Raw genomic sequence first — 286330 nt, 5'->3', positions numbered from 1 at the left:
GAAACTTTTGGGCCTATATATAAGGACCCAAATCATGTTATTAGGCATCCCAAGTTGTAATTCCATTATACTTCTTTTGTTAGGGTTCTTCTTAAGCACCCTTTAGTTTGGCAAGTTTTGTTGTATCCCCCTTGTTTTTGGGTATTTGTTGTATTGCCCAAATTTTGTAAATTGTTTGAGATAGTGGAGTTTTTCTTTTGCAGCGCTCTGAGGACGTAGGTTTTAATACCGAACCTCATTATTCCTGGTATTCTTTATTTTTGCATTTATTTGGCAATTATTTATGCTTGACTACTTGTTATTATTATATTCAATAGAGCTAGCATCAGAGTTTTGTTTCCGTTGCATAACAATTGGTATCAGAGCCTAGGTTAGAACAGTGAGTAGCTATTTGTATGGTTTTGCATGTCTAGGAAAATTCTGTCAAAAAACGATAAAAGTCTAAGGAGACTAGATTTTAAGTGGGACCATTTGTGACCCCTCCATTGTTTCTTGGAATTTTTCTTGGTGCGTATTTAATCATTTCAGCAGTTACTAATACCTAGGGCTATTGTTGATTGTTGGTTACTATTGATATAATAATTTGTGGACTTGGTTACTGGGAATTTTTTTACCAAGCCAATTGAGTAAGGCATAAATGGCATCAGCGTCCGCGCATCACCGTCCGCGGCAACCACCATCCGCCCAGTAAGATGAATAACGGTTTCAAATGCAAAAATTGATTTTGAAAAATTTGATAGTCAAAATAATTTTGGCTTGTGTCAGAGTGAGTATTGGATAGCTTGTATCACAGATTAGATATCGTTCTGGAGAGGAAAAACCAGAGATGTCTTGACAAAACTGTTGAGTTGAATGTAAAACGTGTGGGATGATTCGCTCATGTCTTTATAGAGCAGAAATATCCATTCATGAAAGAGACGTTTGCCAATAAGTATGAAGGCGCTGGAAAACAAATACATGAAGAGAGTAATGAAATCGGCTCTATTTGATGAAAAGACTATTTCATCTCACTTGAGACCAGGTACAAATCTCAGCGTAGCCATATGATATATTTAACAAATTAATTGCTGATTTTAATTTGGATGAAACGTTCAAAGATGAACTAAGGCTATGTTGTTAATTGGATCTCTTCGGTGAGTTGGACTATCTAGTATTACACTTCTTCATGGGAAAGAAAAATTGTCCTTTGAAGAAGTTTGTTCTACTCTGTCCAATCATGAAATCGAAAGAAGGATCAGAAGGAGAAGAGTGAGTCAGCAAAGCTCTTGTAGCAAGATGGCGGAGTCAAATCAAGTCGTAAGAAGGAGAGAAGCAGAAGATCCGTCAAAGGGAAAACTCAATAGGGATCAATGTGCCTTTGTGTGCAGAAAGGCATTGAAGAAAGATTGTCCGATTGTCAAAATAAAGGGGCCAAAGCTACTTCTGATGCATACGTTGTTGAGCTGTAAGGATGAGAATCGATTTTTTGTCTAGTTAGCCTACCATCCACCTCTGGACTCAAATGAGTGATATGGATTCAGGTATTTAGAGCTATCAATACGGTAGTGATTGGCTACATCGAGGAGTGTATCAAGACAATGGTGGATCGACATAGGATTTATCACTCCTGGATAAGGGAGAAGTTATCTCACTACGCGATTCAGTATATGACAATGACACTAAAGTTGTGGCCACAGTGGGATTGAGTTGTTGCCCCACCCAATTTATTATTCCGATCGTTGTCTAGTAACTGAATACAAACACATCGAGAATAACTGAGGTTGACACTATTTTTGTACCTCAACCTCGATGAGATAACAAATGATGAAAGGATTTGATTGCACGGCAACCATATCATTGATACGTAACTATTTCACTGAATCTAAATCTATCAAGTGGCCATGATGCCTTGCTAGGGGCCAATCTTGGTCCATGTGTAGTGAGACGAGTAATTGGTGTTAATCGTGATACTACTCACTGTCGATATGATGAGGAGATTACAGGTCACACAGTTAGAAGATAATTTAATAATCAGTTTGTGCAAGGGGTATTTTTGTTTTTTAGTACAAAATGGTATTTTGGTAATGTCATAGTGCAATTAAATTTGCTGAGGTTGTTGCCTATATTCAATTTAATGTTAAAATTAAATTAGTGAGAATATATTTAAATAATGTACGCATATAATTAAATAAATTATTATTATTAATTAAATGTTAATATTATATATATATATATTAATTTATTTTAATTATAATAATAATTAATTAAATATAAAATACCATAACAAGGGTGTTTGGATACAAGGATGGATTAGGGTTGGAGCCCATGTCTATTCTTTATAGGAATGGGGTTTTAACACATGCACTGTATAAGTGCAAGTTGTGTTAAAAGAAAATTGATTCAATCATTATAGAAAAGAAAAAGAGGTAGCCCCCTTTACACCCTCTCTCTCACGTTCTCCCCTTGGTGTGAATCAAAGAATCTTTTCCTTTGATTCAACTTGATTCTTGAAGCCAATTAGTGGATCTAGAAAATCCTTTTTTGGTTCTTCAAATTATCTTGGTGTGGATCACCATTCGTGAGATTCTACGTTGAAACTGACCATTTTCTGCTTCATATCATATGGATGGAGCTCATTTCTAAAATATGAAATCCTTTTATTGTGGAGTACAAAAATTATTGGGTAGATACATTATGCTATTCTTGTATTATTTAATTAAATTCTCAGCAGCCATATGAGGCTTTGTTTTTTATTTTTCATTTTGTTTTAATCTAAGGTTGCTCCACATTGTGAATTATACCCCATGTTTTACTCGATGGATTTGTTGAATTATCTCATACACTCGTTTTGTTGAAGCCATGATTTTATAGTCTGTAAATGATATACCTTATGGTTTTCAGCCTTGGATATTTAGTGAGATAAAGGAACAGAGGGATTGGGACATCAGTTCTAGGTGTCACGGGCTAGGAGTTTCACACCCAAAAGGCTAACCTATTAGGTGGAGGGACTCCTCCCATTTATAAGCCCAAGACCTCCCCAATACGCTTTCAATGTGGGATTTGTTACATTCTCCCCCACCCAATCCTGTGACGTCCTCGTCACAGGTGGGGCCCCCTGCCTACCCATCCACCTCACTCTCGTGTGGACCCACAATCACACGTGGACGCCCCTACGTGGACGCTTGACGGGACATCGAAAGACGGATTGGGTCTGCTCTGATACCACTTGTCACGGGCTAGGCGTTTCACACCCAAAAGGCTAACCTATTAGGTGGAGGGACTCCTCCCATTTATAAGCCCAAGACCTCCCAATACGCTTTCAATGTGGGATTTGTTACATAGGGAACGGTTAAAATATCTTGATTGATATGTAAGTTTTGGCCTTGAACTTGGAGATTAACTAGTTGTTTAGTTATGTTTATATCCTTGGATTTTGAAAAAATAATGCTCGATCATACTGCCTGGTTGTTGTCAACATTGTGTAAAGGAATTTGGAATCTCAATCTTTTATATATCTATGAACACTTGAAATTTCATCGTTTCATGGGGAATATGTCTTTGTTTCTTTGTAGGAGTGGAAAACTACAAGGCATTTCTTGTTGGAATGGTCTAGCTATACAATTTAAGTGATGGCATCTGACTTGCGTGGTGGGCGGGTGGTTGCTTAATAGACCCTTCAGAGATTATCAAATTTTATGAATTGTTATTTATAGGTTGTTTATGAAACATCCCTTTCAGGCGGTTTGTGAATTTCAAGTAAATTATATCTTTGAAGGGCCTGTAGCATAACAATTGAGAACCTTGCAAAAGGATTAAAATTTATGTATATCATCAGTTGAAGGGCCATAGCATTGTTCCGCATTAAACTCAACATCTGTAGCATTGATTGGCTAATTGATACTCTCCCTTTTACAATTTATGAAGGCATTGTCACTTGTAACGCTACCTTCATCAAGCAATATAAATATTATTCAACCATTTACATCAACTTTCATCAATTAAGTAAAAGATTAAAGACATCACAGGGGCCCTATAAATTTAGGAAACATAAACTCCATTTCTACATTTTTGAAAGCAGGATATAGTATTTATTAATTTATTTTTACAAGTTGGAATCTGAAAATAACCAAGATTAAACGATCAGTTCCAATCACTGATGAAAGATTCTTGAATTGAATACAACAACTCTATCAATGAAGATTAGATTCATTTGTGCTAATAGCAATAAAAGGAGAATAAGCTACTTGCCTGCTAAATAGGGTGCATATTTGAGTCTATAAGAATTCCAAGAATAAAATGAAAGAGAGACTAGATGGAAAAGGCCAAATGACAAACATGAACAATATTGAATGAAGCATATAGCTACTTTAACAATCCAGGGCCAATCTCAAAGTAGCATGAAATATGGGAAGAACTGCACAATGACATTAAAATTGGAAAATAAAAATTTAAAAACCTAAATAATTATTCTACCTTGTATCAAGCAATTCTAAGTATTTATTCAACCATTTTTGTTCATCAATCTATATACAAGGAAAGATAAACTCTATAATCATATCAAATTTTCTGGCAAAATTTAAAAAAGCCAACAAAACTGTGTAAGGTTTAGAGCTTGGAACTCAATTCATCCAAGAAAGAGATTAAAAAATTGATATTGTATTTGGATCATTTTAAGATGTGTATGCACTTCAAACACACCGGATACCCCCTTATCTTTTTGTGTTAACCACAAGGCAATTAATGTTGTAAATGGACGTATTCTAAGCAATGGACTAATCGTGTCGAGATCATACACCTTGGTTCTCATTTCGATTTCGAGGTCCTTGCACCCAACCACCTGTTGAAAAAAGGCTTTTAGCAAAATCACATGGGGTAGAAGTGTTAATGGAGAAAGGTTTAGGGACTTTATAGTAATAGGCCAAAAAAAGTTAGTTTGTCCCAATTGATTAGGATTGAAAGTGGGAAATTTGGGGCCTATATATAAGGACCCAAATCATTGTTATTAGGCATCCCAAGTTGTAATTCCATTATACTTCTTTTGTTTAGGGTTCTTTCTTTAAGCACCCTTTAGTTTGCAAGTTTGTTGTATCTCCCCTTTGTTTTGGGTATTTGTTGTATTGCCCAAAAGTTTGTATATGTTTGGAGATAGTGGAGTTTTCTTTTGCAGCGTCTGAGGACGTAGGTTTTAATACCGAACCTCATTAATTCCTGGTATTCTTTATTTTGCATATTTTGGCAATTTATTTATGCTTTACTACTTGTTATTATTATATTCAATAAGCTAGCATCAGAGTTTGTTTCCGTTGCATAACAATTGGTATCAGAGCCTAGGTTTAGAACAGTGGAGTAGCTATTTGTATGGTTATATGCATGTCTAGGAAAATTCTGTCAAAAAGACGATAAAAGTCTAAGGAGACTAGATTTTAAGTGGGACCATTTGTGACCCCTCCATTGTTTCTTGGGAATTTTCTTGGTGCGTATTTAATCATTTCAGCAGTTACTACTACCTAGGGCTATTGTTGATTTGTTGGTTAGCTATTGAATATAATAATTTGTGGAGCTTGGTTACTGGGAATTTTGTTTACCAAGCCAATTGAGTAAGGCATAAATGGCATCATCGTCCGAGGCCATCACCGTCCGCGGCACCACATCCGCACCAGTAAAGATGATAACGGTTTCAAATGCAAAAATTGATGTTGAAAAATTGATAGTCAAAATAATTTTGGCTTGTGGCAGAGTGAGGTAATGGATAGCTGTATCAGCAGGATTTAGATATCGTTCTGGAGGAGGAAAACCAGAAGATGTCTATGACAAAAACTGTGTGAGGTGTGAATGTAAAAGCGTGTGGGGATGATTCGCTCATGTCTTATAGAGAGCAGAAATATTCATTCATGAAAGAGACGTTTGCCAATAAGTTATGAAAGGCGCTGGAAAACAAATACATGAAGAGAATAAGAGAATCGGCTCTATTTGATGAAAAGACTATTTCATCTTCAGTTGAGGACCAGGTACAAATATCAGTAGCCATATGATATATTAACAAATTAATTGCTGATTGTTAAATTTGGATGAAACGTTCAAAGATGAACATAAGGCTATGTTGTTAATTGGACTCTTTCGGATGAGTTGGACTATCTTAGTATTACACTTCTTCATGGGAAAGAAAAATTGTCTTTGAAGAGTTGTTTACTCTGTCCAATCATGAAATCCGAAAGAAGGATCAGAAGGAGAATAGAGATGAGTCAGCAGAAGCTCTTGTAGCAAGAGGGCGGAGTCAAATCAGAGTCGTAAGAAGGAGAGAAGAGGAAGATCTCGTTCAAAGGGAAAACTCAAAGGGATCAATGTGCCTTTTGTCGTGAGAAAAGGCATTGGAAGAAAGATTGTCCGAAGTTGCAAAATAAAGAGGGCAAAGCTACTTCTGATGCATACGTTGTTGAGCGTGAAGAGGATGAGTCAGATTTTTGTCTAGTTAGCCTACCATCACCCTGGATCAAATGAGTGGATTATGGATTCAGGTTGTACCTATCATATGTGTCCCCACAAGGAGTGGTTCTTAATTTTGAAGAACTTGATGGTGGAGTGTTGTTTATATGGGCAATGATGATGCTTGTAAAAAACTGGGATAGGTTCAATCGGTTGAAGAATCATGATAGCTCAACTAGAACTCTGACAGATGTTCGGTATGTACCGAAGTTGAAAAAGAATCTCATCTCTTTGGGAGCCTTGGAATCTAAAGGCTTCACAGTGAATATGCGAGATGGAATTCTAAAAGTTTCTTCAAGCGCTCTTGTGGTAATGAAAGGATGAGAAGAAACAACCTGTATTACTATAAGGTAGTACAGTTATTGAAACGACAACTCAGTCGTGCAGAAGGATGCAGATTCAGAAATTCTCAAGTGTGGCATAGCGTTTAGGGCATGCAGGTGAAAAAGTCTTACTTAGTTTGGTGAATCAAGGCTTTAAAGGTGCAAAGACCTGTAGTTGGATTTTTGTGAGCATTGTGTTTGGAAAACAGACAAGATTGAAACGGCACTGCAATCCAAACACTAAGAGTATTTGGATTATGTTCATTCTGAGTGTGTGGGACCTACCAAAACAACATCTTTGGGAGGTATGCACTATTTTGGTCACTTTTGTAGATGATTTTTCCAGAAGAGTTTGGGTGTATGTGATAAAACTAAAGATAAGTACTTGGTGTTTTCCTTAAATGGAAAAAGATGATTAAGACTCAAACTGGCAGAAAGAGCAAGTACGTACGATAATGGTAAGGAGTATCGTAGTGATCCGTTTTTGAAAGTTTGCCAAGATGAAGGAATAGTACGTCACTTCAGTAAGAAATACACCATAGCAGAATGGGGTAGCAAAACGCATGAATCGAACTATACTGGAGAAAGTTCGGTGTATGTTGTCCAATTTTGGGTTGGGCAAAGAGTTTGAGCTGAGGCAGTATATGCGTGTCATCTCATTAATGTCTATCATCAACTGCAATTAAAGGCAAGATGCTGATTGAGGTAGGTCTGGAAAACCTATTTCTAATTTGACTCTTTACATGTTTGGTTCCACTGCTTATTATCATGTAAAAGAGTCTAAGGTAGATCCTAGAGCAAAGAAAGCAGAGTATTTATGGGAATACCTCAGGTGTGAAAGGATACCGTCTTTGGTGTCCAAGTTCGAAGAAAATGCTGTTAGTAGGGATATGACATTGAGAGTCTTCTATGTTAGAAAAGAAAAACAAGAAGCAGATGAGGTTTTCATTACTCCGCAACAGGTGAGCATACTTAGCAAAAGGTGGAGTTTGAAACAACATCAGTTAGCCCAGCTGGAATGAGGACTCCTTGATAGAGGATTCATTGGAGTGAAGAAGAGGATTCTTCCAAGAACCTCACCAAGAATCCATTGCTGTTAATAGGCCAAGACGAGAAATTCGCAAGCCTGCTCGTTTTGCTGATACGGTGGCCTATGCACTCCCAATTGAAGATGGTGAAGTTCCTTCCACTTATAATGAAGTAGCTAGCAGTTCCGAAAATGGTAAGTGGAGGAAAGCCATGAAAGAAGAGATGCAGTCTCTCCATAAGAATGAAACTTGGGAGGTTGTTCAATTACCAAAGAATAAGAAGGCAATTGGATGCAAATGGGTATATGCAAAGAAAGAAGGATTTCCGAATTTGAAAGACATCCGATACAAGGCAAGGTTGGTGGCGAAAGGCTACGCTCAGAAGGAAGGAATAGATTTCAATGAGGTATTTTCTCCAGTTGTAAAGCATTCTTCCATTAGAATTTTGTTAAACTTGGTTGCTCAGATGAATCTTGAACTAGTTCAACTTGATGTGAAAACCACGTTTCTACACGGTGATTTGGAAGAGGAAATCTATATGACTAAGCCAAAAGGATTTAGGATTATTGGGAGAGAAGATTGGGTTTGTAAACTGAAAAGATCACTTTATGGTTTGAAACAATCTCTAAGGTAGTGGTACAAGCAATTTGATAAGTTTATGATGGGTCAGAAGTACACAAGAAGCAAATTTGACAACTGTGTGTATTTTCAAAAGCTACAAGGTGATACTCTCATTTATCTACTCTTATATGTTGATGATATGTTGATTGCTTCAAAGAATGTAGAAGAAATTGAGAAGTTAAAGGCTCAACTAAATCAAGAATTTGAGATGAAGGATTTAGGGGAAGCCAAGAAGATTCTCGGCATGGAGATAATTAGAGACAGAGGAAATGGCAAGGTTTGTTTGACACAAAAGCAGTATCTAAAGAAGGTCTTACAAAGTTTTGGCATAATTGAAAGTACAAAACCTGTAAGTACTCCACTTGCTCCTCATATAAAGCTTAGTGCATCATTATCTCCAAGTACGCATGAAGAATGAGAGTATATGTCAAAAGTTTCGTATTCAAATGCGGTTGGTAGCTTGATGTATTCAGTGGTGTGTACTAGGCCCGACATTTCACATGCAGTTGGAATTGTGAGCAGGTATATGCATGATCCTGGTAAAGGACATAGGCAAGCTGTGAAGTGGATTTTACGGTATATTATAGGTACTGTAAACATTGGTTTGGTTTTTGAGCGGGATAAAAATTTTAGTCAATTTGCTGTTGGCTATGTTGATTCTGATTATGCTGGTGATTTGGACAAGCGTCGGTCAACTATTGGATATGTATTTACTCTTGCTAGAGCTCCAGTAAGTTGGAAATCTTCTTTGTAGTCTACAGTTGCTTTGTCTACTACAGAGGCAGAATACATGGCAGTTACAGAGGCTGTGAAGGAAGCTATTTGGTTACAAAGGCTACTGGATGAATTGAAAATTAGTTAGAAGAAGATCACTATCTATTCTGACAGTCAGAGTGCTATTCACTTAGCAAAGAATCCAGTATTCCACTTTCGCACCAAGCATATAGATGTTCGTTACCACTTTGTGCGGGAAATTATTTCTGAAGGAAGAATCTCATTAGAGAAGATTGGGACTGCTGAGAATCCTACAGATGTCTTAACGAAAGTAGTGACAATGATCAAATTCAATCACTGTTTGAACTTAATCAACATCCTGCGAGCTTGATTGTGCTTTTTGGCACATTTGAAGGTGTTGCAAAATTTGACAGAAGAATACAAAACTTTGAAGGTTTGCTAATTCGCCAAGGTGGAGATTTGTTGAAAAATGGCTTTTAGCAAAATCACATGGGGAAGAAGTGTTAATGGAGAAAGGTTTAGGGACTTATATGTAATAGGCAAAAAAAAGTTAGTGTGTCCCACATTGATTAGGAATGAAAAGTAGGAAACTTTTGGGGCCTATATATAAGGACCCAAATCATTGTTATTAGGCATCCCAAGTTGTAATTCCATTATACTTCTTTTGTTTTAGGTTCTTTCTTTAAGGACCCTTTAGTTTGCAAGTTTTATTGTATCTCCCATTTGTTTTGGGTATTTGTTGTATTGCCCAAAAGTTTGTAATATTGTTTGGAGATAGTGGAGTTTTCTTTTGCAGCGCCCGAGGACGTAAGTTTTAATACCGAACCTCGTTAATTCCTGGTATTCTTTATTTTTGCATTTAATTTTGGCAATTTATTTATGCTTTACTACTTCTTATTATTATATTCAATAAACTAGCATTAGAATTTATGTTTCCCTTGCACCCAACCACCATCAATGGCTTCAATGGTTCCATTAAACCGATCATCCATATAATCACCAACCCTTTTCACCTTAACCTCTCCTACCTTAACTGGGTAATTTTAAGAGAAGCAAGCATAACAAAAATCCGGAGAATCTTCGCCAACAACTTCTTCAAGCTGTCAAATGGCTTAACTGGGTAATTCCCAGAGAAGAAAACATAACAAAAACCCAGAAAAGCACACCAATAAAGTCCCTAATCTCCTCAACACTCACCATAGTAACACGATGAAATGATAGGTGGACTGGCAATTCTCATATGAACCTTCTTAGCCCTCGCCTCCTTAAGCAACCTAACAATTTTAGATGCTGTTGCAATTCAATCAAAGGACCGCAATCACAACATCACAATCAAAAATAGCACATCACAATTTCCATTATGTGCTACCCCAACAGACCGAAACCTATACCCAACAACAAAAGGTTGCACATTTTTAGGCATAGAACTACCAGTGGTTCAATATCTAACAAGACTAATAGCCATACCACTAGGCAATTGATCAAGTTTAGACTCATTAGTCATTAATCACCCCAGAGACTAAACCAACAATAGTAATAGTTTGAAGAACAATATTTTTCACAGAAACCATAACACAACCTTCTTGTCCACGATGCTGTAGCGCGTGTAACGCTAAAATAGCATAAACGAGATGCTTCAGGGTCACTATAGATGCTCACAACACCGCACTCTTCACGGGGCTTATCATCGTCGTCATCATCAAAGCTAACAAAACGGTCATCTGGGTGCTTCTCGAGCTGGTAAAGAATCGGGATATGGGGTTTTTGGAGAAAACAACAAAGTCAGTTTTGTGGGGTTGTTGTTTAAGAGAGAAAAGAGAGGGTGGTTTTTTAAGGGTTTTAGAGAATAGAGAAAGAGAGGCTTTCTGGGTTTGTTTAGGGTTAGAAGACAGAGATGAAGAGAGGTTGTAGATAGCGATAACAGTGCCGGTGGTAGTAGAGGTGGTGGTTGTTGCAGCCATGGAGGTGAAGAATATTTTTAGAGGAAAAAAAAATGGTCAGGGTAGTTATTGTTATTTAAATAATTTACAATAAAATTGATGGACAATTTTAACCTCATACTTACAATTTTTAAGACAAAATTACCCTTGAACTTCAACAAAATTACCTAAGACTACAGCCACCCCAGCTAGCCAAGTGATTGCCTATGCCAACCACCACCATCAGAATGGCACACGGTTACCAGATTTGGTCAATTGTGCATTGGTAAGGTTGTTTTGGCACGACCACAAATCTGGCCTTTTCACTACCACATCTTTGCCCATGAAACGGCTAGATCTAGTTGTTTTTTTTATATGGATCACAGATCCATGGTCGAAAATAGTCTTACCGGCGCACGACTGGCCAAATCCAACAGTCATGCGTTGTTACGACGACTGTCGATGGTGGTGGCCGACAGCCAGCAGTCCCTTGGGTGGCTAGGGGTGATTTTAGTATAAATTAAAGTTTTATATAGCTGGGGTGTTTTAGCAAATTTCAAATGTAGAGGGTGAAAAAAAATTCAAAAATTAATAATAAAAATAATATTATATTAATATTTAAAAGGAGGGCAATTTAGTAATCTAAATAACTTACCCACCCATTTATTCTCGCACTTAAACATATCAACAAAACCTACCCACCAATTTATCCTCCCAATTAAACATATCAATATAACATATCCACCAATTTATTCTAACCTAACCAAACACATTTCCCTAAATGTTCTCAATAATCTTTAAGGTAATTTTTCTTTCTATTAATATAACATTCCGAGTGTGTTTGGTTAGGGCTTTGGAAAGATAACTTTGGTAGTCTATCTTTAATTCCAGACATTCCCTTGTTTGGTTGTCAAGTAATAATTGTTAGAGTAGGTACCCTAGAGCCAATCAATTATTGTAGAATTGACTCTTTGTAATAATGTTCATTGATCAATAAAAGGCATTTTATTCTATATCGCGTAAATCATTATTGTATGTATTGATATATATCCATAGAATGGTAGAACTGTGACGAGGGTATCACTTGATAGTGAGAACCCTATGAGCACATATGGTGGTCATTCTAGAAACGTCCGTAGCCCTAGTATTATTCTGAAGTAAAGGCATAGATAATACGGTAAGGCTATCATAATGTTGAACGACCCTGTCGAAAGGCAGTGACTAATCTCACTTGTCAAAGTTGTTTGGTGACAACCTGGTGCAACACATGGGTGCTTACTGTAGGCAAGTTCACTGGACTAACCCATCAGAGGATTCCATATGGATGGTAACCCTAGTGTCTATGGAACAAATCCTCTAACGAATGGTGGTGCATGTGATCCTTAGACTTGAGATCACCAAAGCGTCTTATGCACCGATTGGTGTAGTTTGACACTAGCCCAACGCAGTTCTATTCAGAGCTGTCAATACGGTAGTGATTGGCTACATCAAGGAGTGTATCAAGACTATGGTGGATCGACAGAGGATTCATCACTCCCGAGTACGAGGGAAGTTATCTCACAGCGTAATTCAGTAAATGGCAATGACACTAAAACTGTGGCATAGTGGGATTGAGTTGTTACTCTATCTAGATTATTATTCAGGTTATTGGTCCAATAACTGAATACATATATATCAAGAGTAACTAAGAATGACACTATTTCTATTCCTCGGTCTCGTTGAGATAACGGATGATGAAATGATTGAATTGTACGGTAATCATATCGTTGACACCTAGCTGGCCTGATGGTACTCACCATGCTTCCCAAATGACTTTAGCCCCTTGGTCTTGGGTTCGAGTGGTGAGGGAGGCGAAAGAAAATCCCTTAAGGGGGGGGACAGTACTTTGTGAGTAGCGGGCCGGCTGTGTGTCTGGTCTGGGTCAGCTGTGTGATCTGGCCTAAGCCCAAGCTGTGTGGCAGGGGTTGCTACAATTACCAAATTAAGCCTAATTTCCCACAATTAATCCCCATAAACCACTAACTAAATGTGTATTTTCAAGCTCTTATCATGAAGCTTATGTTAAGAAATTGACTTCGAATAAGTGATGCGTGTTTACTACAACATGCAATATGTAGCAAGTATACTAATCGCACAAGTAATAGAGTGATAAGTGAGTATCGTTCCCATGAGGATTGATGGCTAAGCACTAAGTTTTTCTACTATTTTCAAGTTGGAGCAATCGAGTTGTTTGGATTGAAGGGAGACAAATTAAACTTAAAAACTAAAACTAAATTTCTAATTGTTCAAAACTAAATGATGAAAGCAAAATTTAAGACACGGATAAAATCAATTCAAAACAAACGAGTAGGGTTTTGACTTCATTCGGACTCTCTGGGTTAACCCTAAAGATTATACTAATTCCATATTCACATGCATTGATTGTAAATCGAACTCTCTAAGGTATAAAATATACCTTCTCAGGCTATATTTCCTTACTCTTTCCTATTAAACTTCCACATCCTACAAAATGAAGATTAATAGTTCAAAGTTCATTAAGCACAAGAATCCTAGATTGATTTCATTGTTTCGTAAATCTATCTCTAGCATTTAATACTACAATGATGATTACCCAAGAAGCTTAACATGAATTATTTCTCAATCTCATCATGTTCATCACATAAAAACAATAATTTCAGAATAATCACACAATCTAAGCAAAATCATATGAAAATAATAATCATCAATTACTTAACCCATTAGAATCCGAACTACATCAAAACCCTAACCCAAAACATGTTAGTTCATGGCTAAATCAACAATACCAATAAAAGAAATGAAAAATTCGAAGTTCAACATAATGAAAACAAGAGAAAAGACAAGAAAATCTCCCCAAATGAAGAATCCACTGGTTTAATCTCGAATCTTCACCCTTTGCAATCAAAGTTTGCCCAAAACTAATCTGAGACAATGTAAAAAGCTGCTCTCTCTCAGAAAAACGAACTCCCTTGTAAAATGACTAAGTTTCTCTTTTATACTCAGCCAAAAACCTAGAAACAAATGCCTAAATGAAACTGTGCGTTTTTTGAAATTCCCAGACTTCGCCACGGCGACGAAGTGAAATAAACCCACATGTGCAACTCTCTTCGCCGTGACGAAGAACAAGCTTTGCCGCGGCGAACCTTCATGTGGAATTCTGAAACTACAGAATTGCCCTCCACTTGCTCCTTTGCTTGAATCTTCGATCTTTGACACTTTTCTCATGGAACAAGCTTCATTGTGCATCCATTCTGCTTCAGAACTTTCCCAACTTCTGAGATCCGCTCACTTCTGAATCCAAAAACTCCAATTCGCTCCTTAATTGCATTAAATGTCCATTTAAGCCTGAAACACAAAATATAAAGAATTAAGTAGCAATTCAGGTCAAAATGAACTAAAAAGTATCTAAAATCTAACTAAAAAGTCTAATCAAAACAGTATAATCCATGGATTATCAACAAGCTAGGCCCAAAATCCTGTAAATGTATATTTGTAGGGTATCCAAAAGAGACCAAAGGATACTATTTCTACCACCCAAAAGAGCGCAAAACTTTTGTTGCTCGTTCTGGTGTCTTCCTAGAAAATGAATTTTTTCTAAGAAGTACTAGTAGGAGAAAAGTAGAACACGATGAAGTTCTAGAACCATAAATAATACTACACGAAGGATGGGATGATGTGCCACAGAAGGTGGTTGAAGATTGTAAGAAGGTTGCTCTACAACTTGTGGATCAAAGTAAACCACCTCAGGTAGCACAAGAGCTACGTAGATCTGGGAGAGTATGCCATGAGCCCAAGAGATACAGTTATCTCGTGACTCAACATGGTGACGTACTAGTCTACCAAGACGACGAACCTAGAACCTACCAAGACACTATATCGGATCAGATTCTATTAAATGGCTTAAAGCCACGAAATCTGAGATTAACTTCATGTACCATAACCAAGTATGGTCTCTGGTGGAACAACCTGAAGGGGTAAAACCCATAGGGTGTAAATGGGTCTTCAAGAAGAAGACTGACATGAATGGCAATGTGCATACTTATAAGGCATGACTAGTTGCCCAAGGTTTCAAACAAATTCATGGTATTGACTATGAAGAAACCTTTTCACCAGTTGCCATGATTAAATCCATCCGGATTATGCTTGCGATTGTTGCATATCATGACTGTGAGATTTGGCAAATAGATGTCAAAATAGCTTTCCTGAACGGAAACCTTGAAGAGAATGTGTATATGACATAACCTAATGGTTTCGTTCTTGATAGGCAAGCTGATAGGGTATGCACATTGTAGAGATCCATATATTGACTCAAGCAAGCTTCAAGGAGCTGGAACATTTGTTTTGATGAAGCCGTAAAATAATTCAGTTTTATCAAGAACAAAGATGAGCCCTGTGTTTACAAGAAAGTGAGTGGGAGCGCAGTGGCATTCCTAGTGTTATATATCAATGACATACTTCTGATCAAAAATGATATACCGAACTTGCAGTCGGTAAAGACTTGGTTATCTAAGTGCTTCTCCATAAAGGACTTATGGGAGTAGCCTACATCCTTGGAATAAAGATCTATTGTGATAGATCGCGTAGGTTGCTTGGCCTAAGTCAGAGCGCATATATTGACAAAGTACTGAAAAGATTCAGTATGGAAGAATCCAAGAAGTGATTTCTTCCGATGTCACATGGTGTTTATCCCTCTAAGGAAATGTGTCCTAGAACACAAGATGAGAGAGATATGATGAAAAGGATCTCAAGCATCAGCAATTGGATCCATCATGTATACCATGCTGTGTACTCGGATTAATGTCTCATGTGCTTTGAGCACTTGTAGTAGATATCAGTCGGATCCAAGTGAGCGATATTGGATAGCTGTCAAGAACATTCTTAAGTACCTAAGAAGGACTAAGGATATGTTCTTGGTTTTTGGAGGGGAAGATGAGCTCACTGTAAGAGGATACAGTGATGCTAGTTTCCAAATCGACAAAGATGGTTATCGATCTTAATCAGGGTTTGTATTTTGGCTCAACGGGGGTGTAATGAGTTGGAAGAGCTCTAAGCAAAGCACCGTAGTGGACTCTACAATAGAGGCTAAGTATATTGCATTATCATATGCGACCAAGGAGACAGTCTGGATTAAGAAGTTCGTCACTGAACTTGGTGTGGTTTCGACGATTATTGATCCAATAGACATCATTGTGACAACAATGGAGCAACTGCTCAAGGCAGGGAACCACAGTCTCAATAGAAGTCTAGACATATACTCAGACGATTCCACCTCATCAGAGAGATAGTTGAGAGGAAAGATGTGCAGATCAGTAAAGTGCATACTGACAACAATCTCGTTGATCCACTAACAAAACCTCTGTCGTAGCAGAAGCATGAAAGACACTTGAGATCATTTGGTATTAAATACATGAATGATTGGCTATAGTGCAAGTGAGAGATTTTTAGAGTAGGTGCCTTAGAGCCAATCAATTATTTTAGAATTGACTCTTTGTAATAATGTTCATTGATCAATAAAAGACATTTTATTCTATATCGCATAAATCATTATTATTGCAATATATATTGATATATGTCCTTAGAATGGTAGAAACGTGACGAGGGTATCAAGTGTTTCAAATATTGATAGTGAGAACCCTATGAGCACATATGGTGGCCAATCTAGAAAAGTCCATAGCCTCAGTATTATTTTGAAGTAAGGGCACAAATAATATGGTAAGGCTATCATAGTGTTGAACGACCCTGTCGAAAGGCAATGACTGATCTCACTTGTCAAGGTTGTTTGGTGACAACCTGGTGCAACACATAGGTATTGAGTTAAGAAAGAAGATTTTAGAGGAAGCACATAGTACTCTTTACACCGCTCATCCAGGGAGTGTAAAGATGTATCAAGATTTGAGGAAGTGCTATTGGTGGCCAGGGTTAAAGAAAGATGTAACTGAGTATGTTATCAGATGCTTGGTGTGCCAGCAGGTTAAAGCAGAACATCAGCGCCCTTCAGGATTGTTGCAGCCCCTTAGTATTCCTTCGTGGAAATGGGAAGATATTTCTATGGATTTCATTTTAGGTCTTCCTAGAGTGCAAAGGGGTTATAATGCCATTTGGGTGATTGTAGATAGATTGACTAAATCTGCTCATTTCATTCCAGTTACAGACAAGATCTCCTCTGATCAGCTAGGCGAATTATATGTCAAAGAAATAGTGAGATTACATGGAGTACCTAGTAGTATTGTCTCAGACAAGGATGTGAAATTTATGTCAGTATTCTGGAGTGGCATGCAGAAGGCATTGGGTACTAGGCTTAATTTCAGCACAGCTTATCATCCTCAGACGGATGGACAGACAAAAAGAATAAATCAAATATTGGAGGATATGTTACGAGTATGCTTTTTTTATCACAAGTTGAATTGGTGTGACATTCTCCCTCTAGTTGAATTCGCTTATAACAATAGTTATCAAGCAACCATTAAAATGGCACCATATGAAGCCTTGTATGGAAGGAAATGTAGATCTCCATTACATTGGGACGAAATAGGAGAAAAGAATACATTGGCTCAAGCTCTTAGTCCAGAAATGACACAAAAAATGATAAAAGATGTAAAGTTAATCCAAGAGAGAATGAAGCAAGCCCAAGACAGACAGAAAAGCTATGCAGACCTGAAAAGAAAGGATATAGAGTTCCAAGTAGAAGACAAAGTGTTTGTGAAAATCTCTCCTTATAAAAAGGTGATGAGGTTTGGAAGAAAAGGGAAGTTTACCCCTAGATATATCGGTCCATATGAGGTATTAGAGAAAGTGGACAAAGTAGCTTATAGACTTGCCTTACCAGCTAGTACAGACCGGATCCATAATGTTTTCCATGTTTCCCTGTTGCGAAAGTATGTTAGTGATCCTTAGCATATATTACAAGCAAATGAAGTGGAGTTAAAAGATGAACTAATTTATGAAGAACGTCCAGTTCAAATTCTGGATAGAAAAATAAAAGAGCTTCGAAATAAGAAAGTGTCGCTTGTTAAAATACTATCGAGGAATCATAATATAGAAGAAGCAACATGGGAGGTTACACAAGATATGAAGGAAAGATATCCAAACCTCTTCAACTGAATTTTGAGGACGAAATTCTTATAAGGGGGGATGATTGTAAACCCCGCGTTATTATTCCGATACCCTAAGGTATGAAATTTACCTTTTCAAGTAATTTTCTTTTTTTGAATGGAAGGGTAAAATGGTCAATTTACATGTATTTCGAGATGTGGCCATTATAAAGTGTAAGGGGTGATGTCATTGAAGAGAAATGAGGGTAGAATGGTCATAAAGTTGATTGATATGGTTAAATGGCGTAAACGGTAACCAAGGGTATAATGGTCATAAAGTTGATTGATATGGTTAAATGGCATAAACGGTAACCAAGGGTATAATGGTCTTTTCATACAAATCCGTATGAATTAAGTATCCATAAAAGTGCACCAAGGGTAAATTAGTCATTTGCCTAATGGGATTGCTTAATTGTTAAGTGTTTTAAAGAAGGCAAATGGCATTAAATGAGTGCTAATCATTATGCCAAATGACCCTTACATCTAACTTTTATTGACCAATCATAATAGAGTACCAATGAAATAAATATTTACAAGGTTTTAAGAGAGACTAGTCGGCCTTGTACACCCCAAATATATCTTCTTCTTCATCATCTCTCAAATCCACCATAAAAGCCACTAACCCAAGCATTTTATTCTCAAATTTTCATAGCATTTCAAGTTGATTTTCAAAGGAGATCACCATCCACACTTAAAGAACTCCAATTTCACAGTTTAAGGTGAGTTTCAAAACCCTAGTTGTTCTGATCTTTTAGTTAAAAAAGAAATTCATAAGTGGTTATGCGTATAAGGTAGAAAGGGTGAACCTTTGGAGCTAAGGAGGAGTGTCTTTGTGCTTTGAATACTAAGGTAAGGAAAAAAATCTCCCTTATGACTACAATTAATAATACCTAGGGTTTATGAAACTTACATTTATTTATGTTAATATAAGTGTGATGCTATGTTTTGGTTATGGATTGTTTAAATGGGTGTGTTGATTGGTGTATGTGTGCATATGGAAGATGATTATGCCAATTAAGAGATTTGTAGTTGGACGATGTTTTGGCACTTTTTGGTTCTGTAAAAAGGGAGGTTTTTATGGCCTTTTATACTTAGAATGACATGGCAAATGATATGAATGTGCAAATGAAGGTGACATGGTTAAAATGAATAGAATTCGGATTTGGCTGTTTTAAGACTTATACTGTACATGCTTCACTGAATCAGTCATAACTGAAGTTATAGAAGTCTGATTGAGTTGATTCTTGAAGTGTTAAAAATTTGAGAAACAGACCTAAAACGTTTATGTTTTGGCCAAAAATAAATTCGAATTAGAAGATAATGGAAAAATTGCTTGAAAGTAACGAACTGTATGGCATCCACCTTCTTAATGGAAATTCCCATTTGTTTCTAATTCTAATAAACCCCTGAATAATCTTACTACTGAAATTCTTTGTATTGTATGAGAAATTGAATGAATTAAGTTAAGAAGTTTAGTAGGAGAATATAGTATGATTGAGCATGGAATATGTTAGTCCATATGTTTGCATTCATAATGGTAATGCATATAGCTTATTTAGTTGTCTTATGAAAAATTTATGAAATGTTAAAGAATGAATTCCATGAGTCTCTTGAGGTATAAACCAAGATCAGAGGAATGGAATTCTTATGGAAACCATGAGTCCTTTGAGGTGACGACCAAGAACAAGGTAATGGTTCAAATGAATCCGATCGGATAACAAAGACTAATGAAACCATCAAGTATAAAGACAAAAGAAATAAGCATGCCATGTACATGAATATTTCATAAGTCATATATGTTCTATGTTATATTATGTATGGTTATGTTATGACTTATATTTATGAGAAAAGTCCAAAGTGTATGATATGTTTTATGAACTTGCTATGTCAAAGAATGAAGGTCATGTTTTGTAGGTAGGTAAGGTCCTAAGTAATATACTTGTATAATGAACCTTAATAGTTTATAAATGGCCATATTCCTTACTGAGCGATTAGCGCTCACCCCACAAAATGTTTTAAAATGTTTTGCAGATAAGGATTAAGGCATGAAGCTGGAAGAGGATTCTGAGGGACGCTATAAGCATGAAAGGATATTTTAATGATGACTGTTGAATGGTTTTGCTAATATTTAGTGTAGTAATTATGTTCATATTTCATAATGCAATAAATATGTCTATGTTCTATAATGGAGTAAATATGTTGTATTAATAAAGGAAATCAAATTGCTAGTAAATTTTGTAAAAGTGTATATGTTCTAGTAAGTATTACTATGGATTTTATAATTTACTCCAAGAAAGGAAACTATATTTTTGACTTGTACAATGAACTTATTATAGTTTAGAAATTAAATTAAAAAAATATATTTTTAAACTACAGGTTTATTGTTTAAATAGGATTTTAAAATAAACTTCTTTCTTAGACGTGCATTTTCTAGGTTCTCAATGGCCAAGGGATACTTAGGAAATACCCGGCTAGGGAGGGGTTTTACAGATGGTAACCCCAGTGTCTATGGAACAAATCCTCTAACGAATGGTGATGCATGTAATCCTTAGACTTGAGATCACCAGAGCGTCTTGTGCACCGATTGGTGTAGTTTGACACTAGCCCAACAAAGTTCTATTCAGAGTTGTCAATAAGGTAGTGATTGGCTGCATCAAAGAGTGTATCAAGACTATGGTGGATCGAAAAATGATTCATCACTCCTGGGTACGGGGGAAGTTATCTCACGACGCAATTCAGTAAATGGCAATGACACTAAAACTGTGGCCACAGTGGGATTGAGTTGTTACTCTATCCAGGTTATTATTCAGGTCATTGGTCCAGTAATTGAATACATACATATCGAGAGTAACTGAGGTTGACACTATTTCTATGCCTCAGTCTCGTTGAGATAATGGATGATGAAAGGATTGAATTGTACGGTAACCATATCGTTGACAAGTAGCTGCTTCGCTGAATCCAAATCTATCGGGTGGCCATGATGCCTTGCTAGGGGCCAATCTTGATCTGTGTAGAGTGAGACGATTAATTGGTGTTAATCGTGATACTACAGACTGTCGGTATGATAAGTAGCCTACGGGTCACTATAGAAGATAATTTAAGAACCAGTTTATAAGAAGGGTGTTTTCATCTTTTTAGGCAAAAGAGTATTTTGGTAATCTCACAGTGCAATTAAATTTGCTGAGTTCGTAGCCTTTATTTAATTTGATATTAAAATTATCTAAGTGAGATTACGTTTAAATATGTGCACTATATAAGTGCAACACTTTGTGAATTAAAAAAAAATCAATTCATTCAATCATTAAAAGAAAAACCTCCTGTCCCTTTTTCTCTCCCACGCCAGATTGCCCTTTTTGCTTAAATCAAATATCTTTTGATTTCTTCTTGGTTCTTAAGGTTAAAGAGGATCTAGCAAATCCCTCTTTAGTTCTTTGAGGTTATCTTTGCGTGGACTACATTGGTTCAATCCTACTCTTGGGTCGGTAGCAAAATCTGTTCAGAGACAAGTTGGAGGAGCCTCCAAACGTGCGTACGATTTCTTAACTCTAGATTGAATTTTCTGCAGATTCTTATTTAATGTATAAACTATATATTTGTGCCCTGATCTTGGTTCTAAGGAGCGATCCATGTCGTAAATAATTTTTGTTTCCGCTGCCATGACTTGATCGTTTCCTAACAATAATAAATTTCGATAATCTTTCAATACCAATAGTGATTACTGAGGATTAATAGGGGGTAATCAGTTTACCTCCTTAAGGGGTGGTATTTAAAGATTACTAGGGTAATCTTAATTTTATACCCATTTTACCCTTAATTAAATACTATTTCGGACACAATTGCCTTCAAATGTCTAACAAATAACAATCAACCCAAACCCCCTACATTTTAGAATTTAGCTATAACACCTCAGCCACAAAAAATTTAAAAGTTAACAAAATACCCCCAGCCACCAAAGACCACCGCCCACCACCAGCCACCATCGTAGACCACTGGCAATAGTCGCTAGATTAACGCATGACTAGCTGGGATCTAGCTGGCTGTGTGTGTAACGACTCGATTCTTATAAAAACATGCACAGTGAAAATACACGTAACCAAAATATAAAAAGTTGGGCCCAAAATTTTTCTTTCATTAAACATATGCATTCTTTATACAAATATATACAAGGTTTGTGACATATGCAAAACTATCAAAAGAGGGTGGACAGTGTAGCCATTTCTCTTCGTGTGCCGATGTCCATCCGACTGTGTCCTCATTTATAACCTGCAAAAACATAGGGAACAACTGGATGAGCACAAACAAGGCTCAGTAAGTAAACCCCTGAACACAAATATCTCCGTAACTCTTTCTTTACTCACTATCTAATTACTCTTTCTCATAGCTCCTCTATACTAACTTTCTTTCTAGTAAGTCACGGCCCCATCTGACCGGAGGCACGGCTGGGACTCGCTCCCACTCCCGGTGACTTCTACTCATTCTAGCCGATCGGACTTGGTTATGCATGGATTCGGAACCTTTGGCCATGTGAGTGCATAGAATCTCTCGGGTAAACTCGGGTATAGCCCTCATCTGCATGTACACTACGGGCTACACCACTTCTCTTTCTGATACTCTGGCCGCTTTATTGATGCGGCGTACATGCGGGAATACTCTACCCGTACTCACAGGTTCCCCATCGCACAACCTACTCTATTCTCTTATTAAGCACTACTCTAGCTTTACTCTATAGTGCTCATTCTCTCTTTCTTTCTACTCTTAGAGTAGTCTAAACTCAAAAGTCTCTACTCTTTCTCTACTCTCTTTTCTAATGCATAAGTAAAGCATAATTAATGCACATCAATGACTCATACTCATTAATGAATTTATGAAAAGTAACTATGACATGTAGCAACAATTAAGGCTTTCTACCCTTACTTATGGTTCTCTTGAGCATTTCATCATACAACTCATGTGCATAAATAACTCTACTCTAACTCTAACTTTTCTGTTTTCTTTAATCAATCAAATGGGAGAAAACTCCCTCATAAACCCTAAATTCCCTATCAAAAGAGAAACACTTCCATAATCTTGCTCAAAACCTCCTCCAACTCCAATCAAACTCAACCCAACATCAAGCAAATACCACACTTCTCATAACTCATAACTCAAACATAATTACTACTCTCATTCAACAATTAAAAGAAAGCACATATGTATTTCAATCTACTCAAAAGAGTTCTTAGATCTCAACTTAGGTTGAGTTTACTTACCTTATGAGAAATTGGCTTCTTTAACACTTCTCCTTTCCTTTGGAAGCTTGCTTTTCCTCTACAACTTAACCAACAATCACAACATGAGATTCTAATCAAAACATAAGAAAACTCTCATCTAAAGTACAAATCCTTACCTTAGGAAGCTTTAGGTTAAAACCCTACTAAAAGTTTCTCAAAAAGGCTCTTGGAAATCCTTGAAAGATTGAAGGAAATTTGAGAGAGTTTAGAAGAATGAAGGAGGCGGTGGAAATGGGAAATGAAGAACTTTCAAAGGCTAAACCCTTTTTAATATCTCTTAATACTCATTCTTCCCATTTTGCCCTTGCTCTTTTATGGAATTCCATCCATATCCTTTGATTCCTTACTAGCACACCCCCATACCAACATATTCTCCTTGAAATTTCCTTACAATTTACTCCCCACTTTTCCTGCTAATTAGGGGTAGAATGGTCAAATTACCCTTAGTGAAAAGAATATCTAAAACTTAGTAAACATTTTGGTCGGACTGTCGCCGCAGTGAGGAAACTTCTATCGCCGCGGCGAAACTATCCAGAAAGTTTCCCTTGGTTTCAACATATCTTCGCCGCGGCGAAGAAGAAGCTTGACACACTACACTTCTTCTATTTTTAACCAATTTCAAGGCAATTAGTCAACACAACACTCGTACTAATGTCAATCAAACAATATTACCACGATACCATCTCAAATAAGAGCAACCGAAAGAACAGTAACTACGTACCTCAAGTGGGGCGTTACAGTGTGCTGATCTGGCTGTTTTTGGCCAGATCAAAGGCAAAAAATGGTCAGATCGCTGTGGATCTAGCCGAAAATGGTGAGAATAGATTGGCTATTTGTGGTCATTTCTTACCAGATCCACGATGATCTAACTAATTGTGGCCTTCTATCTGGCCGAAAACAACTAGATTAGTGTGGGTCTGGCTGTTTCCAACTAGATCCTCAGTGATCTAGCTATTTTTTGCCTTTTATCTCACCGGTTGTGTGCCGTTTTGGTGATTGACGCCGGTGGTTGGTGGTCATCTTGGGTAATTGAGCGTATTTTGTTAAAATTTAAACTTTGTTGTTTGGGGTGTTTTAGCTAAATTCTCAAATATTGAGGGTTAAAAGAATTTATTAAATAATAATGATATTAAAAAGGAGGGGCAATTCAGTAAAAGCCTCTGTCGATAATATTTTATTCTTCCCAACCAAACATCTTAATTATTTATACCCACTAATCTAACCAAACATATTGATATAACATTCTCTTGTAATCTTTAAGGTAATCTATCTCAGTGGTAATGCTACCTTTTCAACAATAAAACATTCCCCGAAACAAACACACCCTCTCAGTAATACAACATTCTCTGAACTAAACGCACCTAGGGTATTGCAAAATTTTGAATTTTAGAGTTTTGAATTTTTTATTTTTATTTTGGGGGGAAAGTGATGTGGCATATAGATGATGTGGCTACTGAGGTGGAATGTGCCATGTCACATGCTATGTCACTTTGTAATGGATTCTTTGTAAGAGTCTTTGTAAGCCTAACATTATCCTAACATACCACTCGTGGGGATGGGCATAATACCCACCCTCGCAAAGACCCGACCCGAATGGGGCGGAGATTCCTTGAAATCTTCAGTGTTCAGGTCAAGCCTCGGTAAAAAATCTATTCCCGATTTCAGGGACGGGATTAGTCTCGACCTTGCCATTTCACGCCCACATCTTTGGCCAAGAAACAGCCATAGAAATGTCATATCTGGTCGTTTTCGGCCATGGATTTGTGGTCCATAGCTGAAAAGGCCTTATTGGTGCATGACTGGCCAAATCATGTCGGTCGTGCACCATTACGGCGACTAACGCCGGTGGCTAGTAGTGGTGAGTCACGGTCGACGGTGGTCTTGGGTGGCTGGGGGTATTTTGAGAACTTTTAAATTTTTCGTGGCTGGGGTATTTTAGCTGATTTCTCAAATGTAGGGGCATTGGGTAATTGTTATTTGGTAGACATTTGAAGGCAATTGTGTCCGAAATGGTTTTTAATTAAGGGCAAAATGGGTAGAAAAATCATATTACCCTAGTAATGTTTTAATAACACTCCCTAGCAAGGTAATAAGATTACCCCGCACATTACCAACAATAACCACTATGGTTGCATTTAGTTCAGGGTAATATAAGATTAATCCTATAATCTTTGTTTAATATTCAAGATTCCCTCGTTTGGTTGTCAAGTAATAAAATATTACATAATCTTTTATGGCAAATAGTGTTTACTGTTAGTAATATTGGAGGTAATCAGATCACCTTCCTAAGGGGTGTTAATATAAGATTATCAAGGTAATCTTAATTTTGACCCTGTTTTGCCTTTAATCTTTTATCATTTCAGACACATTTGCCTTCATATGTCTACCAAATAACAATTAACCCAAACCCCCTATATTTGAGAATTTAGCTAAAACACCCCAGCCACAAAAAAGTTTAAAAGTTAACAAAATACTCCCAACCACCTAAGACCACCACTGGCCGCTAGCCACCCACTATCGAAAGTCATCATATCGCCACAAGACCGGTGAGATCTTGCCGGTCGTGTGCCAATAATGATGTTTCTGTCCATGGATTTGTGATCTATGGCCGGAAACGACCAGATCTGGCCGTTTCACTACCAAAGATGTGGTTGTGAAACGCCATAAATCTAGCTATGAAAAGGCCGGATCTTTGGCCGTGAAATGGCCGCCATTTCAAGGTCAAAGATCTGACCTTTTCACGACCAAATTTGTGGCCGTTTCACAGCCATAACCTTGGTCGTGAAACGACCATATTCAAGGCTAGATCTAGCCCTTTTTTGTCATGGATCAAAGATCCATGACCAGATTAAGCCTTACTGACGCACGACCAACCAGATCTGGTCGGTCGTGTGCCATACGATAGCTGTCGACGATGGTGGCTAGCTGCCGGCAGTGGCTTGGGGGTGGGTGGGGGTGATTTTGCTACAAATTAAAGTTTTATATGGTTGGGGTGTTTTAGCAAAATTTCAAATATAGGGGGTTAAAAGAAATAATTTATAAAATAATAATAAAAATAATACTATTTAATTATTTAAAATGAGGGCAATTTAGTAATCTACATAACATACCCACTCATTTATCCTCCCAACCAAACATATTATTATAACATACCCACCAATTTATTCCAACCAATTAAACACATTTATCTAAAGATTCCCTGGTAATCTATCTTTCCAGTAATACAACATTCCCCAATAATATAACATTCTCTGAACCAAACTCATCTTATTTGCAATAAAAAATTCCTGTAATATTTTATGACTTGTAAACCAAATACAAGAATCTTGCAAAATAAAAGAAGATTACCCCCGTTATCTTATTTACCCCTGATCCAAATGGCCTTTCCAGTAATCTTTAAGGTAATCTATCTCTCTATTAATATAATATTCCCATAAGGGGGCGTTTGGTTAGGAGTAATGTGGGATTAATAGAGTTATGTCATCTTATATTATTGTTAGAGTAGATGCCCTAGAGTCAATCAATTATTGTAGAATTGACTCTTTGTAATAATGTTCATTGATCAATAAAAGACATTTTATACTATATCACGTAAATCATCATTGTATATATTGATATATACCCTTAGAATGGTAGAACCGTGACGAGGGTATCAAGTATTTCAAATCTTGATAGTGAAGACCCTATGAGCACATATGGTGGTCATTCTAGAAATGTCCGTAGCTCTAGTATTATTCTGAAGTAAGGGCATAGATAATACGGTAAGGCTATCATAGTGTTAAACGACCCTGTCGAAAGACAATGACTGATCTCACTTGTCAAGGTTGTTTGGTGACAACCTGGTGCAACACATGAGTGCTTGTTGTAGGCAAGTTCACTGGACTGACCCACTAAAGGATTCCATATGGATGGTAACCCCAGTGTCTATGAAACAAATCCTCTAACGAATGGCGGTGCATGTGATCCTTAGACTTGAGATCATCGAAGCGTCTTGTGCACCGATTGGTGTAGTTTGACACTAAACCAACGAAGTTCTATTCAGAGCTGTCAATACGATAGTGATTGGCTGCATCAAAGAGTGTATCAAGACTATGGTGGATCAATAGAGGATTCATCACTCCTGGGTACGGGGGAAGTTATCTCACGGCGTAATTCCGTAAATGGCAATGACACTAAAACTATGGCCACAGTGGGATTGAGTTGTTGCTCTATCCAAATTATTATTCAGGTCATTGGTCTAGTAACTGAATACATACATATCGAGAGTAACTGAGATTGACACTATTTCTATGCCTCAGTCTCGTTGAGATAACAGATGATGAAATGATTGAATTGTACGGTAACCATATCATTGATAGGTAGCTGCTTCGCTGAATCCAAATCTATCGGGTGGCTATGATGCCTTATTAGGGGCCAATCTTGGTCTATGTATAGTGAGACGATTAATTGGTATTAATCGCGATACTACACACTGCCGGTATGATAAAGAGCCTACGGGTCACACACATAGAAGATAATTTAAGAACTAGTTTATAAGAATGACGTTTTCTTCTTTTTAGGCAAAATGGTATTTTGGTAATCTCACAATGTAATTAAATTTGTTGAGGTCGTAGTCTTTATTTAATTTGATATTAAAATTATCTAAGTGAGATTACGTTTAAATATGTGTTTTTATATATTTAAATAAGTTATCATTATTGTTAAATGTTAATATATTAAATATATATATTAATTAATTTTAATTGAGATAATGATGAACTAATATTAAAATATCTAAACCGGAGTGTTTGGAAACAAGGGGTGTTTGGGTTGGCACTATAAAAGAAAAAGTTGAATTGAGAGAGAGTGTGATTTTTTCATTAATTCATTCATTCATTGAAAACAAAACCTCCAGCCCCAAAACACTCACCCACGCCAAAATGCTTTTTGCTTAGAATCAAATTATTCTTTGATTTTTCCTTCTTGTTTCTTAAGGCTAAAGAGGATCTAGCAAATCCTTTTTTAGTTCCTTGCGATTATCTTCGTGTGGACTACATCAGTTCGATCCTACACTTGGGTAGCAAAATACGTTCAAAGACAAAGTTGAAGGAGCCTCCAAACGTGCGTATGATTTCTTAAACTCTAAACTGATTTTCTGCAGATTCTTATTTTGATATAAACTGTAAATTTGTACCCTGATCTTGGTTCTTTGGAGCGATCCGTGTTGTTATTAATTTTTGTTTTCCGCTGCGTAACTGGATCGTTTCCTAACAATTTGGTTACCACATTTGGTTGTCAAGTAATATAAAATTTCGGTAATCTTCAAATACCAATAGTAGGTACCAATAGTAGGTACTGTTGGTAATATTGGAGGTAATCTGATTACCTCAATTTTCTTAGGTATTCTAAGATTACCAAGGTAATCTTTTTTTTGTTACAATTCAATCCCTTATTAATAAAATGTTAGGACAATAATTCCCTTATTTTTAAATTTATTTACATGAATATAACTTTTACTATTTCACCCCAATTAATTAACTTTTTGGACAAAATTATCCTTAAATTCAAAACAAATTACAGCCCACCCAAGCCACTACCCCCACCCACCTACCGTCGATTGTCGTTAGCAACCACCGCCGCAGCCAGCTGCTATCGCCACCGAAACAGCGCACAGAAGGCCGAAATTGGCCACCGTGCCCTGATATGGCTATTTCTGGCCATATATCTAGCCAGAAATGGCCAGATCGTGCCAAATTTGGCCGTCAATGGCCAAATCTTTGGTCGAAAATGGCCATACAGCACACAGAGGTCATTTCCTACCTTCTGTGCACCGTTAGGTTGCCGGCGGCCTGCTGTGGTTTCCAACGGCCGGCAGTGGCAGGGTTGGTAGGGATGCTTTGTGATTTTCCAAACTTTTATTATGGGGTTGTTTTTGCTAAGTTTTTAAATGCAGGGGATTATTCTATCTAAATAATAATCAATATTAAAAAATAATATAATAATAATATTTAATTAGAAGACAATTCAATAATTTAAATAATATATCAACCAATTTATTCCTCTTAATCAAATATATTAATATAACATACTCACTAATTAACTAAACACATTTTTTTAAAGATTCCCAATAATCTTTAGGGGGCGTTTGGTTCAAGAATGTTAGATTACTGAGAATGTTAGATTATTAGAAAGATAGATCACCTTAAAAGATTACTGGGAATCTTTAAGAAAATGTGTTTGGTTAGTTGGTGGGTATGTTATATTAATATGGTTAGTTATGGGGAATAAATTAGTGGGTATGTTATTTAAATTACTAAATTGTCCCCTTTACAAATATTAATATAATATTATTTTTATTATTAATTTTTGAATAATTTCTTTTAACCCCTAATATTTCAGATTTAGTAAAAACACCCCTGCTTATATAAAACTTTAATTTATTACGAAATCACCCTTACCTCCTGCCGCCACCTGCCGCCACCGCAGATCACCGCCGGAAGTCTCCGAAAGTCCCCATCAGCAACTCACCGTGACCAAGAGGCTTCGATATGGCTGTTTCCAGCCATATTGATGGCCGAAAACAGCCATATCAGGCCAGATCTGGTTGTTAATGGCCAGATCTCTAGCCATTATTAGCCAGATCTGGGCGAGATCTGGCCATTAACGGCCACGGACCTGGCCGAAATAGATCTAGCCGCTAACGGCCAGGTCCGTGGTCGTTAACGGCCAGATCTCGCCCAGATCTGGCTGATAATAGCCAGGGATCTGACCATTAACGGCCAAATCCATCGATCTGGCCTGATATGGATTGATGGCCGAAAACGGCCATAGCGATGACTCCCGGAGCCTCCCACCGAAACTCGTTCTTTTTTAGGGACTCTAGCGAGTTCTCTGAGGCGGTTCGTGGTGGTTGGCCGCTGTAGGCGGTGGTGGCTGGGTGGTAGTGGTGGTGGCGACTGAGTGGTAGTAGTTTGTAAATTGTTTTAAATTTAAGGACATTATTGTTTAAAATTTTAGTTAAATAAGGGTAAAATTGAAATAGGATATTAATGTAAATTTATTTTAAAATGAGGGCATTATTGTCTAAAATTTTTATTAATAAGGGATAAAATTGTAACAAAAAAGGATAACCTTGATAATCTCAGAATACCTAAGAAAATGGAGATAATCAGATTACCTCCAATATTATCAATAATAGTTACTATTAATATATGAATATTATCAGAATCTTATATTATTTGATAATCAAACGTGATAATCAAATAATATTATATGATATTACCCTAATAATATAATATTAACGTCAATCAAACGCCCCTTTCAGTAATCTATCTTTTCCAGTAATCTATCTTTTCAGTAATCTATATTCGCTGTACCAACGACTCTAAATATAATATTTTGAACGGGGTCTGAAAAATCTTGTACCCGGACCCGACTCCCGAGCCGCTGATAACCTGACCCTTTAGCTGATACATAACCCTCTCAAGTCGCGCGTCAATAAAAATAGTTTCTCTCTCTTCCCTCCATCTCTCAAACTCTGCGACTTCTCCTCTTCACAAAATCTGAATAAAACCGCAGCAAATTGAAGCAAAATCCACACATCTTCATATTTATATTAGTGTGATTGTGCCTGTGATCTTTTTCTTTTTCAGGAGAGCGTTCATTCGCGTTCCGGTACAGTTCATTTTTTATTCTCTCAATTAAAAAATCATGATCATGATTCTGATTTTTTTTTCCTCTTTAGTTACAATACATGATTTCATTTTGTTTAAGCTGTTCTCCTCTAACTGTTTGGGTCGTATCGGGCTTATTTTAAGAACTAAAATAGATGTAAAATCATTCCACATGACAAAATTGATGCCAGTCAATGTATATGTGGGTCTATATTATAATTTCTAGCTTAAATTGATGTATCTGATGGTTTTTATCTGATTATTTTACTTCCGGTTAGTAAGGATGTCTTATTATTCTTTACACTTGCAATTACGTTGTTTATATTCAGGAGTAATTTCTGATTCCAAGTAAAAGAAAGAGACCCTTCTGTTTTTTTCTCAGTTGGTAATATTTTAATATTAGTCGTCCCATCGAGCTCTCTATCTAGAGCTGATATTTGTTTTCTAGAGATTATTTATTGGGATAATATGTTTTTAATGATGGTTTTACTCTCTTTAATCTTCCTCGAAGACTGTTTGAATTGTGATATTAGCGTCATACGAGCATTAATAATTTCAATAAGAATATCTGATACTATAAGAGGGGATGGTACTTTGTGTAACAAAATATTATTATGTATGATCACGGCAGGCTTGGTTACTGAAAAGATGAGCCGACCAACCACTCGGAGTAAAAATAAAAGGCACAGACAAGGGACTGATTCTGATAGCGCTTCTGAAATATTGAGGTACTTGCATTTTTCTGTTTCCTAAATATATTTAGTATTGAGGTACTAGTATTTTTCTGTTTACTAGATAGATAAATCTGTATCCCTTTCTATCTGTGCTCTGATATATATTGTTTTTGCATTTCTATTGGCTTTGTAGGAAAATTCATTCAACAGGTGAAGTAACCGATGATGATGTGAAACAGTTGTACATGATTTTGAAACCAGTTTGTCAAAGCTGCCGTGTGAATACTAAAGATAACCCTAATTGTTTCTGTGGGCTGATTCCACCTCACAATGGAAGTCGTAAATCTGGCTTATGGCAGAAAATTTCGGACATTCTTCAAGCTCTTGGTCCAGACCCATGCAAGGATCTTCGTGCTTCTGCTTTCTCACCTGCTGGATTGACTAATTTGGGCGCAACATGCTATGCAAATAGTATACTGCAGTGCTTATACATGAATAAATCATTCCGTGAAGGTGTTTTCTCTGTTGAGCCTGATGTTTTGAAACAACATCCTGTGTTGGAACAACTTGCAAGACTTTTTGCACAGTTGCGTGCCAGTAAAATGGCTTTTATTGACTCAGCTCCATTCATTAAAACATTGGAGTTAGACAATGGAGTTCAACAGGATAGCCACGAGTTCTTGACCTTGCTTCTTTCTTTGCTTGAGCGTTGTTTTAGCCATTCTAAAGTTTCCAAGGCTAGAACAATTGTTCAAGATCTTTTCCGTGGGAGTGTGTCCCATGTGACAACGTAAGAATGGATTATGTCAAATGCTAGTTTTTGTAGTTTCATACCGATATAGATTTTGATTTTGGGCATTTTGTCCATTAATATTATACTTCTGTTCTCTAAGTTGTTTGATACTTTTTGGCTCCTTATTGTGAGTCATAATGGTGCATTGTTCTTTACATCTTTCTTTTTGAGTGGAGGGAGCTAAAATAAAGATTTTATTTCAAACTTGAAAAGGAGTGATACAAATTTGAGAAGCCATCAAGAGACAGAATAAAGATAAAAGGAGAATTCAGTAGATAATGATTGAATGATAACCACAATTAATTAGAAAGGATCAAATTTTTTGTTTTTACTTTTGTTAATTTCTCTTATTAAATTTCTTGAAGCTCATCTCAGAAGCCAACTTTAGAAGTTGACCACTTATTGTTTCAGAAAATATTGATGTATCAGTTATAATATTTACAAAAGTTAATCCATTTGGTTTGAATTTTGTTGTTAAGGATTTTTATTAAGAGAATGCCCACTGTTGATATCTGAAATATTCTCGCATGCTTCTTGCTGAATATCCATGCATAGGAGTCGTTAGCTATTTTGGAAGAAGTAGTTTGCTTAATCTAGATATTGATGCTCTTTGGTGTTATCAAGCTTTGTTTTCAAATGTTTTCCTCTTCTTTTTTCCTCTCTATCAATTTCTATATTTATTGTGGACGCGGCATGTGTTTATATATTTAGTTTCCACTCTCTTGTTGTTTACCTTCTTTTTGGTATTTAGGTGCTCAAAATGTGGAAAAGATTCTGAAGCTTCTGCGAAGACGGAAGACTTTTATGAGCTTGAGTTAAACGTCAAGGGCTTAAAAACTATAGATGAGAGTTTAGATGATTACCTTAGTGTGGAAGAGCTTCACGGAGATAATCAGTATTTTTGCGAATCATGTAGAGCAAGAGTTGATGCTACTCGGAGCATCAAGCTACGCTCACTTCCTGAAGTTCTTAATTTTCAGCTCAAGCGTTGTGTTTTCCTTCCAAAGGTACCTTGTCATGCACATTTGAGAACATTATGTCCCAGTATCTTGCAGTTATTTTGACAATAGTAATACTGTTAGACATGCTAATTTTGTCTCCTTTATGTCTCATTTGCCTGTCATTTTTTCAAGTTTGTGATGCTTGACTATTAACAAATGAGAGATTTTATCATTTCATTTATGTGGACAATATGCTGCTGCAGTTTTAGTTTGACTTATGACGTGCTATAAGTTAGTAATCATGCATTGGATAACATATGTGTAAGTAGAATAAAGGGTTATGTTTGAAAGGATAAATCCTTTTTTGAGGTGACAGTTTTACTTTTTAACCTGTATAGAGTGGTTATGTGGAGTTCTAACAATGTTTTGAGTTTTTTTTTTTTTTTACTCCAAATTGCTACCTTCTGTATGCCATGATAGATGCTACTTGTCTTTGGCTTGCTACAGTCATCTGGCTCTCAGCTTTAGTGTTGATGAGAAATTCATTACGTCTGACAAGCTGAATGATGAACTTTATATCATTTTGTGGCTGTAGAAAGGTTGTGTAGGCTCTGATTTGAAACTGTTATTGGTTAACAAAATTTCTTGCCTCCTCATTATTTTGAAGTCTCTCCTGATTACAATAGCTTCAGTCTGTCTAAAATGCAAAACTAGCTTCATGGTATCTGTTGTCCCTATATTAATGTTTCCTTTGTGTGTTAATTTGTGTCAGTAGACGACTATGAAGAAGAAAATCACTTCTGCTTTTTCTTTCCCTGGAGAATTGAATATGCAGCAGAGACTCTCCGAGCCATCTCAGTTTGATTTGATATATGATTTGTCAGCTGTTCTGATTCACAAGGGAACTGCTGTAAACAGTGGTCATTACATCGCGCTTATTAAGGATGAGAATACAGGGCACTGGTGGGAATTTGATGATGAGCATGTCTCAAACTTAGGTCATTGTCCTTTTGGAGAAGGTTCTTCAAGTTCCTGTAGTAAAGGTGGTTGTTCTGAGCCTGTTGTTTGTCCATCGAATACAGAAGGAATGGATGGCATGAATGTAAACCATGCTGTTCTTCAGCCACAGTCTTCAGAATCTTGTAATGGTTGTAATGTAGAGAGATTCACCTCAAATGATGCATATATGTTGATGTATAACCTGAGGTGTAGCAAGAAAGATGCCGAGAAGAAACATGTGGCCTGTGATGTCCACAATATGCAAATAGAAAATGATACTGTCTTTTTCCATGATGGTGTTTCTCTTCCATCTCATCTTTGTGAAGAGATAAAAGAATTGAATTCATCATATGTTGATGCTTGTGAACTATACAAATTAAAGCGGGACAGAGAATTGGATATTATTACAAAACGCAGACAGGAAGTGCGGTCAGTTCTTTCTGAAGCACCTGTTCGGTCAATCGAAGAACCATTTTATTGGATTTCCGCAGATTGGCTTCGCCAATGGGCTGATAACATTTCCCCACCGTATGTACAATTTCCTTTAATGCTGTTGTTATTATGCTATTTGAAGTTTTTCTTCATTTTTTTTGGTGCTTGTAAATCTTCTGCTTGATCCTGTAGACTAGGATATTTGCTTTTTTTGTGTATTTAGTTTTCCATTGTCCTAGGCATCTCCTGGGTTTCATCTATTTTGTTGGCATTGAAGCTTGCACCTATAAATCCTTGCGTATTATAGTTATTGATGTTTTGCAATGTAACGTGATGCAGTGTTCTAGACAATGCTCCTCTGCAATGCTTGCATGGGAAAGTTCCAGTATCAAAGGTTGGCACCATGAAGCGATTATCCACTGAAGCTTGGATTAAATTGTTCTCTAAGGTATTCACACACTCATTTAGCCTCATGTTTTTGCATGAAATTTAATGTAATTAGTCTTTCTTAATTGAGTTTCTTAATTTCTGTGGCTCTTTTTGCACATTTTCTCTTCACTTGTTTGTAGCAAGGGTTTCTTATTTGGGGATGCTTATTTTTTTTCTTTGATTGATGAACATGATGAGATGTCTTAGTGATTGGTGAAATGATCATGATAGGGAGAACTCTAAAGAGCCTAGGGAGGAAAGCCATTTGAACCTCAAAACGAGATGCTGCCAAAGGTTATTATGGTTGCCTCTTGGGCATTGGAACCCCAACCCTCTCATGTAAAATGACTGGCCCAATTAAAAAGCTGTCCTCCCAGGACCGCTTAGGGATATTTGGGCAATATTTATTCTCCGAGGGGAAACGGCGTCATAGAATACATGTGATACTCCTGGACTGTTGTAGCATAGAGTCTATGAAATCACCTGGAGCTTCTCAATTTCAATCGCATTTATCATTTTTTAGCTGTCAGACAAAGTTCCACCGGTTATCCCGTTTTGGATGTGAGTAAAGCTTTCATAATAAATGTGATTCCTTAGAACTTTTTAGTGAATGACCGTATGCCCTGTTCCCAGCTTGGCATGCCAAATCTTCAGGTGTTTATGATCCTTGCAGACCTAAGGAGAGGACTTCTTTTTGGGAAGGATTGGCTGGCCTTTTTGGATTGTGCAGTCCTAATTGGTGTCTTGGGGGGGATTTTAATCTAGTTCAATTCATATCTGAAAAATCCAATGGGGGCAGGGAAAGCTCTAGTATGAGACTCTTTAACACTTTTGTCAAGGAGACAGAATTCATTGATCCAGAGCTTAATAACGCAGAATTCACATGGTCTAATATGAGGGATGAAGCAGTATGCTGAATATTGGATAGATTGTTGTTCCCCTGTGAATCTGTGAATTGTTTTTGGGTTATGTAATTGATTCTTTTTCTTGTTCTTCTACTTTTTTATTTACCCTTTTTGCAGTAATATTATTACTCATGACTTTCTGTTAAACTCTTGTAAAATTCAGTATGATGGGGGGCCAACCCTGACCAATGATGACTACTGTTTGAAATGCCTTATTGATGGTGCGCGGACTATGGTATGTGCTGATAGCTATAGAGATAGAAGAAAATCAATGAAAGAGCTTGCAGATGACGTGTTATCAGGAAAGTTTGGAGAAGGAACATACTATGTGTCTAGGCCATGGTATGATCAAATTTTTTTTTTTTTTTTGTGTCCTGATTTTGTTTATCCTTCTTATTGTCTCAGAAATTAACTGATCATGGACTACATACAGTTTCTGAGAACGTGTTTTCATGCTGAACATAAGATCTTGTTGCTCTCCTTCCCTTTCTTGTACATATCAACTGTTTGAATTTACAATGGTGTTCCTATTTAATGATAAAATTTCTTGAGGTCATAATTAATTGTAATTTCAGCAGTCTCCTTTTCAGTTTTCAATTTTTGGGATTTGATATCATATTTAATCATTTTTATTGTACGTGATTTTTTATGTTTGCTTGGTCTGATATTTTGGCGGTTATATAGTGATAAACTTTATTCTTTGTAGGTTGCAACAATGGACAAAAAGAAAAAATCTTGATGCTCCTTGTGAAGCTGATGCAGGACCAACGACTTCAATTAGGTGTCCCCATTGGCAACTGATGCCGGAGCAAGCTCCTGGTGCTAAGCGATTATTGGTTCCTGAGAGTCTCTGGCTCTTCATTTATGAAGACGCTAAAAAAGTAAAACCTAATGATCTTTTGGGTTGTTCAGCTTTTCCATTAGACTCTAAACAGTGTAACGAATGCAGCGAAGAACTATCTGAAGTGGCATGCATGGAGGATTCTATAAGGTTATTTTAGTTGAACACTTAATTTTCTTTTTTGGTTAATATGTCTACTAAGTTTCTTGATTTCTAATAATTTTGCTGCAGGGCTCTGAAGCTTAAACAGCGCCAAAATCATGAAAAATTAGCTCTGGGTAGAAGTATTCCACTATCTTTGCATGGCAAATATTACTTGGTGCCCTCATCATGGCTTACAAAGTGGAGAAACTACATAAGTACAAGTGGAAAAAATGCTTCATCATCTGTGGGACCTGAAATTCTGGATGGTGTCATTGATTCAGTTAAATGTGAAAAGGTAAATTGCTGTCTCCATTACGCACAGGTTTTATACGTTGTTATATATTTACACTATTGGTAAAAGCTCTTTTTATTTTCTCTCCTCTGGGGAAAGGTAACTTGATGCGTTTGGCTCCCTCCAAACAGTGACATTTTTTATAATCTGAATTGATGGGATCTTTTGACGTTGGTATAAAACTTATTTGAAATTTTTTATCTGAATTGATGGGATCTTTTTCCATTGGAATAAAACTTATAATCTTATTTTTAGAAGTTCAACACCATTAGTGTTAAAATTGACTTATATTCAGTGTGTGTGGAATACATTATGATATTATTTTATGGAGGGGAAGATGAGCTCATGTAAGAGGATACAGCGATGCTAGTTTCCAAATCGACAAAGATGATTTCGATCTCAATCAGGGTTTGTATTTTGCTCAACAGGGGTGCAACGAGCTAGAAGAGCTCCAAGCAAAACACCGTAGCGGACTCTACAATAGAGAATGAGTATATTGCATTATCAGATACAGCCAAGGAGGTAGTGGATTAAGAAGTTTGTCACTGAACTTGGTGTGTTTCCACGATGTTATCCAATAGACATCTATTGTGACAACAAGGAGCAATCGCTCAAGCTAGGGAACCACAGTCTCATCAGAAGTCCAGACACTACTCAGACGATTCACCTCATCAGAGGATAGGTGAGAGGAAAGATGTGCAGATCAATAAAGTGCATACTGACGACAATCTCGCAGATCTACTAACAAAGCCCTATCGCAGCAGAGCATGAAAGGCACTTGAGATCATTTGGTATTAAATACATGAATGAATGGCTATAGTGCAAGTGGGAGATTGTTAGAGTAGGTGCCCTAGAGCCAATCAATTATTGTAGAATTGACACTTTGTAATAATGTCATTGATCAATAATAGACATTTTATTCTATATCGCGTAAATCATCATTGTATGTATTGATATATGTCCTTAGAATTGTATAATGTGAGAGGGCATCAAGTGTTTCAAATCTTGATAGTGAGAACCCTATGAGCACATATGGTGGCATTCTGAAAACGTCCGAGCCTAGTATTATTCTGAAGTAAGGGCACAGATAATACGGTAGGCATCCTAGCGTTGAACGGCCCTGTCGAAAGGCAGTGACTGATCTCACTTGTAAGGTTGTTTAGTGACAACCTGGTGCAACATGGGTGTTTGCTGTATGCAAGTTCACTAGACTGACCCACCAGAGGATCCATATGGATGGTAACCCTAGTGTAATGTAGACAAGCTTTTGCCAAGCCAATTCTAAACTTTTCTTTCACTTTCTTTTGATGTAAACTTCCCAAAAGCTCTCCAAAAAGAAAGCTTCATTGTAAGTTAAATTTCTTTCATAAATCATTCAATGTTTGTTTATCTTCAAGTTCTTTGATTATTCTCTTTTAATCTTTCAAGTTCTAGTTCTTTTAATAATCATTCATCATGTTTGATTTTAATGTTTATTAATGTTTATTTAAGTTTTTATTGTGTTCCTTGTTTCTTTAAATTTTGTTCATCACTTAATTTGGTTCCAGTGCGGCACTGCCGCCGTTACCTAGTAAGTGTAATCTCATTCTAATATGATTTCTGTGTGGCTCTGCCGCCGTTGTCTTATAAGTGTAAGATTATTTAAATTAATGTTATTTAAGTTTATTTTAGTTTATTTAAGTTTATGTTTTTTTTTTTTTTAAGTTATTTAAGTTTTGTTTAATCTCTGCATATCTCCCTTGTGTGCAACGATCCTGTGTCCTTTTCGGCCATCGAAGTCTCTTGGTCACAGTGAGTTGCTGATGGGGACTTTTGGAGACTTCCGGCAGTGGTCTACGATGGTGGCAGGCGGCGACAGGAGGTGGGGGTGATTTCGTAATAATTAAAGTTTTTATAAGCAGGGGTGTTTTAACTAAATCTGAAATATGGGTTTAAAAGAAATTATTAAAAATTAATAATAAAAAATAATTATATTAATATTTGTAAAGGGGACAATTTAATAATTTAAATAACATACCCACCAATTTATTCCTCATAACCAACCATATTAATATAATATACCCATCAACTAACCAAACATATTTTCTTAAAGATTCTCAGTAATCTTCTAAGATAATCTATCTTTTCAGTAATCTAACATTCCCAATAATCTAACATTCTTGAACTAAAGCCTCTAAATATAATATTTTGAACGATGGTCTGAAAAATCTTGTACCCGGACCCGACTCCGGAGCCGCTGATAACCTGACCTTTAGCTTATACATAACCCTCTCAAGTCGCGGTCAATAAAAATAGTTTCTCTCTCTTCCCTCCATCTCTCAAACTCTGCGACTTCTCCTCTTCACAAAATCTGAATAAAACCGCAGCAAATTGAAGCAAAATCCACACATCTTCTATTATATTAGTGTGATTGTGCCTGTGATCTTTTTCTTCCTTCAGGAGAGCGTTCATTCGCGTTCCGGTACAGTTCATTTTTTATTCTCTCAATTAAAAAATCATGATCATGATTCTGATTTTTTTTTCCTCTTTAGTTACAATAAATGATTTCATTTTGTTTAAGCTCTTCTCTAACTGTTTGGGTCGTATCGGGGTTATTTTAAGAACTAAAATAGATGTAAAATCATTCCACATGACAAAATTGATGCCAGTCAATGTATATGTGGGCTATATTATAATTTCTAGCTTAAATTGATGTTATGATGGTTTTTATCTGATTATTTACTTCGGTTAGTAAGGATGTCTATATTCTTTACACTTGCAATTACGTTTTATATTCAGGAGTAATTTCTGATTCCAAGAAAAGAAATAGACCTCTGTTTTTTTCTCAGTTGGTAATATTTTAATATTAGTCGTCCCATCGAGCTCTCTATTTAGAGCTGTATTTGTTTTCTAGAGATTATTTTTGGGATAATATGTTTTTAATGATGGTTTTATCTCTTTTAATCTTCCTCGAAGACTGTTTGAATTGTGATATTATCGTCATACGAGCATTAATAATTTCAATAATATCTGATACTATAAGAGGGGATGGTACTTTGTGTAACAAAATATTATGTATGATCACGGCAGGCTTGGTTACTGAAAAGATGAGCCGACCAACCACTCGGAGTAAAAATAAAAGGCACAGACAAGGGACTGATTCTGATAGCGTTCTGAAATATTGAGGTACTTGCATTTTCTGTTTCCTAAATATATTTAGTATTGAGGTACTAGTATTTTTCTGTTTACTAGATAGATAAATCTGTATCCCTTTCTATCGTGCTCTGATATAATGTTTTTGCATTTCTATTGGCTTTGTAGGAAAATTCATTCAACAGGTGAAGTAACCGATGATGATGTGAAACAGTTGTACATGATTCGAAACCAGTTTGTCAAAGCTGCCGTGTGAATACTAAAGATAACCTAATTGTTTCTGTGGGCTGATTCCACCTCACAATGGAAGTCGTAAATCTGGCTTATGGCAGAAAATTTCGGACATTCTTCAAGCTCTTGGCCGATCATGCAAGGATCTTGTGCTTCTGCTTTCTCACCTGGGATGACTAATTTGGGCGCAACATGCTATGCAAATAGTATACTGCAGTGCTTATACATGAATAATCATTCCGTGAAGGTGTTTTTCTCTGTTGAGCCTGATGTTTTGAAACAACATCCTGTGTTGGAACAACTTGCAAGACTTTTTGCACAGTGCGTGCCAGTAAAATGGCTTTTATTGACTCAGCTCATTATAAACATTGGAGTTAGAAATGGAGTTCAACAGGATAGACGAGTTCTTGACCTTGCTTCTTTCTTTGCTTGAGCGTTGTTTTAGCCATTCTAAAGTTTCCAAGGCTAGAAAAATTGTTCAAGATCTTTTCCGTGGGAGTGTGCCATGTGACAACGTAAGAATGGATTATGTCAAATGCTAGTTTTTGTAGTTTCATACCGATATAGATTTGATTTTGGGCATTCTGTCCATTATATTTAATTCTGTTCTCTAAGTTGTTTGATATTTTTGGCTCCTTATTGTGAGTCATAATGGTGCATGTTTCTTACATCTTTCTTTTTGAGTGGAGGGAGTAAAATAAAGATTTTATTTCAAACTTGAAAAGGAGTGAACAAATTGAAAGCCATCTAGAGACAGAATAAAGATGAAAGGGAATTCAGTAGATAAGATTGAATGATAACCCCAATTAATTAGAAGGATCAAATTTTTTGTTTTACTTTTGTTAATTTCTCTTAAATTTCTTGAAGCTCATCTCAGAAGCCAACTTTAGAAGTTGACCATTATTGTTTCAGAAAATATTGATGTATCATTATAATATTTACAAAAGTTAATCCATTTGGTTTGATTTTGTTGTTAAGGTTTTTATTAAGAGAATGCCCACTGTTGATTCTGATATTCTCGCATGCTTCTGCTGAATATCATGCATAGGAGTCGTTAGCTATTGGAAGAAGTAGTTTGCTTATCTAGATATTGATGCTCTTGTGTTATCAACTTTGTTTTCAAATGTTTTCTCTTCTTTTTTCCTCTCTATCAATTCATATTTATTGTGGAAGCGGCAGTGTTTTATTATTTAGTTTCCACTCTTGTTGTTTACCTTCTTTTTGGTATTTAGGTGCTCAAAATGTGGCAAAGATTCTGAAGCTTCTGCGAAGACGGAAGACTTTTATGAGCTTGAGTAAACGTCAGGGCTTAAAAACTATAGATGAGAGTTTAGATGATTACCTTAGTGTGGAAGAGCTTCACGGAGATAATCAGTATTTTTGCGAATCATGTAGAGCAAGAGTTGATGCTACTCGGAGCATCAAGCTACGCTCACTCCTGAAGTTCTTAATTTTCAGCTCAAGCGTTGTGTTTTCCTTCCAAAGGTACCTTGTCATGCACATTTGAGAACATTATGCCCAGTATCTTGCAGTTATTTTGACAATAGTAATACTGTTAGACATGCTAATTTTGTCTCCTTATGTCTCATTTGCCTGTCATTTTTTCAAGTTTGTGATGCTTGAATTAACAGATGAGAGATTTTATCAATTCATTATGTGGACAATATGCTGCTGCAGTTTTAGTTTGACTTATGACGTGCTATAAGTTAGTAATCATGCATTGGATAACATATGATAAGTAGAAAAGGGTTATGTTTGAAAGGATAAATCCTTTTTGAGGTGGCAGTTTTACTTTTTAACCTGTATAGATGGTTATGTGGAGTTCTAACAATATTCGAGTTTTTTTTTCCTCCAAATTGCTATTCTGTATGCCATGATAGATGCTACTTGTCTTTGCTTGCTACAGTCCTATGGCTCTCAGCATTAGTGTTGATGAGAAATTCATTATGTCTTACAAGCTGATGATGACTTTATATCATTTTGTGGCTATAGAAAGGTTGTGTAGGCTTGATTTGAAACTGTTATTGGTTAACAAAATTTCTTGCCCTTCTCATTATTTTGAGTCTCTCTGATTACAATAGTTCAGTCTCTTAAAATGCAAAACTAGTTCTTGGTATCGTTGTCCCTAATTAATGTTTCCTTTGTGTTTTATTTGTGTCAGTAGACGACTAGAAGAAGAAAATCACTTCTGCTTTTTCTTTCCCTGGGAAATGAATATGCAGCAGAGACTCTCGAGCCATCTCAGTTTGATTTGATATATGATTTGTCAGCTGTTCTGATTCACAAGGGAACTGTGTAAACAGTGGTCATTACATCGCGCTTATTAAGGATGAGAATACAGGGCACTGGTGGGAATTGATGATGAGCATGTCTCAAACTTAGGTCATGTCCTTTTGGAGAAGGTTCTTCAAGTTCCTGTAGTAAAGGTGGTTGTTCTGAGCCTGTTGTTTGCATGAATACAGAAGGAGGATGGCATGAATGTAAACCATGCTGTTCTTCCGCCACAGTCTTCAGAATCTTGTAATGGTTGTAATGTAGAGAGATTCACCTCAAATGATGCATATATGTTGATGTAATAACTGAGGTGTAGCAAGAAAGATGCCGAGAAGAAACATGTGGCCTGTGATGTCCACAATATGCAAATAGAAAATGATACTGGCTTTTTCCATGATGGTGTTCTCTTCCATCTCATCTTTGTGAAGAGATAAAAGAATTGAATTATCATATGTTGAGCTTGTGAACTATACAAATTAAAGCGGGACAGAATTGGAATTATTACAAAACGCAGACAGGAAGTGCGGTCAGTTCTTTCTGAAGCACTGTTCGGTCAATCGAAGAACCATTTATTGGATTTCCGCAGATTGGCTTCGCCACAGGGCTGATAAAATTTCCCCACCGTAGTACAATTTCCTAATGTGTGTTATTATGCTATTGAAGTTTTTCTTCATTTTTGGTGCTGTAAATCTCTGCTTGATCCTGTAGACTAGGATATTTGCTTTTTTTGCGTATTTAGTTTTCCCATGTCTAGGCACTCCTGGGTTATCTATTTGTTGGCATTGAAGCTTGCACCTATAAATACTTGTGTATTATAGTTATTTTTTTGCAATGTAACGTGATGCAGTGTTCTAGACAATGCTCCTCTGCAATGCTTGCATGGGAAAGTTCCAGTATCAAAGGTTGGCACCATGAAGCGATTTCCACTGAAGCTTGGATTAAAAATTAGGCCAACTAAGTATCATCTCTCGATCTCAACCTAGTCCATTAGTTCATTCAATTCTTGGGCCCTTAAGAATCAAAAGTGTTAGGAATAATAGTAAAACTTACGAAGAATTCTTAATGAAAATTAACAATAAAAGATCAATACATAATCAAGAGATTGGGCTACATCTTAGCCCTAGAGAATAAATTTAGTTCATAATAAACATAAAAGAAACAATCATCTTTATTAAAACAATCATCACGAGTTTATAAGAAAAGAACAAGGAAAACTTCTCTATATTGTGAATAAAAGCTCTAGAACTTCTGTTACTTCTCTTCTCTGCAGATTTTTCTCCTCTTCTTCTCACCAAAGCATCCCCCAAATAATGCTAAAAGACTTCTATTTATATCCCACAAGGGTTAGGGTTTTATTTCCCTTAATTCTATTTGGTTTAGGACTCTTAACCCTATTCTCCTACCTAAAAATAGATAACCAGTTTTTAACTTCTGTGACTATGCCCCGGCACTGTGCTGCAGCACATTAGCTACTGGGCTTCTTCCCGCATCATTTCACTATTCTTTAGAGATTGTGATTTTTGAACTCGATAACGATGAAATATGGAAAAGTGTAAACATATGAAATGTAGCCCTTTGAATCCGCTTTCCAACAGTTTAATAATCGTCTTAATCAGAGTTCTACATCTCAAGATACTCTCAAAATACCGAGGCATGCTCAAGCTGGAACGTAATCTGGAATCTTCCCTTTACTTCAACTTCCATAACTTCTTCAATTCAACTCCAATTCTTGATCTGTTTGTTTCCCCTCATCACTCATTCCATTGCCAACATGATTCTTCATTCGAGCATAACATTTAAGCACTAGTAGCCTAAAAACACCCAAAAACACCCGTGATCCCGTAAAAGGCAATTATGAAAATATTAAGCAACATTACCAAATTAAGCCTAATTTCCCACAATTAATCCCCATAAACCACTAACTAAATGTGTATTTTCAAGCTCTTATCACGAAGCTTATGTTAAGAAATTTACTTCTAACAAGCTAGGTGCAAATTCCTGTAAATGTATATTTGTGGGGTATCCAAAAGAGACCAAAGGATACTATTTCTACCACCCAGAAGAGCACAAAATTTTTCTTGCTCCTTCTGGAGTCTTCCTAGAAAAGGAATTTTTTCTAAGAAGTACTAGTGGGAGAAAAGCAGAACACAATGAAGTTCTAGAACCACAAATAATACTAAACGAAGGATGGGATGATGTGCCACAAAAGGTGGTTAAACATTATAAGGAGGTTACTCTACAACTTGTGGATCAAAGTAAACCACCTCAGGTAGCACAGGAGCTACATAGATCTGGGAGAGTACGCTATGAACCCAAGAGATACGGTTATCTCGTGACTCAACATGGTAACGTACTAGTCTACCAAGACGACAAACCCAGAACCTACGAAGACGCTATATCAGATCCAGATTCTGTTAAATGGCTTGAAGCCATGAAATCTAAGATGGACTCCATGTACCAAAACCAAGTATGGTCTCTGGTGGAACCACCTGAAGGGGTAAAACCCATAGGGTGTAAATGAGTCTTCAAAAAGAAGACTGACATGGATGGCAATGTGCATACTTATAAGGCACGACTGGTTGCCAAAGGTTTTAAAAAAATTCATGGTATTAACTATGAAGAAACCTTTTCACCGGTTGCCATGATGAAATCCATCCGGATTATGCTTGCGATTGTTGCATATCATGACTATGAGATTTGGCAAATGGATGTCAAAACAGCTTTCCTGAACAGAAACCTTGAAGAGGATGTGTATATGACATAACCTGATGGTTTCATTCTTGATGAGCAAGCTGATAGGGTATGCAAGTTGTAGAGATCCATATATGGACTCAAGCAAGCTTCAAGGAGCTGGAACATTTGTTTTGATGAAGCCGTAAAAGAATTCAGTTTTATCAAGAATGAAGATGAGCCTTGTGTTTACAAGAAAGTGAGTGGGAGCACAGTGGCATTCCTAGTGTTGTATGTCAATGACATACTTCTGATCGGGAATGATATACTGAACTTGCAGTAGGTAAAGACTTGGTTATCTAAGTACTTCTCCATAAAGGACTTAGGTGAAGCAGCCTACATCCTTGGAATAAAGATCTATCGTGATAGATCGCGAAGGTTACTTGGCCTAAGTCAGAGCGCATATATTGACAAAGTACTAAAAAGATTCAGTATGAAAGAATCCAAGAAGGGATTTCTTCCAATGTCACATGGTGTTTATCTCTCGAAGGAAATGTGTCCTAGAACACAAGATGAGAGAGATAGGATGAAAAGGATCTCATATGCATCAGCAATTGGATCCATCATGTATGCCATGCTATGTACTCGGATTAATGTCTCATGTGCTTTGAGCACTTGTAGTAGATATCAGTCAGATCCAGGTGAGCGATACTGGATAGCTGTCAAGAACATTCTTAAGTACCTGAACAGGACCAAGGATATGTTCTTGGTTTATGGAGGGGAAGATGAGCTCACTGTAAGAGGATACAGCGATGCTAGTTTCCAAATCGACAAAGATGATTATCGATCTCAATCAGGGTTTGTATTTTGTCTCAACAGGGGTGCAACGAGCTAGAAGAGCTCCAAGCAAAACACCGTAGCGGACTCTACAATAGAGACTGAGTATATTGCATTATCAGATACAGCCAAGGAGGTAGTCTGGATTAAGAAGTTTGTCACTGAACTTGGTGTGGTTTCCACGATTGTTGATCCAATAGACATCTATTGTGACAACAATGGAGCAATCGCTCAAGCTAGGGAACCACAGTCTCATCAGAAGTCCAGACACATACTCAGACGATTCCACCTCATCAGAGAGATAGGTGAGAGGAAAGATGTGCAGATCAATAAAGTGCATACTGACGACAATCTCGCAGATCTACTAACAAAGCCTCTATCGCAGCAGAAGCATGAAAGGCACTTGAGATCATTTGGTATTAAATACATGAATGAATGGCTATAGTGCAAGTGGGAGATTGTTAGAGTAGGTGCCCTAGAGCCAATCAATTATTGTAGAATTGACACTTTGTAATAATGTTCATTGATCAATAATAGACATTTATTCTATTCGCGTAAATCATCATTGTATGTATTGATATATGTCCTTAGAATTGTATAATCGTGACGAGGGCATCAAGTGTTCAAATCTTGATAGTGAGAACCCTATGAGCACATATGGTGGCCATTCTAGAAACGTCCGTAGCCCTAGTATTATTCTGAAGTAAGGGCACAGATAATACGGTAAGGCTATCATAGCGTTGAACGGCCCTGTCGAAAGGCAGTGACTGATCTCACTTGTCAAGGTTGTTTAGTGACAACCTGGTGCAACACATGGGTGTTTGCTGTATGCAAGTTCACTAGACTGACCCACCAGAGGATTCCTATGGATGGTAACCCTAGTGTAATGTAGACCAAGCTTTTGCCAAGCCAATTCAAACTTTCTCTTTCACTTTCTTTTGATGTAAACTTCCCAAAAGCTCTCCAAAAAGAAAGCTTTCATTGTAAGTTAAATTTCTTTCAATAATCATTCAATGTTTGTTTAATCTTTCAAGTTCTTTGATTATTCTCTTTTAATCTTTCAAGTTCTAGTTCTTTTAATAATCATTCATCATGTTTGATTTTAATGTTTATTTAAGTTTTATTTAATGTTTATTTAAGTTTTTATTTGTGTTCTTTATTTCTTTAAATTTTTGTTCATCACTTAATTTGGTTCCAGTGCGGCACTGCCGCCGTTACCTAGTTAAGTGTTAATCTCACTTCTTAATATGATTTCTGTGTGGCTCTGCCGCCGTTGTCTTATTAAGTTGTAAGATTATTTAAATTAATGTTTATTTAAGTTTATTTTAAGTTTATTTAAGTTTTATGTTTTTTTTTTTTTAAGTTTATTTAAGTTTTGTTTAATCTCTGCATATCTCCTCTTTGTGTGCAACGATCCTGTGTCCCTTTTCGGCCATATCGAAGTCTCTTGGTCACAGTGAGTTGCTGATGGGGACTTTTGGAGACTTCCGGCAGTGGTCTACGATGGTGGCAGGCGGCGACAGGAGGTGGGGGTGATTTCGTAATAAATTAAAGTTTTATATAAGCAGGGGTGTTTTAACTAAATCTGAAATATTGGGGTTTAAAAGAAATTATTTAAAAATTAATAATAAAAATAATATTATATTAATATTTGTAAAGGGGACAATTTAATAATTTAAATAACATACCCACCAATTTATTCCTCATAACCAACCATATTAATATAATATACCCATCAACTAACCAAACATATTTTCTTAAAGATTCTCAGTAATCTTCTAAGATAATCTATCTTTTCAGTAATCTAACATTCCCAATAATCTAACATTCTTGAACTAAACGCCTCTAAATATAATATTTTGAACGATGGTCTGAAAAATCTTGTACCCGGACCCGACTCCGGAGCCGCTGATAACCTGACCCTTTAGCTTATACATAACCCTCTCAAGTCGCGCGTCAATAAAAATAGTTTCTCTCTCTTCCCTCCATCTCTCAAACTCTGCGACTTCTCCTCTTCACAAAATCTGAATAAAACCGCAGCAAATTGAAGCAAAATCCACACATCTTCATATTTATATTAGTGTGATTGTGCCTGTGATCTTTTTCTTTTTCAGGAGAGCGTTCATTCGCGTTCCGGTACAGTTCATTTTTTATTCTCTCAATTAAAAAATCATGATCATGATTCTGATTTTTTTTTCCTCTTTAGTTACAATACATGATTTCATTTTGTTTAAGCTGTTCTCCTCTAACTGTTTGGGTCGTATCGGGCTTATTTTAAGAACTAAAATAGATGTAAAATCATTCCACATGACAAAATTGATGCCAGTCAATGTATATGTGGGTCTATATTATAATTTCTAGCTTAAATTGATGTATCTGATGGTTTTTATCTGATTATTTTACTTCCGGTTAGTAAGGATGTCTTATTATTCTTTACACTTGCAATTACGTTGTTTATATTCAGGAGTAATTTCTGATTCCAAGTAAAAGAAAGAGACCCTTCTGTTTTTTTCTCAGTTGGTAATATTTTAATATTAGTCGTCCCATCGAGCTCTCTATCTAGAGCTGATATTTGTTTTCTAGAGATTATTTATTGGGATAATATGTTTTTAATGATGGTTTTACTCTCTTTAATCTTCCTCGAAGACTGTTTGAATTGTGATATTAGCGTCATACGAGCATTAATAATTTCAATAAGAATATCTGATACTATAAGAGGGGATGGTACTTTGTGTAACAAAATATTATTATGTATGATCACGGCAGGCTTGGTTACTGAAAAGATGAGCCGACCAACCACTCGGAGTAAAAATAAAAGGCACAGACAAGGGACTGATTCTGATAGCGCTTCTGAAATATTGAGGTACTTGCATTTTTCTGTTTCCTAAATATATTTAGTATTGAGGTACTAGTATTTTTCTGTTTACTAGATAGATAAATCTGTATCCCTTTCTATCTGTGCTCTGATATATATTGTTTTTGCATTTCTATTGGCTTTGTAGGAAAATTCATTCAACAGGTGAAGTAACCGATGATGATGTGAAACAGTTGTACATGATTTTGAAACCAGTTTGTCAAAGCTGCCGTGTGAATACTAAAGATAACCCTAATTGTTTCTGTGGGCTGATTCCACCTCACAATGGAAGTCGTAAATCTGGCTTATGGCAGAAAATTTCGGACATTCTTCAAGCTCTTGGTCCAGACCCATGCAAGGATCTTCGTGCTTCTGCTTTCTCACCTGCTGGATTGACTAATTTGGGCGCAACATGCTATGCAAATAGTATACTGCAGTGCTTATACATGAATAAATCATTCCGTGAAGGTGTTTTCTCTGTTGAGCCTGATGTTTTGAAACAACATCCTGTGTTGGAACAACTTGCAAGACTTTTTGCACAGTTGCGTGCCAGTAAAATGGCTTTTATTGACTCAGCTCCATTCATTAAAACATTGGAGTTAGACAATGGAGTTCAACAGGATAGCCACGAGTTCTTGACCTTGCTTCTTTCTTTGCTTGAGCGTTGTTTTAGCCATTCTAAAGTTTCCAAGGCTAGAACAATTGTTCAAGATCTTTTCCGTGGGAGTGTGTCCCATGTGACAACGTAAGAATGGATTATGTCAAATGCTAGTTTTTGTAGTTTCATACCGATATAGATTTTGATTTTGGGCATTTTGTCCATTAATATTATACTTCTGTTCTCTAAGTTGTTTGATACTTTTTGGCTCCTTATTGTGAGTCATAATGGTGCATTGTTCTTTACATCTTTCTTTTTGAGTGGAGGGAGCTAAAATAAAGATTTTATTTCAAACTTGAAAAGGAGTGATACAAATTTGAGAAGCCATCAAGAGACAGAATAAAGATAAAAGGAGAATTCAGTAGATAATGATTGAATGATAACCACAATTAATTAGAAAGGATCAAATTTTTTGTTTTTACTTTTGTTAATTTCTCTTATTAAATTTCTTGAAGCTCATCTCAGAAGCCAACTTTAGAAGTTGACCACTTATTGTTTCAGAAAATATTGATGTATCAGTTATAATATTTACAAAAGTTAATCCATTTGGTTTGAATTTTGTTGTTAAGGATTTTTATTAAGAGAATGCCCACTGTTGATATCTGAAATATTCTCGCATGCTTCTTGCTGAATATCCATGCATAGGAGTCGTTAGCTATTTTGGAAGAAGTAGTTTGCTTAATCTAGATATTGATGCTCTTTGGTGTTATCAAGCTTTGTTTTCAAATGTTTTCCTCTTCTTTTTTCCTCTCTATCAATTTCTATATTTATTGTGGACGCGGCATGTGTTTATATATTTAGTTTCCACTCTCTTGTTGTTTACCTTCTTTTTGGTATTTAGGTGCTCAAAATGTGGAAAAGATTCTGAAGCTTCTGCGAAGACGGAAGACTTTTATGAGCTTGAGTTAAACGTCAAGGGCTTAAAAACTATAGATGAGAGTTTAGATGATTACCTTAGTGTGGAAGAGCTTCACGGAGATAATCAGTATTTTTGCGAATCATGTAGAGCAAGAGTTGATGCTACTCGGAGCATCAAGCTACGCTCACTTCCTGAAGTTCTTAATTTTCAGCTCAAGCGTTGTGTTTTCCTTCCAAAGGTACCTTGTCATGCACATTTGAGAACATTATGTCCCAGTATCTTGCAGTTATTTTGACAATAGTAATACTGTTAGACATGCTAATTTTGTCTCCTTTATGTCTCATTTGCCTGTCATTTTTTCAAGTTTGTGATGCTTGACTATTAACAAATGAGAGATTTTATCATTTCATTTATGTGGACAATATGCTGCTGCAGTTTTAGTTTGACTTATGACGTGCTATAAGTTAGTAATCATGCATTGGATAACATATGTGTAAGTAGAATAAAGGGTTATGTTTGAAAGGATAAATCCTTTTTTGAGGTGACAGTTTTACTTTTTAACCTGTATAGAGTGGTTATGTGGAGTTCTAACAATGTTTTGAGTTTTTTTTTTTTTTTACTCCAAATTGCTACCTTCTGTATGCCATGATAGATGCTACTTGTCTTTGGCTTGCTACAGTCATCTGGCTCTCAGCTTTAGTGTTGATGAGAAATTCATTACGTCTGACAAGCTGAATGATGAACTTTATATCATTTTGTGGCTGTAGAAAGGTTGTGTAGGCTCTGATTTGAAACTGTTATTGGTTAACAAAATTTCTTGCCTCCTCATTATTTTGAAGTCTCTCCTGATTACAATAGCTTCAGTCTGTCTAAAATGCAAAACTAGCTTCATGGTATCTGTTGTCCCTATATTAATGTTTCCTTTGTGTGTTAATTTGTGTCAGTAGACGACTATGAAGAAGAAAATCACTTCTGCTTTTTCTTTCCCTGGAGAATTGAATATGCAGCAGAGACTCTCCGAGCCATCTCAGTTTGATTTGATATATGATTTGTCAGCTGTTCTGATTCACAAGGGAACTGCTGTAAACAGTGGTCATTACATCGCGCTTATTAAGGATGAGAATACAGGGCACTGGTGGGAATTTGATGATGAGCATGTCTCAAACTTAGGTCATTGTCCTTTTGGAGAAGGTTCTTCAAGTTCCTGTAGTAAAGGTGGTTGTTCTGAGCCTGTTGTTTGTCCATCGAATACAGAAGGAATGGATGGCATGAATGTAAACCATGCTGTTCTTCAGCCACAGTCTTCAGAATCTTGTAATGGTTGTAATGTAGAGAGATTCACCTCAAATGATGCATATATGTTGATGTATAACCTGAGGTGTAGCAAGAAAGATGCCGAGAAGAAACATGTGGCCTGTGATGTCCACAATATGCAAATAGAAAATGATACTGTCTTTTTCCATGATGGTGTTTCTCTTCCATCTCATCTTTGTGAAGAGATAAAAGAATTGAATTCATCATATGTTGATGCTTGTGAACTATACAAATTAAAGCGGGACAGAGAATTGGATATTATTACAAAACGCAGACAGGAAGTGCGGTCAGTTCTTTCTGAAGCACCTGTTCGGTCAATCGAAGAACCATTTTATTGGATTTCCGCAGATTGGCTTCGCCAATGGGCTGATAACATTTCCCCACCGTATGTACAATTTCCTTTAATGCTGTTGTTATTATGCTATTTGAAGTTTTTCTTCATTTTTTTTGGTGCTTGTAAATCTTCTGCTTGATCCTGTAGACTAGGATATTTGCTTTTTTTGTGTATTTAGTTTTCCATTGTCCTAGGCATCTCCTGGGTTTCATCTATTTTGTTGGCATTGAAGCTTGCACCTATAAATCCTTGCGTATTATAGTTATTGATGTTTTGCAATGTAACGTGATGCAGTGTTCTAGACAATGCTCCTCTGCAATGCTTGCATGGGAAAGTTCCAGTATCAAAGGTTGGCACCATGAAGCGATTATCCACTGAAGCTTGGATTAAATTGTTCTCTAAGGTATTCACACACTCATTTAGCCTCATGTTTTTGCATGAAATTTAATGTAATTAGTCTTTCTTAATTGAGTTTCTTAATTTCTGTGGCTCTTTTTGCACATTTTCTCTTCACTTGTTTGTAGCAAGGGTTTCTTATTTGGGGATGCTTATTTTTTTTCTTTGATTGATGAACATGATGAGATGTCTTAGTGATTGGTGAAATGATCATGATAGGGAGAACTCTAAAGAGCCTAGGGAGGAAAGCCATTTGAACCTCAAAACGAGATGCTGCCAAAGGTTATTATGGTTGCCTCTTGGGCATTGGAACCCCAACCCTCTCATGTAAAATGACTGGCCCAATTAAAAAGCTGTCCTCCCAGGACCGCTTAGGGATATTTGGGCAATATTTATTCTCCGAGGGGAAACGGCGTCATAGAATACATGTGATACTCCTGGACTGTTGTAGCATAGAGTCTATGAAATCACCTGGAGCTTCTCAATTTCAATCGCATTTATCATTTTTTAGCTGTCAGACAAAGTTCCACCGGTTATCCCGTTTTGGATGTGAGTAAAGCTTTCATAATAAATGTGATTCCTTAGAACTTTTTAGTGAATGACCGTATGCCCTGTTCCCAGCTTGGCATGCCAAATCTTCAGGTGTTTATGATCCTTGCAGACCTAAGGAGAGGACTTCTTTTTGGGAAGGATTGGCTGGCCTTTTTGGATTGTGCAGTCCTAATTGGTGTCTTGGGGGGGATTTTAATCTAGTTCAATTCATATCTGAAAAATCCAATGGGGGCAGGGAAAGCTCTAGTATGAGACTCTTTAACACTTTTGTCAAGGAGACAGAATTCATTGATCCAGAGCTTAATAACGCAGAATTCACATGGTCTAATATGAGGGATGAAGCAGTATGCTGAATATTGGATAGATTGTTGTTCCCCTGTGAATCTGTGAATTGTTTTTGGGTTATGTAATTGATTCTTTTTCTTGTTCTTCTACTTTTTTATTTACCCTTTTTGCAGTAATATTATTACTCATGACTTTCTGTTAAACTCTTGTAAAATTCAGTATGATGGGGGGCCAACCCTGACCAATGATGACTACTGTTTGAAATGCCTTATTGATGGTGCGCGGACTATGGTATGTGCTGATAGCTATAGAGATAGAAGAAAATCAATGAAAGAGCTTGCAGATGACGTGTTATCAGGAAAGTTTGGAGAAGGAACATACTATGTGTCTAGGCCATGGTATGATCAAATTTTTTTTTTTTTTTTGTGTCCTGATTTTGTTTATCCTTCTTATTGTCTCAGAAATTAACTGATCATGGACTACATACAGTTTCTGAGAACGTGTTTTCATGCTGAACATAAGATCTTGTTGCTCTCCTTCCCTTTCTTGTACATATCAACTGTTTGAATTTACAATGGTGTTCCTATTTAATGATAAAATTTCTTGAGGTCATAATTAATTGTAATTTCAGCAGTCTCCTTTTCAGTTTTCAATTTTTGGGATTTGATATCATATTTAATCATTTTTATTGTACGTGATTTTTTATGTTTGCTTGGTCTGATATTTTGGCGGTTATATAGTGATAAACTTTATTCTTTGTAGGTTGCAACAATGGACAAAAAGAAAAAATCTTGATGCTCCTTGTGAAGCTGATGCAGGACCAACGACTTCAATTAGGTGTCCCCATTGGCAACTGATGCCGGAGCAAGCTCCTGGTGCTAAGCGATTATTGGTTCCTGAGAGTCTCTGGCTCTTCATTTATGAAGACGCTAAAAAAGTAAAACCTAATGATCTTTTGGGTTGTTCAGCTTTTCCATTAGACTCTAAACAGTGTAACGAATGCAGCGAAGAACTATCTGAAGTGGCATGCATGGAGGATTCTATAAGGTTATTTTAGTTGAACACTTAATTTTCTTTTTTGGTTAATATGTCTACTAAGTTTCTTGATTTCTAATAATTTTGCTGCAGGGCTCTGAAGCTTAAACAGCGCCAAAATCATGAAAAATTAGCTCTGGGTAGAAGTATTCCACTATCTTTGCATGGCAAATATTACTTGGTGCCCTCATCATGGCTTACAAAGTGGAGAAACTACATAAGTACAAGTGGAAAAAATGCTTCATCATCTGTGGGACCTGAAATTCTGGATGGTGTCATTGATTCAGTTAAATGTGAAAAGGTAAATTGCTGTCTTCATTATGCACTTGTTTTATACGTTGTTATATATTTACACTATTGGTAAAAGCTCTTTTTATTTTCTCTCCTCTGGGGAAAGGTAACTTGATGCGTTTGGCTCCCTCCAAACAACGACATTTTTTATAATCTGAATTGATGGGATCTTTTGACGTTGGTATAAAACTTATTTGAAATTTTTTATCTGAATTGATGGGATCTTTTTCCATTGGAATAAAACTTATAATCTTATTTTTAGAAGTTCAACACCATTAGTGTTAAAATTGACTTATATTCAGTGTGTGTGGAATACATTATGATATTATAACGCTGTGGGCATTTGAGATGTGTATTGATACATGTGCTTTCATTTTCTACCTTTTCTCTTCTTCTTTGTTCCTTCCTGATAATTGTGCAGTTTCATAATTTTTTTTTTTCTTTTGACAGCATTTGCGACTCTTAGAAAGGCCTCCTGACCTGGTTTCCAAACGTGGCTTAATTGTTCAGAAGGGTCCTATGGTAAGTATATGATGTATGTATACATGCATCATTATCAAAGTGTAAAGGTGTAGTTTAAGGTATTAGTGGGCACCCAACCCACCTATCTGATGCAAACTGCCAACTGACCCAATTTATTTGATTCATTTCATATACATTTATATGATTCAATTCAAAACTTAGAACCCATATCCACTTGCTCATTCAGTTTGGTTAAATTTCACAAGAACCACTGAACCACGGAAAGAGAAAAATTGCTTGCCCCAGCCCTCTACCTGATAATACTCTAAATTGGTGGTTCTCTCCAATTTTCCTTAGGCTGGTGGGTTTATTCAGGCTAAAACAAGGTACTGGACAGGTGATTAAGTTGATTTGGTTTTGGCCTAACCAAATCGACCCAACGTTGCTTACAGCTAGTTTATGGTATTGAATTGAAAGTTACTGGTGGCAATATTGAATCTTCATTCATGTTATATCATATCATTTGATTCTTTTTTTTTTTTTTTTTTTTTTTTTTTTTTTGGGACATAGCTTATTAAAGCACTGTGGATGCTGATGATTGGACTAACTTTTTGTATAAATGCTCTAATAGTAGAATCTCTTCTCAAGAGTTTGTTTATGTTATCAAATAAATTATAAAAATATCTTTTAACCCACTTTCCCACGTCTTTGGATTTTAGACAGATGGGCTGACAATTGTTACTGAGAATGACTGGAAATGTTTCTGTGAAGATTGGGGTGGAATTCAGGAGAAAGGCATATCTGCTAAAGTTGAGTTCAGTAATAATGCAGGAAATACTTTGGTTGGGTCCTGTAAAGAAGTACCAATATGTCAGGATACTTTCAGCCCTCATGATGAAGAAAATAATGAGATTGAATCCAGACATCCAGTGGTCAGGACTAACCCTGAGGTAATTCAGAACTTTGCCTTTCCTTTTTGTTTGTTTTTTATGTTTGGTGTTGTATGGTGTTGCAACTTTTGGATTCTCTTTGTAATCAAATTTGATTACAATTAAGTACTTATGTTTGAAAGTAATATGGTTCTTGTCTTTTAGTTGAAACTTTTGTTGCTTTAGTTATTTTGATATTTCCTTTAAAACCATTAGATTCTAGTAAAAAATTTAATGAAACAACTAGCATTTTCTTGCTGATCTTATGAGAAATTTGGACCCCCATTTGTGTAATAGAATTGTTTACAGTAATTCTAGGTATTGCAAAACTCCGTGATGTATATAACTTAATTGATGTTCTTGTCGAGAATTCAAAGTAACTTATGACTATTTCTTACCCCAAATAATCTTGGAAAGTATGAGTCAGAGAAAAAGCATGATTGTAATGAATGTAGGCCATCAGAAGAATTGATTGTTAAGCATCTCTATTTGTATTAACTGTGGAGTTTTATATTGAATTTTAGTTTACTTATTTGAATAATGCTAGACTTACAAAGTTGGACACTAATGATGTGGCAACTTATTTGTCAGTACCACATTAATGATGACATGATGTAATAAAAGATGTAACAATGCCAAATAAGCTATCACGTTAGTCGGGATACAAACTTTATTTCCCAATTGTGTAAGTGTAGCATTATTCTACTTAATTATAGTTGTTATTATAATACCCCTTGTAAAGATGAAGAATAAGATATCCTGAATCCTATGTGAAACTTTATATGCATATACGTGCATGCATGCATGTTTATTTGTTTTTGTGTCTGTAGTTGGCTAATGTTTGGGTCACAATTTCATTTTGGTGGGCTGGATTAATGTCTTGTCGAGGTTAATAAAAAAATTTCGGCAACCTGAATGTAATCAGTTTAATTTATCTTGTCAAAGTTCAAAAATATAAATGTGACCCCTTTTGTTAGTAAATAATATAAAAGAACCTGTTTAACTCTTTTGATAAATGGATCATGTCAATTAAATGAGATGATACTTTTTAATTAATGAACTGCATCAAACATGACCCAATGTAACCTACTTGACTCAGTTATACAAATTTGATTTACTTATCCCATTTACACTAATTTGACTTAACCTTTTTATATATATTCAACATTCAACCCACTTGACTAAGTTTAGTCTTCATAAAATGATAAATTAACAGTATGTGCTCAATTTCTACAACAATAGAGATTGATTATGACAAATACTTTTTACAAAAATGCTTTTGGTTTAATTGACAGTTATATCTTCCTGGTTTATATGATGCAATTAACTATCTTGCTAATTTTGGATTACATGGTTAAGGGGCTTAGTATCAGCAAGATTTGTTTATTTGGCTGGTTGAATGAGTTTACACAAAGATGGCACTAACATAATTAACTTTAATCCAAATCTGCTAACTTTGTGCTCATTTATGTGCTGCTGACAAATCATGTCATAAATTACTACCCTCAGATATATATTTGGTGGGTGCAGTCTATCAGTTTTCAGTATGTTTTGTTCCATTTGGAAATATTGTCGATTGATGCTTGTTCACAATTTCTGCATTAGGAGTTCAGATATACTCAGGGGATTCTGAATGTTCTTGCTTCCTGTATTGTGGTTTTTTGTTAACTATCATTTTAAAGTTCTGAGGTTGTTTATTTGAAGGCAACAGCTTGTTGCCAGAGGATTTTTATCATGCATTTTGCATATCTTTTGTCTTTAAAGATATCACTGAATATTCATATATACTTTATATTGAATTCTTTTCAAGCTAAATCTCTTGTCTCATGCCCTAGATATGTGAGGATTGCATTGGAGAAAGAGAAAGCTGTGAGTTGATGCAAAAGCTCAATTATTGTGATGAGGACATATATGTATGTCTTGTTCGTGGAAAAGAAGCTCCAAGATCAATTTTAGAAGCATCTGAGTCTATCTCTGAGCCAGATCGACGAACATCAAAGCGCTCTAGGAAGACCAATTATGGAAGTTTAATCAATTTAAAAGTTTCTGCTTCCACATCTATATACCAATTAAAAATGATGATATGGGAATCTCTTGGGGTAAGCTACATGGATAAGTGTAAATGAAGAAATATATGGAATTTTGATTGATAGTGCATCTTTGATAATATTGGAACCTTCTAAATGTTACAGAAGATTGGACATTTGAGAACTGTGATATGCTTAATATCTTCTGAAACAATTGTGGAGAACTTAACTATCAGAGGCTTGTACCACATCTAAGAAATCTATGAGATTTAGGAACTTGTTCATCATAATTTGCAGATTTGAATTCTTGGTAGATATGGTTTTGTTCAAAGAAAATTTTCTGTTCTACAATCTGGATTGATTTAGAGTAGTTTGATAAATTTAAGTGGAAATGCATGCATTCTCACATATGAATACAAGGATGTTATATTTCCTGTTACCGTGGTGTAGACTCCTGTTCACTTGCACTGTCATCATGTGGCACCTCAATACTTGTTATCATATGGTCAATGATTTTTTAGCAGTTTAAGGTTTAGGAGATAATATAATTTCATTAATGTGAAAAGATATCTGTTAATCTGCATAAAGTTTTCTAATTACTCTGCCTTTTTGGTCTAGCAAGACAATATCTGTGAAATTTGGATTTTGTATTGTTGATTCTTACATATGTGCATTTCATGAAATTTCTTGGTGAATATGGAATGTGTAAGGTGTTTGAAATAATTCATTGATAGTCTGGAATCTTTTCTGGTTGGTATGTGTATCTTCTTCAACATTGACACATTGCTGCTCGTATTATATCTCTATGAAGCGAAACTTTGTTTCCCTTGATCTAAGATCATGCACATTTATGCTGTTGAAGCTTTTTAAGTGAGTTGATATGGTCATGATGAATTTGTTTTGTTTGTACAAGCATTTTTTTTTTACTAAGTCAATGTATGCAGATTGTTAAGGAAAACCAGATACTTCACAAAGGTCAAAGGATAATCGAGCCGGAATATGCTACTCTTGCAGATATGAATATATTCCCAGGTGACAAGCTTTGGGTGCAAGATTCAGAAATCCATGAGCATCGTGATATTGCTGGTAATAAACATTTTTATGCTTATATTAATCATCAAGAATTGTGTTTAGGATTAATTGGTTTTTAACTGGTTTTTTCTAGAGAAAATCATTTCCTTTGATTCCCTTTACATAATTCATCTTGGTGTGTTGATGCCATAGTAAGGACATATTCTTTGCAATGAGAGGGGGTTGAATGCATCAGAATTATGGAAAGCCTTTGTAGAATGATGCTGATGAGATGTCAACTTAAAATGGACTGAGTACATGCTTACAGTTGAATATTTAAAAATCAATCAAAGTTTTAGGACATTGATGAATATACTGTACTGCACTATATTTCAAACTATGTTAGTGATAGTAGTAGATGATGTTTTCTTTTGGATATGTGATATATGCTTCTAAAATATCGATTAGATGTCAGGTGATGTATATGTTAATTGGGATTTTCACATTTCATTGTTGTATGTGTTGCCTGCATATGCACGTTTATGACATTTGATGTATATTTAAAACATGGCCTAAGACTGAGTCACGGATATGTGGTTAAAGCTTAAATACCATTTCTTCATGATGCATATATGTGATAAATGACTATAACTGTATTTTTCTTTTACAGGAAATTAGTATGCGACTCTGAAGTGATGTTTGTTCATTGTACTAACATGCTTGATGTTTTTCTGCAGATGAGCTTTCTGACCAGAGGATGAATGTGCAGCATGCAGAAGAAGGTTTTCGGGGAACACTTTTAACATCAAATCTCTCATCCCAAGTTGTTTGAGAAGTTTGATTTGATTACATGGTGTCTGCTTATAACATCAAAATTCATGTAGATATTGATGCTGGGAGAGGAAAGTGTTATATCTTCAACCTGCATGTTGGAGGTATGTGCTCTCCTCCTTTTTTCTTTTCTTATTTTATTTTATATTACAGTTAATTGTTTGGCCTTTATGTTTCATGTATTGATGATTTGTTTTCTTGCCAGTCAGTATATCAGATTGGCAAAAGATAATGAAGTTCAAGGACACATTAGTAATTGAATTGAATCAAAATGTTATTCNGTTTGAGAAGTTTGATTTGATTACATGGTGTCTGCTTATAACATCAAAATTCATGTAGATATTGATGCTGGGAGAGGAAAGTGTTATATCTTCAACCTGCATGTTGGAGGTATGTGCTCTCCTCCTTTTTTCTTTTCTTATTTTATTTTATATTACAGTTAATTGTTTGGCCTTTATGTTTCATGTATTGATGATTTGTTTTCTTGCCAGTCAGTATATCAGATTGGCAAAAGATAATGAAGTTCAAGGACACATTAGTAATTGAATTGAATCAAAATGTTATTCCCTTTGTAAAAGAAATTTATATAACAGCTATGTTTCTTTTCTATAATTGTGAGAAAATGAACACTTTCATCAAAAGTTTCTTGTATAGGAGCTTAAAAGGTGCTAGGAAAAGCTTAAAATTTGAAATTGTAAGAAAGAAAGAGGGCGAATTAGTGGTGACCACATTCCTAGAATGAGAAAAAATTGTGATTGCAAATTAGAAATCCAATCAAAGATAGATTTGGATGTTAGGTGACTAGCCGTAGCCATTGTATTTCGAACTTTTGAAATCAAGATGAGTATCTTTTGGAATATATTTTCCATTTGAGTCTATTAATTTTCTCTCTCTTAAATTAAATCATAGTTCTTGAACATATGTGATACTAAAAACCTAGTACACTATGTATTGGTTATTATTTAAAGCAGAAAAATAGTATTCCGAGTAATACTGATTGTTGATCTTCTGCACTAATAGACATGGAAACAGATATGTTGGGTGATTGTGCGTCGTGGATTTTTTTATGCTTGTATGGCAGTTTCCCCGCTAATTTCATTTACACATACGATGCTTGTATGGTTGTTTGTTCTTTGGCCCTTGCATCTTTGGTCATAAACTTGTGACATATACCATTTCAATTGGGACAGGGAAAGAAAAAAGATCATTATAATATAGATTTATCTCCTTCAGTAATTCTTGTAATGTCAATCTTTCTGTTGAGGCATATTGGGGGGTTGGAAATTCCCAGGGCATCAGCTGTAAGTGGTCACTGGCCCAGAACGGGCCAGGGCTAATTTGTCATAACAATTGGTGTAAGAATTTAAATGTGAAGTGTTAAGGAGGGCAGAGTAAGTATGGAAAATGAGAAATATCAAGAGATTAGATTTATTTTTTATGGATCAAAGCTAAGTTCTGGACTTCTCTTTGAGCTTGGTGCCACTTGAGGAGATCTGCCTTTTATCTTTATTCTTCATATTTTTAGAGGTGGTAGTGTCTTGATTAAAAGCATGTGAATCAGAGAATGGAACAGATAAAAAAATACTATATGGAGAAAATAGATAACCTGAGGAGAATAAAGAGCGATAGAATTTCGGAAGAACAAGCTAGAAAATGGAGAAGAAATAGAAAGGGAAAAGTAATTAGAGAAAAAATAAAGAACCCTTGGGGAGAAAGCCAAATTCATATTTAAAGATCAATGAAATCAATGTACGACAAAGCCTCTGTTTATAGGCTTAAGAAGCAGATTTCCAATGCTAATAAATGCAAAATATAAGTCCAAAACAACTCAAAAACAAAAAAAAAAAACTCAAATGATATTTGACAAATCAATCCCAAAGACGTTAAAATGAAAAGACTAAAATGATGTTTTTTTCCTACATCATATAATCTCACTGTTGATTTCAGGAAATTTTGTCCTGATTTCCTTAGTTGAGTTTTTGTTTTCCGAAGTTGTCCTTACCCATACGTCTATAGATATGCCCTGTACAATCATGCTCTACTATGTTATCCCTCTATCGATTATTGGTTTTTGTTTGCTTGAGTTGCTTATCAAAAATAAAAAGAAATTAAAAAAATAACTCTTGCGGTTAGACTTGGGGAGAGTCATTCCCTTGAACATATCTATTTGGATCTATACAAAGGGCATTGAAGTTATCTAACCTGGCAAACTTCTTTCATTTGAAGGCTAGAAGTCAGCTTATAATTGCATTAGTAATTCTTATAATTGTGTGTTTTGCATTGAATACGATACCTGCTTCACATTCTTTCGGAAATGTTGTTTGCTAGGTTTTGCCTTTTTTTCTTTCTTGGTTGAGGTGAGAGAGTAAAGGGTGTCATGGTGTTCTTGATTGTCTTCTAGCTTGACAAGATGATTATGGACTTCCTTAACATAGTAGCTGATACACTCAGATGTCTGATGCTTTATCTATGTTTATGGTAACATTTATTTTGCTGGTGTTATCGTATGTCTGCTATATATATATATATATATATATATATATGAGTAATGTCACACTTACAAAGAAATCTTACAAAGATCTCTATACAAAATGATGTATGGAAATCTTTGTAAGTATAGTATTATTATATATATATACACACACGTAATGATATTCTCTTTTTGAAATAAGAGCCCTCTATGAACCTTATGCTTGTTACTCTTCCCTTTTTTTCTTTAGCAGATCGACTGGCTGAACCAAGGTTTTGTGAGCTATCTCGTTTTTAAAAGGTTGGTTTACTATGTAAATATAAGGGCTCTGGAACAGTTGTAACATTTGTACATTGCAATGGAGATTAACTGCTTCACTTTGCTTTGCTAGCTGACATTTCAGCGTGTGTATGAAACTTGTCATTGCAGGTCTCCTGCTGTCCAGCTTTTGTAAGTTTTTAAGCTTTAGTTTATGGATAATATAGTCTTGTCTTTATGCCCCTTTCAATCTTCACTATAAATTCATTTATAGTGACATTCTAATTTCTAGGTCCAATGTCACTGGACCAAAAGAGGTGCTTTCCCCGGTGTCTCTTCATCGATGATGGTTCTGGATATTCTCAACTAAAATGTGCATTTTGAATGTCACACAAAGGGTGCGGATTAACATACAATTCCATTTATGACACGTAATATGCTTTTGTGTGTGTGTGTGTATATATATATATATATAGCGTTGTTACTTTGCCAACCCACTAAGAGCTTTCTCTCTCTTTTTCTGCTACGGAGGATCGCACAATTGTGATATGAGCTAGCTCACCAAAATATGCGGCCAATAAAGGAGTCTTGTTGGACGTTAACTTACTAGTGTTTGCATAAATCATGCCGATTTATTTGCAGGCCTAGAAAATACGAAATTGCATCGGCACAGCCAGTGCTAACAAAGTTGTACCTTACCAAGAACTCGAAATGTTGATAGTCATAGTATCTAAGCAAAACATAATATCGTGTTCGCATTCATGGATTAAGAAAAAAAATGCATAAAACAAGGATTGTTTTCTTTGGTCCTAAGTTGATGTAAGCGTAAATGGTATTGAAAATTGAAACATGACATCTAGATCCACCGCTTGTGGTTTCGAGAGTTACGGGCTCCTCTGAACCACCGATCCCAGGAAACTTCTGCTGGACCTATAGTACTACAATTAAATCGTAAAAAGAAACAATTAGGCGTCTGTAACGAATGGAAACTATGTAATGCTTTTCTTGCTTTTCTTACACTGGAAGAAGTGGATCAGCAACTGATTCAACACTTGATATGAGTCTGAAGAATAAATAAAACATTTTCAAGTAAGGAATATGATAACGATAACCAGATGATTGTGAATACAAGAGTTGTTTCTTTGCTTACTCATTGCATACAATGGATGATCCACCTATTGTCTCAAGCTCGTCCAGCTCTTCCTGAATCAAAGTTTAATCTTCTGTGTAAATATAATATGGTATAAACAAACAGGAATTAAAGACGGATTACCTTAATAAGGTTCATTCTGTTATGAAGATGGGATATAACAACTTCCATCCGGTGCTTCCCAAGGAAACTGGAAGGTCTTTGCCATGAGGATTGGTCATCTGTTGATTCCATTGCACAAAAGTAAAACTAGAGAGAGAGGAATGAAAGACGAAGAAAGGATATGGAATACGGTTGCATCTCCACCCATAATTTAGAGTAATTGAAAATGAGGGATAGGTGGGTTAGGTAGGTCGTGCTAATGCTATGCATAAATTAATAATTGAAGTAGTTAGTCAAAAGAAGAAAAGGTTGTGACAGTACAGACAAGCAGCATAAAAGGCTTGGCTTCGGTTAAGGGCCCCAGCCCGTGACGGATTCTTTTGTTGTGAGGAAAGCAAGGTTTTGTTAAGATGAAATTATCACCGGCATATATTTTATATCATTTTTTAATTCAAAAATCACAACAAGATTGCCAACAATAAAATTTAAAGCCAATTTTAAAAACAGTCGTATTACATTTATAAATTCTTTTTTATTAATTTTTACCTATAAACATGACATTTCAGTTTTTTATTAATCAATTTATGATGAATTCAGTCAGATTAAATATGAATAATCAATTACGAGTTATTACGTCAATGTTTGTAAGAAAAAGTTACGAAAAATATTTATTAACATATCTTTATTATTTTAAAAATATTTTTACACCTTATAATATTCTTTATTCAATTAATAATTTATATATCATTAATAATATGTTATATAATATATTTCTTGTAAAATAGTTTTCTTATTAATTTTTATTCTCAAAAATATTTTAACTTTATTAAAGTAGGTTTTAACAAGAATATAATGAATTGGGGAAATATAAGCAGTTGTCATAAATATTTATGGACATAAAAAGAAAATAAAAATAATTTAATAATTTAAAATAAACATTATTTTTGTGAAGTTAGTGAGGCTTAATGAAAAATTTCCATATTTCCATTCTCATAATTTGGGGCGCTCAAGCGGATGACGATCCTGGGTCGTGTCTCCTAGGTGTCAGGTTTCATTAATCGGAAAAGAAGATGGCTGAGTCTTACTCAAAGGTAGTTAGGTTTTCTCTTCGTTTATATATGAATTCTGATTATCCTTTAATGGTGTTCTTTGATTTGGCAGGATAGTACAACGGGGGCGATTGATAAATACAATGTCGAAGCAGCTGAGATTCTTGCTAATAGTGTGCTGGTCTGATTTCAGTAACTATGGCTTTTCTTTTCCTTTTTCAATTACTTTTGCTTATTATTATTATTTTTCTGTAGCATTTGCCTGTTACACAGTCGGCGCCTGTATACGAGCAACTTTTATCGGTCTTTCCCACAGCTGTGAGTTCCATTAATTTTCTTTAGTTTGTTCATGTGAGTTTTATTGATTTCTTTTTTAACACAAGTTATGAACACAGTTCTTTCTTTCTACTAGAAAGATAGAATAAGAAGGAAAGTGTAAAATGAAGATGATTAAGATAGAATAAGAAGGAAAGTGTAAAATAAAGATGATTTTCAAAGGTGTACATGCCACTCAATGTAAAGATTACTATAGTCAGGTGCAACTTTAGTTCCTATTAGTATTGGGTGGTGTTGTTCTAATAAATCAACACCAGTTATAGTCATAAAAATGTGCAAGTAACTCTCCAACTACATGGTATATTTGATCTGTCTTATTCAATCCTTAGAACAGCGGTTTTTTCTATGTTAGTTAGAAATTTGGTTCTTTATTTTGCTGTGACACCAGTTGTTGACACTATACCCCCTTCTCTCCAGGCAAAATATTGGAAGCAGTATGTGGAGGCACACATGGCTGTAAATAATGATGATGCTACAAGGCAGATATTTAGCCGCTGTTTATTAAACTGTCTCCAAGTTCCTCTTTGGTATAGTTTTCCCTTTCCCCTTCTCCTTTGACTTTATTTTGGTGCTACTTAATCCTTATTTGTGCTTGATTTTGAGCCGAAATTGGTCAAATAGTTCCCCATTCTATCATAGCGGCTTTATTTAATTTTGTTTTTGTTTAACTGTTATTTACTTTAGTCTTTGAACGTATGCCCTACACTTGGAAGTTACACCCCCTTGCTATAGCTCAATTGCATGAAGCGGATTATAAGCAAATGCCATGAGCTTAATTTTGATATGGTTATTTGTGTGGAACTTTGAGGAAATAGAAGCTAAACTTTGTTTGGTAGAGAAGATAGCTAAATTTGTGTGGAGCCTTTTATTTTTCATTTTTTTTGTTTGGTAGTTTGGCAGAAAAGAAAAAAAAAGAAAAGAAAAAAAAAAAATTGCAAGGAACTCTGAAGAAATATTGATGAAAAATCACCTTTTTTGGGATAGAGCTTGATTGTTAGCTTCTATTTTGGGCTTTTGTTTGAAAAAGTATAAGGACAGGTAATTTCTGTTAATATATATAAACTAGGTGGTTTTTGAGGTAATTTTGTTTTTTGGGATGGTTGCTATAGATTTTGTGTTGATATTGATTTTTTGGGTGGAAATATTGAGAGTTGTCCCTTAAACAAATGTATAAATCATATTTGTAGGCCTTTAAGTTGTTGTGGACTTTGTCATCCCCTTGTTCATCCAGGTTGCTTTCGGTTTTTTTTTTTTTTTTTTTTATTTTTATATCCAAGAAACAAAACAGTCATTAGTAGTAAAAAGATTGCCAAAAAATGGAAAAACAATCATCTAAAGAAGAGACCCATTAGCACAGGAAGAAAACCCAATCTGATATCAGCTATTACAGCTTCCAACCAAAAAAGGGTTGAAGTTACACCTGCCAAAGAATCATGACATCAGCCATCAATCATGTCACTAGCCATTTAGTCTAGTTTGCTGCATTGTTTGATCAAGGCTTCTAAATTTGTTCTTTGTTGACTATTGTTATTTATATTTTTTTCGTGTGCCTTATGCAAACAAACTCTTCTTCACTTTGCTTCTATTTTTGTCTCCTTCTCTGGGCAACTTACCTTGAAAACATTCACATGTTGTTTATGTTGGCCTATAGGAGATGCTACATTCGGTTCATTAGGAAAGTCAATGAGAAGAAGGGTGTAGAGGGTCAGGAAGAGACTAGAAAAGCTTTTGATTTTATGCTCAGCCATGTTGGTGTGTTTTCTCCCTTCAACTTTTAGATATTTGGTATTATTGTAATTCATTTTAATCTGTTTTTGCTTATTGTTTTAAGCTGTTGTTACAGATCTAATCCAAATGTTAGTTTGGTTTATAGGTAGAAGGTGCTATTTAATATTTATGAGATTAAGAAATATATTGGAGGATTTGGGAGAGGGGTACCATCAATGTAAGGGAGAAGTTGAACAAGTAGAAATAAAGATAGGTTGAACCTGAGTTCGGATTTAGGAAAGAGAGAAAAGAGGTTCCTTTTGTATTGGCTTGTACTGGTATCTATGGTGGATCTATGATTCCTTTCATTGTGTAAAGTTCCTTTTCTAATACAAAGTTTTAATTTCTTATAAGAAAAGCGGCTCTTTAAATTTAATTCCAACCAAAATTCATGGCCAATTTACTATTATAATTTGATGGAACTCCCCTGTAAAACAAATCCAAACAACAACCGCAAAACACAAGCACAATAGCAAACAACTGCACAATCTGATAAGAACTGAAATAGTGTTAATAAGGATTGAAATATCACTTGAATGAGCAATTCACTTAACAGATGGGTTCTCAGCAGTTCGAGGAGCTAGGGGCCTCCCAAATTGTTCTATGAAGAATTAACACGATAATGACCTCCCTCTCTCCTTCTTTTGTATATACTAATTATTCTATTCTATATTAACTAATATCAGCCACCTGTATTTTCTTATAACAAATTCACCACACTCTCCACATGGAGGCCCCCAGCTCCTCGAATTGTTGGGAACCCATCTGTTGAGTGAATTGCTCATTTAAGTGATATTTCAATCCTTATTAACACTATTTCAGTTCTTATCAAATTCAACCCATTGGTACCAATTCAATGCCCTTCCCTCCACACACACGGCGGCTGCTTCAACCATCTCCGATGCTTCATATCTGTTAATATAAAAGTAGCGATCTGCTCGGAATGTCCACCCAAATGGATCCTTTTCATTGAAGATTGGAAGCTCAAGTTTCCTGAATTTCTTATCCTCTTTCCCAATATCTCCATTAATTTCTCGATCAACACCAGAATTATGATTCTCGGAGGACGACGATGTCTTCTCCTTCTCGCGATATCGTTTTTCATCCGTTTCTTCTCTCATCCTCATTAACTCTCGTATCTCTGTCAGGTATTCTTTAAGGCTACCCAAATCAGTCTTCATGGAGCTCATGTCCTCCTTCACTGATTTCATTTCTTTTTCCACATTTGCCATTCTGTTCTCCTTCTTAGATTTGACCATTCCCCAGCCAAGCTCTGATACCAAACTGATGGAACTCCCCTGTAAAACAAATCCAAACAATCGCAAAACACAAGCACAATAGCAAACAACTGCACAATCTAATAAGAACTGAAATAGTGTTAATAAGGATTGAAATATCACTTGAATGAACAATTCACTCAACAGATGGGTTCCCAGTAGTTCGAGGAGTTGGGGGCGTCCCAATTTGTTATATGAAGAATTAACTCGATAATGACCTCCCTCTCTCCTTCTTTTCTATATACTAATTATTCTATTTTATATTAATTGATATCAGCCACGTGAACTGCACAATCTAATAAGAACTGAAATAGTGTTAATAAGGATTGAAATATCACTTGAATGAGCAATTCACTCAACAGATGGATTCCCAATAGTTCGAGGAGCTGGGGGCCTCCCAATTTTTTCTATGAAGAAATAACTTGATAATGACCTCCCTCTCTCCTTCTTTTATATATACTAATTATTCTATTATATATTAACTGATATCAGCCACGCGTATTTTCTTATAACAAACTCACCACAGTCATAACAAACTCACCACACTCTCCACATTCATTGCCTCGTCACACTCACTGCTCTTTAACGCCTATTCCTACTCTTGCCTTTCAATTTATAAACCTTGCTTATGGGTGGTCTAACATAATTTGAGTCTTTATGTTGGCTTATTCTTTTGCACAAAACAAGTTGTAAGTACTTTAAGTAGTACCATGTTAGGTAAATTGAAATATATTATATAATGAGATTTAAAACCGTGAATAAAGTTTTAACCTTCTACTTTAAATATCTGATAAGATACATAGATACAACTCCCAGTTTAATCCAGTAAGGAAAATAAGATCTCAGCAATTGTTTGCTTCCTTTTTCCTTTCTCATTTAAATCCCATCTCTTTTGGCTAAAGGAATAACTAAACGCTATGTCAATAAGCTGTCTTGCATTAAGAAGTTTCTTAAAGAAATAAAAGCAAAAACTAGAGATCTTAAACAAAGGAGTTGACTTATCAGTTGGCAATCAAACTTCTTGTTTCCCCAAGTTGGCTCTCTACGGTATGTGGATAAAAATTTAGCAAGAGCTTTTTTGTCTATAGTGGGCTCTGTTTTGGTTTAAAACACATTTAGAATTTTTTGAGTGTTCTGGTGAAGATCAAATATAGAAAAATAATCTGGATAAAACAAAAGACATATCTATCTGAACAGAAACTTACTGAAATTCTTTTTGAAGTCCTTTCTAGAAGTAACATTCATTTGATTTGCTTATTTTCTGAATTGTGCTACCAGGATCTGACATAGCATCTGGACCTATATGGCTGGAATACATCACCTTTTTAAAGTCATTGCCGGTTTGTTGAATTTCTATTTTTTCTGCTTATATGAATTACTGTCTGCAGTGGAAAAAGGCCATACTGCAAAATAATTTTCAGGGAAGAAGATTTCTAAAATGCCTGCCAAAAGAAGTGAGTTTCATTAAGTCTTTATTATTCTTTGTGTATGATAATCTTGCAGGCTCTAAACACACAGGAAGAATCACAACGGATGACTGCTGTGCGTAAAGCATATCAAAAAGCTATTGTTACTCCTACCCATCATGTTGAGCAACTATGGAAGGACTATGAAAATTTTGAAAATTCGGTTAGCCGTCAACTGGTAAATTTTTTCATCTGGACTATATTTGCTGTCTCTCCCTTTTCTGGTTGGGGGTTTTGGGGGTGTTTGTATGTGAATGAGAGCCTGCATTGACAAGACAGATAGTGTGTGTCAAAGGACTAAAAGCATTTTGAAAACTTTGAGGGCTTCAGTTACAGTTCAATTTGAGAGGATTTTTTTCTTTATTCAAAAGCATTGGCTTCTGTTGTAGCGCTTTACTGAACTCCTATCATGTTTGCTTTGTCTTTTAATTAGTGGATTACTAGCCCCCCTCTCTTTCAATTCTTCTGTAATAATATTCTTGTCTTATAAACAGAAAAAAATGAATATTTTATTACCTGCCAACAGATAGTCTTCATTCTGGATTTTTCATGTGTTTTTATGGGTCCATTTTCTGTGCTGCTTATGACCATAATAATAAAAGGTCTGTAATTCTGATGATAATTGTTGGGCAGGCCAAGGGACTTTTATCTGATTATCAACCAAAGTATAACAGTGCTAGGGCTGTGTATAGGGAACGGAAGAAATATGTTGATGAAATTGATTGGAATATGCTTGCTGTACCCCCAACTGGCTCTTACAAGGCAAGTTCTTCTTTTCTTCTGAGGCTTTTTGTGGTTATCCACTTAGAAATGTATATAACATGATTGAGCTTCTATTCTCCAAGATTGCAGTTTGATTGAACATGTGGAGTGACTTGAGTGTATCTGTCTTCCTTTATAGGGCATTAGTAAGAATAATTAGTGACTTGACTATACCAGTGGTTATTTCAAAACAAATGCCATAAGAGGAGTGGCGGTTTCTTTTGTATGGGTTTAATCCCCTAGTGGTTTTTCTATCTTTGTGGACACCTGGTCAGCTTCATACATGTAACTCTAGATTTAGTATTTAGTGTATAGAATACACACACACACACACACACACACACACACACATATGTGTGTGTGTGTGTGTGTGTGTATACACTCTGTTTTTTTTAGTATATATATGTATGTGTGTGTGTGTGTGTGTGTGTATACACTCTGTTTTTTTTAGTATATATATGCATGTTATAACATGTGAAAATTGCTGTTTTTTGGCTAACAGGAAGAATTGCAGTGGATGGCTTGGAAGAGGCTATTGGCCTTCGAAAAGTAAGAAGTGTCAGTTACTATAGTATCATGATAATAAATATGTATTGCCATAGACGTTATGGTCTGTAATATATTTTGGCTCATGCAAATTAACTTTCTGTGTTGTGTTAAGGATCTAGAGTATGGTCATGTACTTATGAGCTAGGTTGCCTTTTTGGAAGATTTTAGAATTAGGAAGTTTATTTTACTTTTTAGAAGGAAATGAGAAATCAACTTGATTGCTTAATGCTTATTGACATTTTTATTACCATCAATTTTGATGTCCAAAATGATGAAACAATCTTAAGAGCAAAAATAAATTCCTGTGTGTAGCTAAATCATTTTGTTATTTTTGTTTGTATCATCATTATATATATATATATATATATAATATATATAATATATATATATATATATATATATATATATATATATCAATCATAGCTAAGTGATCCTTTTTTTTTTTTTTTCCTGATGTAAAATTGGGATATGAAGGGGTTAGTGACACCTGTAGCCCTCCAGCTCCGGTGGTAATTGACCCATGGAGTTAAGGATGCATCGCCACTATATGAATGTTTTGGAAATCTATATCTGTGAACTTCTAAGGTGATTTCTTTTGAATGACTTTTAACTTAGATGTAATTGTTTTGCAGGGGAAATCCTCAAAGGATAGACAATGCATTGTCCAACAAGCGAATTATATTCACCTATGAGCAGGTCGAGTAAATGATAAGAGTTATTTGGTGATTCTTTTGTCCTAAATGTTTAAGAAGCAATGACCCTAAAATCTTCCTGTTAGTCCATAGAGCATTTTGCATTTATTTATTTTGTGAAATGAAGATTTAAATCTTAATGCTTGTTAGAACCTGATCTGATATTATCCTTGAAACATATTATGATATTACTAGTCTATATTGTACCCCCAAAATGTTTGGAATTTTTCAATACCTTTATGTTTCTGGTGTAGTGGTACCTAGAAGAATGAGACAATGAGTGATATACGACAATGAGAAAAGGATTAGAGTAGAGAAGATAGGAGATAGAAAGCAGTAATTAGAGAGAGAGATAGAAATCATATAAAATAAGGAGATAGAAAGCTGATAGAATAATAGAGATTAGAACAGAAATTAGCTAGAGTAAGGCTTGAAGAGGGAAAGAATTAAAAGAGTGAGAAGAACTTAGGGAGAAGGGAGTTAATTCATCGTCCTATTTCTTCCACCAACGACATTTCAGAGACAAAATAATAGGCTAATTTATGAAAGCCAATGTTAAAATTGATGAATCAAGTATAGATAGAAGATTTTGGAAGAGAGAAGCTTTGGGTAGTTATTCTTGTTAGTATTATCTTGAATATCTGAGAGTTGACTCTCAATGGGAAGTTTACATATCGTACAACATGTTATGGAAGGCTAAAGTTCCCCCCAAATTCAAAAAGATGTGCCGTTTGTCCTCATGGTGCGTGATGTGGTGAAAAAATGAAGAGTCTTCAAATCATCTCTTAGTTTACTGCATTGTGGTGTCTAATTGTGTACTAGAATATGCAAGGAAGCTAAAACAGATTGGGTCTTTTTTAGGTTCGTGTGAAGCAGTGCTTATGGAGTGTATTTCCACTTTTGGGAAGAAAAGAAAACCAGCTTTATGGAAGTGTGCAGCGGTAGCTCTCTCTTGGGTAATTGGCAATAAAGAATTAGCTATATTTTATAGGGGGAAAAAGGAGAATAGTGGCAGTTTGTGGGATTAAATGCATCTTTTTTGTGTGGTTTTGGGCTTTGGTTTCAAAAGATTTTCAAAATTCTTTTTTGTTTATCAATCTCAACTGGGATGGAATCTTGGGGTAATTTTGTATAGATATTTTTCAGTTTTGACAAGGGGATAATATATTGTGGGTTATATACTGGTGGTTTTGTGCTGAAGTTTGTATAGGGTAGATGCCCCTCAGATTTTTGGGATAATTGCTGACAACCCTCTGGGGCATCAGGAATTGCCCTAAACCCGCGTCGTTGCCCAAACTTTATGAAGTTTATGTTAAATTAAATTGATGAAGGGCAAGATGTTAAATACCATATAAAAACTTCGATAAAAATATTGGTTGAAGAGTGAAACTGACACTTTTATCAACCCACCTTTTTATGCTTGTTATTTTTCTTTTTAAAGAAATTAATTGATTTTTTTATTGAAAAAAAGGAGAACAGCTCCACCCAACGTTTGATTCTTAGATAGCAAGTTGAATACCTCCCAAATCAAGCTCCCCACGATCTCCTCAAGCTGTTTTTTCACGTTCATACCAATTTGTCTCGACCCAACGTTTCTGCATGTTATTGTGAATCCACCACCAAATGGGCTCTATCACCATCTTTATCCACATTCTTCAAGAAATTTTCAGTGTGAGGCTGCAGCGTGGAGGACTTGCAGATTTCGTTGATAAGTTGTCATTTCTTTTTGGAGTTGATGGTGGGTTGGCAAAGAAATCATAGGCTGCCTCGTTGGCGAAAATTTTCTCGATCTTTTTGATGTTGGTGCTGGTGGAATCAAGGATGTTGCTGAGATTTAGCCATGTCAACGAGGGTTGCGGCATAGCTGGAGGCAACAATGGTTGAAAATTTGATGCTGGAGAAGCTGCAGTGCGGGGCGGAGAGTTTTGTGAAGGAAGGGCTTTTTTGGAGGCGAATGGAGGGAGAGATTGGATTGGAGAGAGAGTTGTTGGGGTTTGCTAGAGAGACACCATTGATGGGGAGTTGAAGCTCTCTGTGTTGTGTTTTTGTGCATGAGAGAGAGAGTGAGAGCTCGGAGAGAGAATTGGATTAGGTTTAGAGGGAATGGACGGTGGAGATTAAAATGAATGAGAACAATGGACGGTGGAGATGAAAGGGATTATCTAATTAATAAGGGCAATAACTTAATTTACTACCTCTGCCTCTGTTAGATGGCCTGTTGCATAACGTTTGGGTAATGATAGGGGGTTTAGGGCTATTTTTGATACCCCAAGGGATTTAGAGTATATAGGGTAAACATCAGGGGGTTATCAACTATTATCCCCAGGTTTTTTGTCTTTCTGACATTTTCTGACTTTAGATATCATTGTGTCCATGGGAATTAATAGTGTCTCCTTTTTAACTCAACTCTTGAGTTCATTCCAAGCCCATCTCAACACTCTCCTTAAATGTACCCACCCTCATAAAATACTCTTGTGACTTCGCTTATCTCTTCTAGTGTTAGTATTATTGTTGTGTAAAACTGTCAAGTATGGTTTTTTTTTCTTTGATCCTGCTCAAATGCGTCAATTGCAGTTTTACAATTTCTCTGCTGTTACTTTCCCATTACATTTTTGTTATGCATTCCTGATTCATCTTGCTGGTGTTCAGTGTCTGATGTATTTGTACCATTATCCTGATATATGGTATGACTATGCTATATGGCATGCAAAAAGTGGCTCTGTAGATGCTGCAATCAAAGTATTTCAGCGTTCTTTGAAGGCTCTTCCAGGTAGATAGCGCTTCCTTTTTGCCTCTCAATGTAGATTTCTTAAACCTTAAACTAGTTTCTTATAAAAAAACTAAAAATCTCTAGTATCTTGTTTTCCTCTCTTTTTATCTGCTATATTGGCCTAGACTCATCCCAAAGATTTAAATCTACTAATGGTTTTGAGGAATTTTTACACTTTACTGGGCTTGTCCAAGAGTATCTCATTTGCCAATTTCTTTTTTTCTCTTTCGTATTTTTAAATATACAGTTAACTGTTTTTTTTTTTTTCCCGTCAAACTCATGATCAGATTCAGAAATGCTGAGGTATGCTTTTGCAGAACTGGAGGAATCTCGTGGAGCAATTCAGGTGTGAAAACTTGGATAACTTTTTTATTTTACAATAAGAATTTAAATGTGTCAAATCTCTTGTTAATTAGCTTTTTCAACCTTGCATTTGCTTCCATGCAGGCAGCAAAAAATTTATATGAAAGCCTTTTGGCAGACGGTGTTAATGCAACAGCTCTGGCACATATACAAGTAAGATATTGTTTGTTGTTTAGTGGACATGCTTCTTTTTTTTTATTTTTTTAAAGGAGAAACAAAAAACCAATTTTGTTAAACAAAGTGTACAGTTTTTAATACTATATTCACTAACTTTATAGATTCCTTGGAAAATTGCTGAAAAGTTTAGGGTGTGTTCTTTTATGAATTTTGTGTTTTCGATTTCCCTTTTTTTGAGAATATTGAAAATGATAGAAAAATGTGAAAAATGAAAATGCGCTTGGCATGTTTGTTTGAAAATAGTATTTGAAAACGTGAAAAATGGAATCCTGTTCAGCATATTTGTCTAAAAACACAAAAAATAAAGGAAAAATACAGAATTTATCATTTATACAACCAAAAAACTATTTCAAATTACCGCTTATTTTGTTCGTATTGAAAAGCTTATCTTAAATATGTCAATTGTTGATTCCTGTTTGTAATTTTGTGTTAAAATTTTTTATTTGAAATGAAACTTGATATTTTAGGAAAGACAATATATTTTATAAAAAGATAAATGTAATATGTAATTTTTTATATAAAGAACAGGCCCGCACACTTGCTCTCCAACGTCTCTTCTCATTGTTCTCTCAATTTCAAGTATAAGAAAATTATAAACGAACACGTTTTTGGCCGTTCTTTATGCGGAGAAAATGAAATTAAAATAGAAGAAATGTAAGCAAACGCGACCTTAGTTTCTACTTGTTTGTGTGTAATGCCTACTTGAATGTGTAAAGATGTTATCATGGAAAATTGAGGTTAGACATGAAGAAATAAAAGAGTAATGGCTGCTCTTTTTTTATTTTTTTATTTATTTTTCTAGCAAATATTATTTGGTCCTACCCATTTCATAGTTATTTTTAATAATCATTTTGGCTATTCATTGAGAAGTATTTCATGTTTAAAAAAGAATTCATGTTCCCAAGAATACTAACAATTTAATTGTTACATTCATTGTTTTCCATGCTGCAGTTTATTCGTTTCCTAAGAAGAAACGAAGGAGTTGAAGCAGCTCGCAAGTACTTCCTTGATGCTCGCAAATCCCCAAACTTCACATACCATGTATACGTTGCTTATGCCTTGATGGCATTCTGCCTTGACAAGGATCCAAAGGTTTTTTCTCTTGTTTTTCATGAGTTTGAGTTAAGCTTTGTGTGCAACGGAGAACCATTCTTTTTCTCACTCTCTTACTCTCTTGTTGATACGTTTGTGAGAGACAAACAAAGAGTATATCATCAACTTACTACTTCCTCTATCTTGTCCACATGTCAAGACGGGAGTGAGAGAATGATGAAGAGACTTAAAAAAAGTGTTCATAGTATTTCTCTTAATATTGGTAATAATTTTGTATGAACACAAACCGTCTATGACATTGAATAAATAATATGACTTTTTCCTCATGTTTCAGCTTAGTCTTGCTCTGGCATGAATGATAGGGATAAATTCATTAATAGAGAGCACTAAGATTATTAACAATTCATAAACCAAATAAAATTCTAAAATACCCAACAGGTAAATCCCAAGATTATTAAAACAAAGACTAAAATAACTTCTGGCTTATTCTATTCTTCCTAAATTAAGAGGAGAAGATATAAAAGTGAACAGGGTTTCATGGGGACATCAAAAACAGTCCCACTGGGAATAATATGAATTATTCCGGTTGCTGTCTCCTCTACCTTAACCACCTAGACAACCCAACCCCTGAACCCCCCCTCTGCCCACCCCCCATCCACATGCACATAGACACTCTTTGCAGACATTTTCTTATGTCTATAGCATACTCAGTTGATATTTAGATAAATAACTAAGTAAATATCTTGCCTCCTATAGACAAATTGTTCAATTATGTAGTTGGCAAACTGTCTTTACTGTTCTATATTAATGCAGGTTGCGCACAATGTTTTTGAAGCTGGATTGAAACGTTTTATGCATGAGCCAATGTATATCCTTGAGTAAGTTCAACACTTGTTCTAATATCAAATCTTCAAAATTATACATGTTGAATTGCTTTTTATTATGTTTCTTCAAGGAATTTTGTTAATTTTTGGGCTTCTATATGTGTAACAGTAGAGCAATTATCAGTGACCCTTTTACATGGGCACTCGGTTTTTGGTATTTACACTTTAAAACGAGGCAAGGCATGCTGTCTACTGGTACATAAGTAGCTCACATGTTGGCTTCATTGAAAATATTGAGAATTTATTATGCCTTATATCAAAGTATGGTCAGATGCAACTCATTTTTTGACCAAAATTACCTTTATCACTATTACTGGTACATGTGTAGCCCATTAGTGGGGCCTGGCATGGGTATGGATGTGGCAATGGACATTCATTAGACATGCATCTAGTTTTGATAAAAACGAAGGTGCATCTCTCTTATATACGTATTGGTATCTGATTGTCTTAATGATGGTATTGTTTCTTTAGGTTTTAATTATTTTGTTCATAATGTGGCAGATATGCAGATTTTTTGTCTCGCTTGAATGATGACAGGAACATTCGGGCTTTATTTGAGCGGGCTTTGAGCTCACTCCCGCCTGAAGAATCCATTGAGGTATAATTTTTATATTATTCTTGTACATTTTAGGAGCACTGTATTGTAGGGATTTCAATATGAAAAATTTAGGCAGACAGCAAAAAAAAAAAAAAAAGAACTTAAATAAAAAAGAAAATATATGGAATTATGATATGAATTGATTTCAGGCCTACTCTTCTATGTTCATTTATATTCTATTTGGAGTCTTCTATTATGCACTGTTATGTGCTGGATTTGTTTCTTTGAGTTTTTTAGGTTTTAGGAGTCATGGTTGTTATTTGTACATGACCTGTAATAGTGATCCAGAATCGGAATTGGGGTTTACTTATGTTATTAGGCTTCTTGCATACAATTTTTGTGGTCTTGTATTATACATACACATACATCCATGCATGTGTATGTATGTATATGGGATCTTCTACCAAGCACTGAAATGCATTTTAGACGTGACTTCAAGTTCTAGCCATCATTTACTGTTCTATCTTCCCAAAAAGCTATATTTTAAGTGTATTGTCTTTTTTGGTAATGGTATTTATTTGAGCAAATGTTATTCTTCTGCCAAGTACCTACATGCATTTGAGATGTGACTTCAAATTCTTGCCGCAAGTAACACAACTACCTTTGCTAACAGCACTATTTGAAAGTGTGTTATGCCTTATTTTGGTTATAACTATCCATTAAGTGCGAAAAATGCCTGATCTTCTACTGTGACCGGATGTATTTGAGATTTTGCTTCAAATTCTAATTACACCTCTACCTGTCCACACATAGTTTTGAGTGTTTTATGCCTTTGATTGATTATTGCTTATCAGTATGAACTAATGCTTGTGATGCCCCATCACAGGTGTGGAAACGATTCACCCAATTTGAGCAAATGTATGGAGATCTAGATAGCATGTTGAAGGTAATAATCATATTTTTAGTTAATGTTGTACGGCTGCCCTATTTTTGTGCATCCCACGTTGTCTACCTTTTTATTGAACTTTGGTTTTTTTTTTTTTTTTTGTTTTTTTTTTTTTTAACCTTATTCTTTTTTTATTTTTTGTAATAATTATAAATTTTTTGCAATTACTAAGCAATCATACTTGCAGAGAAATTAATAAAAAGCCTCTAGGCCACATTATTTTTTCCCTTGATTTAAAAGAAATAGATTGCTGCACATTAGCAGAAGAATTTTTTGTAATAATACTTTATGATGAAGATAAATGACACAACAATAAAACAGTAATTTTATTTGAGTTTATATACATAATTTGTATGATATGGATATGAAGTTTAACTTTATCATGGCCATGAGTGTTTTGAATGTTGAAAAAAGGATTTAGAATATTCATAATATTAATTCTGCAAAATAGGTTTTTCTGCCACAAGAACCTCAACTATTCTCAGTTGATGTGTAGGTTGAGCAAAGACGAAAAGAAGCTCTTTCGAGGACTGGTGAAGAGGGAGCAACTGCATTAGAGGGTTCATTGCAAGATGTCGTATCACGCTATAGTTTCATGGATCTTTGGCCCTGCTCTTCTAAGGATCTGGATCATTTGGTCCGGCAAGAGGTACCTTCCTTCAGTTTGTCCTACTATTTATATGAATATTGCTGCAGAAAGTGCCAGTTACCATCAATGCTTTATTATTTTCTTCTATTGATCTTTCACATTCTGGTAATTTTCAATCTGCACTAATTTTCCCATCTCTAAAGTTTTTGGCATTTTCTGAAAAAGGATTTGATAATCATTTTTTGCCCAACCCCTTATTTTCTTATTGAAGAAAATATTACAGAAAAATACTACAAAGAGTGAAATTAAATATGGCACAGTAGAATAGAAAATTATACAATAGGAAAGTTGAAATTTTTTTCAACACTCTTATATCCTATTTGCTTATTCATTTATTCGTATATATACCTTTCCTTGGTTTAGAGTTCAGCCACAAACATGCAACATTTTTTATTTTCTTTACTTATTATGACCCCTGTCAAATTACTTTTTTATTGATTAAATCTTACTCTTTATATAAACAATAGAGAGCACTTAGAGATTCCAGATTTTGTTGAAACACTCTGGAGGTTGGTTTGAACCTTTTATATTTACTTTGATATTTTTGTTATTATAATTATGGTACTGTTAACGTGTGCTGTAATAATGCACATATTAAGCCAACTAAGAGACCTTTTTTTTTGGGGGGTGAAACAATGAATTTTATTTGCAACATGTTAAGACTCCCCTGCACTATCAACCAGCAAACACACAAGCAATCCACAAAACAGAAAGTAATATACTCAATGAAGTCTCAACAAGATTATATTACTGAAAAATAGAAGAGTTGCCAACAATGTATAAAACACCAAACTGATAGATTCCAGCAATTCGAGGAGCTGGGGACCTCCGTCAATGATAATAGCCTAAAACTTTGATAATACTCCAGAACAAACCCCCTCTATTTAAACTATCTTCTTAACCACCTATTCTCTACTAACAACTTTGATTCTCCACTCACGTGACTGTAACAGACTCTCCAAACAACCAGGCACCTCACACCCTGCATTTACTGCCTCAAATGTCTCTTATGCCCTTTATATTGATAAACATGATTAATGGGAGGTCTATCAATATAACACACCCCTCCCCCAAAATGAAGTGCCACTTTGTCCTCAAGGTGGAATTGGGGAAATTGCAGATTGATAACATCAAAAGCCTTCCACGATGCTTCAAAGGAAGCCAAATCCTTCCATTTTATAAGGACTTCCTGAGAGCCATCTAATAAAGCGGACTGCCACTACTGATTCTGGGTGAACAAGGAGTTCCATTTCCTCGGTGAGGAAAGAGGGCAGGGGCTGGATGGGCACCGAGGGGTGTAGACTGCGTTTAAGCTGAGAAATGTGAAATACTGGACGAATTTTTGCCGTAGTGGGCAGCTCTAACTTGTAAGCAACCTGCCCAATCTTTTCTAAGATGGTAAAAGGGCCATAAAATCTCGAGCTCAGTTTCTCATTCAGTTTCTTGGCTAAGGATTTGAAACGATACGGTTGGAGCTTCAAATAGACCTGGTTCCCTGGTTGAAAACTATCATCCCGACGGAGCAGGTCAGCTGTGCCCTTCATCTGTTCTTGAGCAACAGCTAAGTTATGTTTCAATTCCTCCAAAATTGCATTGCGTGCAGCCATCTATTGGTTCACTTCTTCCACAACAGAAGGATAATCAGTAAACCTGAGGAGAGTGGGTGGATCCCTTCCATATAGGGCTTTGAAGGGGGTCATTTTAATGGAACTGTGATGGGTGGTATTGTACCAATATTCTGCCCAAGACAGCCACTTATGCCACTGTTTGGGCTGCGAACTACAGAAGCAGCGTAGGTAAGTTTCCAAAGAGCGGTTGACAACCTCCGTCTGGCCATCAGTTTGTGGATGGTATGCTGAGCTGAACTTCAACGAAGTGCCAGCAGCCTTGAATAGCTCCTGCCAAAATTGACTCAGAAAGACCCTATCTCTGTCCGAGACTATGGATTTGGGAAATCCATGGAGCTTCACAATAACAGAGATAAAAAGTATAGCAACATCTTTAGCGCTGTAGGTATGGCACAGGGGAATGAAATGTCTGTATTTAGTAAGCCTATCCACCACAACCATTATAGTATCCTGTCCTTTTGACTTTGGTAACCCGCCAATGAAATCCATGCTGATATCTTCAAAAACCTGGGTTGGAATCAATAAGGGCTGAAGTAAACCTACTGGTTTGAAGGCAGAATACTTATTTAATTAGGAGACTGAGCACTGTTGGACATACCTCTGCACATCTTTCTTAATTCCAGCCCAAAACACTATATTCATTAGTTTCTTGTATGTTTTGAAAAAACCTGAATGGCCCCCTCCCGGGCTGCAGTGAAATTTGGCTAATAGTTTAGGAATGAATTTTGAATTCGTGGGTAATACCAATCTATTTTTGTAGACGAGACAGCCACGGCGAAAACCATAATGGGGATGGCTGGAAGGGTCAAAAAGAAGGTCTTGTATGATTGCTTGGAGCTTGGGGTCTTGTTGTGCCTCGGTAGCTAACTCATCAAATTTAGAAAATTGGACCACCGAAATTGCCTCCAATTCAACACCCTCTCCTCGTCTTGATAATGCATTAGCTACCTGGTTTGAGCTACCAGGTTGGTAATAGATTTCGAAGGAGAAGCCGAGGAGTTTAGAAATCCACTTTTGTTGTTCGGGTGTCTTGGCACGTTGATTTTTCAAGAACTGCAGGCTGCACTGGTCAGATTTAATGATAAATTTGCTGCCACTAAGGTAGTGGCTCCACTTGTGGATAGCAAGCACAATGGCCATCAGCTCTCTTTCGTATGCAGATTTCTGTCAGGACTGGTTGGAGAAGGCTTGGCTAATGAATGCGATGGGATGCTGATTCTGGACCAGGACAGCACCAATCCCCTGTCTCGATGCGTCTGTATTGACTTCAAAAGGCAGAGTGAAATCAGGGATTGCCAGAACAGGCACCTTAGTCATTGCCGCTTTAAGAGTTTCAAAAGCCTGTTGTGCTTGGTCAGTCCATGCAAAAGAATCCTTTCTCAGTAACTGTGTTAAGGGCTGCGCGATTAAACCATAATCTGCACAAAGCAGCGGTACTAACCGGTTAAGCCCAAAAAACCCCGTAATCCTTTGATTGTGCGTGGGACGGGCCAAGATAGCATTGAATCAATCTTTTGTGGGTCAGCCTCTACCCCTTTTGCTGAGATTAAATGACCCAAATACTCCAATCGTTGACGGGCAAATAGGCACTTCTTGTAATTGATAACCAATTCGTGCTTGGTGAGAATCTGAAAGGTGTGTCGCATGTGCAGCAGATGGGTCTTCAAATCAGGACTGTAAATCAGAATATCGTCAAAGAATACAAGTATAAACTTTCGCAAGACTGATTTAAAAATAGTGTTCATTAAAGCTTGAAAAGTGGAAGGGGCATTGGTCAACTTGAAGGGCATGACCAGGAACTCATAGTGCCCTTCGTGGGTTCTAAACGCTGTTTTGGGAACGTCCTTTTCTTTAACCCGAATCTGGTGGTAACCTGATTTGAGGTCCAGTTTTGTAAAAATGCCTGCCCCTGATAGTTCGTCCAGCAGCTCATCAATTAAGGGAATTGGAAATTTGTCTGGAATAGTGATGTTATTAAGTGCTCGATAATCGACACAAAACCGCCAACTGCCATCCTTCTTTTTTACCAATAGAATCGGACTAGCAAAAGGACTTGTGCTGGGTTGTATAATACCTGCCATCAGCATCTCACCTACCAACCTTTCAATTTCATTTTTCTGGGTAAATGAGTATTTGTACGGGCGGATGTTGGGAGGTTTGGTATTGGTTTCTAAAACTATGGCGTGGTCAGTGGGTCTCTTGGGTGGGAGTGTAGTCGGCTGTTCAAACAGGTGGCTAAATCCATCAACAACTGCTGCGGCTGCTGGGTCCATGGGTTCCTCTGTTTCCTCTTCCTTAACACCAATGGAGCATAACTCGACCACATATCCCACATCCTCTCTCTGCAAGGATTTCAACATTGCCCTTAGTGATACCACTGTCTTGACTAACGATGGATCCCCTTGTAGGACCACCTTCTTCCCTTCACTGAAAAATTCCATTGTCAGATTTCTCCAATTTGCTCAAACATCTTCCAATGTACTAAGCCAAGAAATTCCTAGCACGACATCTGCCCCTCCTAACTCAAATGGAAAATAGTCCTGGCACAATTCAATATCTTGCATTCGCAATGGCACTCCTCTGCAAATTCCCTCTCCTCTAACTGTAAATCCGTTTCCCACCATCACCCTAAAGGATTTACCTCTCTCCACTGGTAGCTCTAATTTTCACACCAATTCATGCGAAATGAAATTGTGGGAAGCCCCACTATCAACCAAAACAATCACCTCTGTCGCTCCAATCACCGCTTTTAATTTTAGGGTTTTATCAGTGGTTACCCCTACGATTGAATGCATGGATAAGGCCAATGGATTACCTTCGTCGGATATTTTCGAGATGGGTTCAGGACTGCCGTCGTCGTTTTTTGCCCCGTTGTTGTTGATCACTAACAGTATCTGGATCGATTTGCTCCGACAGCGGTGATTTGGCCCATATTTCTCATCACAACGGAAACAGAGACCCTTTTCTTGTTTTTGTTGTAGCTCGGCGTCGGACATTCGCCGAAAATTATCCCCGCGGAAGTTCTGCGTCGTCGCGTCATTGCTTAATCGGTTTCTGTCGTGAAATCGATTTGGGGAAAATTGGGGATTTAGATCTGCATTTCGCGATGGGTTAGTCCACCAATTTGGGCGACCGGGTTCTGGGTTTGGGCTTGAGGTGACCCAAGTGTAATAATCCAGTTTGTTTCCTTGGGCTTTAGTAAATCTGGCCCGATTTTTGTCTAAAACCCAATTTCGTTCCTCCACGCGATGGGCCTGATCCATCAAGGAAAAAAGAGAAGTGGGATTAGATAGGCGAATCTCAGCTCTTATTTCCTCCTTTAACCCATTTGCAAAAACCCCCATCAGAATGTCTTCTCCTACCTCACGCAAGGGTGTTGCGTGAGCTTCAAAATTTTCCCTGTACTCCGTCACTGTACCCATCTGCTTCAGAGCTACCAAAGCTTCATAGGTTGAGCCCTTAAATGATGGTCTGAACCTCTCCACCACTGCAGTTTTAAAATCTGTCCAAGAACCGATGGGTGCCCTAGACTCCACCCACTGATACTAGTTCAAGGCACGACCTTCCATACACATGGCGGCTGCCGCCACCTTTTCTTCCTCCCCATATTGATTCACCGAAAAATATCGGTCAGCTCTGAATGTCCATCAATAAGGATCTTCCCCGTTGAATATGGGTAGTTCCAACTTCTTCACCTTTGAGTTCTCTCCCTCCTTGTTCCTATCCACTCCCCTACTGTCACTATTGTTGGAAGCTTCACCGTTAGATTCTTTCCCCTTATCCCGGCTCAGATTTGCATCCTTCTCCTCCTTAAACTTCATCCACTCATGAAGCTCTAGTAAGTAGCCCTTAATACTCCCTAGTTCTTCCTTTACAGTTCCCATTTCCTTCTCAACGTTCCCCATTTCCTTTTCCAAACCTTCCATTCTGTTCTCCATCGTTGATTTAACCATTACCCCACGAAGCTCTGATACCAATTTGTAAGACTCCTTGCACTATCAACCAGCAAACACACAAGCAATCCACAAAACAGAAAGTAATATACTCAATGAAGTCTCAACAAGATTATACTACTGAAAAATAGAAGAGTTGCCAACAATGTATAAAACACCAAACTGATAGATCCCAGCAATTCGAGGAGCTGGGGACCTCCGTCAATGACAATAGCCTAAAACTTTGATAATACTCCAGAACAGACCCCCTCTATTTAAACTATCTTCTTAACCACCTATTCTCTACTAACAACTTTGATTCTCCACTCACATGACTGTAACAGACTCTCCAAACAACCAGGCACCTCACACCCTGCATTTACTGTCTCAAATGTCTCTTATGCCCTTTATATTGATAAACATGATTAATGGGAGGTCTATCACAACACAACTAGAATACACGTTAAGGGCACATGAGAACAAAGCTCTTCTCATGATGATAAAAAGACCATAAAAAACAAAAATAATAAAGAATGACAGAAGTAGAGCTATACAGTGAAAATAACCCCAAAAACTAGATTTAAAACTAAGACTAAATAGCCTGACTCCACTCCACATGAGATGAATAAAAAGAATGAATTGCTTTGGAATTCTTTGAAACTGAGGCCCAACGTGAAGCAAAAGGTGCAGTTTGCTCCAGAATACACTAGAATCTCTCCTTTTGCATATTCAAAAATCCTTTATTGTCTTTCATGCCAAATGACCCAAAAGAGGACTGACATCACATTTTACCAAAGTATTTGGCCTTCTTTCCTTTACCAAATGCACAGAAATGCTCTCTGTTTTGTTATTTATCCATGTATTCCACTATGTTCATTTTCAGTGGCTTGCCAAAAACGTTAACAAGAAAGTGGACAAGACAGCTTTCCCTAATGGACCTGGAGTTGTTAGTACAGGTTATATGTTTGTTTTTAAACCATCTGTGGTTATAGTTAGTGGTTGTTCTGATGGCTATATCCTACCATTTATTTTTCTGTAGATAGGGGTCCATCTGGCCTGCCGAGCAATTCAACTACATCTGCTAAAGTTATTTATCCAGATACTTCTCAGATGGCAATTTATGATCCAAGGCAAAAGCCTGGTATGTGTTATTTCTTTTTTATTTTTCTTTAAGCACTATGTTATTCACAGTGTGGCATGTGTGAGACTAGGTTATAATCTTTTGATATCAAAGAAGAAAAACTATTAATATAGAAAGAATGATGATTTACAAGTAGGGGAGTAAATACCAGACAAGCAATCAACCAAAAATAGCAAAAACAGGAATTTTCTTACATGTCCCCAAAAAAAAGCAATTAGGAAACAATTACAAAAAACAAACTTGTGATGTATTTATTTCGAAAATTGCCTCTTGTAAATGCTTTAATTCAGACACTGTGCACTAAATTTCAAACCATTGAATTACATTCCTATTTATATGTATGTATTTCAATATTTGTAATCAATGTAGCTTATGTGAGGACCTTATGTGTGATTATAGGAATTGGAATTTCTCCTAGTACAACATCATCTGGAGCCGCTTCCAACATGTCTAATCCCATGGTTGCAATGGTGGGTAGTGGAACAATGAATACATTTGATGAAATACTGAAGGCAACACCGCCTGCATTGGTAGCGTTTTTAGCAAACTTACCTGCTGTTGAAGGTCATCTCTCAAAATTCTATTCCACTTGTATAATATGATTTCAATTTTTAGTATATAGACTTATAACCTATGTTTCAAGTATTCTATGTTTGATTTCTCAATCTGCAAATTAACTTATATTTGTCAATATGATGGAGTCAGTTTTCTGCAGTGCTACTTTTCAATTTATCATATAGCCATTAATGTTGATGTTGACCTGAAAAGAAGTTCAATAGTTGTAAAATATATGATCTCATCTTGGCTTTTAGGGGCCAGCATCACCTTGTTACATGAAACATCCCCTTAAAAGTCAAGTAAACATCAGCATGCCTAATGGCCTCAACCCTGTTATGTCAGCAGCACTACAAACTAGTCTCCATGCTGCTTAATGTGGGGCCTATGCTACTCTCAAAGGATTAAGTTACATCCTTGTTCATTAACTTAAGTTTCTAGTCGGTTAGTATCTTTAGGAGTCAGGAAATCCATGGATATTAATTTCCCTTCTAAGTGGTCTCAGGGGCATTTAAATGTTTATTCTTTTGATTAGAAAGGGATGGTCACAATCCCACTATGATATTGTGAAGTAAGAAAATAATTGTGGAACAGTATAGCTGATAACTTGAGGTGTCCACAATCCTTAAACCATTTTGATATTGTTGGTCGTAGCACTCACGGTTGGGGCAGTATGCTATTTCTTCCTTCAAATTTTTGTAAAAATAGGATTCCCACTAAAATATGACATGAAATTTGAACTATTGGTTTATGCAACAGTAAATGGATTTGCAAGAATCAATGCTATCTTTTGGCTTTAATTAACTTCATTTCTAAATTGATGGATTAATGTATGTTAATAGATAGGAATTCAAATCTTGTTTTAAGTCAGATTTTCAACCCTTTGTTTAATCACTATTTTCACGCTTATGATTGAATTTTGTAGTGTGGGGATACCTAATTTTCTTTAGTGAACAATAATGTGGCACATTTTCTGTTTTTTCTGAATGTTTGATCTAAGTTACTAATAGTTTGATACTTTTTTATTCCTTTTATTTCTTTTTGAATGATTGCAGGTCCAACACCGAATGTGGATGTTGTTTTATCAATTTGTTTGCAGAGTGACATACCAAGAGGGCAGACTGGGAAATCGGGGACTTTCCCTGCTCAAACACCAGCAGGCCCTGCTATTAGTGCAAGTGATGTCTCTGGCTCCACCAGATCCCATCCTGTCCCAAGTGGTTCCTCGTTTAAACAAACAAGAGACAAGCAATCCCTCAAAAGAAAGGATTTGGACAGTAAGTTTACGCTTCCATTCATAACCTGTCCCATACAAATATATGAAACTCTCTCTACCTAGGCAGTGTGCCTGGTTAGAAATATTTCTTTAATCATAGACATCAATTTTCATACATAAGACTACTTGACAATTTTCAGACAATTGCATGATCTAGTTAGGACTCGAACTGGGTGAAAGGTGATGTCAGTAGGATCACTGTTGTTGGATCCCTCGACACTAATATCCTGATTAGATGAACATTTGCAGTACATTAGCACACTAGAATGCAGAAAATAGCGACCCCTAAGTTGTATTCAGTAGTTCCAAAATAATAGATCATCATATTAAGGATATTGAAAATTAAAAAAGAAAAAAATGTTTTTTATAGTCATGGGAAGAAGAGAGCGTCAGTTAATTATCCCAAAACTTATGTTAATCAAATTGTAGTTCTTGAATTTACTGGTAATTTTACCTTGTATCACCTGTTTCTAAATATTGTATATGCTGCCTGTTATCTTTCAACTGTATTTACAAGATGCTTGTCATCTTTAATTTAATTTTCTTATATCCGTTCATAAAATCAATGTACATTACTTACTTACCTATACCCACTGTATCATTAAGGTAGGTAAGATACCATAATTTTGTTTCCATCTTAGAATCCGATAGGTAAATCTATGCAATTTTCATATGAATGAAATTGACAATCCTGACTTGGAGCTCATCTTGTTTTTTGAGTTGTATCCAGCTTTTAGTATCAGTATGGTGTCAATGACATTCCTCCAGTTTTTGTAAAAGTACGTTGTTCGGTAATTATCAATCAAAAACCTTATGTGGATAAGATATGGCCAAACAGTAGTGTTGAACTCTAATATGCTCATTCACATGCATGATTGAATTTAATTAATGGAATTATCTCGCGCATACAAATACATAACCAGAGCCCAATATATGCCCAACTTGCTACGTTATAAGAATTTAGAGAATTGGGGAACTTTGATTTGAACAGAAGACCTCTTGGTTTGTTTCAGAGGTGGTAGATGTTTTCTTCTTGAATTCTAGTAGCACCTCGGCAATTAATAGTTTTTTTAATAAAGGTATTCTTCATCATTGACAGGGCAAGACGAGGATGAAACCACAACTGTGCAAAGCCAGCCATTACCCAGGGATGTTTTTAGGATACGACAGATGCGGAAAGCTCGAGGAAGTGCTAGTTCACAGACAGGATCAGCATCATATGGAAGCGCTCTTTCTGGAGATCTCTCTGGTAGCACTGGCTGATGTACCACACAGCTACTACAACCACTGTATGCTAGAATTATCTGTCTACCACAAGTTTTGAAACTTACCATGTTAATTTATCAGTTAAAGCTCAAAATGCTGGTTTCTTAGCCAAGGGAATTGAACAACTAATTTCAATTTTAATTATATTACATTGATATTTATGGGTAACCAATTAGAATAGTTAATAAATGCTAATTGCAGAAACATTTTTATTGCATTATTGTCATTTAATGGATGTACTTACCTAGATCTTTCCTACATTACATCATCATAAGCTATTCGCGCTTTTCTTTTGACTAGGGAAAATGATAAGAGTTACTGAAAGTTACATACCGAATTTGTGTATCGAATGACGTGATAAAATCCTGACCGTTGATTAATATTAACTTATAATAAATCAACGGTTAAAATTTCGTCATATCATTCGGTGCACAACCTTCGGTAACTGTAGCATTACTTTTTGGCTAGAGAATTTTTCTATTGCAGGAAATCTCCAAAGCTGAAGACTAAACTTCCACACTAGGGTATGCTATTATGAGGTCATGTATAAATATGGACTTACATTTCCTTTGGTAAATGGCCTCTAATAAAGAAAAGATTTTTGGGCTATATTTTTTTTATAGTAGTGTAAGGTTCTGGGAGATTCCAAGAACAAATGGCGAGTTAAGCTTAATATTAGCAAATACTATGCAGTCTTTGAAAGGGGTAGATTAAGATTTATAACATCCAAGATTTGTACAACACCACTGAAGATTTCCACTCCTTGCAGATATTTTAGGCCATAGGTGGATTAAAATCATCCATAGTTAAGTTAGGTAATCTCAGTTAGAAAAATGGTTTTACAGAGTTGTAATAGAATGAAAAAGTAAAAACAATTAGAAAATCGATAGAATTAATAAAGAATTCAGGGGAAACCAATTTTGAGGTAGGATAGGAGGCGAGTGGGTGTATATATATAAGAGAGACATAGGATTCCCTTGGTCATTAAGTCACGTATTAATGTTAAAATGCAGTGTTCGTAAAGGCAACGGCATATGATTATGAATTTGCAATATAAATTGAAGTTATATTTAAGGGTAAGTCTGTAAAAAGTATTGTGCCATAATTTGGTGTTTTCATCACCGTGTTTGACCAGCCACTAGAGAAATAGAGGTTGCGTGAGAATCCATTCGGATGCGAAATAATGCAATCACAGTGCCATGCATATATATTTTATATATTAATATTATTAGATTAAGCCAACCGAGACCTTGGATTTTGTAGTATGTGTTGGATCAGCACGTGTAGATGCCACGGACTTTCAGGATTTTTGCTTTCTCTTCCATTCCATCATCTTCACCTACTAATTGCAATTTCACTATATTATTTCTTTTTTCTTTTCATATTCACCATATATAACTCCTCAAAATCAAACCAATAATCAACAGTTAAATTTATTTATGTTAAACACGGGAGGATTTAAATATAAGTAATGTTAGATTTACAATCCAATCTTATAATCTCTAACGTAATAATTCGTAATTGGTCAGTTCATAAATAAATTTCACTTACGAGTTATCACATTGAGGATTATAATATTTGAATGAGGACCTAATATCACTGTTTATATATATAGGTGTGCCTGTGGCTAAGCACTTTACGAATGTGGACACCGAAACAAAGGAGAGTAGATGGTGGTCATAGTCTTGATGATTTTACATCTCGAGCTTGGATCATGCATCATTCAATGACACCCAACACACCACCCAACAATATATATCCTTAAAGGCCAGAAATTTGAAGTAAACAAATCACACGTTTTGAAAAACTAACTAGCCCCTTTTCAGACTGACACACTTGCACTGAATTTCATGCATTTCACTCTCACTTTGATTAATATAGGATTCAAGGGCACTTGATCCTTCTCCTCTTTTGAGTTGACCAAAGTTGGCTTTAAGGAAAGGGAATCCATGTACTGTTGCTTTCGCTAATTGAACAAAACGGGAAGGGTTCCATGGGAAAACTCTCATTATTAATATTGATTGAAGATGGTTATATATTTCTTTTTAAAGAACTCAAGAGAGAGAGAGAGTGTGTGTTTATAATAAAGTTCATTTCTTAATTTATAAATAAACAGATGAAAGAAGATAATATAATAGGGAGGGTTGATGGAATAAAGGAACAAAAGGGGAATTCCTTCATTCCTCTCGCTGACTCTGACCGTGTGTGTATAATAGTAGACAGATAGATACAAGAATTAGAAGAGACGAATTTATGAAATTAAAAGGATAAACTGTCAAAATAGTAATTGACAGTTAAGCAGATTTTCTTCACTCTAATGAGGCGATTTTCGGGATTAGGGTCTCCCATTCAACGGACATTTACCAAAGACTCGTATTCTTCATACTCTCATCTCAAATTGTGAAAGCTAGCGACAACCATAGCCAACCTTTATATTCGTAATCGTAGAATTTACCTACCATAAATATTATTTTTATATAATAAGGACCAGCATTGCAGCAAGCTGGCTTTGATTTTCTTTGTTAACAAATTAATAATATTATTATTTTTTCTTTATTTCTGCTCCCATCCTGGGTTGTCAGTCCTTGATAGCCTTTACACTGATCCACATCTCTCCTCATCCTCTCTTAAAAAACCACCCCGTGCCCTTCAAGTTTAAGAAATTGGCCGCCTCGCTGCCTTCTTTTCCTCTTCCGGTTATCTTTATTCCTTTGTCGCGGAGAGACATTTCTCCATCATTAAAGGTCTGATAACTTTTACCTTTCTCCTTCCCTTTTGAATATTAATGCTTTTTTTATTTTAATAAATAAAAATAAAACAAAATAAACAAAAAGAAAAAAAAAAATTAAAAAAAAAAAAAAAAAAATATATATTTGGCTTTGGATCATCAAATTCTTGAGGTTGTTTTTCTTTTTTCTTTTGTTTTGGTTCAAAAGGAGTAAAATGGTGTTGAACAGTATTTTTTCTATACTTCTTGTATCGAGAGTGTCATAATGAAAGAATATCGAATCTCTTATTCTTCAAAGAACCTTCAGGCAATGACCAGAAGAACACCATGCTTGCATGCAGAAAACCTTGCATTCTCTTCGTAAACTTCTTTTAGAAAGAACCTTCCAGTTTCTAGAGCTTTTACTTTGATGTCACTGATATGAAAACATGCTATACTAAATGAAGGCTCTCGATCTGTTTATTTTCGATGTCACTGGCTAAATTCTACTTAATCTCTTATTTTTCTAGTACGTTAATTCTCTTTTTTCCAGCTTTTAGTTAAGCGACACATATTCCGTTTCTCATCCATGTATTTTGGTCGATCTATTACTGCATGCATCTAGGGTTAAGGGTCAGCGACTAAATCTGATTCTAAGAAACTCCCAGAACTCTATCACACAGCATAAAGTGCATGGATTTGCACGTAAAGGATAATCCTCATCATAAAATATGTTATATATTAAATTATAATCTATCATGCTTTAGAGTGATCTATCTTTTAATTTTCAGGCAAACGTACAAAGATGATGGCTGGAAATGGACAGTTATCAGTTCCACCAGGTTTCCGTTTCCATCCAACAGATGAGGAACTGCTGTACTATTATCTGAGGAAGAAAGTCTCCTATGAAGCCATCGACCTGGATGTTATTAGGGAGGTGGATCTCAACAAACTCGAGCCTTGGGACCTCAAAGGTCAATTCACTTTCTTTTTGTTTCTCTTATACAGTGCTAACTACCTACGTATATACTTGACTTAGTAATTTTGTCTCCTAGACCCTACTTTTGATTCAATTCAAACAGCACATTCAGGTTTGATGGATGTTTTCTTAATAAGTTGCAGGAAGTTGTACAAATGAAACCTATTTAGGAGTCATGTTATGAAGTATGAACCTTAGAAGGAAAAAAAAAAAAAAAAACCTTTGATTTAGCATCTTCGGTCCACATAAACCTTGAAGATCAGCTCCGTTCAGTAGATCCCATGAACGGGATATATATTTATGTTTTTCTATGCAACGACATCTTTGCGGGACCGGAGTTAATAATTCTCGTTCTTTGCATAACTGATAACTATAATTCTCGTTCTTTACATAATTGATAACTATCTACAAGATTGTCCCCATTTTTGATTGAAAAGGAAAATTTCACAGATTAATTAACTGGACAAATTTCATCGAATAACATTGGTTTCTGAATCCGATTACATAGTTTTCTTTTCCTACAGAGAAATGTAGAATTGGATCCGGTCCTCAAAACGAATGGTATTTCTTCAGCCACAAGGACAAGAAATACCCAACTGGAACTCGAACAAATAGGGCAACTACAGCTGGCTTTTGGAAAGCAACGGGAAGGGACAAGGCCATCCACCTCAGCAACTCTAAGAGGATTGGTATGAGAAAAACCCTAGTTTTCTACACGGGACGTGCACCTCATGGCCAAAAGACTGATTGGATCATGCACGAGTACCGGTTGGATGATGACAATTCTGAGGTTCAGGTAGGAATATATACGATCAGATTTACATAGTTCAATTATTAGACATGCATTTCCGTCTCTGAGTCGTGCCTACAAACATATATAAATATCTACTTTTTGCACTTTAAAAATTCAATTATGAATATTTTCTTAATTACTCTACTTTATGTAGCAGGAAGATGGGTGGGTGGTGTGCAGGGTGTTTAAGAAGAAGAATCACAATAGATGTTTCCAAGCAGAAGGTGGACAAGAAGAACATTTCACTTATAATATGAAAGCTAGTGGTTCTTCAGCTCCTCCGGAACCGAAACAAAATCATCTGCAAGCAGTATATGACTATACATTTGATGGTTCCATGCAACTTCCACAGTTGTTTAGCGCGGAATCAGCCGTTGCCCCAACCTTTGTTTCACCCATCTCTTTGAACACCATGGACCTTGAGTGCTCCCAAAACTTGTTAAGGCTAACATCAACCACTTCTGGAATCACGCAACAAGAGAGGTTCAATGGTGACTGGTCATTTTTAGACAAACTTCTTGTTTCTCATCAGACCATGGATCAAAATAAGTGCAACCCTTCATCTCATCAAGTTGTTGACGTGGGTACTTCAACTCATCAGAAATTCCCATTTCATTACCTTGGCTGTGAGAACGACATTTTAAAATTTTCCAAGTAGAGTCACAAGTATTTCATGATCAATATGGAATTTTATCATATATATTAAGCTGTGGAATACAAAATTTTACTCAAACTAGTGGCGCAGTTGTATTAACTAATTCCTTCTTTGAAATTCTATCCTCTGACTAATTTCTGAGTTTTGCTTTTTTAGAGTATCGAAGTGTATATACATAAATAATAATTCCAATGCCTCATGGAGAATGCTAGTTTAAACAGCCCTCTTTTTCCTTGGAAAAGAAAAAAAAAAAAAAATGGTTAACTGTTCGGTCCTTCTTTAGAGCCATCCTTACATGAATAAACACAAGCGAATACGCATATATAATCTGATGGAGAGCGGCTAGGTCCACCGTCAGTTTTTCTTGGGTGACCTTCTCATTATATATATCATTACTCCGCTAGTCAACATCGTACAATATAATTATATTGGAAGCATTGGATCTTTATGTATAAAATATTATTTCACTCTAATAAATGGATCTCATAGTATTTAAATATGATCCCGATATAATTACATTAAGATGGTTTTGATTAGAGAATTTATAATATATATCAGTAAAATCTCTCTATATCTCTATATTCATAATAATAAGTTCAAACTAATTTATTATTATAAGAAGGTTATAAATTAATATAAGTATAGTTACGAAAATTACTGTTTGATTTCTTGTTTTATAATTCAATATATTAGAATTTCTTATTTCCTTTAAAATTACTTGATTTCTTATTTTATAATTCATGTTTTAAATATATATTTTGTTTCATCTTAAACCTATAATGTAACATAGTATATATTTTTTTATAATATACAAATAATTATTATTATGTGAAGACAATTTTTTTAAGACGGGAATTAAAAAAATTACAATTTACTACAATATAGAGTTTTATTTCATCTTAAACCTTTAATGTAACATAACATATACTTTTTTATAATATACAAATAATTATTACTATGTAGAGACAACTTTCTTAAGACGCAAATTAGAAAAATTATAACTTATTATAATATGAAGTTTTATTTCATCTCAAACTTTTAATATAACATAGGATGTACTTTTTGTAATATACAAATAATTATTATTATGTAGAAGCAACTTTCTTAAAATCAAAATTAGAAAAAATTATAACTTATTACGATGTGAAGTTATTCCTACGTAGAGTATCAATATAGAGATGCTTTATTTATAATCATCTCAAGTTGGGACTAAATTTTTTTTATAACTACGTAGAGATTATTTCTTAGAATATCAATATAGAGATATTTTACTATATATCATTTCCTTCTATAAAGATATTGAAATGTAATAATAGACAATACAAATTCCTGTGTTGTGTTGCTACCAAATTATGAGCTTAATTTAGTAAGTTCAGTTTGGTCTTCTGTCTCAAATAAAATTCACACAAGGCATTCAATGATTTATATAGATCTTTGTCAAAAGCTCTCCTAGAATTTCTAACATTATTTGGCGTCCTCGGCTCAACCTTGTATACAAAAAACTCAGATAGAATATCGGCATAGCACCTAGATGTTGAGGCTATTGTCAAAAGAATAATGCTAAATTCACAACTCAATCTTATAATTCTCTCATAACCTTCGATATAACAATTCGTAATTAATTAGTTTATAAATAGTTCTCACCTGTTTGATATGAGTCTTGCTTGTCTATTTACAAACTAACCAATTATATACCACGTGTAAAAAATTATGAAAGAAAATTATAAAATTAGATTATTAACCTAGTATTAATGATTGTGGAAATTCTATTGGCTTTTTCCTTTTTCTTTTTTATAATGGTGAACTATCTCCAGTTACAATGGCTGTGCTCGTATGTTTTTCTGACCATATTTTCATGCCTCCCCGGGATCTTCAGTCTCCACATCAGATGGCAACTACTGGTGCTGTAAATCTTTAGTGCACTCTAAACCAAAACATAACTTGTTTATTTAAATACTTAAATAAATATGTTTGTCAAAACATTTTAAAATGTCTATCCAATCAGCTTACATATATTGGATAAAAAAAACCTTGAATCTTTGAAGATGCATAAATCATGCCACAGTAATTTTACTGCAAACACGACTTTGTATACTGAAGCTAGGTAGGTATTGCTTAGTGACAGAAGTTAATCTTAACAGCCAAATCCAGATGGAAATGGAGGATCCTTGGCACTGAAGAACATTTGGCTTTGGATCATCAAATTCTTGAGGTTGTTTTTCTTTTTTCTTTTGTTTTGGTTCAAAAGGAGTAAAATGGTGTTGAACAGTATTTTTTCTATACTTCTTGTATCGAGAGTGTCATAATGAAAGAATATCGAATCTCTTATTCTTCCAAGAACCTTCAGGCAATGACCAGAAGAACACCATGCTTGCATGCAGAAAACCTTGCATTCTCTTCGTAAACTTCTTTTAGAAAGAACCTTCCAGTTTCTAGAGCTTTTACTTTGATGTCACTGATATGAAAACATGCTATACTAAATGAAGGCTCTCGATCTGTTTATTTTCGATGTCACTGGCTAAATTCTACTTAATCTCTTATTTTTCTAGTACGTTAATTCTCTTTTTTCCAGCTTTTAGTTAAGCGACACATATTCCGTTTCTTATCCATGTATTTTGGTCGATCCATTACTGCATGCATCTAGGGTTAAGGGTCAGCGACTAAATCTGATTCTAAGAAACTCCCAGAACTCTTTCACACAGCATAAAGTGCATGGATTTGCACGTAAAGGATAATCCTCATCATAAAATATGTTATATATTAAATTATAATCTATCATGCTTTAGAGTGATCTATCTTTTAATTTTCAGGCAAACGTACAAAGATGATGGCTGGAAATGGACAGTTATCAGTTCCACCAGGTTTCCGTTTCCATCCAACAGATGAGGAACTGCTGTACTATTATCTGAGGAAGAAAGTCTCCTATGAAGCCATCGACCTGGATGTTATTAGGGAGGTGGATCTCAACAAACTCGAGCCTTGGGACCTCAAAGGTCAATTCACTTTCTTTTTATTTCTCTTATACAGTGCTAACTACCTACGTATATACTTGACTTAGTAATTTTGTCTCCTAGACCCTACTTTTGATTCAATTCAAACAGCACGTTCAGGGTTGATGGATGTTTTCTTAATAAGTTGCACGAAGTCGTACAAATGAAACCTATTTAGGAGTCATGTTATGAAGTATGAACCTTAGAAGGAAAAAAAAAAAAAAAAACCTTTGATTTAGCATCTTCGGTCCACATAAACCTTGAAGATCAGCTCCGTTCAGTAGATCCCATGAACGGGATATATATTTATGTTTTTCTATGCAACGACATCTTTGCGGGACCGGAGTTAATAATTCTCGTTCTTTGCATAACTGATAACTATAATTCTCGTTCTTTACATAATTGATAACTATCTACAAGATTGTCCCCATTTTTGATTGAAAAGGAAAATTTCACAGATTAATTAACTGGACAAATTTCATCGAATAACATTGGTTTCTGAATCCGATTACATAGTTTTCTTTTCCTACAGAGAAATGTAGAATTGGATCCGGTCCTCAAAACGAATGGTATTTCTTCAGCCACAAGGACAAGAAATACCCAACTGGAACTCGAACAAATAGGGCAACTACAGCTGGCTTTTGGAAAGCAACGGGAAGGGACAAGGCCATCCACCTCAGCAACTCTAAGAGGATTGGTATGAGAAAAACCCTAGTTTTCTACACGGGACGTGCCCCTCATGGCCAAAAGACTGATTGGATCATGCACGAGTACCGGTTGGATGATGACAATTCTGAGGTTCAGGTAGGAATATATACGATCAGATTTACATAGTTCAATTATTAGACATGCATTTCCCTCTCTGATTCGTGCCTACAAACATATATAAATATCTACTTTTTTGCACTTTAAAAATTCAATTATGAATATTTTCTTAATTACTCTACTTTATGTAGCAGGAAGATGGGTGGGTGGTGTGCAGGGTGTTTAAGAAGAAGAATCACAATAGATGTTTCCAAGCAGAAGGTGGACAAGAAGAACATTTCACTTATAATATGAAAGCTAGTGGTTCTTCAGCTCCTCCGGAACCGAAACAAAATCATCTGCAAGCAGTATATGACTATACATTTGATGGTTCCATGCATCTTCCACAGTTGTTTAGCCCGGAATCAGCTGTTGCCCCATCCTTTGTTTCACCCATCTCTTTGAACACCATGGACCTTGAGTGCTCCCAAAACTTGTTAAGGCTAACATCAACCACTTCTGGAATCATGCAACAAGAGAGGTTCAATGGTGACTGGTCATTTTTAGACAAACTTCTTGTTTCTCATCAGACCATGGATCAAAATAAGTGCAACCCTTCATCTCATCAAGTTGTTGACGTGGGTACTTCAACTCATCAGAAATTCCCATTTCATTACCTTGGCTGTGAGAACGACATTTTAAAATTTTCCAAGTAGAGTCACAAGTATTTCATGATCAATATGGAATTTTATCATATATATTAAGCTGTGGAATACACAATTTTACTCAAACTAGTGGCGCAGTTGTATTAACTAATTCCTTCTTTGAAATTCTATCCTCTGACTAATTTCTGAGTTTTGCTTTTTTAGAGTATCGAAATGTATATACATAAATAATAATTCCAATGCCTCATGGAGAATGCTAGTTTAAACAGTCCTCTTTTTCCTTGGAAAAGAAAAAAAAAAAAAAATGGTTAACTGTTCGGTCCTTCTTTAGAGCCATCCTTACATGAACAAACACAAGCAAATACACATATATAATCTGATGGAGAGCGGCTAGGTCCACCGTCAGTTTTTCTTGGTGACCTTCTCATTATATATATCATTACTTCTCTGGTCAATATCGTACAATATATTTATATTAGAGCCATACATATTTATCGTTGGATCTTTATATATAAAATATTATTTCACTCCAATAAATGGATTCAATGATATTTAAATATGATTCTGATATAATTATATTAAGATGGTCTTTATTAGAGAATTTATGATATATATGAGTAAAATTTCTCTATAGTTATAATAGTAAGATCGAACTAATTTATTATTATAAGAAGGTTATAAATTAATATAAATATAGTTATAAAAATTGCGATTTGATTTCTTATTTTATAATTTAATATATTAAAATTTCTTATTTCTTTTTAAAATTACTTGATTTCTTATTTTATAATTCATGTTTTCGATAAATATTTTGTTTCATCTTAAACCTTTAATGTAATATAACATATATTTTTTTGTAATATACAAATAATTATTACTATATATAGATAACTTTCTTAAGACGGAAATTAAAAAAAATTATAACTTATTACAATGTGGAGTTTTATTTTATCTCAAACTTTTAATGTAATATAGTATATACTTTTTGTAATATACAAATAATTATTACTATGTGGAAGTAACTTTCTTAAAACCGAAATTAGAAAAAATTATAACTTATTACGATATGAAGTTATTCCTACATAGAATATCAATATAGAGATGTTTTATTCATAATCATCTTAAGTTGGGACTAAAATTTTTTATAACTACTGTTATGCCTAGGAAATCAAGGGCTGATGTAGGAAATCACGTGGTGGAGGGGTGACCTACTCCCGTCAGTACGGTAATCACACTTCAGGCCTGCCAAGAGCTACGGAGCTCCCACGTGTCCATCTCTCTGCTCCAAATCGCGTGAAATTAGTTTGGAAGGTGGGAAACGTGACATAAAGCCGGATTTAATCCTGACATTCACACCAACCCATGAATTTAATGATGATTACTTGCACTCACCTTACTATAAAAAGAGGAAGACCCCTTCATTAAGGGGATTCGGCTATTTTACACTCTGAATTATCCCTCTCTCTCTCTGATAACTTCGTATTTACTTTTCACCAATCATTTATAAGTTAGTCCGCTTTTGCGACCTGACCCACTATATTAATACAAATCAGTGGATGTAGGACTTACTACCTTAGCATCCGAACCACTTTAAAAGGCTCTCATTGTATTTACTTTACATTCTACCCATAATCACATGTGTTTCTTGACCAATCAACGTTATGTATGTTTTAATTAGTTAGTGTCAAAAATCACGCATCAACAACTACATAGAGATTATTTATTAGAATATCAATATAGAGATGTTTTACTATATATCATTTCCTTCGGTAAAGTTATTGAAATATAATAATAGACAATACAAAATCCTGTGTTGTGTTGCTACCAAATTATGAGCTTAATTTAGTAAGTTCAGTTTGGTCTTCTGTCTCAAATAAAATTCACACAAGGCATTCGATGATTTATATAGATTTTTGCGAAAAGCTCTCCTAGAATTTCTAACATTATTTGGCGTCCTCAGCTCAACCTTGTATACAAAAGAACTCAGACAGAATATCGGCATAGCACTTGGATGTTGGGGTTATTGTCGAAAGAGTAATGTTAAATTCACAACTCAATCTCATAATTTTCTCTCAGAACCTTCGACATAACATTTCATAATTGATTAGTTTACAAATAATTCTCACTTGTTTGGTATGAGTTTTACTTGTCTATTTACGAACTGACCAATTATAAAGTACCAATTCAAAAATTATTAGAGAAAATTATAAAATTAGATTATAAACCTAGTATTAATGATTGTGGAAATTCTATTGGCTTTTTCCTTTTTCATTTTTATAATGGTGAACTATCTCCAGTTACAATGGCTGTGCTCGTATGTTTTTCTGACCATATTTTCATGCCTCCCCGGGATCTTCAGTCTCCACATCAGATGGCAGCTTCTGGTGCTGTAAATCTTTAGTGCACTCTAAACCAAAACAGAACTTGTTTATTTAAATACTTAAATAAATATGTTTGACAAAACATTTTAAAATGTCAATCCAATCAGCTTACATATATTGGATAAAAAAAACCTTGAATCTTTGAAGATGCATAAATCATGCCACAGTAATTTTACTGCAAACACGACTTTGTATACTGAAGCTAGGTAGGTATTGCTTAGTGACAGTAGTTAATATGTTCCCTTCAAGTCTTAACAGCCAAATCCAGATGGAAATGGAGGATCCTTGGCACTGAAGAACATAGCCGTCGTTTAAAGACTCAAAATCCAGCTTCAACCTGAAAACATCTACCCATACTCAACTACTGTACAGACATAACCGAAGCCCACAAAAAGCCCCTCGAAAACTGATACCATAACCAGAAGAGCACGGCCACAATCACTGAACTGAGTTATGCACACCATTACCATTGCTATACACACCATTTAATGATCCGTTCGACAACTTAATACCATTTCCATTTTGATGGACTTTCCCCTTTGGTTTTCCGTTACTCAATCCATTAGTCAATACCTGGCTTGCATGGCCATACTTTAGGACTGTATCCAACTGCCCACATGCTGCTGCTATAAGTCCTGCAACATAACAGATTAGATGCTGAAATTTCAGCCAAACGGTCTAGGATTGATCTTCAATGAAAGACTAACAAAAGACTAAATAAGTTGATTATGTAGATATTAAAAAATTAACTACCTAAGAATACTGCCGATGGTTTTCCTGGCCTGGACTTGAATTCAGGATGGAACTGAACACCAACAAAGTATGGATGATTAGGCAGCTCAATGATCTGTACACAATATACCAAAAAGTTGTTGGTTACTAGGATAAAACAATAGAAGTTTTTGCACTTGCTTCAAGCTCCTAAATATAGATTCCTTGAAATACAAATGACTTAGCTGCCTACTTTCAGAAAGACTTACTTCCATGCGCTGTCCACTTTCATCTCTGCCAACAAATGATAGACCAGCACTTTCAAGTTGTGACACCATGTCAGGATTGACCTATAAAACAGAATTTTTTATTTCAGAAACCTCAATGTTTTAAGAGCAAAATGCAATGCACTTCTCCTGTATTTCTCTGTGCATGCATTGTCTTCCAATGGGCCAAGCATTACCTCATATCTATGTCGATGCCGCTCATCAACAAATCTTGCATTGCCATACCTGCACAAAATTCCAAATCATCGAAAATCAATCAACCAGAATGTGAAATATCCAATGTTTGGAAGTACATAAGTGCAAGTCATAGTCCTTACAACTTTGCAGAATTGCAGTCAGTAACCTTAAAATATGTCCTCCTTGATCCCCGACGCATAGTTCCTCCCATATGAGTTTTTGAACCCTATACAGGACACAGTTAAAACAATGAAAACAGACTAAGGTGAATAGAAACCTGGTTAAAAACATGTAGGATTATATACCTCCGGCATAAATATAACACAAGGATTTGAAGTTTTAGTATCAAACTCTGTGCTGTTTGCATTGCGCAAACCAAGGACAGAACGAGCAAACTCAATAACAGCAATTTGCATCCCCAGGCAAATGCCCAAGAATGGCACCTTGTTCTCACGAGCATACTTTGCAGCAAGAATTTTCCCTTGGACTCCTCTATCACCAAACCCTCCAGGAACCAGCACACCATCAGCACTCTGCATTAAAAGAAGTTCAGAAGAACAATGAAGAAAACAATTGAATAAACCATATATAATGAATAAAGTATCAACTCAAAAGACTAATTTGAACCAATCAACCCATAAAGCATATTCACCTTCAACAGATTCCAAGCAGCTTTATAAACATCAGGTGCCTGCAAGAGGATACAAATCAACGCATATATTTAGGTAGCAGTATGGCTATCTAAAATCACATAAAGCATAGAAAATAACAATGGATACTTACCTCTTCGGCAGTAGCATCTTCTAGGTCAGCAGCTGCAATCCATTCTACAATAAGCTTCCGACGGCAAGCAACAGAAGCATGCAATAGAGCCTATAACAACTTAAAACATCAGAATCTGATTATAACATAAACTTGAAAGTCCATACATAATACACATGATTCAATGTTCAGGAACATATACAAAGAACATATGATACTAAACTTAAGAATTGCATTAAGGAGGACGGTAATTCCAATAGAATAAATTATCATGCATAGACACGGAGGGTGCAATAAGGGACAAAAGAGACTAGATCAAAAATTTTGGTGTGAGAAGTCTAAGGCTTGCAAAAATAGTACAGAAATGGATATCAAAGAGTAATTGTAAAATTGAGTGATCGGATTCAACTTCACTACACTAATCAAATGGATATTAATGTCTTCCTCAATCATCCAAATGAACAACAAATCGAGTATGCTTTAACTGAGAAAGAAATATTTACTAAAATTAAATAGGAAGAGGAAATAGATAATCTTGAGGATGATAGTACGAAAATACCAAAAATTTCATGTCAAGAAGCTCTAAACATGCTTGAGAAGCTAGAAATATTTTGGCTTTAATAAGAAGGTGTTCATATTGGCAACTTATTACGTACCCACAAAATAAAAGATACCTTTAATGTCACATAACATATATTTTTTGCAATATATATAATTATTACTATGTAGAGGCAAGTTCCTTAAGACGAGACCTAAAAAAATTATAACTTATTACAATGTGAAATTTATTCTTATTTATAACTAACCCAAGTTGGAACTAGAATTTTTTATGACTAAATGAAGGTTATTCCTATACAGAGTATCACTATAAAGAAGTTCTACTATATATATGTTCACCAAGTTCTTAACAGGACTGTTTCTAGACAGAGCATTCACCTTCAAAACAGACAGGTAAGCATCTGAAAGGCCAGTGTACTTCCCAACCATCGCAATTTTAACCTGTAACATATGTAACAGTTAAGAACATGCTACCTAGGATTATGCAGACATAAAACATATATATCAATTTTACTGGAGGCTTGACACCCACAGGATCATGCAACATATCACAAACTCTAGTCCTGGAAGTCCATTCATCCAAATCAGGCTTTCTGGCCACGCTGCAGACAACAAAAGCTTTAATATGCTAGTAAAAGAAGTAAGGCTAGATGCTGCAGCATCAACAATGTTAAACTGCCAATACCTAAGAGAGGCTAAAGAGGAAGAAATCATACAGAAGATGTAGTTTGAAGGAAATTATACAACAAAGAAGAAGTTAGTTTGTATTACAAACCCTAGAAGGTTCAATCCCTTCAAGATAGCTTCATGTGCCTTTTGATCCTATTATTCATCAGGGAAGAAAGAAACCCACAAAACAATCAAAAGTTAGATACTATTGCTTCTTAGAGGTACATAGCCAAAAATAGCTTAAGATGTAATATTAACAAACTTACTCTAAGTAATAATGGTACATGCCAGATGTTTGGAACATCATATAAAGTAACAATGTTTTCCGCCTGCGAATAATAAATCTTGGTTTGAAGAAGTAACTGATAAATATAAAAAGAAAAAAACATAAATAAAACAGCATAGATGTTAAATACCGCCACATGGCAAAATTGAGAAAGTTTTGCCTTAACATTCTCTTCAAGTGCCTGTCCAAGACAAATTAGAAATTCAGAAAACATGAGACTACCTCTGAAATATGCAGTTAAAAAAAATGTTTAGGTATCAGAAAGGAAGAGGGACAGACCTTTGTACTGCGACAAGCTAGAAGATCTGGTGTCAACCCAAGTCCTCTAAGTAACTTGACACTATGCTGGGTAGGCTTTGTCTTCTATAATTGGAAAATACAAGCGAAGAATAAGCGGNAAATTCAGAAAACATGAGACTACCTCTGAAATATGCAGTTAAAAAAAATGTCTAGGTATCAGAAAGGAAAAGGGACAGACCTTTGTACTGCGACAAGCTAGAAGATTTGGTGTCAACCCAAGTCCTCTAAGTAACTTGACACTATGCTGGGTAGGCTTTGTCTTCTATAATTGGAAAATACAAAAGAAGAATAAGCGAGCAAAATGAATGATTGAGAAATAAGTTGGTAAGATGCATACGGAATGCTTCAATCAGTTTCACATCTATGAAATATAAATCTAGCATGTAAATTTTATGCTGAATACACAGTACAGAAATTGTCTAGACATACTTGTTCACCAACAACATTGAGAACAGGGACAAGGCTGACATGAATCAAGCAGAAATTGCCAGGACCTACAACAAACAACAGTTGGATCAGATAATCTTGTACTTAAAAGAGATATCTGAAAACAAATTGATTTGCATGAACCTGCGAAGTAGCAATGTGGAAGATTTCAAGCTTACCTACACGGTATGAGAACTGGCCAAGTGCCTCTATAAATGGCATGGACTCAATGTCCCCTGCATCAACACAAACTGTTTTTAAAGCAATACAAAAACAGGCATACAATTTATCGTGGCAAATATTATCATTGATACAAATGTACCTATGGTTCCACCCAATTCAATGACACAAACATCAGCAGGGCCTTCTTTTCCATCTACTGGAATCATTGCTACACGCTCTATCCATTCTTGAATCGCATCTGTAATGTGAGGAACTACCTAGAAAACATAAGATAGGCAGAAACAAAATTCATACTCAGTTAAAAATTCTAATCAGTCATGCTCACAACACAAATATCAAACCCAAACTGCTGAAACAGACCTGGACAGTTTTTCCCAAATAATCTCCCTTTCTCTCCTTGTCAATAACAGACTGTCAAATTCATTACAAAAGATTAAAATTAAAGATTAAAACAAAAGAAACATCAGCTGTATAACCAATAAAAATAACAATCTACCTGATATATTTTTCCCGTAGTTATATTATTGTCACGGGTTAACTTGATATCTAGAAACCGCTCATAATTACCAAGGTCCAGGTCCACCTTCATAAGAATATAAACATTAATTAAAAAAAAAAAAAAAAGTTAGATGGAAATGAAATAGCATAGAAGATAACTACGTAATAGAAAATCACCTCGCCACCATCATCTAATACGAAAACCTCCCCGTGCTCAAAAGGGGACATTGTCCCTGCATCCATGTTCAGATAAGGATCTGCACCATTACCGACACAATTAAAACCACATAGTCCAAACAGGAAATTCCATTGAACTAAAATAAGTTTGTAGAATAAAAGATAAAGAAAAGTAAAGTAAGATACCAATTTTGATAGACGTAACGCGAAGACCACATTCTTTAAGAAGAAGACCGATGCTACTGGCAGTAACGCCTTTGCCAAGTCCGCTAACAACACCACCAGTTACTAAAACGTACTTCATTATCAATATTATTAGTATTGTGAGTTGAGTTGGGGAAGTGAGTGTAAGTGCCTGCAGTTGTGAGTTGAGAAAATTATAAATAGAGAAGTGGGATGATGAAAACAAAGAAATAATAAAAACAGAAACAAAAGAAGAGTATTTGTAGACATAGATATTATAGAAAAATCGTTTTAAACGGAGAAAAAAACCTTGTTCACAATGACGGTCCTTACAAAGTTTAATTCCCCTCTGCTTCTTCTCCCTTCTTTACGTATATTTGAGTTGGTGGTTTTTCTTAGTCTAAGAACAAAGAAGATACAAAGATAGATTTTTTTCTTTCTTTCTTTCAATCAAATACCTCTAAAAAGAAAAGAATAGAATGTGAACCAAAAACAAAAAAGCAAAGTGAATGAGAGAAAATAAAGATGGTACTAAAATTCCACACACCTAAAGCTAAAGCCTCCTTCTTTCTTTTTCTTCCAGGGGCGGCGGTTGTATCTGTTTTGGAGAGGACGCTATGTCACTTTTTATTTATGCTCCTATATATTTTCAATAATACCCCAAAAGTACATATTAATTATATTAAACATAAAAAAGAAAATTAGGGTTTTTATGGGATTCTCTTAATCTCACAAGAGAGAGAGAGAATCTTTTTGGGTTTCATTGGTAGTTCCCATAAAAGGTTAAAAGCTTTGAAGAATAACAAAATGGTCATTCATTCACACCAGACAAAATTTGATTTTTCAATAAGAAATAAAATGAAAGCAACACATGGCATTGAAATGTAGGATACCATGACCATGTCTATCCATAAAATAAGGCACCAAGTCATATTATATGATATTGCCTAATACTCAGTCTTTATTTTTTTAAATTATCCCTTACTTAGGTTACATCTCAACACTTTTTACTTATTTTCAACTTTATCTTTGCCTCGTGTTTTCATACTTAAAACACTTTACATGATGTCATCGTCTCTTCTTATCTAACCCTATGCCAGTCAAACCATTTCATTTTCTGGCCTTCTAGTTCTATGTCCTATTATTGTTGGGCTTCAAATCATGCCCATTCCATCTGGGTTTCTTTATATAATATACATTCCTTCCGTTTTGTTTGATAGGATTTGTGACTCTTCTTGCAATTCATTGTATGTTAGTGGTGTCTGTCACTTTATTTTGCAAGTGTCATAATATCTAAAGGAAATTACGAAACGTATAAAGAAAATGTGAAGATGGTTTGCAAAGACTCACAAAATTTTATAAGAATCTATAAACAGATGGGTAATATGGAGAATCTAATCGAGTTGTGACAATTGCCATTTTGAATGTATAATCTTCCTATCAAGGTTACAAAGCATCTTCCTCCATTCGAGCAGCATGAAAAGGGCAGACTACAAACAGCATGATTGATTGATTTATAAAGGCGGTTGGTTACCACTTTATCTTTGACTGATTATACATGGAGTCCGGACTGATGGATTCAATATGCCAATTACCTTGGCTACTGTTGGGATCCATGGTGGATATGTGTAGTACCTTCTTGTGAAAATCATATAAGCTTCGTCTATGCCCAACGCTTATATATGTTATGCCTGCGGCTTCAATCTGCTGGTACAAATGAGTCTGCAGGAACACAATGAAAAACTATGACACTTTTTGGTTTCATGCAGGCGAGATTAACAAGTCAATAATGATCATTGTTTCTAATTAAATTGCACAAATAATTCTTGAAAATACCTCGTTGGCTTCATCTAGAGCACTGGTAGATTCATCCAATAGAACCAGCTTCGGTTTTGAGAGCAATAGACGTGCAAAAGCAAGGCGCTGCTGCTCACCAAGGGAGAGTACACTGGACCACTCATATGTTGAATCCAGACTCTTGAAACGAGGCATGATGTAGCCAAGGCGGACATTCTCTAGAGCCTGTATGAGATCATCTGTTGTGGGCTTGCTTGACTTTCCACTTATATTTTTTGAGGTTTGCGCCCACGTCAAGAATGGCACTGCACAGAAAATTAATACCCAGTAAAGCCTTCACATTATGATTGATGAATTACACACACTAAATGCAGAAATTGCTAGAATGAAATTAAGAATTTCCTACACAGGCAAAGATATGTTGCCAATGACATCTAAGTAATACAATGCCTAGATTACCAAAGAGTATGTTACAAGAAAACATTCCACATAGTAATGCTGCCATGTTCTCTTTGGATAGTAATGCTGCCATGTTCTCTTTGGATAGTTAACATTAGAGTCAACAACTTCAAGAAAAATGTTTAGAAGGCTTATATCCACAGTTCTGGATCAAAAACTAGCCTTTTTCTTGCCGAGGCTAACTTAGGCCATTTCCTTTAAAAATTTCATCTTCCAATGAGTCCTGGACTGGCACAAACATTTCTATTTAGCCCTTCTTATCCAGTGGAAGATCTCAAATGCCAAAAAAAAAAAAAGACAGAAAGTTGGATTCACATTCAGGAATTCCAATGATGGCATACATAAAGCTTAGTCTGGGAAGGAAATCCATTTGTGATGCGATATTTTGGAAAATAATGTGTAGATAATATCTACTAGATATCAATGTGTAAATAATGGAAAAAGAAGGAATGCTATTTGGTTGATATCTACTAGATATCAACCAAATAGCATTCCTTCTTTTATTTATAAAATATTAGATAAATACATATCTAACGAAGGATGATCTGCAATGTTGGGCTTTGCACTTGTACTAATATTTTTCCATGCCAGATCCTACACAATAAAGACTCCAAGCCCCCTTCAGTTCAAGACTCTGCCCCAACATTGTCCAAAGCAGGCTCCACGGTACTTTATGAAAAATAGTTCCTTAAATTCTTAAACCATATAATTTAACAATCTAAATACTTAGAATTCATATCATGTCTCCTAATTCCAGGAGAAGATCAAGAAAATTGACCACAGATGAAGAGAACCGCATAGCCGTAAAATCTTTATGTTCTAAGAAGTTCTGCCCGGTCATTCGGTGACAGTTAAACTGGTATGCATTAATAAGGGCTTTTAATTTAAATGCGCATACCAGCTGGTTTATTAGCATCTGATGTAGATATCATTTCTTCAGCCCATATCGGATAGAGCAATTGTTGACGAAGAGTTCCTAAAACCATATATGGTCTCTGAGGAAGAAAAAAAATCCCTCTTGAATTTCTGTTTATGGATCTTTTAAGTTCCCCAATCATATTTTGAGATTTCATTTCAGGAGAAGCAGCATCTGAAGAAGTGGATGCCTCAGGAGCTTCTCCATCTTTTACATAGAATGTAATTTTTCCTTTTCCATTACTCCAAAGACCAGCCATGGCCCTCAACAAAGAAGTTTTACCGCTACCACTTGGTCCTGTTACCTGTGAAGACATTTATACATAGAACATTTTCAGCACCAAAAGGCTTACTATCCTATCATGTAAATTCAAAGAAACCAAGACTAAATGAAATGATTCACTAACCAGCAAATGCTCTTTTTCATTGATCAGCAATGATAGGTCCCTAACCAGTGTGGCTTTACTTGTCGGTGTCTGCAAAGTCAGATTCTCTACATCCAGTAATTTCTGAGACATTTCTCTGGGAACAGATCCATTAGACTCAGAAAGGGGAGAACTTTTGACATTGCAGTATGTAAGACAGATTTCTTCTAAGGGCTCAGAGAGACTTTTAGAGCTGTCACTATCAAGAACATCATCAAATTCACCTGCATTTGTGGCAAGTGCCAGAATTGTAATCATTTGGTGAACAGCAGTTCAAAGTCGCAGAAATCAACCCACCAAAAAATCCCTTCCCAGTTTTCTTTATGTCAAGCATGAGGATTATATGGCAGAAAGACAAAAAAGAAATGAGACAAAAATTTATGAAGGAAAAGAAGAAAGAGAGCTTTTTTAAATTTTGGGTTAAATAAAATGGCAGTCAACTCTTGCTAGAACTGTAAAAACCAATCAGATAATAACAAACTATGAAAAACCAGATCTTTTCATCACTCTAAAATGGAATTGCATGGTTAGACAGACATAAATATGTATATGGCAATAGAGATAACCTTACCACATTTGACAAATGACTCATTATCTTCATAAAATTTTGTTTTATCAGAGAATGCAAATGCCTCATTGAATAAGCATACAAGAGATAAAAGTTTAGTACCTAGACGGTCAATGACTGCTGAGAAAGCACTGATAGACTGAAACTGGAACACAATAAGGGAGAAATCTCCAAGTATATGATTAAAGGCAGATACCGACTGGTTAATGACACCAAACTCAATTTTTCCAGAGAAGTACATAGGAGCGACAACTGCAGCAGGAAGAATCTGAATGAGGTACCGGTATCCATTGGTGAAGAACTCTAGATTTCTAGAAGATATTAACAATTGCTGGTAAAAAAAAAAAATTAAAAGATAATACCAGACAGAAGATCAATTGTAATTACAAATGCAAGATAAGAACAAACCATAATCATGAAAAAACCCCAAAAATGTCCACCAACAATATTTTGTACATGCAAAAGCAATAAAGTTGTTGATCGCAGAATCTAGCTATATTTGATCATGAATGAGCAGCATTTTGCAAGGAATATATTTAAAAGAAGTATTTCAATAACATAGCTTAGTTTCCATCATTCAGGGTTGAACCACTAATCCAAGTACTTGTTAATTCAAGTCTGGGGCAGTTCATCAGGAGAGATATACACTTTTTGCACAGGAAGGTAGAAGGTTTTCTAAAGCGAGGGGATATCTCAAATGGGGGGTCTAGTTATCTGAGCCTGATTTATAAGGAAACTGCCATCCTTATATTTCAGCAGTTGTCTGTGGCACAGGACCGAGATGAATGAAGTTAAGATATTGTACTTTGCTACAATTCCAAGCAAATTGCAGCAACGCATTCTGTGTCTAACATAGGTTTCTAACTCTCATTAAAACATAATTTTATGTAAATTTTTACATCAATATGAAAATAATGAGTTGACGGAATCAACGAATGGGAGAAGAATAAATTTTTGATACAAAAGCAAAATTGACACAAACAAGCGAAGGGAACTGAAGAATCAAAAGAACAGGAAATGAAAAGTATCCGTACAGTTAAATTTTCAAATGCACTTTTGAAGCGCTGCAGTAAAAGCTGCATTTCATTCTCTTCTCCACCATAGAATGCAATCGATTCAGCATTTTCTCGAACCCGTACAAGTCCATAACGAAAATCTGCCTCCTTTTTCTCTTGCAAGAAGTTCAGGTTCACTAATCCCTAAAATTGCAAAAGAACAGTTCACATTTCAACTAATTAGAACCAAGTTTTATTAAATTAAGAATCTTACTTCTCAGGGTAACAGAAAAGCAATTTACCTTCCCAAGGAAAACACTTATAGCTGTTCCGCCAATTGAGTAAACCAGAAGAACAACAAATAGTGGAGGATAGATACCATACAAGATGTTACTGAATGATATTAAATCGACTGCAGCATTAAAAAGTGTCAAAGAGAATGAAAGGGATGTCCCTGTGAATGAACTTAAATCATCAACAATCCGCTGATCTGGATTGTCAATTATAGATTGGGATTGAATTCTGTAAAATGTCTGATCCGTGAGATACCGGTCAATGTAATATTTTGTCATCCAAGACCTCCATCTCAAAGCAAGAGTTTCTCTTGCATAATCCCTCAATACGAAAAACTGTAAAACAACAAGGACTTTTATAAGAAGTGCCAGCAACAATCCATGAAGGTACTAATGCTTAGGAGACAAGCCCAAATAAGTAAAATTTTAGTGGATTTTTTTAACCAAAACATATCAAAACTGTCATATCTATATGTAATTCCTATTCACAAAATTGAAAAGTTAATTAATTTATCTTGTTCTGGTGATATAAAGAAAGAGAAAACTAGGAGGGAGAATACCTAAGAAAAGTGGAGCTAATGTGCTCACCGGAATTCCACCAGCAAAACCACCCAGGTAGTACAGCAGTTGCTTGGTGAACTGTTCTTGGTCCTTGTCTTTACATCATACAAAACCAAACGAAAACAAATATTAGATATCATGTACTATACTAAACATTCATTTTTCTTCATATAAAATACAAAAAGGGCTTACTGGCGAGCGCATTGTAGAAATCACGGCCAAGGAAATTGAATCCGACGCTGATGCCAGTGGTCGCAAGAGTGAGAGCAAAGACAGAAGCAAGTTGCAATCTGGCTTGTACTTTGTCATCTGAGTACCAATATGGAGCTGCCACTTTCCATAGTCTTCTGAACAGCGTTTTAATTTCAGGGGTCTTTCTATTTTTATCATCATCTTGATCAGGTTCTAGTAAGGAAGACTGAGTGGCAGCTGAACAACGTTTGAATTTGTTACTCAGACTTGGATCCCGACCATTCTTGAAAAAGTTTCTTCTTCTTTTAAGAGAAGAAGTGGAAGACATGGGAGCTAATTGTTGAGACGGAGATCTATGTTTGGTTAAGAGACACATTTGACCATGAACACCAACATGGTATTGGTAGTTGGGCTTGTATTTGTAAGTGCAAATACACAGGCTATTAATGGCATGTGGCTGTGTATGTGTATGTGTATGTATCATCATCTTTCTATAACCATAGAAACAACTGTTTCTCAAATCTTATATATTTCTGTGTAATTCAGCCGCTCTACCGCAACCGCCACCGCTACCGCTATTTTTTCGATTGTTGCAACTTGAGACAACTTCAGATTGCAAATGTATTATCGGTAAGGCAGTTTCGGCCATCCAATTTATGCCACGGCAACGTTGCAGTTTTTCTTTCAATACCAGCCTCATAATTTCATTTAAATAAGAAAAAGCAAAATCTCTTACTAGTGTCAGGGCCCACTTCCAGTATTATGATATACAAACAATTTAGTGCAGTCGGATAAGACTTTTCAATAAAAAGTATACAGTATATACGCCTACTCAGTACTCATGTTTTAGATTGTGATGAGGGATACATAAATATAATATTTTGATCGTTTTATGAATTTTAAATTAAACAAATTTTATAATGTACTAAAAATGATCCATATTATATTTGAATATCAATCATTACTTTTTTATGTAAAAAATAATTTTGTTTTTAACTTTTCTACATATCTTATTCATTTCTAACAACTTATGAATAAGATAATAAGGGTATTTATGGTGAACTAAATTGTTCATATACCACAATAAATGCAACATATTTGGGGCCTTATATTTTTATTTGTACAAGAAAGTTGAGGGGTCAACAAAAAATACCGATATAAGTTTCTTCAAGTCCCAACAATACTTGTTCTTTGGATTTATACATGTAATTGTGGCGGAAAATTGTACAAGTTTTAGATAGGCTTCGTTATTCTTATTGATAAATTAACTACCATTCAAAAACGTACGCAAGCAAAAAATTACACTAAAACTTTTACACTAGATTATCCAAAACCCGCGTTACATTCACATGTGAGCACTGAGTCAGCTTTTGTGGAGAAAGTAAGTCTACAAATACAGTTAGAGAAAACATGGCCGTTAGAGCACCTCACTCACTCCCACTCCTTGTTCAGGACCTCACCGCTCAGCTTGACTAGTTTCAGCCTCATTTTCATCCCCCCTCACTTCCCCACTTGATGTTCCTTGCGATGCTGCCATGGCCATCACCTCTCCAGGTGGTGGGTGGTCAAACTTACATGTTGCACCATACTTGCAAGTTCCAGTCTTCATATAATATGGACAATGAACAGCACAAGGGTTAAATAAAATGGCAGTCAACTCTTGCTAGAACTGTAAAAACCAATCAGATAATAACAAACTATGAAAAACCAGATCTTTTCATCACTCTAAAATGGAATTGCATGGTTAGACAGACATAACTATGTATATGGCAATAGAGATAACCTTACCACATTTGACAAATGACTCATTATCTTTATAAAATTTTGTTTTATCAGAGAATGCAAAAGCCTCATTGAATAAGCATACAAGAGATAAAAGTTTAGTACCTAGACGGTCAATGACTGCTGAGAAAGCACTGATAGACTGAAACTGGAACACAATAAGGGAGAAATCTCCAAGTATATGATTAAAGGCAGATACCGACTGGTTAATGACACCAAACTCAATTTTTCCAGAGAAGTACATAGGAGCGACAACTGCAGCAGGAAGAATCTGAATGAGGTACCGGTATCCATTGGTGAAGAACTCTAGATTTCTAGAAGATATTAACAATTGCTGGTAAAAAAAAAAAATTAAAAGATAATACCAGACAGAAGATCAATTGTAATTACAAATGCAAGATAAGAACAAACCATAATCATGAAAAAACCCCAAAAATGTCCACCAACAATATTTTGTACATGCAAAAGCAATAAAGTTGTTGATCGCAGAATCTAGCTATATTTGATCATGAATGAGCAGCATTTTGCAAGGAATATATTTAAAAGAAGTATTTCAATAACATAGCTTAGTTTCCATCATTCAGGGTTGAACCACTAATCCAAGTACTTGTTAATTCAAGTCTGGGGCAGTTCATCAGGAGAGATATACACTTTTTGCACAGGAAGGTAGAAGGTTTTCTAAAGCGAGGGGATATCTCAAATGGGGGGTCTAGTTATCTGAGCCTGATTTATAAGGAAACTGCCATCCTTATATTTCAGCAGTTGTCTGTGGCACAGGACCGAGATGAATGAAGTTAAGATATTGTACTTTGCTACAATTCCAAGCAAATTGCAGCAACGCATTCTGTGTCTAACATAGGTTTCTAACTCTCATTAAAACATAATTTTATGTAAATTTTTACATCAATATGAAAATAATGAGTTGACGGAATCAACGAATGGGAGAAGAATAAATTTTTGATACAAAAGCAAAATTGACACAAACAAGCGAAGGGAACTGAAGAATCAAAAGAACAGGAAATGAAAAGTATCCGTACAGTTAAATTTTCAAATGCACTTTTGAAGCGCTGCAGTAAAAGCTGCATTTCATTCTCTTCTCCACCATAGAATGCAATCGATTCAGCATTTTCTCGAACCCGTACAAGTCCATAACGAAAATCTGCCTCCTTTTTCTCTTGCAAGAAGTTCAGGTTCACTAATCCCTAAAATTGCAAAAGAACAGTTCACATTTCAACTAATTAGAACCAAGTTTTATTAAATTAAGAATCTTACTTCTCAGGGTAACAGAAAAGCAATTTACCTTCCCAAGGAAAACACTTATAGCTGTTCCGCCAATTGAGTAAACCAGAAGAACAACAAATAGTGGAGGATAGATACCATACAAGATGTTACTGAATGATATTAAATCGACTGCAGCATTAAAAAGTGTCAAAGAGAATGAAAGGGATGTCCCTGTGAATGAACTTAAATCATCAACAATCCGCTGATCTGGATTGTCAATTATAGATTGGGATTGAATTCTGTAAAATGTCTGATCCGTGAGATACCGGTCAATGTAATATTTTGTCATCCAAGACCTCCATCTCAAAGCAAGAGTTTCTCTTGCATAATCCCTCAATACGAAAAACTGTAAAACAACAAGGACTTTTATAAGAAGTGCCAGCAACAATCCATGAAGGTACTAATGCTTAGGAGACAAGCCCAAATAAGTAAAATTTTAGTGGATTTTTTTAACCAAAACATATCAAAACTGTCATATCTATATGTAATTCCTATTCACAAAATTGAAAAGTTAATTAATTTATCTTGTTCTGGTGATATAAAGAAAGAGAAAACTAGGAGGGAGAATACCTAAGAAAAGTGGAGCTAATGTGCTCACCGGAATTCCACCAGCAAAACCACCCAGGTAGTACAGCAGTTGCTTGGTGAACTGTTCTTGGTCCTTGTCTTTACATCATACAAAACCAAACGAAAACAAATATTAGATATCATGTACTATACTAAACATTCATTTTTCTTCATATAAAATACAAAAAGGGCTTACTGGCGAGCGCATTGTAGAAATCACGGCCAAGGAAATTGAATCCGACGCTGATGCCAGTGGTCGCAAGAGTGAGAGCAAAGACAGAAGCAAGTTGCAATCTGGCTTGTACTTTGTCATCTGAGTACCAATATGGAGCTGCCACTTTCCATAGTCTTCTGAACAGCGTTTTAATTTCAGGGGTCTTTCTATTTTTATCATCATCTTGATCAGGTTCTAGTAAGGAAGACTGAGTGGCAGCTGAACAACGTTTGAATTTGTTACTCAAACTTGGATCCCGAGCATTCTTGAAAAAGTTTCTTCTTCTTTTAAGAGAAGAAATGGAAGACATGAGAGCTAATTGTTGAGACGGAGATCTATGTTTGGTTAAGAGACACATTTGACCATGAACACCAACATGGTATTGGTCGTTGGGCTTGTGTTTGTAAGTGCAAATACACAGGCTATTAATGGCATGTGGCTGTGTATGTGTATGTGTATGTATCATCATCTTTCTATAACCATAGAAACAACTGTTTCTCAAATCTTATATATTTCTGTGTAATTCAGCCGCTCTACCGCAACCGCCACCGCTACCGCTATTTTTTCGATTGTTGCAACTTGAGACAACTTCAGATTGCAAATGTATTATCGGTAAGGCAGTTTCGGCCATCCAATTTATGCCACGGCAACGTTGCAGTTTTTCTTTCAATACCAGCCTCATAATTTTATAGATTTCATTTAAATAGGAAGAGCAAAATCTCTTACTAGTGTCAGGGCCCACTTCCAGTATTATGATATACAAACAATTTAGTTCAGTCGGATAAGACTTTTCAATAAAAAGTATACAGTATATACGCCTACTCAGTACTCATGTTTTAGATTGTGATGAGGGATACATAAATATAATATTTTGATCGTTTTATGAATTTTAAATTAAACAAATTTTATAATGTACTAAAAATGATCCATATTATATTTGAATATCAATCATTACTTTTTTATGTAAAAAATAATTTTGTTTTTAACTTTTCTACATATCTTATTCATTTCTAACAACTTATGAATAAGATAATAAGGGTATTTATGGTGAACTAAATTGTTCATATACCATAATAAATGCAACATATTTAGAGCCTTATATTTTTATTTGTACAAGAAAGTTGAGGGGTCAACAAAAAATACCGATATAAGTTTCTTCAAGTCCCAACAATACTTGTTCTTTGGATTTATACATGTAATTGTGGCGGAAAATTGTACAAGTTTTAGATAGGCTTCGTTATTCTTATTGATAAATTAACTACCATTCAAAAACGTACGCAAGCAAAAAATTACACTAAAACTTTTACACTAGATTATCCAAAACCCGCGTTACATTCACATGTGAGCACTGAGTCAGCTTTTGTGGAGAAAGTAAGTCTACAAATACAGTTAGAGAAAACATGGCCGTTAGAGCACCTCACTCACTCCCACTCCTTGTTCAGGACCTCACCGCTCAGCTTGACTAGTTTCAGCCTCATTTTCATCCCCCCTCACTTCCCCACTTGATGTTCCTTGCGATGCTGCCATGGCCATCACCTCTCCAGGTGGTGGGTGGTCAAACTTACATGTTGCACCATACTTGCAAGTTCCAGTCTTCATATAATATGGACAATGAACAGCACCCTGTCAAAATGTTCTACTCATATCAATGACCTCCTATGGTCATTTAGATTAGCAAGATTAAAATTCTGCAAATAATAATCAGTATATTCCATAGACTCATAACAATGAAGATGGAAAACAGTTTTTTAGACAATGAAACAAATAGGTAATTCAACAAGTCTTTATCACACACCCATCTTCCCATGTTCATACTCTTTAGTATCCCAACATCATTAAGGAATAGAACAACAAGGCACCTCGGCTTCCTTGACCAATAGTACTGAGCACTAAAATGATAATTGTTGATGCAAATAACATAAATAAACAAGAAACTTAAGAATCTAAGTGTTCAAAATGATTTAGCGTGAAGTACTATTACCTTCTCAATTTGCCTCAGCTCCAAAATAACAATAGCATACACACTAAATATTATACTTTCAAGAATAGCAGACACAAAACCTGGCATTTTCTTTGCTTGAATTATAGAATAGAAAAATAAGCCATACCTCTCGCCTAGGCAATCCAGCGAGGGTGAGCTTGATATTCTCTTGAGAAGCTTGCTTTGCTGCTGAGAGTGTTGGTGCTGACCGATCAATAGGGTGATGAAACTTGCATCTTTCCCCATACTTACATTCCCCAGTCTTCATATAGTACTACATGCAACACAATACAGTAAAAAGTAAAAATCATTGAAGTTATGTTAATTTTGTGACAAACTGGTGACATGAAAAAGTAAAGAGTAATCTTACTAACAAGAACTAGAGAATCTATCCCCAAAAAGCAAAAATAATATTATTAAACAAGCATATATTTTTTTTTTTTTAAATGACAGAAATAAAAATGAAATAAATTGCAGCTAGGGAAATATTAAATTAGATAAATGCATACATCACATTCCATCTGTCCTGGGCGTTGAGGGTAGATACTTGTGCCAACTTCAAGCTACAAAATGGAAACAAACAGGAAAGCATCAGTGTTTAAATACAATTGCATGAAACCACAATAGCAATGCAAACTTTGCAAAAAAAGTGCAACTAGCTTTAAGAAACATAATCACAAAAAAAACATCATTATTGTGATGGTAAGGGACAAGATATGAAGAACAAATATAAACTTCTAGAGGACTCATGCAGAGAGTTGACTTAGGTAAGCTGTCAAAATGAGTTCTTTAACCAACAAAATAAAAAAAAAAAAAATATATATATATATAGATATAGATATATCACTTACCGTTGGCTGAGCCAATCTGGGGTCAATAGTTTGATATATTGAAGCAGCTGGATTAACAACACCAATGTTCAGACTAGCTCCTGGGGAGGTTATAAGAGGATGCCCTATTGCAGCAGCAGCAGCAGGATTGATTGCTGCAAATATTATCATGAAACTTGAGAGGCTTAAGGGTGGAAAGTAGCATAAAAAAACTTTAATACTATTTATCTGAATTATCCACGTACCGTTTCTGTCAGGATGATTGTAGCGGCAAGTGGCACCATATTTGCAACTGATACAAAAACAACAACAAAATTTAAGCATTTTCTTTCATTCCCATTATTTTATTTTCTTCAAACAAAATTAATCGACATGCATAGGAATATATTCACCTCCCAGTTTTTAAGTAGAATGGACAATCCACTTCCCCCTGATAGAAGTAATAGATAAGATATCAATAAATACTCCAATTCTCAATTACAATTAAGCTCATAAATAAATGATCAAAAAGAAAAAGAGTCAATACTAATTTGAAAATCTAAGTTCTTCTTAATCTATTTTTTTTATATGTGACCAGGACAGAAATTAATGACATCAAAAGGATCTCATAAAACCACATCACCTAACTTGGTACCGAAGCCAATCCCAACCATCTTTGCCAGTAAAGGCACTAACTTCTTTAAGCTAACTATCCTGAATTACAATCATGACAATGAAAATCACAACAGAACAATGTGATGGAGACAGAACAAGCACCATATTTTACAACCCAGACGACCATAATACACAAATAGAAAGAATACAATCTGGTCATTCATTAATTAATACATTACCGGTCTAATAGGAAGTCCTTTGGTGTTATGTAACCTTGCTGGGGCATAAGAAACAAGAGGCCCAGGGACATATAGATCTCCAGCTGTTCCATTAGTTACTGATTCATTCTGCTTGCTATCACCATTTTCTTGTGCAGCTGATGGCATTTGCATATCTTTTGGATGATGAAATTTGCAAGTCACACCAAACTTACAAGTTCCAGTCTTCAAATAGAACTGTTTATGAATTGGAAGACCAAATTAATAATGGAAGTACCATCAGGATGACCCTGCGGGCATAGAAGTAAAAATCTTACAGCACATGGGGGCTCCGAAGGCCTATCCGGTAAGGTAAAAACGTCAGCATTTCCCGAAGAACCCTGAGAGCAAAGCATCATAATATTATAAACGACGAAAAGAAATCAACAACTAAACTAATGACAATATTTTACTGAATATATTACCACTGAAGTAATCAAATTTTCTTTTGGATGATTAAACTTGCACTTCAAACCAAACTTGCATCTTTGAGTTTTCAGAAAGTACTGCAACATGTTCAATGAACCAAAAACAAAAAGGTCAAAATTTCAAGAGCCCCAATCAGCATTACATATTTTTCATGAACAATAATTTCTAATCCTGCTTACAGGACAATCTGGCTCTCCTGGTCTCTCAGGAAGGGAGTCACTCGTAGCAATAAGTGGAACCTAAACAATCAAGTAACCAATTATCCTGTGTTATAATAATGTAAGTTGCTCATGATGAAGTAGATAAAGTAAATGTGTAACACAGAGAACCAACGGGTACCTTGCTCATTTATATGTCCATGCTACAATGACATAATTAAGCATAAAAAGGAAAGAAAAAGCTCAGGATTATATTCGTCTCTCTTTCTCATAGAACAATTAATGGGCACTTTGTCCAATAGCAGGTATGTTCCATACTCAGCTACATTAAGATGGAACAAGAAAACACCTTCCAATCTTAAAATATCCATGCAATATAGTCCACAAACAAGGTAAGCTACAGATATCAGCCAGAGATTATCAAATAGCTACAAAAACTAAAGCATAAAAACTATTATGATGTAAGTCTATCTAAAACATTGGTAAAAAGCAAATTTCAGAAACTAATTAGCATTATAAAAATACGTATTGACATGATGAGTAGCATTTAAGTAACATTGCAGTAACATAAGCACATAAAAAAGTTTACTCATCAATATAAACATTTAACCATCATAATAGGCTATAGTATTACATAATGACGTTTATCTGAATGGTGTAGTAAGAATATAACTGTCACCTCTTTCCAATCTGGGATTCCACCTTCAGGAACCCAAATAGGATGGTCAAACTTGCAGGTAGGTCCATATTTACAGGTTCTTGTTTGCATATAGTGGGCACAATCCTTCTCCCCTGGCCTCTGTGGATACACAGGTAAATGGCTTGTATTCTCGAATCTAGGGCGCTTGGCTAAAGAGTTGGTAGAATACCAAGCTTCACTTTGCCCAAGAGTGGTATGGGCACCCAAAAGAGTCTGATGGTAGAGCGCTATAGTACATAGTAGAAAAGTTTATATACAAGAAAACAGGAAAAACTATATGTTACTATATAAGTATGACCTATAAAATAATGGTTAAATAGAAAGGTACGTTAAATAAAAACAGATACATGGAAATAAAAATTATAGCAATCATATACGAAAGTAAGTGCGGATAAGAAAATACAACTATTATCAGCATTGAAAAGTTTGCTGGACATTTATGAAATATATATGTAGCTAGAGTGTAAACTCTACTCAATAGTAGTATGTTTGGTCAGAAAATCATACTTAAATTCATATTCTAAAGGTAAGCGAGACAGAACTTGAAATATATTTGCAACTAGTAATAACAGAGTGAAAATGTATCCATATGTCCAGGATATGCTATGATGAAGCGGCAATAAATAAGTAACCACTCCACACTTGCGAGTGAAAGGCTTAGAGAAAGTTTTCAGTTCACATATACATAACCAAGCAAGCGCATGGCATGGATTCTTAAACTAGAATTTTTGAAGCTGGATACTTGGGTAAGCAGGCAATTATTTTCAACGTCCTTGAGCGCATTATTGAACCCACATTTCCATAAAGAAGCAGCCCAGTTAAAACTAGGTTTTAGAAGCACATCACAACCACAAGTGAAGCAAGAAGCTCATGATTCCACAAAAAGCAAATTAACATAAAAAATTACAACTACAAAATCCTCTAATCTAGTTGACCAGCGTAATTAATCGAACATTTATAACTGAAAATTTGATAAAGAGCTTGCTCTCACTAAATGCAGGTAAATAAAAAATTAAAAAAAGAAAAGTGAAGTTAACCTTCAGAGGCTCGTTTGATGGGAGTAGAGAGGTGGTCAGTGGGTTCAACACCAGAAGGCCATGAGTGCTGAGAAGAGTACCTCAATACATCGCTGTAAATTGAGGAAGGTGTGTACTTAGAGTGATCGGAGTCGGAAGACCCAACCAGATAACGAAGAGAGGAGGATGGTGTTGGGGTCCCACCACCACCTCCTCCAGCTGAAGCATAGCTAGAGTTGTAGCCGTACAATTGGTTGGCCATAAATTGCACTCACTTCACTCTAGTTAGTATAGAGGAAATGTAACCCAAACCCTAGAATGAATTTAAGGAATAGAAGTAAAGAAGAAAAGCTGCTTCTTTATCTGTGTAGTTAAGATTAAGACACCAATACCATTATCACTTATTCACTTGAATCTTCCCACTCAAAATCACAAAACTACCGCACACTAATAATTTATTTCAGATTCACCCCTACTTTTTTTATTTTGATTAGATATACATACAGTTACAGTACCGTACTTAGCTTATATTATAGTACAGTCTCTTGACTTGGGTCCAAGGCTTTTAACTCGTGACTCTGTCACTCTGACATGTTAATAATCAAATCAGGATTGGGCCTAAACCTATCATTATTATTAGAATCTAGATATAGTCAATCAAATTGAAACTCAGTAATATTATACACTTTTCGATAAAAGTGACTACTTTATGAAATTAGAACATAAACATAATATTTCTTAATAATTGTTGGGGCCAAAATCGTTCTGGACCCAAATAGGAAAACAGGATCATCAATGAGAGATCACCCAAATAGGAAAACAGGATCATCAATGAGAGATCAGACCCAATTCCAAAGAGGCCTAAGCCCAATTACTCTCATTTGATNAATAATCAAATCAGGATTGGGCCTAAACCTATCATTATTATTAGAATTTAGGTATAGTCAATCAAATTGAAACTCAGTAATATTATACACTTTTCGATAAAAGTGACTACTTTATGAAATTAGAACATAAACATAATATTTCTTAATAATTGTTGGGGCCAAAATCGTTCTGGACCCAAATAGGAAAACAGGATCATCAATGAGAGATCACCCAAATAGGAAAACAGGATCATCAATGAGAGATCAGACCCAATTCCAAAGAGGCCTAAGCCCAATTACTCTCATTTGATACGAGATACAGCCTGCCCAAACCATCTGGGCACAGGCTTCCCAGTTACAGTTCACTTCCTGGGCCTATAGGCGAGTTCAGAGCCAACGACCTCCATTGATCACTTTCCTGTTCCTGATCAATCTCATATTCGAAGTCACTTTTCTGTTCCTGATCACTTTCCTACTCAAAGTGACTTTCCTGTTTAGATCACTTTCTTATTCAGACACTGGTAAGACAGCTCACCACCGCACTAACTCCTCTAGGGTTTTATCAAAATCACACTAGGACTCCTAATTCTACCAGGATTGGGAGACCAGATAGTCACTATATAAACAGATGTCAGCTCTCTCACAAGAGAGATTACGTTACAACTTCACACCTGAAGCTCCTACTTGAGAGCTTCACATCACTGCTGTAGTCACAGTCCCCGACTAGACTTCCGATAACCTCTCTACTCCCTAGCCCTCACTATACTAGTCTCTTTCAGTCTTACTGACTTGAGCGTCGGAGTACCTACAGCAAACACCACCCCGGTATTTCTCATTCGCTTCACGTCTTTGTTTCTCTACGTGTATAGGTATAGTGGATCGCTAGTGGCCTCAATCTCACGGGATCAAACCCCATTCCGTACAAGTAGATTTTTACATCAACAATAATCTACCTAAAGTCTCCGAAATGACTAAATTTATATACTGTAATTCATTCTTGTGGAAGCACATGTCGATAATTGGCACTTAAAATAGTACCAGTACTAGTCCCATATAACATTACAAAAGCCTCAAAATGAGCTACTACAATTCTATGAATTCCAAACCAATTCTATTCACACATGACACAAAATTCTCAAAAGTCATTTAATTGCTTCCAAGTTTGTTTCCAAATTCCTATGAAGAATAAATGTTAGGAAATGGAGAGCTAGAATTAATCCATACAAGAACCAACCAACGTCAATAATGGATCAATCATCAACTTATACAATATTTCTAATAGTTCATCTTCCATTCTCTTAGTNGTACCAGTACTAGTCCCATATAACATTACAAAAGCCTCAAAATGAGCTACTACAATTCTATGAATTCCAAACCAATTCTATTCACACATGACACAAAATTCTCAAAAGTCATTTAATTGCTTCCAAGTTTGTTTCCAAATTCCTATGAAGAATAAATGTTAGGAAATGGAGAGCTAGAATTAATCCATACAAGAACCAACCAACGTCAATAATTGATCAATCATCAACTTATACAATATTTTTAATAGTTCATCTTCCATTCTTTTAGTGTAAGAATATAAAAGAGTTCAATGGAAATCACGAGTTCTTTTCTTTATAGAATGAAAATGAAAGTTCAGCTTATTTTATTAAGGATATAGATACTTGCTTAGAAGAAAAGACTACGTGTACGTAATACATTTATATAAATTAAATAGCTAGCCAGTGCCAGTGACACCCAAGTCTTGCTTGTTTTCATCTTTTCCAGCACCAAACACAGGTCCTCCTTTGCCAGCAGGATCCTCAACCTTGTCCTGAAGTTTATCAACCTTAATCCCACGCTCATCTTCCTTTGAAAGGAGGTCCGTCTTTGGCCTATTCTGTTGCTCTTGCACTGACCCGTATGTTGTTGCCGTCTGTGATCCCGGTGGTTGTGCTCCTTGTGCCCCTGACATTCTCTTCCTATCTTATTAATCAACTCCTTACACCCTATATATACACACACAAAATCAACAAAGAAAGACATGAAAGCCAAGCCACGTCTCTGTCAGGGACAGGGAGTTCTCCATGTGGCAGTTAAGATGCCACCTGTGATTCATGCAACATCCTTACTTGGCAACCTTTGGCTGAATCGGTCATGATCTTTCCACACACTAAATTTGACAACAATTACAAATACCACTGCTCAAGCAATTTAAGTGTATCAATGGTTGCAAAAGAACAAGGATCTCATATTGTTAATTAAACTTACCAAATAAATGCCTGAGAACAACAAATAATTTTTTATAAAGGTAAGACAAATTATCTCAAGTAATAAAAAATAATAACAAATTAATATATCATCTCACACTATCGCATACACCGCCAAGCTGACAAAGAATCCTAGAAAAGCACCTGCTATAACTTCAACCTCAGTATGGCCTATTGATTCCTTTAAGACAGCTGAGTTTATATCCCCACTTCTTTCTGATCCTTCTTCAACAGAAGACATTAACATCTGTTTTGTTTGGTTTAGTAATAGCGGGGGAACATTTGTTGATGAAAAAGGAGTTGGACCTAGGCTGTCCATTTTCAGTTTGGATGAGTCTCCTTGTTGACAATCAATCACATTATCTATATCCTGGGAAACGGTTGAGTTAACCTGCTGCGTCTTTGATAGCAAATTGTTTAGTGTTTTTGCATGAATTCCCACCTCTCTTCTCACCCCCTGCAAATGGAAGAACCTGCTCTTAGATTGAAATTCGCATTTAAAATAAGAAATTCTAACATTTTTTAGGATCAATCTTATCGTGTTTACTCTTTCTTGCAAGGATATATAAACTTGAAAATGTTTACACAGATATCATTTGATTCTTTAAAGCCGAAGACAAAGTTATCATATGCCTAGTTAAGCAATTGTTCACAAGTAATCTTATATAGGTAGGTTGGTGGGGTTGTGATTATGACAGGAAGCAAGTAAATGTTTATTTATGAACAAAACATTCAAAATCCGGTGCATTTCAGCAAGAATGGGTGAAGAAAGAGGCGCCAATGACTCATCTCAAGAAGCTTGAAAAGATATTCAATCAAACAAGCCAGAAACTGTAAAAGATACTGTTCATCTATCAACATCCGGCGCTCTAAAGGTAATTGTATAATGGTTTACCATGCTGCCCCATTAATTAACATCATAATCTAGAAAACTATATGTAGCTTACAACTGACAAATGCTTTCAAGGAAGTTCTGATAGTAAACTCATAAGCAAACACTAGGATAGACAATCTAACAGGAGTTAAGACTCGTGCCTAACAGAACTCCAAACAATGTACGATCACCTACTAGAACAGGCTTAAAAAGATCCAAAATGAACAGCAGGCATTCTCTGCCTGTAATCTTAATAGAGATGACTTCATCTGTTTTCAAGTGCCCATAAGTGGAAGATAATACTCGTTCCTAATCCCATTTCAACCAATAAATCCCAAGTCTCCAAACTACCAACACTGAAAGGAAGATTTCAATCTCAATACTCCTTAGGAAGTCCTTAATTTTTCATCAATTTACATGAAGCATATCAGAAATAAGATCACATGACTCTACAAACACTAGAATCACTTTTGAAAAATAAGCAACGACATTCTGTTTTTATGACACTCATCTCCATTGAAATTTTTTCTTTGTGATAAAATGTGAGCACAGGGAGATTACTGAAGTTAATTGGCAGAGCATCTCACCAATGAAGTCATCAGCAAGTACTAGTAGGATTGTGGTGATGTATTGGGATCGTATACTTGGATTTGGACTGGTGGACAGTATTTCCAATGATTTTAATCTCAGTGGCATCAAATGAATTTGATGAATAAAACATGCATGTTTCAAGTCTAGCTAGGTCGTTATTGTGTAACTATCTATTCTGATATCACATCCAATAAATCAGCGTTCAGTATCTGACAAAAACAACTCAGTCAAATCCCATCATTTTTCTCAATGTAGTTGTGCACCGGACATCACAAAATATTTACATGAAATCCTTGCAAAATCTCTTATACTTCTTACATTTCTGTAATTTCAGTTCAATACCTCATTCTGCAAGAAGCAATTTCTGAGCTTCACATAACACCAGTCATTGTTTCTCTACCCACAAAGAATACAAATATTCTATAAGATTTCTCCCCCACCTATGAAACAGGAGTGAAACTGGTGACAAACAAGTTTCTGATGACTAGCTTGTGCTTGCATTAATAGTCAGTAGTATTCAAGACTACTCATCAATAAGAGTTTCTTAGCTCAGGCTTTAGTTATTCTTTTAGCTGATTTTCAAGACACTAATATGACCATTACATGTCCCAATATGCTACAATTCCTAAGTTGATGATATGAATTGTTGAGGTAGTTCTTATGCGAATAGAGAGACATATGGTGGCAAAAATTACAAGGAACTGGTATGATTATAGAATAAGAAACCACAGATCCCCCTAGAGAATGCATGTGAACATTATGAAACTTGAAAACATGCTTGGTCTCGAAAAAACTTACAATTGCCAAACTGATCATTTAAATAAACTAAGACGAAGCAGAAAAAATAAACAACAGGTAGAGACAAGCATCATAAGCTCCTCTATAAGACATGAAAACATCAACTTCTGAAAATTGACTACTTCATTCTGCCCATGATTCAAGGACCCCCGTACTGTAAATAAATTATCTTTAACAATCAACACAGATTGACAAATAGTAGCAGTCCACGCACTGGCAATTGAATGGTGTATTTCTTTGTATGATTAAAAATTTCATAATAAAACAACAAACATACCTGAGCATCATACATGACAAGGCCGGCATAGACCAAAGTTAGGCCAAAAAATGAATCCGCGAAACCCCTGCAATCAAATTATACATAAAAATAAAGATAAAGAAGCTAAACACACGCATCAAACTCATTAACTCCAACCGAAGAAACTAGAAATAATGCAACTACCTTTCAAGAGCAAGACATGTTGCAGCAGCCACAACAGACTATTCATGAACAAATAATAAAAGGTAAAAGCTAAATGAGACACAAAGGTTAAGAAAAAAATTGGAAAAAAAAAAAAAAAAAGCATAGAATGAATGAAGAGACATACTGAGGAATGGGTGGAAGGGAAGCCACCAGCTTGAATGGAAGCTTTTAAATCTAAACTCCTGCCATAAAGAAGCGAGCCAGTGAATGGCTTAGAGAGCTGCCCAACGGCCGCGGAGACCCCAGCTGATATCAAAACCTTCATTGTGATTCATAAATGTTATTGCTACATACCCAGAACAAGAAATGCATTACAGAAGCAGCAGAGAGAAAGAAGTAACCTTGTTATGGACAATTTCAGCAATATCCTCAAATCCAAGTTTAATAGCACAAGTGAATTTAGAAGAAGGTCTCTTTGGGTTTCTGAAACGACCAAGTCCAAAGTTGGAAGAGAGATGGGTTTTGGGACGTGAAAAGACTAAGAAGAAGGTGTTTTGAGATGACGGAGCACAATTACAACACTGTAATAGCATGTTATCTCTACTTATTGATTTCTAGAAGACTGAAGATTGTGTTATCTTTGTCTCTTGACTCTTATTTATTTTATTTTTTTTGGTTGTCTTTGGTCTCTTATGATAGACGACGGTTGGTCTCACTCTAACTGCCAATGAAGATTCTGCTTGAAGGTTAGTACAAAAAGTAGTAGCCCACACCTTAACCATAAGTCCCAGTTCTAGTCAATCAATACTATTACAATGTTGGCTAAGCCAATGATAATTGGGTGGATTTTGCTATAATCATTATCATTAATTTACAACATTATTTTCATTTAACGTTCAATATATTCAGCACCATGGATTATTTTCACATTGTTACTGATAAAAAATTACAGTTAATTTTGTTGCTTGGATAACAGATTAGAACTCAGGATTTTGGTTGGACCAAATGGAAAGCAAAGTTCAACAGAGGATTCAAATTCAACAAAATCCGGTGAGGCAAGGGTCTGTCCGATTGTTATCCCAATATTCCGGGTGAATCATTCGGGTTAAGTGACCAAATTTCTGCATCTTATGGCAAAGTGAGCAGCGAGGTTTAAACGCCCATCCAATTAGCCAGTAATATCATGATTTTTGCGCAATTAACACACTTTTTGTAGGCAATCTTATTTGGTTAATATACAGGCTCTAAAAAGAAGATAGGATTAGCAACAAATCCTCGTTGAATCTACAACCAAAAACAGTGCAATTGTGATCATTACAATGACAGTGCTTTATAAATTTTGATGATGTTTTGCATTAATCGAACCGGCTGCCGTCCACCTTCTGAAAAGCAAGCCAGCAGTAATGACAGATAAAGATAATCAAGACTGTAAAAAGTATTTACAAATAATTCATGTGAGTTGAGCCAAACTACAGTATAAAATGATTGACCAGCACAAAGCCACATTTGTGGGTGGCAGTTTACAGTTTTGCTTTGGTAGAAAGTCTTGCTCTTAGCTCCTTGGCTACAGCATCAATGAACTCTTCAGTATTCAGATATTGAGTCCTAGCAACCCTACAGAAAGAGTTAAATGTTTTACTATCATAAACTTAAAATTGAGTAGTAACTAGAAAACAAAAAAAAGTAATTTTTCCTCTTTAAGTACTTACTTAGATCCGTGAATAAGAAGTGCAAGGTCCTTAGTCATCTTCCCTGATTCAACAGTTCCGATACAGGCTGCTTCTAGCTTCTCAGTGAAATCCAATAGTCTTGTATTACCATCCAACTTTGCCCTGACAACATATTATTATGCTTAGTTTTTTCACTCAACATCAAGAACTTAATATTGAAAACCCTCCAAAGCCTCTATGATTTTTAACGCTGTAGGCACTCGTTTAATAGGGTAAAGCATATCAAATTATACCTGTGTGCAAGACCTTGTGACCAAGCAAAAATTGATGCTATGCTGTTTGTGCTAGTTTCACCTCCTTTCTGATGAACTCGGTAATGACGGGTAACTGTACCATGTGCTGCTTCAGCTTCGATAGTCTTTCCATCTGGGCACACCTGGAACCCAATCCAACTTCTGTTATATCCAATGTGAATTGAGAAGGGAAAAAAGATAAGAAATTCCATCAGGCAACAAAAACCACACAGCAGATTTTACCAATACTGATGTCATAAGCCCCAGAGATCCAAATCCTGTACCAACAGAAAATGAAGTTGAGAAAAGATCAAATTACAGTTTCTAAACCCTGGGAGCAGCCATCCCAAAAAAAAGGAATAAAAAGGTTTAGGTACATTAATGATCTCAAAAGCATTAATTAGGATCTTTTCCATTCGTTTCTCATAAAAAAACAAGAATTAATTACATAGAAAATATAAACCACGATTCATCATCTCAAACTGACACAAACCTTGGGCTAAGAAATCACTCTGCACATCCCCATCATAATTTTTGCATGCCCATACATAACCTCCTTCACTTTTCAGAGCATAAGCAACCATATCATCAATAAGACGGTGTTCATACCTACAATTAAGCCATGTAAGTCAGTAAGTCATTGACAAATCACTTAACTTGGATAACCAACCACCATGCAGGCAATGTATCTCACCACATACTGGCAGCCTCAAACTTGGATTTCCATTGATTTTCATAGACTTCCTGAAATATGTCCTTGAATCTCCAGAATGAAAAGTAAGAGAGTGTTAATGCATTATACTAATAAGAGTAATATGATGTACAATAACTGATAATGGTGCAGCTCTTCAGAGCATCCATAAACAGCATATACCCACTGTTCAACCAAGAGAACAGGACCTCAATGATCTTAAAAGCATAAGAAAAGAAAATCTAAACCAATAAATGCACACCTTCCATCATATTTTTTAAGAATGGTATTTTTTGTGCTAAGATATAGCGGCCACTTTTTCTGGTAAGCAGTGTTCATTGAAGCCTCAGCAAAAGCACGGATAGACTGTTTTCCATTTCAAGTAGAGGGGCAATACTATCAGCTTCTAGTAGCTCAGTCAGCCACCATGGAAGAAGTGAGAAAGGAAGAAGAAAAATACAGTTTCTTGATCTCTACCTCATCAGTATTATACATGGACAAAGCCACACCTCCAGCACCACTGAAGTTAAACACCTCTAACTCTGTCTTTTCATCATGTCCCTCTGGTACTGAAAACAGATAACTAGCCTAGATAAGATGATAAGAAATGCAAGTACCGAAAATTCAGAGAAATAAAAGGAGGATAAAGGAAAAGAGCACAGGCCAGAAATTTAGCAAGTTTGTGTCCAGTAGTATACTAGTAATACTACTATGTCTTGGAGAGAAGCTATTTACAAGGAATAGGAGTTTTACCAAAGACTAATTTAAGTTTCCCAGGTCCTTGTATAACCGCATCAGTTGCTCGGTACTGATCACCAAAAGCATGCCTCCCAATGCAGATTGGTTTGGTCCAACCTAAAATAAGGATTCTTCAAAAACTTTTTTCCATAACAACAATGAACAGGAATAAAAAGAACCCATTACAAACCTGGGACAAGCTTAGGGATGTTTTTGCAGATAATTGGTTCTCTAAAAACAGTACCTGAAACATTTAGTTGAATTAACAATTTGTTTAAAAAGAAAAAGCAGGCTAAAAAAACACAAACAGGGAAGATTTATTGACCATTTAAGATATTGCGAATTGTCCCATTTGGACTCTTCCACATTCTCTTCAAGTTAAACTCCTTAACCCGGGCTTCATCTATTGGACACCTCACCAAATACATGAAACTTTGAAAATGAATGACAGTAGTAACATAATAAGGCAAATAATTCATAAGTTGGGAAGAAAATATTGCACAATTGGCAATTAGGTAAATATTTACCTGGAGTTATAGTTGCACACTTAATAGCTACATTGTATCTACAATATAAGAATAAACAGACAAATTGAGAATGAAGAGACGAATAAGAGTTTAATTACTGAATTACAGAGAGCAATAGAATTAATAAACAGAGAGAGAAGAATAAAAGCATAAGGTTCACTAGAGAGGGAGAGGAAAGCTTGGTGCAATTGGGTAAGAGAGAGAAGGGGGGTAGTGGATAGTTAAGTAGATACTTAAGAGTAGCTTGAGCGCTTTCGATAGTAACTTGATCGTCAGTAGCATCACGATTGGGAAGGCCGAGGTCGAAATACTTTATATCCAGCTCCACAAAGGGAAAGATTAGCTGAGAGAGAATCAATATCAGATTGAGATGAACTCAAATTAAACCAAAAAAAAAGCATAATAATTGCCTTGTGTTTGATGGATTTCCAAATGACTCGAGTCATTTCATCTCCTGCATAAAAATCACAAGGATCAAGATCAATTCAATGAATATGAGTAAGTATAAATAAATTAAATAAATAGGGACTGTACTCACCATCCATCTCAACGATGGGGTTGGCAACCTTGATCTTCTGGCATTCCATTTCTCTGCTTCGATGATTACGATTACAATATGATTTCAAGATTGATTTTAGATTAATACACACGGTAAGAGAATCATAATAAAGAAGAGAATGCGTTTATTTCTTATTTTAACCAAATCCTATTCCAATCTTCAAAATTCACGTTTGTTTTATATTTAATTTTGTAAACCCTATAAGTTTGTTAATTTAATTAAACACCCTCTAAGAAAAGTTTAAAAATTAATAAAAACACTCCTACCCACTCACATTTGTCATATTCAAGCCGACAGTATGCCGATCTAGCTTTTTTTTACCAGATCTACTGTAGATCTAACCAAAAAAAGTCAAATCTTTAGCCGTAGCTAGTTGTCAACGACGGCCAAGATATAGCGGTTATTGATCACCAATAACGGTCATATCTTTGGCTATCATTAACCACCAAACACGGCTAGATTTGGCCGTCAATAGCCAAATTTAGCCATAGATCTGACCTTTGGTGGTCAACTGCCAATATTTAACGAATAGATGAAAGTATTTTTATTAATTTTTAACATTTTATTATAAGAGTATTTAATAAATTAACCAACCTAAAAATATGTTTTTTTTTTTTTTTTAATTTTCAAACTCTACCTTCTAATAACATCCAAACTTTTATTTTTTCAAACTATCTACTAAAACAAATAATGTTCTGAAAACCGGATCGGACCGTCCGATCATACTGGTTCGACCGGCAACCGACGACAAATCCGATCCGGTATATATAAAAACCCGTTATTTTGATTTAAACCGGATTGGACCACGGTTGGACCGTCGAAATAGTGCCGAATCGTGGTCCAATCGCAGCTAAATCCCGTCAGATTCTGGCATCTTTCGACGGAGAAAACACCCTCATTCGACGTGACGGCATCTCCACAACCAAACCCATCCATTTTGTCGCCGTCGTCCAGCCTTTGTCGATCGCCGTCCACCTACAGTTTACGCAACATCGGATTTCTTTTGTTGATTCCGGCGAGTTCCGATGCCGATGGAACTCCCTAGCACCACCATTAGAGTCGCCAACACCTACACATCAAAAGCCCCAAGATTCCAGCTTCGATTGGTCGTCGATCGTCGTTGCCGCCACCACTCACCAGAATCTTCACGCGACAGGGGTGTTTTAGATAGATTTCAAACCTAAAGGGAGTTTATAAGGGTGTTTTTGATGAATTTCAAACCTTTAAGGACTAATAGTAATTTTATAAATTACGGTCCAACCGACCGAACCAACCGATCAAACCGAAAACCGAACCCTTGAATGGGTCATTATCCAATCCGGCTTTCAGAATATTGAAAACAAACGCATCTGTGAGTCTGAGCGTGATAACAGAATGGGCCCCAACATTAACTTAAAAGTGGGTCGCGCCAAATATTACTCGCACTTGGCAGACATTTACAATGTAATGAACTGCGGTAAAAAGGAGCAAAGAAAAATGTGGGTGAGGAGTCTGCTAAATTCAAAGAGAATATACACAAAATTCTATTTAAATCCACTTACGATCTAGCTGGAGAGTGAGGACAGACCAAACATTGTGGTCACCGAACCTTCTTCAAAATCAATACAAAAGAAGACTGATTTGCAGAGTTTATAGCCGGCAATAGCTTAAAATGATTGCTTGCCCACAAGATAAAAATACAATGTGCTTGATCTCCAAAACTTTCTAAGCTTAACTGCTGTCTTTTTCTTTCACCGGCTGATTATTACTCAAAGTCAATTGCAACACAAATTAATAAATTTGGATCCAAGAAGAAAAGATGATCTAGTGGGTTACTATGTAGCAAAAATGTATAAGAAGCCTTTCAATTATGCTGTTTTAAATTACAACCCACTCTCAAAAAATTCTCCAAAGGATTCAATAACATTTGATGTAAATATTCTATATCTGGAATGAGACAGAAATATTCATCACTGTTTATTTGAGCATTAAGCTGCAGCAGACATCAGCATGAACAAGTACTTGAGGATGTGTTTTATATTCTTTCCCAATCTGTAGAAGTGCATCATACAATCAGTGTTTCCTGAGCACAGCTTTCAGATGCTGTTGAAGACTCGTAAGATTGGTACTCATTTGTACCACATAAGACAGATCTCCATTTACCAACTCGAAAACTCGGCTTATCTCCTTCACCTGCTCAAAAGATTTTGTTTTAGAAATGCAAAAAGAGGAGGACATCATTAACTCTTATTGGTAACAAAGATTAATTGAATGGATCAAAACAAACACCAGCATTGCATAAAATTTAAAATAGATACACAACAAGAAAAATTTACACCCTTTGGAGAATCATCAAGGCTGGATATATAAGATTCCAGCTCCTTATATGACGTGAAATATAATTTCTGTATGCAGTTGCTAATATAAAGACATTTAATTGCAATAAAGACTAAAAGCTTTCACCAGAAAGACCCTAAAATTGAAAAAATAATTTTGTCATCATATATCCTATTTATTATTTAATAGAACCCCATTTTGGTATCTTTTCTACATGCACTATAAGAAACCCCTTAATATATCTGTATCTGAATTTCACCTTCACATTTCTGGCCTACAAATCCAAGCATATCAAATTTATCTGGTTTTCCATCATCCTTCCAATATGATTATATGCAAACTGCTTAAGCCAGAATTGGGTTTGGAGGAACAACTAGATTATCCCTATGTATACATCTTCAGTTGCATGTCAGTCTTTCTATTAGACATCTTAAAGTCATCTGTGCCACAGTTAGCATCATCCACATTAAATAGTTGGAACAATAATCAACAGTACAACCCTATACACATCAAATATAAGCATAGATACAATTTGGTGGAGAAACTACGGTAGATTAGAGATTTAATGACTGAGATTAAGGTAAGAATCATGGACTATATAAGAGATATCAGCATAGATGCTAATCAATTCCCAACTCTAAGACTCAACATTTGTGAATAAGCAAGAGAGAGTAACTTATATGAAGCTCTAGCAAACAACAAACTTGACTTATTTTTAAGGACTGCAAATAACAACAAAAGGGAATCAAGGAAATTGAAGGAAACTTATCCTGGCATTAACAATGCCAGCAAATCCAACTATCTCTGCTAAATTTTAGCCTTTCCAATCAAAATCATCTTAAAGTTAGAAATTAACTTTGCAGAAAAGGTTAGCAGGAAATACAAGGATTCGTTTCAAGAAATCACTAATAGAAGTACAGGGATTCATCCAAAGCACAAAACCTTTTAGATAGGAGTTACATCTCCTCGCTGCTGGAGGGAAGCACTACTAAAAGCTATGTTGAAAGATGAGAACCCAGTAGACAATGTTTAACTACATTTAACCCAATGGTCACAAAGACGACTCAAACTGTTTCGAACAGCAACATCTTCACAAGGTGCACAACATTGGATAAATGTGGAGAATACATACTAAGGTAAAAACAGAGATATAGTCAGTGTTTCATTTTGGACTAATGACCAACCAATTACTGAAAATGTGCAACCAATTACTACATGCCTAAACATTAAACATATGATTTCCCACAGTATTAAGCAGAAGCTTATATTAAAATTGGGTAGGCAAGAAAAAAAAAATACCTTAGAAGCATTCCCCACAAGTTCACTCTTAAGCTTAATTGTTTTGTCTTCTGCAGTATATGTCCCTTTCTGGAGGCCAAGAAGAAAAGAGACAATTGATACAAAATAAAAGGTGATTAAGAATAAATATGAACAGAAAAGGAATTAACATAACACCTGAACTTCAACAAGACCCGTGCTTTGAGCAATAACGACTTCAATAGAACCGTCAGGCTTGGGCCTCCAGTAGCCAGTCTCAGCATGCATGGGCTCTCCAGAACTCAGTTTCCACGTCTTCTGACTATATGCTAAAAAGGGCTAAACAAGCATAAAATAGTAATTGAAAACACAGACAGAGACAGTGAAGGTGTATGAATATGAGTCAAGTGAAAATGATTAATTACCTTGCCAGAATGAGAGAAATGGAGCTCCTCTCCATAATGAAAGGAATTGATAGTGGGAAAGCCGCCCTCGCCTTGGCCTCTCCACGTCCCAAGCAAGTACGAGAGTGGTGCGATTGCTGGGTGTATCTGCATCGCCATTTCTCAAACTAAGGATGCTTTGATTTTCTCGTTCTATGGTGCTGTTAATTTGATCCCGATTAGCCACCACTAGGTCCACTACGGATAATATTGTAAATTGCAATCTTCACATTATTTAATTAAAAATGTCTATTTTACTTTTTTTTATTATTATAAAGTATTATATATTTTTAAAATTATTATTAAAAATCTCAATGATAGTTGTAAATATTGCTAATTCTCTATTAATGGTGAATAAATCTTGTATGAGTATACATATATAGCATCATTGGCTTTGTTTAATAAGTTATGTGTATTAAACAAAAGGATTGAGGTAGAAAGAAATAATTGGTGGTGAATAATAAAAAAGGAAGAAAGCAGTTAAAACAAACTAGAGGGATAAAAAAACGGTGATCCATGGAGTTCACCCCGCTTTCATAGCAATACCTATGACCATTTCCCTCTCTGTATTTCCTCTTTTGAATAATTTTCAATCCAAAATTTCATTCTTCCAATCCACTTTTGTTGTACCCTTTGTTCTTGTTGTTTCTATGCATGGTCCAAATTCAGCACCAACTCATTCTCATTACCCACTTTCTATTTCCCTCTAACCACTCCACCTTTCTCTTCTTTTTCCTTTTTTTTTAATTACCCTTTCTTCTTTCATGAATATTTATTCATTCTTCTTCTCTAACAAACCACCCTCTTCCTTTTTCTTTCTCACTTTCAGGTTTGTTCTTCTTTCTTTTGTTTATTTATGCTTTTCATTTCGGTCTCATCACGTTTTGCATATTCAATGTTAATTAACATGTTAAACAAACATTCCAACCTGGATGCTTCATTTGTATTATCAAAACATTAATAATAATATGCATGACGTGCCCCCCACACCTGCTATTACATGCAATGCAATTCATAAACCTTGGGGTTGGGGTTGGGGTTGGGGATACATATTGTTAATATAATATTAATAATGGAGAAACCTAAGGTATGAGAAGGGCCCAATGCATTTTTAGAATTGTTTGTTATTTTGAATATATCATACTATTATGTTGATGAATGTAACATTACTAACTATTTGACACATTGATCAGGAAAATCTAGTGACGGGTGTTATTGTATTGCCCCATTGATGTCATCAAGGCCTATCAACTGGCTTAACTCATCTGAGGTAAGTGTTTAATTATATGATGTTTTGTTGTTAGAAATTTTGAAGCTTGATTTTGATGTGTTGAAATGAATCATATAATGTAGTTTAGCTATAAAACAGCATCGGAAGAACCACAAAAAATGGATGCATTTGGTAAGAACAGTTCCTTAAATTGGGATCGGAAAGCAAAATTTGCTGCCAATTCAGGTGCTGTTGGTTCACCGAGAGAATCTGGATATACAACCACAATTTCAAAGGTAACTGAAAATGTAGTATGCAACCCACAATTTGATCCCAAGAAGATGGATCCTCTTACCAAGTCTATTTCCAAGGTGGATTCTCTTTCCAAGCATAATACCAATTCATTCAATAATTACCAACGCTCACAGCCAAGTCCAGTTAAGCCACCAAATTCCGAACAAACAACAACTACTTCAACAAGAAATGCTGACATGAAAAGCAATTCCATAACGAGCCATGGACATGGAAGTGGTAATTCCAGTCGTAGTGACAGCTTAGAGAGCTCCAGTGCACCTCTTAGACCTCACACTGGTGGTGATGTTAGATGGGATGCCATTAATATCATGAATGCGAAACCTACTCCAATTGGTCTCAGCAATTTTCGGCTTCTCAAGCGCCTTGGTTATGGAGACATTGGCAGTGTGTATCTTGTTGAACTCAGAGGAACTAACACTTACTTTGCTATGAAAGTTATGGACAAAGCTTCTCTTGCAAGTAGGAACAAGTTATTGCGAGCACAGACAGAAAGGGAAATTCTTGGACTTCTGGATCACCCATTTTTGCCTACTCTGTATTCTTACTTTGAGACTGATAAATTTTATTGCTTGGTAATGGAATTCTGCAGTGGAGGCAATCTCCATTCCCTTCGACAGAAGCAACAAAACAAGCACTTTACTGAAGAGGCTGCAAGGTTTGTTGCTTCTTGTTTCATCAGTTTTGGTTGGTTTATCTTTTATGTATATCATTGCTCTTACAGATGCATCAACATCAATCGTAATAGAATGTACTTAGAAATCTTCAAGACAAAGTTTTTTAAGAATTTGATTTAAAGCAACTGATGGGTTTTGTTGCATAGTTAAGGCCATTCCCTCTTGTTACCTAGACATTTAATGGTTACCTATTTATGTAAATGATTGAGTTCTCCTCTGGTTTTTTCATTCATTGGGTTTTGTGTATTTCATTTCCAATATTGAAGAGTGAAGGTGTCTATCATTGATCTTAAAGGTCTGTCTATGATCCTATGAGAGCATGAACATATACCTGATTATTGATTTGTTTGACGTTTCCTGCTGAGTGCTGAAACTTCCCGTCTGCATTTGTGTGCTTTTAGCCATATTTATCCTTTTGTCAACTGTAATTTTTTTTTTCGAAGTTAGTCTATTTTTTTTTTTTTTTTTCTGCTCCTCTCGTCAAATTGAGAGCAACAAGCCTTTATCCCCCATATGTCAATATCAAAAGTACCCCTTTTTCCTCTGCCCTTTTGGGTTATTTAGTTTGGTTTCACCATTCAACAATTTATGTTGCTTAGATTTGCTGCCAGTATTTGGCTTAGCTTCCTAAATGAGTACGCGGCCTAGAACTCAATAGATTTACCATTCATCCCTTTGTAGACTTAGCTTTATCATTAAACCGGCCAATGATGCTCTTGTTAGAAGTTATGTTCATCTCTCATCACCAAGTTGATGGACTGTTATAGTGTATATACGTGGTTGAATTCATTATTTCTCTTTGAGTTAGTGAATAATAACAATCCTTTATTCTTAAGAATATTCTTCCATATATGAAAGACTTTGCGTTATCAATTCCATATTCTAGTGGCTTTATGCTTTTCTGTAAAGATTAACTAGATAGGAAAAGGATACCTTATTTCTTCGTTATCTTTCCTTAAACAGGTTTTATGCATCGGAAGTGTTATTGGCTCTTGAGTATCTACACATGCTAGGCATTGTGTATAGAGATTTGAAGCCAGAGAATGTGCTAGTAAGAGACGAGGGACATATCATGCTTTCAGATTTTGATCTATCACTTCGTTGCTCTGTCAGTCCCACACTAGTGAAATCATCATCTGTACATTTGAACAATGGTACCGCTGGTTCTGGAGCAATTCTAAATGATGAGTTTGCAGTCCATGGTTGTATGCAGCCCTCAAATTTTTTCCCACGCATTTTGCCTTCAAAAAAGAACCGCAAATCTAAATCAGATTTTGGCACCTGTGTTGGAGGTGCCCTCCCAGAATTGATGGCAGAACCTACGAATGTGCGCTCCATGTCATTTGTTGGTACACATGAATATTTAGCCCCTGAGATTATTCGTGGAGAAGGTCATGGAAGTGCAGTGGACTGGTGGACATTTGGTATCTTCTTATATGAACTGTTACATGGCACAACTCCCTTCAAGGGACAAGGGAATCGCGCAACACTGTTTAATGTTGTAGGGCAGCCATTGAGATTTCCAGAAAATCCACAAGTGAGTTTTGTGGCTCGTGATCTTATAAGAGGACTTTTAGTTAAAGAACCACATAAGAGAATTGCTTATAAAAGAGGTGCTACAGAAATAAAACAGCATCCATTTTTTGAGGGAGTGAACTGGGCTCTAGTGAGAAGTGCAATGCCTCCCCACATACCTGAACCTGTAGACTTTTCAGTATTTGCCGCCAAAGAGTCTGCTCCTGGAGCCGCAGCCAAAAAGGTGGCACCAGAAGCGGTAGCTGATAAAGACTGTGGTAGTCCTAAAGATTCTTATATAGAATTTGAGTATTTTTAGAATTTGGATAACAGAATGAGCATCTTTTGGGCGGCAATTTAATTGTGTACAAAAACTAAAAGGGAATCTAATAAGACATTATAATGGAAGGCGATCATAGATCATTTTACCAGAATTCATTTGTTTATTTTTAGGTGAGAAAGAATAAATTTTGTATATGTAGGAATGGGATTTTTTTTTTTAATATTTTAATATTTGAAATTATATAGATCACTAAATTTGCTTTGAACAAATATAAACCCCATATGGATGCCAACTTTTGAACCTCTCTCTCAAGTACTGTTATTAAATGCTGTTACTATTTGCAGATATAGTAGTTTAGCCCGTTCTTGTTTGCAGCCCTTGAAAAGATTGAAGAGACAATACAAATAAGTGATTAGAATTTTCAAAATCTGGGACAGTTTTGCTTTGCCTTCACTTAACGTTTCGTAGCTTAAGATAACATAAATTTTTGGAGCTTTCAGGCAGGCTTGTTTGGTGAAGAAAGCAAAAGAGTGCAAGCAAATGCAATAGAGACATTGAGTTGTGAAAGCTACTATTAGTTCGTGAGATTAATTAATTAATCCTAATTGGATTAGACTCAACAGTTGTCTCACACAATGTATAATCTTAAATTGCAATCTTCTTAATAATTTGTGTAAGTAGAAAGAATGTTCTTGGCAGGCGTAAGAATAAAAGTCAATTAGTTTTCAGGGTAAGTTACGCGGCAGAAAAAGGATCAAATCTCCATGTAACATGCCAAGATTTCAGCTACAAAACTCAAATCATGAATACTACTTACTTAGCTGTATTCAATTTCTTTTCTTGATTTGAAACATCAACCAAACGGTGATTATACAAATATTACCACCATACGCTTTATAGATTAATTCNAATTTGGATAACAGAATGTGCATCTTTTGGGCGGAAATTTAATTGTGTACAAAGAACTAAAAGGGAATCCTAATAAGACATTATAATGGAAGGCGATCATAGATCATTTTACCAGAATTCATTTGTTTATTTTTAGGTGAGAAAGAATAAATTTTGTATATGTAGGAATGGGATTTTTTTTTTTAATATTTTAATATTTGAAATTATATAGATCACTAAATTTGCTTTGAACAAATATAAACCCCATATGGATGCCAACTTTTGAACCTCTCTCTCAAGTACTGTTATTAAATGCTGTTACTATTTGCAGATATAGTAGTTTAGCCCGTTCTTGTTTGCAGCCCTTGAAAAGATTGAAGAGACAATACAAATAAGTGATTAGAATTTTCAAAATCTGGGACAGTTTTGCTTTGCCTTCACTTAACGTTTCGTAGCTTAAGATAACATAAATTTTTGGAGCTTTCAGGCAGGCTTGTTTGGTGAAGAAAGCAAAAGAGTGCAAGCAAATGCAATAGAGACATTGAGTTGTGAAAGCTACTATTAGTTCGTGAGATTAATTAATAAATTAATCCTAATTTGATTAGACTCAACAGTTGTCTCACACAATGTATAATCTTAAATTGCAATCTTCTTAATAATTTGTGTAAGTAGAAAGAATGTTCTTGGCAGGCGTAAGAATAAAAGTCAATTAGTTTTCATGGTAAGTTACGCGGCAGAAAAAGGATCAAATCTCCATGTAACATGCCAAGATTTCAGCTACAAAACTCAAATCATGAATACTACTTACTTAGCTGTATTCAATTTCTTTTCTTGATTTGAAACATCAACCAAACGGTGATTATACAAATATTACCACCATACGCTTTATAGATTAATTCCATTAAAATAATGCTATACAGCTCGATTTTTTACTGAGTTTTATATTTGTCGACTTTGACTTCTACTTACGGGATTGAGAAATATTTTCGAGTATATTATTGTTAATGAACTGACCTGCTTTTTATATATTACAACTAATTAAATTGAGAAATCTTTTACCTGTTCCACATTTGATCCTTGCAACTTAACTACATCAGCTGTATGATCAATCACAAGATATTCATATCACCATATTCATGTACCTGACAGCTATTACCTTTGAAATAGAACCACATCAAATACAACTACAGTCAACTAGAATGCATATGCACATACCTAATATAAACTGAATTATCTCGTTAATTTTTGGGCTAAGATTAAATTTATTGTGAATATTAAGATTTGTATAAACAAAAAAAATCCATAGTTACGAACTGGGTTCAAGCTGGCTCTTGAATCAATCGATTTCATCCTTTCTGTCTGTTTCCAGAACTCCATCTTTAATTATCTTGAGAAGGAAGGTCTGTTACTTTGACCCGGCCAATATTTCTTCACAAAGAAAGTCTAAGTACGAAAGATACAACAAATAAATCAACGACATGATAAGAGTAATCTGCAGTAAACTTATATATAATAATATTAATCACCTGATGAATTATTTTATTTATGAAATGCATGCTTTCATCAATTCATTCAAGTTTAACAGACAGAGAACTAGGTAAATGTTGAATTTACTCACAGCCAGCTGGCCATGTTGAGTAATCCTACTTTGTGAAAGACTTTCTCTGTTTGGTGCACGTTTGCTGTAGTTATTTTTCTTTATTAATTTAGTCTTGATTGTATGAATCTAGGCATGCATCAATTACAAAAGTTAGCTACATAAACATTAAAATACAAATACAAACTACTGTCTCTGAAAATTTTAGACATGGGGTTGTCATATTCATGGGCGGCAGCAGTGGCCCCCAACTATATTTGTTCATGTCAACACTCTTTTACAAGCAATTACCCTTTTTTATTTGGCTTATATTATTACTTTAATCTATGATTTACATATTAGATGGCACGGCTTGCTTGTTGAATTTCACAAACCCCAATCATAAACATGCCTGTGTGTATGTGAAGACTAAATTAATTAAACATTATTATATGGATAACTAAGTGATCAATAATACTGTATATAATATTCATTAATTATATGGAGAAAACAAGAGGAAGTTGGAAGTCTATATATGTATATAGGCTCAAATCCAAATAAATGCGCCTCCCATTCTACACTACACAATATCTTAAATTTTCTGTGTGAACCAAATGAACATGTTCCCAACTGCCAAAGTACCTTCAACGCTCCTTGCTAGCCAGTTTTAACTTCTTTTTTCCCCATAAATATTCTTAACTCTCTCATTTCTTCTTTTGTTGTTTTTTTCTTGTTCAATAACATCATGGTGAAGGGGAGGCCTTGTGCCATCCTCTTGATAATCTTTTTGGTTCTAATCATTCAATGTTCTACTTCAGCTTTTGCAACTTCTCATTCATCCTCAATGAGGATGGAGTTGATACATCGCCATGCTCACCATCTCAGTACAAGGCCAAAAACTCAACTTGAGCTGATTAAAGACCTTCTTCACAGTGACATTATCCGCCAAAAGATGATTGCTCATAAACGCCGGATAAGTCTAAGTCCAAGAAGAGATGCTCTGGAAACAACTAACACAAGTAGTACCGCCATTGAAATGCCATTGAGTGCTGGTAGAGACTATGGAACAGGCATGTACTTTGTCGAATTCAAAGTCGGAACACCAGCACAAAAGTTTACACTGGTTGTTGATACAGGAAGTGAGTTGACATGGGTGAATTGTAGATATAACTGTGGTGCCAATTGTACCACGAAGGGAAGATTAGACAAAAGAAGAGTGTTTAAGGGCGATTTCTCCTCTTCTTTTAAAACGGTTCCTTGCTTTTCTCAGACGTGTAAGATTGAGTTCATGAATCTCTTCTCTCTCACACGTTGCCCCATGCCCTCCACTCCTTGTGCCTATGATTTCAGGTATCTTCGTTTTCTCTCTTTCATAATCAAGATTATGACTTTCAAATTGCAAGCTAAATGTTAAGACTGGCATAATTAAGTTTTTAAGACTATATATTAATCTTTGTTGGATGAGAATGCAAATTTAATTGGTGCAGTTGGATTATCGAGGTAGAGGTTTTTCGATGTATGTGTAGTGAGGGGAAATTAGATGGGGTAATTGAAACAGTGTCATCATCATTTAATAAATATTAATGGCTGCTTGTGATATTTGCTTTAAGGCTGTCACATATACGAGAGTGGGTTTATCAATGATTCATGTTAGTAATTGTTTTTACAATAAAGTCTCAGCCTCAACTGTAGTTTGGTTTAAGATGAAGACAAAGAAGATAAAAATAGAATCAGAGAAACCTGACGGCTAAGTCTCAGCCATTCACAAGGAATGGTTAGTTAATGTCCTGCTGACAAAGAAACAACTGCTCTTACCTACATCCAGCAATACATTTAAATGGCTATTAATGTTAGTAGGTAAGCTTCACATGACCCACATTTTTAGTTACCTGCACAAGGACTATAGGAGCAACTCCCTATCACTTTGAGCTTCTCTGTTTCATTAATGGCCCTTCCAACAAAGCCACCTCATAGCCCTTCCTCTGTAAATGATAAATTATGTGCTTGAAAGCTTTAATGTAAGGAAGATTATGCTATAATTTTATTTATGTTAAATTTGTAATTGTTTTCTTTTCTCAGGTATGTAGATGGATCAGAAGCAATGGGAATTTTTGCCAAGGAGACAGTCACTCTAGGCCTCACAAATGGTAGAAAGTTGAGACTCAAAGATGTGGTAATTGGTTGCAGTGACTCTTTCCAGGGCCAGAGCTTTGTGAAAGCTGATGGTGTTATGGGGTTAGCGTATGGCAAGTACACTTTTGCTAAAAGAGCCTCAGAATTTTTTGATGGCAAGTTCTCTTATTGCCTGGTTGATCACCTTAGTCACAAAAACGTTTCAAATTATATAATTTTTGGGAGCAACAATAATGAATCATCATCATCTTTATCGGAAAAAAAACGACACACCAAGCTGGAACTTGGTTTGCTTAGTCCATTTTATGCTGTAAATGTTATAGGCATCTCCATTGGTGGGGTGATGTTGAAAATACCAATTCAAGTATGGGATGCAAATAGTGGTGGTGGTACAATTGTTGATTCTGGTTCAACCCTAACATCTTTAGCAGAGCCGGCATACAAGCCTGTGATGGCTGCATTGCAAATGTCTGTTTCAAAATTCCAAAGATTAATGCCAAAGGGATTACCAATAGACTATTGCTTCAGTTCAACAGGATATGATGAGAAATTGGTGCCAAGTTTAGTGATTCATTTTGCAGATGGAGCTAGATTTGAGCCTCATAAAAAGAGTTATATAATTGATGTTGCTGATGGAGTCAAGTGTCTTGGATTTGTCTCGGTAGCTTGGCCTGGTATTTCTACAATCGGCAACATTATGCAGCAGAATTATTTGTGGGAATTTGACCTTGCTCAAAGTAAATTGGGTTTTGTTGCCTCCAGCTGCACCTAATAAGGTTAATTTTGCTCTCATCGTCAACATTGTTTTTTTTTTTTCCTATTATTTATACGTATGATCTGTATCTTTATATATTTCTGATTGTAATGTCTTAAAATTGTATTAATTTTACATCAAAAACTATCACACACCTTGATTGTAACCTGGGTGGTGTGTATGCAGATTCTTCTAGTCAGCCAAGCCATGTGTTGGTTTGTGATTACTAGAAGAAATTTCTTCCTTATCCAGGGAAGATAACATGTGCTAATTAATAATATAAAGTGTTGACATAAACATTCATTCTTAATCTTCAATTATTGAAACATTTACATCATGAAAGCCAACAAAACTGAAATGGGACAGACATGATTTGATGATAATCATGAACCAGTACGTGACAAATCTAGATCTTCCTCTACGTGAATGACACCATTCCTGACGTGCAGGCATATCTCCATAACAATTGTCTTCTTAAGTAGTTTTCAAATCGAGAAAACACCCCAACTACTCAATCTAACAACTCTCTGAAGTAGATTTGGCTGACCAAATTGCGGATTGTATTATTTTAATGAGTTGAGATTAGATAGTATGGAGAGAAGATGTGAATAGTTCATGTGTGGGTTACATAAATCAAGGCGTCTTCCCCGGTACCTAACGTATACAAGTCTAGTCTTCTCTAATTTGCATTGAACTAATCATATATGAAGTCACCCAGTCCCATGTGATTTTCTTTATTAATTAAACTGGCGTGCATGATTTGGATGCCAAATATCTGCGGTTGGGTTGGGGGTAATATGTATTTGGTGATGGTCCCATTCTCAACCTAGGACTTTTGCTGCTCCACTTCCTCCATCTACCAGTATCACCGCTTTAGAACGAATCTCCTGATGGCCTAACTTTCTCCATAATGCTAATAATAATATGTAAGAAGTATGTATCCATGGGGATCGCCATCCCCTTTGCTGAATGAGATTGGGAATCTCGTTCACAATTCGAAGACAAAGATGTGTAAATTGGCAATGGGATGTATGCATTCTTTTAGTTTGGCTTTCCATTTAAACCTATCAACGCAATGCTATGTTAAAATGCAACACTCCATCCATCTGTGGTAACTAATAAGCCTGGAACTGAAGTAAATATACACCAGTAAAGAGGCAAATATTCCGAGGGCAAAAGTCTTCACTTTACAATACAAATAATAATTCAGTGTCAACAACTGTGACTTGAGAAGCAAAAGGCTATCTTTTCCTTTAGTGGTGACACTACTGATTGAATTTGAGCAAACAGGCCCAAAGAGCCTCATGCTTTTGTCAAATGGATCAGATTTTGGGCCATAAGAATCTAATGGCTTTTTAAGTGTCGGCAATTGGCAGATCCACTACTGAGTGAGTATTCATTGAATAAGGAAATTTATTTTTAAAAGCTTAATGTTTATCCAAAGAAGATCCTTGGTTTTGGGTGGGTGACACGTACACATCATGTCAAAGGTTAAACGTGGCAGAGTAAGCTCTTGATGTTGTGTATTAGAAAAAATAAAATGCATATGAATGGATAGGAATACTTTGCCACCAAGCTATTCTTCTTGATAATCCCATCTTACTTCTAGTTCCTTCTCGTTCTCTTCTACACCTTCTGGCTTCTGTGAAAACTCCAAAACCCAGCCCACCATATATAAGTTTACAATTAGAGTTTCTCTTTTTATTGACTTTCATTATTGTACGTAAAATAATGAAATCGGTTGGTCACTTTCACCACACAATTCAATAAAATCATTCACCAAGAACATATAAATATAATTATACAATATAGAAACAAATATTTATTAATTGTATGAGTAATTGATAACTTAACGTATGAATGATTCCATATAATATTTTACATCGTGATTACTTATATTGTAATAATTAATATTATAATAAAGAGATAAAGTTTGTAATTAAAAAATATAAGTGGTGCAATGTTGGTGGTTATGGTATCCTGAGTTAAATATAAAAAGTGGTTGGTTACTGTTGTATAGTTTTTTCTGTTTTAATTAAAGATTAGATCGGTACTTGATTTGGTTTTATTCTTTTAATAACACAGACATATCGAAAACTACATCTGTAAATAACAATTACATTTGTCTTAAAACCATTAAAAAGTAGATTAGATTCTTAATCATTAATAATTAAGACTAAACTTTGACTCACATTTATTCACTTAATCAAATTTAATTACGGGCTTTATGACCTGGCAATAACACTTTAGTCATCTGGTGGTTGGATTCTAAAAATTTTATTTGATCTATTATACTTATAACGTATTTAATGAATCTCATGAATTTTAAAGATTTTTAGTTGATGTACTTGTAAACTGATCGAGATACTCGATATAAAAAAAATAATAATAATAATATAAATTTTAATAAAATTCCACACCCAGTAATGCTGTCCGTGTAACTATTTTGTTTGTTGTAAGCAATGTGAACGACATAAAATAAAAAAGAATTACTTTTTTACATAATATTATAATAAAAAGAAGATTCCACTAAAAAAAAAATAAAGAAAGGAGCCGTCCAGTAATCTGACAAGAGAATGACGTGGAAGTGTGATGACCGTCCCTTTTGTATATTATTTAATAACATAGTTGATCATTTGATTTCATTTCAATCTCGTTTCATTTGATTTCAATTTTCAATTAGCTTTCTCTTCCTCTGTCCTTGGAGTTTGTTTGGTTACTGTAATAAGTTGGTTCACAGCCTACCATAAAACGAGAATCTAGGAAAAAGGGACAGCGACTGTACAAATCGGAGCCTTTGGTTGGTTATTATCCAATACTAACTTCCTCTAAATTCTCGTTCTTAATTTTCATAGATTGATATTCTAATTGATTGGTTTGTAATACAACTAGTAATTAAAGCTGGAGGCACAAGCTCAAGCTTTAGCAGAAAGAGGATTTTACTGCGGAGACTTGTGGTGTGATATTGATTCTATGGCTGCTCCTCCTCCCCCTCCTCCTCCTCATTTCCCACGTATTTTCTTTTTCTTTTTTTCTTTTTGTTTTTAATGACTTATTTCCGATCTGATGAGCTCAAATTCTAAAGATTTTGTGTTTAATATATATATATATATTTTTTCAGCTTTAGAAGAAATGATGAGGAATCTTCAGGTTGATAATTCTACTAATAAGGTAGCTAAACTATTCTCTTAATCTCTTAATAGTCATGTTTATTGTGTTCAATATACAGGATTAATTTATAATTTATTGGAGTGTTTGAAATTTAGGTTCCTTCAAAAGAGGGAAGTCCATCAGATACAACATCTTGTATTTCTTCAGCGGGAGATAACTCTAGTGCCAACTTGAAAGAGACGGATCTGGAGGGTGAATCTACGCCAACAGATCAGGACTCAACTTATCAGTCCACCAACTATTATGGATATTACTATCCAGGTTTGTTTTTATGAATCAAAAACAATTGCTTTGTTTTTATGTGTGCTTTTTTATTGTTTTTTGTTAATGTTTTCACGTCTTACGGTAGCATGTTTGCAGGTTTTGATGCTTCTAGAGAATTTGATGATCAAGGATACTACATGCCCGCTGATGGATTGGAATTTCAGTACCCTGTGAGTATTTATTAGTCCTAGTTTGATTTAGTCGATGATATGCTGCATTCGATCATATACTTTTATCCTTTTGTTCAAGCTGATGGACGCCAAGGAAAAGTTTATATTTCTTGTGTGAGAGCGTCCTTGGGTTGATCTGGCTTACTTTTAGTGTTCTGCAATGCCATTTTTACGTTTAACAATGAATTGATCATGCGTTCATTTATGATTAATCTAGGTTTTACAAGCAGATGGATCTCTTGCATATGTTATACCAGCATTTCAGCCTGGCTACAGTTCGTTTAGCCCTTATTTACCTGTAACCGCATTTGGTGTTGATGGGCCATATTCACCTGGCTCTGTGTATCAACCATCCATTACTTCCCCAGGATATTATCCTAATGCTTTTCCTTATGGAGAATTTAGTACCTCACCCTACGTCTGGGATCCATCCCTGTTGGTTGGGGATGCAGTATATGGAAATAATCACAGTGGACATCCTGAATTTCCTGGTTCTAAACCTGGTATATCTTCAGCTAGTCATACCCGTGCTCCTTATTCAAAAAAATTATCACAGTCAGACTTTTGCAAACCATCGGAAGTGAAGAGCTCTCTACCGTCGTTGGATGTCTCATCAGGCTATGGTGTGCGCAACCAATTGAAATCTTCAAGCAAGGTATTATATTCCTTTTTACTTAGTGTTATAGCTTCTTCTCGTATACTCTTTTGATAACTTTTGCTATGTTTTGCAGGCATCACAACATGGGTCAACTGTCCAGTCAGATGCACCCGGAAAAGGATATTTCCCAATTGCAAAATATCCCTTGTATAATCAAGGGAAGGGTGGAGTGCTCTATTCAAACAGTTCTGTTAATGGAAAAACAAATGCACGGGCTTGGGGTGGGACTGAAAAGATGAAAACAAGAGGCAAGGTCAATGGCGTTAGTGATTTTGGTTTGCTTAGCGAACAGAATCACGGTCCTAGGACAACAAATGCTAAAGGTGCTTTCGTATCTGGAGGCGATGCTTCTGGACCTTTGGCGACTGATGAGAGGGGAAACAATAACAGCATAACTTCTATTGCGAGGAGGGATCAGTATAACCTTCCTGACTTTCCTACCAACTATGATCATGCGTTTTTCTTTGTAATAAAATCTTATAGCGAAGATGACATTCACAAAAGCATCAAATACAATGTATGGGCTAGTACTCCTAATGGAAATAAGAGGCTAGATACTGCATATGAAGATGCACAAAGTAGGATGGTTGAGAAGGGCAGCAAGTGTCCTGTGTTCCTTTTCTTTTCGGTATGTTTGGATTTTATAGGTGTTTTTCTTTAGGAATTGGGTAGTTGGGTCTTTGGTTTAACACTAACCGAGCAGAGAATGATCAAGAATTTTATGTGGGACTTTATGGCTTTATACATGCAAATTGTTATTGTTTTTTGCTTTAATCTTTCTCCAGAAGGCAGTTATTAATGCTGCTTCTTCTGCTCTTGTTTGTGGTTCAGGTAAATGCAAGTGGTCAGTTCTGTGGACTTGCTGAGATGGTTGGTCAAGTGGATTTCAATAAGAACATGGATTTTTGGCAACAGGATAAGTGGAATGGGTTTTTCCCAGTCAAGTGGCACATTATAAAAGATGTTACAAATCCGCAATTAAGACATATAATACTTGAAAATAATGACAATAAGCCTGTAACCAATAGCAGAGACACACAGGAGGTGTGGTGTACTATCTTTTAAGTACTGCTCTTCTTAGGTTTCTTTTGTGACTTCTGTTCTCCCTTCTAACCAAGCTAATTGTTTTTTTTTTTTTCCATTTCCAGGTAAAATTTTCTCAGGGTATTGAGATGTTAAACATTTTTAAGAACTATGTGTCAAAGACATCAATATTGGATGATTTTTATTTTTATGAAAGTCGTCAAAAGGTGATGCAAGAAAAGAAAATAAGACCTTCTGTGCCCCATTTTGATCATATACAGGTTTGTCTCTTGTCCTTCAATTCTACTTTCTTCTCTAAGAAGATAGAAATTTGTTCTTTTTCTTATCATCCGACAATTTTTTATTTGTGTTTTGGAATGCATTTCAAAGTGGGACCATGTTTGCATAATTAGAGGTGGAAACTTGGGAATCTTATGTGCTGTCAAGGCCATGAGTATAGTGGGTGAATTGTTAATCTTAAGATTCTAAAATCTATTCTTTTCCATTGCTGAATGATTTAGAATAAAGAAGGGTCCTTTGGCAGGGTCGTGATATAAAAAAGTTGCAAATTGGAATTGACTTTATTCTGTTTTGAAGCATGTTAATGCCAATTAATTTACTTTTTGGTCCTTTTAAGATATACATGCATGATTCTCCTCCATGAGTCCGTTGGTGTGTATATTGATATTGTTTTTGTTGCAGCAGAAAACAGATGAGCTAACCACCGCTTTCAAGTCTGTAGATTTATCTGCAAGAGAAAATGTTGAAGAACCTTGCAGGAAATAAACCCCCATTATGGGCCTGGTTGATGATTACCAAAAACCAACAGCTGCATCGGAACGCTGCATATTTGAGCCCATCACTGCTGCTGATAACATTACCCATACAACATAGAAGTTTGAAGGAGGAATAATTTCTAAAAAAAAAAAGTGATTTTTTTGGATAGAAGGTGAAAGAATTATGAAGATCTTTTATGATGGTTCCACTAGGTGTGAGTATTTCCTTTAAAAGAGAGAAATAAAAGAAAAGAGGGTTAAATCCCTTAGGTTTGAGAAATATCAAAAAAATTTCCCTACTTTTTAGTTAACAAAACAAGTAGAGAGATTAAATTTCATTAATGCCCTGTATTATTTCAAAAAAAAAAAAAAAAGGACTGTTATCTATTTAAAGGACATTAGTGAGGTTTTTCACTTGAAAGAATTGATAACAAAAACCAAGGAAGGTTTGTTTTATTTTTCAAACTTAGAGGGTTGTAATTGTAATTTTGATTTTCATATCTTAGATAAGTTGGTTAATTAACCCAAAAAAGAAAAGGAAGATGATGGTGGTTTGGACAAGACATTGGTCTTACGTGTACCACAGAAGAAGTCGGTCTTATGTGTACCACAGAAGAAGTTGGATGATGGAAATGGCCTAAATGTGGTGTCGCATAATGCAAGCTTTTTCTATTTCTTTGCTTTTTAACTTTTTCATAATGTGTATATATTTATGGTGTTTCTATTTACTTTAGCTTTATAGGGTGGGTATTATTTGATGTGATATGCCTAATTGTGAATTGTGGTTGTGATTGTGAGTGTGACGGTGGTTGGTGGTGATTTTGTCTTGTCTTCTCTTTTGCCTCATTATGTGTTGTTGCTGCTTTGGGACCTAATTTTAAGTTTTGGAACAGACAATATAACCAAAAAAAAAAAAAAAATTATGTGAACCGATCGAAGTGAAATCCGACGTGGCAACCAAAAAAACAAAAAAAAGCTTAGACATGAGGCCGTTCATGTTTTCACTCGAACAATTTATATGTTTGTTTCTCCTATTCATTCAAGTTTCAGACTCAGACACTGCGTTATATATTAGTAATGGCCTGATGGGTACAATTTAGCACGTCCTGTCTTGGGTTATAAATTTTTCTCTAAGTTTGCAAAAATAATCCGTTTGGCTTATTATCTCTATCCATATTTTCAATTCTATCCTCAAAATATTTGTTTGTTTAATTATTTAAGAAATATTAATATTTTTTTAATTATTTTATGCCCCCTTAAGTTTATTAATTTCATTAAATACAAAAAAAAAAGTTTAAAAATTAACAAAAATACTCCCATCCACCCATACTTGCCAGATTCTGACAGCCACTATCGATGGTAACCAGAATTTATCACAACGGTCTACAAATGACCAAAATTAACCGGTAATTTACCGATCTGACCTTTTCTAACCAAATCCACAGTGGATCCGATCACTAACAACGATGACCATTTCTTTGACCATCGTTGACAGCCAGATCTACACTTTTGCGACCGTCGACGACCAGATTTGGCAGTAGAACTTGCCTTTTTCCAACCAGATCCGAGGTGGATCTGATCGGAAAAGGCCATATCGATGCTTTACCCGCCAGATTTGACTAGTCTATATCGTAACGTCATTTTTTGACTAGATTCGATCAATAATGGCTGGAATCTAACACTATGGGTGGATGGAAGTGTTTTTTGTCATTTTATAAAATTTTTATATATTAAGATGTTTAATTAAATTAGCAAACCTATGAAATTTTTTTGTTAATTTTTAAATTTTACCTCATAATACTCCCCTATTTAACTACCCAATATTATTTCTAAAATCCTATCCAAAATAACAAAACAAACGAACCCATGGCTTTCTATTATACCACCTGCAAAATTACGTTCCATATACAAATCTTCCTGTACCACATCAATAAATATATTCTACTGGGTTCCATGCGGTATTCTAACATTAATCATAAATGGTTCAATCTATCTCAAGTTACATCTTGCTTTTCCAACTTTCTTTCACTTACTAAAAATATAACAGGGTAATCTAACCTATAATGCTCAATATTGAACCCAGATTCCATCTTCAAGCTTTCCCTTATCGCATGATGATATACATCTCCGAAGCTATGGTTGCATGGCTGTCTGCAATGACACGAAAACGTTACTTATAAGAGTAATGCTACATTTACACCACTCTTTTACACCATTTTCATTACATCATGATGTGACATATATCATAATCACACACATTCTATTATAATATTAAAAATTCAAAATAATTAAAATTTTGTATGACTGTGACATATGCCACATCATGGTGTAAAAAAATGATGTAACTGTAACATTATTCTACTTATAAATTAGAGCTTCCACCTGTAACACTAGCTTGCCTCGATCGGCTCTTCCAAAGCAGAAAGGATTCATACAAAATTCATCAGCTACTGAATTTCTACGCGTGCATCAACTGGTACTATATAGGGATAAGTCAATATCTTGCAATATGGAATTATCCGTATAATCAAACAATTTTTTTTTTCCCTTTAGGACATTTAAAAATACATAATGTACCTCATCTCATTATCTCAAAAGCATATCATTGTTGACCAGGAGTTTGTCCACGTCCACCACGCCCACCACGAGCACCTCGACCACGTCCTGCTGGTCTTCCACGGCCTCTACTTACTGATGGTGGCACTACTCCAGCTTGTCTTTGCATAGCCCTCTCCCTCGCTCGCTCTCGTAGGTTTACTATAGTAGGAGGATTATTGACAGGGGAAGCTTGTTTTACTTCAGCTGCTGTTGTTGTACTGGAACTAAGTTGCTTTGAGGCCTCAGGTTCGGCAGCTGAACTTGTTGAGGCCGTCTCACTGATAACTGAAGCAGCTTCAGGCACCTGATCTGCCTCTACTGCAACATGGTCATTACCATCATTCGACTTGTCAGAACCTTCAACATTCTCTTCAGTCACATCACCTTCTTCATTTTTCTCATCATTTGCAGCCTCAGGTGAAGTGACATCACCAGTTTCTGCTGCTACTGCAACCATAGCTTCATCCTCAACCCTTGTGGGTGACACCACAGGAGTTCCAATAACCTCAGGCAGAACTTCCCCAATTTCAGGGCTCCCTACCAGATTTGAAATGTCAGCAACTCCCTCAGGATCTGTTACATCTGGTAATAGCTCTCCCTCTTCTCTCTCACTCTCGGATTCTAGTGTCAACAGTTGGTTCTCTTGCTCAGTCTGATCCTTTAGACCCTCGTCAGATGCCATCTCTGCTCCAGTTGCCTTATCTAAATTCTCTTCTGAAGCATTATTCTTCTCATTCTGCATTTCAGCTTCACTTGCCCCATCTACCTGTTGTGATTCTTTTAGCTCCTCAGTCTTCTCTCCAGTAGTATCAACCTCTTCCTTCTCAGCATCAACAGCTTCTTCTTGGGGTATATCGCTCACAGCATCAATAGATTCTTCGATAACTGGTTGAGAATCAATATTTTCCAATGGAGCTGCAGATTGTCCTCCAGCATCCTCTGGTGGGGAATCTGTTCCCTTGGACTTTTTCGGCGCAGGTGCAGCAATATCAGTGGTGGGCTCCCCTTGTAGGAGTGACTCCTCACGTAACTCAGAAGTAGATGAAGCCAGGCGTTTACGAACCAATGGTTGACTCTGTTGAGTGAGATTGACTTGAGTTTCCACATCCTGAGATGATGCAACCTTCCCACCAAGGCTAGATCCTTCTGCCTCTGTCATCTCTACATCACCCTGTGCTTCTTCAGGTTTACCAAGTCGGGGGCGGACTAACTTGCGCCCTTGCTTACGAGTTTCAACAATGGTTCTGGCAAGAACTAATCTATCTTTTCCATCTGCTGCTTTTGGTGGTAAATTACTTGGTGCAGGTCCTGCTGAAGAACTGGAAATCAGTGCTTGGGTAGCAACTGCTGGACCTACAGAAGCAAAAAGATTACTCTCAAGATGAGGTGTCATGAAAGAAGAATTCACCCATCTTTAGAGGAGACAATCAGTTGGGATAGAAAAAAGAACAATATTCTACCTGTAGTAGCTGTTGCGGAAGCATCTGAGACTACAGAAGTGTCCGGAGGAGGGGCACCAGATCCAAGCTCACTAGAAACTGTGCGTGCCACTCTTTCAAAATTTTCTACAGCCAATAAATAAGATGAAGCACGATCATCCAAATTCGTACCAGAGAGATGCTGGACCACCAATGTACCCTGAGAAAAATTCACATAACCAAGCGGAGTAAATTAAGATGCAAAAGCAACATTAAAACAATTTCAGGTTATGTTACACTGGCTAAAATACACAATGTAGAATAAGAAATCAACCAAAAAAATAATAAGAAACGACTGATGTTACCCACTAAATGCAACTTCCTACTTCTTTTACGAAAAAAATTAAATAAAATTATAAGACACAGAAATATCTAATTTGAATAGAAGAATGAAATGATAAAAATAACTTAATATTAAAATAAAAGCAGATCTACAAAAGCAAAAAAGATTCACAAAACCAATTACGACTATGTTCAGAGATTCAACATTTTAAATTTCTGGAAGAGAATGATAAAAATATTTGATATATTATTAGTTGCAAAACATTTTTAATTTAAATAAGAAACTAATATATATATTGAATAAAAAAGATGCGCAAAAAGGTAAACAAGCTGTCCACAAGTATGCTATACAAGAAAGGACAAGACAGCAGAAAAGCATCAAAGGACTGAAGAGGTGTAATTCATCATTACCTCTGGAAGATTGCACTCAGCATTTTTTATCTTCAGTAGTTCATCTGAAAGACGCTTCACAGCTTGCTTATGCTGCTCAAGTTCGCTTGAAATCTTTATTTTCCACTACAAGATTGGTACAAGGAGACATAAGTGTTTACAACAAGAGAATACAGGAATTAATTTCTAAGTAGAAATTCACCATGATGTTAAAACTACTATTCTATGCTTTTATTGGCATGATCAAAATTTCACTTACCGGTGAGGAGTGATTTTAATTTGATGGTATATGTAACACAACAAAGGATTTCAAACCAATAGCAAGAAAGAAGGTACATTTTTTTGAACTAAAAAGAATGCAATGAATGCAGCATTACATCTACTCCATATTCTAGTGGAAAAGCAACCCTCATATATCCATGTGTCACAATTATTATGGCATTATCAACAAATAATCATTAAATTTTTGGTCAGGTAATTTGCAAGACTTGCATCAGAGATATCTCTTGAAAGCGGAATCAATGGATAACCTGATCAGCATTCTTAGCAGAATCCCAAATTGCCTTTTCCCCCTTCTGGCGCCTTTCTTTCTCCTTCTGATGATCATCTTTCTCCTTTTTCAACTCCTCTCTTTGTCTCTCCACAGTTCTCTCCAGAATCTGGTCAATATTAAAGATATTCAAATGTAAGCAATAGAATGGGAAAAAAAAAGAAAAAAAGAAACATTATTAGTTTATGAACCTGTATTCTAGTATCTTTCTCCTCTTTTTCCTTCATAACCTGCTCGCCAGTAACATCACCCATAGACTTTTTACCTTTAAAAGGAATTTAATAACACAAGTTACCAGATTAAATCCAAAGCAAGTGAAATTTCCTGATCATAAAATTTAATAAATGCAAGCTATCTTGCACTACTAAATTAAATCCAGGAAGAAGATAAATACCTTGCTTCAATTCGTCTAACTGCTTGGAAAGTGCCTGATTTTCTTTAAAAATTCCCTCCTTTTCCTTCGACAAAATGTCATGCTTCCTCTGGAAGCAACCAATTTAATGTCAAGAAAAGAATTATAAAGCAAAAGAAAAGGGAAAAAAAAAATCCTTTATTCAACCATAGGTTATCATCACAATTATCAGACTTCACAAGAACAAGTAAACAACCTTTAGCTGACCAATAATCCTCTTTTGCTTTTCCAACTCTGGCTTCCTCACAGCCTGCACATAGAACACAAAAAAATGTACCGAGGACAAAGAAAACATAAACAAAATCTTGTCTGTAATAAGTCCATGCCAGTGTACCTCTGCCTGCAAAATATCATTTAGCTTCTTTTCCTTCTCATTCAGTTCCACCCTGCTGCTTGCAAGTTGTTGCTCCAATTGCATAATTGTTTCTTGCCTTTTAGAACCAAGGGTCTTCATTTCCTCTATCTCAGTATCCTTAGCTTTTAGTTTTTCCTGGCAAAAATTGAAAGTAGATGTGAAAACACAGACCACAAGATAACAACAGAAGTATGAATTAGTAAAGCTATGTACCGGTAATAAAAAATCCCTGAAATTATAAAATGCACGTAAACATTGACTTTTACAGTTGCCATACTAATACTTCCATCAAAATATTTATCTAAAAAACACCTGCTGCATAAAGAAATTTAAAAAAATATCCAAGATACAACTTCTTTATTACACACACACACCAACGCGCATTTCTTAGATTTTTTTCTCAAAAACCTAATTTCTTTCAACATCTTTAGTGCATAAAAAATGGTGGTATATGGTTCATCCAAAGTTGTATCAACCATTGTTTAGGGTTGCGAAGTAAGACTCGATACCTTCAAGCATATTTGATTCAGGTTTTTCACAGAATAATACTTATTAGAAGATAAAACCTAAGATAGTACCAAGGCGCATATTAAACAAGCTAGTCTCACCAACGTTATACCATATTCATGCAAACAATATAGACACTTATTTCATTACACACAGAAATGAGATACAAACAGTTTATTTTTTAAAAGCATTTCATTTTTCAAATACTTAAAAGATTTATCCTACCTCCATTTGTCGAACATCAATCTTCAGGCGATTGTAATCTTCCACATCAATATTTCTACACCTCTGAAGTAATGTCAAATAGTGCTAGATATTAGAATGATGTGGTAAAAAGTATGCCTTAGAGACAAAAAGTTCACAGATGCAATACCTCACAAACCCTCTTTTCCAGGTTTTCCTTCTCCATCCTCAGCATTTCAGTTTCTTTCTTTAAAGCTTCAATTTCTTTCTTACAAGCTTCAATTTCAATTTGTCTCTCCCTCAATAGATTCTCTAGATTGTCATAATCAGCCCTAGCCTTTTGAGCTACATCACGTAGTTTCTAGATCACACAAAAAACACCTTTTACAATTTAGATACCATCAAGCTATTTCAAAAACAAAAGCCTGTTGTTTAATTAAAAATAACACATAATCCTTGGGGTCCCTCCCCAGACATACCTGGCACTCCTCAAAATTGTGCTTGTTTTCCTCTCTGAGTTGCATGTTGCTTTCACGAAGCAAATTCATTTCTCTAACCTGCAGATTTCAACAATGTACCTTGAGTTTTGCCAGAAAAAAATTCGATACCATGAAATTTGACCCACGAATTAACATTTTTTAATAAAATATTGACAGGGTAAAAAGAAGAAAAGAAAAGAGAGAAACAGCCAAAAAAAGAAAAAAACAAATGAAAGAGAAACTTGTCTGTTTTTCATGGATGTCACTATTTCAAGAAGAAATAAAACATAACCTGAAGCTGTAATGATTTGATCTGTTCCTCTGTCAACAATAAAGCTCTTGAATTTGCCCGCTCAGCATGAAGTGAAGTTTGGGCATTCTCTGCAGCCCGTTGAGCGCTCTCAAGCTACAAGGGAGTGAAAGAGATATCAGTACATCAAATCATGTAATGTCATAAGTGAACTACTAAGCCATTAGACAAAACCTCTTAAACGTTCAATTGAGACCTGATTTCTAATTATTTGTTACTAAAAGTATACACAATAAACATATAAGATAAGATGTATCAAGTACATATTAGAACATTAACTACAATTATCACCATAATATAAAACATCAGGTGGAAAAACAAAGACAGTATATGAACATCTCAAATGACAATAAGGAGTATTCATAAAGAGATCGAATTATAATTTTAACATCAATTTCTACATGATCTTCCAACTGTAAAGTTGCTTCTGTTCCATAATCTTTATATTATCCTCAAAACATTTCTAACAATTATTTGGAATCTAAAGCTTTCATACAATCTACAGGAAAAACATGAAATCATAACCATTATTATAAAACTCAACTTCAGTCTGTGTTTAGTGCAACAAGAATGCCAAGCTATAACAATACAACCAAGATATTTTGGTTTTAAAAGAAAAAGTAACTAACATAAATCACAGTGAAGATTTAAGAAATATAACCCCTAAAAAAGAAAATCTAAGAATACACTTGTATTATTTAATAAGAGACACATAAAACTACCTTACTACAATGAGATTTACAAGAGAGTGAACAAACTATTCACAACAACTGGGTGCTGTTTAAATTTTTGAATGAGCAATTATCAAATGAAAACCAACAAATTAATGTGTTGTAGATAATCATGCAAAATCTTACAGATATTGCATGATTAAGTGTATAAATCTATAATAGATATTAGGATTGTAATCAATACATAATAGGAACAAATCTGTAAAATAGGAAGTTAGATTTTTTATTTCCTAGATTAGATTATTTATTTCCTAGATTAGGTCTTTATTTTCTTATATATTGATATATAATTTGTCAATACAAAATAAGAAAATTACAATCAGTTCTCTGTTTGTAACATGGTATCAGAGCAATCGAGTTGTTTTTTTTTTTTTTTTTCAATCGTTTTTTTTTCTGCCCAAGTGAGCATTATTTGTGAGTCACCCTGGAGAGTGGCCATTTTTTCTCACCGCCTGCCTAGGAAGAAGCCTCGTCTACCGATGACCTTTCCTGAAGTTAGGTCACCGGAGGAGTAGCGCATGAGTCTCACGCGCCACCCTTTTTCATCTGCGTCAGATCCACACGCTGGTGCTGTGTGGCGGCGTGCGACGGAGGAACTTGCTTCGATCACCCTTCCCGGCTTCGTCTTGTTATTTCCGGCAAGTCTGTGTGATTAGTTCTTCAGTTTCTCTGCCAGGTAAAACAGTTTTGTCGGTTTATTGGTATAGTTTGTTGGTTTCTGTTGATATAGAGTTCGTTCTTTGAAAGAGTTTTTATTGGCTATTTTCGTCTTCTTACTATGACTGATAAGTCTATAATTGATATGGTTCCTGTAATGTCAAATATTACGGAAATAAGTTAATGGGTCTGATTACTATTGATTGGAGTAAGACAATTCGTCTTTATTTGCGAAATATTGGTAAAGATGATCATCTCACCAAAGATTCATCTGAAGACGATTCAAAACAAACATGGTTGAGGAGGATGCCGGTTGTTCTTGCAGATACGGAACTCCATCAACAGTGAGATACTTGGTTTAATTAATCATTGTGAATATGTGAAGGAATTGATGGACTATCTAGATTTTTTGTATTCTGGGAAAGGGAATGTTTCTCGAATTTTTAATGTAGCAAAGCTTTTTATCGAGCTGAAAAACAAGATAGGTCTCTTACAGCCTATTTTATGGATTTAAAGATATATGAAGAACTTAACATTCTCTTACCGGTGAGTGGTGATGTGAAAGTTCAACAAGCTCAACGAGAGAAAATGGCGATTATGTTCCTAGCTGGACTCCTTCTGAGTTTGAATATGCTAAATCTCAGTTTTCTTCTAGTTCTGAGATCACCTCCTCCAAGACATATTTATAGGGCTCTTCGTACAGAAAGCACTCCATCTGTTCAATCGAGTAGTGCTCTTGTAGTCAGAATCATGACATTAGACGTTCATATAACAGGAGCATAATAGAAGAGGGGGTTCGAATATCGTGAGATCGGAGTCAGGAGTCAGGAGTCAGGAGGGATTGTGTGCTACTATTGTCATGAACCGGTCATACAAAGCGCACGTGTAGAAAATGCAAAATAAGGCCCAGAAACTCAATCAGCTCATGTTGCCACTACTGATACTTCTGATTATGATTTCAGCTGATGAGTTTGCCAAGTTTTCTCAGTATCAAGAATCATTGAAGCCCTCATCTACTTCCATCACTGCTCTGCCGAGTCAGGTAAACCAAATACATGTTTATTCCTCATCCTCCAAATGGGTCATGATTCTGGTGCCACAGATATATGACAGGTAATCCTAGTCTCTTCTCATCATATCAGTCACATATTCCTCGTCTAATGTATTTGCTGATGGATCAACTCTTGTGTTTGGGTCTGGGTCTGTTAACCTACTCCGTTAATTTCCCTATCCTCTGTATTAAGTCTACCAAATTCGCTTTTAATTTAATTTCTGTGAGGAAACTCATATGCTCTTAAAGTGTATCTCATTTTTCCCTGATCATTGCCTGTTTCAGGACCTACGACGAAACAGATTATTGGTAAAGGACATGAATCTAGAGGGCTTTACATCCTTGACACACAAGTGCCCAAAACCATTGCATGTTCCAGTATTTCGACCCCTTTTAAGGCGGATTGTCAGTTAGGACATCCTTCTTACCATTGTTAAAGAAACTATGTCTCAGTTTAATAATTATCTTTGTTAGATGTGAGTCATGTCAATTTGCCAAACACCACCATCTTTCTTCAAGTCCAAGAGTCAAAAACGGGCTAGTGTCCCTTTTGATTAGTTCATTCAAAGTTTGGGGTCCGTATTCTATTATGTCTAAACCTGGATTTAAATATTTTGTTACCTTTGTTGATGACAACTCTCGTGTAACTTGGCTTATTTAATGAAAAATCGTTCTGAGTTGTTTTCTCATTTTTGTGCCTTTTGTGCGAAGTTAAAACTCAATTAATACTTCTATCCAGACATTAAGCGATAATGCCAAAGAAATTTTTCGAGTTCTTTTCAGTCTTATAGAGCCAGCATGGCATTCTTCATCAATCCTCTTATGTTGACAACCGTCCCAAAATGGAGTAGCCGAGAGGAAAAATAGGCACCTTCTTGAAACCGTCGAGCCTTATTATTTCAAATGCAAGTTCCTAAACAGTTTTGGGCCGATGCAGTTTCCACGGCCTGTTTTCTAATTAACCGCATGCCTTCCTCTATTCTGAATGGTTCCACTCCTTACAGTGTTCTCTTCCCGTCTAAGCCTTGTTTCCTATTGCCCCAAAGATATTTGGTAGTACTTGTTTTGTTCGTAATGTTCGACCCCAGGTAACCAAGTTAGATCCCAAATCTCTTAAATGTGTTTTTCTAGGTTACTCTCGTCTTCAAAAGAGATATCGATGTTATTGTCCTAGTCTTAATAGATATGGTGTCACCTGAGTTATTTTCTTAGAAAACACCCTTTTTTTTCCCACTTTGTCTACCTATGCACGTCAAGGGAGGACGATGACTTACTAATCTATACGTCACATCCCTACGGCTACTCCCACACCTGAGTCTTCCCCACCTACTGTTCCTCCTCCGGCACCACCCCTTGTCCGTCACTACCTCCATTTCGAATTGTTATCTCGTCGACAAGAACCTCCTGTACCAGTCTCTTCGTCGTTAGACCCAGCTCCAGTGATCCCGATACCTGTGTTCCTCGTCAAGAAGACACTCAGACTCATGTCCTACCCAAGACTCTTCGTCGTTGGATCCAACCTTGAGTGATCTTGATTTCCCATTGTCTTCGGAAAGGTAAACGTCAATGTACTATCTATCTCTTCATTTGGTGTATGATCACCTATCATCTTTTTTTTTGTTTTTGTGGCATCACTAGACTCTGTCTCCCTTCTGCAACTGTCCTTGAAGCCTTATCATCCTGGTTGGCGTGATACTATGATAGAAGAGATGAATGCTTTAGATGTTAATGGTACTTGGAACTTGGTTGACTTACCTACTGGAAAGAAGCCTAGGATGCAAAGGGTGTTGCCGTTAAAGTAAATCCTGATGGGTCAGTGGCTAGGCTAAAGCTTGTCTTGTAGCTAAAGGCTTGCTCAAACTTAGGAGGGGATTATTCTGACACTTTTTCCTATGGCTAAATTGACTTCTGTTTGCTTATTTATCTCAATGGCGGCTACTCATTCTTGGCCATTACATCAGTTGTATAAAAAAAATGTCTTTTTACATGGTGACCTTCAGGAAGAAGTCTATATGGAGCAACCACCTGGATTTGTTGCTCAGGGGGAGTATGGGAAAGTTTGTCATCTTGCAAATCGTTGTATGGTTTAAAACAAAGTCCACGTGCTGGTTTGGGAAGTTTAGTGAGGTGTGCAAAGTTCGGAATGACAAAGGCAAGTCTGACTCAGTCTTTTACAACAATCGGCAGTTGACATTATTCTTCTTGTTGTATATGTTGATGACATTATCATCACTGGGAGTGACACTACAGAGATTTCATTACTTAAATCATTTCTTCACACTCGGTTTCATACAAAAGATTTAGGAGTGTTGAAGTATTTCTTAGGGGTGAGGTAACAGGAGCAAGAAAGGCATTTCCTCTCTCAAGAAAAATTGTACTTGCTTATTAACTGAGACAAGAAAATTAAGTGCTGAGCCATGTAGTACGCCAATGTTTCCTATTCGCAACTTACCAAAGATGGTGACTATTTGAAGATCTTGAGAGGTATAGAAGACTGGGTGGAAAGTTAAACTATCTAACAGTCACTCGTCTGATATTGCGTACTCTGTCAGTGTGGTAAGTCAATTCATGTCTTCTCCTACTGTTGATCATTGGGCAGCGTTAGAACAGATTATGTGTTATCTGAAAGGAGCTCCAGGACATGGTATTTTGTACAGAAATCATGGACATAATAATATTAGTGCTTCTCTGATGCAGATTGGGCGGGTTCCAAGATAGATAGGAGATCCACTACTGGCTACTGTGTTTTATTGGTGGAAATTTGGTCTCATGGAAAAGTAAGAAGCAAACTATTGTGTCCCGATCTAGTGCAGAATTGAAATATAGGGCTATGGCAGTCTGTGTGAATAAATATGGATATATCAGTTTTGACTGAAGTTGGTCTATGGCCTCTTCGCCAGCAAAATTGTGGTTGTGAACCAAGTCGCTCTTCATATTGCTTCTAATCTCGTATTTCATGAACGAACTAAGCACATTGAAATTGATTGTCATTTCATTCGTGAGAAATACAGCAAGGTTTAATTTCTACGGATTGTGAAGACTAGAGAGCAACTAGGAGATGTTTTACTAAAGTTGTGAATGGGTTCGGATTGATTATATTGTAACAAGTGGGCATGATTAATATCTAGCTCCATCTTGAGGGGCAGTGTTGTAGATAATCATGCAAAATCTTACAGATATTGCATGATTAAGGTATAAATTATAATAGGATATTAGGATTGTAATCAATACATAATAGGAACAAATCTGTAAATGGAAGTTAGATTTTTTATTCCTAGATTAGATTATTTATTTCCTAGATTAGTTCTTTATTTTCCTATATTGATGTATAATTTGTCAATACAAAATAAGAAAATTACAATAGTTCTCTGTTTGTAACATAATGTAAAAAAGAACTTTTAACATGCAAGAAAAAAAAATGCAATAATGAGAAGGAAATACACAATTAGACACAAAGCTCACATTGAGAAGCAATTTCACAAATGAAAACAATTTATCTAAAAAATGACAGAGGATTATTAAATGTACAGTCAAATATCAAGTATTTCAAGATAAAAGTATTCAATAAATAAACAATGAATGGATTACGATGAACTACTTGTGTTTGCAAACGCAGCTTTTCTTGTTTTAACAAAGATATCTCTGTTTCTGCCTGTTGAAATTTAGGAAACATTAGAACTGCACACAGTAAGAGGGTAGAGAGAGAGAGTTACAGAGTAAAATATGCTTACAATTTCTTTTGATCTTCGAAGATAATTAACCACATTTTGCAAACCAGAATCACCAAGTGAATTAGTACCAGTGCTTCCTGAAGAAATTCCGACAGAACTTCGATCCTTCTCTGCCAATTGAATGTGCAAAGCCTCAAGTCGAGTGTGCAATATCTTGTTCTACAGTATTGAGACCAGATTGACAAATAAGTAAACATAACCAGAAAAGTTAAGAAAAACAAATGTCACCGATTTAGTTGAAGAATTAAAGTGGCCATTGGCAGAACTCATTAGACATAACATTAAATAAAGAAAAACAAATGTATGTCATGTGGTTGAATATAAAACTGAGCCTAGGATAAGATCAGGACAAGGAGCTATCAAATCAAGTTCTTTCAAAAAGCACTACACATGTCCCTAAACAAGAACCTAGAAAGGAATCAATCAGAAATAAAACCAAGATAATTTAAAAACTAATTAAGATACCATCACGCTCAACCACCACCAAAACACGCAGACATAAATTAAAAAATAAATAAATAAAAAACATAGCTGTTATGTAATTTATAGATGAGATTCTACCATAATGAATGGTTGTCGGCTCCACTTAAAATATAAAATATTAAACCATTCACTATAATTTGCAACATATTGTTATCAAAATTTATCAACACATATCACAAATAACCTCAAATCAATTGTAATATTAACTATTAAGAAAACTGGATTGTGGACAACCTTCTATCCACATCAAGACCATTGAACAACATCTCCATGACATGCTAATCACTTGTTTTAATTAGCATATCCATTAAAAACTTAAAAATTTAAAAAAAATAGTTAAAATTGAAAATTCTAAGCCAGAGAGGGGGAAAAAATAGGCAACTAAAAGAATGGCACCAACCTGTTCATTAACTTCATTGAACTTCTTTTCAGCTTCATTCTTTGATTTCTCTAACACTGATTTCTCTACCTCCCACTTACCCTTTAGTTCACTCTGCAAAGAACAAATATTATATTAGGAAATCAAGAGACTAATATAGCATATTAGAATAAGTAGTAAACAGAAGAAAACTATGTTTAAGAAATCAAATAACAGTGAAGTCAACTGAAAAGTAGAAATCTCACACAGCTGCAACTAAAGCAGCATCACAGACATTATACCAAAGCAATTATTTTATAGGAAAGAGACACTAAAAATATGTTTAAGAAATCCACTAACAATAAAGTCGGCCTAACAGAAATAAGAACCAACATGTGTTGGTAAACCATAACAAAATAGGTTGCTTCAAGTCCATAAGGTAGTGACTTAGAGCTCCAGAAAGTATGAAGCAAAGGGGATTCACCAAGCTCGTTCCTAAAACATCAATAAATTCCTATATAAAGCAAATGAGCAATGTAGAAATTGAAAAATAATCAGTCATTTATCCACAGTACAGCATATATGTTAATACCATTTATCAGGTTCGTCCAGCCTTTTTCATCAATAAGAATTGTAGTACTGTTGTTAGATAATTTGTATTTTTTGATTTCATGTTCAGTAACTGCTCATCCAATTTGTATTTCTTATAACAGTCAATAAAGTTTTTTAAATCCTATCAAACAACAGGTAAAGTATCACCGAGAAAATATTATCCTATCGTTTTTGTAACTACGACGGAGTTATGGTCCTAAAAAGCTTCTGGTCAACAACCTCACAGTTGAAACTATTCCAAAATCAAACACCTGTGAAAAACTAAAATTAAAAAAGAGACAATAAGATCAGCAATATCAACAAATTGACTTATCATGCCAAAATTTAAAAAAAAAAAAAAAAAAAAAAAACACAAAAAAAAAAAAAAAAAAAAAAAAAAAAAGAAGTAAAGCAAAAAACATAATAATACAAAGTAAAAAAAATACATTTTCGGCTTTGCAAGATCTGCCAATTTACGCAACTTGATGCTTCATCTTGCAATGAAGCCAAAGCTTGTGATGTTTTTTGCAACTCCTGAATAGTCTCAGACTGCAAAAAAACTGTGAAACAGTAAAATCATCCAAATCTAAGTTAATCGAATCCAATGCTTCAAGTCCACAAAGCTACGAAATATGACATGATGATTCTTCAATTTTTTTCTGATATTATTTATTTCTATAGAATACTAAAATTAAAGCACCGATTAAATATCTAAAAGTAACGTCTTTCATAATTAGCTTGAGCAGCACGCCATCGTCATGCTCTTTCTTAAGTTCTCTTTCAGAGCAGATATTTGAACTTCCATTGTCGTATTTGAGAACTACAAGCAAAGGGAAGATAAGAATCCAAAAAGAATATCAACATCAACATAATTTAATATGCAGTTACTAGTCTCACATTTTAACTGATATTCTTCCTTCAAACCAGTGATTTCTGCTAGGGAGAAGCAACAGCATCTCCTTTACTGCAGCTGCAGAGGCTGCTCGGACTTCATAATATTTTCATTTTCAAGCTCAGAAACCCTCTCTCTAAGTGAAAGAACTTCGGCTTCTAATGATTTCTTTAACTTTTCCGCCTAGTTGAACGATTTAGAAGAAAATAAAACTTAGCATATCAACTGAAATTGCTGAAACTCATCTTTGAGAGCTAAAAAGACCAAAGGTACCTCAGTCTTGAAGTTTTCATGAGCGACTTCCATCTGTTCAGTGCATCTTCATTTCTTGTGCTATGCTCTATACTGCAATTTCAATGTGAACTGTCACATAACACATAAATTCCGCAACAGAAAAGTAAGTACCTCATGATGTTAGACATTCCTGAAGCATGTGATCCTTGTTGGCCTGTGCTTCTCTTCAATTTCCAGCTCTTCCTTTGCCTACGCAATTCTACACAACACCTAAAGCACGTTTAACCATAACAGTCAGAAATGCAATCTGAAAAAAAAAAAAAAAAAAAACACATGGATCTACACTAAGGGAACTCTGCAAAAGCATATCATCAACACTGCAAGCACAAAAATAATGACTATCAACCACTGTCATACTAACATGGACTTGTTATACTTACACTTTGGAACCTAAAATATCTGCAACTGTAAACCATCACATTAATGCAGTTTGAATGGTTAAGGTTATAGTTGTCATACTTAATTTCCAAGATGAACTAATCATGCATGTAAAATACAATCTTAGCCATTGAAAGTGAATTGATACGTTTATGTAATACCCACAAAGCCAACCCAAATTGAACAGTACAATAAAAATGGGAACCAATGATGCATTTGGCCACTAGCTAAGAGGCAAAATCATATATTGCCTTCATTAGGAAACAAATCATTAATAACACTGCAGATCATAGACAGAAAAATGCATCTTGGGGCCGACTACTATTTGAATTTTCTATTTTAAAAGATCACTAAAAAAATTAGTGAAGTATATTGGAGGCATTTTTAACAAAAAAAAATTAAAATAATTTTTTTTTAAGGAACTCGTGCATTACTACAAAGGTAATAAATAACAGAAAGCTATTAACTTGAGCCAAGGTAATATGTGTTAAGGAAGTCATCTGGTCAAGGAAGCCCCTCTAGTAGGATTTTGCAGTTCCTATTTTTGTCTTGATGAAAATCAAATAAGTCATCATGAATTTTCTTGATTAATTAAAGTCAAATTCATTAAAACTCCCACAAGATACTTGAAGCTCCTGGATGTTGGAGCGGCCAAAACCACCAATGCCTAAAATGTGTACTGGCCCCAAGGTATAGTGCTTATGCAGATTATCAGCAGCATTATTCACCAAGGAAACATCATGTAAAAATTAGTACCGACCTCATTTGTTGATAATCTGCTACCATCATCAACCTCGCCAACCTGTGTCAGTAGAATCAAGAACACATGAAAAGCAATAAAACATGAGTAGACACATATCACACCGCTCATTAGAGTAAAATGAAAAAACCAATAATTTCCTCGGAAAGAATAGATAATAATATTAAAATTAAGGCTTTATTAACCTATAATATTCCACAATGTAACATAAACATATATCTTTCTTCAGAAGTTTTAATCGGACACATTTTACATTTACATTACTACAATCTGCAATAATACAAATTTACACTCCTATTAAGTCTACCTAATAATGTACAAAGGAAAAAAGAAACAAGATATATAATGTCATAATTAAATTCGGTCCTAACATGTGGCAAAATATTAGATTAAAATCAGTATGTTTAAGCAGAATATAGAAATCAGCACCACTTTCAGACAAATACATTATTGAAAGGAGAAAAAACAAAGATCTAGAAACTCAAACCAATGTATACCACAAATGAATCAAATCTTTATACATACACATCAGGACCACACTCCATAGAATGGACTGTGACAATAAGTTTCAATTAAGTTAACATAAACCTGAGGGAACTAAAAATGAGCAAGTTCAGAAACACAAATATCTAGTTATAGGACTCTCTGAAAATCAGAACTTGAGGACTAACAGAGGCAAATGTATGTCCATATTAATAGAATAGAAATTACACTTATAACGTGAAAATAGCAATACTCAACAGATATAACTACCTTAGCATCTGATGATTTCATCCTTTTTTCAAGATCAGAAAGTCTAGCCTGAAATAATATAAACAAAGAAAACTGTTAAACAAGTAATCCATCCAAAGATAAAGCAAAAGGGATACATAAAAAAAATTTCTTGAAAACAGAAAAAGTCAAAACAATGCAATAGATTAAAACCTCGGCCACAGCAGCCCTAGTCTCAGCAGCTGTAACAGCATGCAAAGCATTAGCCAATTCCTTCCCCATTTCTTCAACTTGCTTCACAGCATTTTTCAAGTTCTGCTCACGGTCAGATGTGAGAGTTCGAACATTGTTTCACTCTTCTTGCAGGTCCTTCTTAGCCTCAGCCCATTCCCTCTGAAATTATAAGTTACCAATACCAAACTTAGAAACTAAATTATGTCAATGAAATCAAACAAGCACTAAATTTCTTAGGATAAAATTAAAAAGATGCGGCCAGAAGTTGAATCCACATTAAAAGAGTAGCAATAGATACAAAAATCAACATTCCCTTGCTAAACTTTCACCACTCAATAAAGATGATGAATGGCATTCAACATTGTCACACTGGAAAAGATTTGCACTGATATCAGAAGTCGAATCTTTATCAAAAACACTGTTGTAATTGCTGATTAAGTTCTGAGCTTATATTTAAAAATACATCAAAGTCCAACATCACCAAAGTAAAAGGGTAGGGCGCACACTACAACTAATAGCTATATCAAACTCCAATGACTGTAAAGAGAGAATAAATTTTAAGGCTTGAAAAAAGTTACAATAATTTCATAATATATAATTAATTGCAAAACAAGGCCAAAGCAATGACCATGAACCACAAAAGAAATACGCCACAACTCAAATGAAATAGACATCATATTACAACCATAAATCGCACACATTATAAGCAACTTAGAATAAAATAAAAGATTTAAAAACCCATGAAAACACACCTCAACTTGTTTTATATACTCTTCTTGTTTTCTCCTCTCAGTAGCTCTAGCTTCCTGTGGTTCCAATGAGCATGACACAACTCAATGACTTCTGAAGACTCCATTACAGTTAAAAAAAATGCTAACAATAATTTACACACAAGCAAAACTACCTCACGAGCTTCCTCAGCACTCTGAATAGTGTCCAAACTAGCCTGCATGCACCAAAATTAGACAGTTGCAACATATACGAGACAGAAAATTGCATTAGATGTGCTTACAACCTGCAGTCGGTACACTCTCTCTGACAAACTACGGACTTCCTCAAGAGCCCTCTTTTCAGCATTTGACAACATATCTTTTTCATGCTTTAAAATAGATACCTATCAAGGAACAAGGCAGCAATGAATATCAAGTAGAAGGATCAAAATTATTAAACACCCCCAGTAAAATCTCCACCTCCATATTTAACTTCCGGGAAAGCTCCTCAGCAGCATTCAAAGACTCTGAAGATTCACGCAGCTTCCGTTGATAGTCTACTATCAGCTGTGAAAACTCCACATTTCTAGCTAATACACCGTTGATTTCAACTTTCTGCCATGTGTCATATGCAAAACAGGGAACACAAATGTTAAAAGAAGACTTATTCCATGATACAAAGACATATATACAACATGGATAACTTCAGTATATTATGCACATTAAGTTCACCTGATGTTCAGCTTCTTTCAGAACACTATCAAGCTTTTCCCTCGCAAATTTTGCTTCCAAAACCGACCTATCACGCTCTGATCTTAGTGATATAATTTCACTCCTATTAGCGTAAGACAAATCAGCCAATGAGAAGATATAAAACAGAAAGCGAGGGAGAGATAAAGACAGACAGTGAGAGAGACAGAGAGAGCAGCATTATTAAATAATATGGACTTGTACTGATTAGAGTGACAATGATTTCACTAGGTAAACTTCACCAGAGTATTGAAACAACCTCACAGCATAGAATGTACTTTCAAGCAAAAAAACCTGAATTTACTCATAAATGCAGAATGCATAAACTAGAAATAACCTATACCTAGACTTTTCCAAATCTTCTTCAAGAAATCTGACTCGTTCTGCCGCCTTCTCTTGGGCCTTTTTGGTAGCCTCCTGCATCAAGTAATTTAAGGAATATGTCATGATGTACCATGAAAGCATAAACTAATATGCCAATTCTACAAAAAGAAGTCACTAATGAATCATACCTGGGAACCTTCCAGAAGAAGTAAGAGGTCCCTCCTCCCATCCACTGCAACAATCAAACTACAAGTTATACAAGTATAAAGAGCATAAAATCAAGGAAGAAGAAAACTAGTTAACAGATAGGATAAAAAAGAGAAATACAATAAGCAATTTTGCAGCAGTGCCAACCATCTTTGGATATGACAAGGGTTTGCTGATAAAAAAGAAGAAAACATTGTAGTTGTGGGAAAATGTGTTACTTTAAAAATTCAATTAAAGGGAGTTCCAAGATTTTTCTTTTTCTTCATACATCTTAACTGGAAGAAGTTTTAGGTTGTTGTGTAGACATAATTCTTTGTTAAAGTACTGGCTGATTCAACTGGGAACTTAGACATGTTTTTTATTCTCTGTATAGGATGGCCAACCCTCCCTAAGGTTTTAGTTCTCAAGGTCATCTACTACTCCACTTCTGTAACTCAATCTAATTTTCAATTAATACAAATCTATAGTTTCTTATTGAAAAAAAGAAACAAAGAAAGAAAATTAAAAAAAATAAGTGAATTCAGCAATTACCAAAAACAAATTAACCATATTAATAATACAAAAAGCTTGTATGTGGTAAAACGGATTTCTTGATGTGTGGACCACTTATATAATTTGAAATAATTTTGTACCTTTCAAGAATGTTTGCAGTTCTATAAATTTGCTGGTTTCTCAACATTCTTCCAACCTTAAACTGCTACCCCACCCCAAAATAAATAAAGNTTACCAAAAACAAATTAACCATATTAATAATACAAAAAGCTTGTATGTGGTAAAACGGATTTCTTGATGTGTGGACCACTTATATAATTTGAAATACTTTTGTACCTTTCAAGAATGTTTGCAGTTCTATAAATTTGCTGGTTTCTCAACATTCTTCCAACCTTAAACTGCTACCCCACCCCAAAATAAATAAAGAAAACACAAAAGGAAAAATAAGCCCTAACATAACAGCTGTATATGAATGTGTATACTATTGCTAGTACTAATGACTTCTCTTAATTAATCTCAAAATAAAAAACAGAAAAATTGAAAGCAAAAAAGTGATTCATCATGCAAGCAAAAAGGGAGAAGAATACCAGGAGTGGCATCTACAGTCTGTGGATGGGAAGAACGCAGTTTATGTTCCTCATCATATAGTCTTTTATACATAGCAACCTAAGCAGAGATAAATGAGCGATAGCATAAACAACAACAATTTAAAATGTCATCACACTATGCAGGTATATAGAAAGATAATGAATAATCTTGGTCAGTATTGGAAAAAAAAAAATGACAAGCATCAAAAGACTTACAGAGGTGTGAAGTGATTCGATCATATGCCCTTGCTCTTCAGCTCTTTGCAACACTGCAGCAACTTTAGAGGCAGCTTCATCTGTGTGCTTTTTAAGCTCCAACTCAAACTTTTCCTGCAAATTCATAGTTGCCCAATTAAACTTATCAAAATTCAGATGTAAAATTAATACAAGAATTAATGAGTGGTAAAAGCTATGGATACAGGTATGACATTTCCTTGTTACCTTGAATTCTATCTCCCTGCTATCAATCTGATCAGACAGACTTCGCACAAGGCTCCTCAACTGGACATTCTGCTCAACTAATCCATTTATGTCCTTAAATGTCAACTGTTATCATTGTTTCAACCAAAACACGTGTATTTGTCACCAACTTTTAAAGAAAGAAACTTGGATTAAACAGTCAAGGCAAGAAAAATGAAACATACAAGACGATCTGAAATGACTTTTTCAGCATCAAACTCTCCATTCACATTCACTTCTACTGCAGCAACAGCTGTACTCTCTTCAGCATAATCATGCCTAGAGGATCCACAGCGAAGTTGTATATCACGGCATTCCTTGAGAAGAACTGTCACCTAAACAAAGAGGTCTAAGGATGAAAACGCTCAAAAGAACAAAAAGTAGATATAAAGGATACAAATAATACATTCTCCAGTAATATAACATGACTGCTAAGAATGCCAACTCAACAAGAGATTAACATCAATCATAATGGTAATAATATTGGCCAAAAATTCTTCAAAATATATATGCATTGGCCAACAATAAATGAAAAGATTTATGAAACATGAATGATAACAATTTTTCAGTTATTTGGATGAAAAAGAATAGGAAAATCTTCAAGGACTCTGTGCAGAGGGATTGAAAATTACAAGAGGAAATTTCAGCTTTGGTCAGCTTTGTACACTACAGTTTCAAAACCATTTTAAGATACATTGCCACACACTCCATTCATTCTAATTGAAAGCTTTGCTTTATAAAATTGTTGCTTTTAGTATGTTTTGTGTTCCTTTTGCTGTACTTGAGTGCTGATTACCCACCTCCTCCATAGTTTCTTTCTGTTTCTTATCCAAAGAAACTCATAACCTAGAAACAACTTAGGCAGCAAAAATAAAATTTATGCATAATTATTAAAACTTAGAGGTGCTCTTTACATACTTGTTTCTGAAGGTCATTAATCTCCTTCTGTGCCAGATTGTAATCACGTTCACGTCTCCTCAAATCAGCCTAGAAGATAAGGACATGAGCACTTATCTATAACAAGAGAAGAGGGGAAAAAAAAAAAGTACATGACTGAGTATTCAAACACCTTTAGTTCCTGAATGGTTTTCTCCAAACTTGACTGTTCAGAGACAGAATTCTGCAATTTTTGATTGATCACAGAGTAAGCCTCAACCATCCTTTCATACTCCTCTGCAAAAAAAGAAAAAAACCATGGCACAAAAAAAAAAAAAAAAAAAAAAAAAAAAAAAAAAAAAAAAAAAAAAAGAAAGAAAGAAGAAGAAGAAGAAACTGAAAGACTGAGGTGTAACAATTATTTGACAGATAATATAAATTAGTTAAGGTTTGGACCAGCTTTCACATAAAAAGGAATTCTCAAAAACCTAACAGAAGACTACAAATTAAATAGTTAACAACCATACCATTTAGTTTCAGTAAACACTCATCATTCACAACAGAGCTGATTTCTCACATAATCACTGATAGTTTGACCAGAAATTATTTTGTAAGAAACTGTTAAACTAAATTAAACAAGAAACCCTGGGGGGTACATCAGTGGACTAAAAACCAGTTATAGATCTACCAGATTAAATACTATATCCCTAAATTATAATTACTTGAAAATCTACGACGAACCAAGATTAATTTTGTATGGTCAAGCAAAATGCAGCAGCAAACATTGCAACAAAGGAGCAGTTCAGGTTCTTAATATCAACCAAATTATTACCTCTTTCATCCAAAATAACCCCTGCTTTCTCTTCTAGTTCATATAGGACCCTTTGTAGTACTGCTTCAGATTCCCTTCTTCCCAATTGCTCATGTCTCAGGGCATCAACAGCCTCTTGATATTTTGCATACATTTTAGCAAGCTAAACGTAATACATAAAAAATTCAAAATGAGTTGGCAAAGATATGAAATAGGTTAAACAAGTAACACTATTATAACTCACACTCCAGCCATCACGCAGAAGTGAAGCAGCTAGTGCCGTTCCTGAGACACCCACAGGAATCTTAGGCACAAGCGAGCGACTATCCTCAGAAAATTCATTGGCATCTGATGACTCCTTCCAGCTGCAGTTTATTTAATAATTAATTCAAATTATATAAAATGATGTTATAAGAGATTTCAAACATAACTTGTTTGGTCAAAATGGCTGCAAAAATTAGTATAGGTAAGCTAGACAGACACTGAAATCTGTGACTCACCAACAGAAGAAACGTAACAGAATGCAATGCTTCTCCAACAAACAAAATCAGACATGTAACAAGTTGCATATACAAAACAAATTGAGCACTAATAAGCTATAAAGATGCCGCAATTTGTGACTTGCCAGCACAAGGATAAAAAAAGGCATGGGATGCAATATGCCTCCAACAAACAGAATCAGATATGTAACAACTTGCATATGCAAACAAATCGAGCAATTCTAAACCAAGAACACTAAATAGTTAAAAGTACAGTGTTAAGGAAGATGCATTCCCCCAACAGCCCTACACCCCTTTATTTCACACAGGATTCCTTTTCTGACCATTAAGGTGAAACATACTAAAACGTTTCAGTCATTCAACATGATTTCAACACAAAAAGTAGGTAATTTCCTCATATTGTGCCACCCATACACACACCACTATTAAAGAATTTCCATACAACCTCCAACAGAATGCCATCTTGATCCACCAAAGAGATTTGTTAGATTACAGATTTCAACCAGGTGCATCTGTTTCATTTTCCCACCATTACAATCCTTTCCTTCTTTTGGAGAACATTCACATATTTAAACAGAACTGATGCAGGCTTCAGACACTTGCAACTCAGCATGTCCAGTATTGAAAAAGTAGACATACATGCACCATAAGTAGCTTTAATAATCTCAACCTTTAAACAACATTCAAACAAAGGTGGGGGAAAATACGGTTCACAGCAAACAAATAATCATCCATAGCCCATCAGATTAACATCATAGCATTTAATACAATTTCTATTCAATCATGGACATACGCTTCAGATCTGAAACTGCTGAGTGGAAGAAGACTCAATTCATTTGCTTTCCGACTACTTTCAATTTCGGCTTCACACTTTTCAAGCTTCTCCTTTAACTCTGCAGCCTCCTATAATCACCAAAAACAATGTAACCACAAATGAAAAATAATTAATTCAAGTCATTCATCTAACAAAGTTCCAGATCAAAGAGAAAGAAAATACAGGCAAGTAAATTTTTTAATTAAAAACTGAATTCGTATAGCAATAGTATTGAAAGATATATACATATATAAGTGAAGAGGAAGTCTGCAGGGGCCAACAAAGGTTTAGGGTTTAATTAAAAATCATCTCATCTGTATGTTCTGTATTTATAATAAGATAGCCAATCCCAAAAGAACATAGCAATAAAAACATCAATTTGCTTGCATATTTGTCAAGAAGACACACTAAGGGAGCAGAATGGCAACCACAACGATAAATTTTAACAGGAGAAATTTGTTTAATTTAAATTTAAAAAAAAAAAAAAAAAAAAAACAGAAGAGGAAAGAGCCATACCTTTTCAGAATGCTTCCTTGCAGAAACTTCCTTTTCAAGTTTCTCTTTATAATCATTTTCAGCTTGAGTCAGGTGGGTCTGCTTAGAAATAGCGACAAAAATCAACAAAAGAGGAAGAAATAAAAATTAAAGAAAGTTCAGTCATTGAAATTGACCAAAATTTATAAAATCTTACTTCCAGAGCTTTTATCACACCCTCAAGCTCTCCTGCCTTTCGAGACCATTCCTCTGAACTTTCCTTATACAACTCAACAAGTTTATTTACCTACATAATTGGCAAAGTTATTATGACAATCTCCATGAAATAAAGAAACAAAAGCAACTAGAATGCCAAAGCATACATCCAATCTAGTGTAACATTATAGTTTGGTCCACCCTCATATCAGGGCCCACTGTTAAGACACAGCAAAAAGCAAACCCAAGTCTGAAATGCAAGACCTTCACTTCAACAGCTATTTTACTCATTGACAGGAACTATGGAACAAGAAATAACTCAAATCCTTCTTTGAGTAACTTTCCGTACAATGAAAACTTATACAATATAATATATATAGCTAATAATTTTCATAAACTCACTGTTGAAAGTTCAGCTGACAATCGCTCTTCATTGACAGCAGCAGCATCCTTTGAGGAGCAAAATTCCTTCCAAGCGACAAAAATAATATGTTGAGGCAACTGATAAAAGAAATTAAATGGAACGCAAATTTCAAAAGCCAAATAGAACATATGATACCTCCTGTAATGATGTTAACTTTATCTCTAGCTCCCGCACTCTTTCTTTGTTCCAATTTAAAGAGCTAGAGCATTCACTGGATCGTCTCTCGGCCTGAGATACATAAATTTTTTAACATTAACAGTGTTGCTATGCAATAAATTGAAAAAAAAAAAAAATTATTTCTTATGCAAAACAAAAAAGAACACATTGAACTTACTAAAATGGAAAAAGCAGAAAAAAAAAAATCCTAATTACACATACATCTGAAAGCTTAGCTGACATATCTGCCTCAAGATCAGCATGTGTTCTCCGCAGCTCAACAAGACTGTTAACCTTGGATGTCAACTCCTCATTAAGCCAAGCATTATGCCTTTCTATAAGTTCTTTTTCCTGCTTATACAGAAATGTAAACATAAAACACAGGATGGCGCCAGAAGGACCAAGTAATCAAATATTACCAATCAATAAGATACAATTGAAAGTGGCAAGTCATGGCTCATAGAGATTCTAAATCAATCAGCATCAACCACGCACGGTAAGACAAGTAAACACAAACGTATAGCAAGAAAACAAAGCAAATTACCTGCCAAAGACGAGTGCAGGTAGCCTGAGAACGAGCTAACTCTGCCTCAATTTGAGCCAAATGTGATTCTTTTTTTGCAGCATTGTCAGTCAAGTTTATCTTCATAATAGAAATAAAACATCATCAAACCTTTAACAGACACCTAAAGTAAGTTCAACGTATAAGGCAAAATGTGACTTAGTTCAACTCACAATCTTGTCTAAATAAGTCTTAATGGTAGCATTCTTCTCACTGATCACCAAATCCTTTTGCTCCACCATCTCCATCAACTGCCTCCGTGACTTATGCAGCTCCGCCACTTCAGTCGATAACCTCTCTACGTCACCGTCTTTCCCAATCTAAAAAGAGAACACAAAATGAAATTCAAATACACAAAAAAAATAACGAACCAAAACCCTAGCCTTCTACATAAAAGTATCCCAAAAAAAAAAAAAAAAAATTATATTAAAACAATAACCGATTGTAAATGGAGCTGGTGCTTCTCCGCATGGAATTGAGCGAGTTCCTTATCGCGCTCATCGAGAGAAATTTTAAGCTGAGCATGTTCCGACTCGAGCTTCGAGTAATTTTCCGATAACGAAATAAACTTCTGCTCAAGCAAGGAACAAGTCTGCTCGGCCGTGATAGAAGCAGCGTCGGCGCGAGCCTTGACGGTCTCGAGTTCGCTTTGGAGTTCTCGTATGTAGGCGTCAGCCTTGGCCGCCAGCGAGACGGCATCATTGGAGAGGCGGGACATCTCCTCATCGGAGAGGAACAAAGGCATTTTATTTATTTTTTTTTTTTTTTTGGAGGAATGATTAAAATGAGAAAAGGTGAAACAATCAGAGGCTCGGTAGTCGTCCCATAAAAAGAGAGGGAGAGAAGAGGGAATTTGATTATTGCTTGGCGTAATTAGAATTGGAATTAGAATTTAGAAGAGTGAGTGTGCGAGGCGGTGACGTTTCAGTGTGAGAAATGAGAAACCAAGCCGATAAACGAGATTGGTTTTGTTTAGGCCGAGATACATTTGTTTTCCAAATACTGGGCCAGGATTTACTGATTGTAACCGCATTATTTGAGTTTGAGATCAATTTTATTTGGGCCAAGATGGTTTCCTTTGCACAAATAAAGCTCGAAGTCCAATCTCCAATGCCATTAGATTATCTTCAAAAGACTCTTTATTATAATGAGTCTATCTATAATTAGACTCTTTATTTTTAAAATATAAATTAGAGAGTAAATTTCACTTTCTATTCTAATTTTAATTAATAAACTACCAGTTCATATGCATTTTATTTATTAATTCTCTCTCTCATTAAATCTCTTTCTTAAAAATAAAGAGCATCTTCATTAAATTTAAAGAGTCTATTGGATTTGAATAAAAATTATGTTCTTTATATTTAAAAATTAATGAAGATGCTCTTTATTTATATGAAAGATGGTCTTCAAAATAAAAAGCATTATTAGAGATACCCTTAGGTTTCAAAAAGCAAACATTAGTCATTTGGTTGAATTACTCGGAAGTCTTGTGTTCGAATCTCACAAGAGTAGTTATCTATCACATTTGTGACTTATCTAGTTCATTGGATTTATAGGATATTTAGTGGGTCTTGGGGATTAATCAAAGTGCACACAAACTGACCCAAACACCTTGATAACCAACAAAAAAAAAAAAAAAAATGCAAACATCATATGCATATTTATTTGTTTATCTTCATCCAAGTAAACATTAATTAGGAGTGTTTTATTAGTCTTTTTTAAACATTAGAATGGGGTGATAGAGACTCTTGGGTGTATTACTCAAGAGATCTTGTGTTTAATTCCTCTCGCCACTAGAGGATTTACTCGGTCGTCATTAACTTCAAGACCTCAAGGGATTATTGAGTTTGATTTCCCGATCTTCGTTAACTTTAGGGCTTGGAAGATTAGTCGAAGTACACATAAGCTGATCCAAACATCCCTGATTGCCAAAAAAATAGAAATTAATCGAGGCATGCGCAAGCTAACTGATCGAGTATTAGAGATTTCATATCGACTAGGCACGCTCAAGTCAATGAGTTTATAAGAGTGGGCAATCCCCCCACTTAATAAGGTCTTTTAGGTGAGGAGTTAGGTCTAACTCCAACAAGTGGTATCAGAGTCAGCCCCATTTGAGCTGAGTGATTGACCAGCGGTGGGCTACCAAACTACCTCCATTCATAGGCAAGTAGACCATATGGACTTGACTGTGAAAGAGGGTGTTGGAGATCTCATATCGACTAGGCACGTTCAAACCAATAAGTTTATAAGAATGGATAATCCTTCCACTCAATAAAGTCTTTTGAGTGAGGAGTTAGACCCAACTCCTACATCAGAGGTTTCATATTTATTCAGTACAATCTTTTTTCTTGATTTATGTTTGAGGAGGAGTTAAGCTTGATGCTCCTTGAGTTTTTCTTTCGAATTATTTTTATAAAAAATAAATGCATGTTTTGGGGGGTGTGACCCGTATTGACAGGCATATCACTATCATGCATCATGATTCATTTAATTGTTTTGAATATATGAAACCTGGTAAATTCAACATGCAAGCCCACCATTATATTGAAATTTCCATCTAAAATCCATGCCTGCAGAGTACAGCCATATTTTATTGTGAGAGACGGATGTCAAAAGGAAGTGGGCACATGGAGAAGATAATTATATAAGACTCTACCATTTATTATTGAGTTGGAGATCGAGAGAGAGAAAGTGGGCACATGGAGAGGGGAAGATGCTTGTCTTGTGTATCTGGTTAACAGTTTTCAAAAGTGAAGGAAACAGTATATAGAAAGCTACTGCACATGAACAAATGTTTCAAACATGATTTATAATCATTCCACACCAAATCCAAGATACATATTATTGGGTTTTCTGCTAATATTCACCCAAAGCCAGAAGGGTTAGCAAATACAATACACGATAATTATAAATTACAACTCAAAACTCCCAAAAGCAAAAGAGAGAAGAGAAGTATAGGTAAGGCAGAAATATGGATGGTGGGTCTACACAGACGCTCCTTCTATAACAACACAGCCTGTTAAAGGAAAGCAAACTGATCAAATAATTCAAGTGTGATCGATTCTCACATGGAATTTAAAAAGTAACTGACACACCACACATGCATTTGCTCCCATTTCCACATGCTCTCATCTGTCTCCTCCACCAAAACACTTATCCCAAACTCCCTTTTTTTCCTGTTCTTTTCTTTCTTTTTCCTATTTTCAACACACTCACACTACTCATTCAAAAGTATCAGACTGATTAAAACTTCTCATAAACTCAAACTAAAAGTCACAACCCCCCTTTAGTTTTTAATTTTCCCTATATATCCCATATGTTACACAAACCATTCAAAGTAAAACATATATATATATAGTTAGAAAAGGAATATATTAGATCAGTCTATAATTGATGATCATCAGTGGTTGGTTCTTGATTAGTAGCATTGCTTATGGGGCGGCGGCGAGCGGCTAATAAGGTGCATGGCAGGTGCCTGTGGCAGGTGATTAAGTGGTCGTTGGTTAGGCCGGCGGCTTGCATGAATGAATGGACCACTGTTGGACCCACGAACCTCAGACCTCTCCTAACCATGTCCTTACTTATGCTTTCTGATTTTGATGTCTTCACCGGAATTTTGTGGCCAAATTTGTACTGTGTGTTGATAGCCTTGTGGTTAACAAATCCCCATATGTATTTCTCTAATGATCCAAACTCCTTTTTAATCTGCACTCATCAAACAAACGTACATAAGAAAATAACCATGATCCAGCTATAGATATGTAATCAATGTTTTCATTATTTAAATTTATTTTGCAGTTGCTTTGTTGTTTGATGGTGCCTCACAGTTCACAGCCTATATATGCTGTGGGGTCATCCCTAGCTTTAAAACTAGAACAACTAACTAATTAGAATTAACTTGCTTGCCAACAACCTTTTCACCAAATCAAGTCTTTTGTGTCTTTTCTTAATGACATAAAATATGTAAATCTATTATATTTTGACCAACTGAAAAGTTGTTTTGCAGTTTGAAGTAGGAAAAATTAATTATATTTCGGGAGCTAGCAACTAGTTAGGCCATGAAAAGAAGGAACAAGGGCACTAAAAAGAATGATGTCTAGCTAATATAATACCTCAAGAATCCGGATAGCGTTGTCGACAACCCCTCTAACCCGGCTCATATCAATGGCATATTGTGTACTAATTGACATCATTTGTTTGTCAGTCAAGTTGGCCACTGTTTCTGCATCAAAACCTGAAAATGCATCCCTGTAAACAAAAAGAAAGAGATTATCATTTACTGTGTGTATAATTAGAGACAATAAATACACCTTCAAACAAATTAATATAATTAATGTCCAACCCGAAATCTTGTCGTCTCTTCAAGATTGAAGTCCAATCAGAGCCAACTTGAGCACCACTCAGCACAAGCAATTCAAACAACATACTGCATAAAAATTAGGGGAAAAAAAGAAGCCAAGTTTAGTCATAAGTAAACTACAAGTGATCATTATATGAAAGAGAAAGAAAGAGAGAGAGAGAGAGTCTTACTTATCATCATGGACTGGAACTCCCCATTCTTCATCATGGTAAGCCACATAGATGGGATCTGTAACATATGAAACAAAAATGACGTTTAACCTAACTTATTAAATGTTGCAACTTCAAAATTTAAAACTTGCAGGAGTAAATTAATGACATTTAAAATTTTTAATTATCAAATTTTCTCAAAGAGGGTACCTGAATTTGGAGTGATAAAGCTGCATCTCCTCTCTTCCTCAGTAGCTTTTGTTGCGGTGGTGCTGCTAGAATTATCAATAGGAACAATTTTGGCTTCAAATTTGGCAGACTTTGATCTTCCATAATGAGCAATTCTCATCTTACGTTGAGCATGTTGAAGAGCCATTTGTTCCCTCCTCACAGCAGCAATGCTTCCTGGTGACTCAACAATCAAAGAAGAAGAATAACTCAAGGAAGCCTCTATATTATTATTGCCAAGACCAAGACCACCTTCCTTAAAACTTTTAGACTTCTTTCTCTCTAAAGTCTTGATGGTGTTTCTAGGAATAACAACTTTTTCGGAGCTCGAATTCAGCCCATTGTTGTCACTACCAGCTCGCTTAATGGCTGGTGGCCTAGGTGACTTTGACTTGGGAGAAATAGGAGGAGTGAGAGAAGTCTTAGAAACAAAAGTTGGCAATGGTGGTGGGGGTGGAAGAGAAGAAGGTTTTGTTGATAATTTCTTCAACGAATTACGGCGTTCTAGGTTAGGAACACGGTTGCAGGTAGGTTGAAGAACCGGCCTGCCATTAATTTTAGCAACAGCCGGTGTGACTTCAATGCCAGTGGTGACTTTAGCCTTAGAACTACACATGTTGGTATGTTTTAGCTAGGAAAATGAAACAGTAGTATACTATATAAGATTGATTAATAATGAAAAGAAAAGAAATTGTACAAGCTAGCTTGAAGGGAAATGAAATGAAAGAGAGATGATGATGATGTGGTATTGAAGGAGGGGATGAAGGGGAAGAAGTGGGGTTATATTTATATATAAAAAGGGAAGGAGATGAGTGGGGACAGGTAAAAGAGAAAGAAGCAACATGGGGGGGTTGGGGTCTGCCATACAACCTCTTGTGAATGGCATTGCTTTTTGCTAACTAAACCACGAGGGCTGACCATGACACCCTTCTTACTTGGCCACTTGGCCTAAGTTTCTTCCAATAATATTTCTTAATTCTTATTATTCTATGTACAAGAATCAAGGAAGTTGATAGAGAGGATTCGTTTGTTGAGGTTATATACGTATATACATGATAAAATACGAACATCTACAATCAGTTGATTTGGATCATCATGTGATCTGAAATATCTCATGGGCGTAAAACATTTTTCCAGTAGTGTATAAATGTTAAACTAAGTAATACACTATTTATAAATATGATTTTACTCGGAATTAGAATTACTTGTGCGGCCCTACTTCCAAATATTATTGAGAAGATATATGTAAGAGTTTGAGCCCCAGGAACTGAGATGGAGTGGTGGATAAGGAAGGTAAAAATGCAAGAGAAAGACCAATGATTGAAGTATTCTTTTTAGCTGGAGGGGAATCTCTCGATTCTCTCTCTCTATCTCTCAAGAATTAATTCTTCTGGGTGCAAGGGAAAGGTAACATGGGAAAGCTAGGTATTTTATACATATAATCAACCACAAACTCAATACCTTTTGAGGTTAGACAAACACGTACCAAATACCCTTTAGAGGTTGAATTAATTTGAGAGTTTGATGGAAATTAATTTAAAACTAATCAAAGAGAGTTTATAATTCCATACAAGACCTTTTTTTAACATTAATTAATTATATGTTGATTCTTAATTAATTTATGCATATGCAAATTCTTAAAGTAGGAAATAGTATCTCAAATATGCTTTCCAGAAAATTTTGGCTGCATTAATATGATACCCACTTTCATTAATCAAATTTAATTTCTCTTAAACTATAGGTTCATTCAAATAACACATTAATTAAAACCATCCAAAAAGGGACCAAACCTTATCGAATAAATTAATTAATGTTCCAGTACCGTGAATTCGTGCATACATATATGCTATCCTTGGGCTCTTTGGTAGCTTGGAATGTTGATTGATGTCTATATTGTGTGGTAGCCTGTGAAGTCAGAAAAATTAACCCCACTGCGAGAGGGGGTTTCTACATTGACTTTTCAGAAGAATTGGAATGGGATGTGGACCCTTTGCTCAGCTTGTTGTTCAGATTATTCCAAAGGTCACAGGGGGTTCCGAAGACAGTATGAGAAAAATTAAAACCTTGCTTGCAAGTTAAACTAGCTCCGCAAGTAAGAAGCCAAGAGTATATAGAACTCTAGAGATACAATTTTTACCCTATACTATATATTCTGTCTTTTAATCTTCATGACCTTCAACCACAAGATTGGCAGAAAAAAATGATAATATGATGTTAATATATAAAGTAACTGTGTTGTTCTTGGACTATATGAAATTTAATTAATTAAAATGGTGTAATATTAATCCTAAACTGAAAGTAGGTTGAAAGTCATAATATGTAAAAGATAGTCAATTTTGTCTTCAAAAGCTTAAAACAGAGAAAGGTAACCAACATTACATGTGGGATAAGTATGATTAACCATAATTATGAAACTTAAATTAAGTAAGCTTATTACTAACAATGACAAGACCCAAAAAGAGGAAGATTAATTAATCTCACTCTTGTGTCTTTATTCCATTGTGTTTTGTGCATTCAATAGAAAGTGTATGCTGAATTTGGGTGAGTTTAGCTATTAATTAATTGAAAATTCATCAATGAATTTACTGTTCTTAAAAAAGATGGAGTTGATTCCATGGAATGGCGTACAAAAATATTCTAACCACACTTACTCAAAAAACTGAGACTGTTGTTCCTGAAAGCTGGCCCTTTTATTCTACAAAAGCATGCCACATGATAAAAAAGTTGCCAACACTACATGTGATCCAGAGCTAGCTGGTAATGGCATATATAAAAACTGTGCTTAAAGTAAAACCCTAGCTTTCATAATAACACCAGAGACTTGTATATCGAATCTCACCGTCCATCACATGATTAATTATTTAGATGATTGATGAATAACTTCTTCCCACGAACATTTGTTTTTGGTAAGTTTTGGCTACCATTTGAGACAACCCATGTGATATAACCCGACACTTCATACTTATAATCAATAATTATAACCAATGCTCGGACAAACACGGCAAAATAATGCCACCAAAATATATATATATATAACCTAATATAAATTATTACTATTATTTTCTCTCTCAAATTAAACACATGCTTTTCATTTCCTGGAGGCTTCTATTTTTTGTATTATATATTTTACAATGGTGCTTAATTAATTAAATTGATTCTTGATGAATGGTTTCTTGGGGTTGAAACTTACATCTCTGGAAGGCAGTTTCTGACACAGTCACTCGAAAATTCCAAAGCTTTCTTTCATTCATGGCAGAACTTTATTCATCAAGGGAATATCTATGTTAAGTTGTCCCACTCACTCTTACAATGAGGATGTGAACAAAAAGGACCTTAGCTTAACTAGTTTGCAATTCACAGGAACACGATACACCATCATAACATTCCCACCAAAAGCAAAGTACACCACTAGTGTTATATATATTTATTTGTACGTAAATATACAAATATCCACAATTTGAAAATACATAATTTGGATGTTCATATATGAGAAATGATGGGTGCGTTTGTTTTGTTATTTTGGATAGAATTTTGGGAATAATATTGGATAGTTGAATAGAGTGAGTATTATGAGGTAAAATTTAAAAATTCACAAAAAAACCGTCTAAGTTTGCTAATTTAACTAAACACCCTAATATATAAAATTTTTGTAAAATGACAAAAAACACCCCCACCCACCCATAGTGTCAGATTCTTGCGGCGGTGGTTGGAATCTGGCCAGAAAATGGCATTACAACGTAGACCGATCGAATCTGGTCGATCATGCGTTGATATGGCTTTTTTCGACCAGATCTGGCCTTTGACAGCCGCAAAAGGCCAGATTTGGCCGTCGTTGTTGGTCAACGATGGCCAAGATTTGACAGTTGTTGACCGTCAACGACAACCATTTCTTTGGCTGTCAGATCTGGCCTTTTCCGGCCAGATCAAATGTGGATCTGACCGGAAAAGGCTAGATCAGTGAATTACTGGCCATTTTCGGTCATTTCTACGCCATTGTGATAGATTTCATAACCACCGATGGTGGTAGCGAAAATCTGACAATTATGGGTGGGTGGGGGTGTTTTTGTTAATTTTTAAACTTTTTTTTCTATGGGGTGTTTAATAAAATTAATAAAATTAAGGGGTTAAAAAGTAATTAAAAAATAGAATGGTATTTCTCAAATAATAAAACAAACAAGTATTTTGAGAATAAGATTGGGAATATGGATAGGAATAATAAAACAAACGGAGCCGATATTATTGTAGGTCAAAGATGGGGCATTGCATTACTGATTGCTGAAATATTTTGGTGGGAAGGTGACATATAATAAATGAATGAATTAGAATAGAGGGATAAGGGTTAATGTAAAAGGAGTGTAGGTGGAAGAGAGATTATCTTGAAATAGAGATGCATGTTGGATTACTTGGATGAGGACATTAGGAGCACAAAGAGCCTTCTGTCTTATCATTGTCTCAGTACAAAGATTGAATCAAGAATGGTTCCATTAATTAAAATTGTGATTAATTGATTTTATCAAAACTTGGGCATCTTACTTGTTTGAATAGATTTTAACAATAAGATATGTGACAAAAAATAAGCGAAAGAATTGTACAGAAATTTATGTAAGATTTCTTTATATATGTAATATTGCTCTAAATTTAATTTAGCTAGTTGCTTGAGCTTGGGTTGTTAATTAACTAATTAATTTGTTTTAGGCACAACACAACTAACTTTTGAATATATCTTCGAGAGCGTTTGGTTAAGAGAATGTTTGATTATTATGAATATTGGATTACTAAAAAGTTAGATTACTTTGAAGATTATTGGGAATCTTTAGAAAAATATGTTTGATTAATTGGTGGGTATGTCATATTAATATGTTTGGTTGGGAGGATTAAATTGGTGGGTATGTTATTTAAATTATTGAATTGTCCTCTAATTAAATATTATTATTATATTATTTTTTAATATTGATTATTATTTGGATTATATAACCCCCTGCATTTAAAAACTTAGGAAAAACAATCACATAATAAAAGTTTAAAAAATCAACCAAGCACCCCCATCAACCCAGCCACTGCCGGCTACTGGCAACCACCACAGGTCGCCGGCAGCCTAACGGCGCACGAAAATGGCTCGACGTGATAGATCTGGCCGTCGATTTGGCAATCAACGGCCATATCGGCACACATGACCATTTTTGACCTTCTGTGCACCGTTCCGACGGCGACTGGCCGAGTTGGTGGTTGTCAGCAGTAGGCGGCGATAGGTGGGTGGGGGTGGTGGCTTGGGTGGGTTGCAATTTGTTTTGAACATAAGGGTAATTTTATTCAAAAAGTTAATTAATTGGGGGGAAATAGTAAAAACTATATTCATGTAAATAAATTTAAAAATAAGGGCATTATTGTCCTAAAATTTTATTAATAAGAGATAAAATTATGACAAAAAAAGATAACCCTAATAATCTTATAATACCTAAGATTACCTTCAATATTATCAACAATAACTATTATTGATATTTGAAAATTACCGATATCTTATATTATTTGACAACCAAATATGGTAATCAAGTAATATAAGATAATTTAATCCACGTAATCCCACGTAATCCCCAACCAAACGCACTTCAAGTCATAATTTTGGTTCACATTTTGAAGGGTTTTGATCTATTGATTCGTCAATTTTTTGGGTTATTGTTCCCTCTTGGGCATATTAATTAATTAATTTTTCTTTCTCAGATAAATCTATGTTTTGTTCTACAGTCTTCGGATCCAAGTCCATATAGCTGATTACTAATAATTTTCCACAACTTTAGGGTCGCATTTGACTATGAAGACAATTAATTTCCAGGTTCTCCCAGAGACTTCTCTCACGTTGACTTTACCCTGATAAGCACAGTGAAATGGATATTAAACATGTAAATTAACATGCTTATTCTAGATGCTCTATCCAACTCCAGAAATTTCAAGAACTTATTATTCTCTTCCATGCATCTGATTTAAATACCATTTTCTTACCATCCAAACATAGCATTAATTCAACTGAAAACATTCGCTATAACTCTCTTCCAATTCCCTTTAACAAAAATGGCCTTGCTTCCCTCACTCATGAATCAACAAAGCATCTTCAATCCTTTTCGAGGTTTAATTTTCTCAGAAAATGTGGAAACCCAAATGGACTGGAAAGAAACTCCACATGCCCACATCTTCGAATTTGATCTTCCTGGCCTTACAAGAGAAGACGTCAAACTGGAAGTTCATGAAGGTAGGGTTTTGCATATAAGTGCTGAGAGAAAAGAAGAGCCTGAAGAGAAAGGCGACAAGTGGCACTGCAAGGAGAGGACAAGTGGTAGCTTCATGAGGCAGTTTCGTTTGCCTGAAAATGCTAAAGTTGATGAGATTAAAGCCTCAATGCGTGATGGGGTACTCATTGTGAATGTGCCTAAAGATGAAAGGAAGAAGAAGAGTAAGCACAAGTCATCAGTTGAAATTTCTGGGGAAGAAGGTCATCCCCCTAAAGGACTTGGCCGTTTTGTCTGCTGCAAAGCTTGAGGAAATCAGTTCATGTTATGTGTGTTCTATGAACAATTATTCACATTTGTGAATTGTGATGGTGTGATGTGATCTTTTTTGTATCTGGGTTTGTTTGATTTTCTGTTTGTTACTGGTGTTATTGTAAATATACATTAAAAAGGAAAAAGAAGTTGTTCAATACAAGAATAGCATTGTTAATCTGTGTAATAGCTGGATCGACTATGGAATTAATGAAGAATTAACACCAACAGTTCATTATCTGTCACAAAATGCCGACTTTACTCTTGAGAAATATGCTCTGTTATGCAGAATCTTAATGTTTCATAATTGAATATGATACGCATAAATTTCATTCTCTGGCCTAAACAATATTCCATTAGTTCTAATATGATGATATCCCCTCTTTGTTATATGCTAACTTAAGTGGTTTTTAGGTCAACTTCGATTGATTCCTTTAAGCATGGATCTGTTCTGTACTAATAAACATTCAATAAGTTTTAAACTTTATAAATTAACAATATTTATAGCACATAATTTTGACACTAGAACCTCTAATGCTCCTGCCTCAGATAATTTTGTTAACAAATGTAACATAAATTGAGAATTAATTAACTATTATTTGACTTAATTATAAGTAGATCTAACAACTTTTACATGTCTGCATGTCTTTCTTTCTGCTCTGATCTAAGAGTGCCTCTCACGTAGTTTTATCTTGGAATTATTTTTTATGAAGAAGTCTACTAGAACTTGTATATAATTATATTTAATTAGTTAAACGAACTACAATTTATATATAAGAAGACAGCCAGTAATCTTCAAAAAAGCTTCATGCTTCCTGCTCTAGCTTGCCAATGAAAATGAATCCTATTTCTCTCTTTGTTCTGATACTTCTTGTTCAATTGCAGCTCTCCGTAGTTGTGTTGGGTAATAATGTGCCTCCAAAACCTGCAACTAATAAGGCTAAGAGAGCACCAAAGACGTCACCTCCAGAAGCCAACTTGTCCTCCGATTATTATCAAGCAACATGTCCAAACCTTGAAGCCATCATCCATCGAAAAGTTCAAGCTTGGGTTAACAGAGATAAGACTTTGGCCCCTAGCCTCATTCGCTTGCATTTCCACGACTGTGTTGTCAGGGTAATTAGAATTATTATTTCATAATCATATATTATACTTCAATCTTTTCATTATAAACTTAATTCAATATATTATTGTTGCAGGGCTGTGATGCTTCGATTCTGCTAAACTATAGAGGCAGCGAGAGGAGAACCAAGGCCAGCAAGACTCTAAGAGGTTACAAAGTGATCAATGATATCAAATCAGAAGTTGAGAGACAGTGCCCCAAAACTGTTTCATGTGCAGACATTCTCACAGCAGTCGCTAGAGATGCCACGCTTCTAGCTGGAGGTCCATTCTGGGAAGTCCCATTTGGACGAAAAGATGGAAGAATCTCCATAAATAGAGAAGCCAATCGTCTGGTTCCTCAAGGAAATGAAAACATCACAACTTTGATTAATCTGTTCGAAAGCAAAGGATTAAACATCCTTGACTTGGTTGTACTCTCGGGCTCTCACACCATTGGTAGAAGCTCTTGCTCTCCAATCCACTCTAGGCTCTACAACTTCAATGGAACTCAAGGAGCTTCTGACCCTTCACTTGACAGAAAATATTTAAGAATTCTGAAACAAAAATGTGGACCATCCAGCTATTATAATACTCTAGTTGATCTTGATGCCACAACGCCAAGGACTTTTGACATAAAGTACTACGAGAATTTGCAGAAGAAGATGGGATTGTTATCGACTGATCAATCTTTGTATTCAGATGAAAGAAGTTCAAGTTTTGTTGATACATTGGTTTCTCAGCCATCACTTTTCTCTATTCAATTTGCAGCATCAATGGTGAAACTTGGAAATGTGGGAGTCTTGACTCGACCCCATGAAGGTGAAATTCGACTCCATTGCGATTATGTCAATCCTTAATTATTGAGGATTCTAAGGGGGCTATTTGACTTTTGGTGAGTTTTGATTGTATTTAAAATAATTAATAATAATACTATTGTATTTTTATTATTTAATTTATTTACGTAAGGCCAAGTCAAGACTTGTTGTATTACCAAATTAAATGAAGTTAAAATTAATATAATCTTTATTACTATATTAAATTAAATCAATTACATCAAAATTATAACTGACCCTACGCGCTAAAACCGAATCCACGGTTACTAGTTTTTATTTCTTTGATGCATAATTTTATAAACTCCTAAACTTTGGTTTAATATCAATTTCAGCCTTATAGTTATAAACGAATATTTAACCCTAATCCATTAGTTATCGCTTATTGAATAAGACTGATTTTCGATCATTTTATAGAATAAAATTTCAAGCACTCGTTAAATATTAGGCCAGGTACTCGTTTATAACGTTAAATTAATATAGGTATTTGGTTACCAAAACTAGATGTCGTTTCACTCCTTGATTAATAATCCTATCAAATACAAGATATTTTGGTCATTTCCATCAATTTTAATTTGCTTTAGAATAAAATGTTCAAATAGGTGATTTATTGGTAGCATGAACTATTTCTCAGCCATATATTACCATATATACGACGTCGTATTGAATTTACACAAAAGTTAAGGGAGGTAATTGAGATTAGCCCAATTTCTTTATTTAATACTAAGTGCTGACAAATCATAAAGCGACAACTTTCCGTTCTTTTTCGATTTAACCTTTTAAACGATCAGTCTTTCATCTCTGATTCTGAATATCCACCACAAACAGACTCTGGTGAGTTCAAAAATGACGAAGAAAGCCGTGTTGATCGGATGCAATTATCCCGGCACCAAAGCCGAATTGAAAGGATGCATTAACGACGTTAAGAGAATGCACGCATGTCTGATCAACCGTTACGGTTTTTCGGAGGATAACATTACGGTGTTGATCGACACCGACGATCGCTACCCTCAGCCAACTGGCAAGAATATACGCAGAGCTTTGAACGATCTGGTGCGATCGGCTGAGCCAGGAGATATGCTGTTTGTTCATTACAGTGGACACGGTACTCGGCTTCCTGCTGAGACTGGAGAGGACGATGATACTGGTTATGATGAGTGCATTGTTCCATGTGATATGAATCTTATTACTGGTATTCGATTTTGAATTTTCGTATCGGAGTTCTTGATTTTTTTGATTTAATTAATTTTAGTTTGATTTATGTTAGATGATGTGGCTAGGGGTTAGAAGTAGTTTGATTTTAATGAAGTTTTGATTGGATCAGCTAAATCATATATTAAGCATTAGAGAATGGCGTCAAACTGTGAAAATAAACTCTTGGAGATGATAAGATGTGGAATTTCTTATTTTTTTGCCGCATAATTCATCTCGTTTCTTGTGACTTTTTTATATTAATAATTTTATTCATTTAGATATAATAGTTTGTATGTTAGTATTATTTTAGAAACAATAGGTTTTACAGGATGATCGATGGTCATTTTTGAAATCATAAAGGATAGGCTTAGAGTTTTAATTGTGTTTGACCCTTTGAAGTTCATTCGTTTATTGAGTTTGTTATTGGTGTTGACAAGGGGTAAGTTTAAATTTTTGGAGACTTGTTTGTTAATCTCTGAAAGCTTTTTGTAGATGATTTCTCAATTGATGTTATATTTTGACTTTAATTAAAACTTGAGCATTTTTTTTGTGGACAGATGATGATTTTAGGGATTTTGTGGACAAAATCCCAGAAGGTTGCCGTGTAACGATTGTATCTGATTCTTGCCACAGTGGTGGCCTCATTGATGATGCTAAGGAGCAGATAGGGGAGAGCACAAGGCGTGAAGAGGAAGAATCGGATTCTGGTTTCGACTTAAAAGGCTTCTTGCACCAGAAAGTGCAAGGCGCAATTGAATCTAGAGGAATTCACGTTCCTTCTGGGCTGCGCCATCACCACCGTGGACGTAAAGAAGAAGATGTTGAGAGAGATGTTGAATCAGAATATGGTGAGCGAGGGTATGTGAAGAATAAATCCCTACCCCTCTCCACTCTTATAGAAATACTTAAGCAGAAAACTGGTAAAGATGATATTGATGTTGGGAAGCTGAGGCCAACGCTTTTTGATATGTTTGGTGAAGATTCAAGTCCGAAAGTGAAGAAATTCATGAATGTAATTTTTAACAAACTTCAAGAAGGTGGTGGTGAAAGCAGTGGTGGTGGGTTCTTGGGCATGGTTGGTAATCTTGCTCAAGAATTTATGAAACATAAGCTGGAAGAGAACGAAGAGGGATATGCAAAACCTGCCTTGGAGACCAAAGTGGATAGCAAGCAGGAGGCTTATGCTGGACATGGTCAGCGTTCACTTCCTGATGGTGGGATTCTAATCAGTGGGTGTCAGACTGACCAAACTTCTGCGGATGCCAGCCCTTCTGGCAATGCTGACGAAGCTTATGGAGCTCTTAGCAATGCAATTCAGACCATAATTGAGGAGACGGGTGGTGAAATTAGTAATCAAGAGCTTGTTTTAAGGGCTAGGAAGATATTGAAGAGGCAGGGTTTCACTCAGCGCCCTGGCCTCTATTGCTCAGACCATCATGTTGATAAGCCGTTTGTGTGCTAATCCGATTACAGATATGGAGTATGAACATAAATATGCTTTGATTCGAGATAAATAAGTTGAAGAATTTGCAGGTGTGTGATTTATTGCTTCTTTTTGGAACAATGAAAAATTTTAGAGACGATGTGTGTTTTTCGTTTAATGAATCATATTTGTGGACAAGTTTTATGAGTTGAGTTATTAAATTTGATTTTTGAGAGAGTAATTTAGAGCAAAAATTAGATTTCTATTGCAGCTATAACTTGAACAAACATCAGCATGAGTTATACAAGGACACGTTCAAGTAAAGAACTACAGCCTATATAGTACCCTCCTATTATTTGTCATTGGCCTTGGGTAACACTATTATGTTATAATAATATACAAAAATTATATGCCAAAAAAAATGGAGCGACGGCAAAAAATCAATATGAATCAGACTGCACAATTCCCTTCCATGGTGCACTCACTAAATAACTTCCTCTTTGTTCTTTCCGTAAAAAGGCTGGTGCTGGTTTTCTGGGTATGTTCCGGCACTTATATAGGTTTTGTTACATTAATCACCAGTCAAAACATAAATACAATGCTCCACATGCATATGCACATCTCAATCATCGAGATCTTGAACCCATGCCAAATCTGTTCAAGTCACAAATGCGTTAGTTTTAGATTTAGAGCAGTTTTAGGCTATGAAAACTCTAAATCTGTCCATGCAAAAGACCAAAGATTATCATCGTGTGCCTGAAAGGGAGAGAAAGAGAGAGAGGTGAGACCTTGTAGCACAGTTCCAACTGCTGCATTGGGGACAAAAAGCCCAACGATTCGCTTACTATCTGTGGTGGTTTCCACTCGCACGACCCGGAGCCGCTTATGACTTTGGCGGGCCTGTCGAGATCAGTTTCAGGTTTCAGCTCTTGACAATAATAACCTATTTAGTAATTCATTCTCTCTTTCTAATGTTATGATATTTTTACATATCCGGTATGAATACTTGTATTCCTGCTGGCAATTTTACATTAAAAGACAATTTTTTTTTTTTCAGATTCTTTTACGAGAAAATTGATTAAGATTTTGTCTTTTAATGCAAAACTAACATCAGAAATGGAGATCGTGATTTAAAAGTAGATATTAAGGCATCTACACCTAAAAATTTCCATGTACATATATATTAATGCTCACAACTAGGGAACAAATAATTATCAATCTTTTGGCAAAATATGTGAAGGTCTTGAAATAGAACTAGTGATCGTGTGAAAAGCATCAGAAATATGTAGACTTGTTACCTGCTTAGAAAGGGCTTTCTCGATAGTGCCCCAAACAGGAAGAATAAGGCCACCCAAAACATTAACTTCTTGAATTCTTCTGCCAACTGTACAGAAGTTGCCAAGCTTACAGTTGGGCCCGTGCATGCACTGCAGGAAAGCACAACTTGTTATCCATTTCTAATCAATTATTTATTTTCATCTTCACTTTAGGAATCGTTCTATTTTCACATGTTCCAACGAGCTATTGTGGCACAACCAATCAACACATTCAGAAACTATATCAACGAATAATCATACCAAAAAGAAACCACTGAAACTTTTCATCCTATGCTGATAAATATGTCCGAATTTAGAATGCATACCTGTTTGGATGAAACTTCGTATTCATCTTCCCAACCACTACAAGCCTTCTCTAAAGAGGTCATTTTTCTGTACTTGTTTTTTAATTCTGACAGAGTCATTTCCCTGTAGGAAGGAAAATCAGAATTGTGAACACAAGATTTTAGCCGTAAAAGTTGAGGAGGACACTAAATTATTAATTTTGATACCTTACTGATTCCCCAACAGCAGGACGGACTATTTTAAACATTCCAGAAGCTGAAGCACTGGAACAAAATAGAAAATAAAAGGAGTAAGTCCAGCGGAAGGAATATGCACAAATACTCAGAAAATGAACTACATTAAAAAGAAATATTACATTTCATTCACAAGCACACAATTTGCATTCATACTAAAAAATTTAAATATTTAGACCTACTCCAAACATTATTTCCACAAATTTTGTTGAGTTATTATTCAAAATCTAATCATCACCATAATTAGGCCTATTCTGCTCCTTATTTTCACTAATGAGAGGAGATAACATTTTGATTAAATCTATTGAAGTACAAAAAATAATGTAATACTAAGGATGATAAAAGAAAAATACAATAGAATACCTCTCAAATGCTAAAATGAAGTGACGCCTCCCCAACCATTCTCTTTTAGATTCATAGAAACCATCATTTGGCGAACCAAGCCCATCCTTCTGTTTCTCTTCAAGCATGGCACTTGCAGACTAACACAGATAAATGAATTACAAATTTAAGCAGGTACTACAATACCATTAATCCAGTCAAGTACAATAAGATAAAAGATACCTCCCACGTGATTCCACGATCTAGAGTAAAAGTAAAGAGCATTGTTGATGCCCCAGACATGTTATCAACATGAACAGTCTGTAAGAAATGAAAATTAGTACAATTAAATATGTAAAGCAAGTAAGAGATCCGGCAAAAGACTTAACCTTGGGAGTTCCTTGTAATTCAACAATGTTAGCCTTCATATCAACAATCCCAGAATCAAGATTCCCTTCTATGCGTGCATTCTGAACAAGAAGATCCAAGATGCCGATGAACAATTCAAACAGCCTGTATGAAGATAATAGTGATTAGGATATTAAAGTTCCAATCGCAACAAGCACATTGACTTTTGAATGACAAATAGCAGACCTATTTTGAATCTCAGGTGGCAATCCTAAAAGCCGGTTTAGAAAACGTCCAACATCATGCATGTCTGAATCAACTATACGACCAGATATCTTTCCATTACCTGCATCATATATAGGACTGTGAATGTTGGAATCATTGTATAATGACTAAATGAATTTTCACTATGACAGAATTTTTAGAATTCAAATTATATTATAATTTACAGAAATAAAATTGCATAATAAGTTTGCATGACTTCAAGGGCAAGAAGAGGAAAATAAATAAGGAAATTTTGATATTTTCATCCACCCAATTGTAGTGAAAGAATATTGATGAGAAATTACCAAGAACTGTATCCCTAACTATTCCAACAGCCACAAGAGCAGCTTTTGCCTTCGTCAGAAATTCTTCAATGGTTTCTGGTTTTTCAGATGAACATCCAGGTGGTACAACTGGCAGATGATCCTGAAAATTGAACCTTAGTTACTTCCCCACAATATCTAGCTTGTTTTCTTACTTCCATTTTGTTCTTCTTAGTATACAAACATGAAGTGCAGTAATATAACATTATCAGAAGAAGATTATGAAAACCTGCTCCATTATTCCTTTATACATCACCGTCAAGGCCTTCTTCCCAAAAGCACTATCATAATTGTAAGCACTCAAGGAGGGTCCAGCCCTGCAAAGCATCCAAAATGAGAATGAGACACCATCAACAGAAGATAAACTGTTCAAGCATAAACTAAACAGTCCTGAAAGGAAAAAATAGAAAAAATCCAACAGACCTGCGGTCTCCCTGAGTTAAGGCTCCAAGAGATTCCAATCTCTTGGCTACAATGGATGCAAACCGACGCTCTCCACCAAGATTAGTAAAGATTAGCCTACAAAATATACAAAAGAAATTCAGATTCTGGTTTCAAAAATCAGCAGCCTAATAAAGCTCAGCCAATGTATATCTTTGAGGTATCCAAATATCAACATGTACCACAATACATCATGTTCAAAGAAACAGACCAGTGTAGTCAGTGTCATTTCACTCATATCCCATCATTCCTTCACTGGTTTTGAAGAAGAAAATCAGATACTGGTCCAACAAATTTAGCAGCCCAATAAAGCTCTACAGACTACAAATGTCTATTTTTCTGGTATATATCAACATGTACCGCAATATAACATGATTAAAGTAACTGATCAATAAGGCCAGTGTTATTTCATGTTTCCCATGAGACAATCACATCCCATTCATTCAGCAAGACAAAGAAGAAACAATATACCATATTTAATTTATAATCAGCTCCACCCAAATCAACCATACTTTATCCAAAATATGATGGCTTCTATTAAAAAAACCCCACCTTCCCATTATTAACTCACAAGTCATAGCCTAAATTTTAACATTTTACGCACAGCCTTGTGTCCACTGTACTAGACAAAGTTCCACTCACTGTTCTAATGCACATGACAGATAAGGAACAACAGTCTTAGTGCATTCTTTATCCAGCTAACATACCAATTAAATGGGCAAAGAGCAACCAAATTCTAATTTTCCTCCAACTTATCAAACTCATCCAACCTTTGTAATTCCCTAATACTTTCCACCAGTCCACTGCAACCATTAAATTACAAATAATGAATAAACTGTAAGTTCTTAAATTAATTGTTTTGATGTTCACCCATGCCAACAACCTCATCCTTGAACGTATTTCCTAGACTCCCTGTCATTCTTTATAATGAAGCCTTTAGGCCTGATAGTCATCTATAGTTTTATGATACAGGAGTCAATCACATACAGGAACTAATTGCTTCAATTTAACAGGTAATTCTCATATATGATCAATGAACTTCATTCATCCTGCTTTAACTTGAACTACAATTAATAGTGCTCTACCTGAAAATCAACAAAAAGCCACCTATTCTTGTATAGTTGTTATATAATTCTGTTAAAAATCCAATAACTTGTATCATTTTCTAATTCATAAATGGATGAGCCAAAGCCCTTTCAGGAGGTGGGATCACGAGTACTCATTCTGTTCTACAAAACTGGGGGGCAGAAAATAAAGAGTCACATTCAATGTACAAGACAAATTAACAATAACAAACTACTGTAGCTAAATAGAACATCTAATTTGCCACCCCTATATTAAAAAACCACCAATCTATAGGATGGAAGATTATATAACAAAAGTCCACCTATATTCGGGTGCTGAAGCTTGATTTGATCGGTGAGTTCTTCCAAACTGTTGTATAGCTCTGTCAGCACTCCAAGGAAGTTCCAATGTTATATGAACCCTTCTTTTCTGTAATGAAAAGAGTCAAAATAAGAAAACAAAACAACTTGAGAAGAAACTGCTGCAGTGATGTATCTTGAAAGCCCACTGTAGATGAATTAATTTTTCACAGAGCAGAAACAAGTCGGAGGCATCCAACCAGAGAAACTTTCAAGCAACAGTGCCATACAGACAAGAAATCTTCCAAATAGTGAGACATACCTGATTTTCTGCCCTTCTGTCAGCTTGTAAAGAAACACCAGCTGATCCAGCTTCAGATATGATTGCAACCAACTTCTTCCCGTCCATAAAGAGCTGCTTCTCATGCATGTTGACCATTTCCATGGTGACATCCTTTCTAGAATGATAACAAACAGAAATTCAGCTACCATGCAATAAGAGCAATCAGTGAAAGAAAAAACAAAGTTTTCAAACTCACGTGTTTCGTGCCTGATAAGTTACACCTTTTCCACTAGAGGCCCTTACAAGCATGCCTCGTCTCCCTGTCATTTCTGCAACCCTATCAGGACCCCCAAGCTACAGCAACATTACATGTACGGTCAAAAAGGATAAAAACATTACAATTAAAAACAAATTTAATAACCATAAATAAAATAAATTTCAGTTTATGAGTTTTTTTTTCTTTTTCTTTTTTTCTTTTTGGCAACAAAGGAAAGGACAAGCTTAGAGATGATACGAAACATATATAAATTTATAGATTTTTCCCCTGGGATAGGACCTGTTACACCACTGGATTATACAAAAAAAGTCTAGAATGCTTTTGGGATACTATTATAACTCTTTCGAGGGTTTCTTTTTAGTTTTTTATTATAAACAATTCTTAAAGCTTAAATCAGGGATGTGGCCTGTACCTGATCAATAATATCATCCAAAGGATTATTGGGAAGATCCAACGAACGAATTATATCCAAAACTTGTGACTTACGTTCCAAAGCCTCTTCATACCTAAATTTATAGAACAATAACTGACATTTAAACAATGAAATAACTGTGAAAAACCTGCCACCACCAGATCCTGGACAACCAATTTATAACAGTAAAGAGTAATATTAGAAGTTCATAAAAAAATCAAGAACAACTTTAATTATATAAAAACCTCTTCAACATTTGTGTCTGATAAATATGTTGTTCTTTAAGATATTCATCTGTTTTTTTCTTGCAAGAATGGCATGACCAATCACTGGGTACTAAATCCGGGACAGGTGGGACTAAACATCCAGAATGGACCAGTTGACCACAGCATGAGCATTGGAGCAATTTCTTCCTTTCCTGCAGTTGAGAATACAACGTATGATAAAATACTGAAGACACCTAAAACAACTAAACGAGCAATTTCTTCCTTTCCAGCAATGGAAAATACAATATATAATAACATATTGCAACACTAAACTATCTAAACAAGTGAAAATTATGACCTCCTCTCCGCTGCATATCTCACAGATCTGAAACTCATCATCAGATTCAGTAGATTCATGCACAGAATCAGCTGCAATTATCAAATATAAAATTAAAATAAGAAAGTAAATATTTCAGCATTTCCGTAGTTTGAAAAGAAAACATTTAGTAAAACAAAAACTTTAAGCAGTACTGTTGGTATTGTATGATCAATAAATTTGACTACAGCAAAGGTGCATTAGATATATATATTTAAAAACTGACATGGAAAATGACTTCCAAAAGAAGTTCCCACCAAACCAAAATCAAACAATAGCACTGAATTGGTCAGATGTTAATGAATATGAAAAATCTTCAGACTCCAATAAATCAAAATCTGAAGAAAACATTATATTTTGCAAAGCCATATACTATGAAAGAGAAAGTATACGGTCCATTGGCAAGTACACCAATTAGTAACTGTCCAGTTTCAATAACTCACAGTCAGATTCTTCATCACTTTCACCATCACTTGCAGGTTTCCATTTTGCAGCTTTCCTAACTCTCCCTTTTAATGAAACACCAGGAGATGCTGAATGCCGCTTTCGTTGAAGTTCCTTTACACTGTCCTCTCCTGTAACAAATTTATAAATTGACTGCAAGTTATAGCAACAATGACTTAAATAACTCAGTACACAAAAATCCATACCTGTGAGGGGTTCTGGCTTCTCAGGCAAAGGGTAGTTTTCTTCCACAAATTTCAGCAACAGCTCCCGAGGCCCCGAAATAAAATCATCAAGTTCAACACCCTATTCCAAACAAGGAGACAAGTAGCAATCAAATGACAAAAAAACAACAAAAACTGCATAGAATTAGATGGGAAATGGATATGCATTAGATATGGAAAGATACACACATATTTTGTCACGGCTTCTTCAGTCCTAGCCTCTCCAGTACTCTGAAGGCCCACGACCACACACTTATCTTCAGCTAATGCTTTCTTAGCTAGTCTCACAGTAGCAGGTACCTTAGCTGACATGCACATGTGTCTAAAGAAACGCTACAACAGCATATGGAGATACAAATAGCACAAAATGAATGGCTATGTAAATTACAAGAAATTTTAAAAAATGCCCACAAAAGATAGTAAAAAGATGAGAGGACAACCCAGCCTATTATTACCTGATGACTTGACCAGTACAATCTCCACAACTGACTATAATTAGCTCTATCTTCTTCTTTAAGAAAAGCAATTGCTGACAGCAATTCCACTCGCAAATCTGCCCAAAATTCTGCTGCTTTTTTATACATTTCCTAAGACAAAAGTCATCTGATATTAGGAAATTTAACGGATCCCAAAAGAGAATAAAAGAAGCAAGGGTGTGTTGACATTTATGTCTCTCCTTTAAAAAATTTAAATGTGGTTTTCTCATTACAGGAAACAATGCAACTAAATCTCTCAGAAACAGAAAGCTTCAAAAGCACTATCATAATGTAAGCACTCAAGGAGGGTCCAGCCCTGCAAAGCATCCAAAATGAGAATGAGACACCATCAACAGAAGATAAACGTTCAAGCATAAACTAAACAGTCCTGAAAGGAAAAAATAGAAAAAATCCAACAGACCTGCGGTCTCCCTGAGTTAAGGCTCCAAGAGATTCCAATTCTTGGCTACAATGGATGCAAACCGACGCTTCCACCAAGATTAGTAAAGAAGCCTACAAAATATACAAAGAAATTCAGATTCTGGTTTCAAAAATCAGCAGCCTAATAAAGCTCGCCATGTATATCTTTGAGGTATCCAAATATCAACATGTACCACAATACATCATGTTCAAAGAAACAGACCAATGTAGTCATTGTCATTCACTCATATCCCATCATTCCTTCACTGGTTTTGAAGAAGAAAATCAGATACTGGTCCAACAAATTTAGCAGCCAATAAAGCTCTACAGACTACAAAAGTCTCTTTTCTGGTATATATCAACATGTACCGCAATATAACATGATTAAAGTAACTGATAATAAGGCCAGTGGTTATTTCATGTTTCCCATGAGAAAATCACATCCCATTCATTCATCAGCAAGACAAAGAAGAAACAATATAACTATTAATTTATCATCAGCTCCACTCAAATCAACCATATTTATCCAAAATATGATGGCTTCTATTAAAAAAACCCTACCTTCCCATTATAACTCACAAGTCATAGCCTAAATTTTACATTTACGCACAGCCTTGTGTCCACTGTACTAGACAAAGTTGCACTCACTGTTCTAATGCACATGACAGATAAGGAACAACAGTCTTAGTGCATTCTTTATCCAGCTAACATACCAATTAAATGGGCAAAGAGCAACCAAATTTAATTTCTCCAACTTATCAAACTCATCCAACCTTTGTAATTCCTAATACTTTCCACCAGTCCACTGCACCATTAAATTACAAATAATGATAAACTATAAGTTCTTAAATTACTTGTTTTGATGTTCACCCATGCCAACAACCTCATCCTGGACGTATTTCCTAGACTCCCTGTCATTCTTTATAATGAAGCCTTTAGGCCTGATAGTCATCTATAGTTTTATGATACAGGAGTCAATCACATACGGAACTAATTGCTTCAATTTAACAGGTAATTCTCATATATGATCAATGAACTTCATTCATCCTGCTTTAACTTGAACTACACAAAATAGTGCTCTACCTAAACATCAACAAAAAGCCCCCTATTTGTATAGTTGCTATAGAATTCTGTTAAAAATCCAATAACTTGTTCATTTTCTAATCATAAATGGATGAGCCAAAGCCCTTTCAGGAGGTGGGATCACGGTACTCATTCTGTTCTACAAACTGGGGGGCGAAAATAAAGAGTCACATTCAATGTACAAGACAAATTAACAATAACAAACTACTGTAGCTAAATAAGAACATCTAATTTGCCACCCCTATATTAAAAAACCACCAATCTATAGGATGGAAGATTATATAACAAAAGTTCCACTGTATTGGGTGCTGAAGCTTGATTTGATCGGTGAGTTCTTCCAAACTGTTGTATAGCTCTGTCAGCACCAAGGAAGTTCCAATGTTATATGAACCTTCTTTTCGTAATGAAAAGAGTCAAAATAAAGAAACAAAACAACTTGAGAAGAAACTGCTGCAGTGATGTATCTTGAAAGCCCACTGTAGATGAATTAATTTTTCACAGAGCAGAAACAAGTCGGAGGCATCCAACCAGAGAAACTTTCAAGCAACAGTGCCATGCAGACAAGAAATCTTCCAAATAGTGGACATACCTGATTTTCTGCTTCTGTCAGCTTGTAAAGAAACACCAGCTGATCCAGCTTCAGATATGATTGCAACCAACTTCTTCCCGTCCATAAAGAGCTGTTCTCATGCATGTTGACCATTTCCATGGGACATCCTTTCTAGAATGATAACAAACAGAAATTCAGCTACCAGTATGACTTTGGCGGGCCTGTCGAGATCAGTTTCAGGTTTCAGCTCTTGACAATAATAACCTATTTAGTAATTCATTCTCTCTTTCTAATGTTATGATATTTTTACATATCCGGTATGAATACTTGTATTCCTGCTGGCAATTTTACATTAAAAGACAATTTTTTTTTTTTTTTTTTTCAGATTCTTTTACGAGAAAATTGATTAAGATTTTGTCTTTTAATGCAAAACTAACATCAGAAATGGAGATCGTGATTTAAAAGTAGATATTAAGGCATCCACACCTAAAAATTTCCATGTAAATTTATATTAATGCTCACAACTAGGGAACAAAAATTATCAATCTTTTGGCAAAATATGTGAAGGTCTTGAAATAGAACTAGTGATCGTGTGTAAAGCATCAGAAATATGTAGACTTGTTACCTGCTTAGAAAGGGCTTTCTCGATAGTGCCCCAAACAGGAAGAATAAGGCCACCCAAAACATTAACTTCTTGAATTCTTCTGCCAACTGTACAGAAGTTGCCAAGCTTACAGTTGGGCCCGTGCATGCACTGCAGGAAAGCACAACTTGTTATCCATTTCTAATCAATTATTTATTTTCATCTTCACTTTAGGCATCGTTCTATTTTCACATGTTCCAACGAGCTATTGTGGCACAACCAATCAACACATTCAGAAACTATATCAACGAATAATCATACCAAAAAGAAACCACTGAAACTTTTCATCCTATGCTGATAAATATGTCCGAATTTAGAATGCATACCTGTTTGGATGAAACTTCGTATTCATCTTCCCAACCACTACAAGCCTTCTCTAAAGAGGTCATTTTTCTGTACTTGTTTTTTAATTCTGACAGAGTCATTTCCCTGTAGGAAGGAAAATCAGAATTGTGAACACAAGATTTTAGCCGTAAAAGTTGAGGAGGACACTAAATTATTAATTTTGATACCTTACTGATTCCCCAACAGCAGGACGGACTATTTTAAACATTCCAGAAGCTGAAGCACTGGAACAAAATAGAAAATAAAAGGAGTAAGTCCAGCGGAAGGAATATGCACAAATACTCAGAAAATGAACTACATTAAAAAGAAATATTACATTTCATTCACAAGCACACAATTTGCATTCATACTAAAAAATTTAAATATTTAGACCTACTCCAAACATTATTTCCACAAATTTTGTTGAGTTATTATTCAAAATCTAATCATCACCATAATTAGGCCTATTCTGCTCCTTATTTTCACTAATGAGAGGAGATAACATTTTGATTAAATCTATTGAAGTACAAAAAATAATGTAATACTAGATAAAAGAAAAATACAATAGAATACCTCTCAAATGCTAAAATGAAGTGACGCCTCCCCAACCATTCTCTTTTAGATTCATAGAAACCATCATTTGGCGAACCAAGCCCATCCTTCTGTTTCTCTTCAAGCATGGCACTTGCAGACTAACACAGATAAATGAATTACAAATTTAAGCAGGTACTACAATACCATTAATCCAGTCAAGTACAATAAGATAAAAGATACCTCCCACGTGATTCCACGATCTAGAGTAAAAGTAAAGAGCATTGTTGATGCCCCAGACATGTTATCAACATGAACAGTCTGTAAGAAATAAAAATTAGTACAATTAAATATGTAAAGCCAGTAAGAGATCTGGCAAAAGACTTAACCTTGGGAGTTCCTTGTAATTCAACAATGTTAGCCTTCATATCAACAATCCCAGAATCAAGACTCCCTTCTATGCGTGCATTCTGAACAAGAAGATCCAAGATGCTGATGAACAATTCAAACAGCCTGTACGAAGATAATAGTGATTAGGATATTGAAGTTCCAATTGCAACAAGCACATTAACTTTTGAATGACAAATAGCAGACCTATTTTGAATCTCAGGTGGCAATCCTAAGAGCCGGTTTAGAAAACGTCCAACATCATGCATGTCTGAATCAACTATACGACCAGATATTTTTCCATTACCTGCATCATATATAGGACTATGAATGTTGTAATCATTGTATAATGACTAAATGAATTTTCACTATGACAGAGTTTTTAGAATTCAAATTATATTATAATTTACAGAAATAAAATTGCATAATAAGTTTGCATGACTTCAAGGGCAAGAAGAGGAAAATAAATAAGAAAATTTTGATATTTTCATCCACCCAATTGCAGTGAAAGAATATTGATGAGAAATTACCAAGAACTGTATCCCTAACTATTCCAACAGCCACAAGAGCAGCTTTTGCCTTCGTCAGAAATTCTTCAATGGTTTCTGGTTTTTCAGATGAACATCCAGGTGGTACAACTGGCAGATGATCCTGAAAATTGAACCTTAGTTACTTCCCCACAATATCTAGCTTGTTTTCTTACTTCCATTTTGTTCTTCTTAGTATACAAACATGAAGTGCAGTAATATAACATTATCAGAAGAAGATTATGAAAACCTGCTCCATTATTCCTTTATACATCACCGTCAAGGCCTTCTTCCCAAAAGCACTATCATAATTGTAAGCACTCAAGGAGGGTCCAGCCCTGCAAAGCATCCAAAATGAGAATGAGACACCATCAACAGAAGATAAACTGTTCAAGCATAAACTAAACAGTCCTGAAAGGAAAAAATAGAAAAAATCCAACAGACCTGCGGTCTCCCTGAGTTAAGGCTCCAAGAGATTCCAATCTCTTGGCTACAATGGATGCAAACCGACGCTCTCCACCAAGATTAGTAAAGATTAGCCTACAAAATATACAAAAGAAATTCAGATTCTGGTTTCAAAAATCAGCAGCCTAATAAAGCTCTGCCATTGTATATCTTTGAGGTATCCAAATATCAACATGTACCACAATACATCATGTTCAAAGAAACAGACCAATGTAGTCATTGTCATTTCACTCATATCCCATCATTCCTTCACTGGTTTTGAAGAAGAAAATCAGATACTGGTCCAACAAATTTAGCAGCCCAATAAAGCTCTACAGACTACAAATGTCTATTTTTCTGGTATATATCAACATGTACCGCAATATAACATGATTAAAGTAACTGATCAATAAGGCCAGTGTTATTTCATGTTTCCCATGAGACAATCACATCCCATTCATTCAGCAAGACAAAGAAGAAACAATATACCATATTTAATTTATAATCAGCTCCACCCAAATCAACCATACTTTATCCAAAATATGATGGCTTCTATTAAAAAAACCCCACCTTCCCATTATTAACTCACAAGTCATAGCCTAAATTTTAACATTTTACGCACAGCCTTGTGTCCACTGTACTAGACAAAGTTCCACTCACTGTTCTAATGCACATGACAGATAAGGAACAACAGTCTTAGTGCATTCTTTATCCAGCTAACATACCAATTAAATGGGCAAAGAGCAACCAAATTCTAATTTTCCTCCAACTTATCAAACTCATCCAACCTTTGTAATTCCCTAATACTTTCCACCAGTCCACTGCAACCATTAAATTACAAATAATGAATAAACTGTAAGTTCTTAAATTAATTGTTTTGATGTTCACCCATGCCAACAACCTCATCCTTGAACGTATTTCCTAGACTCCCTGTCATTCTTTATAATGAAGCCTTTAGGCCTGATAGTCATCTATAGTTTTATGATACAGGAGTCAATCACATACAGGAACTAATTGCTTCAATTTAACAGGTAATTCTCATATATGATCAATGAACTTCATTCATCCTGCTTTAACTTGAACTACAATTAATAGTGCTCTACCTGAAAATCAACAAAAAGCCACCTATTCTTGTATAGTTGTTATATAATTCTGTTAAAAATCCAATAACTTGTATCATTTTCTAATTCATAAATGGATGAGCCAAAGCCCTTTCAGGAGGTGGGATCACGAGTACTCATTCTGTTCTACAAAACTGGGGGGCAGAAAATAAAGAGTCACATTCAATGTACAAGACAAATTAACAATAACAAACTACTGTAGCTAAATAGAACATCTAATTTGCCACCCCTATATTAAAAAACCACCAATCTATAGGATGGAAGATTATATAACAAAAGTCCACCTATATTCGGGTGCTGAAGCTTGATTTGATCGGTGAGTTCTTCCAAACTGTTGTATAGCTCTGTCAGCACTCCAAGGAAGTTCCAATGTTATATGAACCCTTCTTTTCTGTAATGAAAAGAGTCAAAATAAGAAAACAAAACAACTTGAGAAGAAACTGCTGCAGTGATGTATCTTGAAAGCCCACTGTAGATGAATTAATTTTTCACAGAGCAGAAACAAGTCGGAGGCATCCAACCAGAGAAACTTTCAAGCAACAGTGCCATACAGACAAGAAATCTTCCAAATAGTGAGACATACCTGATTTTCTGCCCTTCTGTCAGCTTGTAAAGAAACACCAGCTGATCCAGCTTCAGATATGATTGCAACCAACTTCTTCCCGTCCATAAAGAGCTGCTTCTCATGCATGTTGACCATTTCCATGGTGACATCCTTTCTAGAATGATAACAAACAGAAATTCAGCTACCATGCAATAAGAGCAATCAGTGAAAGAAAAAACAAAGTTTTCAAACTCACGTGTTTCGTGCCTGATAAGTTACACCTTTTCCACTAGAGGCCCTTACAAGCATGCCTCGTCTCCCTGTCATTTCTGCAACCCTATCAGGACCCCCAAGCTACAGCAACATTACATGTACGGTCAAAAAGGATAAAAACATTACAATTAAAAACAAATTTAATAACCATAAATAAAATAAATTTCAGTTTATGAGTTTTTTTTTCTTTTTCTTTTTTTCTTTTTGGCAACAAAGGAAAGGACAAGCTTAGAGATGATACGAAACATATATAAATTTATAGATTTTTCCCCTGGGATAGGACCTGTTACACCACTGGATTATACAAAAAAAGTCTAGAATGCTTTTGGGATACTATTATAACTCTTTCGAGGGTTTCTTTTTAGTTTTTTATTATAAACAATTCTTAAAGCTTAAATCAGGGATGTGGCCTGTACCTGATCAATAATATCATCCAAAGGATTATTGGGAAGATCCAACGAACGAATTATATCCAAAACTTGTGACTTACGTTCCAAAGCCTCTTCATACCTAAATTTATAGAACAATAACTGACATTTAAACAATGAAATAACTGTGAAAAACCTGCCACCACCAGATCCTGGACAACCAATTTATAACAGTAAAGAGTAATATTAGAAGTTCATAAAAAAATCAAGAACAACTTTAATTATATAAAAACCTCTTCAACATTTGTGTCTGATAAATATGTTGTTCTTTAAGATATTCATCTGTTTTTTTCTTGCAAGAATGGCATGACCAATCACTGGGTACTAAATCCGGGACAGGTGGGACTAAACATCCAGAATGGACCAGTTGACCACAGCATGAGCATTGGAGCAATTTCTTCCTTTCCTGCAGTTGAGAATACAACGTATGATAAAATACTGAAGACACCTAAAACAACTAAACGAGCAATTTCTTCCTTTCCAGCAATGGAAAATACAATATATAATAACATATTGCAACACTAAACTATCTAAACAAGTGAAAATTATGACCTCCTCTCCGCTGCATATCTCACAGATCTGAAACTCATCATCAGATTCAGTAGATTCATGCACAGAATCAGCTGCAATTATCAAATATAAAATTAAAATAAGAAAGTAAATATTTCAGCATTTCCGTAGTTTGAAAAGAAAACATTTAGTAAAACAAAAACTTTAAGCAGTACTGTTGGTATTGTATGATCAATAAATTTGACTACAGCAAAGGTGCATTAGATATATATATTTAAAAACTGACATGGAAAATGACTTCCAAAAGAAGTTCCCACCAAACCAAAATCAAACAATAGCACTGAATTGGTCAGATGTTAATGAATATGAAAAATCTTCAGACTCCAATAAATCAAAATCTGAAGAAAACATTATATTTTGCAAAGCCATATACTATGAAAGAGAAAGTATACGGTCCATTGGCAAGTACACCAATTAGTAACTGTCCAGTTTCAATAACTCACAGTCAGATTCTTCATCACTTTCACCATCACTTGCAGGTTTCCATTTTGCAGCTTTCCTAACTCTCCCTTTTAATGAAACACCAGGAGATGCTGAATGCCGCTTTCGTTGAAGTTCCTTTACACTGTCCTCTCCTGTAACAAATTTATAAATTGACTGCAAGTTATAGCAACAATGACTTAAATAACTCAGTACACAAAAATCCATACCTGTGAGGGGTTCTGGCTTCTCAGGCAAAGGGTAGTTTTCTTCCACAAATTTCAGCAACAGCTCCCGAGGCCCCGAAATAAAATCATCAAGTTCAACACCCTATTCCAAACAAGGAGACAAGTAGCAATCAAATGACAAAAAAACAACAAAAACTGCATAGAATTAGATGGGAAATGGATATGCATTAGATATGGAAAGATACACACATATTTTGTCACGGCTTCTTCAGTCCTAGCCTCTCCAGTACTCTGAAGGCCCACGACCACACACTTATCTTCAGCTAATGCTTTCTTAGCTAGTCTCACAGTAGCAGGTACCTTAGCTGACATGCACATGTGTCTAAAGAAACGCTACAACAGCATATGGAGATACAAATAGCACAAAATGAATGGCTATGTAAATTACAAGAAATTTTAAAAAATGCCCACAAAAGATAGTAAAAAGATGAGAGGACAACCCAGCCTATTATTACCTGATGACTTGACCAGTACAATCTCCACAACTGACTATAATTAGCTCTATCTTCTTCTTTAAGAAAAGCAATTGCTGACAGCAATTCCACTCGCAAATCTGCCCAAAATTCTGCTGCTTTTTTATACATTTCCTAAGACAAAAGTCATCTGATATTAGGAAATTTAACGGATCCCAAAAGAGAATAAAAGAAGCAAGGGTGTGTTGACATTTATGTCTCTCCTTTAAAAAATTTAAATGTGGTTTTCTCATTACAGGAAACAATGCAACTAAATCTCTCAGAAACAGAAAGTAGTTATGAAATAAGTGATGAATAAGTTGAACCATTTATGCAACTACATATAATAAAAAAAATCAGAATTATTGAGAGAGAGAGACAGAGAGAGAGAGAGAGAGAGAGAGAGAGATTTATGAAAAATTAAAAAATTAAAAAAGGAATAATTTAATATTCATAATAATGGTAGATGTATAACTGACTGTATCTTAATAAATACCTCTTCTGAAGGTTTTGAAATAAGCGATGAATAAGTTGAACCATTTATTTATTTATTTTTGGTGCTATAAATAAGAAAGTAGATGAATTGCTCCATACCATCATTTCTGCTTCCAAAGGTGCCTCAATAACCTCAAACTCCGCCCCTTTGTAGCTAAGAGTACGACACACATACATTCCCCTGATTGTGGAAAAAGGAATAAACTAAGATAGTACAGTCACAAATAAATCTACTGCAGAAAGTTATTCTAAACTTTAGAACCTAGCTTTCATGTCCATGGCAACAAGTTCTAGCGCTCCAACACCGCCTTTATCAAGAGCACCTGCACACAATAACTTTTAACAATTCAATATGACTCATGAGATGTGAAAAGTGTAAGAGAAATTTTTGCATCCAAGAGGATAGGGAAAGAAATTTGATCAACTAATTTCATAATATTGATTTATCTTGTATAAAGTTGGATCTTAAAACCATAGAATATCATAATGATTAATTGAGCTATTTATTGTAATATAAATAAACTCTTATAACAACTGTATGCCTCACTAAGACATGGATGTACCATAGGTTCAGCTTTTTGACTTCTTAAAGATAAGAGTATTATCCAATTCTCTAAGAAACACACCATTTCAGTTAATCAAGTACAATAATAGTATTTATTAATTCATTGATTGATCGAACAACTTATTGAAATATCAATGAACCAAACATACTTCAACAACTGCATGTCATGCTAACATGTTTCTATTAAAACATGTACTACAGATAAATTAAAGAAACAATTTTTGCAAAAATGAGACTAGAAAGAAAAAACAGGAACTGGTTATAGGAAAGAAAATTCACACCTAGAAACTTCTGGAAATCATCAAAACATGTTCCAGCTCCCCAAAGACCAAGCCTGACCATATAACCCATATTGCGTGGCTCAGACGCACCAGTTGCTGAGCAATAAACAACACGTGCTTCAGGAAGTCGGGCCTGTTATAGTAAAATTAATATTAGAAGTTCAGGTGACCTGGTTAAATCATCCTCTCATTTTTCCCACAGCATATTGTTCTTAAGATGATAAGCTTTTGTGAAAAATAATGCACAGATCTGATTTGCATCATCAAGGCATGATTAAGTAACTGTGGGCATATATAATCAGCTTTTGTGTGTGCACGGACACACAGATATACATAGAGAGAGAAAGAGACAGATAGACAGACAGACAGAGAAGCTTCTGCAATATCTATCAAAAGGTTGGAGCATGCAGAGGTCAGTTCAGGAAACAAACCTGAATATCAAGAACTGCTTCCCCTGTGCGTGTTGGCTGACTTCCAGCTTCTGGTACCAAATTTTTAGCTTTGTGGCACTACAATTAAGCCATTGACCCTTAGCAACAAAAAGATAGAAGAACATATTGAAACCATAGAGCACCCATTGCATCAGTCAAACACAAAAACTTCTAGAAGCTTACACTATATCAAAATCAAAATAGATAACACTTCCAAATTAAACGAAGTCCAGTACCTCATCAAATATGACAAGGCCATCATATCCTGCTCCACACCACTGCACAAGCTGCTGCAGACGAGAGCGACCTTTCTCAGAAGATGCAATGAGGCTACTATATGTCAAAAACACAACTCCTTCCTTGATCCCAAGAGACCTTGAATCAAGCTTAGAATAAGGCAACTTATTCAAAGCATGCACTGCATACAAAAAACTAACATTTTTTATTGTTCTCATTGCAGGGAACTCATAAATTGGATAAACTGTAGCAATCATAAGATTACTTATGCAGACTGCACAAATTTGTTGCTAGTCTATGCACATTTCTTTACTTTTATCCTTTCTTTTTTCAACTTTACCCTGTGATAGCCTCTCCAAGTACTGATCACATTGCCGCTCAAAGTGAAATACCAACAAACTACACCCCCATCAAACCATATCACTGAGTTCCCAACTAGACAAGAGGTAACTAGATGTGCAATATAAATTCAGCAAATTACAATAGCGTAAAATGATAGTAAAAACCCAACAATAATATTTCAGCTCTAACCCGCAAAGCAACCAAAAAAAAAGTTAAAATAATCTCCCTCACATTTCATATTGAACTTCCAAACAACCAACATTTCCTCCCAAAACAGAACTATGAAACACATCCAGAAATTTGTACTTGGAGGAAGTAGAATTCAGCAGAATTGCAAGACGAAACTCAGAATGATGCATAACTAAGTCATGCCTCTATCCTCTCTAGCCTGAACCCAAAGATTTAGGTACTTCATTAGAAAAAGCACAACCTTTAAGTTTCAATCTTGATAATTGTTCATACGTTCAGAAATTCCCCAAATATTGAGATATCTAAAAGAAAGAAAATATATATAGTTTTATAAGGAAGAAGCAAATTTAACAAATAGGGTAGAATTGCAAGCAAGGGGGCCAGCAGTCCGTGAAATAACAGCAAGAGGGTCAATAGGATAAATCATCTGACAATGGCCTTGCAAAATTAACTAAATTTTTTTTATTCTTTATGTGATGTCAATATTCATTTGTTTTCTTTCTGTAAAAGAAATGAATACTTTCACCACGTTAAAGAAAAAATAAAGTGACTTAAGGATCTACCTTTAATGCATGTAGCACCGACATCGTCCAAATCTCTTCTAGCATCAAACTTTAAGTCTGAACCAACTGAAATCCACCTGTAAGGTCACAAGAAAAAGGAGAAAGCATTACAACACATAAGTTAAACTATCTAATAAATTTTCTTTCTTTATTTATTTTTTTCTAATTGAAAACATAATTTTTTTCTATAAAGTGATCTGCACACAGAGATCGCAACCTAAAACTTACAATGCTTTCCTCCTCCCATGGTGCCAATTCTCCCATATTAACCCTGCAACGGTTCGACCTTTACCCACCCCGGCTCCATCTCCAACAAAGAAACCTGCCCTAACACCATCTGGAAGGTGCTGAAGGTGTCTCTGTCATGTAAATCAACATTATCTTACAAGTTGAAGAAGCAGACTCGGAATTATCAAGCATAAGTTGTGTTTTATAAAGAAACCTGACAAGCATAGACCAATGTCTCAATCTGCAAGCATGACAAAGCCTTTGAACTTTCCAAATCGTCCTTGATTTGTAAATCATAAGTGGGCTCTGGCGGCTGTACCGCAGATAAGGAGGATGTCTCTACTATAGGATCAGGATGAGGCGGTCCAATAGATAGTTTTGGTGGGCGCTGAACACAAAGAACAACATCAACTTTATGTGAAATACTGGTTCTATAGTTTTGGAGGGCACTGAACACAAAGAACAACATTTATTTTATCTGAAATACTGGTTCTGAAAATCTTCAACCGTGAAATAAAGAAACTATAAGTTAATGAACAAGAAAGAAAAGGCTAAAGTAGATTTCTAATCCTGAAGTCTTCAAACATAATAGAGTTCCATTGCTGTCTTTTCAAGTGAATTTAAAGCGACACCATTGTTGTCTTTTCCTACTGACTGAGCAGACGCTACATGTTTTGAATCTTGCCTCTCTTTCCTCTGCTCTATATTAAATAATCTTTTATGTTCCCCATTTACAGAGAAAAAATAATAATAAAGGGTTCTCAAAGACAACAAACTTACATAATCAGTAAATGTTTCTCCCACCATGCCACCTCCATCTTCTTCTCGCTCCACTTCAATGGCTACCTGACATGTTTCCGTGTCATCAGACAAGAAAGAAGAAAATGACCAACAATAACATGGAGCATAGCAGTGCTAGAGAAAAAATCTCTATTCAGGGAGTTCAGCACAGAAGGCATTATTATTTAATATAAAAGTTGAATTTAACGGGAGATATGGTTACAACTATAATGAATAGAAAACTTATCAATGGCTGCAGCACAAGCATATGGTCAAGAATGGAAATCATCCACCAGAATAATCCATTTCTCAAGCAGGCAGAAGGTTACTTGTCTCTTTAGACCAAACAAAATCAGATTCCCATACATGCATCATCGGCACTACCAAACCGTTTTCATCAGTAAAATCTTTTATACAAAACGCCATGTGCGTAAAACAAAATTCTTTTAATGGTTTTCTAAAAATAGCTCTAAGTGTGGACCCCAAAAAGATTATTTAACAAGAGAAACTGACCTGTAATACAAACTTTATGGTGCAATAAACAACTATAATATCTACCCAAAATTTGATGAACCCCGCTTATGAGTCTAGAGTATAGCTCATAAGTAATCGGATTATACCAGAATGAAGTTAAGTCACAATCAATGCTACACAGATGTAAATATTCCTCGTAAAGCATTATTCCTAAACAAGATACAACATTACAAGATAGTAGCAACAGTATATGTATCCAACAAATGTACATTTTCGGACACAAACAAACAGGCATATTAAAAAAAAAAAGTACAAGAAGAAGACGATCTCAACTGATCAGAAGTTCCTAAAGTGTCGTCCACATTTCAATTTAACATAGTTGCTACTCAAAACAGCTAGCGACAAATTTCGAAACAGCTAGCAACAAATTCTCACATACCAGCAACTGGGCAGCTCCATCACTACCAATCCCCAAATAACCCTAGACCTTGTCACATCAGCCTAAACCTCCAAACTCCAAGGTACCACTACTATAAGTCAGTAACTAAATATCCCGGACCAGAAGAGGACTCCTCTTCTGCTTATTCGAACATTATACGAGTTTATAGGAGAATAAGAAACAACACTGTCTATAAAGTCTTCCGGAATAACTAATACACAGAATTACTGATGAGTAATTAGGTAAGTTCGTCTCATAAGTAAATTTTCCTATCAGCAACATCTGATCAAACTATTATATTTACTAACGCATAATTAACACAATTATGTAGCAGTACTAGTAGACACAGACCCAAAAAAAAAAAAAAAAGAAAGCTAGGTTTGGTAAATTAGACAATATAAAAGCAAACTTAAGAAGAGAAATGAGAAACCTCGTTGACTTCCTCAGGGGGCGGCGGCGGCAGAGGACGCGGCGGAGGAGGAGGAGGAGCAAAGAACTGTTTGACTTTGGACATATCGATGGCCAACTCCACCGCACATTGCGGACACGAGAACCGAACAAGTCCATGTGGCACGTTGAGAATCGCCTTACAATTAGCACAAGGTAACTGTATCTTCGTCGGATCGATGCCGTGAGCCGGCACGTGCGACAAGGCCTTTACATTAACATTCTGCAGGTGAGTGCTGGGAGAGGGAACCATAACGCCTCTAGTAGAAGAAGTATTAGTAGTAGTTGTAGTAGGAGGAGCAGGAAGAAGAAGAGGAGGAGGTGAAGCGGTGATGGTCATGAGCTCCGGCGGAAGCATTTGCGGAAGCTGACACGTAGGAGTAGGACAAATGAATTCGGTTACACCTGGCCCCACCGTTAAGATCATACGACATCCGGCGCAACGCACCTGTACACCTCCGCCGTTTGGTGGAAGCACCGGAGGTTGAGTCATAATAATTATTAATTAGAGATTAATATTCGTTTAATTTTGAATTATTATGTGATTAATTTTGGCTGGGAGAAATTCAAAATTTTTTTTGGTTTTGGTGGTGTTTGTGTTTTTGTGTGTTGCTAATGCTATGCTGCTAAATACTGTGGCGTTTGAGATGCATCGTTTCGTTTTGTTTGGCTCATCTAAATGCTTCCTACTTTAGAGCTTAGAATGACTGAGCACGTGTGTACCACGAGATATTAACCCATTCAATTATCGGCCCACTATTACTACTACAAAGTTTTGGGCCCACCATGTTAATGGCCCACTTAAAAGCCCATGAAGCTTTCATCTGCCCATTACATTACTACATTAGGCCCAATTTTTAGGTAGGACTCAAGCAAGTGATTTTGAGCCAAATCACTCTCGACTTAAAAATTTTTTTTTTTTGACAAATTTAACTTTAATTTAAATTACTAAAAATAGCATTATAAATTCTAAATACACTCATACTCTATTTTGTATTTTTTTTTTACTTTTAGCATTTAATCTAACATAAACCATAACCCTAAATTTTAATAACCTGATCCTAATTTTTTATAATCATTGGAATCTTATATTTGTTTGTTTGATGAAAATATAATATTAAAATTATAAAAAACATAACCAGATGAATTTGAATTTGAAGAATAGAAAGAAAAAAAATTTGAAATTTAAAAATTTGGGGAAAAAGGTGTAAAGAGAAAACTTAAATAAGTTTGATTTTTTAAAAAAATACTATAACAGAAAAAGCCTAATTTAGTTTGACATTGGGGAAAATAAACCTAAAATTAGGAGTGGAAAAAAAAACCCGAAACCGGTTCGAAAATTCGGTTTTTTTTTCGGTTTTGGTTTGCCACATTTTGTAAACCGAATATTCGGTTTGGTTTTGGTTTTTCGAAATAACAAAAACAGTTAACCAAACCGGATTTTTAAACCGGTTTAATGAATAAAAAAATAATTTCATATTTTTCAATTTTTAAAAAATTTATCCCTAGGTCTTCACTAATATAATTTTAAATTATTAATACTTGATGTACATTAAAATTATGTGAATTCAAATTATTCAATTACAATAAATATAACTTTAATTCAAGTTAAAAAAAAACCTGGAAAAAAAAATGGGCCAAAATAGAGGGTTTGACTGAATTAGGCTGAACAAATGCAGGCCATTATAATTAACCGGTTAACTGAACCGAATTTTCGGTTCGGTTTTTAACCGGTTTATAGTCAAAGCCAGACCAGTTTCGATTCAATTTTTTTTTTAAACTAAAAACCGGTTCGGTTCAACATACCGATTAATCGGTTTTTTCCACCCCTACCTAAAATACCATCTTCATGAATTTCTTTTCCGTTAAATTTAGAAAAAATCTAAAATACCATAAGCCCTATCACATCATATCTATAACACCTTCATGAATTTATGACCTTTTTTATTTTATTTTTTCTCCATTTATTTTTATATTAAATGTGATTGGTGACTAGAAAATGTATTAATTACTTGTTGGATGCCTACATTAACTTGTGATACCAAAAGAGTCATACAACGATGACACTGTATACTATTAGAACACATATATGATTCCATAATAACGTTATGGTCCCATTTATTGATGAATAGTGTATTTTTAAACCAAAATAAACATGTCCTTGTTACTCATACTTTGATTGAAACATTATTTAATTGAAATTGTTAGAGATCACGCATAACATATATTCGAGATTAATAACATAGGAATAAAATTAAACCATACAAAGAGACACGATATTTATGGTTCCGTTTGGTTCATGTTTTTTGCATTTTTTAGAAAAGTTTTTTAAAAAAAGTTAAAAAAAGTTGAATTAGGCGAGTATTATGATATAGGATTTGGAAATTAATAAAAATACCCTTATATTTGTTTATTTACTAAACACCCCTATAATAAAACTTTAAAAGTTAACAAAAATACCCCCAACCCACCCATTGAATAATCACAGCCGGCCACCACTGCCGGAATCTGGTATAATGTGGGTTTAGGGGTGTTTTTGCAATTTAGAAAAAAAATATTTAGGGGTATTTAATTAAATTAACAAATTTAGGGGGTTCAAAAAAATTGAATAATATTGAATACAATTCTCTTAGTTTTTACAATTTTACTGTTTAACTTTTTTGGGAATACTAATAATAGTATTCCCAAAAACGAAACAAACGGAGCCTATGTGGTTTGACATAATCCGCCTATATCCATATATGAGAGAAATCCACTATAATTTCATCAACACGCTATATAATAATATACAACATCATAAACTCAATACGCAAACCCAATCCTAATACATAATTAACATAAATAGCAAACACTCTACCAATCCAATGGTGTTTAATAACGTTTACATCAAATATTATGTGTTATCACATGATCATATTCTCTCATAATATTGAATTGAATGTCATCCTTATATTTATAGATAGGATATGAGACATTCCATTTCTAATCGGATATATAAAACAAATAAAAAAATGAGTAGGTTATTGGATTGACCTGATTGGGCCCTTAAATTTATTTAAACTTTTATCTATATTTTTTACTGATCGAATAGTTTTATAGAGACTCTTGATTATTGAGTTTATTACTTAAGAGATTCCGAGTTAAAAATGTAGAATAATCGGTTTACTTGAGAAACACGCATTCAATCCACAACCAGTACTGTTCTTCTCTTCTATGGCACGGAGAAGGGGAACATATCACATCCAAAACTCAGCACTTTTTCCCCCTTCTTAGAAGTATCGTCGTAACTTCATTGGTTTATGGGGCATCATTTTTTCAACCAGTCAATGCCTCACTCTCTTTTCCATATATTTAACTTCTTTAGTTATTTGTTAAATATTTGGAATAGGAGTTCATCATTCACTCATGCATTCATTTCCACATTCAATCCCCACTTAACGACGTTCGAATCTTTTGTGCTTTAGAACATTCCAGACCTTTTGATTTCATCAGCTACCCAAATTCCAATAATCTTGGAAAAAAGCAAGTGAGGCTCTCTAGTCTCTACTATGGAGTCGTTTACACCTGATCAATGCAAGTCAATCAGTGAAGACTTTGACGAATCTTACAAACATACTGTTGTAGTTACATTAACAACTTCGTAGGAAAGGACTCTTATTAGTCAGTAAGATGTTGAAACGTGTCAGTCAGATGGGAGTTTGAGACCCCGTGGGACCCAAATGTCATATCCANCATCCTTATATTTATAGATAGGATATGAGACATTCCATTTCTAATCGGATATATAAAACAAATAAAAAAATGAGTAGGTTATTGGATTGACCCGATTGGGCCCTTAAATTTATTTAAACTTTTATCTATATTTTTTACTGATCGAATAGTTTTATAGAGACTCTTGATTATTGAGTTTATTACTTAAGAGATTCCGAGTTAAAAATGTAGAATAATCGGTTTACTTGAGAAACACGCATTCAATCCACAACCAGTACTGTTCTTCTCTTCTATGGCACGGAGAAGGGGAACATATCACATCCAAAACTGATCACTTTTTCCCCCTTCTTAGAAGTATCGTCGTAACTTCATTGGTTTATGGGGCATCATTTTTTCAACCAGTCAATGCCTCACTCTCTTTTCCATATATTTAACTTCTTTAGTTATTTGTTAAATATTTGGAATAGGAGTTCATCATTCACTCATGCATTCATTTCCACATTCAATCCCCACTTAACGACGTTCGAATCTTTTGTGCTTTAGAACATTCCAGACCTTTTGATTTCATCAGCTACCCAAATTCCAATAATCTTGGAAAAAAGCAAGTGAGGCTCTCTAGTCTCTACTATGGAGTCGTTTACACCTGATCAATGCAAGTCAATCAGTGAAGACTTTGACGAATCTTACAAACATACTGTTGTAGTTACATTAACAACTTCGTAGGAAAGGACTCTTATTAGTCAGTAAGATGTTGAAACGTGTCAGTCAGATGGGAGTTTGAGACCCCGTGGGACCCAAATGTCATATCCAATATGCCCATGTCAGCAAAAGCGTGTCATCCAAAAGAAAATTTTCCTTCTACTTTCAGTTTCGGGTCACTCTTGTAAGAGAAGGAAATATATATGCCTTTAGTTAGTAATAGTGTTACTCTTTTGTTCTATATATATAACTTACTTGATCACTATTTGATTCTCACAGAGCAAGAGCGTGTTCATTGATTATTGATATTTCTGCAAGCACTTGTAAGTAAATCTCTTCTTAAATTCTATCTCTTTCTTTGCTTTACAGATAATTACTTTGTGGAATGTATGAGCTAGTTTATATGTTGCAGTGAATTTGATGCCTTTTTTTGTGATTAAGTGTTCTTCTGAGTCTTGTTTATTTCTCTACCTTGTTATATCAGTATGTTAGTTCCTTTTTGTATGGGTGGTGATAGATGAATTGCTTTGGAAAACTGGTTATATGAAACTTGAGAAAGGTTTTATCATGTTGTTTTAGATAAAACCTACAGACAAGAAATAATATTCTTTTTTCTACACCTTAATTAGCTCAAATTGACAAGGTTTTTAAGAGGTAGTTTATACATAAATGTGGAAATGAAGTGGATGACATGTAGTTCCTAGGACTTTGATGGCTTATAAGAAAGTAACTACTAGGATATGGCTTCAAAAAGTTCATTTTGGGTTCAACATTGTTCATGTGTAATAGATATGCCTAGAATAACTTTGTTAAAGTTGCTGACTTTTGTTTTGGATATGGAACTGCAGTTGAAATTGTTTCGACGAAATGGCTAAGACAATCAAGTTGTTTGGGTTTGATTCAATTAAGCCTACAAACGCAGTGAAGGAATTTGTGGAGGGATATACGGGTGAAGGAACAGTCTGTGACGTAGTAGAAGTTGGGCAAAAAGAAGGTTCAAGGGCATATGCCATAGTTGAATTCACAACCGTGGAAGCCGCAGAGTTGATCGTGCGCGGGGCTACTGAAAAACTTATATGGGATGGGGATTCATATCTGAAAGCTTGTTATTTGGACGGTGATAGCATATCACCAAAGGCGAGAACTCCTCAGCACAGGATTGACAATGCAAGGTTGAACTTTGGCTGCCAGATTTCAAAGGAGACGTTTTCTGTGCTCTGGTCACAGGAAAATGTTTCTGTGAAATTTGACTCCGATAGCAGAAATTTTACCTTCTTTCTATCATACGATTCTGAGGAGTATAAGCTCGAGGTTTCTTACGAGACAATTTGGCAGATTGAGCTAAAACGCCCACTCGATCAATCTGTGAAGTTTCTTGTCATCCAGGTTTGCTAACTAAAACTTATGATTATGATTATTTGTTTAGCATCTGATAAAATATGAATAAAGCTACCTTAATGTCCACCATGTTTGCACACATAAACCTTTGTGAGACTTCCTGAACATGGCTTTCTTCTAAAATAACTCTACTTATTTTCTGATAGTTACTTTAATTAAATTTCATCTGGTACACTTAATGTAAAATTTTGTTGCGTCATGTCTCTGTTTTCTTTGCTTCTTTTGGATGTTTTACGTCAAACTTGTTTTCTTCAAATTAGCGATGTCTTTCTTTTATTTAATAAATTAATTTCTTTGTCTTTTTTTTTAATAGCTATATGGAGCTCCTCTTATTTATAAGAGAGATATCCACTGGGAACGGACAATTGATTTTACTCCATCCTTCAGCATTGGAAAATCATCTGGTATGTGTTTGAAGCTTCCAGGCAGGGGCCATGTTCCAAAAGTTCTGAAAGATTTCTTTTTCTACAAGGAAAGTCCAGGGAACTTGAGTCTAGAGAAAGATTCTACTTTCTCCTGCAATTCTGATCTTGTCCCAATTGTAAGTCCACCTCAAGGTATTGACTTGCCATTTAGGATCTTGTTCAAAATTAATTCCTTGATTCAGCACGGTTGTATTCCGGGGCCAGCACTTGACGTCAAGTTCTTTCGCTTCGTTGATCCAAGCAGAATAGATATAGCACTCATAGAGCATGCTTTGGAGAAGCTGTTTTATCTAAGAGAATGCTGCTATGACCCTGTAAGTTGGCTCAAAGTTCAATACAGAAACTACTTAAAGTCTAAGCCAGTTCTTGGATCGCCTACCATTGCCTTGGATGATGGGTTAGTATATGTGCACAAGGTTTTGGTAACCCCCACCAAAATATACTTTTGTGGTCCAGAAGTCAGTCTCTCCAATCGTGTCTTACGCAGTTATCCTGATGACATTGATAATTTTCTTCGAGTTTCTTTCGTTGATGAGGATATGGGTAAATTGTTTTCAACAGTTTTATCTCCTAGGACATCAGAAGAAAGGCGTACAGGAATATATCAAAGGATAATGTCAATTCTCCGAAATGGCATAGTCATAGGAGACAAGAAGTTTGAAACCCTTGCTTTCTCAAATAGTCAAGTAAGAGAGAATACTTTATGGATGTTTGCATCTAGACCTGGGCTTACTGCAGCAGATATTAGAGAGAGCTTGGGTGATTTTCATGAGATAAAAAATGTGGCAAAATATGCAGCCAGACTTGGTCAGTCTTTGAGTGCATCCAGGGTAGCTGTGCATGTTGATAGGAAGGACATCGAAATAATTCCTGATGTGGAAGTCGAAAGAAATGGAATTAAATATGTTTTCTCTGATGGGATCGGGAAAATATCTTCCGAACTAGCACAAGAAGTGGCAAAAAAATGTGGTTTCACAAGCCATACTCCATCTGCCTTCCAAATTCGATATGGTGGGTTCAAAGGTGTTGTAGCTATTGATCCAAATTCTTCAATGAAGTTATCATTAAGACCCAGTATGTTAAAATTCGAATCAGACAGCACTAGTCTGGATATTTTGGAAAATAGCAAATATCAGCCTTATTTTCTAAATCGCCAGTTAATCACCCTCTTGTCGACCCTTGGTATTAAAGATGATGTTTTTGAAAGGAAGCAGAGAGAGGCGATAGCTCAATTAGATGCAATTTTGACAGACCCTTCAAGGGCACTTGAGGCACTCGGATTGATGTCTTCAGGGGAGAGTACAAATGTTCTCAAGGAAATGCTTAAGTGTGATTACAGGCCAGATGCAGAACCGTTTCTCTCACTGATGCTACAGACATTCCGCGCATCAAATCTGCAGGACTTGCGAACTAAAGCAAGGATATTTCTTCCCAAAGGACGAAATATGATGGGAACTCTGGATGAGACAGGGACGTTAGAATATGGACAGGTCTTTGTGCAATATTCTCACTCAAGATGTAGTCAATTTTCTGATAGTCTCTCCCCCCAATCTCGTGGAAATGAATCAGGTCAACGCAGTGTTTGTAAGGGAAAGGTGGTGGTTGCTAAAAATCCATGTCTTCATCCGGGAGATATGCGTGTTTTAAAAGCTGTGGACGTGCCAGCTTTGCACCATATGGTGGATTGTGTGGTTTTCCCAGCAAAAGGAAAAAGGTAAGCCCGTTTTTCAAAAAAGTCTTATATTTCATGTTAGATATTTCTGAAATTGAAATGCTTCGATAATTTTAATGATTACGTGAAATACATTTTGTATGCATGTATTTACAAATATTTGTTCTGTTCTCTTTTCCTGCTCGGTAAGTTCATAAATTTGTACAGTGCAAGCTCAAGATATTCTTAAATCCTATATCTGTGTATCCAAATTCTATTTTACAGCCTTTTTTTTTTATGGATATACCAATTCGTATCCATGATTATCAATTTAGAAACTGACACTAGTTTCATTATTGATTAGGCCCCATCCAGATGAATGTTCAGGGAGTGATCTCGATGGAGACAATTATTTTGTATGTTGGGATAATGATCTCATTCCTCCTCGTCAGTTTCCTCCCATGGATTATAACCCAGACCACCTAAGGTTTTGCATCGTGAGTTATGATTGAGGTATTGATCAATCTTTTAGACACTGCATGTTAAGACTTATTTAGTCACATTCTTGAATCAACTCTACTTCTAGTTGTTTTATTTGATTTAATTCCACAAGTACACTACATTAGATAGACACACAAACAATAAATCCTATGATATTCAAATTTTTCTGTCATTGCAGTCTGCCTGTAATTTTCATATGAAATTGCATCGAAACATATATCATCTTGTCCTGCCATTTGATTGTTAGATTAAATTTTCGCTGTTTCTAGCAAGCACTATTGATGTACATTAGTTTCTCTTGGCTGCTGTCTTGACATTTTCTCATAAAGTGTTCTATAATACAATGAAAGTATATAATTCAGCTAAATCTGTTAATGCTGGATGTGTAGCTCAATGCTTCATAGAGTGCAGATGGGTAATTAGGATACTCCTAAGAAACATTTCATGAGTTTGACCTTGAATTCTATTTCAGTATGCATCAGATTAGAATTTAATATACATGTGGTGTTTGATCATGCTGTAATCTGTTGTGGTCTTTTTCTTTGCTTAACATATATATTGTTGTTGCAGGATGTTGAGGAGTACTTCGTGACTTTATTGTCAAGACACGTTGGGCATAATCAGTATGCCCAGTGTCTTTGCAGATAAAGAACCAAGAAGGCAGGAGTAAGCAATGTTCAGCTCGCCCCCACTATCCTCCATTGCCGTGGATTTTCAGAAATGGTGTGGCAGCGAAATACCAGGTGAACTACGTGTCAAGAAATATCCAGACTTCATGGATAAGCCTGACCATATGACCTATCATCAGAGCGTGTATGGGAAGGCTGTATCGAGAGTTAAAAGGCATTGCACCACTACAGCAACTATCAAGCCTTCACTAAGGAAGTAGAATGAGGTCTTTTGATTCGATATGTTAGTAGGTGGTTTCAAGAAATATGTCAAAGAAGCTCTCTATTACAAATGCGAGTATGATAGTAGGTTGAGTAACCTGATGAAGCATTATGGAATCGAAACTGAGGCTGAAATAGTCAGTGGATACATCATTAAAATGGCAAAATGTTTTCATAAGAGAAGGGATCTGGATGCAATTACTTCTGCCACAAGGTCAATAAGAAAGGAAGCCAGGGCCTGGTTCAACAAGGCAAGTGAGTCAGGTTCTAGTAATTCTGATGTTAATGATGTAGATGCAAAGGCTTCAGCATGGTATTATGTCACATACCATCACAGTTGTTGGGGTCATTGCATCAAAGAAGGAATTACGCGTGTACATTTCCTCAGCTTTCCATGGTGTCTTCATGACACACTCATTGAAATCAAGAAGAAAAAGAAAAATGAGCGACTAAGAGCAAGTGATGGACATTATTTTTCATCGCTAGTGCGCCATTTCAGTAATGGCTTGAGCTTTTAGTTGGTGGAGCGATTTGAATGGTGTTCAGTACCTAAGTATCTGCATATGCTTGTTCCTATACAATTAAGCTGCTTGTGTAATAGCGACTTTAATTCCTTTACTCTATGGTGGAAGTGTGTTGTTGTAATATAGGTATATTTTCAAAGTGTATTTTGATCAGTACTGGAAACCTGTATTCAGTTCCTGTAATAAAATAAACGACCGATTTGTTGTGTGATCTCCTGGATTTGTTTTTTCTTTTTTTTAATAAGATTTGTTTAAAATATTAAATTCTAAATTGACTATGAAATGGAGGAGGATGGCTTTGAAGACAAGAAGTTGGTAAAATAAAAGATGTTTATATCTAAGAATTAATTATTTCCTCTCATTGATTCCTATTGTCAATTTGTATTCTCTAATGTGTGAAACTATGGAGACTGTCACACTGGATCAGCCCAAGTCAATAAATAAAAGTCTTTGAAGAATCTTATGGTACTTGACATAAAACTAAATAAATTCAAGATTCTCACACATAGTACAAAGCTCATATTACTTCTGACAGAAGTTTTGGTGTTAAAAAGAAAACCTAGCTGGCCCATGTCCATGTCCATGTCAAAAGTTATGTTACTGTGAAAACCAATAGTATCTCTCCCTTCTTTGACTCTTGTTTATGTGTTCTACTTTTATCACTTAACTAATTCCATCTCAGTTTACTTACATAATGCTATTGATTTGAGTTAATGTTGGGAAGGGTTTCTTTAAAGACATACAATTTTACATGAAACAAATAAGAAAGCATATCCCAACACATCATCTCCACCTCCACCACCATTACCACATTCCTTATAGCACTTTTATAATCAATTCTCTTATCATTTCAACTTTCACCATACTCTTTTCTCAGCTTCTAATTATATATTACAATACAATTGTGATTGAAATTCACTACAAAGTGATTATAAGACTGCCAAATTTTGCAGTGACATTCGTTAACGATGATCACATAAACATAATTAAGTTGTAGTATGCAGATCGAATTAATATGGCTAAATATGAAATTACTTGCAGAAGGAATATAAGTTTGAACAAGCCACAAGTCAAGAAAAAAAATAGTAGCTAGTATTATTGATTTTGATTCATCAGTTACAAAACTAGCTAGCTAGTCTATCTTATTTATATGGAGGAGGAAGTTTGTAATTAACCAATTTCACTTCTGAAGCTTCTAATGATACCCCTTCTGGAGGTGGGGCAGGAGCATTGTAACGCACATGATGATGATGATGATGATGATGATGAGGCGACCACTCTGGAGATTTCGCAGGCTGATCTCTGCCCTCTAAACCAAACATTGCTGATTCTTCATCTACACCTTCGGTTGTGATTAAACTTTGTTTTGTAGGGAAATCTCCAAATGAGGGGTGGTGGTGTATACGGTGGATAATCTCCACATGCAGTGTCTTTTGAGACCCCTTGCACATTTGCCCTTAGAGAAACCCTCAGATATGCATGCTTTTTCACATTGATGTTTCCTGCTGATGCATACGCCTTTGAATGATTCGCCATCTTCCATGTGTTTGCTTTGCACCACCTTTTTCAAATTTTCAGGAACGTGCTCATGGATAATACTCTTCAAAATGAGATTAAAATTAGTTGTTCTTACCAGAAAGCAAGAAGATGAATGAGAAGAACTTCTTTCTTTCCATGGTTAAGACTAAATTTGACAGTGCCAATAAGCACTGGTTGATGGCTTGTGACATGCAAGAGGCCCACTATTTACAGGCATACATTATCTATATTATTATTAATATACATAAAATGAAGGTAAATTAAAGTCATTTACAGTTATGTTACAAGGGGCTATATCTCTTCATGGAGATCAGCTCTAGATTAATAAACATACTTTGACATGATAATTATGGATATATAATTAACAATAATACTATTTCTTTTTTTTTTTTTCATATCACTTTGTATGAAATTTTTTATAAGATTTCTTTGTAAGTGTACCATTGCTCTACAATTTATTTATTAGGAGGTCTAGGATCATTTGAATCTGAAACCATATTATGGTTTATAGTTATATGATAATCTGAAAGCATTTTTCTAATATTAATTTACCAAATACGGCTTTAATATATAACAACATATCCCATCTTTTATTAACCATCTCCCTCAGGATTTTTCCGCGCTTAAAAACATATATTTTTTGAAAATACAAATTGACTATCGTTAATCTTTCATTAACCAGCCTTAGTGGCTGTTGGATTTGCAAGTCCTGTTCCTGTTGGAATAGATATGAAGCCTAAAGCAAAAACTTGGAAGGGCTTCAACGCTTGTTGCCAAAAATGACAAAGTATTAAAGAGCTGAAAATAATGAAATAACATAGCATGAGGGAAAGAGAAGAGAAGGCTCGTCTTTTATTCCACAAGAAAATGCATATACCATATCAACAATCCCATTGGCTGGGAAAGTTGTGTACCAATTGTCAATACAGAATAAAGGTCTTGAACTAGAAGACATTTTTCGGGTTAATTAGTTTTTTTTTTTCCAAAACAAACATGAACTGATTTCACAGGGCAGCACAACTACAATCACACTAAAGAAAGATGATCTCGCTTCATTGCAATATTCACCAGAGCAGTAGTTCATCATCGCGATTGTGAGATACCATTTTCATTCAAGTATTCAACGAATTCATCAATCAGATAAGGCCAGGCGCCTTCGGCGTCATAATTTGATAACTCAGGGTCCACCGTCTGAATAACAAGAACAAATTATGATTGATATCAGTCATATCACAGACCAAAAGTAAAGGATAGAATTTTAGAATTCTTGCCAATGATGCATTAGCGATGCATTAGCAAGACTGATGCATTAGCGATGCATATGATTCGGTTTAAAATTAGAAAATGATAGGTGGAAAGAAGAACAAAACTTTCTAAAAGCATTTATATACATAAAATTAAAGCTAAGATTCTCTGGTCCTACTGGAAAAGGAACAAAAAAGGGAAGAAAAAATAGAAGGCTAAGATATTCATATTCTTTAATCTAATCTGTAGGGAATGTACAGGGAAAAAAAAGGGTCTTCCTTTTATTTTATTTTTTTTCAAACTTGCCCATAAGTGTTTCAAATTTAATATTTATTATTTACTATCAATCATGCTCATGCTAGTTCGTAACTGTTCAATGACTGTGGTGAGAAAAATAACACATCAAGCAGGCATGTGATTCAAACTTCATCTTACCCGTGCAAATTCCAATAGTTGAGCCCATGTGTCCCGGGAGATTGCTTTATTATGCTTAGCCTGATCAATTGCATCAAAATGGAAACATACATCAAATAGAATTACTAATAGACGCACCCATAAAAGATAACAGAAGCAAAATTACAGAGATAATGACAATAGTCCCATAAATCTTCGATAATTCAACATGAGAATCTTCATTAATATTTACAAGTATATAGAACTATAAACAAAACCATACAAGATGATAAGACATGAATAGTCGCACAAATCACATCATTACAACCTACCTGTAAGAACTGGCACCAATGATCAACCAATGCCCACTGCTTCTCCGCAAACAGTAATTGCCACATTCCGATTGCAGTATCCAGTGCCAAAGACTTCTGACCCTGAAATTGAAAATAAAAAAAATCAGTTCATGAACTTAGAAAACCATAAATTAGAGCAAAATGAATATTTAAAGCATAACTATAATAGCAACACAATTGATTTATAATTGTCTAGAAATGTTAAAGTAGCACATGAGACTGAAACATAACTGTTTCTACAGCTGAGTTGATTACACTATTAACTTAAGCATACAGAGGAGCCGTAAATGCATCTGTTTTAAGTCTAAAAATAAGATTCATGTCTGTCATGAATATTGAACATTTGCAAATCCAACCAGAATCAAAATGAAAGCAGAAAAATGACTTCCCTCGCATAATGGTGTCTTTTATAAGACTCAAGTTTCTCAGTGAAACTAATTAAAAAAAAAAAAAGAGCTAAATAAGGGCAATAATCACCAGAGTACATCACCAAAAGAATATTATAAATTCTTGAAGTTTTTGGACATATTTAAAGATAAACAGTTGGAGAGGCTTCAGGTTGCCATTGTTATAGAAAATTGAAGCAAACCAGTCAGTGAAAACATTACAGGTGATCCTAGCTCTTCTTTAAGTTTATGTCAAGGGATCATGAGCCATAATACCCAGAACCTTACATCATGTGCTACATGAAATACTAGCTTCAGTGCCAGATTGAAGTAACTTTTAAAAAATGATAGATGAACATTTAAAGGGTCATTAATCAGAATATTTACAAGTTCAAGTCCTTATGGAAGGCTTAAATACCTTTTCTTTTGCCCAGCTAAACGCGAAGTTGTATATCTCACGGAATTTTTCTGTACAATCATAAGAAGAAATATTACTTCAACAAGAATATGTAAGTACTATCTATCCACAACCATAAAGAAAAGTTAAAAGGATCTGTTTGGCAAGATATCATATCTTTCTACAAATATACCAAATCTAGAATCAATTGCCACAAAAAGTGACACTTTCAAATTTATTATCAATATTTAGGTAAATACCAAAAATATACACAAGATCACATACGTTCATCTTTCAGTTCTGAACGCATATATGGTATCCTTTCATGGAACTTATCCAGAGAATCTATCCTGCCACCAAAACAGAAAGCCTTCAATAAAGTTGCACCATGAAGCTTCCAACCTTACAATCTGTTAACAACCAGAAAGAACATAAAAGATTACCCTAGTGCTTGTAATCCACCTATGAACTCTTGCTTGGAGAATTCACACATTGTTGCAGCCTTCATGTGCCATGAAACAACTAACTGAAACAACAATAATAGCTAACATTAACAACAATACTCAGCAAAGCAATAAGCGTATCTACATAAATTTCATCAGGTTGACAGCATATAAACCAAAATTCACAGGAATATAAACAAAACTAGATTGTTTGTAATGCTCACTTTTAAAGGCTAACTTATACCATCACTAATTTTTTTTCAATGTAAATTAAACTTCCAGTCGCCTATCCTTTTTCCCCACAAGACAACCTTTCAACTCTTTCAACCACCAAAACATTCATAGATATAACAATCACTGCAGTAAACCTAAGGGCGAAAAAGGTTGCATTAAACTTCCAATCAGATATTCAATTGTAATTTATAGAGGTTGCATCTCAAAGGCATTATTTCTTATAAAAACGAGTTTTCAGATCTGGAAGTATCAATAATTTTCTCCCAAAAAATTCAAAAATGAAAACAAAAAACTATGCATGTCTAGTAAAAACAGAATATATAATAAACTTATATACATACCATAACTATATCTTGAGGATCCACCTGCAAGAAAACAACGGCTTAAAGGTCAAATGTCTTGTCAAAAATAATTCATTATAGCTACCATTCATACAGAGTACCGGGCTCAGAATTATAATACTCAAAACCACAACAATCAAATAAATGAATAACTAGTAAACAAAATAGATACCTGAAGGTCGTTGCAAAGAAGTGTTATACCATCAACCATAATCATATCAGCATATGGATCTGCAGAGACATTTCAAAATCAAAATTTTTGAATATCCAATGATTCATAGGTCTTTCAATATTTCAGCAAGAACCAAAATAAACCAGTCAAAAAATCAGTACTCACTGACCAAGACCCCATTAAAGGTTAGTCTAGCACACATAGAAGTATGAGAATAGAATAATACAAATAAATGTCTTCAAATCATTAATAAACAAAGACATCTGAGCTCATCAAACTGAGAAGAGAAGAAAATTCATGAACCTCCTCAGAAGAAATTGAGATATCATGTCATAGAAGATTCTTAATTTCACCAAATCTAAACCAACAACATCAAGATTCAAATCAATCTGGAAAACTTTTTCAACTTTGAACAAAAGATTCACCATTGGCAATCATGTTGAGACCTTGACTTTCCTAAATTCTATAGAGTTCACATTCTGTAGCATGCCCGTGAATTTCAAGGAACTCAACCACGTTCCCAGAAAAGAAAAAAGCAACTAACTGAGTGCAAAATAGATGAAAAAAAAAAAAAAAAGCTAGTTAGATGGTTAAGCTTGCCTTTGTATCTGTTATAAAGTTCCTCCAAATGTCTGCTATCAGTTACTGTTTTTACTTGAGGTTGGCTGTAGAATACATCAAATGCTCCTTCAAGATTCCAATCACTGGCCTTCAAAGCCTGATATGCAACTTTTTCACTGCATTATGAAAAAGGAAAAAAAATTAAATAAATAATGTGCAAAATGTCAAATGAAGACAAACAAGGCCATCCTGCATGATTAATGCAAGCAAAGAACTATTATGTTCATTCTCTCTATCATCAAGACATAATCTACCCAAATTCCATTATAATTTTTTTGTGTGCACCCACAATTTTACTTGCTTTGGAGGAGGGCTTAATGCCCTCTTCTCTCTCCCTCACCCCTTCTTACAGTAGAGGTGACGTTTTGGGAAGATTTTTTTAAGAGATAAGAAAATGAGTGAGTAGGCAGTTTCTAAGCAGCACTTACGTGAAAATCGACATCCATGCAACATATATTCAAAGTACGCTGCTGCTAATTCATTTGCATTACCAAATCAGAGTTCACATACGAGAACAAAAGGTTCTCAAATTTAGAACCGACAACATATCCAATCTTATACCAACGATTCTTACATTTCAACATTTCTGCAGCTCATTTTCAAGCCAATAAAACTTAAAATCAGGAGAAAAATACTCAAAGTTTTCGACAACATAGTAATCTAGTACCAAAACACATACCTCGTCCACAATCATTGAATTATCATCCACTGTACAAAATAAACAAAAGCAGTAAAATCACATCAACAAATGATCTGAAAAGAAATTACCTCGCTCCGGTTATAGTCACAAACTGCTGGAGCTTGTCACGGTTGCTTCTATTTAACTTATGCTGCAAATAAATCCATATTAACATACGAATACAAACACATAAATACAACTTACATTTCACACATCAAAATCCCATCAACCCGAGAACAAGATTTATATCAACACCAAAGATAAAAACCAATAACAGATTGAAAATTTAGCAACAAAGCAGCAAAGTTTAACCCTAAAAGCTGAAAACGTAATAAACCCAGGTGGTGAATTCAAGTAAAAAAAAAAAAATGTTATCTCCAATTCAAGTGAATGTAAAAGAGGAACTAACCATGTTTTCAGTAGTTTCAAAAGCGACCCTTTTGCCTTTGGAATCAATTTTGCAGTGGGAAAGTTGATGGATGAATTGACTGAGTGAGTGAGAGAGAGAGAGGCAGATAGAGATAGAGAGAGAAACTCTAGGGCTTGGCCACCTCCTCCTTGGCTCTCTGTATCTGGCTCTCTCTCTTTTTACACTCCTTTTTTTCTTTCGTTCTTTGTTACTCTGTTTTAGTTTTAGTTTTAGTTTAGTTTTTGGCGTTTTTTTACGTTTTCGTTTTATCTGTTTTTGTTTTTTCTATTTTGTAAGTCGTAAAATATTTCACTTCTGGTTGAGATTTCTTTATCCATTATTAAATATAGAATTCAATTCGCCCCCTGAATTTGAAAGAAACCCACAATTTATTCAAATTAATATTTAATTTTTTATATGAATATATGATATCATTATATGACGAGTAATGCTATATTTACACTACATAATTTTTATTACATCATGATGTGATATATGTCACAACCACACAAATTCTATTATAATATTAAAAATTCAAAATAATTAAAAATTTGTGTGGTTGTAACATATGTCACATCATGATGTAATGAATATGGTGTAAACGTAGTATTACTCATATATGATACGAGGATAATATCATATGTTAAGAGTTTTTTTTTTTTTTTTTTTTTTAAGTTGGGTCTTCGAGTCAGCTAGCACGCAGTTCGACTAATCTTTTGAATCATTGAAGTTAACAACCGAATAAACCTTTTAGTGGTCACTCTTATTAAGAAGAAAAATCGAATTCAAAACCTTTTGAGTTAGAGTATCTCCAAAAGACTATATGACTCAAACTCTTTATTATAAAGAGTCTATCTATAAAAACAAGAGTCTAATAGACTCTTTATCTTTAAAATATAAATTAGAGAGTGAGTTTGACTCTCTACATTTAGATGGTCAAATTTGACTCTCTATCCTAATTTTAATTAATAAACTACAAGTTCTTATATATTTTATTTATTAATTTTCTCTCCCACTAAGTCTCTTTCTTAAAAATAAAGAGCATCTTCATTAAATTTAAAGAGTCTATTGGATTTGAATAAAAATTGTATTCTTTATATTTAAAAATTAATGAAGATGTTCTTTATTTATATGAAATATGCTCTTTAAAATAAAGAACACTATTGGAGACGCTTTTGCATAGAGGCGGATCCAAGAATTTCTGTTCGGGTGTGCTAAATGAAAACTAATTATACATAACCTTCATATTCTGTCTTTCTAGTCAAAATTTTCACAAAAAGAAAAAAAAAGTTTACATTTACTATTGTCGTCGGCGGGGTTTCATATTGAGGAATCGTTGCATCACCATCTCCTTATCAACACTATCAAATAAATCTTTCTCAACATATGGAATTAGGCTATCATTCAAGAATTGATCTCCCATCTAATTGCGTAAATGAGTCTTCACAATTTTCATAGCAAAAAATGCCCTTTCTACACTTGCACTTACAACTTGTAAGGTTAAAGCCAATGTGATGAGCAAAGATACCAATGAGTAAATAAGATGCTTCTTCTTTTCAACTATTTTCTGAACAACACTGGTAATATCATTTAGTTCTGAAAAATAACTATCCAAGCGCATATCATCAATGTAACTATCAAGTTGAAGTTCAAGTGCCTTAAGATCAGTAGAAGAAAATTCAAGTGGATAAAATTGAGCCAAACGAACTAATTTTCCCTTATCAAATGCTTGAAAGCAATCACTTGGATTTAGGGAGGCCATGCAAATAAGTGATTCTGTATTACCTTCATTAAAACGACTGTTAAGCTCTAATAGTTGCAAATCTATTATGGCATAGAACAACTCGACACGATAATGAAATAAATTTGTTATCTCTTGAACATTACGCCGCGATCTCCCTCGTGCAACAAATTTCTCTTCCATATTTGGCACATTTATATTATGAACAATGCAAAAATGAGAATCTTCATCAAGTAAATTATCCCATCCATTATTTCTTATCAACAATAATCTTCTTTTCGACAAGTGAACCAAAGACATAGCATTTATAATATCTTGATCCTTCCTTTGCAATGCTTGTGAAAGTTCAAATGTGATTCCCAAAATGTTTTTCATCATGTGCAGGTTAAAAGCAAAATCAAAAGAAGTCATATAATCCACCAAATCACCTGCTTCAACTCTATTATCAGAATTTTTAGTAAGATCCTCAAGCACTTCAATAACAAATGAAAACAAATTAATCAAGCTCAATAAAGTCCCATAATGTGAACCCCACCGTGTTTCCCCTGGCCGTTTAAAACTAGTATCTTGATTAAGGGCTTGCCTGTTGAAAGCTCACCACTTTCAATAGCTTTTTTCACCTTCAAAGCTTGTTTCTCATTAAGAAGATCCCGACATCTCAGTGACCATCCGACAATATTTATCACACAAGAAACTTTCAAAAAAAGTCTCTCAATATTTGTATCCTTTTTTGCCACAGCTACAAGTGCTAGTTGAAGTTGGTGAGCAAAACAATGAACATGGAAGGCATATTCATTATCTTTCAATATAAGTGTTTTTAACTCATTAAACCGACCTCGCATATTACTTGCACCATAATAACCTTGTCCACGTAATCTTGATATGCTCAAATTGTATTTAGAGAACAATGTTTCGATTCCCATCTTTAGTGACAAAACAGTTGTATCTGTGACATGCATAATGCTCAATAGACACTCAACAAATCATCCTCTTTTATTTACATAAAGTAAGATAATTGTTATCTGCTCTTTGTTGGATCCATCATTAGCTTCTTGAACTAATATAGAAAAAAAACATCTCCAAGATCACTAATTAGTTTGTTGATGGTTTCAACTGCAAATGCTTATGTTTTTTTGGATACTTGGAGCAATCAATTTATCATGTCCAAAAGCATTCTCCATGGCTACTAATCTATATTCTTCATTTTGCTCAACTGTATAGTGTAAAAGTTCAAGAAAGATTCCCCGATTCATTGAATTATTAGACTCATCATGGCCACGAAAAGACAATCCTTGCCGAAGAAGAAGCCGACTAGCAGAAATTGATCATTTCAACCGAATATGATAATCTTCTCGCTGTTGGTCAGATTTCTTATTAATAATTGTACTCACATGCTGCTTTTGGTTAATCAAAGCTTGACAATTTTTCAAAGCTTGGTTATGATAGCTGTTAGGACCTCCAATATGATATTAAAAATTTTCAAGTCTCTTCCAATTGCGAAACCCAACAAGAACAAAAGAATCACCGCCACTTTGCTCACCTTTATCTGGTTTGAAAAGATAACAAAATAAACAATATGCAGCATCATTCTCAACACTATATTCCAACCAGTAAGGATATTTGTCAAACCAAGAACGTTGGAAACTCCGTTCATGATCACCAGATTTTGATTTGGGAAACTTATGGTTGCGAGGTTGACAAGGACACTTTTGTAAATAACGTATTCTGACTTGGTCTCGAACATTAGGATGATAAAAAGTAATTCTTGGTCGAAATCCAGGATCAAAAGAAAGATTTTCCAAGTCAACTTCGAAGCAATTTTTCTTTGAAGAAGGTTGGTTTTCATTATCATTGACACTAGAACAAAGTTGAGATATCTCAACAATTGACTTTCTTTTAAAATATTTTTCCATATCTAAATACAAAAAAATAAAATTATATAAATGCAAAGAAATAAATTAACTCATGAATTGAATTCTATAATAACTATGGAAATTCTAAATTTTCTAACTTAAAGTCTTAAAAGACTTGAACAATATATAAAAATAAAAGCCTCCTTGGTTCTATCTATATTTCTATTTCTATTATCTATATATTATTTTTCTTCTAAATTTTGGGACCACAAAACAATCATTTACCTATCACAAAATATTGGAATTTAAAAATTTCTCCTTTTTTCCTAAAAGTTTTCTCAATAAAAAATTTAATGTACAATGTTATTATGCTAATACATACTACACAAATAAAAGAAAAGGATTATAAAAAAAAAAAAAGTACTAACTAGAGAGAAAATAGCTGATTAAATTTTGTTGAAGTCTGAAATATGAAGAATTAGTGAGAACAGTAAAGGAACTGTGCAAAGACTCGAGGGACTGTCGGACTGAGGGTTTGCAAATTGTAACAGTAGAGTAAGGTTTTGCTTTTACAAATTTTATTAAAAAATTGACGGTGGGCGGTGGGCCAAGTCTTTTAGTATTAAAATAGAGAGTGGGTCAAGACTTTTTAGTCTTAAATTTGAGAGTTTGCCACATTTTTAATATTTAAAAATAAAAATTAAGAGTAGGCCAAAGTTAAACCAAATAGAATAACATGTTTAATTTTCTTTTTTCTTTTTTCAAATTGAGGCCCACCCTTAACACACTTGGGATCCGTCCCTGCTTTTATACACTTAAAAGTTTTTATCATCTTATCCGACCACTCAAAGATGGTTCAAATATTAGAGTTATGATCCACTAATTTATTTATTATTTAATTGGGTATAATGATTTGTATTCATATCTTTTCATAGTATAGAATAATTTTTGTTTGTTATATATATATATAATTAGAAAAGCCTAGATGCTTCTGACTCAGAAATTGGTCAATTGGATTGTAGGAATTGAATTCAACTTGTTTATAATAATATATTTGTTGGACCATTTTCGGGCCAATACAACATAAGCCTCATCCAGAAACAATGCGCTAAAAAAAAACCAACAAATGTATAGATAATCACAATGCAATAGAATAAAATTCAATATAATCCAATATTAAGAAAAAGTAGCAATGACATCCTCTATTAAAAAAAGTAATATGTATACGATTAATCACGATTTATCACATGGAAGAAGCAGGGTATAGAATGATGTCTCATTCTTTCTATATGTTATATGAGAATGGCACAACACTTGTAAAATGTTGGAAAATAGTTGGTAGTGTGAACAAAGAAATGTGATGGTAATATTCCTGAAGTAGGATTCCTTCCCCACTTGACCAAATCTAAATTTAATAACATTATATTCTCTTTAATAAGGCATGAGTTTGATGATGTTTACTTCGGTTAACTACTCCAGTTTCAATTTTTGATTTTATATAAAAAAAAAAAAAAAAAAAAAAGCAACCTTGAATAGAAGTATAACATATCAGCATCCAATTGATTCGCTTCAAAACCAACATTCTCCATGCTTTCTCACTGAATCTTTTCTTTTCTTTCTTCACCTCAGTTGGAGCGTTGGATTTCCAATTGTCATTCTCTATTTGTTCATTTTCTAAGTTTTGAGCATTATATAACAGCTGCAGCTCTTCCTTCTACTGCAAGAAATTGATCAATCTGCTTCATGTGTTGGGAGTAAACATGGCGAACAATCTTCGAACAGATTCATCCGATTACCGGACAGAGCTTCTGTCTCCTGCACCTGATGGAGACAACGTTGTCGAATCAATGGAACCCTCGTGGAGACTTAACATAAATAAGTTTCACGTTCCTGAGAAACATGTTGACTCTAGTTTTGGTTTCGGTCACTTTGTTAGAACCCTAAGTCAGTCCTTAATTTATTATATTGTATTTTACATGTTCATAGCCTTAATTTGCAGAGTTATTTTGATACTGAATTGGGTTCTTTTTTCTTAGGGAGACGAAGGAAAATTGCGGAATATTACAAAGGCAAGAGAAGCTTCTTAGGGCTACAATGAAGTTGACACATTCACTGAATTGGGAATTTTGCCTGAAGTTTTAACTGAGGTTTGTTCTGCAGAATCTTAAGTTTCAAATCAGCTTTCATGAAACAATGGAATCACTTGGTGTTTCAAGTGCATTCTTGTAAATCATTTGAATGTTTTCTGATACAAGAGCTCTCTGTTTCAGGATGAAATGAAGCAGATTGCAAGGAGTGAAAGGGTGGCAATTTATGCATCAAATGTAGCAAACTTGGTGCTTTTCTGGCAAAGTTTATGCTTCTGTTGAGAGTAGATCATTGGCAGTCATAGCATCCACTTTGGACTCCCTTTTGGATCTTTTGTCAGGATTCATTTTGTGGTTCACTGCTTATGCAATGAAGAATCCCAATCACCACAAGTACCCTATTGGCAAGAACAGGATGCAACCTGTGGTAAGCTTTTCCACTAAAATTAATGACAAAGCAGAAACGCTAAAAGATAAAAGAAAAACTGACACGTACCCTTAGAATGTAAAATCCGTGATACCTTTTTTGACATCAAACAACGAAATTGACTCAAACTTGTCCTACTTTTCAGGGAATTGTTGTTTTTGCATCAGTAATGGCAACTCTCGGACTGCAAATTTTGTTCGAATCAGGTCGAGAACTCCTCATAAAGGTGTGCACAATAGTTGTCTTGATAAGTTTAGGGAACATAGTCACTTGCAATTAGCCTGCTCTACAATCAAGCTTATAATGTTGTTTGTTAACTTTGTGTAGGCTCAGCCTGATAGGGATCCTGAGAAAGAAAAGGATGATTGGGATTATGGTGTCAGTCACAGTAGTAAAATTTGTGCTAATGATGTACTGCCGTAGATTCAAAAATGACATTGTCAGGGCCTATGCTCAAGACCATTTTTTTCGATGTCATTACTAACTCCATCGGTCTTGCAGCAGCCATGTTAGCCATCCAATTCTACTGGTGGATCGATCCTGTCGGTGCCATCCTAGTAAGTTAAAATCCGAAATTCCTATCAGAACGTTCACACCTGAAAATATATTCGAATGAAACTGATATGATATTCATTATTGTAATGCGCGCAGATTGCTTTATATACAATGGAAACTGGGCAAACACAGTGATGGAAAACGTGTGGTCATTGATTGCGAGGACAGCTTCAGCAGAGTTTAAGGCAAAGCTAACATATTTGATATGGAATCACCATGAGGATATCAGCCACATTGAGACAGTGAGAGCTTACACATTTGGGAGCAACTATTTTGTGGAAGTTGATATAGTTTTACCAGGAGAAATGACCCTCCATGAAGCACATAATATTGAGAGACTCTACAGGAGAAGCTTGAGAAATTTCCTGAAGTGGAGAGAGCTTTTGTTCATGTTGATTTTAATACTACTCATCAGCTTGAGCACAAGCAGAAACCTGCATAACCCTCCAAGAAAATAGCATATCTAAACTGAGATAATTATTCAATTTGAAGTTATTTAATCAGTATAATCTTTGTAAAACCGAAAAAGAGATTAAGATTATTGTTTACTTTATTGTAAGGTGTGAAATTATTTTTGCTATTAGTATGCTAAGATATAATAAGAGATTCTTTCTTTACATAAATATAATTAATTTTTTCACCTTTATATAAAAATATACCTGAGTTGACTCTTACGAGAGTTAATTTATATATGCAAGAGTTAACCCATCCATGGGTAGCTCAGATGGTTAAGACGAATTGGACGTCTCAGATTTGATTCCCTATCTGAGTATACCCGTTTAAGTGGAGGGTCGTGGCATGATGGTAGGTTATTGCGCTAGTCTCCCTCAAGGATTAGTCAAGGTGCACTGGGTCATAGCGTGGCCGTGGGTTGTTGTATATATTCCAAGTTTTTCATGGATGTTTAGACTTTTCTAAAGTACCAACTATTGGTTGTGGGTGATCAGGTGGATTTCTTTTGGTTGAATAAGCAATTAGTGTATGACTAGAAACCCAATTGGGCAAGCAACAAAATGTGTGAGATGAGCAGTTGTTTATCTATCTCGCTTTAGGGATATATATAAATAAAGTACAGATATCTTTATATCTAAAAATCATATAGTGCTGAAGATAATAATATAGAAATAATAAGTGAAATATTTGCACTAGTTAGTCCTAATCTTGATTAATTAAATCAGAGTGGGTGAGCATGATTGTTGTTGCATTCATGAGCGTGCGGAGCAGCCACCCATTAATAAACCCTAGTGGATATACCTTTAAAAGTGCCTTTGATGAGTGACCTTTCTATCTTTCCACTCAAACATAATTAATTATAATATGCGGCCGTTTGGATCGGGTGTGAAATTTTTTAACGTGGGTAATATTTGTTTAATTGAGTAAATAACCGTATTTGGCATTTTTGTACAAAACATTTCGGGAAAATAAGATGATAAACAGTGCCAAAAGGGGGTAAATTGCAGGGAATAATATTACATTTTTTTGGGGGGGGGGGGGGGGGGGGGGGGGGGTGGGGGGTGGGGGGTGGGGGGGGTGGGGGGGTTATCAAAACATTCCTCTGGTAATCATAATTTTTGTCCATCTTGCTTCTAAACAGTGGATTATGTGGACGAAAATATCCTTTGGTTATTAATATTACAAAATAGCCAATTTGCATAAACAACGTATTTGTCCCTCAGTTTTTTGATTTTTGAACGAAACTACCTTGCTTTTTATCATTTTTTTTTAAGAATGCCACGAAGATTGATGTACCCATATATCCCAGTTATTAAAACATTCCTCTGGTAATCATAATTTATGTCCAATCTTGCTTCTAAACGTGGATTATGCAGACGAAAATATCCTTTGGTTTATTAATATTACAAAATAGCCAATTTGCATAACAAACGTATTTGTCCTCAGTTTTTGATTTTCCGAACGAAACTACCTTGCTTTTTATCATTTTTTTTAAGAAATGCCACGAAGATTGATGTACCCATATATCCTCAGTTATTAAAACATTCTCTGGTAATCATAATTTATGTCCAATCGTGCTTCTAAACATGGGATTATGCGGACGAAAATATCCTTTGGTTTATTAATAACTACAAAATAGCCAATTTGCACAAACAACATATTTGTCCTCAGTTTTTTGATTTTCCGAACGAAACTACCTTGCTTTTTATCATTTTTTTAAGAAATGCCACGAATATTGATGTACACCATATTATCCTCAGATATTTGCATATTGTGACCAATATGCCCTTGAACTTCATTAAAACTACAGTATAAAAGAAAAAAATTCACAATCGTACAGCCACGATTTCCTTCTCTGCGCTAAAACTTGTTCGTTGACGCTGGAGTCTTCTTCTCGTCGATCTCGTTCGCCAATTTGTTAATCTGATCACTATTTCCGATAAGTCCTTTGCCCTCTTTCCTGTGTATGTTACGTGATTTGTTTGGATTGCAATGCATAACCCTAACTTGTCCATTTTGCCTCTGTCATTGGTCCACCATGTCCATCGCAGTAATGTCGGGTCTTTGTCGCCAATTGTTTGCTCCCGACAGCACTCTAATCACGGTTATCGATAAGTTTGTTTTCTCTTTATGGTGTAAGAAGATTATTAAATTGAGAGAGTTGGTTAGTTTCGCTTTAGAGAGCGTAATATTGCCGTGGAATAACTGATTTGATGCCAAAATTACATGAAAATAGTTTGAAATGGCAATAGGGTTTAGGGTTTAATGTCGTGAATTGTTGCATTTGAGTTAGGGTTCCTTTGTTTTTTCTATTTAAGATTTGGCTGAGTGTGTTCATTTTTATGTGTGTTAGGGCTGAAATTGCTAAAATTGTGTGTATGAACTGCATTTTTGATTACTGTTAAATGTGATTTGTTTGGATTGCAATTTCAAACCCTAACTTCTTCATTTTGCCTCTGTCGTTGGTCCAACATCTACGCCGTAGCAACCTTTGCTCTTTGTCGCCATTTGTTTGCTCCCAACAGCACTCCAATCGCGATTTTTGGTAAGTTCCTCGCCTCCTTATGCTGTAAGAAGATTATTAAATTGAGAGGGTTGGTCTGTGTCGCTTTATAGACGGTAATATTATCGTGGAATAACTGATTTGATGCTAAAATGATATGAAAATAGTTCGAAATGGCAATAGGTTGCTGATTTAATGTCGTTATTTGTTGTGTTGCATTTAGGGTTGCTTTGTTTTTGTATTTTATGTTTGGCTGGGTGTGTTTTTTTTTTTTTTTTTTTTTATGTGTGTTAAGGCTGAAATTGTATGTATAGACTACATTTTGAGTTACTGTTATGGTTGCAATGGTGGCTGGAATTTCATGTGTTTATGGTTGCATTTTTTGTCAATCTGTGCATGTAATGTTGCTTGAAATACTATGTATATATGGTCAATTGACTTGGCAAGGTAATTGAAATGCTGAAATTGATTTATTGTTGGAATTTTGTGTGCATTCGGTAATTATTTGAATAACATTGTGGTTGGAACTTTGGCATGTCTGGGTTACTTGTGTTTTGGGTGATATTGCTTTTCTTTGGAATATAACGCAATCAACGACATGCTTGAAAAAGGTTACGGCTTCGGGTGGAATGATGAGGAGAAATGCATTACATGTACCAAAGATGTCTTTAATGACTAGGTCTGGGTAAGTATGCTTGTGTTGGTTTATTTGTGTACATTTATTTTCTGAACTTCATGTTTATATGTACTCATACAAATGTAATATATCTTATGATGATTAACTTTTTTGTAGAGTCATCCTTTTGCAAGAGTACTGCGACACAAACCGTGGGTGCATTATGATTCTTTTGTCGCCATCTACGGCAAAAACAAGGCCAACAGAGCTGGTGCGGAGACATCAGCTGATGTTGTTGAAGAATTGGATAATGACACTACTGACAACAATGATGAACAGATGGACATCGATGTTGATGTAGATCTCGATGTCGACGAGCATACTAGTGCCCCACAAAAGGATGATGTGGTTGATTCTCCTTGTCAGGCGGTCGTTGCTAGTCAAAGCAGAGTTATGGTCAGCAGTAAGAGGAGGAAAAAAAAGGCTGGAAAAGCAATAGATTGGCACGCCACATTGGGCAGGTTTGAGACTACCTTGGCTGGGACCCGAGCTGAGCTGAAGGGTATTGCTAACTACTTCAAGAAGGAGACCCAAAAGAAAGACCGTAAAGGGCAGGTGTATTCGGTCATTTCTCAATTATATGGGTTCACAGTCACTGAGATGCTGACAGCCACCACAGAGATTTGCAAGGAACCTCACAAGATAGATATCTTGTTTGGGTTACCAATGCACGTGCATGTGAAGATGCAGCTTGGAGCAAGTAATGAGTACCAACCAACGTTTGATTTCTAGTGAAGTCTTGTAATGGGGGTTTTTTTTTTTTGTGCACAGGGTTATTAGAATGCTGACATAGTGGTATTCCCGTATTTGTATTTTGCCTATATTCTAACTACATACAGGATGATGTCTTTTGTTATGATTTTGTCAAAACCATGTCTGTCTTGTAATTAAATGGTAATGCTCTATGTTTGCAGTTAGTACGAGAAGGTACGGATCACTAATATGGAATGTAAAAAACTTTTAACTTTGGTAGTGATGTATAAAAAGATATCTGAATGTCTGTGTGTTTAATGTTTGTTGTCTTAGTATGGTGAATGTGACATTTTGATTTACTTATGGAAACTGACATTTAGTTCACCAGGAAGTATGGTCAATGTATACTAGCATTTATAAAGTGCCAATTCTATAATTTTTGTTTTCTTTCCCTCTTTGATGTGCTTTGTTTTGTGGGTTGGTGTGCAAGAACGATGGGAGGACCACCACGTTGCCTAGTAGTGATGACAGAAAGCACAAAAGTTCGTGAACAATGTCAAGAGAGCCATACAGTTTGTACGGATAGCAATGTGAAAGGTATTACGATTGGATAGTTATGGAGTCAATTTGTTGTATGGTTGGGAATAGTGCTTATTAACGTATCTCATAATTGATTGATGTGTAGATGTAGGCAGGACCAATCATTCAATACATGAAAAATGTCAAGAGATTCCTTCAGCCTTAAAGGGCAGCAAATGCAAAGGTACCAACCTTGCAACTCGTAAACTGAATAATGTTTTCAGTTATGAAAGATGTTTGGAATTGTTTGCTAATGTAAATGAATGATGAACATATGTAGGTGCCGCAAATCAACGAAGGTCAAATAGGCGATTGGCAAACAGAATGGGAGGGGGGATGTTGAGCAGCAGTATGTTTGACCTCCACATGGGGTACGAAAATGTTTTACAATTTACATGCTTCACGCCATATTTACATAATATGTTTACCTCATATGACTGATCGCATATTTCTTATTTGCAGAAAGTTGTGGAGGAGTTTTAAAGGAGACAACTTGCACAATTTCATCACCCTAGACTGCATGTGGTTTTTTATATACACAGAAGAAGTGTACAAATGGAACGTACTGAAGTGGATTGACGAATTGAACATATTCTCAAGGAAATATGTGTTTATTCCTATAGTCGTCTGGTGAGTGAAGATATTGTGTATGTAGGCATTTGTTTTATAATTACCAAACGCGGACATGAGTTGATTTTGGTTGCTTAAGAGTTGACATTGATAATATGCATAAATTATTCTGACAAGGGTCATTGGAGTTTACTGATTTTGTGCAACTTTGGTGGAGATGTAAACTTGGAAATTAAAACTCGATGCATGGTGCTGCTTGATTTGCTTGGATCAGAAAATGGAATGACGCTGCAACCTCTGATTCGATGGTAAACTTTGATTATTTCACAATTATTTGCAAGCACATTTGAGCACATGATGAAATTATATTGTTGGAGATGTGGTACTGGAATGGGTTTCAAATTGTCCAAACTTAATTATGCAGGTTTATGAGGGATATTTATGAATTAGGAACAATGCCCAAGCATCCAACATTGGTTGAGAAACTGCCTTTGCTAGTGCCTAAGGTGATAAAACAGTATATTGTGTTGGTTGATGGTAATTACTGGTTGATATGTTCAGTATTTCATGTATTTGTTGTGACCAATAAATGCACTCACCAAGTCCCTCAACAATGGAACGACATGGATTGCGAATATTTTGTACTGTATTATATAACCAAGTTTGTGGAAGTTGCCCCAGAAGATTTTTCAATCAACGACGAGTATCCTTACCTTGTAAGTACTACAGTTGTTTAATTGATCAGGTTGATTTGTTTATTGTCTCTTTAATTATAATATGTGGGTTATTGTTGTTGATTTTTATTCTCCACAAATGACACATGATTGGTTTACACTGGCTGAATTTACAGCCTTCCATGACAAACTGTTGTGTGAAGTTGAGTAGCATAAGCTGCGTTTTATTCATTTATGTATGATTATTGTGTATTGAGTATTGTGTAATTAGTATTTGCAGATGTCAAATTGAGTTCACTTAAAAAATGGTGGTGATTATGTTCATTGTTGCAACGTGCGGAATTATGTATTATTATTGGTTCACATATTTAAATAGAATTGTTATTCAGCATGTAGTTAATTTATTGGCACATTGCTTGGATTCAGCATAATGTAAATGCACAGGTACTCCAAAATATGTGATATGACAAATGTACCAATAATTCTCACACTTTTCACACATAGTTTCGGCCTAGGATAAGTGGAAAAAGTTAACAAATTTCCTCAAATTTGGAAACTTGCATATAAATTCCAGCCATGGTGTAAACAAAAAAAATACAATTTTTCTTTTGCCTAGAAAAAAAGAAGGCTTCAATTGAACTAAAGTGGAAATTAACATGTACAAACTATGATTTGTGGCAATACACAAGTCAAAGTTTTAAATAGAGTCTTAGATTGGGAGATGGCAACTATATTTGTTGCAATACCAGGGTCAAGTGTTGAATGTATACCCAACAGAAAATACAATAGGTTTTTTTTCGGAGTTTCAATAGTCTGTGTAAATTTGTCAATAAATAACTTAACAATAAAATGCTTGGCTAAAATATAAGAAAAAGAATTTTGTTAATTGATCATTTCTTTTATTAACCAAACACGTTAATTATTTATACTCAGTAATCATCTAAAGGGCATTTTAGTAAAATGTAATCAAGACATCTGCTGTTACAGCGAACCAAACAGATTAATTAGTAGTACAAGTAATCATCCCAAGGGCATTCTAGTAAAAGGGTATTTCAAGACATCTGTTATTACTGTCAACCAAGCACATTAATTATTAATACATCTCAATTGAACCAAACACAATAATAATTTAAACCCGGTAATCTACAATGTAATATTTCTTTCCGGTAATCTTATTACTAAGATAAAAAAAAATATATATTATATGATCCAAACGCCTCCTATATATAGACTGCATTTGACTAAATGGAATTATAATATCTTTTTACTTTATTTGTTAACTTCCTTTACCAAACACAAAGGATAATTATAAATCATAATATTGTGAGAGGATTCAAACTTGTGACATATACAAAAGATCAAAAGTAAATGTAATTCTAGTTGTAAATTAATCAAGATGTATGATATGAAATGTGGAAATATAAATTTGAATCTAAACTCCTTGCTAGCAACCATTAATTTTCGCACACAAAAGTTTACAAAATTTTGTCTTTTCTTGGAAAAAGAAATTCACGAATTCTAATCCACTCCCGACGTACAGAAAAATTAACTCTTATTAGCAAGAATTCAAGTTTGAATTAAAAAAAAAAAAATCAAAATGTCTTGCTGGAGAAATAGATGATGATGATTACTATATCATATAGATGGGCGCGAGGCGAGGCTGTGGATCCCATTCCCCATCCTTCTGCATTTGCCTTCCCAAACCCCACTCTGCCCTCACCTGTTCAAAGAAAGTCTCCACCCAACCAACCAACACAGCCTGCCAACTCCTCGCCCAACACACGTATCAGTTGCACGTGCGCGAGTCTCCTTGTAGGGTGGGGCGACCTCTATCCCCATCCCCGATAACGGGGAATTTTTTAGTCCCTATCCCCGATTTTTTCAAGGAATCCCCACATCGTAAGAGGCGGGGCAGGGTTGGGAGGGAAAAACGCCCATCTCTACTATATCATATACTATAATTAAAAAATAATTAAGCCTTACCTAACTTCAATTTACCTATAGAAAGTGGAATCGATTCCTCCATAATAGAACCAACCGAAGGCCTGTCTAAAAGAATTAATTAGAGAAAATTAATATACAGTAAAACATCTTTATAGTCATAATGTTGGGATCAAACTAATGTTATTACTATAAGGAGATTATAACTTAATAGAGATGTAGTTACAAAAAAACTATTTTGATTTCTTATTTTATAATTCATGTTTTAATAGTATGTATTAGGACTTCAATTAATTGTTTTAGTAGTATTATGATTTCTTATTTACTTTTAATATTACTTGTTTCTTATTTTATAATTTATGTTTTGGTAGTATTAAGATTTCCTATTTACTTTTAATATTACTTGATTTCTTATTTTAAATTCATGTTTTGGTAGTACTAGGATTTCAATTCATGTTTTAGTATTAGTAGGACTTCAATTCATTGTTTTAGTAGTAGTATTAGGATTTCTTATTTACTTATCCTAGTAGAATTATGATTAGCCTGCTATAAATTTATGTTTCAACTTATTCAATCAAGTTTTCAATAAAATCTTCTACCAATTCAAGTGATACCTTTCTTCTTCCTCTAGCAAATCAATCATGCCACCCAAAGTTAATACACGAACTCAATTGACCGAAAGTATTCGTGTTGAGTTGTGCAAAATGAAAGAATCAAACCCTAGTTGGAAGCAGAAAGATCTTGTGAAGTGGTTAGAAGATACTCATGGTCTTAAGGTATCACAAGCAGCAATATCTAAGACACTCAAACGATCAGCTGACCTCCTTCAAGAAGAAGGATTGTTGAACCCAAACACAAAACATTCAAAGATGGTAAAGTACCCAGCAATGGAGTCTGCCCTCTATGAATGGTTTGTATGCCATCAAGAGCATGTCAATATGAATGGTCAATTGTTAAAAGAGAAGGGAAATATATTTCTAAGGAAACTTTATCCCGAAGCCACCTCATTTGGATTTTCAAATGGATGGTTGGAAAAGTTCAAGCAACGACATGCAATTCATTCTTTTCGTCGTTTTGGGGAAAGTGGTTCAGTTAATATGGAGAAAATTGAAGCTAGTTTGCCATCGATAAGAGAGGAATTAGACAAATGGGCTTGGAAGGACATTTATAATATGGATGAAATTGGTTTATTTTATCGAATGCAAGCCGATAACTCTCTTGCAACAAAGCAGTTGGAGGGCCGAAAGCAAAACAAAAAGAGGATTACAATTGTTATTTGTTGCAATGGCGATGGCTCTGACAAACTTCCACTTTGGGTCATCGGTAAGTTTCTTAATCCAAGATGCTTTAATAATGTTAACCGTGATAATCTCAATTGCAAGTATCGAGCGAATTCAAATGCATGGATGACATCTTTGTTTTTTATGGAATGGCATAAGTGATTTGATAGCCGTTTGGATAGAAATGTCTTGCTTATATTGGATAATTATACTGCACATGGCAAAAAGGAGAATGTCCCCCCACTTCATCACACAACTGTTCTGTTCCTACCACCAGCTAGCACTTCCAAAATCTAGCCATGTGATGCAGGCATTATTAGAAATTTCAAAGATTATTATCGATAGTGCTTTAATCGCTTACTTTTGAAACGGATAAAAGATCATGTATTGGAACCAGAAAAGATAAGTATCCTTGATGAAATTGTAAATGCAGTTGCTGCATGGTCAATTGATGTGAAATCACAAACAATTATCAATTGTTTTAAGCACTGTAAAATTAGACCCCCGATGTCAATGAATTGCAAGTTACAAATGAAGTGGATGAGAAGAATAGAAAAGTCATTGCAGAATTGAGTGATTATATTCGACAACTTCACTACACTAATCGAATGGATATTAATGTCTTTCTCGATCATCCAAATGAGCAACAAGTCGTATATGTTTTAACTGAAGAAAAAATCATTGCTGCAATTAGACAAGAAGAGAAAGGAAATAATCCTAAAGATGATAGTACGAAAATGCAAAAAGTTTCGTGCCATGAAGCTCTAAAGATACTTGAGAAGCTAGAAATATTTTGGCTTCAATAAAAAGGTGTTCATGCTAGCGAGTTATTATATACCCGTAAGTTAGAAGATTTGGTAACAACTCTAAAACATAAATCATTATCCCAAACAACTTTAGGTAAACATTTTATTTCATAATAAATCTTTAATATAACACAGCATATATTTTTTTTGTACTATACAAATAATTATTACTATGTAGAGGCAACTTCAGTGGCGGATCCAAAAAAAAATTTTAGGGTGGGCCAAAATAAAAAATAATTATATATTAATATTTTTGTCCATTAATATTTTTGTTAGGGTAGGCCAAAATCCAAAAATTATATATATTAATATTTAAAAAAAAAATTGAGGGCCCATCCAAAAATGGGCTGGATCTGCCCCTGGATAACTTTCCTTAAGACGGGAATTAAAAAAATTATAACTTATTACAATGTAGGGTTTATTCTTATTTATAACTATTTTAAATTGGGAATATATTTTTTTATGGCTAAGTAAAGTTTATTCTTATATAGAATATCACTATAAAGATATTTGACTGTATATGTGTGTGTATGGGTGACATATTCCAAGATTTTGCTGCAATTGTAATTAGACTAAATAATGTTCTAGCAAACGGTTCAAATCCACTAAACCTGTCGTGTTCGAAAAGATGATCTGAAGAAATGTCAAATCAACAAAAACAAGTGTAGCATAGGAACGACAAAATATATGAGGTACAAAACAACAATGGTTTTATCATTTATTTTGAAGCAATATTTTTGCATGAGTTATGATGATATCAAGAAATATGGGGCTCCTTAATTTATTACAGATTGTCCACACCGAGAAAGAGGGGTGGAATATCTTTCCTGTATGTGATTCCTACGTCGAGAAAACCTGTAATTCTTGTAGACATACATATAGAGACGTATCTCAAACATTCTTAGTATATTTTGAAAAGAAAAAGAAAATAATAAATGATGCCACGTTTGTGCCTGTATATATAAGTAGACACCTGTTAGTTAACCATTTTTAAGAAGAGGACGGTTTTGCTGAAGAAGCAGTTTATCATCACCATCTTCTTCAAAAAATTTCTCTGAAACGTTATTGTTGGTTGCTTAGTTGAACTTATATTCAATTAAGAAGAGAATTCCATGGAGAGTAGAGATGAGAGTTGCAGTACTATTGAAGAGGGTGGTGCGATCGTCTTCATGAGGCTTCAGCTTCTGCACAAAATAAGAAGAGATGATGATCATAATGTTAATGCGGGCTTGTCGTGCATGGCAGCCCATTGATAGGTTTCGTATACCACAGACAACAGTGTCTCTTCTCCTCACAACATCACACTCTGCTTTCTTTCACATCTTTGTATCCCAGAGTAGTCCTCTCGCGCTTCTTCTTCTTTTTCTTCTTCTCATTAAGAAAACTTATACGAGCAGATATTTGCCGAAAATGTTTACCGAGTAGTTTCTCTTTTTTTTTGTAGAAGATCTCTACAAGAAAAGAAATCAACACAGGCCACTAATATAATTGAACAATTTGTAATTAATATTAGATATTAGGTTCTATTAAGTTACCTAATTTCCATTGCAGCTTATTGGTTTTTTTTGGTCTTGTACTTTATTAAAGTGGTTCATTGTTGACTGTGACAGGGCTTTAAAAATTCTAAAATTAATATTAACAACGGTTCTTTTTAAAGTTTCTTATCAATGGTGAACATTGACAGTCTTTCAGAACTAGATTTTATCAACTGCCATGGAATTGAACACAGTACTGAGATGGAAAATTATTTGATTGCTTTGTGGATTGTCGCCCAGTGATTTTAATTAGAAGTAAAAATAATGTCTGCTTAAGGATTTGGCAGACAAAAACCTTTTAATTACGTGATTGATTTGCATCTCAGTAGAAACCAGAGAGAAGTTTAGACGTATACAAGGAACAAGGAAAGGCTCCTTGAAGGTTGGTATAGTGATATGGAGGATCGAATGATGAAACGGGTGCTGTTGGCCTGAAAGCTATACAGAGGTTAATTCGTAATGTGAGTATTCAACGCGATTCAATTTGTTTGTAAGCGAAGCAACACAGTTAGACGTCTGTTTCTAAAAAACTTGAAAAATATGGGCAATTTTGACTTCAGGATGAAATGTAAGCAACTTGCGAAAGAGTGATGGAGGTGGCAGTTCACTATCAAGTCAAACTAACTCTTGGTACTTTATGGCAAAAGTTTATGCGTTCTTTGAAAGCAGATCTTTGGCAGTAATTGCCTCAACTTGGATCCCTCCTAGGATCTTTGATCAGGTTTTTATTTGTGGTGTCACTTCAATGACGCTCACTGAAAAAATCCAAACCAAGTCTCACTACCCAATTGGAAAGGAAAGGATTCAACAGAGTAAGTGCTACAAGTAGATTTTAGTTCTTGACAATACTAAAATCTGTGTTCAATTTCTGCATACCACATTTAGCTAATCAGGCTCAAAGTATAAGGGCATCATGTTTTTTGCATCCGTAAATGGCAAACTCTTGGACTACAAAATTTGCTAGAGTTCTGCAGGGCAAGTAGTTGCAAAGTGAGGTTTCTTTGTGCATATTTGTCCGTCCCCACTGGAAAAAAGTTTCGGGTAATCTGTGTTGAATAAGAACAATGACTTGAGATGGTGTCATTCTGATACAGTCTCGACTATGAAATGGATGGCTTCGGCGAGCAGGAAAAGGGATGATGGCGATTAAGGATCTGTGCCAGGGTCTAAGTTGTTTGTGTGATGATCTACTGTGTAGATTCATAAACGAAATTGTCAAGAGGCCCTATGCACAAAGGATCATTTCTCTTGATGTCATTACAATTCAATTGCGTTTATGTCACGGCTGTGCTTAGCTGTGACACTCTCCTGGTGGATTGACCCAACTGGAGCCATTAATAGTGAGCCTCACAACTACAGCTAAATCTTTTTAAATAAAATTTATTCACTCTGGATAATTTTTCTCAACATCAAAATGTTCTGGTGTCCAGGCACGCAGATGCATTTGTACACGATCATGGGCACGTGGGCGAGGACGGTCTTCGGGAGAATGTATTTTCCGCTAGGAAGAACTGCCCCGCCAGATTTTCTGGCAAAAGGGCAGATATTGATAGTGGAATCAGCGGAATGATAGAAGGCACATCATGAACAGTGAGGAGCAGACACCATTGGGTCAATTATTTTGTGAGGGCGGACAGTGTTGCCAGAGGGAATGTATCGTGCACACAAGCTCATAACATTGGAGAGACATTGCAGGAGAGCTTGGAAAATGCCCACTGAAGTTGAGCGGAGCTTTTGTGATAAGATAATTGATGAGTGACAGCATCGACGCTGAACACAACAAGAGCATCAATGTAGCTGATGATTCTGTAAAGATATGCAAGACTAGAACCAGCTTATTGAAGAAACTAAGAAGTATGAGGGTTTTGAAGATGTTCCGCGCATTTTCTATGATTACCTTATACGAATACATACTGATTTAGGAGAGAGTATGTGAAGGCTTGGCTTGGGAGGTCTGGGCTGGGCATGGGCCTGGCCTTGGAAAGAGAAAAAGGGAATATAAGTAAAACCAGAAGAAACTAGGGTTTCGAGAAAGCGACAATCTCAATATTTTTAGGCAATAAACCTAACCGTCATTTCAATTTTCACATCTCATGTCATCTTGTCCCTCGCCGTCTCTGTATCTCTCGCTTAGATTAGTTTTCTTTAGGTTAGATGAATGGGAGAAGGGCCTGTGATGCTCAACAAAATGTGGTCCGTACAATCTGAGATGCTTTTTCCTGATGCATTCAACTTACAATTGATTTCTGAGGCCTCCTTTCGATTTCTTTTTGCTTTTGTGTTATAAATTCAGGCCATGATGATTCAAATTTATACAATCAAACTTTGAAAGCTTCAGAGAAAGCTTGTTGATGTAAATCTTTTACATTCTCTGAGCCATTGGGTCCTTTTTCGGAAACTTATTTTGGAGTTAAAAATAGGCAATAAATCTAGAGTCTCTGATTGCCTTCTGTCAATAGCGTTTTCGCGCCGTACAGTTGCCGAGAAGGATTTGTGGGGGAATGAGATTCTGGCACTTTGTTTTCAATTTCTAAGCTTTGTGCATTCAGATTTCCCCCATATTTAAAAAAAAAAAATATAATTGTGGTTTTTGGATTGTAGAGGAATACTGAAAAACAGTGATGATCCAACAGACCGTAATGATTTGTGAAAAGACAAAAAATCTTCTATGAACTCTAAGGACGCAGTGATTGTTTCATCATTTGCTTTGTTTTACTGTTTTCTGAAACTGGTTTCTGTTTTTTCTTTTTCGAAAAGCTTTTATTTGTCGTTACAAAGTTTTTTATTAACTTTCTATTTGTTTAATATATTGTTTTCATGTTTGGATGCTGTTAATTTTAAGTGTATTGTGAGCATTATAATATTGGAAGGAAATGTGCTAGATGGGTAGATATTAAAGAGGAACCCAAATTATGATAGAAAGGGGAATTTGAAAACCTTTGCAGGAGAGAGGTTTGATATCGAAAACTTGTGGAACCGTTAGAAGCTACTATCACAACTTCTCTAACAGGCCCTCTTGCTATCCTGTACAGTTGTCATCCCCTGTCAATCTATAGGAAAATAATACCCCTAAAGAGGAAATTCTGTTGGTTTGCAGTGATTTGGTCCAAAAGGAAGAGAGATAGGTAAGAAAGGAGCTCTAGACTGAGGCCTTATAATTGAATAAATTATAGATGGGAAAGTGTTGAGGATATTGAGATGAATGCAACATGGAAATAATTTATTTGAGTGTGGGTTTTGTAGCTGGTGATTAGGTTTTTAGTGTGTCGTTTTGTTGTGTGCTAAAGAAAAATTATTCAATGTTCAGGATGATAAATGGCATTAATCCAGCTCTATGAGGCTTTGATTCAAAGGTCAGTGAAATAGACTGTTTCAAACTTATCTGAGCAACAAAAACCTTTTATTTGTACCAGTTTTAAGTGAACGTTTGTTTTTGTGCTTATTTGAGGTGTTTCTGTATCCGGTGTATCTTATTTTGTATTTGTCATCTGGGTTTGTTTCATATTTTGTCCATGTGATGGTTCAAAATAATCATGCTAGGGTATATCTGATTGTTTTATGACCGAAAGATTTACTTTTTCTAAGGGGAAGAATGATTGAATTGGTTTCCTCATGGGTTATTGAAATCTTGAAAAAGTGTTTGTTAGGTCACAATGGCTTGTTTCTAGTTTGGTTTATTGGGTGTTAATGGAGAGGAATTGAAACATTGAATGTAGGTTTGCATGTATTTTTTGTTCTGATGAGGGTTGAAAAGAATTAATAATTTCTATTTCGTGGAAGATTTATGTGTTATGGTGTGATTTTTGCATAATCTCCGCTTAAAGAATTGTTCCAAGAGATGTTCATTAACGACCATGCTAATTCTGATAATTAGACTGAATACTTGGTTTTATGTTCAGTTCTTTTTATGCTTTTAATTTTTGGATGTATTTTAATAAATCTCAAGCAATTGTCAGTGAATTAATTCACTCATCCTTGATCCAGCTGCAAATTTGATTGCTGTATAAATCTCTTTGATTTTATTCTCATCTTATGGTTTATGGTTTTTATATGGTTCATTTGAATCCCAGTAATTGTATCAACAACAGTTTCGACTACTCATCTGGTATTGTCAGAATTAAGATTCAATATACATGGTGGTTGTGATAGCTTCTACAGTTCCATATAAAACCATGTATTTTAAACTTGCCCTTCATGCTTTTCTCACAAGAGTAATGCTACATGTATAAATAAATTTTACATTTTGTACAAAGATTTTTTTGTACATCTAATATTAATGTTTCTCTGAATCTGTTTTTTCGGGTATGTATGTTGAATCTAAATTCTGACAATGTTAATGATGTTCTTTTTCCCTCAACTTTTTGTTTTACCCCTTTTTCAAATTGCATGTTTTAATTGTGATTATTGCAGGTTAGCTCCTTGAAGAGATTTGAATTTAATTCCCAAATTTCATTCATTTTCTATTGAGTATAATGCATTGTGAATTCCTAAGTTTCATTAATTTTATCGAGTAAAATGCATTGTGATTTGAATTGAATTGAATTCTCAAATTTCATTCGGTTTAAATTGACAGAATTAATGTATATAATATAAATGGAAAATGCTACATAAACAATTTTTTCTCATAAATTCTTGTAAATTTTTTTTTTTCGCAATTGGTTAACTTGGAATGGGTTTTATTTGAGTACTATCTGGTATATAATATGTATATATAATATAAATACCAGCTTTGTTTGCAGCACATACAGGGACAAAGCTGGTATATACATTATATTAGGACCAAATTCGTAATTGAATTTTTACACAATTAGGGATATGATTGTAATTTCATAATTAAAAAGAGGGGTATACAGGTAATTAAATCCATTGACTTGACAAATGATAAATAAAAAAAAATAATTAAATTCAGTAAGAGTATTTTTGTTCTTACAGTTAATATCACGGTTTTAAACATAAACTACCAAGGGCACTTAGTTCAATGGATATTAAATTATTGAGAATGTTGGATTACTAGAAAGATAGATTACTTTAAAGATTATTAAAAAATTTTAAGAAAATATGTTTAGTTAATTAGTGGGTATATTTTATTAATATATTTTGACGAAAAGGATAAATTGGTGCATATGTTATTTAAATGACTGAATTGTTCTTTAATTAAATATTATTATATTATTTTTTAATATTGATTATTATTTGTATTATTATAACCTACTACATTTAAAAACTCAGTAAAAACAATCACATAATAAAAGTTTGAAAAATCAATAAAGTACCCCCATCAACCCAACCATTGTCGGTCGTCAACAACTACTACAAGCCCTCGGCAGTCGGTAACCTATCAACACACGAAAGACAAGAAATATCCTCCGTGTGCCGTATGACCATTTCCAACTAGAGATCTGCCTGGAAATAGCCAGACTTGACAGATATGGCCGTCAATGGGTAGATCGATGGCCATTAACGGCCACAAATGTGATCGTTAACGGCAATCGATCTGGCCGTTGACAGCCAGATATCGGTGCACGGTCGCCATTTTCAGTCTTCTGTGTAACGTTCTGACGGTGGTTGCCAACGATAGGCGGCAGTAGGTGGGTGGGGGTGGTGGCTTGGGTGTGTTGCAATTTGTTTTGAATTCAAGGATAATTTTGTCCAAAAAGTTAATTAATTTGGGTGAAATAGTAAAAGTCATATTCATATAAATAAATTTAAAAATAAGGGCATTATTGTCCTAAAATCTTATTGATAAGGGATAGAATTGTAACAAAAAAAGATAACTCTGGTAATCAGATTACCTCCAATATTATCAATAGTAACCATTATTGGTATTTAAAAATTACCGATATCTTATATTACTTGACAACCAAATATGGTAATCAAGTAATATAAGATGACTTAATCCCAATAATCTCCAATACCCCCAACCAAATGCCCCCTAACGGAACGTGACATTTGGTAATTGATAGGGATGGGGTCAACGGGATTGGGGACCAGGCTTGGGCCTCGGCCCAAAAGCAATCTCCAAATTTGGGATTGGGTCGAGGATGAAGATAGTCTCATCCCCAGTCCAACCTGTCCTGATTCAGCCCGTACATTATATATATAAATTTAGGAATGCTTTTGATAAAATTTGATACAAAAGATGTTATATTTAATTTTTGTAATGATATGATATTATGATATTTCAATGTAATTTATGGCTGCACTTGTTTAAGTTTTTAGAAAGTATTCTCTAAAAATATTTAGAATATTTTTTAACTCTTTACATTTGTTAATTTACTAAACATCTTCCATAATAAAAGTTTATAAATTAACAAAAATACCTCCACCCACCCAACTATTGCTGGTAGTCGGCCACCACTGTCAGACGGTGGCCGAAAGCCATCGGAATGGCGCACGACCGACTAGATCTGTCTGGTCGTGTGTCGATCTAGCCTTTTTCAGTTAGATCTTTGGCCTAAAACTGGCCGTTTCCGGCCAAACCCAAGGTGGATCTAATTGGAAACGACTATATTGGCGCACGACCGACCAGATCCAACCGGTCATGCACCATTCCAGCGATTTTTTACCATTGTTCGACAGTGGTGGCCGACTACCAACAATAGTTGGATAGACTGTGGTATTTTTGTTAATTTATAAACTTTTATTGAGAAAAGTAATTGTTAAATGTTTTAAATTTGATAGAATATGATTGGATTTTGAGTTGAATAAAAAAATAATTATTTCACTGGATTGGATAATAGGAAACTACATATTCTCATTTTAATTACAATCTAATTGCATCTAATTGTCATTAATAACTCTTCTTAAAATTTTTGATCAGGTTTAACTGTTTAATCTTATATTAATTTGAATAATTGAAAATCAATCAATGGATCAATAAATTATATCAAAACAAATTAGTTATTTAAATCGACATTTAAAATCGTTTTAAATTAAATTTACCAATTAATTAGAAGAATGAAGAGGAACTTTATGTAATGTTCAGAAAATTCATACATTGTATTATAAAGATGAAGAGACACAATAAATTGTATTATGTAACCATACATAATTTAGTAATTTACTAATGTAAAAGAAAAACATATTTGTCAAGAAATTACCACTTTAATAATTACTTATTTCACATTATTAATTGATCAAATTCAAAAGTAATTATAATAAAATAATTGTGGGAACATTGAGTGAAACCATATGTAAATAGGTAATAAATAACAATAGATAAATTTTTTATATTAAATATAATGATCTAAATATGCATATATCAATTATTTGATATATACATAAATGACTAAATATTGATATATATGTTATATTATTGATAGATAATAATATATTTTTTATTCAAATAACTTGTAAATGTTAATAACAAAAATACATAATATATATGTATTAAGACATTTAAATTAATTAATAATAAATTATGGTAGTTACTTATTTATAATTTATCTTGAATTCTCTTTAATAATTTGATAAGTGATTTAAAAAAAATTATATCTTAAATAAATAATTTATTATTTATCAAATAGACATAATATATCATTTCATAAAAGACATTTTTTGATAATTTGGTAAAACTTAAGAGACTTAAAAAAAAATTTATAACTTTTTATATTTTTCTCGGGAAGTTCGGGGATTCCCCAAAATGCTTGTTTGAGGATTGGGCTGAGTTCGAGGATTCCTAGAGGGGATTGGGCTGGATTCGAGGGGAATCCCCTTGGGCCTTTGAGTCAGACTCTAGGATAGTATATTCTTAAAAATAAAGAGCATCTTCATTAAAAATTAAAGAGTCTATTGATTTGAATAAAAATTGTGTTCTTTATATTAAAAATTAATGAAGATGTTTTTTATTTATATGAAAGATGCTCTTCAAAATAAAGAGTACCATTGAAGAGCTTTTATACACCTAAAAGTCTCTATTCTTATCGACCACCCAAAGGTGGTGCGAATGTTAGAGTTATGACTTATGAACCACTAATTTATTTATGTTTCATTGGGTATAATGATTTGTATTCATATCTTTTATACCATAGAATAATTTTTGTTGTTTATATATATATTAGAAAAGCCTAGATGCTGACCCAGAAATTGGTCAATTGGATTATAGGAATTGAATTCAACTTGTTATAATAATATATTGTTGGACCATTTTCGGGCAAAACAACATAAGCCTCATCCAGAAACAATGCGCTAAAAACAAAACCAACAAATGTATGGATAACCCCAATGCAATAGATAAAAATTCAATATAATCCATAACTAAGAAAAAGTAGCAAGCAATGCATCCTCTATTAAAAAAAGTAATATGTATACGATTAATCACGATTTATCACATGGAAGAGCCGGGTATAGAATGATGTCTCATTCTTTTATATGTTATATGAGAATGGCACAACACTTGTAAAATGTTGGAAAATAGGTGGTGGTGTGACAAGAAATGTGATGGTAATATTCCTGAAGTAGGATTCCTCCCCACTTGACCAAATCTAAATTAATACATATATTCTCTTAGTAAGGCATGAGTTTGATGATGTTTACTTCGGTTAACTAATCCAGTTTCAATTTTTGATTTTATATAAAAAAAAAAAAAAAAAAAGCAACCTTGATAGAAGATAACATATCAGCATCCAATGATTCGCTTCAAAACCAACATTCTCATGCTTTCTTACTGAATCTTTCTTTTCTTTCTTCACCTCAGTGGAGCGGGTGGATTTCCAATTGTCATTCTCTATTGTTCATTTTCTAAGTTTTGAGCATTTATAAGCAGCTGCAGCTCTTCCTTCTACTGCAAGAAATTGATCAATCTGCTCTTGTGTTGGGGAGTAACAGGCGAACAATCTTCGAACAGATTCTTCCGATTACCGGACAGAGCTTCTGTCTCTGCACCGATGGAGACAACGTTGTCGAATCAATGGAACCCTCGTGGAGACTTAACATAAATAAGTTTCACGTTCCTGAGAAACAGTTGACTCTAGTTTGGTTTCGGTCACTTTGTTAGAACCCTAGTCAGTCCTTAATTTATTATAATGTATTTTACTGTCATAGCCTTAATTTGCACGAGTATTTTGATACTGATTGGTGTGCTTTTTTCTCAGGGAGACGAAGAGAAAATTGCGGAATATTACAAGAGGCAAGAGAAGCTTCTTAAGGGCTACAATGAAGTTGACCATTCACTGAATTGGGAATTTTGCCTGGAAGTTTAACTGAGGTGTGTCTGCAGAATCTTATAGTTTCAAATCAGCTTTCATGAAACAATGGAATCACTTGGTGTTTCAAGTGCATTCTTGTAAATCATTTGAATGTTTTCTGATACAGAGCTCTCTGTTTCAGGATGAAATGAAGCAGATTGCAAGGAGTGAAAGGGTGGCATTTATGCATCAAATGTAGCAACTTGGTGCTTCTTGGCAAAAGTTATGCTTCTGTTGAGAGTAGATCATTGGCAGTCATAGCATCACTTTGGACTCCCTTTTGGATCTTTTTCAGGATTCATTTTGTGGTTCACTGCTTATGCAATGAAGAATCCCAATCACACAAGTACCCTATGGCAAGAACAGGATGCAACCTGTGGTAAGCTTTTTCACTAAAAATTAATGACAAAGCAGAAACGCTAAAAGAATAAAAGAAAAACTGACACGTAGCCTTAGAATGTAAAATCCGTGATACCTTTTTGACATCCGAAACAACGAATTGACTCAAACTTGTCCTACTTTTCAGGGAATTGTTGTTTGCATCAGTAATGGCAACTTCGGACTGCAAATTTTGTTCGAATCAGGTCGAGACATCTATAAAGGTATGCACAAGAGTTGTCTTGATAAGTTTAGGGAACATAGTCACTTGCAATTAGCCTGTCTTACAATCAAGCTTATAATGTTGGTTGTTAACTTGTGTAGGCTCAGGATAGGGATTGAGAAAGAAAAATGGATGATTGGGATTATGGTGTCAGTCCAGTAGTAAAATTTGTGCTAATGATGTACTGCGTAGATTCAAAAATGACATTGTCAGGGCTATGTCAAGACCATTTTTTCGATGTCATTACTAACTCCATCGGTCTTGCAGAGCCATGTTAGCCATCCAATTCTACTGGTGGATCGATCCTGCGTGCCATCCTAGTAAGTTAAAATCCGAAACCATCAGAACGTTACACCGAAAATATATTCGAATGAAACTGATAGATATTCATTATTGTAATGCGCGCAGATTGCTTATATACAATGGGAAAGGGCAAACACAGTGATGGAAAACGTGTGGTCATTGATTGCGAGGACAGCTTCAGCAGAGTTTAAGGCAAAGCTAAATATTTGATATGGATCACCATGAGATATCAGCCACATTGAGACAGTGAGAGCTTACACATTTGGGAGCAACTATTTTGTCGAAGTTGATATAGTTTTACCAGGAGAAATGACCTCATGAAGACATAATATTGGAGAGACTCTACAGGAGAAGCTTGAGAAATTTCCTGAAGTGGAGAGAGCTTTTGTTCATGTTGATTTTAATAATACTCATCAGCTTGAGCACAAGCAGAGGAACCTGCATAACCCTCCAAGAAAATAGCATATCTAAACTGAGATAATTATTCAATTTGAAGTTGTTTAATCAGTATAATCTTTGTAAAACCGAAAAAGAGAATTAAGATTATTGTTTACTTTTTGTAAGGGTGTGAAATTATTTTTGCTATGTTATGCTAAGTATAATAAGAGATTTTCTTTCTTTACATAAATATAATTAATTTTTTCTCTTGATATAAAAATATAATAGAGTTGACTCTTACAAGAGAGTTAATTTATATATGCAGAGTTAACCCATCCATGGGTAGCTAGATGGTTAAGACGAATTGGACAGTCTCAGATTTGATTCCCTATCTGAGTATACCCGATTTAAGGAGGGTCGTGGCGTGATGATAGGTTACTGCGTTAGTCTCCCTCAAGGATTAGTCAAGGTGCACGGGGTCATAGCGTGGCGTGGGTGTTGTATATATTCCAAATTTTTCATGGTGTTTAGACTTTTCTTAAAGTACCAACTATTGGTTGTGGGTGATCAGGTGGATTTCTTTGGTTGAATAAGCAATTAGTGTATGACTAGAAACCCAATTGGGCAAGCAACAAAAATCTGTGAGATGAGCAGTTGTTTATCTATCTCGCTTAGGGATATATAAATTAAGTAGAGATATCTTATATCTAAAAATCATATAGTGCCGAAGATAATAGTATAGAAATAATAGGGTGATGAAATTTGCACTAGTTAGTCCTAATCTTGATTAATTAAATCAGAGTGGGTAAGCATGATTGTGTTGCATTCATGAGCGTGCATGGAGCAGCCCCATATAATAACCCTAGTGGATATACCTTTAAAAGTGCCTTGATAGTGACCTTTTCCACTCAAAACATAATTAATTATAATATGGGGCCGTTTGGATCGGGTTGAAATTTTTTAACGTGGGTAATATTTGTTTAATTGAGTAGATAACCATATTTGGCATTTTTGTACAAAAACATTTCGGGAAAATAAGATGATAAGCAATGCCAAAAAGGGGGTAAATTGCAGGGATTAATATTACTTTGGGGTTTTTTTTTTTTGGGGGGGGGGGGGGGGGGGGGAGGGGGGGGAGGGGGTGATGGTGTGGCGTTGTTATTAAAACCTTCCTCCAGAATCATAATCTGTCCAATCTTGCTTCTAAATAGTGGATTATGCGGACGAAAATATCCTTTGGTTTATAATAATTACAAAATAGCCAATTGCACAACAGACGTATTTTCCTCAGTTTTTTGATTTCTGAACGAAACGACTTGCTTTTTATCATTTTTTTTTTTACGAAATGCCACGAAGATTGATGTACCCATATTATCCTCAGTTATTAAAACATTCCTGGTAATCATAATTTCTGTCCAATCTTGCTCCTAAACAGTGGATTATGCGGACGAAAATATCCTTGGTTTATTAATAATTACAAAATAGCCAATTTGCAACAACGACGATTTTGTCCTCAGTTTTTTGATTTTCCGAACGAAACTACCTGCTTTTTACATTTTTTTTTCAGAAATGCCACAAAGATTGATGTACCATATTATCCTCAGATATTTGCATATTGTGACAAATATGCCCTGAACTTCATTAAAACTACAGTATAAAGAAAAAAATTCACAATGTACAGCCACAATTTCCTTCTCTGCTCTAAAACTTGTTCGTGCCGCTGGAGTCTATTCTCGTCGATCTCGTTCGCCAATTCGTCAGTCTGATCGCTTATTTGGTAAGTCCTTTGCCTCTTTCCTTTTTATGTTGCGTGATTTGTTGGATTGCAATGCATAACCTAACTGTCCATTTTGCCTCTGTCGTTGGTCCAACATGTTCGTCGCAGTAATGTCGGGTCTTCGTGCCATCTGTTTGCTCCCGCAACACTCCAATCACGGTTATCAATAAGTTCGTCACCTCCTTATGGTGTAAGAAGATTATAATTGAGAGATGGTTAGTTTCGCTTTAGAGAGGGTAATATTGCCGTGGAATAAATGATTTGATGCCGAAATTACATGAAAATAGTTTGAAATGGCAGTAGGGTTTAGGGTTTAATGTCGTGATTTGTGCATTTGAGTTAGGGTTCCTTTGTTTTTTTCTATTAAGGTTTGCTGAGTGTGTTTATTTTTATGTGTGTTTAGGGCTGAAATTGCTGAAATTGTGTGTATGAATTGCATTTTTCGGTTACTGTTAAACGTGATTGTTTGGATTGCAATTTCAACCCCTAACTTCTCCATTTGCCTCTGTCATTGGTCCAGCACTACGTCATAGCAACCTTTCTCTTCGTCGCCATTGTTTGCTCCAACAGCACCTCCAATTGCGATTTTTGGTAAGTTCCTCCTTCCTTATGCTATAGGAAGATTATTAAATTGAGAGGGTTGGTATGTGTCGCTTTACAGAAGGTAATATTATCGTGGAATAACTGATTTGATGTGTAAAATACATGAAAATAGTCGAAATGGAGTAGGTTGCTGATTTAATGTCGTTATTTGTTGCATTGCATTAGGGTTGCTTCATTTTTGTATTTTATGTTTGGCTGGGTGTGTTTTTTTTTTTTTTTTTTTTTATGTGAGTTAAGGCGAATTGGTGTATGGACTGCATTTTGGGTTACTGTTATGGTTGCAATGGTGGCTGGAATTTCAGGTGTTATGGTTGCATTTTTTGTCATCTGTGAGTAATGGTGCTGAATACTATGTATATAGGGCAATGACTTGGCGAAGGTAATTGAAATGCTGAAATGATTTATTGTTGGAATTTTGGGTGCATTCGATAATTATTGAAAACATTGTGGTTGGAGCTTTGGCATGGTTGGGTTACTTGGTTTGGGTGATATTGCTTTTCTTGGAATATAATGCAATCAAACGACATGCTTGAAAAGGTTACGACTTCGGGTGGAATGATGAGGAGAAATGCATTACATGTACCAAGGATGTCTTCAATGACTAGGGCTGGGTAAGTTGCTTGCGTTGGTTTATTGTGTACATTTATTTCTGAACTTCATGTTTATATGTACTCATACAAATGTAATTATCTTATGATGATTAACTTTTTTGTAGAGTCATCCTTTTGCAAAGAGCACTGCGACACAAACCGTGGGTGCATTATGATTCCTCTGTCAACATCTACGGCAAAAAACAAGGCCAACAGAGCTGGTGTGGAGACAGCAGCTGATGTTGTTGAAGACTTGGATAATGACACTACTGACAACAATGGGGAACAGATGGACATTGATGTCGATGTAGATCTCAATGTCGACGAGCATATTAGTGCCCCACAAAAGGATGATGTGGTTGATTTTACTTGTCAGGCGATCGTTGCTAGTCAAAGCAGAGTTGCGATCAGCAGTAAGAGGAGGAAAAAAAAGGCTGGAAAAGCAACAGATGGCACGCCACATTGGGCAGGTTTGAGAGCCTTGGCTGGGACCTAGCTGAGCTGAAGGGTATTGCTAACTACTTCAAGAAGGAGACCCAGCAGAAGACCGTAAAGGGCAGGTAGTCTGTATCGATCATTTCTCAATGGATGGGTTACAATCAATGAGAGGCTGACAGCCACCACAGAGATTTGCAAGGAACCTCACAAGAGGGGTATCTTGTATTGGGTTACCAATGCATGTGCATGTGAGATGCAGCTGGAGCAAGTAATGAGTACCAACCAACGTTTGATTTTTTAGTGAAGTCTTGTAATGGGGGTTTTTTTTTTTTTGTGCGACAAGGTTATTAGAATGGTGACATAGTGGTATTCCTGTATTTGTATTTTGCCATATTCAACTGCATATAGGATGATGTCTTTGTTATGTTTTTGTTAAAACCATGTCTGTTGTAATAAATGGTAATGCTCTATGTTGCAGTTAGTACGAGAAGGTACGGATCACTAATATGGAATGTAAAAAACTCTTAACTTTGGTAGTGATATATAAAAAGATAATGCAGTTGGGGCATTTAATGTTTGTTATCTTAGTATGGTGAATGTGACATTTGATTTACTATGGAAACTGACATTTAGTTCACCAGGAAGTACGGTCAATGATACATAGCATTTCTAAAGTGTCAGTTTTATAATTTTGTTTCTTTCCCTCTTTGATGTGCTTGTTTTATGGGTTGGTGTGCAAGAACAATGGAGGACCATCACGTTGCCCAGTAGTGATGACGAAAAATCACAAAAGTTCTTGAACAATGTCAAGAGAGCCACACAGTTTGTACGGATAGCAATGTGAAAGGTATTACGTTGGATAGTTATGGAGTCAATTTTGTGTAGGTTGGGAATATACTTATTAACGTAGCTCATAATTGATTGATGCGTAGATGTAGCGGGGACCAGTCATTCAATACATGAAAAATGTCAAGAGATTCCTCCAGCTTAAAGGGCAGCAAATGCAAAGGTACCAACCTTGTAACTCGTAAACTGACTAAGCTTTCATTATGAAAGAGTGTTGGAATTGTTTGCTAATGTAAATGAATGATGAACATATGTAGGTGCCACAAATCAACGAAGGTCAAGTAGGCGATTGGCAACAGCAGGGGAGGGGGGATGTTGAGCAGCAGTATGTTTAACCTCCCCATGGGGTACGAAAATGTTTTACAATTACATGCTTCAAGCCATATTTACATAATATGTTTACCTCATATGATTGACTGTATATTTCTGATTTGCAGGAAGTTGTGGAGGAGTTTTAAAGGAGACAATTGCACAATTTCATCACCCTGGACTGCATGTGGTTTTTTATGTACACAAAGAGTGTACAAAGGGAAGTGTGCTGAAGTGGATTGATGAATTGAACATATTCTCAAGGAATATGTGTTTTATCCTATAGTCTCTGGTGAGTGAAGATATTGTGTATGTAGGCATTTGTTTATACTTACCAAAAGCGGACATGGGTTGATTTTGGTTGCTTAAGAGTTGACATTGATAATATGCATAAAATATTTGACAGGGGTCATTGGAGTTTGCTGATTTGTGCAACTTTTGTGGAGATGTAAACTTGGAATTAAACTCGATGCATGGTGCGCTTGATTCGCTTGGACAGAAAATGGAATGACGCTACAACCTCTGATTTAATGGTAAACTTTGATTATTTCACAATTATTTGCAAGCACATTTGAGCACATGATGAAATTATATTGTTGGAGATGTGGTACTGGAATGGGTTTCAAATTGTCCAAGCTTAATTATGCAGGTTTATGAGGGATATTTATGAATTAGGAACAATGCCCAAGCATCCAGCATTGATTGAGAAATGCCTTTGCTAGTGCCTAAGATGGTAAAACAGTATATTGTGTTGGTGATGGTAATTACTGGTTGATATGTTAGTATTTCATGTATTTGTTGTGACCGTAAATGCACTCACCAAGTCCCTCACAACGGACGACATGGATTGCGAATATTTTGTACGTATTATATAACCAAGTTTGTGGAAGTTGCCCAGAAGATTTTTTCAATCAACGACGAGTATTTACCTTGTAAGTACTACAATTGTTAATTGATCAGGGTGATTTGTTATTGTCTCTTTAATTATAATATGTGGGTTGATTGTTGTTGATTTTTATTCTCACAGATGACCATGATTGGTTTACACTGGCTGAATTACACCTTCCATGACAAAATGTTGTGAAGTTGAAAGCATAGGCTGCGTTTTATCATTTATGTATGATTATGTGTATTGAGTATTGTGTAATTAGTATTTGCAGATGTCAATTGAGTTCACTTAAAAAATGGTGGTGATTATGTTCATGTTGCAACGTGCGGAATTATGATTATTATGGTGTCACATATTAATAGCATCGTTATAGCTGTAGTTAATTTATTGGCACATTGCTTGGATTCAGCATAATGTAAATGCACAGGTACTCCAAAATATGTGATATGACAAATGTACCAATAATTCTCACACTTTTCACACATAGTTTCCGCCAGGATAAGTGGAAAAAGTTAACAAATTTCCTCAAATTTGGAAATTGCATATAAATTCTAGCCATGGTGTAAACAAAAAAATACAATTTTCTTTGCTTGAAAAAAAAAGGCTCAATTGAACTAAAGTGGAAATTAACATGTACAACATGATTTGTGGCATACACAAAATCAAAGTTTTAAATAGAGTCTTAGAGTGGGAGATGGCAACTATATTTGTTGCCTACAGGGTCAGTGTTGAATGTATACCCAACAGAAAATACAATAAGTTTTTTTTTCGGAGTTTCAATAGTCTGTGTAATTTGTCAATAAATAGACTTAACAATAAAATATTGGCTAAAATATAAAAAAGAATTTTGTTAATTGATCATTTCTTTTATTAACCAAAACACGTTAATTATTTATACCCGAGTAATCATCTAAAGGCATTAGTAAAAATAATCAAGACATCTGCTGTTACAGCAACCAAACAAATTAATTAGTAGTACAAGTATCATCACCAAGGGCATTCTAGTAAAAGGGTATTTCAAGGACATCTATATACTGTCAACCAAGCACATTAATTATTAATACATCTCAATTGAACAAACACAATAATAATTTAAACACGGTAATCTACAATGTAATATTCTTTTGGTAATCTTATTACTAAGATAAAAAAAAATATATTATATGATCCAAACGCCTCCTATATATAGACTGCATTTGACTAATGGAATTTAATTATTTTTTACTTTATTGTTTAACTTCCTTTACCAAACCAAAGGATAATTATAATCATAATATGTGAGAGGATTCAAACTTGTGACATATAAAAAGATCAAAAGTAAATGTAATTCTATTGTAAATAATCAAGATGTATGATATGAAATGTGGAAATATAAATTTGAATCTAAATCCTTGCTAGCAAACCATGGATTTTCGCACACAAAAGTTTACAAAATTTTGTCTTTCTTGGAAAAAGAAATTCACGAATTTAATCCACCCGACGTACAGAAAAAATAAACTTATTAGCAAGAATTCAAGTTTGAATTAAAAAAAAAAAAAAAATCAAAATGTCTTGCTGGAGAAATAGATGATGATGTTACTATCTCATATAATGGGCGCGAGGCGAGGCTTGGATCCCAATTCCCATCCTCTGCAATGCCTTCCCAAACCCCACTTGCCCTCACTTTCAAAGAAAGTCTCCACCTAGCCAACCAACACAGCCTGCCAACTCTGCCCCAACACATGTATCAGTGTGCACTGTGCGAGTTCCTGTAGGGTGGGGCGACCTCTATCCCCATCCCCGATGACGGGGATTTTTTAGCTCCTATCCCGCATTTTTCAAGGAATCCCCACACGTAAGAGGCGGGTAGGTTGGAGGGAAAACGCCCATCTCTACTTATCATATACTATAATTAAAAAATAATAAGCCTTACCTAACTCAATTTACCACTATAGAAAGTGGAATCGTTCCTCCAAATAGAACCAACCGAAGGCCTTCTAAAAGAATTAATTAGAGAAAATTAATATACAGTAAAACATCTCTATAGTCATAATGTTGGGATCCAAACTAATGTTATACTATAAGGAGTTATAACTAATAGAGTTAGTTACAAAAAAACTATTTGATTTCTTATTTTATAATTCATGTTTTAATAGTATGTATAGGACTTCAATTATGTATTTAGTAGTATTAGATTTCTATTTTTAATATTACTTGTTTTTATTTATAATTTATGTTTTGGGTAGATTAAGATTTCCATTTTACTTTTATATACTTGATTTCTATTTTAAATTCATGTTTTGGTAGTTCTAGGATTTCATTCATGTTTAGTATTAGTAGGATTCAATTCATGTTTTAGTAGTAGTATAGGATTTTCTTATTTACTTATCCTAGTAGAATTATGATTAGCGCTATAATTAGTTGTTTTCAACTATTCAATCAATTTTTCAATAAAATCTTCCACTAATTCAAGTGATACCTTCTTCTTCCTCTAGCAAACAATCATGCCACTCAAAAGTTGACCGAACTCAATTGACCGAAAGTATTCAGTGTGAGTTGTGCAAAATGAAAGAATCAAACCTAGTTGGAAGCAGAAACGATCTTGTGAAGTGGTTAGAAGATAATCATGGTCTTAAGGTATCACAAACGCAATATCTAGAAGACATCAAACGATCAGCTGACCTCCTTCAAGAAGAAGGATGTTGAACCCAAACAACAAACATTCAAAGATGGTAAAGTACCAGCAATGGAGTTGCCCTCTATGAATGGTTGTATGCATCAAGAGCATGTCAATATGAATGGTCGAATTGTTAAAGAGAATGGGAAATATATTTTAGGAAACTTTATCCCGAAGCCACCTCTTTGGATTTTCAAATGGATGTTTGGAAAAGTTAAGCAACGACATGCAATTCATTCCTTTCGTCGTTTTGGGGAAAGTGGTTCAGATTAATATGGAGAAAATGAAGCTGTTTCCATCGATAAGAGAGGAATAGACAATGGGCTTGGAAGGACATTATAATATGATGAAAACTGGTTTATTTTATCGAAGCAAGTTGATAACTCTCTTGCAACAAAAGCGTTGGAGGGCGAAAGCAAAACAAAGACAGGATTACAATTTTATTTGTGCAATGGCGATGGCTCTAACAAACTTCCACTTTGGGTATCGGTAAGTTTCTTACTCAAAGATGCTTTAATAATGTTAACCGTGATATCTCAATTGCAAGTATCGAGCGAATTCAAATGATGGATGACATTTGTTTTTTATGGAATGGCGTAATGGTTTGATAGCCGTTTGGATAGAAATGTCTTGCTTTATTGGATAATTATACTGCCACATGGCAAAAAGGAGAATTGCCCCCACTTCACACACAAATGTTCTGTTCCTACACCAGCTAGCACTTCCAAAATCCAGCCATGTGATGCAGGCATTATTAGAAATTTCAAAGATTATTATCGGAGCTTTAATCGCTTACTTTTGAAACGGATAAGAAGATCATGTATTGGAACAGAAAAGATATGTATCCTTGATGAAATTGTATAATGCAATGTGCTGCATGGTCAATTGATGTGAATGCACAGACAATATCAATTGTTTTAAGCACTGCAAAATTAGACCCCCGGTGTTATGAATTACAAGTTACAAATGAATGGTGGATGAGAGAATAGAAAAGTCATTAGAATTGAGTGATTAATTCGACAAATTCATGCACTAATCGAATGGATATTAATGTCTTTCTCGATCATCCAAATCAGAAACAAAGTCGTATGTTTTAATGAAGAAAAATCATTGCTGCAATTAGACAAGAAGAGAAAAGGAAATAATCCTAAAGATGATAGTACGAAAATGCAAAAAGTGTGCGTCAGAAGCTTCTAAAGATCTTGAGAAACTAGAAAATTTTGGCTTCAACAAAAAGGTGTCATGCTAGCGAGTTATATATACCGTAAGTTAGAAGAATTTGGTAACAAACTCTAAACAATAAATCATTATCCAAACACTGTTAGGTAAAACATTTATTTATATAAATCTTAATATAAAAAGCATAATATTTTTTTTTTAATATACAAATAATTATTACTATGAGAGTGCAATCTCAATGGCGGATCCATTGAAATTTTTTGTTAGGGTGGGCCAAAATCCAAAATTATAATATAATATTTAAAAAAAAAATGGAGGGCCCATCCCAAAAAAGGCTGGATCGCCCTGGATACTTCTTAAGCGGGAATTAAAAAAATTATAACTTATTACAATGATGGGTTTATTCTATTTATAACTATTAAATGGGAATATTTTTTTATGGCTATAAAGTTTATTCTTATGTAGAATACCACTATAAAGAATTTGACTGTATAGTGTGGGTATGGGTGGATATTCCAAGATTTGTTGCAATTACGTAATATAATGTATCAGCAAAGTTCAAATACACTAAACCTGTCGTGTTCGAAAAAGATGATCTGAAGAAATGTCAAATCAACCAAAAACAAGTGTAGCATAGGAACGACAAATAATGAGGTACAAAACAACAATGGTTTTATCATATTTTTGAAGCAATATTTTGCATGAGTTAGATGAATCAAGAAATATGGGGCTCCTTAATTTATTACAGATTGTCCACACCGAGAAGAGGGGTGGAATATCTTCTGTAGTGATTCTACGTCGAGAAAAACCTGTATTCTTGTAGACATACATAAGAGACGTATCTCAAACATTCTTGTATATTTGAAAAGAAAAAAATAAAATAAATGATGCCACGTTGTGTGGTATATATAAGTAGACACGGTTAGTTAACCATTTTTAAGAAGGACGGTTTTGCTGAAGAAGCAGTTTATCATCACCATCTTCTTCAAAAATTTCTCTGAAACGTTATTGTTGGTTGCTTAGTTGAACTTATATTCAATTAAGAAGAGAATTCCATGGAGAGTAGAGATGAGAGTTGCAGTACTATTGAAGAGGGTGGTGCTGATCTTCTTCATGAGGCTCAGCTCTTCGACAAAAAGAAGAAGATGATGATCATAATCGTGTTAATGCGGTGTTCTGCATGGCGCCTCACTCTGATAGGGTTGATACCACAGCATACAGTGTTTCTTCTTCATCCTCAAAATCACACTTCTGCTTCTTTCACATCTTTGTATCCCAAGTAGTCTCTCTCGCTCTTCTCTTCTTCTTCCTCATTAAGAAAACTTTATACGTAGCAGATATTTCCAGAAAATGTTTCCGGAGTAGTGTCCTTTTTTTTGTTTTTGTAAGAATCTCTACAAGAAAAGAAATCAACCCCATTGCATTTAATATAATTAAACTAATTTTAATTAATAGATTAGTTCTTTTAATCTACCTAATTTTCCATTGCAGCTTTTGGTTTTTTTATGGTCTTGTCACTTTTAAAAAAGTGAGTTCATTGTTGACTGTGACATGGATAAAAAATAATTAAACAACTGTTCTTTTATAAGTTTCTTAATCAATGGTGAACCATTGAAGTTCTTTCAGAACTTAGATTTTATCCATGCAATGGTAATTGACACAGTAACTAGATGGGAAAAATTTGATTGCTTTTGGGATTGTCGCAGTGTTTTAATTAAATAAAAGAATCCTGCTTAAAGGATTGTGGCAGCAAAAACCTTTAATTACTTTGATTGATTTTGCATATCAGAGAAACCGAGAGAAAGTTTCAGAGTATTACAAGAAACAAGAAAGGCTTCTTGAAGGGTATAGTGATATGGAGATCATGACTGAAAAGGGTTGTTGGCCTGAAAGCCTAACCGAGGTAATTTCTAATGCGTAGTTCACTGCGTTCACTTTTTGTTAAGCGAAGCAAACAGTAGATGCTCTGTTTCTAAAAAACTGAAAATTATGGTTAATTTGGCTCAGGATGAAATGAAGCAACTTGCAAAGAGTGGAGAGGTTGGCAGTTCACATATCAAGTAACTAAATTGGTACTTTTTTATGGCAAAGTTTATGCTTCTATTGAAAGCAGATCTTTGGCAGTAATTGCCTCAACTCTGGACTCCCTCCTAGATCTTTATCAGGTTTATTTTGTGGTTCACTCAAACGCCATGAAAAACCAAACCAGTATCACTACCAATTGGAAAGAAGAGGAGCAACCAGTAGTAAGTTATCAAATTTGTTCTTGACACACTACTAAATCTGTGTTCAAATTGCATACCCATTAGTAATCAGCTTCAGTATACAGGCATCATTGTTTTTGCTCAGTAATGGCAACTCTTGGGACTACAAATTCTGCTGAGTCTGCACGGGCAATAGTTACAAAGGTATGTTATATCTTTGTGTACATATTGTCCGTCCCAATGAAAAATTTTCGGTCATGCATCGTCTGTTTGAATAGAACAATGACTTTTGAATGGTGTCTTCGATACAGTCTCGAACTGAAAAGGATGGCGGAGCAAGAAAAAATGGCGATGGGATATGGTCTGTGACAGTGGTCAAGTTGTGTGATGATCTACTGTCGTAGATTCAAAAAACGAAATTGTCAGAGCCTATGCACAAGATCCTTTCTTTGATGTCATTACCAATTCAATGGTTTAGTCACGGCTGTGCTAGCTGTGAAACTTCCTGGTGGATGACCAACTGGAGCCATAATAGTGAGCCTCACAAACTATCACTAAACTCTTTTAAAATTTATTTACCTCTGGATAATTTTGCTCAAATAATTCTGGTTCCGCCACTGCAGATCAGGATTTTAACGATTGGCACGTGGGGAGGACGGTTCTGGAGAATGTATTTTCACTGATAGGAAGAACTGCCCCGCCAGATTTTCTGGCAAAAGTGACATATCTGATATGGATCATCATGAATGATAAAGCACAACTTGAACAGTGAGAGCATACACATTTGGGTCACATTATTTTGTGGAGGTGGACATAGTGGTTGCCACGAGGACATGTTACTGCAACAAGCTCATAACATTGGAGAGACATTGCAGGAGAAGCTTTGAACAATTGCCTGAAAGTTGAGAGAGCTTTTGTGCATATAGATTTTGAGTTTACACATCGACCTGAACACACACAAGAGCCTTCAATTAGCTTGAGCTTCGTAAATATATGCAAGACAGATAACTGCAGCTTTATTGAGCTAATTAATTAAGGGTTTTTGAGATTTTCCGCGCATTTTCTATGATTTCCTATCATGAAATACATATGATTTAGAGAGAGTATTTGAAGGGTTGGGTGGTCCTGGCTGGGGGGGGCCTTGGAAACAAAAGGGCATATAAAGTAAATCCAGAAGAAACATAGGGTTTCGAAAAGCACTCTCACTCTATTATTAGGCCACCATAAACCCTAAACCGTCATTTCAATTTTCAATCTCATGATCTTTTCCTCTCGCCGTCTGTATCTCCGTCTTAGATTAGTTTTCTTTGGTTAGATGATTGAGAAGGGCCTGTGATGCTCACAAATTGTCCGTACCATTGAGATGCTTTTTCCTGATGCATTCAATTATTCAATTGATTTCTGAGGCCTCCTTTCGATTTTCTTTTGCTTTTGTGTTATAAATTCAGGCGCTGAGATTCAAATTTATACCATCAAACTTTGAAAGCTTCAGAGAGAAGCTTGTTGATGTAAATCTTTACATTCTCTGAGCCTTTGGTGTCCTTTTCGGAACTTATTTTGTAGTAAAGCAATAAATTAGAGTCTCTGATGCGCTTCTGTCAATAGCGTTTTCAGCGCTGTACGTTGCCGAGAAGGAGATTGGGGAATGAGATTCTGGCACTTTGTTTTCAATTTCTAAGCTTTGTGCATTCAGATTTCCCCATATTTAAAAAAAAAAATTAATGTGTTTTTGATTTAGAGGAATACTGAAAAACAGTGATGATCCAACAGACCTGTAATGATTTTGTGAAAATGATCACAAAACTCTTTATGAACATCTAAGGGCAGAGATTGTTTCATCATTTGCTGTTTTCACTGTTTTCTGAAACTCGTTTCTGTTTTTTTCCTTTTGGAAAGCTTTTGTTTACAAAGTTTTTTTAACTTTTAATGTGTTTTTAATTACTTGTTTTCATGTTTGGATGCATTTAATTTAAGTGATTGGGAGTTAAATATTTGAATGAAATTGTGCTAGATGGGTAGATATTAAAAGAGGAACCCAAATATGAGAAAGGGGAATTTGAAAACCTTGCAATGGAGATGAGGTTTGATGTCGAAAAAATGTGGAAACGTAGAAGCTATACAACAATTCTCTAGACAGGCCCCTCTTGCTATCCTGTACAGTTACTCCTTCATCTTTATAGGAAAATAATAACCCTAAGAAGGAATATGCTTGTGGTTTTGCAAGTTGCATTGGTCCAAAAGGAAGAAGATGCTGCTTAGACTGCGGCCTTATCACTTGAAAAATATAGATGGGAAAGTGTGTGAGGATGATAATCTGATGATGAAATCATGGAACATAATTTTATTGATGTGTGGTTTTGTAGCTGTGATTAGGTTTTAGGTGTTCAGTTTTGTGTGTGCAAGAAAAATTATTTCAATGTTCATGATGAAAATGCATAATCCCAGCTCTATGAGGCCTTGTTATCAAAGGTCAGTGAATAAGACTGTTTCCAACATTTATCTGAGCAACTAAAACCTTTTTATTGTACCAGTTTAATGAACGTGTTGTTTTTGTGCTTATTTGATGTGTTCTGTATCTGGGTATCTTATTTTGTATTTGTTCATCTGGGTTTGTTTCATATTTCTTCATGTGATGGTTCAAAATAATCATGCTAGTGTATATCTGATTGTTTTATGACCGAAAGATTACTTTTTTCTAAGGGAAGAATTGAGATTTGAATGTTCCTTCATGGGTTTATTTAAATCTTGAAAAAGTGTTTGTTAGGTCACAATTGAGCTTGTTTTAGTTGGTTTTATTGTGTTAAGTGAAGAGAGAAATTGAAAAAATTGAATGTAGGTTGTTAATGATTGTGTTCGTGATTGAGTGTGAAAAGAATATATTTCTATTTTTGTGAAGATTTATGTCTTATGTGAAATTTGCATAATCCGCTAAAATGTTCCCAAGATTTCATACCGACCAGCTAAAGATGACTGGATTACTGACTGAATACTGTTTATGTTGAGAATGTACTTGTTCTGTATTACTTTGATTGTCATCTTTAATTTTTTGGATGTATTTTAATAAATCTCAAGAATTGTCAGTGAATAATTCACTCCTCCTTGATCCAGCTGCAAATTGATTGCTGTCCTAAACTCTTGGATTTATCTCATCTTATGTTTGGTTTTTATGGTTCAGTTGAATCCAGTACTGTATCAACAACAGTTTCGACTACTCAGACGGTATTGTCAAAATACAACAACCTACCATGTATTTAACTACTTGCCCGCATCAACATGTTTCTCTGAATCTGTTTTTTCTCCGTATGTATATTGAATTTAAACAGTTCTGACAAGTGTCAATGTGTTATTTTTCCCTCAAAAACTTTTTGTTACTACCCCTTTTTCAATTGCTGTTTTATTGTGATTATTGCAGGTTAGCCCTTGAAGAGATTCTGAATTTAAGTCCAAATTTCATTCTTCATTGAGTAAATGCATTGTGAATTCCTAAGCATACATTATTCTATCGAGTTAAAATGTACTTGTGATTGAATGAATTCTCAAATTTCATCGGTTTACCCCCAAATGAAGCAGCACAGCCACCAGTACGCTATAATATAAATCGGACCCAATGTCATATAACCAATCTGTTCTCTATAACCCTTTTTTTCACTCGCAAGGTTTTATTGACTTCACAAAGATTAATACAAAAAAAAAATCAATTCAATCTAGGTATTTTTGTTGTTACAATGATATTACGCGTTTTTAAAACCACATAAAAATCAAAATAATGGAGATATGATATTGGGGGGCGTTTAGGTTTAGGAATGTTATATTACTGGGAAATGGTTAGATTATGGAAAGATAGCTTACCTTGGAAGATTACTGGGAATCTTTAGGAAATAGTTTGGTGAGTTGAGGGTTATGTTATTATCAATATGTTTGATTCTTTTTATAGGAACAAATTGGTGGGTTGTTATTAAATTACAAATTGCACTCTTTTTTAAATATATAATATAAATTTATTTTGATTATTAAATTTTGAATAATTCTTTTAAACCCCAATATTTCAGATTTTTAGCTAAAACACACCTGCTTATAAAAAACGTTATTTATGACGCACATCACTCACTCCTGTTGCCGCTGCCACCACCGCAAACCACCGCGGAAAAGCGCCGGAGCCCCTAAAAAAGAAGAAAATTCTGGGGAGCTCGGGAAGGCGTCTTATGGCCGTTTCCTGTCATATTGATGGCCGACAAATCGGCATATCAAGCTAGATCCTGGCCATTATCGGTCAGGTCTGGACCAGATCTGGTCGCGTAAAGCCAGGGATCTGGCATGATTATGTTCGTTTCGGCCATCAATATGGCCGGGAAACGGCACATAACAAAAGCTCCCAGAGCTTCACACAGATTTTACTTCTTAATTAGGGGCACGACGACAAATTTTTCTTCGACGGTGGTCCGTGGTGGTTGGCCTGCTGTCCGGACGGTGGTGGTAGTTTGTGGTGGCACAGTGGTGTCCGTAAAATGAAATTTTTTAAATATTAAGGATTATTGTCCAAAAATTTTAATTTAAACAAGGGTAAAAATGAAATAGGATATTAATGGAAATTTGTTTTAAAGTCGGGGTAGTATTGTGTAAAAACTTTTTATTAATAAGGCTATAAAATTGTAACAAAAAAAGATTATACCCTGGTAATCTCATAATACTAAGAAAATGGAGGTAATCGATTTACCCTCTGATATTACCATAGTACCAATATTAGTATTTGAAGATTACCAGTATATGATTTACTTGACAAACCCAAAATGGTATCAAGTAATATAAGTGACATTAACCACAGTAATTCCCAATAACCCGAAAACCCAAACGCCCCCTTGGTAGGAATGGGCGTGTTCATTGCATCTGGCGAGGACTTGTTGTGACTTGGCTCGAATGGGTGAAGATTCTCAAATGGATGGGGATCGGCTTTGGGCCTCGGGCCCAAAAGGAAATCTTTGAAATTGGGATCGGGTCGGGGACGGAAGACAGTCCATCCCCAGTCCAACCTATCCCCGATTCCACCGTATATTATATATATAAATGTGGGAATGCTTTTGATAAAATCTGATACAAAAAGATGTATCATTTAATTTTTAAGACATGATATTATGTTAGTTTTGATGTAATTTATGCGCACTTGTTTAAGTTTTAGAAGTAGGATTATATAATTGCAATGATTTAAGCAAATAGAATATGATTACAAGCGATGTATTTTAGAAAGATTTTATAAAAAATATTTATAGTATTTTTTAATCCCCTTACATTTGTTAAAATTTATTAAAATATCTACAATAAAAGTTTATAAATTACAACAAAAATCCTTTCACCCATCCAAACTATTGTTGGTGAGGCTAACGCTGTCGGACGGTGGTCGAAAGTATCAAATGGTGCAACGATGATTGGATCTGTTAGATCGTTTGTGTCGATTTGGCCTTTTTCAGTCTAGATCTTGTTTCCTAAATTTGGTCGCTTTTCGACTAAAGGTTGTGGGTAGATCTGGGTTGAAAATGACCATTCGGTGCACACCGATTAGATCAACGTCGTGTAACATTTTAATGACTTTCGACCATCTGTCTCGGCCAGTAGGTGGTCTTACTGTTAAAATAGTTAGGTGGTATGGTGATTTTTTGGTAATGTACAAACTTTTAATTGAGAAATGTATTGTTAAAATATTTTAAGTTGAATAGAACATATTATTTAATTCTTAAGTTGAATGAAAAAAAAATAATTCATTTCACTCGATGGGATTGCTGGGGATTAATAGGATAGGATAGTGTTCCAAAAATTAAACAAACGAAATCATTTTAATTAGAGTCTAATTGCAAATAATTGTCACTACTAATCTTCCTAAAAAATTTTGATCAGGTTTAATAGGGGTGGGATAGGATATCCGCGTTCAAAATAAAAAGGAGTTAGGTCCTAAACCGGGAAATCGCATTGGTATTCGATTATAAATCGGGTTGTTAAACTGAACCAACTATTCCAGTCTGTGGTTAACCAGTTTTTTTAACGGTTTCAAATAACCCCCTAAAATTCTTCAATTTTTACATTTAAGTTTCATAAATTCAAATATTTACCTATTTATATATATTTTCATGTTGTTTTTCTCTTTTATTTGGGTATTATTGTTGTGGCTTGGTGTGAAAAAGACATTAAATTACCTATTTGCAAAATACTGAATGCAAAAATATGAAAGAAAAAACATAAGAATTCAATTACACATTACTACTACTCATTAATAACGAACAACAATTTGGCATAATTAAAACTAAAAAATATTTCCAAATAAACAAAAGGGTACTTCTTCAAAATCAATCATCTTCAAAACCGAAGTCCAACTTCTTCAATCTGCTATAGGCTATGAATAAAAGAGTCTTCTCAACATTCATCGCCAGGCTGCATCTGTATATATTGTGAGAAATAAAGTTATAGTTAGCAAACTCTCCAAAAACCGAATTAATGCAAAATATGGCTATGAATAATATCAATGCAAAAGTCGTGTACAAAATGTATCAAAGTGCAAAGGATGGTGCAAAAATAGGTTAAAGGCTTGTGGAGTGTCTCCCTTTATATTCCCTTATTAAGTTTAACTATAGAAAGTAGTTCAAAAAACTTAAAACAAATAAACCAGACATCATCAAGATGAGTTTAACACTACTTTGACCTTACGAACATAACAAACTATTGAAAATCAGTTCACAACAAATAAACAAACAATTGTTCAAAAAATTTAACCAAAATAACCACAAAAATTAACAACATAAACCCTTAAAACCATTTAATCATCACAATGATAAGATAACTCATATATTGGAAATTTGAATACCCTAAACTCGAGAATGAGATAACTACTTTTCACTCCCGGGGAAAAGAAAAACTTTACACAAAGTTGGCCAAACAAGTTGAGCTAAATATCATAAATAATGATGGAAACTATCTCCCATTATAATTGAAAGTTAACAAAAAAATGTCACATCAATCAATTTTAGATATTCCGCCAAGCTTTCCTCAATGGTCCAATGGATCCCCAGCGTATTCTAATCCAAGTCATGTGTACAGATAAGAGCCTCTACATCTTAGTAGGAAGGGAGCTATGAAATAGATCTAATACACGACCCTAGTACTAAAAGCCGACTCAAATGCAAAAAAACGTTTGAAACGACTAAAAACACATAGGTGTTATCATAGAAAGTAAACATATTTGTTGAAGAGTCTTCCACCCAATTCAAAGACTCAAATATTTGGTCGTTGTCATCCTCACAATCGTCCACTAAATACGTATCCAACTCGGTTTTTCTGCATCAACACTTGCCTTCGTAGCCTTTTTCTCAAAACAGAACCCTCATGAAGTCCTCTTATCAACATTTGGCCATGCACATCCAATGTCAATTGAACTTGAAGATTTCTCACTTGACTACTCAATTGTCATCCACCATAAGAACATTGTATTGCTCAAATAAAGGACCAACAAAGCTTTCTTTCACCTTCTCATTAAAACTTGTAGCTTCAACAACACCATAGCGCTCATTAACCTACCACATCCACATAGTCCAATTTGTGCCCTAGAATCAGTTACCTCTGCAAGAATAAACATAATGTTGATATTATTAAACATTGGACCAATTCTTATCAAATTTCACGTTCATCTGGTTGTAGGCCATATTGCATAAGACCAAGATTCAAGACTTTTACACATGTTGAAATCTTCAACCCGACGCCAAAAATCTCTGCATGTATGCAATTTACCAGTAAATAAAAAAGACTAGAGACACGTAGGTAAGCATCGTAAATACTTTCAAGAAAGGTAACAGTAGGAGCAAACTCCAATCAGTACTCATAGGCCAACCTCGTGACTATCACCACTAGTAAGCCATATGCCAAAACTTACTATCTCCAATGCCAACAACACTCAAAAGCTTTCTAAAATTTTAATGCGCTTCACAACATCAAGTATGTAGAGTCCACTGGGTTTTCTACATCAAGGAACCAAATTGAATTTTACTTGCAATTTTTTCTTTCCCACACACCCTTACATCTTGTAACCTTGCTGGAAAGTACCTTACATACTCACTGTTGAAACGGTATTCTAAATATGGAGTCATCCATGTTCCTTTAAACCCTCTTTCACAATTGAAACCTCAACAATATATGACAATAGCTCATGTATAGAAAATCACCCTACAATACACGTTCCTTCCAACGTGCTTAGTCTAGGTCTTGAGATAGTTACCACCATCATTAGAAACTAGCAATTGTCTACTGTTGATTGTAATACATTATAAATACCCCAACAAGCAAAAAACTCTCAATGTCTTGCCCATCGTTATACCTTGATGACTAGTGATTGGACAGAAATTTAAAATTCTTATGTAGTGCAGATCATCCAATGAATGTGCAGTAAAAACACATATAATTAAAGGTTCTAAAACGCTTTTGTCTGTATCATCGTCAGACATAACTCTGTGCGAAACTCCTGAAAAATCTTCAACTTTTGGCACTCTTCCAATTACATTTGAAGCAATCTTTAGGCAGGTTCTACGGCAAGGTACTGACCTAGGTTGTGTCACATTCATAATGTTGCGGAACCCCTCACGCTCCATAAAACTAAAAGGTAAAGTATCAACAAATTATCATTTTTGCATAGACTATCTAATCAGTTTGGAGTTCATATTTCCATGATCACCAATGAAGATTATGCGGAACACCGAGGGGCAATGCGCTTGAGGATCGCTGTGATCCTTGTTGAAAAACATTAGGGTCTTCTGTCTCTTGTCCGCCACATTTGAAGGATATTTTTTGCATCTATTTAAAGTGGTTTTACGTAGACAACTCATTCCTCCCTGTACTCGGGAATCTAGAACACTACCACAGTAACTACCAGGTCGCAGTCAAATCATCTTATTTACAATCGCTCTAACAAAGTGAATCTCACAATTGATAACTATTCTTCCTAGTACTTGTATCTCTGCAGTTTGGGGGCTAAAGGTGATGGTGGTGGCATGGAATTGGAGTTTAGGTTGGAGTTGTACTCTTGTCGATGTCTCAGAGTATCGTCAGCAGCGAGACCATTCTAAATTCCATCAAATAAAAATTTATGTATTAAGTAAATAAGACATCCCCTATAAATCATTTATTTTTTATTTATTGACAATAACTAACAAATAAAAGAGAAAATGTTGTGACATGGTCAAATTATAAAGAAATCCAGCAATAATAATAAAAAAATAAGGAACCAGTTTACACAAGTCTGGGGTCCCATCAAATAACCAAATTAAAATTCAATTTCATAAACTTCAAATAATGTAGCCCCATACAGTCACTACGGGTCCAGAGAGAGTTATGAAATTGGACCTCAACACTTTCAAGTGCAATAAGTAAAACACAACGATTTAAAAAATATTTAACATATATACTAAATAATGTCAATAACAAATTGGACTCATAAACTCGATCAAAACACATAACTATTGATGACCGTTATTCAATGCAAATGGAATTGGGTTTAACCACTACGAGGAATGCAGGATGAGAAATGGTGAGAAGAACATCTGCAAGAACAGCAGAAGCCAAATCAATCCAGAGGAAAAAGTAACTCCTCATTCAAAATACCATGGAGGGTCAATCTCAAACTTATAACAGATAGAAGATAAACAGGACCCCCTCTCATGGTAGAAGGCCTCTAGCACGTGTACATGAACTTCTCTAACAGTAACTTAAATTGACCAGGATCCATAAAAAAATGACAAAATCAAGCACTAAATAAGATTACCCATATCAAGGAAGGATAAAGATTAATAAGCTTGCAATACACCACATAAAATTTCATTGTTTCTAACATAGCTTTGTGTATCCATAACCAAAAACGATACCTCAAGTAAACTATAAAGAAGAAGTGTACTACAAATGGCAATTTTGCAAGGCAGTAAATACATGCAAACTCAAACAAAATTTTAAAATAGTTCTATAAAGTATAAATATTACCGAAGGATATTGTTGAATTAGAAAGGATGATGATGGGGAACAGGGGAGCAGTTGAGGATGTCGGGGAAAACTAGAGCTGTGGTAGTCGCTCTCGACTGTTGTGAAGTCATCACTGTTCCTAGTTCAAGGAATAGATCCCTGCAGAGCTGCGGCTGTGGACTGTGATCTGTGGGTGGTTGTGTGTGGGTGCTGCTATGGATTGGGATGGGGGGGGTTTTTTTGTGCGTGAACTTACATGTGCAACAACTATGGACTGTCGTGTCGGCTTCTTTTCGCTGGTGATATGGGGGTTGTTGTGCTAAATGGTGCGCTGGGTGAGTGGGTGTTGGCGAAATGGAGCTGGAAGTGGATGGGTGTCGTTGTGGGCCTGTCAATCACTGTGGATGGACGTTGTAGGTGTGGGGCAAACAGGCGGAAGTGCAACAAAATGAAGAACTCGAAGATGGAGTGGGTGGAGTGGAGGGAGTGGAAGTGGCAATGGAGGTTGGGTGGAGTAGACGCAGTCTGTGTGGAGTGCTGCCAGTGAGATTGGAAGGTTGGGAGGCAACGAAGGAGAAAATAGAGAAGTAGAGAATATTGCAAAAAAAATAAAGGTTTGCTTATTATACTTAGGGTATAAACCAGTTGAAAAACACTCAAACTGGAAAACTGAACCGGTTTTCCGGTTTTTTAAAATTTTGTAAACCAAAAGCCTGAAACCGGTTCAGTTCGGTCCGGTTCAGAATTATTTCTACCACCCCTGGTTAAATTTTTAAAAGTTCTTGAGAGAGAAACTCTAGGGCTTGGCCACCTCCTCCTTGGCTCTCTGTATCTGGCTCTCTCTCTTTTTACACTCCTATTTTTCTTTCTTTCTTTGTTACTCTGTTTTAGTTTTAGTTTTAGTTTAGTTTTTGGCGTTTTTTTACGTTTTCGATTTATCTGTTTTTGTTTTTACTATTTTGTAAGTCGTAAAATATTTCACTTCTGGTTGAGATTTCTTTATCCATTATTAAATATAGAATTCAATTCGCCCCCTGAATCTGAGACCAACAATTTATTCAAATTAATATTTAATTTTTTATATGAATATATGATATCATTATATGATGCAAGGATAATATTAGGTCCGTTTGTTTTATTATTTTGGATAAGATTTTGGGAATAATTTTAGGTAGTTGAATAGGAGAGTATTACGAGTAAGGGTGTTCAAAAGAACCTGTTGGAACCAGAACTGGCGAGTACCCGAGGTTTGGTTCCGGTTCCTACCCAGAATCGACTGTCAACGGGTAGGTTCTGGTTCCAAATTTTTGGAACTGTTACTGTGTGGTTCCGGTTCCTATAGCTAGGAACCAAAACCAGAACTAGAACCAAGAACCAGGAATCAAGACTAATATAAAATAAAATTAAAGATTAAGGGGGTAAATAAAAATTTTTGTAGAAAAAGTAATGTGAATACATTTATATTTATATCTCATAACATTTAAAGTAAGTTGGTTTGACTTTTGAGAATCTTTATTTACAAAGTAATGGAGTTTGTAATTTTGAATTTATAATTTATAATTTTATTTTTGTTAACAAGTGCCCGGTGGGGAGGTATTTGTAAGTTTTTAAGGGTTTTTTTGCCATTTTAAAAACTTTTGTGGGGTCATGAATTTTACAGGGTACCCAGAATCGGAACCAGAACCGTTGTTATAGGTTCTGGTTCTAGGTACCTAGGAACGGGAACCGTCGGTTTTGGTTCTGGTTCCAAATTTCAAGGACCTATCGGTTCTGGTTCCTTCAAAAAATGTAGGGTACTCGGAACAGAACACCCCAAATTACGAGGTAAAATTTAAAAATTTACAAAAAAAAACCTCTTAAGTTTGCTAATTTAACTAAACACCCCAATATATAAAAATTTTGTAAAATGACAAAAACAC

The 286330-nt window shown here is 35.3% G+C and overlaps 26 protein-coding genes, 5 non-coding genes and 3 pseudogenes across 48 annotated transcripts; 21 read left to right on the top strand and 13 right to left on the bottom strand.

The window, feature by feature from the left end:
- The first annotated feature begins 30946 nt into the window (after positions 1–30946).
- Positions 30947–37754, top strand: LOC116142031 (ubiquitin carboxyl-terminal hydrolase 26-like). Of its 2 annotated transcripts, XM_031427493.1 has the most exons (10): positions 30947–31120; positions 31751–31847; positions 31987–32583; positions 33338–33593; positions 34303–35054; positions 35298–35406; positions 36456–36634; positions 36999–37173; positions 37242–37283; positions 37365–37505. In XM_031427493.1, the coding sequence occupies exons 2-9, from the start codon at positions 31768–31770 to the stop codon at positions 37254–37256; spliced, it is 2163 nt and encodes a 720-aa protein (XP_031283353.1). In that variant the 5' UTR covers positions 30947–31120; positions 31751–31767; the 3' UTR covers positions 37257–37283; positions 37365–37505. The 2 variants fall into 2 exon arrangements, with proteins under 2 accessions (XP_031283353.1, XP_031283351.1); XM_031427491.1 differs by having other exon boundaries at positions 36999–37283; positions 37365–37754.
- A 2258-nt stretch (positions 37755–40012) lies between these two features.
- Positions 40013–63400, top strand: LOC116142030 (ubiquitin carboxyl-terminal hydrolase 26). 2 transcript variants are annotated; one of them, XM_031427490.1, is made up of 15 exons: positions 40013–40030; positions 49480–49576; positions 49716–50312; positions 51067–51322; positions 52032–52783; positions 53027–53135; positions 54185–54363; positions 54728–55012; positions 55094–55301; positions 55742–55813; positions 56473–56703; positions 58518–58781; positions 59654–59795; positions 60458–60655; positions 63275–63400. In XM_031427490.1, the coding sequence occupies exons 2-14, from the start codon at positions 49497–49499 to the stop codon at positions 60550–60552; spliced, it is 3270 nt and encodes a 1089-aa protein (XP_031283350.1). In that variant the 5' UTR covers positions 40013–40030; positions 49480–49496; the 3' UTR covers positions 60553–60655; positions 63275–63400. The 2 variants fall into 2 exon arrangements, with proteins under 2 accessions (XP_031283350.1, XP_031283349.1); XM_031427489.1 differs by lacking the exon at positions 40013–40030 and adding an exon at positions 48676–48849.
- Positions 63401–64045: 645 nt separating this feature from the next.
- Positions 64046–64807, bottom strand: LOC116142028 (guanine nucleotide-binding protein subunit gamma 2-like). Of its 3 annotated transcripts, none has more exons than XM_031427487.1 (4): positions 64553–64807; positions 64430–64482; positions 64298–64342; positions 64046–64209 (listed from the first exon to the last, which is right to left on the bottom strand). In XM_031427487.1, the coding sequence occupies exons 1-4, from the start codon at positions 64661–64663 to the stop codon at positions 64164–64166; spliced, it is 255 nt and encodes an 84-aa protein (XP_031283347.1). In that variant the 5' UTR covers positions 64664–64807; the 3' UTR covers positions 64046–64163. The 3 variants fall into 3 exon arrangements, with proteins under 3 accessions (XP_031283347.1, XP_031283346.1, XP_031283348.1); XM_031427486.1 differs by having other exon boundaries at positions 64046–64217; positions 64553–64800; XM_031427488.1 differs by lacking the exon at positions 64298–64342 and having other exon boundaries at positions 64046–64217; positions 64553–64805.
- A 665-nt stretch (positions 64808–65472) lies between these two features.
- Positions 65473–89783, top strand: LOC116142023 (cleavage stimulation factor subunit 77). Of its 2 annotated transcripts, XM_031427480.1 has the most exons (23): positions 65473–65622; positions 65693–65761; positions 65836–65898; positions 66334–66443; positions 67568–67668; positions 70239–70300; positions 70464–70604; positions 71060–71188; positions 71691–71737; positions 72370–72433; positions 75079–75199; positions 75487–75545; positions 75647–75715; positions 76691–76831; positions 77606–77670; positions 78178–78274; positions 79101–79160; positions 79657–79809; positions 86253–86325; positions 86409–86510; positions 86910–87074; positions 88121–88342; positions 89441–89783. In XM_031427480.1, exons 1-23 carry the CDS (start codon positions 65602–65604, stop codon positions 89602–89604), a joined length of 2298 nt encoding a protein of 765 aa, XP_031283340.1. In that variant the 5' UTR covers positions 65473–65601; the 3' UTR covers positions 89605–89783. The 2 variants fall into 2 exon arrangements, with proteins under 2 accessions (XP_031283340.1, XP_031283342.1); XM_031427482.1 differs by lacking the exons at positions 65473–65622; positions 65693–65761; positions 65836–65898; positions 67568–67668 and having other exon boundaries at positions 66381–66443.
- Positions 89784–92224: 2441 nt separating this feature from the next.
- Positions 92225–94866, top strand: LOC116142072 (protein SOMBRERO-like). The gene is made up of 4 exons (XM_031427526.1): positions 92225–92351; positions 93106–93288; positions 93818–94089; positions 94244–94866. Exons 2-4 carry the CDS (start codon positions 93120–93122, stop codon positions 94742–94744), a joined length of 942 nt encoding a protein of 313 aa, XP_031283386.1. The 5' UTR covers positions 92225–92351; positions 93106–93119; the 3' UTR covers positions 94745–94866.
- Positions 94867–97559: 2693 nt separating this feature from the next.
- LOC116142010 (protein SOMBRERO-like) lies at positions 97560–99227 on the top strand. Its single transcript, XM_031427467.1, has 3 exons — positions 97560–97734; positions 98264–98535; positions 98691–99227. The coding sequence occupies exons 1-3, from the start codon at positions 97566–97568 to the stop codon at positions 99189–99191; spliced, it is 942 nt and encodes a 313-aa protein (XP_031283327.1). The 5' UTR covers positions 97560–97565; the 3' UTR covers positions 99192–99227.
- A 2397-nt stretch (positions 99228–101624) lies between these two features.
- Positions 101625–107415, bottom strand: LOC116142012 (CTP synthase-like). The gene is made up of 22 exons (XM_031427468.1): positions 107048–107415; positions 106742–106910; positions 106556–106635; positions 106377–106463; positions 106241–106291; positions 106020–106137; positions 105877–105933; positions 105701–105765; positions 105450–105533; positions 105102–105152; positions 104952–105014; positions 104792–104838; positions 104549–104618; positions 104395–104457; positions 103480–103569; positions 103349–103387; positions 103002–103229; positions 102837–102922; positions 102696–102744; positions 102502–102582; positions 102275–102368; positions 101625–102156 (listed from the first exon to the last, which is right to left on the bottom strand). Exons 2-22 carry the CDS (start codon positions 106857–106859, stop codon positions 101960–101962), a joined length of 1818 nt encoding a protein of 605 aa, XP_031283328.1. The 5' UTR covers positions 106860–106910; positions 107048–107415; the 3' UTR covers positions 101625–101959.
- A 608-nt stretch (positions 107416–108023) lies between these two features.
- On the bottom strand, positions 108024–113619 carry LOC116142004 (ABC transporter D family member 2, chloroplastic). Its single transcript, XM_031427458.1, has 9 exons — positions 112944–113619; positions 112779–112846; positions 112200–112526; positions 111937–112101; positions 111005–111233; positions 110317–110558; positions 109893–110214; positions 108575–108840; positions 108024–108460 (listed from the first exon to the last, which is right to left on the bottom strand). Exons 1-9 carry the CDS (start codon positions 113428–113430, stop codon positions 108269–108271), a joined length of 2298 nt encoding a protein of 765 aa, XP_031283318.1. The 5' UTR covers positions 113431–113619; the 3' UTR covers positions 108024–108268.
- A 780-nt stretch (positions 113620–114399) lies between these two features.
- Positions 114400–123229, bottom strand: LOC116142056. The gene is made up of 18 exons (XM_031427511.1): positions 122774–123229; positions 121716–121963; positions 121058–121117; positions 120875–120955; positions 120728–120790; positions 120432–120647; positions 119991–120028; positions 119844–119890; positions 119620–119753; positions 119278–119331; positions 118896–119042; positions 118238–118410; positions 116770–117122; positions 116605–116672; positions 116026–116352; positions 115763–115927; positions 114727–115059; positions 114400–114606 (listed from the first exon to the last, which is right to left on the bottom strand). The coding sequence occupies exons 1-18, from the start codon at positions 123012–123014 to the stop codon at positions 114400–114402; spliced, it is 2955 nt and encodes a 984-aa protein (XP_031283371.1). The 5' UTR covers positions 123015–123229.
- A 1898-nt stretch (positions 123230–125127) lies between these two features.
- On the bottom strand, positions 125128–129195 carry LOC116142074 (uncharacterized membrane protein YuiD-like). 10 transcript variants are annotated; one of them, XM_031427528.1, is made up of 6 exons: positions 128938–129195; positions 128721–128855; positions 128576–128613; positions 128411–128477; positions 126015–126327; positions 125183–125609 (listed from the first exon to the last, which is right to left on the bottom strand). In XM_031427528.1, exons 1-6 carry the CDS (start codon positions 129127–129129, stop codon positions 125290–125292), a joined length of 1065 nt encoding a protein of 354 aa, XP_031283388.1. In that variant the 5' UTR covers positions 129130–129195; the 3' UTR covers positions 125183–125289. The 10 variants fall into 10 exon arrangements, with proteins under 10 accessions (XP_031283397.1, XP_031283398.1, XP_031283395.1 ...); XM_031427529.1 differs by having other exon boundaries at positions 125196–125568; XM_031427530.1 differs by having other exon boundaries at positions 125348–125568; positions 125969–126327.
- Positions 129196–129791: 596 nt separating this feature from the next.
- On the bottom strand, positions 129792–133112 carry LOC116142076 (isocitrate dehydrogenase [NADP]-like). The gene is made up of 15 exons (XM_031427540.1): positions 132994–133112; positions 132866–132909; positions 132689–132798; positions 132456–132493; positions 132254–132331; positions 132119–132172; positions 131944–132045; positions 131668–131759; positions 131453–131556; positions 131194–131262; positions 130993–131108; positions 130743–130777; positions 130500–130642; positions 130246–130368; positions 129792–130150 (listed from the first exon to the last, which is right to left on the bottom strand). The coding sequence occupies exons 1-15, from the start codon at positions 133040–133042 to the stop codon at positions 130057–130059; spliced, it is 1251 nt and encodes a 416-aa protein (XP_031283400.1). The 5' UTR covers positions 133043–133112; the 3' UTR covers positions 129792–130056.
- Positions 133113–134847: 1735 nt separating this feature from the next.
- LOC116142075 (UPF0678 fatty acid-binding protein-like protein At1g79260) lies at positions 134848–137207 on the bottom strand. The gene is made up of 4 exons (XM_031427539.1): positions 137013–137207; positions 136786–136926; positions 136630–136698; positions 134848–135186 (listed from the first exon to the last, which is right to left on the bottom strand). Exons 1-4 carry the CDS (start codon positions 137148–137150, stop codon positions 135067–135069), a joined length of 468 nt encoding a protein of 155 aa, XP_031283399.1. The 5' UTR covers positions 137151–137207; the 3' UTR covers positions 134848–135066.
- Positions 137208–137827: 620 nt separating this feature from the next.
- On the top strand, positions 137828–141105 carry LOC116142073 (serine/threonine-protein kinase RHS3). Its single transcript, XM_031427527.1, has 4 exons — positions 137828–137859; positions 138224–138300; positions 138384–139210; positions 140193–141105. Exons 2-4 carry the CDS (start codon positions 138262–138264, stop codon positions 141061–141063), a joined length of 1737 nt encoding a protein of 578 aa, XP_031283387.1. The 5' UTR covers positions 137828–137859; positions 138224–138261; the 3' UTR covers positions 141064–141105.
- Positions 141106–144034: 2929 nt separating this feature from the next.
- Positions 144035–146516, top strand: LOC116142019 (aspartic proteinase NANA, chloroplast-like). Its single transcript, XM_031427476.1, has 2 exons — positions 144035–144841; positions 145571–146516. The coding sequence occupies exons 1-2, from the start codon at positions 144237–144239 to the stop codon at positions 146394–146396; spliced, it is 1431 nt and encodes a 476-aa protein (XP_031283336.1). The 5' UTR covers positions 144035–144236; the 3' UTR covers positions 146397–146516.
- Positions 146517–149039: 2523 nt separating this feature from the next.
- LOC116142009 (YTH domain-containing protein ECT2) lies at positions 149040–152814 on the top strand. Of its 4 annotated transcripts, none has more exons than XM_031427465.1 (9): positions 149040–149335; positions 149500–149549; positions 149645–149810; positions 149910–149983; positions 150201–150638; positions 150715–151269; positions 151473–151685; positions 151790–151945; positions 152367–152814. In XM_031427465.1, the coding sequence occupies exons 2-9, from the start codon at positions 149511–149513 to the stop codon at positions 152448–152450; spliced, it is 1725 nt and encodes a 574-aa protein (XP_031283325.1). In that variant the 5' UTR covers positions 149040–149335; positions 149500–149510; the 3' UTR covers positions 152451–152814. The 4 variants fall into 4 exon arrangements, with proteins under 4 accessions (XP_031283325.1, XP_031283324.1, XP_031283323.1 ...); XM_031427464.1 differs by having other exon boundaries at positions 149040–149391; positions 152370–152814; XM_031427463.1 differs by having other exon boundaries at positions 149040–149391.
- Positions 152815–154771: 1957 nt separating this feature from the next.
- On the bottom strand, positions 154772–180083 carry LOC116142055 (nuclear-pore anchor). The gene is given in 50 exon segments (XM_031427510.1): positions 154772–156391; positions 156499–156676; positions 157210–157314; positions 157719–157847; positions 157930–158003; positions 158133–158220; positions 158347–158400; positions 158485–158640; positions 159238–159300; positions 159386–159556; positions 159675–159752; positions 159967–160080; positions 166022–166075; positions 166155–166313; positions 167038–167128; positions 168033–168069; positions 168072–168146; positions 168309–168343; positions 168345–168395; positions 168465–168661; positions 168752–168789; positions 168792–168823; positions 168884–168982; positions 169879–169952; positions 170622–170711; positions 170835–171014; positions 171608–171661; positions 171760–171801; positions 171871–171969; positions 172046–172180; positions 172298–172400; positions 172659–172732; positions 172828–172871; positions 173926–174004; positions 174142–174255; positions 174367–174471; positions 174570–174719; positions 175303–175371; positions 175454–175557; positions 176093–176234; positions 176316–176436; positions 177365–177474; positions 177902–177979; positions 178077–178166; positions 178478–178543; positions 178635–178727; positions 178878–179006; positions 179200–179298; positions 179391–179537; positions 179657–180083. Coding segments are annotated over 50 exon segments (6324 nt in total). The 5' UTR covers positions 179963–180083; the 3' UTR covers positions 154772–155042.
- A 1924-nt stretch (positions 180084–182007) lies between these two features.
- On the bottom strand, positions 182008–184730 carry LOC116142062 (probable GMP synthase [glutamine-hydrolyzing]). The gene is made up of 5 exons (XM_031427516.1): positions 183937–184730; positions 183748–183805; positions 183560–183643; positions 183330–183465; positions 182008–182922 (listed from the first exon to the last, which is right to left on the bottom strand). The coding sequence occupies exons 1-5, from the start codon at positions 184568–184570 to the stop codon at positions 182602–182604; spliced, it is 1233 nt and encodes a 410-aa protein (XP_031283376.1). The 5' UTR covers positions 184571–184730; the 3' UTR covers positions 182008–182601.
- Positions 184731–189872: 5142 nt separating this feature from the next.
- LOC116142069 (18.1 kDa class I heat shock protein-like) lies at positions 189873–190780 on the top strand. The gene has a single exon (XM_031427522.1). The coding sequence runs from the start codon at positions 190021–190023 to the stop codon at positions 190483–190485; it is 465 nt and encodes a 154-aa protein (XP_031283382.1). The 5' UTR covers positions 189873–190020; the 3' UTR covers positions 190486–190780.
- A 538-nt stretch (positions 190781–191318) lies between these two features.
- Positions 191319–192448, top strand: LOC116142003 (peroxidase 7-like). Its single transcript, XM_031427457.1, has 2 exons — positions 191319–191603; positions 191687–192448. Exons 1-2 carry the CDS (start codon positions 191319–191321, stop codon positions 192446–192448), a joined length of 1047 nt encoding a protein of 348 aa, XP_031283317.1.
- Positions 192449–193167: 719 nt separating this feature from the next.
- LOC116142007 (metacaspase-4) lies at positions 193168–195279 on the top strand. The gene is made up of 2 exons (XM_031427461.1): positions 193168–193613; positions 194173–195279. Exons 1-2 carry the CDS (start codon positions 193268–193270, stop codon positions 195075–195077), a joined length of 1251 nt encoding a protein of 416 aa, XP_031283321.1. The 5' UTR covers positions 193168–193267; the 3' UTR covers positions 195078–195279.
- On the bottom strand, positions 195280–202760 carry LOC116142006 (protein FORGETTER 1-like). The gene is made up of 22 exons (XM_031427460.1): positions 202632–202760; positions 202366–202509; positions 202159–202258; positions 201952–202083; positions 201491–201561; positions 201172–201344; positions 200927–201020; positions 200494–200591; positions 200277–200412; positions 199978–200084; positions 198573–198668; positions 198379–198466; positions 198132–198252; positions 197809–197908; positions 197604–197727; positions 197458–197535; positions 197257–197375; positions 196867–196923; positions 196681–196783; positions 196337–196465; positions 195827–195938; positions 195280–195692 (listed from the first exon to the last, which is right to left on the bottom strand). The coding sequence occupies exons 1-22, from the start codon at positions 202758–202760 to the stop codon at positions 195661–195663; spliced, it is 2343 nt and encodes a 780-aa protein (XP_031283320.1). The 3' UTR covers positions 195280–195660.
- Positions 202761–204899: 2139 nt separating this feature from the next.
- On the bottom strand, positions 204900–217706 carry LOC116142054 (protein FORGETTER 1-like). Its single transcript, XM_031427509.1, has 31 exons — positions 217072–217706; positions 215729–215794; positions 215163–215336; positions 214949–215079; positions 214721–214797; positions 213626–213807; positions 213390–213467; positions 212959–213091; positions 212375–212435; positions 212212–212293; positions 211621–211752; positions 211355–211498; positions 211148–211247; positions 210941–211072; positions 210480–210550; positions 210161–210333; positions 209916–210009; positions 209483–209580; positions 209266–209401; positions 208967–209073; positions 207562–207657; positions 207368–207455; positions 207121–207241; positions 206798–206897; positions 206593–206716; positions 206447–206524; positions 206246–206364; positions 205861–205917; positions 205675–205777; positions 205331–205459; positions 204900–204926 (listed from the first exon to the last, which is right to left on the bottom strand). Exons 1-31 carry the CDS (start codon positions 217579–217581, stop codon positions 204900–204902), a joined length of 3723 nt encoding a protein of 1240 aa, XP_031283369.1. The 5' UTR covers positions 217582–217706.
- Positions 217707–221699: 3993 nt separating this feature from the next.
- Positions 221700–227092, top strand: LOC116142001 (probable RNA-dependent RNA polymerase 1). Its single transcript, XM_031427456.1, is given in 7 exon segments — positions 221700–221821; positions 222347–222884; positions 223210–225035; positions 225337–225459; positions 225747–225756; positions 226044–226072; positions 226074–227092. Coding segments are annotated over 6 exon segments (3315 nt in total). The 5' UTR covers positions 221700–221821; positions 222347–222365; the 3' UTR covers positions 226882–227092.
- A 2184-nt stretch (positions 227093–229276) lies between these two features.
- On the bottom strand, positions 229277–234307 carry LOC116142015 (DCN1-like protein 2). Its single transcript, XM_031427471.1, has 11 exons — positions 234100–234307; positions 233780–233841; positions 232991–233127; positions 232391–232449; positions 232219–232242; positions 231644–231726; positions 231486–231550; positions 231222–231271; positions 230397–230498; positions 230107–230166; positions 229277–229617 (listed from the first exon to the last, which is right to left on the bottom strand). The coding sequence occupies exons 1-11, from the start codon at positions 234100–234102 to the stop codon at positions 229510–229512; spliced, it is 753 nt and encodes a 250-aa protein (XP_031283331.1). The 5' UTR covers positions 234103–234307; the 3' UTR covers positions 229277–229509.
- Positions 234308–235522: 1215 nt separating this feature from the next.
- Positions 235523–236763, bottom strand: LOC116142053 (zinc finger MYM-type protein 1-like). Its single transcript, XM_031427508.1, has 2 exons — positions 236424–236763; positions 235523–236313 (listed from the first exon to the last, which is right to left on the bottom strand). The coding sequence occupies exons 1-2, from the start codon at positions 236761–236763 to the stop codon at positions 235523–235525; spliced, it is 1131 nt and encodes a 376-aa protein (XP_031283368.1).
- Positions 236764–239453: 2690 nt separating this feature from the next.
- On the top strand, positions 239454–241204 carry LOC116142014 (annotated as a pseudogene).
- Positions 241205–245581: 4377 nt separating this feature from the next.
- LOC116142052 lies at positions 245582–246973 on the top strand. Its single transcript, XM_031427507.1, has 5 exons — positions 245582–245684; positions 245773–245850; positions 245947–246037; positions 246129–246296; positions 246661–246973. The coding sequence occupies exons 1-5, from the start codon at positions 245582–245584 to the stop codon at positions 246971–246973; spliced, it is 753 nt and encodes a 250-aa protein (XP_031283367.1).
- A 2519-nt stretch (positions 246974–249492) lies between these two features.
- Positions 249493–262771, top strand: LOC116142051 (annotated as a pseudogene).
- On the top strand, positions 254641–254727 carry LOC116142085. The gene has a single exon (XR_004129948.1). It is a non-coding gene; the product is annotated as a small nucleolar RNA snoR117 (small nucleolar RNA).
- LOC116142081 lies at positions 254764–254851 on the top strand. Its single transcript, XR_004129944.1, has one exon. It is a non-coding gene; the product is annotated as a small nucleolar RNA snoR116 (small nucleolar RNA).
- Positions 262772–273281: 10510 nt separating the features above from the next.
- LOC116142050 lies at positions 273282–275466 on the top strand (annotated as a pseudogene).
- Positions 275467–275757: 291 nt separating this feature from the next.
- Positions 275758–275840, top strand: LOC116142084. Its single transcript, XR_004129947.1, has one exon. It is a non-coding gene; the product is annotated as a small nucleolar RNA snoR117 (small nucleolar RNA).
- A 36-nt stretch (positions 275841–275876) lies between these two features.
- Positions 275877–275963, top strand: LOC116142082. The gene has a single exon (XR_004129945.1). It is a non-coding gene; the product is annotated as a small nucleolar RNA snoR116 (small nucleolar RNA).
- An 879-nt stretch (positions 275964–276842) lies between these two features.
- Positions 276843–276943, top strand: LOC116142087. The gene has a single exon (XR_004129950.1). It is a non-coding gene; the product is annotated as a small nucleolar RNA snoR69Y (small nucleolar RNA).
- Positions 276944–286330: the final 9387 nt, after the last annotated feature.

This window comes from Pistacia vera, unplaced genomic scaffold (genome assembly GCF_008641045.1).
Source record: "Pistacia vera cultivar Batoury unplaced genomic scaffold, PisVer_v2 Contig404, whole genome shotgun sequence".
NCBI lineage: Eukaryota > Viridiplantae > Streptophyta > Magnoliopsida > Sapindales > Anacardiaceae > Pistacia > Pistacia vera.
This window is presented reverse-complemented; position numbering and strand designations above follow the sequence as displayed.

Bases quoted from the DNA above. Each gene is read 5' to 3' on its own strand.
- LOC116142031 (XM_031427491.1), top strand. From the start codon at position 31,768: ATGAGCCGACCAACCACTCGGAGTAAAAATAAAAGGCACAGACAAGGG. The intron at 35,407-36,455 runs GTATTCACACAC...TGTAAAATTCAG, and splicing joins GGATTAAATTGTTCTCTAAG to TATGATGGGGGGCCAACCCT. The intron at 37,284-37,364 runs GTTATTTTAGTT...ATTTTGCTGCAG, and splicing joins TGCATGGAGGATTCTATAAG to GGCTCTGAAGCTTAAACAGC.
- LOC116142030 (XM_031427490.1), top strand. From the start codon at position 49,497: ATGAGCCGACCAACCACTCGGAGTAAAAATAAAAGGCACAGACAAGGG. The intron at 50,313-51,066 runs GTAAGAATGGAT...TTTGGTATTTAG, and splicing joins AGTGTGTCCCATGTGACAAC to GTGCTCAAAATGTGGAAAAG. The intron at 55,302-55,741 runs GTAAATTGCTGT...TTCTTTTGACAG, and splicing joins ATTCAGTTAAATGTGAAAAG to CATTTGCGACTCTTAGAAAG.
- LOC116142028 (XM_031427486.1), bottom strand. From the start codon at position 64,663: ATGGAATCAACAGATGACCAATCCTCATGGCAAAGACCTTCCAGTTTC. The intron at 64,483-64,552 runs GTAATCCGTCTT...ACTTTGATTCAG, and splicing joins ACAGAATGAACCTTATTAAG to GAAGAGCTGGACGAGCTTGA. The intron at 64,343-64,429 runs GTAAGCAAAGAA...TTTATTCTTCAG, and splicing joins TCATCCATTGTATGCAATGA to ACTCATATCAAGTGTTGAAT.
- LOC116142023 (XM_031427480.1), top strand. From the start codon at position 65,602: ATGGCTGAGTCTTACTCAAAG. The intron at 65,762-65,835 runs GTCTGATTTCAG...ATTTTTCTGTAG, and splicing joins TTCTTGCTAATAGTGTGCTG to CATTTGCCTGTTACACAGTC. The intron at 72,434-75,078 runs GTCGAGTAAATG...GCTGGTGTTCAG, and splicing joins TTATATTCACCTATGAGCAG to TGTCTGATGTATTTGTACCA.
- LOC116142072 (XM_031427526.1), top strand. From the start codon at position 93,120: ATGATGGCTGGAAATGGACAGTTATCAGTTCCACCAGGTTTCCGTTTC. The intron at 93,289-93,817 runs GTCAATTCACTT...CTTTTCCTACAG, and splicing joins CGAGCCTTGGGACCTCAAAG to AGAAATGTAGAATTGGATCC. The intron at 94,090-94,243 runs GTAGGAATATAT...TTTATGTAGCAG, and splicing joins ATGACAATTCTGAGGTTCAG to GAAGATGGGTGGGTGGTGTG.
- LOC116142010 (XM_031427467.1), top strand. From the start codon at position 97,566: ATGATGGCTGGAAATGGACAGTTATCAGTTCCACCAGGTTTCCGTTTC. The intron at 97,735-98,263 runs GTCAATTCACTT...CTTTTCCTACAG, and splicing joins CGAGCCTTGGGACCTCAAAG to AGAAATGTAGAATTGGATCC. The intron at 98,536-98,690 runs GTAGGAATATAT...TTTATGTAGCAG, and splicing joins ATGACAATTCTGAGGTTCAG to GAAGATGGGTGGGTGGTGTG.
- LOC116142012 (XM_031427468.1), bottom strand. From the start codon at position 106,859: ATGAAGTACGTTTTAGTAACTGGTGGTGTTGTTAGCGGACTTGGCAAA. The intron at 105,934-106,019 runs GTACATTTGTAT...GTGTTGATGCAG, and splicing joins TGAATTGGGTGGAACCATAG to GGGACATTGAGTCCATGCCA. The intron at 105,153-105,449 runs GTCTGTCCCTTT...TGTCTTGGACAG, and splicing joins TAGCTTGTCGCAGTACAAAG to GCACTTGAAGAGAATGTTAA.
- LOC116142004 (XM_031427458.1), bottom strand. From the start codon at position 113,430: ATGATGATACATACACATACACATACACAGCCACATGCCATTAATAGC. The intron at 112,527-112,778 runs GTGAGCACATTA...GTTGTTTTACAG, and splicing joins GTTTTGCTGGTGGAATTCCG to TTTTTCGTATTGAGGGATTA. The intron at 112,102-112,199 runs GTAAATTGCTTT...TTGCAATTTTAG, and splicing joins TAAGTGTTTTCCTTGGGAAG to GGATTAGTGAACCTGAACTT.
- LOC116142056 (XM_031427511.1), bottom strand. From the start codon at position 123,014: ATGGCCAACCAATTGTACGGCTACAACTCTAGCTATGCTTCAGCTGGA. The intron at 121,118-121,715 runs GTGACAGTTATA...TTGATTGTTTAG, and splicing joins GAATCCCAGATTGGAAAGAG to GTTCCACTTATTGCTACGAG. The intron at 118,411-118,895 runs GTATGGCTTATT...ACATTTTGACAG, and splicing joins CTGGATTGCCTAGGCGAGAG to GGTGCTGTTCATTGTCCATA.
- LOC116142074 (XM_031427528.1), bottom strand. From the start codon at position 129,129: ATGCTATTACAGTGTTGTAATTGTGCTCCGTCATCTCAAAACACCTTC. The intron at 128,856-128,937 runs GTTACTTCTTTC...ATCACAATGAAG, and splicing joins CTGAAATTGTCCATAACAAG to GTTTTGATATCAGCTGGGGT. The intron at 126,328-128,410 runs GTATGTTTGTTG...TTCCATTTGCAG, and splicing joins TTGTCATGTATGATGCTCAG to GGGGTGAGAAGAGAGGTGGG.
- LOC116142076 (XM_031427540.1), bottom strand. From the start codon at position 133,042: ATGGAATGCCAGAAGATCAAGGTTGCCAACCCCATCGTTGAGATGGAT. The intron at 131,263-131,452 runs GTGTGCATTTAT...TTCATTCTGGAG, and splicing joins CTTAAAAAATATGATGGAAG to ATTCAAGGACATATTTCAGG. The intron at 130,778-130,992 runs GTTTGTGTCAGT...CTGTTGGTACAG, and splicing joins GAGTGATTTCTTAGCCCAAG to GATTTGGATCTCTGGGGCTT.
- LOC116142075 (XM_031427539.1), bottom strand. From the start codon at position 137,150: ATGGCGATGCAGATACACCCAGCAATCGCACCACTCTCGTACTTGCTT. The intron at 136,927-137,012 runs GTAATTAATCAT...ATGCTTGTTTAG, and splicing joins ATTTCTCTCATTCTGGCAAG to CCCTTTTTAGCATATAGTCA. The intron at 135,187-136,629 runs GTATTTTTTTTT...TCTTTTGAGCAG, and splicing joins TTGTGGGGAATGCTTCTAAG to GTGAAGGAGATAAGCCGAGT.
- LOC116142073 (XM_031427527.1), top strand. From the start codon at position 138,262: ATGTCATCAAGGCCTATCAACTGGCTTAACTCATCTGAG. The intron at 138,301-138,383 runs GTAAGTGTTTAA...CATATAATGTAG, and splicing joins ACTGGCTTAACTCATCTGAG to TTTAGCTATAAAACAGCATC. The intron at 139,211-140,192 runs GTTTGTTGCTTC...TTCCTTAAACAG, and splicing joins TTTACTGAAGAGGCTGCAAG to GTTTTATGCATCGGAAGTGT.
- LOC116142019 (XM_031427476.1), top strand. From the start codon at position 144,237: ATGGTGAAGGGGAGGCCTTGTGCCATCCTCTTGATAATCTTTTTGGTT. The intron at 144,842-145,570 runs GTATCTTCGTTT...TTCTTTTCTCAG, and splicing joins CCTTGTGCCTATGATTTCAG to GTATGTAGATGGATCAGAAG.
- LOC116142009 (XM_031427463.1), top strand. From the start codon at position 149,352: ATGGCTGCTCCTCCTCCCCCTCCTCCTCCTCATTTCCCAC. The intron at 149,550-149,644 runs GTAGCTAAACTA...TTTGAAATTTAG, and splicing joins TTGATAATTCTACTAATAAG to GTTCCTTCAAAAGAGGGAAG. The intron at 149,984-150,200 runs GTGAGTATTTAT...TGATTAATCTAG, and splicing joins GATTGGAATTTCAGTACCCT to GTTTTACAAGCAGATGGATC.
- LOC116142062 (XM_031427516.1), bottom strand. From the start codon at position 184,570: ATGTGTAGTTCTAAGGCTAAAGTCACCACTGGCATTGAAGTCACACCG. The intron at 183,466-183,559 runs GTTGGACATTAA...TTTTGTTTACAG, and splicing joins AAGAGACGACAAGATTTCGG to GGATGCATTTTCAGGTTTTG. The intron at 182,923-183,329 runs GTATTATATTAG...TGATGAGTGCAG, and splicing joins ACGCTATCCGGATTCTTGAG to ATTAAAAAGGAGTTTGGATC.
- LOC116142069 (XM_031427522.1), top strand. From the start codon at position 190,021: ATGGCCTTGCTTCCCTCACTCATGAATCAACAAAGCATCTTCAATCCT.
- LOC116142003 (XM_031427457.1), top strand. From the start codon at position 191,319: ATGAAAATGAATCCTATTTCTCTCTTTGTTCTGATACTTCTTGTTCAA. The intron at 191,604-191,686 runs GTAATTAGAATT...TTATTGTTGCAG, and splicing joins TCCACGACTGTGTTGTCAGG to GGCTGTGATGCTTCGATTCT.
- LOC116142007 (XM_031427461.1), top strand. From the start codon at position 193,268: ATGACGAAGAAAGCCGTGTTGATCGGATGCAATTATCCCGGCACCAAA. The intron at 193,614-194,172 runs GTATTCGATTTT...TTTTGTGGACAG, and splicing joins TGATATGAATCTTATTACTG to ATGATGATTTTAGGGATTTT.
- LOC116142006 (XM_031427460.1), bottom strand. From the start codon at position 202,760: ATGTATAAAAAAGCAGCAGAATTTTGGGCAGATTTGCGAGTGGAATTG. The intron at 196,924-197,256 runs GTATTCTATTGT...ATTTTGTTCCAG, and splicing joins TTCATTTTAGCATTTGAGAG to TGCTTCAGCTTCTGGAATGT. The intron at 195,939-196,336 runs GTAACAAGTCTA...TGATCTCGACAG, and splicing joins AGAAAGCCCTTTCTAAGCAG to GCCCGCCAAAGTCATAAGCG.
- LOC116142054 (XM_031427509.1), bottom strand. From the start codon at position 217,581: ATGACTCAACCTCCGGTGCTTCCACCAAACGGCGGAGGTGTACAGGTG. The intron at 212,294-212,374 runs GTTCTAAAGTTT...TTCCACAATCAG, and splicing joins GCCATGGACATGAAAGCTAG to GGGAATGTATGTGTGTCGTA. The intron at 205,778-205,860 runs GTATCAAAATTA...TCCTTCCTACAG, and splicing joins GCTGTTGGGGAATCAGTAAG to GGAAATGACTCTGTCAGAAT.
- LOC116142015 (XM_031427471.1), bottom strand. The intron at 231,727-232,218 runs GTATGTATATAA...TTGTTGTTTCAG, and splicing joins ATCCTCAAGATATAGTTATG to TTAGTTGTTTCATGGCACAT. The intron at 230,499-231,221 runs GTATTTAAGCCT...TTTCAATTTCAG, and splicing joins TTAGCTGGGCAAAAGAAAAG to GGTCAGAAGTCTTTGGCACT.
- LOC116142053 (XM_031427508.1), bottom strand. From the start codon at position 236,763: ATGGGAATCGAAACATTGTTCTCTAAATACAATTTGAGCATATCAAGA. The intron at 236,314-236,423 runs GCAAGCCCTTAA...TTGTTATTGAAG, and splicing joins AAGTGGTGAGCTTTCAACAG to TGCTTGAGGATCTTACTAAA.
- LOC116142052 (XM_031427507.1), top strand. From the start codon at position 245,582: ATGGGAGGACCACCACGTTGCCTAGTAGTGATGACAGAAAGCACAAAA. The intron at 245,851-245,946 runs GTACCAACCTTG...GAACATATGTAG, and splicing joins AAAGGGCAGCAAATGCAAAG to GTGCCGCAAATCAACGAAGG. The intron at 246,297-246,660 runs GTGAGTGAAGAT...TTAATTATGCAG, and splicing joins TTTATTCCTATAGTCGTCTG to GTTTATGAGGGATATTTATG.